The sequence below is a fragment of the Plecotus auritus genome (assembly GCF_963455305.1).
Source record: "Plecotus auritus genome assembly, chromosome: 6".
NCBI classification, from domain to species: domain Eukaryota; kingdom Metazoa; phylum Chordata; class Mammalia; order Chiroptera; family Vespertilionidae; genus Plecotus; species Plecotus auritus.
The window spans coordinates 85,448,691-85,710,513 of NC_137773.1; the positions used below are offsets into that span (position 1 = coordinate 85,448,691).

The window sequence follows — 261,823 nt, forward strand, 5'->3', positions numbered from 1 at the left end:
ATCTAGACACCCTAAGAACTTGGCCCCGGGAGTGGAGCGCTGTCCTGGTGTCCCCCGGACCCCCCTTTCTCCGATGGCCAAACCGAGGCTGTAAGAATTCTGTGTGTCAGGGACCACGTCTCCACCGTGGGCACAAGAGTGAGGGAGCCAAACCCGACCCAACATTTTAACAGTTTTAACCACAACGGTGCGCAGATATCTAGTGCCTTCTGCCCTCCCTGAGCTGTATAGCGCCACTTACTCCTTCAACACCTGTGTCCCCATTTCCCCATTTTACAGTAGAGAAAACTAAGGCTCAGAGATCGCCCACCTAGGCGATGCAGGGAGGAAGTCCTGGACGTGACTCTTGGATCAATCCCTTCCTGAAGCCACACCCATTTGGATTTTTCCCCCCTCCAAAATAACTATCCTCTTGGTCTATAAACCAAGTTCTCGACTCAAATGCCCCCAGGGGCGGTGGAAGGTAAATGGGGTGGCAGCATGCCCTGCCTAGACAGGGCAGAGCATTGTCCTGCGGAGAACCACCTAGGGATTGTAGGTCCTCGGGAATTCCAGACTGTACAAGCACTGCCCTGCCTTTTAGAAAACTACTGGACCAAATAAAATCCAGTCAGGGGCCACCAGTTTGCCACCTCTGCTAAATTATGTGGGTTGAGGTGAGACTTCTGGAACTTCCAGAAAGAATATGGAACCCTAGCCGGTTTGGCTCAGTAGATAGAGCATCAGCCTGCGGACTAAAGGGTCCCGGGTTCGATTCTGGTCATCGTGGCACATGCCTGGGTTGCGGGTGAGATCCCCAGTGTGAGGTCTGCAGGAGGCAGCCAATCAATGATTTTCTCTCATCATTGATATTTCTATCTCTCTCTCCCTCTCCCTTCCTCTCTGAAATCAATAAAAATATATTTAAAAACACACACACAAAGTCACCCAGTTCTAAAGTCATATAACTCTGAAGTCACTGGTAGCCCTGACAGTGTGGTGCAGTGGTTGAGTGTCGACCCATGAACCAAGAGGTCAAAGGTTTGCTTTCTGGTCAGGGCACATGCCTGGGTTTTCAGGCTCGATCCCCAGTAGGGAGCATGCAAGTGGCAGCTAATCAATGTTTCCTTTTCATTGGTGTTTCTATCTCTCTCTTCCTCTCTAAAAACAACAACAACAAAAACATATTTTTAAAAATTTAAAAAATAGCCCTAGCCGGTTTGGCTCAGTGGATAGAGCGTCGGCCTGCGGACTCAAGGGTCCCACGTTCGATTCCGGTCAAGGGCATGTACCTTGGTTGCGGGCACATCCCCAGTGGGGAGTGTGCAGGAGGCAGCTGATCGGTGTTTCTCTCTCATCGATGTTTCTGACTCTCCCTCTCCCTTCCGCTCTGTAAAAAATGAATAAAATATATTTTTTTAAAAATTAAAAAAATAAAATTGTGTTTCTTAATAAATAAATAAGTAATTGGTAGTCTTCAGCTTCCGAGTGTCCTTCAGCGCTGGGTCGTGGCCAAAATGTCCCTGGTCAAGGGGTTGTAACCCAATTCTGATTTGGAAAATTATGTCCTAGTGATTTTGCCCCACCTCCTTCTGAACAAAAAGAGGAGTCTTGCTCATCTCCTTCCTTGGTGTGGGGCTCAACCCCCACCCTCCAGTCCCCAGTGAGCGAAGTCAAGGACGTTTGCCATGGAGCATGTGCACAGGTGGTGGAGGAGGGGAAGGAAAAGGCAGCTGCACCACTGCTTTCACCACCACTGCCCAGTCCTTCTGCGAGCCTTCCTGCCCGCCTCCCGTCTCCCCCGCGCTGGGGTTGCCAGATAAGACACAGAACGCCCAGTTCACTTCAAATTTAGCTTGAAGACCTTTTGGGTCTTCACATGTGATATTTAGGATATACTTATACTAAAAATTTATTCATTGTTGATCCTTTTTATTTTGTTGGTTTCGAGAAATCTGACAACTCTACCCCTAAACCCATTTCCCTTTCTCTGCCCCAGCCATGTCTTCATGGAAAATCTGTCACCTCCCAGCCTTGGGGAGCTCCTGGACAGGTATTGCCCTCAAGGAAAGGTGATGTCATAGCTCCATTTGGACCCAGAGTTTTCTGTCTTCCAAGTCATTGTTTCTGAGATTTTTGCCTGCTGCCTCCTTTGCCTCCTCCCCACTTCTCCCTCTACCTCCTCATACTCCCTTCTCTTGTTCCTCCCCCTCCTCCGGCTCCTCCTCCTCTTTTTCCCTCTCCCCCAGCTCTTCCCTCTCTCCTTCTTCCTCTTCCTCCTTCACCTCCCTCCTTCCCCTTCTTCCTCCACTCCACCGCTTCCAGTGGGAGGACTCTGAAAACTCCAGTTCTTTTCAACTGAGTGCAGTGGAGGGAGAAGCAGGCCAGAAGTGTGCCACAAGGTGGTGCTGCTGGCCCCAGATTGGTCTCTGCCTGGTTCAGGTGTCCTTTGTCTGCCCTCTGACCCTTGCCTTGTCCATTCATCCATTTATCAAGTATCTCCTATTATGTGTAAGCCATACCAGGCCTGGCCTTAAGGACCCAGTAATCATTGGATTTTCATCCATTCAACAGACAATTATTAAGCACCTGCTGTGTGCCAGGCCCTTGCTAGGCAGCCCTGGGGACCTGGTGTCCACCTCAGCCTTTCTGGCACTCGTAGTCCAGTAGGGAGACACACATGCGACCAGCAGGACCACACTAAGACCTTCACAGGCCCAGGACACTTTTGCCAACGCAGGTCCCTCCCTCCATGAAAAAAAAATGCTACAAGTGATCTTTTACAGCTGCCTTGGTATCATTTTATTAATTTTTTTCTCCTGTTTTTCAGAGAAATTAAAATAAAACCATTTTGTTCATCCCTAAAAGTGTTGCAGAACCTGAGTCTCCTGTGTCTGATAGATGAGTTGGCTCTGGTGACCAGGTGGATGAAATAGAGAGTGATCAGGACTGTGACGGGGGTACACAGGCATAGTGGAGCCCAAAGGAGGGGCTAGACCCAGTTGGGTGGGGAATGGGGGGTCCTGGAAGGCTTCCAGGAGGAGGTGATGTCTAAGCTGAGGCCCAAGACAAGAATAGGGGTCAGGCAGGTGAAGGTATTGGAGAACTGTTCCAGGCAGAGGGATCAGTACCTTCAGTGAAGGTACAGATGAGGCTGGAGGGTAGAATGTTGTGGGGGTCGGGGTGTCAAGGAGGAGAGATGGAGTTAGAGTTAGGTTGGCAAGGGCCAGACTGACAGAGTCCTGAGGGCACTGGGGAGCCACAGAAGACTCTAGAGCAGAGTCAGGAAGACAGGTTGGAACAGGGGTGGGCAAACTTTTTGACTCGAGGGCCACAGTGGGTTCTTAAACTGGACCGGAGGGCCGGAACAAAAGCATGGATGGAGTGTTTGTGTGAAGTAATATAAATTCAAAGTAAAGGAGCGGAGGGGAGAGCAAGAGAACCCTCCGCTCTTTCAGCTCCGCGGGCCGGATAGAACAGCGGAACGGGCCAGATCCGGCCCACGGGCCGTAGTTTGCCCATGGCTGGGTTGGAACATTCGAAAGATCCCTTGGGCCTCCCTGTGGAGGCCCTGCAAAAGGGAAGACCTGGAAAAGGAAAACAAGCCCACCTTTTTTATTATTTTCTATTTATTTATTAAAATATATTTTTATTGATTTCAGAGAGGAAGGGAGAGGAAGAGATAGAAACATCAATGATGAGAGAGAATCATTGATGGCTGCCTCCTGCACGCCCCCTACTGGGGATCGGGCCCACAACCTGGGTATGTGCTCCTGACCGGAATCGAACCTGGGACCCTTCAGTCCCCAGGCCTATGCTCTATCCATTGAACCAAATCAGCTAGAGCAGTGGTCAGCAAACTGCGGCTCATGAGCCGCGGTTTGCCGCTCTGTTGACTAATGAGTTTGCCGACCACTGGACTAGACTAAATGTTACCGTGTAGTTGGAAGCTGTGAGGATTAGGCAATTGTGGCATATTGTGTGCAAAGAGGTAAAGGGTAGTATATGACAGTGGTCGGCAAACTCATTAGTCAACAGAGCGGCAAACTGCGGCTCTCGAGCTGCATGTGGCTCACGGGCTGCGGTTTTCCGACCACTGGGCTAGAGCATGCCCAACGTTTTTAGGTGAGGCTTGAAGAAAGGGTAGTACTTAGGAAGGTGGAAGGGTGGTGTAGGAGGACATTCCAGATACCATGATGTTGATTCTTTGAGGAAGTATTTATTAAGTGCCTCTTGTGTGCCCTTCTGGGGATATGGTGAACCAGGAAGAGAAAACCCCCTGCCCTCTTGGAGGGAGATGGAAATACAAAACTACAAAGTACACATTATAGAGTCTATTGGAAGGTGGTGTGAGCTGTGAGAAAACTACAGCAGAAAGGAGGATGGAGAGTCGGGCAGTTTGTGATTTTTAAATAAGGTGGACAAGAGAGACCTCGCTGAGGTGGTGACATTTGAGCTGAGACCTACAGGAGGGAGGTGGTTGAACTACCTAAGTGGCTCTCTGGGTGAGGTGTGCATCAGGCAGCAGCAACAACTGGTGCAAAGGTCCTGGGGTAGGACTCTGCCCTCTTGCAGGGACAGGGAGGAGACCGTGTGGATGGAACAGAGTGAGTGAGGGGGAGGGGGAGAAGAAGGGGAGAAGAGGGGAGGCCAGGGAGGAGTTGGGGTAGGTCCTACAGGGCCTTGAGGGGGGCAGGGAGGACTTGGGCTTCTACCAGGAGGGAGATGGGAGTACTGGAGGTCTGAGGATGGAGGGACAGGACCTGACTCAGGTTGGGGCCATGGGCTATGCCTGGGGTCCTGAGAGGACAGAAAGCTTTTGAGACAGCAGAGTAAAGCAAGGAAGAGCAGTAGAGTCGGGGCAGGTGGGAGCTCATGTCCCATAGCAGTGTGTGCAGCGAGAGAGGGCAGATGGGAGAGAGAAAGCATGGACAGGCCATGGTTCAGAAGGTGAGATTAACATGGGCCTCTGGCTGGGGACCCTTGGGTATGGGAGCGGGGGACAGCAGGGCCATCTCTGAGGGTGGGACCAGCTGAAGAGCAAGTTTGGGGGATGTTGGTGAGTTCAACTTTGCCTCTCCCAGAGCCCCGGACTAGGATGGCAGGCTTATCGAATAAAAATATGCGACACACAGTTAAATGTGAATTCCAGATACACAAAAAATACTTGTAAGCAGAAGTTTGTCCTAAATATTGCAAAGGACATATGAATGCTAAGAAATGACTTGTTTACCTATGTGTCCTGTATTTTTTTCTGGTGGCCCAAACCCAGCCATTACAGGCCTGCCCATGTCTTCCCCTGAGCCACAGAACCAGCCAGTGGGGGACGGCTGCGGCTGCCCCATGGCCAGAAGGCAAGGTTTTGTCTCCTCTGGCCCGCTAGCCAAGGAAGCTGGGGTCTTTTAACAGGCAGGCCCTGGCCTGGCCTGTGTCCTGCGCCACCTCTGGGCTCCTCCCCCCACCCTGCCCCTCCCTCGTGGCGCCAGCTGTCCAATGCCTCCTGCCCGGTCACCTGGGTTGGAGAAGGGGGAGGGGACATGTGCTAAGACACACTGTCCCTGGGCCAGCCCATTCCAGGCTAGGCGGGTCCGCTGGGCACCCTCAGCCCCAGAATGCCAGGCCAGGGGTCTGGCCTCAGGAAGGTCTCCACAGGGCTTTTGTTCCCTCTCCCTACACCCACCCTCCTTTCCTGGCCTTGGTGGCCCATCCAGCTCCCAGCCAGGCATCTGAGGCCCCCTGGCCTTAAAGTGAAGTTGGGGAGGCAGAGTGGGCGGACTTCCTCATCAGAAGGCACCGGAAAGACAGAGGCCTAGGGGCGGCTTACCAGGAACTAAGTCCCGCCAGGCTACAGCCACCACCCGCACACTGAAGGCCTTGTCTAGGGTGGCCAGGCCTGGAGACTCAGGACACGGCTCTCCGAGTGCCAGCTGCCGGGACATGCCAGTCACGTTGGCAGGGAAAGAACACGCAGTTCTTGGCTCTCCTGGCTGCCCCTTTGTTCCCAGGCAGAGATGGGGGGCTGTTGTCCTGGCAACCAGCCCTCCCCCCACGCCAAAGAGTGTCTTGAGGTGAAGACTGGAGGCACCTGGGACCTAGGAGTTCTGGCCAGAGAGGGTCCCCCAGGGTGGCAAAAGAGGCCCCTCCTCCAGCCAGCCTGTCTGCTCAGAGCTCATGAGACTCAGACCAGGGGGAGGCCAGGTCACCCCTGGAGACTGGTGAAGGGGAGGACAGTCCCAGTGGGCAGGCTTTGTGGTGGCAGTTGTGGGCCCTGCCTAATCTGTGTGCCCTGGCTGCAGCTTGTGCTGGTTGCTTTGGTTGGGGAGGGAGAGGGGTGGATGGGTGGGATATGTTATTTTGAGGGTGAAGGCAAGGGAGCGTGAGACACACCTCCCGGGGCAGGAAGTAGGACGGCCCCAGCTGTGTTCTCTGGTTGGCCCACCTGGTCCTGTGGGCACCACAGACCACCGCACAGGAAGTGTTCCCAACGCCCGCCTGTGTGATGCCCTGAACCTGGGGCCTGGAGAGGAGGCAGCCAGCGGGGAGGGTGCAGGGGCCAAGATTGTGGGTCCGAATCTTCCAGAAGACCCCAGCTGTGGTAAGTGCAGTGACCACTTACTTTGGCTGATAAGGTTTATAGACTTTGGCTCATTTAATCCCACGTTCTTCAGGAGGGATGGGCTATTGATGAAGCTCAGACACAAGTGACACGCCCAAGGTCACACAGCAAATGAACAGAGCTTGGATTCTCATTAGCATTTGCTCTCAGATCTACTAACTCAACATAGGCTCCCAACCCTATGGCGTGAGCAGGAGTCCCAACCAGGGCGATCCTTGGCGTCCTTGGGGTGTCTGGAGACATTTTTGGTTGTCCTGACTAGGGGGTGCTCCTGTCATCAAGTGAATGGGGGCCAGGGAATGCTGTTCAACACCCCACAGTGCCCAGGATGGCCCCACCCAGGAAATAATCCAGCCCCAAATGTAGTGTCTTGCAGAGGTGAAAAAGTAATAACATTAATAGTAATAGTTATTTTTATTAAATATTATCTCCATGTTGCAGATGAGGAAACTGAGGTTCAAAAAGCCTTTATTTGGACTTCTGGGTCTCCCCACGTACCCATTATCCTTAGCTGCTTCCATAGCACTTTTTTAAGCTTTTCAGTAAGGGAAACTGAGGCCCAGAGCGAAGCTATAAATGAAGGCTCGAACCTACAACATCAGCACAAACTCCTCTGCTCTATGGGTGTAGAAGTCCCTTTTCACACATCAAGCCTGCAGTGGCTGTGCTGGCTCGGACACACTGTTGGGTCCCCATCCCAACTCGGAACTGATGCCGAGGGACCCGGGCCAGTGATGTCACCTGCCTCAGCATTGCATCTCTATGACAGGTCCCTTCCTTTTTAGCTGAAGCTGTAACAATAAGAGGCTCTGTGGTTCACAAATGCTATGTACCGTGGCTAGGGGGTCTAATTCTGGCTGTGAGAACTTGGCAAATCACTGCATGTCTCTGAGCCTCAGTTGCCCCATCTGTAAAATGGGAGTGATGATTGTTGTCCTGAATTCAAAGACAATGGAGAGAATTAAATGAGGCAATACATATCTCAGCACAGTGCCTGGGACACAGTAAGTACCATATAATGGTTGGATGCTGTTATTTAAATTTTTTAAAATTGTGGTAAAATACACACATCATAAAATGTAACTTAACCATTTTTTTATTTTTATTTATTTATTTATTTTAAATATATTTTATTGATTTTTTACAGAGAGGAAGGAAGAGGGATAGAGAGTTAGAAACATCAATCAGCTGCCTCCTGCATACCCCCCACTGGGGATGTGCCCGCAACCAAGGTACATGCCCTTGACCGGAACCGAACCCGGGACCCTTCAGTCCGCAGGCCGACGCTCTATCCACTGAGCCAAACCGGTTTTGGCTTAACTTAACCATTTTTAAGGGTACCATTCATATTGTTACGCAACCATCTCCATCACCCATTCCCAGAACTTTTCTATCTTCCCAAATTAAAACTCTGTCCCCATTAAATACTAACTCCCCATTCCTCTCCCACCATCTACTTTCTGTCTCTGGATCTGACTCCTGTAGGGACCTCCTGTGAGTGGAATCACACACTATTTGTCCTTTTGTGTCTGAGTTGTTTCACTGAGCATAATAGCCTCAAGGTTCATTCGTGTTGTAGCAGGTGTCAGAACTTCCTTCCTTTTTAAGGCTGAGTAATATTCCATTGTCTGGATGGACCACATTGTGTGTATCTTTTCATCCATCCGTGGACACTCAGGTTGCTGGACCAGGGTATTAACAATGCAAAGGTTGAAAATCTGAAAGGATTTTGAAGGTGGATCCAATGAGTTATGCTGAGAAATTGTTCGGGAAATGTGTTTTTAAAAAATAGATCCACAGCCCTGACCCATTTGGCTCAGTGGATAGAGCATTGGCCTGCGGACTCAAGGGTCCCGGGTTCAATTCCAGTCAAGGGCATGTACCTTGGTTGCGGGCACATCCCCAGTAGGGAGTGTGCAGGAGGCAGCTGATCGACGTTCCTCTCTCATCGATGTTTCTAACTCTCTATCCCTCTCCCTTCCTCTCTGTAAAAAATCAATAAAATATATTTAAAAAAATAAAAAAAATAATAAAAATAAAAATAGATCCACAGCCCTGGCCAGTTTCTCAGAGGTTAGAGCATCGGCCCACAGACTGAAGGGTCATGGGTTCGATTCCCCGTCAAGGTCTCATACTTTGGTTGCAGGTTCAATCCCTGGCCCCAGTCAGGACACTTGCCAGAGTCAACCAGTCGATGTAGCTCTCTCACATCAATGTTTCTCTCTCCCGCCCCCTCTCCCTCCCTTCCATTCTCTCTCTAAAGATCAATGGAAAAAATATCCTTAGGTAAGGATTAAAAATTAGAATAAGAAAAAAATAGATCCACAAATTATTATTATTTTTTTTGATGCACAAATTTTTTAAAAAAATTATTTTATTGATTTTTACAGAGAGGAAGGGAGAGGGATAGAGAGCTAGAAACATCAATGAGAGAGAAACATCGATCAGCTGCCTCCTGCACACTCCCTACTGGGGATGTGCCTGCAACCAAGGTACATGCCCTTGACGGGAATCGAACCTGGGACCCTTGAGTCCGCAGGCCGACGCTCTATCCACTGAGCCAAACCGGTTAGGGCCACAAATTTTTTTAAAGGTGGAGGTTAATTCTCCTCCTCAGGCATGTGGGCTGAATTTAGTGAATTGTGTCTCATAAACAAAATATGGTAGAAGTGATTGCGTTTGTCACTTCTGAGATCAGGTCATAAAAGGCATTCGATTCCTGGCCTCCTTTCTCTCTGTCTTGGATCACTTCCTCCAGAGGAAGCCAGCTGCCATGTGGTGAGGACACCCAAGAAGCCCCCCTGGTAAAAAACTGAGGCTTCCCACCAACAGCCATGTGAGGGTGCTATCTTGGAAGCGGCTCCTGCAGCCCCAGTCAAGCCTGTAAATGCATTTTGGAGACTGGACTGCAGAGGGAAGGAGTGAAAACAGGGCCACCTGGGAGAGGCTACCTGAAAGGTCCAGGCATGCATTGATGGTAGCCTGGATTCAGGTAGTGGCAGGGGAGGTGGCGAGAAATAGGTTTAAGAATTATTTAGGCCCTGGTCAGTGTGGCTCAGTTAGTTGTCCCATGTACCAAAAGGTTGCTGGTTCAATTCCTGGTCAGGGTACATACCCAGGTTGTGGGTTCCATCCCTGGTTGTGGTGAGTGTGTGAAACAACCAATTGATGTTTCTCTCTCCCTCTCCCTTCCTCTCTCTCTAAAAAAATTAATTAATTAATTAAAATAAATAATAATAATAATAGCTGGGCTGGCATGACTCAGTGGTTGAGCATCAACCTACGAACCAGGAGGCCATGGTTCGATTCCCGCACATGTCCGGGTTGCGGGTTCGATCCCCAATGTGGGGGCGTGCAGGAGGCAGCTGATCAATGATTCTCTTTCATCATTGATGTTTCTATTTCTCTCTCCCTCTCCCTTTCTCTCTGAAATCAGTAAAAAATATTTTTTAAAAATTATTATTATTATATAGGAAGTAACACAAACAGAACTTAGGAGAATAAAAGGTCAGTAATAACCCTTAGGTGAGGGCTTCAGTGCAATGGAGAGCTGAGGGCTGAGGTTGAAGCAGGTAGAAGTAGAGACGGGAGAAGATGGGGTGACAGGCTAAGCTGTGGCCACATTGAGTCCATGTCCCCAATATGTCCAAGGGCTTCCATAAATGTAGCTATAAGAATAGATTAGAGGCTGTCAACTGGGGGTGATTCTGCCCACCCAGGGGACACTTGGCAATGTATGGAGACATTTTTGGTTGTCACAACTGGGATGAGGGGAGGGGGGAGTAGGGAATTGCTGTTGGCATCTTGTGGGTAAAAGTGAGAGATGGTGGCTGCCCTAACTGGTTTGGCTCAGTGGATAGTGCGTTGGCCTGCGGACTGAAGGGTCCCAGGTTCGATTCCAGTCAAGGGCATGTACCTTGGTTGCAGGCAAATCCCCAGTAGGGGGTGAGCAGGAGGCAGCTGATTGATGTTTCTCTCTCATTGATGTTTCTAACTCTCCCTTCGTCTCTGTAAAAAAATCAATAAAATATATATATATATATATTTTAAAAAGTAAGAGATGGTCATGGTCAATATCCTACAATGCACAGGACTTTCCCCTATAAAAATAATCATCTGACCCCAAATGTCATGTGTGGAAAAATCCTAGGGTAGACCAATGGCTGGAATAAGCAAATCTCAGTTTCAGTGGAGTTTGTTTACTCAATAAAGTTTTATTTCTTGTTGTATGTGACAAGTGCAGATCAAGTTTCCTGGGCAGCTCTCTTTCAGTCCTTTCCAAGCATTTGGCAAAAGGGGAAAGAAAGAACAAGACACCTCTGGAAAATTTTTAATGGATCTGACGGGGAGTTATATCACTTCCTCTTGCATTCCAAGTCAGAGGCCAAGTCAGTCACATGGCCGCACCTAACTGCAAGGGATGCTGGGAAATGTAGTCTAGCCCTGTACACAGAAGGAAATATTTTGACATTGAACCTGTTGGTGCCACAGTATTATTTTTAAAAATATATATATTTTTATTGATTTCAGAGAGGAAGCGAGAGGGAGAGAGAGCTAGAAACATCAATGATGAGAGAGAATCATTGATTGGCTGCCTCCTGCATGCTTCCTACTGGGGACTGAGCCTGCAACCCCGGGCATATGCCCTTGACTGGAATCAAACCTGGGACTCTCTGGTCCCCAGGCTGAAGCTCTATCTACTGAGCCAAACCAGCTAGGGTGGTGCCACAGTATTATTATTGTCCTAGTTATTTCTGTTATTATTCAGACCTAGCAGCTTCCTGAACATATTTCTATGTCCATGTTTTTTCTCAACTCTATTCCAACCACAGGATCAGTGGAGTGATTTTCAAACCTATTCTATGAAATCCTCACTCTCTATCCCATCAAGAAAGAAAAACACTCCAAATATTTCAAGCCAAGTTCAGTGCCCTTGGCCTAGCGTTTTCCAGAGTTCAAAATGTTGATCAAACAGTGGAATATGGGTGTCTGTGGAAATAAACCTTGAAGGTCATCTGTATTTCAGGTCCTAGAAGAGGAAGGGGAGTGGCTTTGCCAGTCTTGTCTGGAAGGCTTCCTGAAAGAGGAGTCCTTGATGCTGTGTCTTTGAAGAAAGCAGAAGCCCAAAATCCAAAATCTGAGATGTGGGAGAATGAGAAGGGTGTGGCATCAGGGAAGTCAAGGGAAGAGGATGTTTGAGGAAAAAGGATATGATCAGCTCTAAGGAATGCTGCGCAGAGATTAGAAAGATGAGGGGGGGCTTGGGGTGGGGGTGGTAGAGGGAAAGCTCCTCTTTGCAGAACAATTCAGGTAGCAGATGTAGAAGGAATCTATAGGTTTAGAAAAATCATTGTTTTGCAACCACCAATGAAATAATTGATTCAAGCAAAGGGCACCCATGGAGGCAAAACCCACTGGGTGAAAGGTTGTAAGAGACAAGGTGGTCACAGACTGCTTATTAATTATAATTATAAAGGCAAAGGAACCTACAATGGGGAGATCCGATTGACATCACTGGAACCAGTGGTCAAGGTTCACATCACTAGTCACATGACAAAGCAGCATCGTGTGCCTCCTGGTACCAAGCACTGAGAGGAACGCAGTATCACTTCTGAAATCTCAGCCTGAACCTAATCAGGAGGAAACACCAGATTGTGGGTGACTCCATAAGACAACTGGCCCAGACCCCTGAGCGATGACAGTTGTGAAGCACACAAACAAGGCAAGGGGAATGTTCTAGATGAAAAAAGAGCCAAAGAGACGTGACAAAAAAAAAAAAAAAAGCAATGTGTGATCCCTATTGGAGCCTGGATTTCTCTCCACCTCCTTGCCACTCCTCCCCCGCAAAATTCCCAGCTATAAAAGATACATTCAGTGAGAACGTAAAATAATGTAGCTGCTGTAGCAAATGGCAAAGCAGTTCCTCCAACAATTAAACATAGAATTACCACATGGGCCAGCATTTCACTCTGGGTACACACACAAAAGAATTGAAAGCAGGGTCCCCAGATTATTTATTTGTGCACCCATGTTCATAGCAGCAGCATTATTCACAAGAACCAAAAGATGGAACAACTTAAATGTCTATGGATGGATGAATGGATAAACGCAATGTGGTCCCCATCACACACTGGAATATTATTCAACCTTAAAGGGAAAGAAATTCTGACTAACGCTGCAACATGGATGAACCTTGAGGACTTTATGCTCAGTGAAGTACAAATACTGTGTGATTCCACTCACATGAGGTCCCTAGAGGAGTCAGATCCATAGAGACAGAAAGTAGATGGTGGGAGCCAGAGGCGGGAGGGCGGGGAGGGGGAGGAGAATGAAGAGCTTCAGTTTGGGAAGATGAGAAAGTTCTGGGGATGGATGGTGGTGATGGTTAAAGAACAATGTGGCCCTAGCCAGTTTGCTCAGTGGATAGAGCATCGGCCTGTGGACTGAAGGGTCCTGGGTTCGATTCCGGTCAAGGCAACCAATTGATGTGTATCTCTCACATCAATGTTTTTCTCGCTCTCTGTCTCTTCCCCTCCCTCCCACTCTCTCTAAAAATCAATGGGAAAAATATCCTCAAGTGAGGATTAACAAGAACAATGACAAAAAGAACAATGTGAATGTGCTTACTGTCTCTGAACGGTGCACTTAAAAATGATTAAGATGGTAAATTTTATGTATTGTGTATTTTACTAAAATAATGAAGATATGTGGGACAGTGGGGAATTGGAATATGGAGCACAGACCTGAGATGGTTGTGCTGCCTCTGTGAAAGCCCAGAGAGTGATCATGGTACTGTCCTTTCCTCGGAGAAACTTCTGATTCTTAGCATACGGGGTGGAGCGCAAAGCATCGCAACAAAGTACTATGATGCTGCAGCTTACTTCAAAGCAGTTAGGGAGCGAGAGGAAGAGGGAAAATGGTCAACATCAACCATTGGAGAACGGAGGGGGGAAGATCACGTGTCTATTGTATCGGTCTTTCAACTCTTTTCCATAGGACTGGAATTTTTCCAAATAAAAAGCCTAAGATAATAAGAAGACAAGGACAGTGAGGCGACGAGGTCCTCCAAACCCTAGAGGTGAATATTCCTGTTCTCTCCATTTTACAGATCGGGAAACTGAGGCCCAGAGAGGAGAAATCACTTGCCCTAAAGCAGAAGTAGGGATAGTATAGTGAGGTGAAACAGCCCCGAACGACACAGCCTTTGCAGTGCCCGTGGTCTGGATTAGATGCAGGCAGGGGACTGGGCCTTGGCTCTGCAGCATTGAAGAACACAGCCCTCTGGACATGGTTCGAGGATATGGGGATGGCCCAGACTTGGCCTCGGAGCCTCGAGGATGCTCAGGCTGGGGCTGAGGACAATTAGGGAAGGCAAGGCCATCCCCATCTCCCCTTCCTCCCCCAAAAAAGCTATTTTGTGAGTTTCTGGGAAGTGGAACAGCCAGATGATGCCACCCTAGGGGTGGACCCTTTTGTCTTCTGCAAAGGGAAGATCACATACCTGAGCCAGGAGGGGTACATCCCACCCCAGCCCAGCAGCACCGGCAGCCAGGCCCGCCCCCCACCCCCCAACTAGCTCTTTTGTAGATATCCTAAGAATGTGGTTATGAAGGGCCTCTCCCTCGACCTCCCCGAAAGATAAAAAAAAATAATTAAATCTGTGCATCCTATTGATTCTGTCTCTCCCCCCCCCCCCCCCCCCGCCCCGCCCCCTGACACACAAAGTTTTATTTAAAACAGTGGTTCAGTTGGAGCTACCCACTTTCTCTTCTGGAATCTTCCAAGGGCTGGGGAGGAAGGCTGCTATTCAAGTGTGTATGCCTCCTACCTGAATCATGGGTGAGGCAAGTGTGGGTATTTTGCAGCCTGTGGTTGCTTGGAGAACTATTTTAGAGTCATTAGCCAAAGGGAACACACTCTGGTCCATTTCTCCATTCCTGACTATGCAGGGCCTTGTTGGCCAAGGCAGTTGCTGTGAGAACCTGATGGAGGTTTTAAGTCAAGGGGTAAGGTGGCCTGATTTGTGTGAAGAGTACTTGAGTTGCTTGGGGAATAGGATTGTCAGATAAAATCCAGGCTGTCCAGTTAAATTGGAATATCAGACCAACAATGAATGAAGTTTTTTGTGTTTTTTTTTCTGTTAATCCTCACCCAAGGATAATTTTTCCACTGATTTTTAGAGAGTGGAAGGGGTGGGGGAGAGAGAAGCATCGATGTGAGAGAAACACATCGATTGGTTGCTTCCTGCACACACCCCAACCCCCTAACTGCACCCCAACCCCCCAACCAGGGAGAGGATCTAACCTGCAATCCAGGTATATGCCCTTGACTGGGAATTGAACCCAAGACCCTTCGGTGTGTGGCTGATGTTCCAACCACTGAGAAACACTGGCCAGGGATGAATGAAGTTTTAAAATGTATTTTTACTGATTTCAGAGAGGAAGGAAAAGGGAGACACACATGAATGATGAGAATCATTGATTGGCTGCTTCCTGCACACCCCCTACTGGGATCAAGCCTGCAACCCAGGCATGTGCCCTTGACTGGTATCGAACCTAGAACCCTTCAGTCCACAGGCCGTTGCTCTATCCACTGAGCCAAACCAGCTAGTGCTGAATGAGGTTTTTAAAACAAAGGTATATCCCAGGAATGGTGTGGGACGTACTTATGCTAAAAAAATTTTTTTGTCCCTTTGAAATTCAAATTTAAGTGGGCATCCTGGATTTTATTTGCAGGGAGGGAGACATGGTCAGGAGCCAGGAGATCCATGTGCAGGTCACTGCACTGGTCCAGGTAAGCAATGATGATGAATGGATGGAAGCAAGGTGGAGAGAAATGGGAGGATTCTGGGTAGATTTAGGAGAAGGAGCCCCTATGTCTTGCTGATGGATTGGACATGCAGATATGCATGCCCTTGGCTGGGGGGACTTCGGTTATGGGGAGCCCTGGAGCCCAGGTGGGCTGAGTGGAGGAGGGGCAGGAGCTGATGTGGGTAAGAGGCCTACAGATGCAGTCCTGGGACTCAACACCTTCCCCTCTGAATTGCTCCAGCCCAGGGTCTCCCTCCACACTCCTGACATTTGGGTGTGGGTCAGTCTTTGGGTTGGGGCCTTCCTGGATACGATGGGTATTGAGCAGTATCCCTAAGTCCCAACGACTTAGTGCCAGAACCACCCCCTCCCCAAGTGATGGTCCAGTGTCCCCTGGAAGACAGAACCACCCCTGGATGAGGACCCCTGGTCCAGGCACCAAAAGACCCCAGTGAGGCCTGACCAGCGTGACTCAGTGGTTGAGCATCAACATATGACCCAGGAGGTTGGGGTTTGATTCCAGGTCAGGTCACATGCCTGGGTTGCAGGCTCAATCTCCAGTGTGGGGGCGTGCAGGAGGCAGCCTATCAATGATTCTTTCTCATCATTGATGTTTCTATCTCTCTCTCCCTCTCTGAAATTAATTATATTTTTTTAAAAAAGACTCCAGATGGGTCTGGAGCTGGGGTCCTGGAAGGCTTGTCAGTTCCCTTTGTCCCCTCCTGGTGGTGAACTCTCTGGAGATGGGAGAAGTGGGTGCCCAAAAGGCTGGAGCTTGGGGAGGTTTAGATAATGTGCTCCCTACACCAGACTCATGTGAAACCCATCTGTGCAAGACAAAGAAAGGGCTGCTGGTAGAGTGATAAAGCTCTTAATATTTAGAAGTTTGGGCACTTAATTCTGGCAATCCTTGCTCATGGCTAACACTGCCTGCCCCCTCCTGCATCTGGCAGCTGTCTGAGTCCAGGGGGGTGCTGGTGATGATGATGGGAATCTTGGCCTTCACGCTGGTCAGGGACCAGGGCAGGTGCACTGTGCTGACCAGCTCGTACTGGGTGCTCATGATCTCTCCTTCCTGCATGTCACTGCTCACGGACAAAACCGGTGGGAGGTTGAAGATGCTGACGATCTTGGTGGTGTTGAAGGGTACGATTTGGGTGTTGGCCTCCTGCCGGAGCAGCTCACAGCTCTCCACCCGTGACCGCCGTTCCGTCTTGGGTGTGAAGCCCTCGTACTGCACGTGGGTGTAGAGGGCGAAGATGACAGTCTTGATGCACTTGCTGGTCTGGTTGTTGATCTCCGTGGTGAAGAGGACCCTCTCCCCTGGCATGAAGGTGTTATTTTCCATCTGGATCTGGACGCAGATGGTGCCCTGGCTGCAGCAGTTGTAGGAGACCTTCTTCTCAGTCTCCACAAACAGGGGACTCTAGGAGGGGTGGGGTTGGGGGAAATGAAAAATTGTGAGGCACTGTGACCACGAGATCCACTCATCTGCCTAACATCCCACTATTTTAGCATTTCTAAGGCTTGATCCTTTTGGGACTTTCCTAGTAAAAGGCATGGAGATGGAATCTAGAATCTTGGGGATTTTGTAGCCAAAAGCCTGGAGTCACCCCCCAGCTTCCTTTAATCAAAGCCCTTTGCCGTTCTAAGTATCAATTTCCTTATATGTAAAACTAGAGGCCCGGTGCCAGAAATTTGTGCACGGGTAGGGTCCCTAGGCCTGGCCGGTGATCAGGGCCGATTGGGGCCTTCCAGCGGGGGCCTTCTTTCGTTCTGTGCCGCCCCCTAGTGGTCAGCACACGTCATAGCAAGCGATCGAACTCCCAGTCTCCTGGTCAAACTCCCGAGGGGACACTTTGCATATTAGCCTTTTATATATATAGATAGGGCTAAGAAATCCACAAGATCCTAGCTTTATCCCCAGCTCCCTTACTCATTTGCTGTGTGAACTTGAACAAATGGCTTGACTTCTCTGAGCCTTGGTTTTCTGGGAAAAAGGGAATGTCTTACAATCTAAGCCCAAGACTAAGGTTTACCCAAGTTGCTCAGATTTAAGGAGGAACTATGATGGGCTCTGAATCATGAAAAGAAATTAGGGTTGGAATTATGTAATGTGTTAAAATAAATGCTTCAAAATGCAGCCCTTATGTCTACTACTCAGCTGCTGGATTGCAAATAAAGTCACATATACATTATATTTAATGTGTGGCTTGAGTTACATCTTTTTTTGATTTGTGGATAATATTTAAAAGTCTTGATGTAATGTGGGTGGGCTTAGAATTTGCCTGCATGCTTATTCCCTTTAAGCATCAGAGTGATAGAGAATAGTGTTACAAAAGCTTGCAAAGTCCCTTCAAACTTTCCACTAGTGACATGAGGTTAGTAACTTGAAATTGACTGTGATGGGAGTATTTACACCATGGAAATTGGCAAACATTATATATTAGGGCTGTCTTGCACCAGAGCAGGTTGTTAATCATTTACTAGAACAGCACTTCCATGTCTTGCTTTATCACTTCTTCCAATTTGTTTCAGAGATCTGTTCACTTAAGAAATAAAACAGGCTTGGTGGGCATGGCTCAGTAGTTGAGCATCATCCTATGAACCAGGAGGTCACGGTTTAATTCCCAGCCAGGGCACGTGCCCAGGTTGCCAGGCCCAATCCTTTGTGTGTCCAACTGATCAATGATTCTCTCTTATCACTAATATTTCTATCTCTCTCTCCTTCTCCCTTCCTCTCTGAAATCAATAATAAAAAAAAAAGAAATAAAACACCAGTATTGCACAACTATGTAAACTATACACTTAAAAATGGTTAAGATGGCAAATTTTATGTTATGTATTATTACCACAGTTTGAAATAAAAATAGCCCTGGCCGGTGGGATCAGTGGTTAGAGCATCAGCCCCTGCACCGAAGGGTCATGGGTTGGATTCTGGTCAAGGGCACGTACCTGGGTTGCAGGTATGATCCTTGGCCCCAGTGCAGCGCATTCAGGAGGCAACCAATTAATATGTCTCTGCCACATCTATGTTTCTCTGTTTCTTTGCCACTCCCCCCTCTCTAAAAGTTAATAGAAAAAAAATATAACCTCTAATGAGGATTAACAAATAAATAAATAAAACATCAGCAATTTAATTGAAGCCCCCGTGGACCCCTCCTCAATGCATCACCTCTTCTCTCCCTAGAGGTAAGCATTATCTTGAATTTGGGGTTTATTATATCTATGCATTTTTAAAAAACCCAAACATTATTAAAAAATACAACTCTGATACAGAAAACTTCACAAAACAAATGTATAAACTTGTGAATTATTATATGGCCAACCCTCTTATAACAGCCACCCAAGTCAAGAAGTAGGAATTTGCCAGTTCCCCCCCGCCAAAGTTCCTCATATATGCCCAGAATGCAACTATCCTGAATTTTATGTTATTTATTTAAGTTTTAAAAAATTGATTTCTATAGGGAGAGGAAGGGAGAGAGAGAGAGAAACATTGATTGGCTGCCTCCTGCCCATCGGGGATCGAGTGTACAACCTGGATATGTGCCCTGACCGGAACTGAACCAGAAACAAACTGGCAATCTTTTGGTGCATGGCACAATGCCCAACCAACTGAGCCACACTGGCCAGGGCACAATAATTCTGAATTTTATTTATTTTTTAAATATATATATATATTTTTTCTTATTGATTTCAGAGAGGAAGGGAGAGAGATAGATAGAAACATCAATGATGAGAGAGACTCATTGATTGGCTGCCTCCTGCACGTCCCCTACTGGGGGGGGGGGGATTGAATCTGCAACCCAGCATGTGCCTTTTTTTTTTTTTTAAATATATTTTATTGATATTTTACAGAGAGGAAGGGAGAGGGATAGAGAGTTAGAAACATCGATGAGAGAGAAACATCGATCAGCTGCCTCCTGCACACCTCCCACTGGGGATGTGCCTGCAACCAAGGTACATGCCCTTGACCGGAATCAAACCCGGGACCCTTCAGTCCGCAGGCCGACGCTCTATCCACTGAGCCAAACCAGTTTCGGCCCAGCATGTGCCTTTGACTGGAATCAAACCTGGGACCCTTTAGTCCACAGGCCGACGCTCTATCCACTGAGCCAAACCGGCTAGGGCCAATTCTGAATTTTATAGTAATCACTTTCTTTTACCTGCACATGTGTATGTGTAGGGACCTAACTAAGATATATTGTTTTAGGGAAAAAGCATGTAAAGAATAATAATCATAAAATAATATAAAAACCTAAAATGTATCTTCCAATACGTTTGAGAAATAAAACATTACCTATTATACTGAAATCTCATGTGTTCTGTGGGCTTCCCCTCACTGCTCCCTCTCCTCTGCGCAGCCAGCCATGAACTGAATTTGGCATTTGTGGTTCTCAGAGAATTTTCACATTATTTAGGAATACATCTATTTTTCCCCATATTTTAAATAAGTCAAACTGCATATGTCTCCTAGCAAGTTGCTTTTTCCAGCTCAATATTCTGTGTTTGAAATGCATTCACATTGGTGCCTGCCATTCTGGTTCATTGGTCTTCAGGAATGCAACTGAGTGTGTTGCAAAATAATCTATTCATTTCCTATGGTGGACATTTCTATTTTTCCATGAGTTTGATATCATAAAAATGCTAGAAGAAGCAGCCTGAAGACAATTTTCTTGGGCTTACACCACGAGTTTCTCTAGGGCATGAATTGGCAAACTTTTTCTGTAAAGGAACTGATAATAATTATAATTTAGACTTTGCAAGCCACATACAGTATTTATATTATTCCTTTTAAAAAAAACACACAGTTAAAACATAGATTTTAACACTGAGGCAAAGAATACAAATCTGTATGTACATCTCCATCTAGGTCGGTGAAAGAGAAGCAAGTTTATGAACTTCTGCTTATCCTTGTTACATGCCTGCTGATATTTCCTGTTCTACTCTGCTTATTTGATTTATTTAAAAAATGTTGGTTGCAATCCTCTGGATTTATTTTTGTTATTTCTAGTCTATTTAGTCTATCGTTTTGTTATATATAAAACAAAAATTTTATAAAAATTAGTTAGTTGTAACCCACCAAATTTTTTTTTTTCTGGAAAACTCTATTCTATTCTTTCACTTAAAGTCTATTGCAACCCACCAAACTGACATTTTCTGATATTTCTATTCTACTTATTTTATTCTCTATTCTTTCTTCATATATAAAAATATAGAAATGATTTTATAAATATATATTCTATATATATATACGCTGTGTATATATATATACTGTATATACATATTATATATATATAAAAGTGTTTGCAACCCACAACATTGATATTTTCTTATTTTGGTTTTGCGGCAAGACTCTTGTCTATTCTTTCATTTTACAGAAATGTGTTTGCAACCTGCTGAATTGATTTTGCAACCCACTAATGGGTCATGATCTGAGATTTGAAAAGCACTACTCTAGGTCCACTGTGTTTCCCTTGGAGACCTCGGGTGACCCGCGACCCCTTTGGACCTCAGCTCCTGCCCTCTGCCTGTGGCCCCTACTTCTCTTTAGCCTTCACATGCTTCCCTTTCTCTAGGAAGGCTGGTTGCAGGGAGTTTAGGTTCTAAATCCCTCTACTGTTATTCGAAATTGCGTGGCATGCGTTAGGACCCTGCAGGTGTTAAGGAACTCCCTGCTCTAACTCAGAGCCAAGGCTGTAGTTCTGTCCTGGCCCTGAAGGAGGTGTGTAGAGCAACCAGCGGTGGTCCAGGAGACCTCCACGCCTGACCAGTAACATTTCCAATGCAAAGCCAACATTGGAGTTCTTAGACCTGAGAGTTTTTTTGGAACCCTATATTTCTTCAGCATATATGAAACTTTGGGAGGTGGGTTCATTCATTCAACTGGTTTTTATTTGCATCTACTTGGTGCCAAGTTTAGGGAAAACCCATAGCAATGAAGACCTGCTCTGGTTGAGGAGTTGGACATAAATGGTACGTGTGAAACACACCACGTCATCTCTGGTTGAGACAGTGATGAGGCTGTGATGGGATGCAAATGGGGGAAATAATGAGATAAGGGGAGCTGGAATGGGGGCTCCCTTAGAGTTGCTAGTTAGGAAGGGACTCTAGGACAAGCTCCTCTCCCAAATGGTACTGAGTGTTGGAAGACGGGATGAGTCATGTCTTCCAAACTCTAAAGGTACAAAGAGTGGAAGGGTGTGGAGAAATTGGAACCCTGTGCATTGCTGGTGGCAAGGTAAGATGGCGCCGTGGAAAACAGGCAGTTCCTCAAAAGGTGCGACAGCCTTACCATCTGTCCCAGCAATTCCACTCCAGGAATCCACCCAGAGAAAGGGAGGCTCACGCCCACACAAACACTTGTACCTGAATGTTCACAGCAGCATGATTCACCATAACCAAGGAAGCAGCCCAAGTGTCCGTCAATGGGTGAACAGATACACGAAATGCAGCCCATCCGTGCACTGATGTAGCCTTAAAAAGGAGTGAAGCACTGACACCCGCTACACCACAGATGGACCTTGAAAACATGACGCTCAGTGAGAGAAGACAGACACCAAAGGCCACACTGTGTGTGATTCCACTTCTGTGAAATGTTCAGAACAGGCACATCCACAGAGACAGAGTGGGTTAGCGGTTGTCAGGGAGCTGGGGTCCGGGCAAAGGGAGGCCGGGTGTGACAGCTAGGGGGTGCAAAAGTTTCTTTTGGGGGTGATGAAATGTTCTAAAATCGACTGTGGTGATGATTGCGTAACTCTGTGTACACTTTAAGTGGGTGAATTATAAGGTATGAGAATTACATCTCAATAAAGCTTAGAAATAAAAAGTGGAAGGGGAAAGTTTCTTTGCTTCCAGCTCCCCTACCCCCTCCGAAGATGCAGGGTTGTGGCCAGTTGCTCTGTTCTCTTTCCTGCAAGGAAGCAATTTGTTTTCACCATTGACAGTGGCAGGCTAGGCCTGCTGCTCTGAACTTTGCTTTCTTCATTCATCCCAGTGACCTGGAGATCCTGACAAGGGGAGCTGCCTCATTCCGTCACTGTCTGTCTGTCTCTTCTGCTTTACCGCATAGAATATGTCTTTTTGACTGGGTATTCCCTAAGCAACAAACATTAGACGTTACAATTTTTTTTGCCACTATAGACAGTGCTGTGGGGAGTCGTGTCACACATGTGAAAGAACATCAGTAGGAGAAATTTCTAGAAGGGGAATGACTGGGGCAAAGTGCACGTTCGTTTTAATATGGATAGATGTAGCTAAGTTGCCCTGCATGGGCTTGTGGCCGTTTATTCCACCATCGGCAATGCAGGTGGGTGAAGACATGGCTTCTGAGCAAAGATCAGAAGGATAGCAAGGTCACATTATAGTGTTCCAAGCAGAGGGAACAACTTGTGCAAAGGTCCTGGGGCAGGACTGTGCCTGGTGTGTTGGAGGAACCGTGAGGAGGCCCGGGTGGCTGGAGCAGAGTGAGGGCGCGGTGCGGAGCGAGAGGGAGGACATGAAGGGACAGAGGAAATGGAGGCTGGTCATGCAGGACCTTGTGGGCCGTGGAGAAGACTTGGGCTTTTCCCCCAAGGAAGGTAGGCACCCTGGAGGGCTGTGGGCAGAGGAAGGTCATCACCTGACTCCCTCTGTCTGCTCTGAGAAGGACAGACTGTTGGGGTTAAGACTACGCCTCTACTTGAATCAGAGTAGTTGCCTCTTGCCTGGCCCCCAGCTCCTGCCCTCACCCTGCCTCATATACTCTATCCTGCCTCAGGACTTTTGCACAGGTTGTGCGCTCTGCCTAAAACACTCTACCACCATGGCTTCCCCCCTCTCCTCTTTCAATTCTCTACTAAAATGTCACCTCCTCCAAGAGGCCTCCCTTGACCAGTTTGGTTAAAACAGTACGGAGTAGTTGGAGAAAACAGTATTTTCATACTCTCAAAACTTATCTGTGATAACTCTCCTTGCTGCTATGATATCGATTTTAGTTCTTCCCACTTCCTGGGTGCCTCCTATGTGTAGACATTGTGCTGGGTGCATAGCAGTCCATACAGGCACCCACTGAGGGAAGTGTTGCTGTTATTATCGTTATTCATTATTCCCATGGTACAGATCAGGAAAATATAGGCTCTGCAAGGTGCTGGTAAGGCTATCTGGCTCACGAAGAGTCTGGTGGCGGAGATATAAAGCAGGGCCGGACCCAACACCAGTGTTTTGTCCCCAGCTCCTGCCTTGTGCCCTCGGCGCTGCAGACTGCCTCTGAAGGGAGCCCAGAGAAGAGACATGGCCTGCTCAAGGTCACACAGGGAGCAGGTGGCTAAGCAGGCCTTGAGCTTAGATCTGCTCATCCCAGGGCTAATCCACCCCTCCAAGCATCTACCTCTCCTGGCAGCCTCCCAAAACCATCCCATGAGATTGGCTGGACTATAAAGGACCCCCTTGTCACACAGATAACAATACAGGAGCTGGCAACAGTGATAAGATTTCCTGCCCCTTGCCAGGCATTCTGTGAAGCCCCGGACTGACTTGCATTAACTCCACTCATTACTCCCTCCATGACCTAGGAGGCAGGCACTGGCTCTCTGCTCATTTCCCAGATGAGGACAAGGAGACACTGAGTGGCAAGGTCACTTCTAGAGGGTCACACAGCAGGTAGGTGGGGGGTCTGGGATTTTAATCAGGACCTCAAAAATGAAAATGCCAGCTCCCTGAGCCACCACACTGGTAGCAAATGAGTCCCCAGGAAGGTGAAGTGACTGTGGTCAACGTTCCTCTACCCGCCCAACTTCCGCCTCTGCACCTGGGCCTCCAGAAACCACCCAGAAATCCTTCTCCGCTCAGGCAGACTGATGCCACATGCCCTTCCTTCCCCTGGGATGGAGGCCACCCCCTTCCCTTCCTTCTTGGGGGGAGGGGGGGACACCACCTGCATTGTCTGAGGGCTCAGAGCCCACAAAGAGGCACTGAGTGTCCAAGTCTCTCTCTAACCCAGGGGGTGACAAGGTGACCTCGGCTCAGTCTTCACTTACTGTAGGGTCCAGGACATTGGGTCCTGATCGTTCCCTGTGGGGGGCCATCCACCAAAGCCAGGAGCACACCCAGTGGTGACAACCACAGATGTCCCCAAACATTGCCCAGTTGAATCACCCCAGTTGAGTCCCACGGCGTAGTTCCTGTCCTGATTCACACTTGTGCACTCACTGGGCCTGGGGAGCCTCCAACACCGTTCCCTTCTTCCCTGCCAGGGCCTTCTCCGTCACACACACGCCCCCTGCCTCCCTGGAGCTTTGAGGAACAAGCCCCACCACCGCTCCTTCCCCATTACTACCTGGTTTTCTCTGCGGAAGTCTGAAGTCCCTTGAACAAACAAGTACATTCTCTTCTTTGCTAGAATGTGCTCCCGGCCCATGCAGGAGGCTTGCACGAAGTAGAAGACATGGCCAATTTTGCTGGTAAAGGTAGAAGGAAGCCTGGGAGGTAAGTTGAAATGGAAATCAAAGGTGTGGCTGCCTGCACTTAACCAATTATCTGAAAGCAAAACACACCGATGCCATCAGAAGGTTCTAGAAGCTTTTTTTTTTTTTTTCCATTTTGTTTTCCTCTTTAGTTATTGCTTTGGTTGGGGAGGTTGTTCTGGACCTGGCCTGCCTGTCCCAGAGCTCGGCTGAGCTAGGTGCTTTTAGGGACCTGAATGGCCCATTAACATTAGGCCTCGGCCTGGGGAGGGGGGCTGGAAGGGGGTGCCCCAGGTGGGTGATACAACTGGTGTGGTTGCTCCAAAACAATGGCAGGGACTCTCTCAGTTCTGCCTGGGTCTGGGGAACTGGTCCTCATGATTCCGTCCCCAGGAGGACATGGCTTCTGAATCCCGCTACTGGGAATTAGAGGGATTCATTCAACAAACACATCTTGAGCCCCTGCTGTATGCCAGAGGCTGTTTTAGGCAGTGTTTGCAGCAGTGAGCAAGGCAGCCAAATGTCCTTGCCCTCACAGAGCTCAGTCTTCAGTGCACTGTAAACAGCAGCATACAGTAGTTGCTTAGTATCTGTTGATTGACTGAGTGGAGACTGAGGACCAGGGAGAAACTCACACTGTCCCCATTTCTGTGACCTTATTGTTTATTTTTTGCATTTCTCCCAAAACCCTCTTATGATTGTGTTTTTCCCACCTGAAGGCAACCCAGTGACACCAGGGACCATGTGTGTTTTCTTCGCTGTATCCCCAGCACCTGGCACAGTGTTGTGTACAGCAGGTGCTCACTAAATGTTTGTGAAATAAATGAATGAACCTATTGCAGGCGTAAGGTTGATGCTTTTGTGGGGGAATACAGTCTCTCGGAAATGGGGAAGCAGGGGTGGTGCCTAATGCTGGGGTGGTACTGGGCAGGTGAGTGTTTTGGTTGAAAAAAATTAACATTTATCAAGCACTTACTGTATACCCCGCACTATCTAAGCCACTAAGTCATTAAGTCCTCAAAGAAATCTCACGAGGCAGGACTTGTTATTTCCACTTTCCAGATGGCTAAACTGGGACCCAGAGAGGCCACATAATTGCTGAGTATTAAGATCTGGCATCTTGCTGTTCCTCCCCTATATGTCTGCATGGATCCTGACCCTCCCATCAGTCATATTTGTGCTCTGTTGTCACCTCTTTGGAAAGACCCCATGACCAGCTCCTTATATCTTATTTTTGTGTATCTGATGGTCATTGTTTTACATGGATTCCCTCCTAGGGAGAAGCCACATCTCTGCCCATTTCTGATATCCCTGGGGTTTGTTGACTGACTAACATGTGTTTACCTTCCAGACCCAGGTTTCTATTATGTATAGGGTTGGCTGCTGGCCTCATCCTTACCCTTCACTGGGAACATCTTTGACTTGTGTACATAGTCGGCCTTGTTGTTGCAAATAACATCTCTGCTATAATCACGGGATGCCCCGGTTTCTTCCCTCCACTCCACGTAACCCCTTCCTACGAGTTCCACCTTCACAATGGGGTCCACCAGGGTGCTGTTCAGGGTTAGAACCACCTGCCCTTTTATGCAGGAGCCGGCCAGGTAGACTGCATCCTTGGGCAGCACTAATTCGATCGACTTCACCACAGACATGGAAGGTTGGGCGGGTGGAGAAACATCCTCCCCCCTCCTCCATGCCACTGAGATGCCGGGTTCCTTGGCCTCAGTGAGGTCACCTGTCTGTGACATCATCCAGCCAGCGTTCTGGGAAGGGATCCCCAATGACCAGGAGGAAGGGAGGCAGCATCTTGGGAATCCCGGAGTCCTCACTGGTTTGTAAAATGGTAGCCTGGGAAAGAACACCTTTTCCTAGAAAATGACAAGCAAGCGAACAAGAACAACCATAAGACGCCAACATTCCTGCCACACAGGGAACACTTGTCACCGTGCCAGAGGTTTAGGGGCTTGGGTGGGAAGAATTTGTCCAACCACTCTGCTGAGGTAGGTGTTGTGAGCTCTATGTACAGATGGAGAGGCACAGCAAATGAGCCCAGAGGTATTTTCTGTCCCATCAGATGGCCCCCAAATTTGCTATGTGTGCCTCTCAGGATTCACACATTGTTTTAGGGTCAGACACAATCATTTTCATTTTTTAAAAATATATTTTTATTGATTTTTTTACAGAGAGGAAGGGAGAGGGATAGAGAGTTAGAAACATCAATGAGAGAGAAACATCAATCAGCTGCCTCCTGCACACCCCCTACTGGGGATGTGCCCGCAACCAAGGTACATGTCCTTGACCAGAATCCAACCTGTGACCCTTCAGTCTGCAGGCTGATGCTCTATCCACTGAGCCAAACCGGTTAGGGCACAATCATTTTCATTTTAATGGTTCTATATTCATCCCAGTCTGTGTTAGAAAAAAGATTAAAGGTGTGGCCAGGACATGAAATCTGATGTGAATTGAAGCTGCTTGGAGCACTGTGTGGTCCTACCTACACATGGTTACCACCATGAAGACCCATCTCCCTGCACAGCTGACATTTCTCTTTATGCCTGTGTCTGCCCCATTGAATGGGAAGTGCCTCCAGGGTGGGACTTTGTCTCAGTAAGCTTTGTGTCCACCAATATCTGCTGGATCCAGGACCTGATTGGACCAGGGAGATCAATAAAAGTTTGCCGAACATCTTACTGACCTTCAAGAATGTATCATTTCGTAAAAGGGAAATTGAGGTCCTTTGTACCCTACTGGTTATTCCTGGTGCCTGATTGGCACGTGGGCTGGTGCCTAAGTGGGAGTGACACTAAAGCAAAAGAGGCATTGGAAAGTGTCCGTTCTCCAGACTCTGGGAAGGCCTCATTCATCATCTTTGCTGTTTTAATTTACATGTCTTTTGTGGACATCGACATATTGTCACCCTAAAGGGTTTGTAAGTGTCTTTTGGAGAAACTTGGCATAGTATCTTTTTATATATATATATATTTTTTTTATTGATTTTTTACAGAGAGGAAGGGAGAGGGATAGAGAGCTAGAAACATCGATGAGAGAGAAACATCGATCAGCTGCCTCCTGCACACCTCCCACTGGGGATGTGCCCGCAACCAAGGTACATGCCCTTGACCGGAATCGAACCCGGGACCCTTGAGTCCGCAGGCCGACGCTCTATCCACTGAGCCAAACCAGTTTTGGCGGCATAGTATCTTTTTTAAAAAATGTGTTTTAAAGAGAAAGAGAAGGGAGAAAGCGAGCAACATCAATTTGTTGTTCCACTCATCTACACATTCATTGGTTGACTCCTGTTTGTGCCCTGACCAGAGATGGAACACACAACGTTGGTGCATCGGGACAACACTAACCAACTGGGCCACCTGGCCTGTATCTTACTCATGTTTATTTATTTATTAATTTTAATCCTTATCTGAGGATATTTTTCCCATTGGTTTCCAGAGAGAAGTGGGAGGATGGAAGGGAGGAGTGGGGGCGGGGAGAGAGAAAGAAAGAGATAGAGACACAGAGAGAGAAACATCAACATGAGAGACACATTGATTGGTTGCCTCCCACACCCACCTCTACTGGGGCTGGGGAACCTGCAACCAAGGCATGTGCCCTTGATGGGGAATTGAACCTGAGACCAATTGTTCAGCAGGCTGACCCTCTAATCACTGAGTAAAAGTGGCAAGAGCTTATCCATGTTTGTTAATTAACCCAAGCAACCCCTCTGTCTCGAAATGACTAGAGGAACGGGGAACTGTGTCACCAGTTCTTGTGAACTTTTCTGCAGGAAAAGCCAGATACTTCTTTCTGTGTTACTTAACTTCAGATACCCAAGGAGCCTGGACTGTGCCCTATATCAAATGTACAGAAAGAATGTATTACCCCTTTGGGCCATGCTGAGTTTTTGCAACAGCAGGTTCAACAGATGATATGTGCACAGCAGGAACAGGCCAGGTTCCTGCAGCAGGTGTTCTCAATTTGGAAGTTCTCATTTGTTTTACAGGCGCCAGTAGGCCTGATTGATACCTGCTTACACCTGTGACACGGTCTATATGTGGCTGAATGCTGAGCACTCAGAAATGCATTTGGTAATACAAAGTCCTGACGTTAGAGAAAGTTAGCAGCATCTGGACTTTGTGTATTGGAGTGTATTAGTTTTCTATGGCTGCTATAACAAATTACCCCAAATTTAGTAGCTTAAAACAACACAACTTAATTCTTTTCCAGTGCTGGAGGTAAGAAGTCTAAAACGGGTTTTAAGGAGCTAAATCAATGAGTTGAGAGGACTGTGTTCTAGGGGTCTAGGAGAGAATCTGTTCCTTTCCTTTTCTAGCTTTTAGAGGCTTCCCACCTTCCTTGCCTCTTGGTCTCATCATTCCACCCCCCCACTTCTGTTGTCACATCTCCTTCTCTGACTCTGACCCTCTCTCCTCCACTTATCAGGACCCTTGGGATGATATTGGGCCAGCCCAGACAACCTAGGACAGTGGTAGGCAAACCGCGGCTCGTGAGCCACATGTGGCTCTTTGGCCCCTTGAGTGTGGCTCTTCCACAAAATACCACGGCCTGGGCGAGTCTATTTTGAAGAAGTGGCATTAGAAGAAGTTTAAGTTTAAAAAATTTGGCTCTCAAAAGAAATTTCAATCGTTGTACTGTTGATATTTGGCTCTGTTGACTAATGAGTTTGCCGACCACTGATCTAGGATATTTTCCCATCTCAGGAGTTTTCATTTAATCCCAGCTGTAAAGTCCCTTTTACCATGGAAGGTATCCCATTCACAGGTTCCAGGGATTAGGATGTGGGCATCTTTGGGGAGGCAGGATTCTGTCAACACTGGGAAAATCAAAGCAGAAGTACCAGTGCTAAGATGGAACGGACTCTACACCGCGTCAGAGAAACCTTGTAAAAGCATAAATGGTAACTCCTCACTTTTCTACTCACAGCCCTCCCATGCTACTTGCTGCTCCCAAGAGAAAGACCAAAGTCCTGGTGGCCTGTGAGGTCTTATCTGACACCCCTCTGACCTCACCCTCTCCTAACCTTCCTTCTGCTGTGTCTGTTCAGCTACTTTGGCCTCCTTGCTGCTCCCCCTACACCTCTCAGCCTTTTCCTGTTTCTGAGCTTGCCCTCCCTTCCCGAACCCATCTGTCCTTGGTTTCTCTTCTCAGATCTCAGCTCAAATGTCATGTTCCAAGAGAGGCCCACCTCTCCACCTCAACCAGAATATCCTCTTTCCCCACCCCCACATGGCCACTGGTCATTATCCAGCTGTTGCATGTAGTGTCTGAAATGATTTGCTTCGTTTATTCATTTCTTGCCTGTCTCCTCAGATAAAAATGTACCCTCCTGGACACCACGCACAGGGCCAGCCTTGCCCACTTGCTGGGCCCCTAGCTCTGAGCCCTCTGTCCAGACGCTTTGTAGGTGCCCAGCATGGATGCCCGCCAAAACTGGCCAGAGCAGAGCAGGCAGGGCAGCCCTTCCCGCCTGGACAGCCCGGAAAAGGCGGGAAAAAGAGGCGGGGGGGGGGGGGGCGCCGGAGCGTGGGGGAACCAGCAAATAAGTCTCACGGGTGGGTAGAGTGGGAGTGCTGGCGGGCCTGACGCTAGGAAGTGGGACTGGGGGCAATCAGCTTGTCCATCCGGTTGGCCCCCCACATTCTCTTGCAGTGTTGACATTGATTCCAGCCTTCCTTGCCCTACTGGTCAGTGCGTGCACAGGTCGGGGTGGCGGTAGGGGGGGGCTGCAGGAACCGACTTAGTAGGTCAGGGGATTTCTACTCTGGGTGTCCCTAGAGCTCTTTGGAGGGCAGCATGTGGGGGGACCCTGGGCCCCATATACGCTGGGCACACCCAGCAGAGCGCGCAGGCCAGGGCGGGGCCGTGGCCCGCTGGAAGAAGGGGGGGGGGTGGATTGAGGCGAGGTCGCCCCCCACCCCCTTTCTTGCTTCGCGCCACTGCAGCGGCCAATCACCATGCAGGCGCCCGCCCCCTGCGTGGCCTCCCACAACTTCTAAACGCCGAGTTTTCGCGGGAAAAAAATCAGAGCAGCTGGCAGCGTGGGCAGACTGGGCGCTCCGGGTCGCACGCACGTCCACGCGGGGTCTGGGCCACACACGCTTCTCTATCGCCATTTTCAGGGCCAAGCGCGCAGTCAGGAGAGTGGTGGGGCGGCCGAAGAGGTGAGTGGCCAGGCGAATTGGGGCACCAGCCTGGGCCGGTGTGTGTGAATGAGGGGGGGAGGGGGGAAGGGGAGAGGGGAGGTGGGAGGTGGGAAACCCAGCGAACCCGGCGCTGAGACTTTGCAAAACTTTCAGGCCTGAGACGCGCGGTCAGCACTGGTGCCGGCGTGCCCGCGCCCACGCCGGCACCGGGCTATCCTGTACGCGGACTCGGCTCTGCCCCAACCTCGGTCCGCCCTGGGCAGTCGCCTTCGGAATTCCGGACTTAGGCACGGGCGAGCGGAACACCCCCGGAGCACCGCGGGGGTCTCGCCAGCTGGATGGGGGAGGGCCGGGAAGGCCGCGGGGGCCCATGTCAGGCTCCGCGCCTGCGCGCGGGGCGCCCCGCGATTCAATTGTCGCGCCGGAGCCCGGTTTCGCGCGCCCTTAGTTCCCCGGGCACATCTGGGCCAATGGGGAGCGGGCGGGGCGGGGCGGCCGGGAGCGGTGGAGCCAATGAGCGAGGCGGATCGAGCGAGGGGCCCCTCCGTCGGTCCCGCGGTGGGGGTGGGCGTGGGCTCGCTGGCGTGGCCCACTCAGGCGGGAGGGAGGATAAGAGGGGCTCCGAGGACGTGAGTCAGAGTCCGGGGAGCGAGAGCCGGCGCGCGTGGACGTGGTGGGGCTGAGGTGAGACGCTCGGCGGGTGCGGGGGTGGCCGGGACGGGGCGGTTGGTTGCCATGGCCACCGCGGGGGCCAGCCCAGTCGCGCACGCGCGCGGGGGGTGGTCGGCGGGGGTCGCGGACACCGAGGGGTCAGAGCCTCGCGTGTCTCCGGGGTTCTTCTCCTTTGCACTTAGTTGAGTTCACAGGGACTTCTGAAGTTTCGACCTGCGCCGGACTTTTGGGTTTCCCTCTTGCGTCAGTATTAATTCAGTGAATGAATGAATGAATGAATGAACAAACTCGACCCCTCACCTTTTGGCTGTGTCCTTCCTCCTCTGGACGTTGGTGTCTTTTTCCTCCGAGGGGGTGTGTGGGTTGGACTGAGTGGTTCAAGATGCCGTTTGCCTTCCCTAATCTCCCCTTCCTCCTAAACGCTACACTGGTGTTAGTCATTTACACGTTAACTCCTTTAATTTACTCTGCCAGGCCCGGGGCTAGCTCTGGCAGTCTGTGGGGACTAGGGGTCAGAGAGGGCGTTAAGGGAATTTTTGGGTGTTCACAGACTGGACAAAGCAAGGATGACCCAAGTATGGCACGGGCCTGATGGTGGTGGCAGTGGCAGCACTGACCGAAGGATCCACTCTTTGCTCTCGCAGCACCAGCAGGCATCATGTGGATCCAGGTTCGCACCATGGATGGGAAGGTGGCCCACAGCGTGGGCTCGCTCTCCAGGCTGACCAAGGTGGAAGATCTGAGGGAGAAGATCCAGGAGCTGTTCCACGTGGAGCCAGGCCGACAGAGACTTTTCTACAGGGGCAAGCAGGTAAACCCGCCCTGCAGGCTGCCCGCCGCCCAGCACCTTTGTTCTTGTCTTGTCCAGGCTTCATTCCTCCGCCACCAGCACATTCAGTCTCCCCCCTCATCCGGTCCGCTTCATGTCTCCACAGAAAACTCAAATGCCTGAGCCAGGAACAAAGGCTCAACTCACAGACTGACACACTGGGCAGGCAGCTGGCACTCAAATCTATAGCATTTGAGCTCTTAAACTCCCCTTTTATTTTATTGTTTTTGAAGCCCCTCAAAATAATTTCTAGGAAAAGAAGTTGGAGGTGGCTGACTGAGAGCTGATGAATTTCAAGGAAGAGCCTAGAATCATTACTCAAACACTAGGGCAGAAGGGACCGCATTGTTTTTTGAAACACACACTGTGGCCCATGGCCTGCACCTATTTAGAGTTTGTCCCCAGAGGGTGTGTTTTCTAGAAATTTGGATCAGCTTATTCAGAGGCGGGAGATGGTGCTTGCCAATCTGGAATTTCTGCCACTCTGGGCCTGCTCTTGTGGGGGCTGCCTATGAACAGGGCCTGGTGCGGTGGTCTGCGGCCTTGCTCCTCTCTCTTCTTTGCGCTCTGTCCTCAGACCCTTGTAGCAGTTAAAATGGCCACCCTTGCTTTAGTGGTTGCTCGCAGTTGGGACGCTTTCTCCAGTGGCACTGGGGGAGGTTTCCAGTTTTGTAGTTGTCCTTGAGGGGATGGCGGGATGTACTATTGGGAATGAAATTTCTCCGAGTGGGAGATGGTGTAAGGAAGTATTGGTTCTGTCTGCTGGGACCATCCTGGAGTTGGGTGGACCGTAGGGACAGTGGTGTAGCGATTGTACTGGATTAAAAGTCTTCAATTGGGCTGTGTGCCCGACTTTGTTGTTGTCGCGTTTTGAACTGGATCCTGCCGCCATCTGGTGTCTAGATTGAAAAATAAACACTCCGCGTCCGCGCCTGGGCATGATTTTTGGGGGTTGGGAGGATCCTGTGTGCTTACTTGAAATGAGACCTGATGATTAATTTCTTGGGCTTGCAGCGCCCTGGAAGACCTTTAGCCTCCTTCCTGTGAGAGATAGGATGACTTGAATGTCTTAAGAATCTGAGTTAACCCGCCCTGCCTGGGGAGGGAAAGCCGATCCTGCAAACTTTGCGATTTAACTGTGCAGTCGCATTCGTGTTGAGAAAAGGCAGGGCTTGAGTAGAGCTCCGCTGGGCTGCTATCTCCTGCCTCTTAAGAGTGCCTCATTTTGTGGCATCTACACTGGTTATGATTTGCCACTCAGTCTATTTGTTCAGCAGAGGTCCTTTCTGAAAACCTCATGCATGTGCCTACTAAGCAAGCAGTTCATGGTGTAGCTCAAAGGCAGGTTGAATGGAGTCTTCACAAAGTTCAAGGAAGCACTACATTTATTTGCCTGTTGTGTGCCATGCACTTTTTTTTTAAACTTATGTAGGTTTATATTTTATTAAACACTTCATTTCAATTTTTACATTGCAAACATGCAGAACAATTGAAAGACCCATGAACACCTACCCCTAGGTTTTACCACTAATACTTTGTGTAGTCACTTTTATCACTCAGCTCTGTCTTGCTCTATCCATCCACCAATATGTCTTGTTTTTTGGGATGCATTTCAAAGTAAGTTTGCAGACACTAGTTCATATCACCCCTAAACACTCAGCATGCCTGTCATTAACAAGAGTTCACAATTGGGGTTCTCATTGTCTTTTTAGGTAAATTTTGTATATATCAAGGCACGTCTTAAGCAGACCATTTGGAGTTCTGACAGATGTCTATACCCACATAACGAAACCCCTATCTCCCTTTATTCATCATATAATATTTGATCCATTCAAAAGTCTTGCTAACATCTGTGTAAGTATAAAGCATGATGACAGCAACACCAAGGTGCGTTAGACACACACATAGTGCTTTAATCTTAAGGCTGTTGGCGATGAGATACAGGGCTCTTAACACTGCTTTCTCACAGTGCAGCTTTTATAGTTACCAAAGTGTGGCCCATTCTCCTTCCTGCTGTGCTACTCAGCAGCTTTGTGTAGTTGTTTCTGTCTTCCGGGTAAGGAAGCCAGGTCTCAGAGCCTGATGCAATTTCCCCAAGGTTGCCTGGCCAGGAATTGGCCTGGTGGCCTGGAGGTGTGGACATTGACAGGAGGGTGGGTGACAAAAGCACACAAGCAGCAGCTCAAAGCAAGTCAAGTCTGCAAACAGACTGCACTGTGATAGGAAGCGGTGCAATTTCCAGTGGGTGCAAGAGAACTGTTGTTTTCCAGAATGTTCTAGAGAGTCTACACAATCTCCTGCCCCGCCCTTAAAAGAAATATGGCCTAGCAGTCCAAGTTCTGCAGTGAGGTTGACTGAGACCATAAAGCAGAACATAGCTGAGTCTTTCTTCAGGATATGGGAGGGTTTTGTGGCAGCTTATTTAGGCTGAATAGGTTGGCGGTTATGTCGCTTGATTGGCGGAAATACAGGGAGCATGGGGGGAAGGGGCCTCGGCGGCAGGCCCAGCCTGGGCAAGGAGAGAGGCATCTGGCGCCTGTTTTTTTGCTGCCCATAAAATTAATAATAGCTGTTATTTGTGGCATAGCCTTGAACAGGCTCAGGTACAATGCTTTGTTGTGCGCTTTACATAATCTTCCTAAGTCCTCTGTCCCAGCGGCTTGGCCATTGACTCTGTTCAGACGGAGCCACGACATTGTGGCATGGTAAGAATTCAGTGAGGTAATAGACGTGAAGGAATGAGCCCATGTCTGGCTCACAATAAAGGTGCAATAAACCAGCTCAGGGTCTGTCCCCCTGGGCATCTCTGACATGGGGGCCGGTCATTCTCTTGTGAGGGGCTTGGTCTTTCTCTGTGGGGGGGCTGTGTCGTGTTGAGCAGCATTCCTGGCCCCACCCACTCATTGCTAGGAGCACCCCAAGTTGTGATAACCACAAAGGTCCCCAGCATCACCAAGTGTCCTCTTGGGGACAAAATCACCCCTAGTAGTTTTGTAGATAATTTAGGAAAACAGCTAACTTGGCCTTGCTGGGCTCAAAGGCTCTGTTAAGGTCAGTCTGAAAGATCAGTTGAAATGATATCCTGGGAATGGCCTTGCAAGGTTCACTCATGTCACAGTAACCTACCAAGTGTCCCTGCTGTAGTGGCCTTTTCAGAACGCTGCCTATCTTTCCGAAGGGCAGGGGCAGGCAGCAAATAGGACAGTTTCTCGCAGAGACTTGTTATTCGGGCTGCTGGAGGGAAGGTCCCTTTTCCCCTGGAGAGCTCCCAGCTAGAGGGCATGCCCTCTAAGCCAGGGGTCAGTAGTTTCTGTCTGTAAAGAGCCTGATAGTAAATATTTGTCACTTTGGGGACTGCTCACCTCCACCACGAGCAGGAAAGCAGCCATAGACAGTATGTAAACGAATGGACATGTTTCGGTAGGAGTCACAATACATTTTGTTTACAAAACCAAGTGCGGGACAGAATTGTCACGAGGGCGGTCGTGTGCCAATTACCTTGTGCTGTGATCCAGGCTCCGGGTTGGTGAAGCCAGGTTTTAGTCTCAGGAACAGCATTGCTGTGGAATGTGTCAGGGCACTTGGTTGCAGGAATTTTTCCAGGGCAGGGGTGCTCAGCCTGTTTGGTCTCAGGCCCCCTTTCCACCCTCCAAAGTGGTTGAGGACCCCAAAGAGCTTCTGATGGGATTATGTCCATCGTTTTTTGTGTGTTAGAAATTGGAAATTAGAAATTAGAATTCACGCGTGCACGTTTCCGTGGTCATCAGAATGGTGGCATCATCCTGCGTTATGAAGGCTCCTCTGTACCCCTGTGAGACTATAGGAGTGAAAATGGCCAGTGTCAGCGTGGAGACATCACAAGAATTTTGGCCTTATAGACCACTGAAATGTTGCTCCAGGGCATATGGTCAGCTGTGGCCCTGCAGGGTCAAAGGACAGAGTTCAGTTGTCGTGCCTGACTTGCCTTTTCCATGTCCGAGAGGGGCTAGGATGTGAGAGAAGGGTCGTGCTTGAGGCGCTCACTCTGCTTGCTCCTTCCCGAGTGGGCAGTTGTGTCACCTCTGCCACATCTGGGACCCTGCTCCCTGTGTTTTCTTCTTCCGCCTCTCCATCCCTCTGTCTGGCCTGCACCTCGGGTTGCTCTGCGGAGGCCGGAGGCTGAGATGGGAAGATGTGGGTGGAGTAAGCTGCATCCCCTGGAAGAGGGGCAGAGCATTTTCTCACTTCCTGTCTCCAAGTTCCCTTTTCTCCTCCTGCTATGGGTCCCTCTTGGTACCGGGCTCACACCACCCTTACTAAGACCCTGCAGTCTGGTTTATGTCCTTTCCACTTCTCACCCAAATTGCCACCACGTGCCAAACCTGGTGACATTTATTTCCTGCTCTCTTGTGTTTTGGGGCAGCACACGGCACCCTGAAAAGTATCCCCCAAAAGTGTCAGAAAGGTCAGAAAGCATGGCTCTTTTTATTTTTTTTTTGTATTTTATTGATTTTAGAGAGTGGAAAAGGGAGAGGGATAGAGAGATAGAAACGGATGAGAGAAACATTGATCGGCTGCTTCTTGTGCGCCCCTACTGGGGATTAAGCCTGAAACCCCAGCATGTGCCCTGACCAGGAATTGAACCTGGTGACCTCTTGGTTCATGGGTTGACGTTCAACCACTGAGCTACCCTGGCCAGACAACATGGTGAGCTTTTTTTTTTGAAGAGCATCTCCTTTAATTTTTAAAAATATGTATTTTTATTGATTTCAGGGAGGAAGGGAAAGGGAGAGATGGAAACATCAGTGATGAGAGAGAATCACTGACTGGCTGCTTCCTGCATGCCCCCTACTGAGGATTGAGCCTGCAACCCCGGCATGTGCCCTTGACTGGAGTCAAACCCAGGACCTTTCAGTCCACATGCCGACGCTCTATCCACTGAGCCAAACCGGCGAGGGCTCCTTTAATTTTTTTAATCCTCACCTGAGAATATTTTTCCATTGATTTTTAGAGAGAGTGGAAGAGAGAGGGAAAGACGGAAAGAAATATCAATGTGAGAGAAACACATCGATTGGTTGCCTCCTGCACTTGCCCCGACCAGGGCCGGGAAGGATCCTGCAACTGAGGTACTTGCCTTTGACCAGAATTGAACCTGGGACCCGTTGGTCCACAGGCCGACGCTCTATCCACTGAGCCAAACAGGCTAGGGCATGGTGAGCTTTTAATACAAGTTTCCAAAAGGAACCAGGTGCTTAGTTAAATTGTATATTGTTTATTTAGATTTACATGATGCCCATGGCATAAAATTCCAAATGTCCAGAAAGCATACTTGGTTTAAAAGGGAGAGAGACATAATTTAAATATTGTAGGCAAGTTGGCCCTGGCCAGATAGCTCAATTGGTTAGAGTGTTGTCCTGATGTGCCTAGGTTGTGGGTTTGATCCCCGAGTCAGGACACATACAAGAATCAACCAATGAGTGCATAAATAAGTGGAACAACAAATTGATGTTTCTCTTTCTCCCTCTCCTTCCCTCCCTCCCTCCTTCCTTTCTCTATCAAATCAATTTAAAAAATACGGTTTGCAGTTTTGCCATCAGACCTGAATCTGCAGTACAGGGTTGTGTGCCTCCAAACACATACAGTCAGTCCTCCATATCTGCAGGTTTTGTTTTGTATCCACAGATTTGACCAACCACAGATAAAAACTATTTAGGAGGGAAAATCCCAGAAAGCTTAAAAAAGCAGAACTTGAATTTGCTGCATGCCAAGCACTACGCTGAATCCATGCAATTGAAGGGACGTGTAAGGTGCCCTGCTGTATGTGCTCTGCTGTAGCCTGTATGCATGTATAGGTTCTGTACAAATACTGCACCATTTTCTATAAGGGACTTGAGCATCTAACCATTTGGGTGTCCCTGGGAGTCATGTAAATGTAGGTTATTATGTGCAAATATGCTATCTATCTATATACTAGTGGCCCGGTGCACGGATTCGTGCACATTGAAAGGAAATTTATTAGAAGGTGGCTGGTGGGGTGGGACTGGGAGAGATGGGCCACACCTGGGGCGGCACTGCGGCTCAAAGGGCATCTGTGGAGTGAGCGGGGTGCCTCTGGCAGATGGGGTCCCTCGGCCTGGCCTACGGGGATCGGGCTGAAACCAGCTCTCTGACATTCCCTGCGGGGTCCCGGATTGCGAGAGGATGGTTCTCAGGTGAGGCACCCCGGAACCATACTCCCCCCTCTCTGGTTCTGGGTTACATCACCCGAGAACCACTGCTGCCAAGTCACGGCAGCTCGGCAGCTCCTGCCTTGAGTGTCTGCCCCCTGGTGGTCATTGAGCATCATAGCTACCAGTCAGATGATCGCTTAGCCTTTTATATATATATAGATATAGATAAGGCTAATATGTTAAGTGTCCCTCCTGCTGTCCGACCAGTCGCTATGATGCGCACTGACAACCAGGGGCAGATGCTTAACGCAGGAGCTGCTGTGACACACACTAGTCATTTACAAAGAAATGCCACTGCGGACCTGGCGCTGACAAAGCAACACTTGGCTTCCCCCAAGTGGGACACAGGCCCCGCCACCACCCTGAGCGATAGCCCACCAAATCACAGCCAATGCTGCTCAGACCCCATGGTGCAAAATGTGTCCCACAGCCCAGCCCAGCCCGGAAACGGTAGCTGTGGGTGCCAGGTAATGATGTCACATAGCAACGCCCAGCTTCCTCTCCCTAGGGACTAGCCTCCTTGCAGTTTCTTCAGCTCAGGAACACGGCTTGCTGTATAGCCAGGTGCAAACATTTCACACTTTAACCAAATGTCTGTGAAGTGTTTTCTCATGCCTCATCTCATTTGATCCTCACAGAAGTCCTGGAGTAGGTAGATAGGAGACTCGGAATCCTATTTTCTTTTCATTAGCTGAAAAATGGAGATTTGACCTCCGACTGAAAAGAAGTAAGAAATGGTGGACCTTGAAAATGACTCCAGGTTTTTTCACTGCTCAGAATATAGTCAAACACTGCTGCAGTTAAATATCCTTTGTTCTCCCTGCATGATCTACAATAATAATCTGCTTCGTGTTGACATTTACTGCTGTGTTGCTGACAATTTCCTGAAAGAGAAGTTGGGGTGTTTCACTGGGCTGGAAAAAAGTTTAGCTAAATCAGAAAGCAGGTCTAATGAAGCAAATTTATTCTATATATATAAAAGGCTAAGTTGACTCGCGCATGCACGATACATATAAAGCTCTCGGCACCAGTCGCATGCTTATGTTTCGATTTGTCATTGTTGATTGTGAATTTGGTTGACATTTCTATTGTAGAGAAAGGGTGAATAGCAACATTAAAATATTTCTTCTAATTAGTTTCCTTTCAATGTGCACGAATCTGTGCACTGGGACACTAGTTTTCTATAAGGGACTTGAGCATCTCATGATTTGGGTGTCCTTGGGGGTTCAGGACCCCTTGCCCTGCAGATATCTAGGTACAACTGTATATTTTAAACAGGCAATTTAAGGGGTTGTCAGTGGAAATTTTGGTTATTCAGGATTTTATTTTATTTTTTTACAGAGAGGAAGGGAGAGGAAGAGAGAGAAACATCAATGAGAGAGAAACATCAATCAGCTGCCTCCTGCACACCCCCTACTGGGGATGTGCCCGCAACCAAGTTATGTGCCCTTGACCGGAATCGAACCTGGGACCCTTGAGTCCACAGGCTGATGCTCTATCCACTGAGCCAAACCGGTTAGGGCGGTTATTCAGGATTTTAACTTCAGGTTTAATTTTAACATTAGAACCTCTAACGGAAGGTGGTGCTCACTTGTCATTCAGTTTTTATAGCTTTTATTTTTTTTTATGAACATCAGAATTTTATTTCTTACAGTTCTGGAGGCTGGAAGTCCAAGATCAAGGTGCCAGCAGATTTAGTGTCTGGCGGAAAAAGCTACAGCTTTTATTAATGCTGTTAGCCTTGGTTGGAATTATAGGATCTCGATAACGAACCCAAACCTTAAGACTGTTTGGTCACCTCATATGGACATGTTAGCATGAGTTAGGCCTGGGCCCAGCCTCTCTCCCTGTGGTTCCTGAACGTTTCTGCACAGCTTTGGGGAAGCAGGTGGGGCCAGAGGGACACACAATACACCTCCACACTGTAGTAAACAGTTGTGCAAGCTACTTCCTACTGACTGTAGGACCCTTCTGGAAAGTTCCAGAAAGGGCCTCTGGACGTAGCCAGACTAGCTTGTGAATCGTGTCCTGCAGGCAGAGCTTCATGCCAGCCTGGCCCAGCCCGAGTGCCCCCTTTCCTGCCCACGTCCTGCCCTGTTTGTGCCTCTGTCTGCACCCTTGTGCGGGCAGACAGGTTGCCTCCTCCAGGGAGCTCAGGCCCTGAGCAAGTCAGTGGGCTTCTGTCAGTCCTGACCTGTCATGGAGGTGAGGGGCCAGGTCAGGCCCAGTGTGGGGCTCAACCAGTGGAAGATGTCAGTAGAAAAATACCATGAGAGAGGAGTGGTGTGAGTGTTGAACCCAAATCAGGATTCCCCCTGCCTCAGTGTCTGCGTGACCCTTTCCACCCCTCCTCTGCACCCCCAGTGGCCATTCTGGTACATTCTACCTCCTCTCTTACCTCAGCCTCTCAGCTTGGCCTCTCTCCTCTCCAACTTGGCCTCTGTCCGGTGCTCGTTGTGAAACAGAAATCTGATCATGTCCTCCCTTCTGGCTCGGCCCTACCACTGCCTCTCTGTTGCCCAGGCGGATAGGTTTATTTCTCGTCCTCTGAAATCGTCCTCATTTCCCTTAATGTGTGTTTGGGAGACACATCTACTTTTGCTGTGTTTCATTGTCACATGCAGTTGTGTAATACTCCTTTGCATGTATAAGCCATAGTTTTCCTTGCAAATAATGCCTCTGTGAATATACCAGGTAGGAACATTGGTGTCCGTGTTCCTCAAGTATATGTGAGGGTCTCTCTAGCTTACTGGTTCTTACTGAGGGCAACTCCCCCTGGAGACACTGGGCCATGTCTGGGGACATTTGTGGTTGTCATGACTGGGGGTGCTCATGGCATTAGGTGTGGGTAGAGGCCAGGGATGCTGCTCAGTGCTCAGAAGTGCCCAGGATGGCCCCTCCCCACAGAATGACCAGGCGAATGAGGGATGTCTGCCTAACCATGGAGGTGCTGGGCCCTAGGTGTGAATGTTGTTTATCCTTTTTAAGGCCATTTGGCTTGCCCTCTGCTGGTTTCCCTGTCACAGTTACACTGGGGGCATTTGTCCTTCTTCATTTTTTTTTTTTTTAATATATTTTATTGATTTTTTACAGAGAGGAAGGGAGAGGGATAGAGAGCTAGAAACATCGATGAGAGAGAAACATCGATCAGCTGCCTCCTACACACTCCTTACTGGGTATGTGCCTACAACCAAGGTACATGCCCTTGACCGGAATCGAACCTGGGACCCTTGAGTCCGCAGGCTGACGCTCTATCCACTGAGCCAAACCGGTTAGGGCCTTCATCTTTTTTTTAAATTAATAAACTTTATTCTTGAGAGCAATCTTAGCTTCTCAGCAAAATGATGAGGCAGGTTCAGAGATTTCCTGTGTACTCACACAGCCTACTGTCAGCATCGGGCACCAGATGGTGCATTTGTTATAATCCATGAAGCTAGATCGTCACCCAGAGTTCATAGGCTACCTTAGGGTTCACTGTTGGTGTCATAAATTCCATAGGGTTGGAAACTACACAGAGTAGTTTCACTGCCTTAAAAATACTCTGCTATACCTATTTATCCTCCCTGCACTTTCTGGCAGCCACTGATTCTTTCACTGTCTCCATAGTTTTGCCTTTTCCAGAATATCATACACAGATGCCCTTTGACTTGTGATGGGTTGTTATATCCTGAGAAGTTGAAATATTGTAAGTGAAAAACATATTTAGCCCTGGCCAGTGGTTAGCGCGTTGGCCTGAGGACCTAAGAGTCAATTCCTGATCAAGGGCACTTGACTTGGTTGTAAGTTCATCCTCACCCTGGTCAGGGTGTGTGCGGGAGGCAACCAATTGATGTGTCTCTCTCACATTGATGTTTTCCTTTCCCTCGCCCTCGCCCTTCTACTCTCTCTAAAAGTCAATGGAAAAAATATCTTAGGTGAGGATTAAAAATAAAACAAGACGTACTTAGTACACCTAACCTACGGAACACAGTTTAACCCAGCCCATTGTGATAGAACACTTACATTTGCCTACAGTTGGGCAAAATCCTCTTGATGCAGCTGCCCAGCACCACAAGAGAGTATTAGACTGAATATCGCCAGCCTGGGACAGATCCAAATTCAAAATTCGAAGTATGGCTACTACTGAATGCGTATTGCTTTTGCACCATCGAAAAGTCGAAATAATTGCAAATTGAGCCATTATAAGTCGAGGACCATCTGTGGATGGGATTATATATATGTAGCTTTCTTTTTCTTTTTTTTTTTTTTAAATATATTTTATTGATTTTTTACAGAGAGGAAGGGAGAGGGATAGAGAGTTAGAAACATCGATGAGAGAGAAACATCGATCAGCTGCCTCCTGCACACTCCCTACTGGGGATGTGCCCGCAACCAAGGTACATGCCCTTGACCGGAATTGAACCTGGGACCCTTCAGTCCCCAGGCCGACGCTCTATCCACTGAGCCAAACCGGTTTCGGCTCTTTTTCTTTTTTTAAAATATATTTTTATTGATTTCAGAGAGGAAGGGAGAGGGAGAGAGAGATAGAAACATCAATGATGAGAGAGAATCATCTATCAGCTGCCTCCTGCATGCCCCCTACTAGAAAGCGAGCCCACAACCCAGGCATGTACCATTGACCGGAATCGAACCCGGGACCCTTCAGTCCGCATGCTGATGGTCTATCCACTGGCCAAACCATCTAGGGCCTTTTTTTTTTTTAAGGAAAAAAAAAGCAGCTTGATTGAGATTGAACTCATAACATACAAATCTCCTCTTTAACATATGCAATTCAATATTTTCCTCTCTATATATAGATTTGCAACTGTCATCACAGTAAAGTTTAGGACATTTTCATCCAAAGGAAACTCTACACCTTTTAATGATCACTGCCTTATTCGCCATCTTCCTCCCCCAGCCCCTGGCAGCCGTCACCCACTTTCTGTCTCTGTGGATTTGCCTGTTCTGGACATTTCACATAGATGAAAGCACATACTGTGTGGCCTTTTGTGTCTGGCTTCTCACTGAGTATTCTGTTTTCAAGGTCCATTCACGTTGTAGTGAGTGTCAGTGCTTCACGCCTTTTCATGCTGAATAATATTCCATTGTGTGAATGGATAAACATTGTGACATCTAGGGGGATTTCAGAGGGGCCCTGGCAGCCTCTGCAGCTATAAGCAAGTGATGGTGTGTTCAGATGCATTTTTTGGGGGGAGGGGTCATCATCCATAAAATTCTCAGGTTTGTGATGAAGAAAGAATAACAAACCACTGGACTGAAGGATGACCTTGGACCCTGGAACTTGCCTCCACTGTGACCCCCGATGCTGTTTGCATATTAATTGCAACCAGCCCTTAGAAACATCAGCTTTTGGTAAAAATTTGGAAGGAGGGAAGTGTATGTTTTCCTCTCTTTTCCCTTTTCTTTAGGGCACTGCTTCTGAACCAGGTTGTTCTGCCCCAAGGGCACAGTGGAAGTTTGGAGACAACTGTGGTTGGCATGATTGGGGGAGCTCCTGGCATTGGGGGTGGGGCCCAGGTGTGCTGCTCAACACCTTGCAGTGCTCAGGATGGCCCTCCACAGAGAACGATCCAGCCCCAATGTTACACAGACCTGCCTTAGGGGGCATCTGGATAGAACAAGGTGCACTTGCAGGTCCTTGTTGGATGTTGGCGGAGTGCTGTGGGATAGTTTCTAATAAAAGGTAACTCCTTGGCCTTTTGTGCCATCAGGATGCAACTCAGAAGACAAAACTCCTTCACACCTGCGGAGTCACACCCAGGGGTGTAGAATCCTGAGCTGTGCTGGCCACAGTGTCCTGTTAGCAGGTGTCTAGTGTGGGTGGAATTAGCATCAAGGAGTTAATAGAGAGGGGTGGAGTTAATGGATCTGAGAAGTTGCCTGTGTGGATAAGACCTGAGCTAGAGCTTTACAAAGGAGACTTGTGGATGTTGGGGTGGATGTCTCCTTGGGCTCACATAGGCTGGGTCTCTTCCCTGGGCACTGCTGACATTGGGGCCAGGTCATTGTCTGTGGAAGGTTTTGCAGTATTTCTGGCCCTATGCACTCCATCGTGACAACCATAGATGTCCCCAAACATTGTGTGCCAGTGGCACCTGTATGCTGGATTGTCCTCACTTGAGATTGACAATGTGTGTTTATTGTAACAAAAGTTGCAAAGCACATTAACACATGAAGTACTAAGGAAACCTCCCCTGACATCTGATGTGTGTCCACAGCACAGCAGGATTATGCTGTGCTCATGGGGACACTTAACTAATGACAGCAGGAGTCCTCATCTAAGAGGGTCTGGGGACCCTGGGGAAGGGGTATCAGTGTGCATGCCCAGGAGGGAACAGGTTTTATTGTCCCATAATCTGAGGGCAGATTCCATCCTTAGCTCACAGCATGTTCCTATGCCTGGCACCCAGAAGACACACTAAATACAGGCAGGTAAGTGACCTCTGTCTTGGTATCTCTGTAGATGGAGGATGGCCACACCCTCTTTGACTACGATGTTCGCCTGAATGACACCATCCAGCTACTGGTTCGGCAGAATCTCATGCCTCCCCCTAGTAGCAGCAGCAGCAACAACCAGGAGAGAGACTCTGAGCTTTCTGACACGGATTCTGGCTACTGCCTGGGCCAGAGCGAGTCGGATAAGTCCTCGACTAGTGGTGAGGTGGCTGTGGAGGTGGACAGAAATGCAGGCTTAACAGATGCAGTGTATGATGAGACGGAGCTGGGCCTGTACAAGGTAAGGTTTGGGGTCTGGCCGATCTCAGCACCCCTGAGGATCATTCCTCATGCTCCACTGACTTTGGCTTCCCCACCACCCAGCCATGAGCTCATGGGGGCAGGTCAACTCCCCTCCATCCCGGTGGCTGGGCACCCACAGTCCTGCCATGAAAACCTGAAGTTTCTTTGGCAGAAACATGCGCTATTCCAGATTTCTTTCTGATCCCTCAAACAGAATCCTGGGTCTGGCCTACAGGTGTCTGCTATGGCCTTTGTAGTGGCTGTAAAATTTCTGAATTCCCTGCCACCTTCTAAGGTCATGAAATTTCTTACAATGATCTGGATTCTCAGCTTTTCTTGAGAAATGGACAGTTCTGGCCTCCCTAGGCTGATTCTGCTTCCACAGACATTGGCAAAATCTTGGGACATCTGTGGATGTCATCACTGGGGATACTGCTGACATCAAGTACCCCTAATCATGGGGGACAGAGATTCTCAACACCCAACAATGGCCAGGATGGTCCCTCACAGAGGGGTCCCAATGTCCACAGTGCTGCATTCAAGAAACCCGATTCCCGGCATTTGGATTTGCATCCCAGGCCTGAAACAGCCAGTGCCAAGGATCAAAACAGGCCCTGATCTATGACGAGTGAGTGTTGCTAATCAGATTTCCTTCCCTGGGTTGGATAAGAGAGTTTCCTTTTACCTTGCAGGTCAATGAGTACGTAGATGCTCGGGACACAGATGTGGGAAGTTGGTTTGAGGCGAAGGTTGTCAGGGTGACAAAGAAGCCACCATCCCAGGACATGCCTTGTAGCTCTACCTCATCCCAGGACACGCCCTGTAGCTCTGCCTCATCTCAGGACACGCCCTGTAGCTCCACCTCATCCCAGGACGCACCCTGTAGCTCCACCTCCACGTTGGAAGAAGAAGAAGAAGAAGACGACGTCATTTATCATGTGACATATGATGAGTGAGTGTCATTGCAGGGAGGTGGTGGGCCGAAACTGTTGGTTCTGTGTATATAGAACCTGGAGTTTGGTACAGCCTTGGGGATGATGGTCAGGAATCGAGGCTCCCACCCTCATGCTCCCAAACAACACAGGAGGCCACACCTAGAAGACTGGTGTCACGGGGACCCAAAGCTAGGCCGACCCCTCCTCAGGTCTCCTTGGAGAACTTTGCTCTGACCTTCCAGTCAGACCGCGCCCCCCCTTCCCAATTTTTTGTTCTGTTTTTTTTTTTTTTTTTAAATATATTTTATTGATTCTTTACAGAGAGGAAGGGAGAGGGATAGAGAGTTAGAAACATCGATGAGAAAGAAACATCGATCAGCTGCCTCCTGCACACCCCGCACTGGGGATGTGCCCGCAACCAAGGTGCATGCCCTTGACTGGAATCGAACCTGGGACCCTTCAGTCTGCAGGCCGACATTCTGTCCACTGAGCCAAACTGGTCAGGGCTTCCTGTTCTGTTTTATTCATACCACGTATCATTGGTATGACATGAAACCATCTTACGTGTTTGTCCTCTCCCTCACTGGAATGAATATTTATTGAGCACTTACTGTGTGTCAGGACCTGTGCTGGCCACAGGGAATTCTTGTCTGTTAACCCAGAGGGTATCTTAGTAGTCTTGGGCTCCATAACAACATACCACATGCTGGGCGGCTTAAACAGCAGACATTTATGTTCTCACCGTTTTGGAGGTGGGAAGTCCAAGATCAAAGTATTGGTAGGGTTGCTTCCTTCTTGACTGTCTTCTCACTGTGTTCTCACATGGAAAGAGAGCGAGCTCTGGTCTCCTCTTGTAAGGACACTAACCCCATCAGATTAGGGACCCAATTGTATGACCTCATTTAACTTCAGTGATCTCCCGAAAGGCCCCATCTCCAAATGATATAATACATTGCGGGGAGGGTTACAATTCAGTCCATAACAGGGCAAGCATGCCTGCCTATAGGGAGCTCACATTCCAAAGGGCACAAGAGCTTCCTTTGGTTCTCTGCTGGGTCCCACTGCTTATCTCAGTTTCTGGCACATACTAAGCTTATTAGCTCTAAAAATTACTGAAGTAATTGAATAATGAATCACAGGAGACACAAGATTCCCATCCTAAGGCCCGAGGGCCAATGAAACTGTATTGAAACACATCAGTGCCCATTTGTGTTTGCCTATTGCCTGTGGATGCTTTCTTAGTGATAGCAGCACAATTGAATATTCATGATAGAGACCTTCTAGCTCACAAAGCCAAAACTACAGTAAATCCTCAATTTAATGGACTTCGGATTTAACAGACAAAATTTCTGGTCTGTAAGTCATATGTAAAAATTAACACTGATGCCCGGCTGGTGTGGCTCAGTGGTTGAATGTCAGCCATGAACCAGGAGGTCATGGTTCAATTTCTCATTCAGGCCATATGCCTGGGTGTTGCAGGCTTGATCCCCAGTGGGGGGCAAGCAGGAGACAGCAGATCAATGATTCTCTCTAATCATTGCTGTTTCTATTGCTCCCTCTCCCTTCCTCTCTGAAATCAATAAAAATATATTTAAAAAAAAAACAAACAAAAGAATTATTTGGAAATGTTTAAATGAAGAATCTCCGAGTATGAATTTAAAAAAAATTTAACACCCTGTTAATTTTGAAATGCTTTTAACCAAGTGTTGTTTATAATTAAATTACAGGTTATTTTTGTTATTAATTCACTTATTTTAAACAAATTTTAGTGAGTAAGACATGTTGCAAAAAACACTAGTAATTTTGCCAATATAAATAAATGTATATCTATAGCTATAGTCTACATATTTAAACCCAAGTGTCACCACTTCTAAACAATGTTCAGCAAATGATTAGCACATGATCATACTGCATGGCACTTGGTATTAGTGCTGTTGTTAAGTGGCGTGACTTTCTACAGCAGTTTCCATGCGTGCTGGCTGATGTTCTGATGTGCTAAGCTACGCCCCCCACGTGTGCAATTGTTTACTTAAGGTGACTAGTGAATGCACACATTTACTAGATCAGTGGTCGGCAAACTGCGGCTCGCGAGCCGTGGGTTTGCCGCTCTGTTGACTAATGAGTTTGCCGACCACTGGGATAGGGGCTTAATCACAAGGAACAACAATAGCCTGTAATTATTGGAATCGAGAGTCTAAGTCAGTGGTCGGCAAACTCAGTCAACAGAGCGGCAAACCGCGGCTCGCGAGCTGCAGTTTGCCAACCACTGTACTAGATCAATTCATTATAAATTTAAAATTACAGTAACACATATAGAAAACTTTTCTGTGAAATTAAACTTTTCATACATACTTAATTTTAATTACACAAATATGTCTGCATAAGTAAAAACAGGTAAACTAATATGTCAATTTTTTAACGTACACATTCGGAAAACATACTCTTATTATATAATGGGCTTTCAGCTTTAATGGACACCCCCTTGCTCAAATTAGTCTGTTATATCGAGGTTTTACTGTATTTACTAACTGGCCCTTTACAGGAAAAGTTTGGCAACCCTTGCCTTTGGTGGTTTACTAGCGAAAATAATGAGTGCCAGGCATATAGCTACTCATAATAGATTTGGAGTTGTCCCCCCCAGGTGAGGTTTAAATTTGTTTCTGATAGAATTTGTTTCTTTGAGGCCAATTATTTTATGCCTTTTATGAGGCTGCTGGAATATTTCTGTATATCCAGCATAATGACTTCCTGTTGTATCCTAATAGCCAATGCATTATATTTATATAAATGAGTTAATGCATGTCCCTTTGCAAAAATCATTTTCAGAATGTGAAAAAAGTTAGTTTACGGTTCCAGAAGCCAAAATCAAGGTATCAGCCAGGCCATGATTTTCCCGAAACCTGTAGGAGAGAATCCTTCCTCTCTTCTTCCAGCTTCTGATTGTGGCCGGCAATCCTTGGCTTGTGACCATATCATTCTAGTCTCTGTCTCCCCCTTCATGTGTCATTCTCTGTGTCTGACTTGTTCCCTCTTATAAGGACACCAGTTATAAGGGATTAAGGCAGTGTGACTTAACTTGATTACATTTACAAAGACCCTATTTCCAAATTAGGTGCCATTCCTAGGTGCCAAGGGTTAGACCACCAGCATATCTTTTTGGGGGGACACAAGGTCAACCCATAATACCTTCTGTAATTGAAAACTGTCTTCTGCACCTGTGTATTTTCAACACCAGCAGAGGGGAATTGTCTTGCTTCTTTGATGAGATAACCCACACCTCTGTTGTGTGTGGCCTTCTCCTCCTCACTTCTCTCTTCTTTGGAGGGAAAGGGGTCTGGTGTTGCCCTGGGATCTGAGTGTGGGGTTTGCCTCCTAGTTACCCGGAATACGGTGTGGTCCAGATGAGTTCACAGAATGTCCGGGCCCGAGCCCGACAAATCATCAGATGGCAGGAGCTGAAGGAGGGCCAGGAGGTCATGCTCAACTACAACCCTGACAGCCCGAAGGAACGGGGCTTCTGGTACGATGCAGTGATCCTGCGGAAGAACCAGACCCGGACATCACGGGAGCTGTATGCTAACATCAGGCTCGGGTGAGTGGCTATCCAGCCAGCGCTCTGTGGGCAAGGCCCTCAGCCTCCACCTGTCCTCCCCTCTGGGGCTCCGCTCCAACTTCCTGCTGGTCTACTGGTGATCTTTTTGAGACTGACCCTTCATGCCCCTGCTTGGGAACCATCTCTGAGCCTCAGGTGGAAATGTCGGCCTTCCTTGTTCTCTTTTATTTGTTGTTTTAGATTTGGCAAATAGGTAAGAACTTAAAATGCATCCAAGTCAGAAGGTACTGCTCTGGCTGGTGTTTCTCAGAGGTCAGAGCGTCAGCCTGTGCACCGAAGGGTCTTGGATTTGATTCCCTGACAAGGGCACATACCTGGGTTGCGGGTTTGCTCCTCACCCTGTCAGGGCGCCTGTGGGATGGTCTCTCATATTGATGTTTCTATCTCTCTTTCCTCCTCCCCTCCCTCCCTTCCACTCTCTGGAAAGCAATGGAAAAAAATATCCTCAGGGAGGATTACACAAAAAAAAATCCTTTCTGGAGATATGACTGTTCCCGTGAACTTCCAGGAACATTCTGTGCATAAACAAGCATAAACATATACAAACACACCAACCCACATAGTGATGTGCTCCATATTCAGGGTCAGCAAACTGCAGGCCAGAGCTGGCCCTTAGTCTGTTTTGACAAATAAAGTTTTATTGGCAAACAGCCACACCCATTTGTTTGCTGATTGTCTGTGGCTCCTTTTGTATTGGAATTGCACATTTGAGTAGTTGGGAAAGAGACTGAAAACATGTACTGCTTGACTTTTTGCAGAAAATATTTGCCAGGCTCTGTTCTACTTTGCCTTTCTTATGTGTGTGTTAAAACAGTATATAATGGAAAACTTACTATCCTAATCATTTTTAAAAATACATTTTAATTGATTTTAGAGGCGGGGAGAGGGAGAGAAACATCCCATGTGATAGGATGCCTCCTGCATGCCCCCTTCTGGGGATGGAGCCCGAAACCTGGGCATGTGCCCTCACCGGGAATTGAACCAGCGACCTTTTGGTGCTCAACCAATTGAACCACACCAGTGTTTTTTTGTTGTTAATCTTCACCTGAGGATATTTTTTCCATTGGTTTTTTTAGAGTGAAAGGGAGGGGGAAAGACAGAGGCACACATTAGTGTGAGAGAGATACATCAATTGGTTGCCTCCCGCATGAGCTCTGGCCAGGCGGGAGTGGAGGGGTGGGAATGGGGATTGAGCCCACAACCAAGTTATATGCCCTTGACTGGAATCGAACCTGCGACCCTTCAGTCGCCGGGTCGACATTCTAACCATTGAGTAACCAGCCAGGGCCATCCTAACCATTTTTAAGTGTACAGTTTAGGGACATTAAGAACATTCACATTGTTGTGTGACCATCAACACTTTCTCATTTCCAGAACTTTTTCATCATCCCAAACAGAAACTATTTTCATTAAACACTAACTCCCTATCCCCCTCCCCCAGCCTAACACCCACCATCTTCTTTCTGTCCCTCCTCCAGGGACCTCATAATGAAATCATATAGCATTTGTTTTTTTGCGTCTGGCTTATTTCACTCAGCATAATGTCCTTAAATCTCATCCATGTAGTAGCTTGTGTCAGACCTTCCTTTTGGTGACTGGATAATATTTCATTGTATATAGTGACTATAGACACATACCTGGACAACCATGTCCCAAACACAGATAGGTGCAAATGTTCTGGAACAGGCCCATTCCTGGTCCATTTGTGGCCTAGCGAGGAGGCCAGTGGGCTGGAGTGGAAGGAGGGAGGGAGCGAGGAGTGGAGACTGGAACCCTCCATGAGTTTGGATGTTCAGAGTATGGCCAGGAGTGGTATAGAACTGGTGTTTAGTCTCTATTGCTGGCAGACATTGGGGCATTTTGAGCCTGGGAGCCACATACTTTGACCTATAATTGAAAACCATCACTCTGGCAGCCAAGCAGGGAATGGACTGCAGGGGGCAGCATGGCAGCCAGGACACCAGGGAGGAGGCTACAGTGATGTTATTGTTTCACTGCTTTTCTCTATTGTTTTCTTGTTTCCAATTTAATTGATTTTCTCTCATCCTTTTACTTTTCTCCTTTCCTTGGATTGATTTTTCTCTTTTCCTAGTGTCATGAGGTAGCAACTTAGACTAGAAACTTGAGAAATTTCTTTTCTATTATAAGCATTTTAGTGCTATAAATTCCCCTCTAAGTAGTGCCTTAACTGCTTTCCACACATTCTGCTATGTTATATTTTTATTCAGTTCTCTATTTTTTTAAGAATATGTACTTTTATTAATTTCAGAGAGGAAGGGAGAGGGAGAGAGAGAGAAACATCAATGAGGAGAGAGAATCATTGATCGGCTACCTCCTGCACATCCCCAACTGGGGATTGAGCCCAAAACCTGGGCATGTGCCCTGACCGAGAATCGAACCATGACCTCCTGGTCCAAAGGTCAACCACTGAGCCACACTGGTTGAGCTCTATTTTATTTCCTTTGAGACTTCCTCTTTGACTCCTGGCTTACTTAGAAGTAAGGTGTTTAATTGACAAATATTTAAAGATTTTTGCATTGTCTTTCTATTATCTATATATATAAAAGCCTAAGTGACCATCTGACCCATAGCTATGACGTGCATTGACCACCAGAGGGCAGATGCTCAATGCACAGGCATGGAAACATGGAACAGACTGATGAATCTCAGAGGGAAGGGGGAGGGCGGGAAGAGATTAACCAAAGAGCTTATATGCACTCTAGATTTGTGCCCCAGGGGGGTCTCTCAGCCTGGCCTGCGGGGATCGGGCCGAAATTGGCTCTCCGATATCCCCTGAGGGGTCCCAGATTGCAAGAGGGCGCAGGCCTGGCCAAGAGACCCCACAGGTGCACAAATCCTCTCATTAATTTATATTTGATTTCATTATGTCTAAAGAACATAGACATAATTTATAAGAACTGTGTGATTTCAGTTCTTATAAATTTCTTGAGGTTCTATGTTGGTGAATAATCCATGGTTTTTGGGAAAAAAAAAAGTATTTTTGTCGTTGGGTAGAATTATCTATATATCAGTTAGATTGTATTGGTTGAGTTTGTTGTTTACATCTTCTAATTCTTTCTGATTTTCTGTCTAGTACCTCATCAACTGATGGAAGTCCTCAGCTATAATTGTGGATTTGTCTATTTCTCCTTTGAGCTTCATAATTAAGAGACTGTTGTTTGATGTATGCACATTTGGGATAGTTATCTCTTCCTGGTTAATTGATCTTTTTATCATTATGTAGTGTCACTCTTTGTCTCTAGTAATTTTCTTTGCTCTGAAGTCTATCTAAGGTCTGTGTATGTATTGAATACACCTGCTTTTTTAAAAAAAGTTACTGTTTGCATGGTGTATCTTTTTATCCTTTTACTTTCAACCTTTGTAGTTGAGTTTGAAGTGATTTTCTTGTAAACAGCATATAATTGGGTACTTTGTTTTGTTAATCCTCACTCAAGGATATTTTTTTCCATTTTATTTATTTATTTTTTTTAAAGAGAGCCGAAGGGAGGGAAGAATGGGGGAGGGGGGGGAGAGAGAGAGAAACATGGATGTGAGAGAGACACATGCCTCCTGTACGTGTCCTTACCAGGGCCAGGGATTGAACCTGCAACCCAGGTACATGCCCTTGACTGGGAATCGAACCCATGACCCTTGGATTCGAGGGCCAATGCTCTAACCACTGAGAACACCAGCCATGGATAATTGGGTTACTTTTTAATCCAATTTGCCAGTCTTTGCCTTTTATTTTTAAAAAAATATGTTTTTATTGATTTCAGAGAGGAAGGGAGAAGGAGAGATAGAAACATCAGTGATGACAGAGAATCATTGATTGGCTGCCTCCTGCATGGTCCATACTGGGGATCGAGCCCGCAACCCTGGCACGTGCCCTTGACCGGAATCGAACCCAGGACCCTTCAGTCCACAGGCTGACACTCTGCCTACTGAGTCAAACCGGCTAGGGCTCACTTGTATTTTTAACCATTTCTTTGATTAGAATCTAAGTAATGTGTACAGATTTCAGTTAGGTTGATATGTATGTTTTAAATCTTTTATCTTTAGGCTTTCTGTCTTCCCCTTTTTTTCACTTTTCCTGGTGGTCTGTCCCATAGAACTTCTGGAGTCTGGATGTTGTCATTTCTTGTGAACTGGCAGGTAGAGCTGGACCCATGCTGTCTAGTCCCACAGCCATGGGCCACGAGCTGCCGAGCACTTGCAGTGTGGCCCGTGCACACTGAGATGTGCCCTGAGTAGGCAACACTGGCTGTATTTTGAAAAAAGCTATTAATCTGTACTTTCTGTTGAATTTGGCTGTGAACCAAATACTGCTCTGAAAAATACAGTCTGCTATTTAAAAAAGGCTATTAATAATTCTTTACTACTCATTACATATTGAAATAATCTTTTGTGTACATTGGGTTACATAAAACATATTCACATGAATTTCATCTGTTCTTAACTTTTTGAACGTAGTTCCTAGGAAATGTGGAATTACCCATGTGGCACCTGTTTGTGGCTTGTGGTCCTTTCTGTTGGACATTGTGGATGTACTGTGGAACCTCGGTTCTTGAACTTAATTGGTTCCGGAAGGCTATTTGAGAAGCAATTTGTTTGAAAACCGAATCATTTTTCCACATTAAAAATAGTGTAAATGGAATTAATCCGTTCCACACCCTCAAATGCTTCCGTTTTAACCTTTCTTATATACAGCACATGTCTAATGCACTGTTTAATCTATAAAGACTCAAATTTATCAAAGCACCCCCCACTAGCCTTAAACGAATTTTTAATATATTGCTGCATCTGAAATGCAATCACTGGTTAACTGCTTATCAGTTATCCAATCAACAACAGTTTTTCTACCTATTCAGTTGCCTGTGATTAGCACTCTTGCTGGTTTATGTTTTAAAATTGTGCTAATCATTGATTTCACCAGCAACAAAAGCATTCTCTCCTTTGTTACCTGAGAGACGCTTTTTGTCATGCTGAGGTATCAACATGAAAGGGTTGTCAGATTGAAAACTGAAGATTCGGTCTAGACAGCCACATCCGAGAAACAGGTTTGACTGTCTGTGGAGTCATTTTAACTTAGAGGAGCTTTTGTATTTTGATGACAGCAAATTGATCAGACTTTACCTTGGTGATTCCTGCATGATGGGCCCTGTTCAATCGGCCTCTCCTGGCCGGAAGGTTAGAACTTAACTCTCACTGTATCACGTAATGAAACTGTTTTATACTCTGCTTTCTTTTATCTTGTGTTTGATTTAGTAGGACTTGAATTGGCAAGGGCAGTAGCTACATGAATGCACTAGGGCCCTGAGGAGACTCTTATTCATTGTCATTAGAGAGGTGCTCATATGCTCCGAGAATGTGCTGGGTGGCCAAGTCCTTTTGGAGGTGCCTTAGCAGGGCTGGCCAGCTGGAATGTTCTAATGGCTTGTCTCTCACAGGAGTGGTTCTCTCAGCAACTGTCGGATCATGTTCGTGGATGAAGTTTTCAAGATTGAGCGTCCGGGTGAGGGGAGCCCCATGGTTGAAAACCCAGTGAAAAGTGAGTTCTGATTCTGCCCTCTGTGTCTCCCGCATGGGGGGAGGGGCTCCTGTTTCTTTGGCTGGCCCTGCCCAAGCTGACCCCAGCTGCTGTGTCCAGGGAAGAACAAGCCCTTCTGCAATAAGTGCAAGGATAACCCAAGCAAGCCCTGCCATGAGTGTTCCTGCAGCCTGTGTGGGAGCAAGCAGGATCCTGACAAGCAGCTCATGTGTGATGATTGCGACCACGCCTTTCACTTATACTGTCTCAGCCCGCCTCTCAGCAGTGTTCCCACGGAGACGGAGTGGTGAGTGGATGCCTTGAATGCTCCAGGGGTGGGCTTGGGGCTGCGGTGCTGAGCTATCCAGGAGAGGGGGCTGGCGGGTGCCAATAAACAACACGAATGTTGTCTGTCCCTGGTAAACCCATGAGGGGCAGTGAGAGAAATGGGGTGAGGGAACGTCCTGTGACTCAGGTGTGGCCTAGGCCTCTGGGTAACTGAGGGGAGGCAGAGAGCCGGGCATCTCTGCATTGCCCAAGAGCAGGTTTGTTGGCCATGGTGCTCTTGGCACAGACTAGTTACTGCCAAAGTCATCGAAAGGTGGGGTTACACCAGGCTCTGGTGTTAGCACCCTAACCTGTTAACTGTTGTCGCTATAACTTGGAGGTGGCTGTTGTTTATAACCCCCTCTTTGTGGAGATGGGGAAACTGAGTCAATGGCAGTGAGGAGGTGCCCATGGAATTTCCCTGGGGGAGGTGCTGTGAAATTCCCAGCAGGAGAGGGACAAGAGTCTGTTCAGTAGAATGTTCTGTGATGATGGCAAGGTTCTCACTCTGCACTTCCCACGACGGTTGACACTCCACACATGGCTACTGACCACTTTAGATGTGGCATGTATGACCAAGGAACTGGATTTCTTGTTTAATTTTAATGAATTTCCCATTTCGGACAGCTCAGGAGGTTGGGAGCTGGAAGGAGCCAGCTATGTCTGCAGGCCTAGTAGGAGTGGGGCGGGCTAAGGACAGAGGGTGATGTCCCTGTTGTCACAGGTTCTGCCCTAAATGTCGAAATGACTCCAGTGAGGTGGTGTTGGCAGGGGAGAAGCTGAAAGAGAGTAAGAAAAAGTCGAAAATGGCATCGGCCACATCGTCCTCGCAGCGGGACTGGGGCAAGGTGAGGTGGCCCCCTTGCTCTGTATACCCCTGGCAGCTCTGCCTGCCCTCCCATGCTCGCTCACACTGTCTTCCGTCTCTTTCTGGACCGGACAGGGCATGGCGTGCGTGGGGCGCACCAAGGAGTGCACCATCGTTCCATCCAACCACTACGGACCCATCCCAGGGATCCCTGTGGGCACCATGTGGAGGTTCAGAGTCCAGGTACGTGTAAACATCTGGAATTCGGCCTCAGGCACTGATCTTCCAGAAGCCCCTTCGCCGGAGAGGGCTACCCTTTGAGCAGGTGGCATGGCTGGAATTAAAGCCAGCTCCTCCTGTGCTGTGGCCCAGATCAGGGGAGAGGTTCTTGTCACAGGCGTGTTACACTCAGAGCAAAAGTCAGGCCCCTGGCTCTGCAAGCAGCAGCAGGTGGGTGGGGGTGAGCTTTCTACAGCAGCCAGTCCAGAAGGTGCCATTTGTTTCTCGGTGGTTTTCACAGGTCAGTGAGTCAGGAGTCCATCGCCCGCACGTGGCGGGCATCCACGGCCGGAGCAATGATGGGGCGTACTCCCTAGTCCTGTCTGGGGGGTATGAGGACGATGTGGTGAGTGGGGGTTGTTTTATTTATTTTTTAAATGTAAAATACACATAAGATGTGCCATATTAACAATTTTTAAGTGTACACATCTCAATGGAATTTAAATACATTCACATTGTTGTGTAACCATCACCAGCATTTATCTCTAGAACTTTCTCATCTTCTCAAACTGAAACTCTGTCCCCATTAAATGATAACTCCCAATCCCTCTCTCCCAGTCCCTGGCTCCCACCATCTACTTTCTGTCTCGATGAATTCTCTAGGGACCTCGTATGAGTGGAATCACACTGTATTTGTCCTTTTGTGACTGGGTTATTTCACTGAGCATAACGTCCTCAAGGTTCATCCATATTGAGCATATTGCAGAATTTCCTTTTTAAAGGCTGAATAATATTCCATTGTCTGAACGGACCATATTGTGTGTATCCATCAATGGATACTTGGGTTGCTTTCACCTCTTGGATATTGTGAATAACGCTGCTGTGAACATGAGTATACAGATATCTCTGAAATGCCCTTCTTTCAATTTTTTTGGCTAGAGACAGCCTAGAAGTGGCATTGCTGGGTCACATTTCATTTTTTGAGGGATCTCCATAGCATTATCCACAGCAGCTGCCCCATTTTCCATTCCCCCCAGCAGTGCACAGGGTTCCAATTTCTCCATATCCTCATCATCACTGGTTATTTTCTGTTTCTTTGACAGTTGACATTCTAGGGGTGTTGTGGGTTTGTTTTTAGTGGCGTCTTTCCTCTGTGTGGAGGGTTCAGCTTGCCCTTCCCTGTTGCAGGACAATGGGGAGTCTTTCACGTATACTGGTAGCGGTGGTCGAGATCTTTCCGGCAACAAGCGGACTGCAGAACAGTCCTGTGATCAGAAACTCACCAACACCAACAGGTTTGCAGAAACAAGATTTTCTTATTTTTTCACCAACTCACTTCTGCCGCATCCTCTAGCTGCTACCCAGGGAAAGGGGTTGGTTCTGTTTTAGGGTGTCATGTCCACGAAGATTCCCTCTAAGAATGTGGTAGAAAATATGGATGCTGAAAATCCACATCTTTCTATCTCTGCTAAAGACTTTGTGAGTCATTCAATGCATTAGAGCAAGCATGTCAAACTCGCGGCCCATGGGCCACATGCGGCCCATAACGAATATTTTTGTGGCCCAGCCAATATAATGGAATGTAAGAAACATTTTAATAAAAATTTCATAACTTAATTTTTATAATATCCTGTTATACATAATTATTAATAACGAACTACAACGTTCACTAATGACTGATCACTATAATCGTGTTGCATTCATTTCCCTTAAGTGTCTTACATGTAGACGCACCATTTCTCTCCACTAATACTAGCAGTGAATATTTTAGCAGCCAATTGCCACGTCATTAGCCTTGTACTGACTTGTTTGGTGTGCGCAACAGGAAATATTTCGCTTTGGGAGAACAAGAGAAATAGGTTTATTTGCATTACGCTTATTAATTTGTGCAGTTATTCAGTGTCTGGTAAGTTAATGTTCAAGAAAAAAATATTAATTTTTATGTTAACGATTACTCATTTATTTCAGTCCTTTGTATTCAGCATGTCTCTATTGAAATAAACCTACGTTTCTATGAAAGTTGAAGCTTTTGTTTTTTTTGTGGCCCACAGAAACTTAAAACTTATTTGGCCCGTGTTAGCCTTTGAGTTTGACATGCTTGCATTAGAGTGAATTTTTCCCTGTAGAGGCCAGATAATCTTTTGGCTTTTTGAACTGCATGGTCTCTGTTGCAGCCAATCAACTCTGCCAACATAGCACAAAAGCAGCTGCAGAACTTACATAAATAAACACGCATGGCTGTGGTCCAATAAAAGTTGATCTGAAAAGCCAATCAGTGGGCTGAAGTTCGCTGACCCCTCAATTGTAGGATAGGGAAAGGTATTTTGTTGTTGTTGTTGTTGTTACTCCTCATCCCAGAATATTTTTCCTTTTTTTTTTTTTTTTTTTTTGAGAGTGAAAGGGGGAAGAGAGAGAGAGACATTTGATGTGACAAAGTCACATCAATTGTTTGCCTCCTTTTTGCGAACGAGCCTGCAACTGAGGTATGTGTCCTGACCGGAATCAAACCTGGGATCCTTCAGTCTGCGGGCTGGTGCTCTATCCACTGAGCCAAACTGGCTAGGGCAGGAAAGTCTTTGTAAGCATAAAAAGTATCATAAAGCCTTGCCCTGGCCGGTTTGATTCAGGTCAGAGCACTTATCTGGGTTGTAGGCCCCATCCCCATTAAGGGGCGTGCAGGAGGCAGCTGATGGATGTTTCTCACATCGATGTTTTTTTCCTCTCTCTTTCCTTTCTCTCTTAAATCAATAAAAAAAAATCTAAAAAAAATGTATCATAAAGCCCAAAGGAAAAGATAGATTTGATGACCTAAATATTAGAAATTGCATTAGTAAATCCATAAGTAAAATGAAGAGGCAGATGACTCTTTGGGGGAAAATCTGCAACAAACATGACACATGATTGTTATGCAAAGAGCTGTTGCAAATCAACAAGAAAAACTAATTTAAAAAAAGGCCATGCAGATCATTCACAAAAGAAATGGAAATCTCTAATGACCATGAAAAATAGTTCAACTTTAGTAATCAAAGAAATACAAATTGAAGTGATGGTGAAATACTATTTATTTCCCCTGTGAAATGCCAAGGCATAGTACTGGTGTTCCCCTATTGGTAGAAATACAAATGGGCACCTTCTTTCTAGAAAGGTGTTGAAAATGATCTTATGACACCAATTCTACTTCTAAAGTGTGTGATGAGACATGGGGAGGGGAAAATCTTGTAAGTAGTAATATTTATCTTATCAATATGTAAAATAGCAAAGTATTAGTACCCGAATTCTTTTTTTTTAAAGGGAAGGGTTCGTTGTACATTTGTTTAGTGGAATATTTTAATTTCAGTAGCTGTTAAAAATCATGTTTTCAGAAAAGATTTAATATGAGGAACTGCCCGTAAGCTAACATTAAGTGATACTTGCTGCACACAAACTAAGAAACTTGCTTAAAAATTACTGTTTGCACCTAGAAAACAGTTACATAGTTGCAGCTCTTTTTTCTTTCACACCCAATAAAGAGGTTAGAGTGCTGAGCCTGACCTCTGGTTGGCTTGCCCTGGCCCCTGTGCCCTTGGGCGAGACAGACCTGCCTGGCCAGCCCTTGTTTGCTGCCTCCTCTTTTTCTTTTCTTTTTTAAAATAAATTTTATTGATTTTTCACAGAGAGGAAGGGAGAGGGAGAGAGAGTCAGAAACATCGATGAGAGAGAAACATCTATCAGCTGCCTGCTGCACATCTCCCACTGGGGATGTACCCACAACCAAGGTACATGCCCTTGACCGGAATCGAACCCAGGACCCTCCAGTCCGCAGGCCGACGCTCTATCCACTGAGCCAAACCGGTTAAGCCCTCCTCTTTTTCTTTTAAACATTTTTTTTTTAAAATATATTTTATTGATATTTTACAGAGAGGAAGGGAGAGGGATAGAGAGCTAGAAACATCGATGAGAGAGAAACATCGATCAGCTGCCTCCTGCACACCTACCGCTGGGGATGTGCCCGCAACCAATGTACGTGCCCTTGACCGGAATCGAACCCGGGACCCCCCAGTCCACAGGCCGACGCTCTATCCACTGAGCCAAACCGGTTTCGGCCCTCCTCTTTTTCTTGATGATGTTCTCCCCACATGCTGTGCTAGTAGCTCGTGGCTCCAGTAATGAAATACCACGAACTGGGTAGTTTAAAACAACAGAAATTTTCACATATTTCTGGAAGCCCAAAGTCAAAATCAAGGTGTTACAGGGCCATGCTCCCCCTGAATTTCTGTGGGAGGGTCCTTCTTGCCTCTTCAGCTGGTGGCTACCAGCAATCCTTGGTCTCTTAGCTTGTGGCGGCATCACTCCAACCCCTGCCTCTGTCTTTACACGGTGTCTTCTGTGTGTCTGTGTCTCAATTTCCTTTTCTTCTAGGGACACTAGTTATTGGATTTAGGGCTCCCCTCATCCATTCTGACCTTCTCTGAACTTGACTTTATCTGCAAGCACCCTTTTTCCAAAGAAGGTCACATTCATAGGTTCCATGGGTTAGGATGCTCTTTCTTTTTGGGGGATACAATCCATACTATAGCATGTGACCCCCCACTCCCTCTGCAGGGCACTGGCTCTCAACTGCAGTGCCCCCATCAACGAACGCAAAGGGGCCGAGGCCAAGGACTGGCGCTCAGGGAAGCCGGTCCGGGTGGTGCGCAACGTCAAAGGCCGCAAGCACAGCAAATATGCCCCCACCGAGGGCAACCGGTACGACGGCATCTACAAGGTGAGAAGTCCTCCCTGCCCCCACCGGCGCCACCTCCAGTCCCAGATGACACTGATATGGGCTCTCACTTCCCACAGGTTGTGAGGTACTGGCCTGAGAAGGGGAAATCCGGCTTCCTGGTATGGCGATATCTTCTGCGGAGGGACGACGATGAACCTGGCCCCTGGACGAAGAAAGGGAAGAACCGGATCAAGCAGCTGGGACTGACCATGCAGGTGTGTGCAGGCCGTGCTCACCTGGCCCCCAGTCCTGATTTCAGCATCATCTTGCTGGTCAGTCACTTGGGATCATGGCAGGAGACCTGGGCTGTGAGTGCTCAGCTAGCCAGAGCCTGCCTTCTTGGCATGGAAGCTCTCCGGGGTTTCTCTTTCATCCTAAACGATGTCTAGGACCTGAGCTGGCCACACCTTGCTGCTGTCTACCGCATTTCAGTTCCGCAGCCAGTGGAGATTGGGGATGGGCAGATTGTGTTCATAGTTTTAGAGTTGAGATCTAGACTTGTCTTACCTGTGTTAGTAGATGGGTTTATCTGGGAAAAAAAAACAAAAAAAAAACAAAAGCAAAATACAACACACACACACACACACAAAAAAAAAACACACCAACAGAACTGGTGGAATGTAGAGAAGTCGGTTCTAAAGATAAGGAAGATTGGTCCCTCCCGGCCACCGCTTGCCTCTTTACAGAAATGGAATCTTCTGTTTTCCAAGAATTCACGCTGTGCTGGAATAGGGCTTTTGGCACTATAATTGTGGTGTTTTCTGTTTATTATTGTGAGGTGCTCTAACAACTGATAACTGTTTTAGGACTATTTAAGGAGTCTTAATTGTCACTGAGAATCTGATAGCACCTACCCTCTGGGGGCGTCACAAGGAGTTTTCTTTTGAACATAACGTGTGTACCTGGGTAATTTCAGAAGCTGAGGAACTGGGGAGAAAAATAGCTGTGGGACGGGAACATCAGCTTCTGATAGGAGTAGGGTTTTTATTTATGATTTCAGTTTCCATTGCAACTTAGTGTTTCTTTTAAAAAAGGTTGGAAATTTCTTGATGAAATATTTCCAAATCAGACGTGACTCTAGGTGCCTTAGATCTAGGGTTATAACAAAGTAATGCTTGTGCGGACCTGGAGCCCAAGGGCCTTCGAAATGAGGTTGGATGGCAGTAAGATCCCCTGGGGCAGTTTTTAGCAAAAAAAAGTTTTCTCAGGGTGCAACCACAGCAGAGCTGGAAATATATTTACCACCCGACCTCTATGGGAAAGTTTGCCTACCCCTTAAAGGAAATAATAAAGATAATAAAATTATCATGTTGGCTGGATCTGATCCTAAGCATTTTACCTGCACGGTCTCATTTAATGCGTCACTCTCACTCTGCCAGGGCAGGTTAGTCCTGCATTCTTTGTAAGTGCGGTGATGAGATTGCTGCTCCAGGCTCCTGAGTGGAGGCCTCAGATCTGAGGCTGTAAAAGTAGAAGGAGTTAAGGCTTTTAAGGCTGGTATGGGGCCGGGGGAGGGAGTGACATTGAGGTGAGGGGAGATGGGAGATGACAGGAAGTGCGGAGCCAGTGTGGCAGTTGTCAAAGTGGGGCAGTCGCCAGTCCCCAATCCCATAGGGAGTCTGGATCACCCAGGAGTCCCACCGCTCCAGCCTGTTCTCCAGCCGGTGCCTTTGCCCTTTTGCAGTATCCAGAAGGCTACCTTGAGGCCCTGGCCAAGAAGGAGAAGGAGAAAGAGAACAGAAAGAGGCCGACTGAAGAGGTAGAGGAGAAGGAGGAAGAGGAGGAAGAGGAGGAGGATTTCACGTCCCCCAGGAAGGGCAAACGGAGGAGTAAGTCAGAAGGTAGGTCTCTCTCCATGGGCAGCCTGTCCATGTGCTCTGGGCTCGCCCGCCCTTACCACTCTGCTCTGTCTCAGGTACCTGCTCCCCGAGAGTTACACCCAAGAAAACCAAGGTGGAGCCTTACAGCCTCACAGCCCAGCAGAAAGGCCTCATCAAGCAGGACCAGAGCAACACTAAGTTGTGGACCGAGATCCTCAAGTCACTCAAGGATGGGCCGGTGAGCACCCGTATGGCCTGAGCGGCCTTCCTGAACCCTTAGCTTGCACCCCCACCCCCTTTCTCCACCATTTTTTTTTTATTATAACAAAATAGAAATAACATAAAGTGCATCATCTTAACCATTTTTCAGTGTACAGCTCAGTGGCATTAAAAGATATTCACATCATCATGCATTCACCCCATCATCTCTAGAAATTTCTCATCTTTCCAAACTGAAACTCAGTCCCTGTTATACACTGACTGCCCATGACCTCCCCCAGCCTGTGGCATCCACCATCTACCTCCTGTCTGAATGACTCTTCCAGGGACCTCCTGAAAGTGGAATCACAGTATTTGTTCTTTTGTGCCTGGCTTATTTCACTAAGCATAATGTCCTCAGGTTCATCCACATTGTAGCAGGTGTCAGAATGGCCTTTTTAAGGCTGAATCATACTCCATTGTCTGGAAAAACTACGTTCTCTTTATCCGTCGTTTGTCAGTGGACAGTTGGGTTGTTTCCATTTTTTGGCCAGCGTGAATCGTGCTGCTATGTACATGGGTGTGCAACCATCTCTGTGAGTCCTGGCTTCCAATTCTCTTGGATATGTATAGCTGTTCCTCAATTTACCATGGGGCTTTGTCCCAATAAATATATCGTAAATCACATGCATTTGATGCATCTAACCTACTGAATATCACAGTTTAGCTCAGCCCACTGTGAATGTGCTCAGGCACGTACATTAACCTCCACTTGGGCAACAGCCTCTCTCTGCCACTGCTCAGTGCCACAGGTCAGTATCAGACTGCATATCACTAGCCCAGGACAGGATAAAAATTCAAAATTGAAATAATGGTTTTTACTAAATGGGTATCACTTACACACTATTGTAAAGTTGAAAAATTGTAAGTTGAACCATCGTAAGTTGGGGGCTGTCTGTACCCAGAAGTGGGATTGCTGGGTCATATGGCAGTTCTAGTTTTAAAATTTTTTGAGGAAACTCTATACTGTTTTCCACAGTGGCTATATCAGTCTGCATTTTTACCAACAATGCACAAGGTTTCCCTTTTCTCCAAATTCTCACCAACCCTTGTTGTTTGTTGATATATTGATGATAGACATTCTCCCAGGTGTGAAATGATTAATTTGCATTTCAGGTGATTAGTGATGTTGAGTATTTTTTCCACATGTCTATTGGCCTTCTGTAGTCCTCTTTAGAGGAATGTCTACTTAGGTTCTCTGTCCATTTTTAAACCAGATTATTTGTCTTTTGGTGTTAAATTGTCCGAGTTCTTTTATGTATATATTTTGGATATTAATCCCTTATGTTTCATTAGTGACTATCTTCTCACATTCAGTAGGTGATCTTTTTGTTTTGATGATGATTTCCTTTGTTATGCAAAAACCTTTTAAAAATGTATTTTTATTGACTTCAGAAAGGAAGGGAGAGGGAGATAGAAACATCAATGATGAGAGGGAATCACTTATCAGCTGCCTCCTGTACGCCCCCTACTGGGGATTGAGCCTGCAACCCAGGCATATGCCCTGACCAGGAATTGAACCTGTGACGTTCCTGGGTTGACGTTCAACCACTGAGCCACACCCGGCTGGGCGAAAACCTTTTTTAGTTTAATGTAGTCTCATCCTCAGGTTCCTCAGTTTAATTCTATTTGCAGTTTCTTTTGCTATGGAAGGGAACGTATACACTGATCCTGGGGTTCAGATGTGGTATTTTAGGGGCCATGATTTAGCCGGGCAGATGTCCTTCAGGTCACCTTCTCTACAGAGTGTTCTCTGACCACCTGCACTTTGGGTTGGCCCCTCCCAGGCTCCCTGCTATCTTTCCTAGCACTGTTGTGACATTTCTGTCTTTCCCTGGTTTATCTTTGCCCCATCCCCACCCCCCACAGGGCTCCAAGCTCCATGAAGGCTGGGCCCTGTGCCCGGGCAGCACATCGAAGGCACTCAGCCTTATTTACAGAGTGAGCTGGATTCATCCCCTCAGATTAAGGCTGCTCTTGACCCCGACCCTGGGTGTCCTGCTTGGCACTATGGAGACCCTGGCAGGCTGTGCCCATCTCCAGGTCCTGGGCAGGGCCTGCACCTGTTGGGCCTCTGCTTTCTCATCCTATGGGGATCACAACCACTCCTGTCTCCTGGGGTAGGGGTAGGAGGAGGATTAAATTAGGGAACCAGGGCCAGGCTCTAGTAGGGAACCCCGTTTTCTGAGGATTCCATCAACATGGTTGTTCATTTCGGTGTAAGGTTCTGCTGGTCTCATGCATCCTCTTTTCTGGTTTCAGAAATTCCTGAATAAAGTAGAAGAAACATTCCAGTGTATTTGCTGCCAGGAACTGGTATTCCGCCCGATCACCACCGGGTGCCAACACAACGTGTGCAAGGTGAGAGGCGTGGGCATGCGAGCTGGGCTGCCACACACCCAGCACGTAGAATGGGCTTGTTGGCTTGGCTTCTGCACACTCTTGGCTCCCTTTGCAGGGCCTCGGTGTCTGTTTTCCAAATAGCCTTGGTTATAGTTGCCTCCTGGCCTTCATCAAGGGATCCCATCGCCCCACTTTCCCACTTCCCACCCTCCTGTGCTTCCCTGGTGCTGTGGAATCAAATGCCAAATCCTTGCCCTTGCCCCAGTCACTGAGCCCACCTGGGCCGCCTGGCACTCCAGTGTCACCTCGCCCCATGATTCCCTCTGCTGTGTGTTGGCTGGTTCTCTCCTCCCTTTGGAACACTCTCCCCAAGCCTCTCATGTACCTGGGGTCCAGGGTGGGAGAGCATAGTCGGCAGTCCTGGCCTGAGGTCTTGTCATAATAAATGTCTGTAAGGCAGGCAGTAGAGTCCAGCTGGTGTGCTCAGTGGTTGAGCGTCGACCTGTGTATCAAGAGGTCCTGTTTAATTCCTGGTCAGGGCGCATGGCTGGGTTTCAGGCTCAATCCCAGTAGTGGGTGTGCAGGAGGCAGCTGATCCACGTTGAGGCATTGATGTTTCTATCTCTCCCTTCCTCTCTCTCTAAAATCAGTAAAAACATATTTTTAAAAAGAGTAGGCTGTAGAGGCATGAGGTGCTTGTCTCCTAGAGAAGCCAGGAGGAAGGCTTCCTAGAGAAGGGGGCTTTAGCTTGTTACCTGAAGAGGGCCTCCGGGAAGCATTCCAGACAGGATGGCATGTGCAGAAGTTTGGACAGGCAGGCGTGCCTGAACAGCTGGAGCCTGGAGGGGGATGTAGGGCTGGGAGGTGGGCCATAGGCTCTGCCTGGTGGTCAGTTTCAGGAGAGAAACAATATGATTGAAAGAGAGATGGGGAGCTGACATTATATTAGACCAGGGTCTCCCCTCCCCCTTGCACTGTGGACATTGGGACCAGAACATTCTCTTGAGGAGGCATTTTGGGCACTGGAGGGGAGGGGAGGTTGAACAGCTTCCCTGACCCCCATCCACTTGCTTCTCCAGTCATGACAACCACAGATATCCCCAGACATGGCCCAGTGTCCCCTGGGGGCAGAATTGTCCAGGTGGGAAGCACTGGCCTGTGTAACTGGTTTCTTTGCAGTGTTTTTTAGCCAAAGTCTGTCAATAGGAACTTATGGGCAGTGTAGGCAGATGGTGTTAGAAGTGACTGTCCCCAACTCTTGGTCACCCTTGGTCTCTGAGCTTCTGGCTCTTTTGTTCTCCGATCTGGCCCCCTTCCTTGCCTTGAGGCTGTCTCAGTCCCTTAGCTGTCACCCTCGGGGAGGGGCTCAGAGAACATGAAGCCGTGTGGTTGTTTGGCCGTCAGAGCCAGGCCTCCCTCCACTCCTCTGCTCTTGGGCTCTGCCACCATGTTTCATGGGCTGATGGTGTTCCTTCAACTCTGTGACTTGGAGAAGCGGCTTGGGATTGGGGGTGAGATAAGGGCTTTGGAGGCAGCAGCCAGGGTCTGACCCTCCACCCAGCTCTGCCCCTCCCATCCTTGGAAAGCCACCCAACGCTCCAAGCCTTAGTTGCCCCTCAGTGAAAAGGGGAGTAGCAATGCCTTTCTGGCCTGCTTCTAGCTGTAGGTGACACATGCTAAAGTGCTTTAGGCAAGCAGGCAGAGTGGGCCATGTGATGCAGAGGGAGCTTACAAAACGTCAGTCCTGTATAGCACTGCAGAAAGGGACTGAATTGATGGGGTTTCAGAGACCAAGCGTCTCAAGGGTCAGTCATATGTGTCATTAAAGTGCCAAGGCTGCCTTGGCCATTGTGGCTCGGTTGAGTGTCATCCCATGCACCAACCAAAAGGTCACCAGTTCGATTCTTGGTCAGGGCACATGCCTGGATTGTGGGCTGGATCCTTAGTGGGATCGTGGAGGAGGCAGCAGATTGATGTTTCTCTCTCACATTAATGTTTCTCTCCCTCTCCTTTCCTCTCTCTCCAAAAACAACAAAGTGCTGAGGTTGTGAAGGAAGAGGGTACCGACATTTATGTGTCTGCCCCAGCTGTCCATGCAACTGTAATTACATCTCTAGAACATCAGCATGTGAGGGTTATAGGAAAATGATCCTCCACCTTGATGTCCCAGCACCTATTTTTTATTTTATTTTATTAAATCATTGTATTATAGTAAAATACACATAAAATAAAATTTACCATCCTAACCATTTTTTTAAAAATCCTCACCCGAGGCTATTTTCCCATTTATTTTAGAGATAGTGGAAGGAGAGGAAAAGACAGAGAGAAATATCGATGTGAAGGAACACATCGATTGGTTGCCTCCAGCATGCACCCCAACCAGGGCCCGGGCTGGGGAGGAGCCTGCAACCAAGGTACATGCCCTTGATCGGAATCGAACCCGGATCCTTCAGTCCACAGGCTAACGCTCTATCTGAGCCAAACCAGCTAGGGTATCCTAACCATTTTAAGTGTATAGTCCAGTAGTATTAAGTACATTCATATTGTTGTGGAACCATCTCCACCATCCATCTCTAGAACTTTTCCATCTTTACAAACTGAAACTCTGTCCCTATTAAACACTAACTCTCCATCCTCCTACACCAGCACCTGGGTTCCCACCATCTACTTTTTTTTTTTTTTTTGTAATCTTTATTGTTGAAAGTATTACATAGGTTCCCCTTTTTCCCCCATTGACCCCCTCCAGCCCGCCCTTGCTTCCCACCCCAAGTCTTTACCACCTTATTGTCTGTGGCCATGAGCCATGCTTATATGCATACAAGGTCTTTGGTTGATTACCTCCCCTCCCACTCACCCACCCTCCCCCGCCTTCCCTCTGAGTTTCTGCACTCTGTTCCATGTCTTTGGATCCACTCTGTTCATCAGTTTATTTTTTGATTAGATTCCACGTATGAGTGCGATCATATGAAACTTGTCTTTCTCTGACTGGCTTATTTCACTTAGCATGATACTCTCCAGGTCCCTCCTGGCTGTCTCAAAGGGTAAGAGATTCTTCTTTTTTTACTGCTGCATAGTATGCCATGGTGTAAATGTACCACAGCTTTTTTATCCACTCATCTACTGACCACCATCTTTCTCTCTCTGTGGATCTGACTCTTCTAGGGACCTCCTATGACTGAACCTCCTGCAATGTTTGTCCTTTTGTGTCTGGCTTCTCTCACTGAGCATAATGTCATCAAGATTTATTTATACTGTAGTGAGTGTCAGAATTTCCTTTTTAAGGCCAAATTCTAGTCCTTTGTCTGGATGGATCACACTCTCTGTATCATTCATCTGTTGATGGACACTTGAGTTGTTCCCACCTTTTGGGTGCTATGAATCATGCAGTGATCCAGAACCTGATTTTTGAACATAGACCCAAATCTTAGTTGTTTTGAGCAGAAAGAGTTACCTTTTGTCCCCAGAATCAAGGCTATAAACTTTTTATTGAAAAAGGAATTTAGGAATTGAAAGAATGTCAAACAAAAGCCTCAGCATGCATTCGTGGTGGAACGTGCCATGGCGTCAGCAGGCTTTCCATCGTGTTCACATTTACCCAGTTGCCTGATGTCATCTTTCAGGTGTGCACACCTATGCAGGTGTCTGCATACATGTGTGCATTGTCTCTGCCCAGGTGGGTGGTGTCTTCCCTGTTTCTCTGATTGGGAAGTTGGCTCTCCAGGGCCTGTCCGAGTCATAACTGTCTCCACCTGGCTTAGTTTGAGCCCAGAAGTTTGACTCAGTGCCAGATTTCCTTCCTTTCTTCCTTTATTCTCATTGATGCATATTTATCATCTATGTGTTTTGACCTATGCTTGGTGCTGGGAAAGTCAATAAGATACAGCTCCATATCACAGGGAGCATCTGGCCTGTTAGAGACAAACGTTAGTAAATAACACGATGCCAGAAGGTAGAAAAGGTGCTGTTTTAAGGCAGATTGGGGAGATGATTGGACTGGCTGTGGTGGGGCTGCTTACGATGATGCTCAAGGGCTGTCAGAGAAGGGTCCTCTGAGGAGGTGCCTTGAGCCAAGGCATGAGTGACGGGAGAGCCGGAGGACAGACCTGCTAGGTTGTGTAATCTGTAAGTGCCAAGGCCTGGGGGCCAGGATAAATTTAAGAGTCTTTGAGGGCTCTTGGGAGGTCAGGTTGGCAATGGGAGGTGAGTGGTAGAAAGTGAGACTGAGGACTAGGAGGGGGCCTCCGGACCCCATGAGAAGTCAGTAATTGCTCTGAACTCTGTCAGGGGGGACAGTGGGTGGCCAGGAGTGGCTCCGCTGACATGGACGGAATGTCTCACTTTCCTGCTCTCTCTTATAGAATTGCCTGGATAGATCCTTCAGAGCCCAGGTGTTCAGCTGCCCCGCCTGCCGCTGCGAACTGGGCCGAAACTACTCCATGAAGGTGAACCAGCCGCTGCAGGCAATCCTCACCCAGCTCTTCCCCGGTTATGGCAATGGACGGTGATCCACAAGCACTTCTCGCCGGGCGTTTTTAAAAAACGCATCAGAGGCGTCCTCGGCCCCTCTTGTTTTTAGTGGGCTTAACTTAAGTATGTAGTTTTTCCTCTACTTCCTAAAAAGCCTTGTCTTCCTGGTTTTGTTTTTTTAATCTATAAATTTATAGGAATTTGTATTATGGCTCAAAGAAAGAAAGAAGGAAAGTTAGACTGCTCAGTGTTTTATCTTGTTTTTTTTTAAAAAAGTATAAAGCCTGCAGTGTATGAGCAAAAACACAAATGTTTTTTCTGAAGATGAAATTAGAAATTACTTGGCCTGAAGGCCGCTATGTTGCCAACATCAAGTTCTCAGAGGCTCCTGCAGGAAGGCATTGACTGCCTAGAACAATCTTTTCCAGGTGTATGGGCTTGGCCCCAAAACTGAAAGCGAGCACACCTCCTGACAGCATTTCATCGCCAGAACTCAGCAGGGTGGTACTTGGTGGTGGCTCTGGGTGTGGCATGGCCCAGGAGTCATCCATCAGGACCTGTTGAAAGGGAAAAAGGAAAAGATCCCATTCAGCCCAGTTTAAACTCTGGCCTCAAAGCCATCCGCCACCAGCCGGCTTCCGTGGTTAAGACCCACAAGCAGAGACCTGTGTCCCTTGAGCAGAGTTGAGGCCACACAGAAGCTACCTCCGCTGGACTCTCCTGTATGTGGAGCTGGGTGTGCAGCCAAATGCTGTCCAATCTGGAACGCCGCAGAAGTAGATGCACTAAGCCATGTTCAAGTGCCTTTGGTTCTTTCTTTCTAAACACGGGGCTCTTTTTTTAGCACTGAATTATTGAAAATGCCAACCAGATTCTCAGATTGGCCAACCAGTTCTTTCCAAATCTGGGTGAGTGTTTGGGGATAGGTTGAGTTTTGTTCTTCCTTTACATTGAATTTTCAACTCACCAATTGAGAATTACAAGAGGGAATTTGTTTTTAAAATAAATGCTTTTTCTAAATGAAATTTTTTGTAGTTACTGTATATGTACCAAGAAATCTATAACTTAGGGATTTATTTTTTATTTTTTTATTTCTTGGAATTATTTGTTAATTTTTCTACAAACTTTACCAAAGTTTGCAGCTCATACCTCAACAGAACAGGGATATTTTAAATCACATAACTACAGACAAACTGGAACAATATTGTTTGAAAGTTTTTTTTCTCTCTTTATTAGGTTGTTAATGTATTAGGAAGAAATGACAAAATCCTGTGTAGGCATTTTCTAAAAAGTTCAATATTCTTTGTCCAGATTTTAGATTTTCAGAATAAATGTCTTTTACAGATGCATTTGGTTGTCTTTTCCTGTTTGCAAATTGCTTTGTCGCCCACCGGGTACTTCTGTTCCTATTGTTTTATTTTCACAAAAACCCCAGGAGACAGACTAGGCAGGGTAGCATCGTCCTCACTTGGCAGATGAGAAAACGGAGACCCAGGATATCAAAGTGATGGGCAGTGGTTCTAACTCCTGCTCAGGAGGGGTTTGGCTTTGACCTTTATGGGGTCAGCAAACTACAGCTTGGAATGGGGGTGGTTACTTATTCTCACAAATGTGCTTCTGTCTCCATTTACATTTGAGGAACCTAGGCTGCAGTGGTCTCTGGGAGTCTGCAGGCCTGGGGAAATTTGGGTATACCGGGTGTGTGGGGACTGATGACCTGAAATGCTAATTCCAACAATTCAGGACAAGGATGAGGGAAGGTACTAGTGCTGAATTCTGAAGAGGCTTTTATTTACATTGACTTATTACCTGGCGCCTTTTATTGACAGCCAGCTAACGACATGGGCAGATTTAATAAGAAAGTACTGCCTCTTTGGTCCTTAAAAATGTGTCATGAGTGTCCCTGAAAACATACTAAGTGCAAGAAGGCAGTCACAGTGATCATATATGATTTCACATGAAATCTCCAATATAGGAATCCATAGAGACAGATTAGTGTGTCCCTGGGTGGGCCTGATACGGGACAGAACACACTGAGGTGGGTTCATTGTCAAGACTGGAATTTTGGGGTGATTCTCTCATTTTCAAAGTTAACAAATATAATAAAAAGTATATTTGTGGAACCACTACGCAGAAATAATCGCAATATTGGGTATATTTCTTTCCTGGTAGATTTATAAAAATTTAAAAAATGGCTTTATTGAAATATAGTTCATGCTGCCATAAAGTTCACCTATTTAAAGTGTACAGTTCATTGGATTTTTAGCATGTTCACGACCTTGTGTGACCATCACCATTTTCTAGTTCCAGAAGGTTCCCATCACCCCAAAAGCAACCTCACACAATCCTCCAGCCCCACAACCACAAATCCACTCTCTGGATTTGTCTGTTCTGAACACTTCATATGAATGGAATCATGAAATACTTTTGTGGTCTCATGTTTCCAAGGTTCATCCATATAGCGAGGGTCAGTGCTTCATTTCTTTTCGTGGCTGATATTCCACTGTGCGGGTGGGCCACATATTTCAATCCGATTGACTTTTTAATGTAAAATTTCCTTCTTTTCCTTCATCCCAGATTACAAAATTCATACACAATCCCTTTAGAACAACTTGGAAACTGACTACATGAAGAAAAAGTCAAAGTACATAATCCTGCCACCCAGCGGGTTACAATTTTCAGGCTTTGTACATGTATGTGTGTTAGTATTGTAATATTCAACCGCAGAACAACCCTCTGATACAGTTTTGATGCGGCTGCTTTGCAGGTGAGGCATATGTATATTTATATATTTGTTTTATATGTAAATTTAAAGAACAAAATTAGAACAGTGCCATATATTCTGCCCAGTTTTCTTTCTTTTTTTTTGTAATATATTTTTATTGCTTTAAGAGAGGAAGGGAAAGGGAGAGATAGAAACATCAATGATGAATCATTTATCAGCTGCCTCCTGCACGCCCCCTGCTGGGAATGGAGCCCGCAACCCGGGCACGTGCCCTTGACCGGAATTGAACTCTACAGTCAGCAGACAGTGCTCTATCCACTGAGCCAAACTAGCTAGGGTCCCAGTTTTCTATTGATTTCAGTTCATTTATCAAGTAACCACTTTGTCTAACACCTTAGTAAATAAGCATGTGTGCCATGGTCTGGTGTTTGCATATTTGCATATTTGTATCTGTGCTCATAAATGTGAAACATGCCACGTGTCTAGTGACATATGCTTGAAGGTTTGGAATGCTAGAATTCCTCCCCCAAATCTTTGTTTTTTAAACATAGGAGGACGTATCTTTCCATCCACCTCTATTTTTTATGCGTCAGACACCTGGAAGCAGGAGTGGAGCCTGTAAAGTTGGAGACATTTCTCGGCTCCACACATTATCCATTGGGGAAGGTGAAGACCAGGTATGTAAAAAAAGATCAGGCTTCAAGCTCTTTGAAGGCCAGTACCAGTGCACCTCCTGGCCTTGGTTAGGGGAGAGATCAATCGAGATTTGCACCTGTCTGCAAAGATGTGAAAAAAAAAAAAAACCAGGGCAATTAGGTGTTTTCCTGAAACTAATTTGTCCATTTGAAATTCTGGGAGTGTGTCCTTCCTACTGTGCATATGACACTTAAAAAAAAATGAGCCCTGTCTGGTGTGTCTCAGGCATCCTGTGCACCAAAAGGTTGCTGGTTCGATTCCTGGTCAGGGCACATGCCCAGGTTGTGGGCTTGATCCCGGTAGGGGGCATGCTAAAGGGAGCCAGCCAATCGATGTTTCGCTCACATCTATGTTTCTCCCTCTCCCTCTCTCTAAAAATCAATAAAAAATATTTAAAAAGTGATAGTGATTATACTTTTCACTAACGTTTTATCATGAAAACTTTCAGACAGAAAAGTTGAAAGGATTGTAGCGAATCTTCAAATATAGATCTACAGTTGTTAATGTTAAATTTTTAACATAATAGATGGCATTAATAAAATGTCTCCCTAAGCAAAAGAAGAAAGTTGACAACCTATTTAGGTACTCCAATTAAATTGAAATTTCAGAGTCTGAAATCCAAACACCTGTAAATTCACTGTCTTATAAACTTGGAAGTAGGAAAAAAGGCTGGTTGAGTGTGTGTGTGTGTGTGTGTGTAAAATTGCTTCATTATTGCACTTGTGACACTGTTACCATTATCAAATTCCATTTTTGTCTTTCCCACTGGTTAGGGAGTTCCTTGGGGGCAGTTATTTTTTCCTATTTTTTAAGTTAAATTTTAACAACATGAGGAATATATATGAATATGATCCTAGGAGTATTAAAAACACCCCAGACAGCAGGGTGGTGGTTGCCAGAGGGTGGGAGGTGGGGGGAAAGGGGACCTAATATGAGGTGACAGGAGGAGATTTGACTTTGGGTGGTGGGCACATAGTCCTATATACAGATTTTGTAAATTAGTAATCCACACATGTAACCTATATGTTCATGTTGAGTAATGTCACCCCAATAAAACTTAAAATAATAACACCAACTATTCCCCGCCCCCCCCCCCCCCTTTTTAACCCAACATGGACCTCTCTTTCCAAAGATTGAGTTCTTTCAGTTTGGGATGGCCTTTTTCTGCGTGTTGACATAGGTATGTGCTGGTAGAAGCCTGACTGGTTTCTGTGCGTTTGTTTTCATATGTTGGATATAGAATCCTGGATCCCTCTGCAGCTGCTCTGCAACATCTGCAGGGGATCATTCCAAGACAGTACATGTAGATCTATCTCTTTTCATTGCTATACAGTTAATATTCCACAGTACACTCTACCACAAGTTACTTATCCCACAGGGATGGATATTTAGAACAAAACATGGTAAACAATTGTATAATTACTTTCTCAGGGTACATGATCTCCCGGAATATAGTGTAGGTGCTTACAAGAAAACGTCCGATGGTCCGGTTTATACAGCTCCCTGTGAAATAAGGTTGTGCTCACACCCCTTTCTGGTATGCAATTAATAATGATGTCAATAGCAAACCTTAATTGTTCACTATGCAAAACCACATTTTCAAACCTTTTACGTGGCTCCTCCCACATTCGGAGGAGAGGGCCAGACAGTGGTGTGTGTGTGTGACCATCATATCCACTTCACTGGGGGAAAATAGGCACAGCGAAGAGGTGAGGCCCAGCAAAGAGGCCACCCTTGGTGAGGCGTGAACCCCAGTTGAGCTTTGCACCTTAGGTCAGGTAACACCAAACTCCCCCCTTCTCCTAAGTTTTAGGGGGGAGAGAGGGGAGGCACTTAACTTTATCCGGAAGGCCTTGCCTCCTTTGCAAAGGTTGATTGTGATGGAAATGAACTTGGTTATGTTTTGGGGGACGTTTGCTGCTTGACTTCTATTTCTACAGTTATCAGTTCCCCAACTTTGCAAAACGGAATGCGTTGGGGCTATACTTCCTAGCTCAGGACTTTTTGAATTGGGGAACTGTGCGCCCAAATTACAGCTACGGCTACGGGTCTCGAACCCCATCGCCACGCCTCCCTGACCCGGTGCTGATGTTGTGCAGGGTCTCACGTACTCAGCTGCTGCCTGATAACTAAGGCGGGGCCAGAACCGTGATTGGCATCCGCTTCAGCCAGCCCGCGCCTCAGGCTGACCCCGCAAGCCAATACCCGCTTGTTCCCCTCGATCCCGAGGCGTCCTTGTCAATCCGAGGCCTAGACGCCGTCTAGTTGGTTGCGACCGCCTTTGCTGGCGTATGCCGCCTCCAATGAAAATGAAGCCGGTCAGCGGGCACGTGGGTAGGCTCCGGCGTGTCCCCGCCTGCCGGCCAATAGGGAGGCGAATCCGAGGCCTGCGCCCGCCCAGTCGAGGCTCGCCGGAGGCGGCTGGTGCTGTGTTGATCGGCCCGGCGGAGGGGAGGGGCGGAGCTGTCAGCAGCAGCCAATGGGAGCGCGGGCGTGGGCTCGGGGGCCAATAGAATCCGGGGCGGGGCTGGCGCGCGTCCTCATAAGCCCCGCCCGGAGCGCTCGCGGAGGGCTCGGCCGCCAGCGACCGAGCGGGGCCCGGCCCGAGCGGGACCTGGGGGTGCGACGCCGAGGGCGGGGGAGCGCGCGCCTCTGCTCCGGATCGGGCCGCGCGCGTCGCCTCAGGTGAGCCCGCGGGAGGCGGCCGCCGCATCCGAGCGCGGGCCTTGCCACCGCCGAACCCGCACCACGCCGGGGGCTGTGGGCGGGCGAGCGCCCGGGACTCGAGGCCCAGGCCTCGGGTGAGGCCTGCTCTGGCCGCGGTCGCCGCGCTTTGTCCCGGCCTGTGAGGAGGTTGGGGGCGTTAACCGCCCAGCCCGGAGCGCCCGCTGGGCTTCGGGCGGGGGCGGTGCGGCTGGACAATAGCGGGGCCAGGGACGGGAGGCTGGGGCGCCCTGCCTGGGCTAGGGGCTCGCGGGGGTTGGGCCCGGGCGTCCCCGCCGGCCCCGCACAAAAGATGACAGCGTGGGTGGCCCATCCAGGCCGGCCCTGTTCAGCTGGGCCCTTCTATTATTCACAACAATCCTGATAGTTAAAAAAAATAATAATTATAATAAAGAGAGCCCAGGCCCTGGGTGGAACCCCCTGCATTTCCGGCCCTTTGGGCACTAGTGGGGTTAACGGGGCGCTTCCCAGGGACTCTCCCTGAAATATCCATCACTACATCCCACTCCTCTCCCAGAGTCAACCCGCAGTGCCATCGCGGCTTCCAAACTTGCCTTTCATCTCCGTTAGCCCCCCTAAAATAAGCATGCAATCTGGATTTTTCATTTTTAAAAATGTATCCACTTGCTATGCACATCACAGATTATAGACGCGTCCCACAGTCCCTCCCCCTCTCAGCTCCATCACTATCTCGAAGTCCCCCTTCTCTGTAGCAATAAATTGTGGAGTGGCTTCCGCAACCACCTCCTGTGGCTGTCCTCGCCACCCTTGAGGGAGCTGGGGATGGATTCATTCTGAATGACACCTGACCTGGGATGTGTAAGGGCCCAGGTCTGCACCCCATGGATGCTATGGGCACCAGGGGAATTGGGTGCACATACACCTGGGCAAAGTGAAAGGTTTTACAGGGCTTCCCCCGCCCGTCCCCCTTCCTCCCCGCCCCCCCCCCCCCCCCCCCCCCGGCGCGGGGGAGGCATGGACTGTGCTTCAGTGTGTCCCATCTGTTCTCCCCACATCCTTTTGTTTTAATAATTCAGGTGCACCTAGGGAACTGTTTCCCGAGTTCTGTTCAGTGGAGTGCAAGATCCTGTTATATGTAAAAATGTGTCCTTTTCCATGTGTTTTTGTCAATGCATTTATTCAGCAAGCTCCTTTGGGTCCCACTGTCTTAAGGTCTGAGATGCCTGTCCCACCCCTTTGCTTCAACAGCCAGTTATCTGGCTGCTCCCAGGTTGGAGAAAACCCCTAACACGGGCTCATTAGATGACTCCTATGGGCTTTTCTTGCCCCCATGGTGCAAGAACTAATGACTCCCCCTAATTCTCAAAAAATAGCTTCCTTATGAGGCATGGGAGGGTTTGTCAATTCACTGGTCAGCCTTTTCTTGCCTCCCTTGCAAAAGCAGTGGGTAGCCTCTCTTGTCTTTGCAGTTTGTTTTTTGGAAACTGAAGGACAGAGTGTAAAAGTCGAGAAGTCAACTTGTGATTATCTAAGTCCAGGGTTTTTGAAACTCACTGGTCCTCTTTCTGTGCTTCTGATTGGATGCTTGGCAGATTTTGCTGCTTCTGGTGCATGGGACACTGTGATGGTTAAACCACCCTCCCCTGGTGGAGGTCACTTTGGAGGGTGGGGGGCAAGAGAATGGTTTCGGTGTGATTACACAAATGTTCCCAGGTGTTGCATGGGGTGTACAAGTGGTTACTGTGTCAGGTGCCTCGTGTGCATGTGTGTAGTTGTTGAGGCTTGAAATGTATATAGATCTTACTTAGTAACAATCGACTTTCTTGCGTTTTCCAACCCTTGCCTCTTTGAAGAGTGGACTTCTAAGGAGCTGTTAAATAATATTAGAGCTTAAATAATGTTCAGGATCCCACTCCGCCTTTGTTCTACTTTTCTTTTTTTTAGAAAAGACCCTCCCTCTGTCCTACTGCCTTCCTGAGGAGCTCCCCGGGGCAGTCAGGGGCCCTCTGTGGTGTCTGTGTCTATCCTCCCTCTGCCCCCCAATACGTAATCCCGCATCTCTCTGTCTCCTCTGCTGGTTTCTTGTGCTCCACCCCTTTCCCCTGGCTGACTCATCTGAGCCTCTGCCCTGGAGAGCCCATCTGTTCCTTGGTTCCATCTGACACCTGTGAGGATGGGCATTGGAGATGTGTGAGTGCTGAGGCAGGTTTTGGGGAGCCCCTGATTTTAAAGGGGCTTCAGATTTAGTGAGGGAAAGAGAAACGGGGTGTTCCCACCTATGATGGTGCTGTGGAGCCCACTGCCCTCAGGGCTGGCTCATGGAGCAGGCAGGATGAGGTGATGGGTGCTGAGGAATGGAGGAGAGGATCAAGGCATGGGCAAATGAGCATTTCCAATTGGCTTGCTTCCTGGGATCTGTATTCAGAGCTTCGGTGTGGGGTTCAGAGCTGTGTGACCTTAGACTAGTCACTTGCTCAAGAACAAAATGGGGTGGTCACTAAACCTCCCCAAGTGTGGTTAGGGTGTGGAGAGCAAACGAGCTGTGGGCAGATGGCAGGACTGTGACGGCTCCATACACCTGCTGGGCCACTATCACACCTCACTGGGGTTCCAGACTCTGCCCCTCTGCGGCCACAGCTCTTACCTGTCCTGCCACTGGGTACCTCTGCTTCCAGCTGAGAATGCAAGACCGAAGAGGACAGGGCCTAAACCTGGACTCCATTCTGACTTGCTGTTCTTGGCAGTGTCCTTGTCTTCCTGTTCTCTTCATTCCCCTAATGAGTCTGAGGACCTGCGTTCAAATCCCTTTTTTGGGGCAGGTCAATTCACATATCTGGGCTTCGCTGTCCTCATTTGTAAAATGGGTATAATGAGAACCCAGCTCCAGTAATTGTGAGGATGAAAGGGGATGAAAGGCTCTAAAGTGCTTTGCATGGCGCCAGGGAGCTGTGAACCCTGAGCTGATTTATTATCACTGGGGTGCTGTCTGATTCTGCCCAGGTCTCCCCATTTGCCCTGTCCACACTTGGGCTGGATTGTTCTCTGGGAGGGCTTTAATGGGCACTGTGGGGTGTTGAGGAGCATCCCTGGCCCCAACCCACTTCATGTCAACAGCACTCCCCCCACTATCAATTGTGGCAACTGCATTTCCCAGACATTGCCCAGTGTCCCATGGGGGGTACAGTCACCCACAGGTGAGACTCTTTCACTTAACAGCAGCCTAATATTTGGCCATATCCCCCATATATCTCTCATTCTAGTTCCCTTTGCCCCCTTCCTCCCTTCCAGTCTTTAATAGGGAGGGGCCTGTATTTACAAATTGTGTCTAGCCCCGTGGTCGGCAGACTGTGGCTCGCGAGCCACATGTGGCTCTTTGGCCCCTTGAGTGTGGCTCTTCCACAAAATACCACGGCCTGGGCGAGTCTATTTTGAAGAAGTGGCATTAGAAGAAGTTTAAGTTTAAAAAATTTGGCTCTCAAAAGAAATTTCAATCGTTGTACTGTTGATATTTGGCTCTGTTGACTAATGAGTTTGCCGACCACTGGTCTAGCCCATAGTCCTAGGCCTGGCTGTCCAGGTTTTTCCCAATTGTCACTCTGACTTTCCCCCGCCCTTCCCAGCCTACTGCTTCCATCTCCCCATCCCCCAGGAGAGAAGCTCACAGGCACTTCCATGCCACCTGAGTCCTTGCCACTTGTCCCCATCCTGTCCATAGTGTGGGGGTTTTCCTAACTGTTCTTGGCTTCTGGGAACCCACAAGTCTCCTACCCAGGTTTCCACACCCTCCTGGCCACCATATCCCTTCCTGTCAATTTGCTTAACAGTTATTCTGGACTTTAAGGTAACTCACTTCTTTAATCTTTGCCTCTTCCTGAACAGTTTTGTCTGTGGAGTCATTGGACTGTTAATATACTAGTTGCAGATACTTTTACACAATAAAATTAATTTTAAAAAGTTTGTATTCAATTACTAAGGCCTTAGTGGATCAATGAATTTATTTTGTTGTCAGATGAATTGGTTTTTGAGTTTACTCCCTGGTTTGAATTGGCCTGTGCTGGGAGCATCTTGGTTAGATAAGGTGTCCTGACTCTCTTTTTTCACTCCTGCTCACTCAAGGCGCTTAAAAACCTTTAAAAATGGCCTTCTTCTGCTTAGAACCCTCTAGTGACTTCTTGTTCTTGGAAAAAATTCCAGTTCCCTTTCCATGGCCTCCCTGCTTTGTCCTCTGTGGTGTTCTCCTCTCTCACTGTCCTACCACCCTCCCCTCCTGTGCCTGTACCCCTTCAGTCTAACCAGCTTCCCTGCCTACTCTTCCCTGCTTCAGGGCCTTTGCACTTGCTGTTCCCTCTGCCAGAATGCTGTCCCCTCACATCTCTACTCAGCTGGCTTCTTATCTTTAGGTGTTGGCTCAGAGAGGCCATCACTGACCATACTGCCTAAATTCACCCTTCCAAACACCCTTGCTCCCATCCTGCCTGTTCTTCTTTGTACTTAGTATTACCAGAAATGCATATTAATCTGTTTATGTATTTGCTGTCTGTCTCATTCATGAGGGGGAGCTTTTTCTGTAAAGGGTCAGGCGAGACGGCGTCTGTTCCAACTATTCCACTCTGCCTTTGTAGCACAAAAGTATGAGTGGGTGTATCTGTGTTACAATAAAATTTTACTTATGGACACAGAAATGTGAATTTCATATACTTTTCATGTGTCATAAACTATTTTTCTTTTTTTAATCTCCCTCCCCCGCCCCAGCCATTAAAAAAATCAGAAACAGTCTTAGTTTGTAGGCTGTACAAAAGTAGGTGGCAGGCTGTGTTTGACCCGCAGAATAATGTCTGTCTTCATTGCTGCATGTCTCTCTAGCACCTAGAGCAGTTCTTCGCACACAGTAGATGTTCAGCAAACATTAGTGTGTTAATGGAATGAATTTCCATCTTTCTTACATCAAAGCATTTAGTCATAGTCTGCATTTTAAAAAATGGGTTTTAAGGGGAATATAAAAAGTACAGGAGATGTAAGAAAATGTTATGATTCCACCCACCCAAAAAAACCTCATAGTAAAGGAGAGAAAAAAGAGTCTATATGGGCAAATATTTTGCTGTTTGTAAATGCCTGACTTTTTCATTCTGCTTCACTCTATACCTTCTGCATAGCATCCCATCAGAAGATTGGTAAGGAGAATACCTGTCTTTAAAGAGTTTGCTTTGGCTTGGCGGAAGCTGAGGGTTTAAAAGGAAGACACTGTTTCCTAATCATTTGGTTTTGTAAACATCCAACCCATCTGCTTTACCAATACCAATGCCCTGTCAGGAGGGGTGAATGTAGTCCTGGGTAATGCTTCTTTTTTTGCTTGGGAACACTCGTGAAGAGCTGGCTTTTGTGGGCTCGACATTTGAGCTTTGTGGGGTGAGTTGATGGTGAGATGGCCGTGTTGGGTACGAGGTAATGGCGCTGCCCATACTTCCTTGGCCTCACTCCTCTACCTCAGCTTTTGAGAGCTAAGACTGGCTGACGAGTGATTTCTGAGTCAAGCAGATCTTTAGCATCTTGGATTTGGTGCTGTCCTGGGAACGTTTTGACTTGTCAAAGAAGCACACCGTTAATTTACGGTCATGCCTTCTTTAGTTGATTGAAATAAACAACTTGGAGAGGGTTACTCAGGACTTCTTGGCTTAACAAAGTTGCCTGTCCTTTTTGTTTGTTTGTTTGTTTGCTTGTTTCGATCTTCCTCTGCCTCTCCATCTATCCCTTCCCTTCTCTCTCCTCTTTTCTTGTCCCACCCCAGTGGTGCCAGTGGACATAAGGGGGTTAATGAAAAGTTTGCGTTAAACTGTCTTTGCTTCATGGTTGGGCTGTGCCTTTTGGGCTATGGATCTCTGGGGTAGAGGCCTTGAGTGTGTTTGTTCAGTGGACAAAGAATAACAATCAGAATGCCAGCCACTGAGGGCTGCAGTGCTCAAATGGGTCTCCAAGCACAGAATAGAACAATAACAAATGTAGCATTTGGCTCCATTGGCCGGTACCAGTGATGGCAGTTAGGGCTCTCAGACAAGCCTGTACAGCAAGCTGTGAAGGGGTGGGCACTCAGCATTTGTCTCCAGCATCCTCTTTCCTTCTGTGTTTGCATTTGGAACCAATAGATGACATCTTCTGGGCAGATAGGGGTGGAGGTGGGCTTGCCTTCATGGTTTCATGGCTGCTGCCTCCAGTCTCGGGGTGGGGGGGAGGCGGGGGGAGAGAAATGATTCATGTAAAATGAGCTGGCAGTGGATCCAGAACTGTGCTTTGTGCACAAGAAGCGAGAGGATGGATGAGGAGGCCTCTTTAGAGCAAGAGCCAGCCTGAAGCCTCCAGCAGGCACAGTGACAGCCTGACAACAGGGGCATGCTGGGGATCTCCAGACAGGTGGGGTGGAACCGGGCTGTATGCTCAGCCAGATCCTGGACCCCGGCATGCTCAGCACCCCATCTCTACTTGGAGAGCTCTAGATCTGCTAGTTAGGTGCTCCGAGTGAGTATGGGGGACAATTTGCTTTGGCTCCACAGGATGCGTGGGGCATCCCAGCTGGGCAGCTGGACTGGGAGATCCCGTCATATTGCTGTTGGTCTCTTCAAATCCCTGCTGCTCCCCAATTCTTTTTTTAAAAAATCCCATCTGTCAGAAAGGGTTGACCCTTAGCAGGGTGGGCTTCCTATCTTAGGTCGGCAGCTGCATGGATCTTGATTATCTTGGTCACAAGTCGAGAGAGATAATTGTTCCATCTCTAGCTGGCATGTGAGTAAAGCACCTGGAATTTAAACTCTTCTTTAGAAAAATATATTTTTATTGATGTCAGAGAGGAAGGGAGAGAGAGATAGAAACATCAGTGACGACAGAGAATCATTGATCAGCTGCCTTCTGCACGCCCCCTACTGGGGATCGAGCCCACAACTGGGGCATGTGCCCTTGACAGGAATGAAACCTGGGACTCTTCAGTCCACAGGCTATGCTCTAGCCACTGAGCCAAACCGGTTAGGACTAAACTCTTGATTTATTGTTTTACTAGAGGCCCAGTGCACAAAATTCATGCACTCAGGGGTGGGGTGGGGTCCCCCAGCCTGGCCTGTGCCCTCTCACAGTGCGGGAGCCCTGCGATCGATTGCCCCAAAGAAGGTAGGCCCTGCCCACCCATCTGGGGCCCCTAGATGGATTGCCCCAAAGAGGTAGATCGGAGCCGTGGGACCTGCCTCCGTGCCACACATGCAGCGTCAAGCCACTGCCCACCCATGCGTGCATGCAGCCCCGCCCACCTGCACACTTTCGCTGTGCGCACAATCTGGTGATTGCTCGTTGCAGTGTGAGGGCCTCATGGTGTGAGGGCGTGACGACTACATAGGCTTTTATTAGTATAGGTTTCAACTCCTTCCCCCTGAGAAAGAGTAGGGAGTGGGTAGAAAAAGCTAGTTTTCTGACACCTTTTTGGAAGAGAAAGCATCTTGTTTCGTGGCCTTCCTGGGCTACAGCTGGTGGAAGCCAGAGAATGGTCTTGGCTACTCTGGCCTCTTGTCCTTCTTGCACCAAAGGCAAAGCAGAGCCCTGATCTGAGCTAAAGACTGATGAGCATTGTTGAAGAACTGGCTCCTCTGCATATTCAATGCTCTCACCAGTTCTTCATTGAAGAACTGGCTCCTCTGCATATTCAATGCTCCCACCAGTCCCCATGGAAGGAAGGAGGGGTGGCCGGATGGATGGACAGAGCTCATTAGCTACTGATAGAGCTACAGCAAGTGGGTGTGGTCAGGTTCACGCTGACCGCTACAGGGACCTTGGGCAACATGTCTTCGGTGATGTGTCATGTGGCCTCTGCAAACTTCGAAGCCATGTCATCCACCAACTTCAAGGTGAAGATATACAATTGAGAATGGAAGAAGGCCTCTCATGCATGGTCCTGGGGATGAGTGGCTTGTTTTGTGGTTCTGGTTGGACTGGGGCTTTGTGGTGGACACATAGCCATGGGACATGTCCCCCAAGCCCTGGGTCTGGCTGAGGGTGTCTGCATTTATCTAGTTGAGTGACAGTTGTTGAGCCTGCGTGTGTGTAGCCAGGTGAACAGCCCACAGGGTCATGGGGCCATGGATGGAGCAGGACTGGGGAGAGCAGAGGGAATGGTGGGGACTCGGGGACGTTGTGCAGAATTTCGAAGATAGATGGAAACCAAATCTGTGGAAGCACAGCTGGGGCAGTGCTTGTGGCTCAGGTGTGACCAGGGAGGCAACTGAAGAGTTGCCATTTGAGCTGAGTCTTGTCATCTTGGGTAATGGTGAGCTGGTGGGCATAGAAAGAGAGGTATTTGGAGGGGACACTGGGGGCTGTGGCCTGGGAGACCCATGTGGAAGAGCATAGAAGAGGCAGGGGGAGCTGGGGGAGGCCCATTTATTTCATGGGTGCCTCGGGCTCCCCTCCCCCCAGTGTCAGGCATTGAGGGGTTAAGATGAGCGAGGGATGACAGATCTGCCCTCAAGGAGCTTAGAGTCTGGTTGATGAAGCAGGACCAAAGTCATTCCAGTCACTGGGGAGAGCTACGTGATAGCTGCCCAATGATTGGTTTTGTTGTGCTGACCAGACACCGAATATTCTAGGACAACAGCCCCTCTTAAAATGCTCTGCTCTGTCTTCTTTTAAAAAATATTTTTATTGAGGTATTTACATACCATAAAATGCACCATTTTAAAGTGGACATAATTCAGTGGTTTTTAGAACATTTACAGAGTTGTGCTACCATCACCACCGTCTAATTCCAGAACATTTTCATCAGTCCAAAAGGAACCTCATCCCTATTAAACTATCACTCCTCACCTCCCTCAGCCCCTGGCAACCACTAACCCACTTTCTTTGTGGATTTGCCTGTTCACATTTCACATAAATGGAATCACATACTATGTGGTCTTTGGGTCTGGCTCCTTTCACTGTTTTCAAGGTTCATCCACATTATAGCAGGTCTCAGTGCACCACTCCTTTTTATAGCCGAATAATATTCCAATGTTTGGATGGACATATTGTATTGATCCACTATCTGTTGATGGACATTTGGGTAGTTTCTCCTTTTTTCTGCCCCTTCTTTTCCCCCGTCTCAGAGTTCTAAAATTCTAGGACTGGAGTGTACATACTGCTCACCCAGCTGACCCCCTGTGCAGAGGCAGCACGGGAAGCCTTTGTGGGGTTACATTTTGGGGGCTGAGGCTGGGTGGGGTCAGCAGAAGAAGGTAAGAATAAGGGAGGTCTGGTGTGTGGGTTGTAGGTTGGGGTTGGGCTTCCAGGAGGAGGGAAGCCTGGCACGTCAGGTGCGATGCCCAGCTCACCTGTGGGCAGCTGCCAGGCTGTCCTTTGCACACTTAGGCCATGAACTCCAGTATTCAGTGGTGAGTCCTCACCTCTCTGCCTTCCTTTCCTCCAACCCAAGCTGGGCAGGGTCCACCTGGGGTGGACTGTGCCTAGGCCACTGGCAGGCCCCCTGAAGGACCTCGCAGGGGTCCTCAAACTATAGCCCGCGGGCCACATGCGGCCCGCCGAGGACATTTATCCGGCCCGCCGGGTGCCGCTGCCTGTCCTGCTTAGCAGCCGACTCGTCCTGGGCCCGCAGTGCGCATAGGAATTTGTTCATAGTTTTTTTTTTTTAAACTATAGTCCGGCCCTCCAACGGTCTGAGGGACAGTGAACTGGCCCCCTGTTTAAAAAGTTTGAGGACCCCTGACTGTAGCCACTGGGCCTCTGTGCAGCCCCTGGCCACTTCTCTTTCCTGGTCTGTCTGGTCTTGGCCCTGACAGGATTGTGAGTTATCTCTTAGAAGGCAGCAGCTGCCAAATTCTAAGCTTCTCTGTGGCCCTCACAAGCCCCACTGAGTAGCCCTGTAGGTGGACTTGGCTCTTGCCTTGGTATCCTTCCCTCCAAGGCTTGTGCCTTCACCATGCCTGGTGATTTGACCCACTTGCTTTGCTGGTGTCTTCCCTGTGGGGAAGAGGTATGTGTGCGTGTGACTCGCAGTCCCCCTGGCAGAGGATACAGATAACCTGGGTGTCCTGAGTGCTAGGGAGTTGTTTATGGCACTAGGACGATGCCATGGGGGATGCACACGAACACTAAGGGTCAAATGTCAGAATTGGACCCCTACCTCATGCTGTATACAAACACTAACTCCAGATGACCAAAGCTCTAAAGTGAGAGCTGAACCAACAAAAGCCTTGGGAGAAAATACGGGCACAAGTATAAACATGTCTGAGGCAGCACTGTCCACTAACGACATAAGGCAGCTCCATGCATAATTTAAAATTTTCTAGTAGCCACATGAAAAGGTAAAAAGAAACAGGTGACATTAATTTGAATAGTGTATTTAAGTGAACCCAAATATCCAAAATATTACCGTTTCAACATGTAATCAGTATAAAACTGTATTTTACACTTGGCATCTTGGTGTATTTAACACTCGACCTCCTGGTGTATTTCCCATTCTGACAGCCTGTGTCTATTTCACACTTGATATCCTGGTACATTTCACATTCAGTGCTGCTGCATGAGGCCTCACAGGCTGGTCTTTGGGAAGACTTCTGTCTTTGGATGAGCTGAGCGCTGTGATTGGTCAGGGATGTTGTAAATGGGGGTGCCTGGTATTTAGTTGAGGCTGGCCCCTTCCCATCAGTGTTTCTGAATCTGTTAGCCTGTAACTGGGGAGATGAGACAGACCCAACACAAACCAGCGACAGCCATGTGAGGAGTGAGGGGGTGAGACCCACTATGATGGAGTGTAGCTGAGGTGAGGGCAGGGAGGCCCTGAGGCTTTCATGGAGGTGGTGGAAATGAAACTTGGAGGAGAAGGAGGCTGTAGGTTGCCTGGACAGCACAGCTGACCTTGGGGAAGTCAGGGACTGACCCCTGGAGAGCCTGTGATTGGAGGTGCTGTGGGGAAGTGGGAACAAGCTGAAAGTCCTTTTCTTGAGACTCTGGCCAAGCCAGCCTGCGGCTCACTCCAGAATGTTGGGCTTGATGGCCAGCCCTCAGAGGGTTGAGCAGCCATAGCTGTGGCCCAATCCTTCCCATGGACCCTTGCACACAGCCTCTCATCTTTGACAGGAGCTTGAAACCTTGTCCTGGCAGCAAGGCCTGAGGGTTCTGAAGACCGAACTCATGGCAGTGCATTTGTGGCATGTATGCTGGACATGCTGGGGGCTGTGAACCTGAGACTCGAGATATTTCCATGGAGGGAATTGGAAGAACTTGGAATGGTGCTTTGGCCATAGGAAAACCCAGGAGAAAGACTTGTGTGCAAGCGTAGTTTGGCAATAACATCCACAGCTGCAGATGATTTTAAATGGCCTGAGGTCTTGAGGTCAAATGGCTGAGTGGGATTGGCAGCTAGAGGCTGGTACTCATGCACTGGGCCTGCCTGGGTTCAGATGCTGCCTCTGCTGAGTTTTTATCCTTAATCCTAAAATGGGGATGACAGGGGAGGTTTTTGCTTCAAGCCTGGGTGAGATTAACTGAGTTACTACGTGAAAATCCCTTAGTAAAATAATTCCCATCCTAGGAGTGATTCTGCACCCAGGGGACACTGTGCATTGTCTGGGGATATCTGTGGTTGTCACAATGGGGGTGTGTGTGTGTGCTCCTGGCATTAAGTGGGTGGGTGTCAGGGATGCTGCTCAACCCCTCACAGTGCCCAGGATGGCCCCCCACAGAGAATGTTCTGATTTCAAGCACCCTTGGACAGCGATAGGCTTCATTCAGTGGATTATAATAATGAGTTTTCTCTGGGCTTTTGTTCTTTCCTTGACTGTGAATCAAGGTGTTGCAATAAAAGCTTCTAAAATCATTTTCCATTCCAGAACAGCCCATAGGTTTTGGAGCTGCTGTTCCATATTTACACTGGGAAGGAGGTTAAGGAACAATTGAGGTTATTAGAAGCCAACTTGAAAATAAGTTGTTTTTTCTTCTTCTGAAGCTTCTTTATTTTAATGGGGCAGATAGAAGGGTTGGACAGGGTTTTATGGACCAGGAAGCTGGGTGATATTCCTGGGGGAGGCTGGACTGGAGGCAGCCAGGCTGTAGCTCAAAGTCCTGCCTGTTCTGAACACCTCTTTAGGTTGTTTACTCCAGTGAACCTGGGGTTTGACATGGATCCACCAGCCCAGAGCACTGTGGTCCTGGGGTGAACGGTGGTGAACTGTGCCTCAGGCCCATGTGAGGGCTGGGGTGGGACTGTGGATTTGCAGACTGACTCCTGTCAGTGAGAGGTTTGGGTTAGGTTTCGTATTCTTTGGCTGTCTCTGCTTGGGCTCAGGTGTCCTAAGTGAGGCCACCATGAGATCAGATACCTGGAGATGCTGCTTCAGTGTTCTAGCCCCTGTTCCCTGCTGCCACAGGTCTCCTGGATTCATTCATTTGGCCTTTAGCCAAAAGAAGTCCTGAAAATGTTATCAGCCAAGTCGTAGTGGCTGTTCCCCTAACAAGACTCTTAGAGGGATCTTCATTATAAAAATAATTTATCTTCACTGTATAAAAATCAGCAGTTTTAGCAAAGCAAAACCAAAACAATACAGACCACCAGTAGTCCCTGATAAGCTTCTGATGTGTGTGTTCAGTCAATATAGAATTTGTGTGGTTCCCTCTGTGTGCTCCTGGGGTCCAGCTGTCGGTTTGGGGGTGACAGTATATTTTTCTTGCTCTGAGAGGCTGATGTGGTTATTGGGGAGGCAAGAACTCCCATGTGGGGCTGGTGATATAGCCCTGTGACCAATAGGCAGGGGGTCCTGTCACATACTAGTAATCCGGGCACCAGGAGGGCTGGAACCTCAATGTAGTCAGGATCGGTCAAGGGCGAGGGAGCAGGTATTGCTGTGACCCTGACCCACTATGCACAGGTGAGTATGCCTGATTGAGCCCTACACTCCACTTCTGCCTGTAGCGTCCGTGGTTTGGCACTGAGCCTGGGCTGGGCTCGGTGTTGAACTTGGGGCTGTGGAGGAGGCCTGGCAAGAGTGGGTGTCTCAGGAAACTGCCAGAACCCTCAGCTCTTTGCTTTAGAGCAGCTCCACAGTGACTTGACTGACTTGGAGAAAGCCTGTTGAACTCTCATTGGTCCGCTAAATGCTGATATTGCCCCTTGAGGTGTGGGTGAGGCAGACGGGGAAGCATTAAAGGCTGTGGGACTTGGTAAAGTCTTCCTTGGAAAAGAAGCACCCCTAGGTATAGGAACCCCCAGCAGTCTAGGAGCTCAGGAAGACCTGGGGACTATTTTTTGGGGGGTGGGGGCGGCGGGGAACAGCATCTCTGTTGCCTCCAAGGGGCCTCATACTGAAGCTGCACTGGGTTTGAGATCTGGAGTCATAGCTCATAATGGGACCCAAGCTTCCAAACCCTGTCACTGCTACTAACTTGGGGCGAACAACACAGGCTCTTTGGGCCTTGCGTTCTCACTTGCTTTCCTTGCCAGATGATGGCGAGCAGCAAACAGGGCAGTGTATGTTCATAAGTGCTCTGCATGGGTGCTGTCATCCCTGCCTCCATGTAGAAGTTTCAGTGGCATTCTTACAGCTAGCTGACTCTACCAGCCTCACTACACAGAAGACAAAACTATACTATACCCCCAATGGCTCGGGAGTCTGATGTTTGCTGTTTGCATGTTACACCTTTTTCCATTCTTTTTTTTGCAGCCTATTTATATCTTTCAATCTAAAGAGTGTCTCCTATAGTCCTGGCCAGGTGGCTCAGTTGTTTAGAGCACTGTCCTGTACACCAAAAGGTTGTGGGCTCGAATCTCAGTCAGGGCACATATCTAGGTTGCAAGTTCGATCCCTGGTTGGGTGCATTTGGGAGGCAATCGATTAATGTTTCTTTCTCACGTCAATGTTTCTCTCTCCAAAAATCAATAAACATATCCTTAGGTGAGGATTAAAATAATAAATGAATGAATGAATGAATGAATGAATGAAACCCTGGCCGAGGTGGCTCAGTTGGTTGGGTGTCGACCACAAAACACAGTGTCTCCTATAGACAGCATGTCATCATTGGATCTTGTTTTTGTTTTTTCTCCAGTCTGGCAAGCTCTGTCATTTGATTGGATTGTTTAATTCATTCACATTTAATGTCATTATTGCTCCAGTTGGATTTATGCCTGTCATCTTTCTTTTTGCTTTCTGTCCCATGTCTTTTTCCCCCCTTCCCTTCCTCCTTTACTGCTTTCCTTTGCATTAAGTGAATATTGTCTACTGCAACATTTTAATGTCTTAATGATTTTTTCACTCTATTTTTGGAAGTATATTCTTAGTGGTTTCTCTAGGCCTTAACGTATACATTTTATCAGAATCTACTTCTGGTTCCCAGTATTATTTGACACAAATCTTTGCTGATTCCATTGAACAGTGCTTAATCAGGATTAAACTCACTTGATCAATTCAGTGACTTAAGTTTTGGGTTTTTCAAGGATGCTGATGTGTCCACTTGCCTGAATGGTGCCCTTTTGTTCACATTTGATGAAGTGAACATTCAAAAGCCCTCTTTTGTAATAATCAAAACTACTTGTGAGGTTCTGCCATATCAGGACCAGGCTTCGGAAGGCCCCTACTGTAATTGCCCTTTGTGGTTCTGGCCTCTTCTCCCTTGCCCCATCGAAGCTGACTGGTTGGTGGCCCAGATCCTGCCACAGGATTCCAAATCTAGGTCAGTGTGTCACATCCACGTGGAGGCAGGTCTTTGGGCTTTAAGGAGTGCCTGGTACTAGTCTTCGAGATCAGTCAATGGAAGGCCAGCAAGGCAGTGGTTCTGACTGGATTGTTGACTGTGACTCCTGTTGGAGCCTAGGTGGTCAGGATGGCCTGGGCAGGTGGAGAACTGGGTGCAAATGGAACAGGTGCTGCTTGGCACCAACAACAGGTGCTGCTCGGCACCAACCACGGTGTTCTGGCTATGCTTAGTTGAATTTTCAACTACCATAAAAATCTTTTCTTTTTCTTTAAAAAAAAATTTTTTTTGGTACTCTCACCCGAGGATATTTTTCCATTGATTTTTAGAGAGAGTGGAAGGGAGGGGGAAAGTCACATAGAGAGAAACATTGATGTGAGAGAGACACATGAATTGTCTCTCCAGCACGGGGATCAAGCCTGCAACTGAGGTATGTGACTTTGACTGGCATCGAACCTGGGACCCTTTACTGGATGCTCTATCTACCGAGCCAAACAAGCTAGGGAGTACCATCAAAATCTTGATCAGAACTTTGGGGAGCTTTTATGCATTTATTTTCTGATTTGGTATTTTTTTAAATAACAGCTTTGTTAAGTATAATTCACATGTTATATAAATCACTGTTTTAAAATGTACTGTTCATTTGCTTCCACTTTTTGGCCATTACAAATAATGCATACAATGGATAATATGAACATTCATGTATGAGCTTTTGTGTGAACGTATGTTTTCATTTCTTTTGGGTAGATACATAGGAATGGAATTGCTGGATCAGATGGAAACTCCATGTTTAATGCTTTAAGAAACTGTCAAATTGTTTTTCAAAGTGGCTGCACCATTTTTACAATTCCATTGGCAGTATGTGAGGGTTCAAATTTGGCTTGGTATTTTGAGTATGAATTAGGTAGGGAGTGGGTACCATAATCATTTTAGTGATAGTTAATTTCAGGACACATTGCCTCTTTCCCCTGAGATCCGCTTCTGTCTACCCAGATAGACTAGCCAGTGAGCTGCTGGAGGGATGGGACCTCTGGGTCCCAGGCATAGCTCTGGAGGCGAGCTCTAAGTACTCTTGTTTTTTATAAAACTTGTCAGTAAAGACAGGCTTATTTGAATTACAAATTTCCCCAGATCCTGAAGTCTCTATGGTCATCTCTGTGTCAGGCGAGGTCTTTCTAGTTCATTGACTGCATACTCCTTTGTTTTTATGTGAGCGTGTATGATTTCCTTGCCCATTTCCTGATTACTTATATATTTTCCTTTTTAAACAGTGCTTCAGTGAGCATCCTTGCTGCTATCTCCTTGAGGTGATCTGCAAGTGTGGTAGCGCAGAGCACAGCACGGACACCTTTATTATTTTGAACATGTTGCTCAGCAGTCCCCAGAAAGGTGGTCTGGATTGACCTTCCTGTGACAGCTGGAGGCTTTCATCAGACCAGTGACAGCCCCAGCTTTGTCCTTTCTTTTAACCTATTATCTGCTAGTCACTGCTTTTTTGAATTGCCATTTTATAGCCATTGCCCTCTTGTTATATTGTGGTATTTATTTATTTTTCTCAGCTTAGCACTATTGATATCTTTGATCTGGATCATCCTATTGGGGGCCATCTTGGGCTCTGGGGGGTGTTGAGCAGCTTCCCTGGCCTCCACCCCCTCACCGCCAGGAGCTCATTCCCACCTCCAGTCATGACAACGATAAATGTCTTCAGACATCACCTAGTGTCCCCTGGGGGACAGACTTACCTCTGGTTGAGAACCAGTGTTTTATAATAACCCTTCTATATTAGGGCTATTAGCACCCTTTTGTGTTACACATTTTTTTTCTCAGTTTCTCATTTACCTTTCAGTTTTATTTTGGATGTGTTATTACATCAAATATTTTAAAGTTTATTGCCAAATTTGTCTTTTCCTGTAAAGTTCCTGGTCTTGTGACCTGCCTAGAGAGGTCTTTTCCTCCCAAGATAATAAAAGCATTGTCTGTGTTTTTCTCTGCACTTTTATGGATTGTATGAAGACCTGCAATCTAGCACAAAATGGGGACAGAGCTTTGTGTTTTCCATGTGTCTCCCTGCTAGTTGGCATGGGCTGGCAAGGCTAGTGGAGATTGAGAGCTGGGCTCCCCTGTTGCTGGCTGTGTGGTCTGAGGCAAGTCACTTCACCATGTGTGCCTCAGTTTCCCCATCTGTGAAATGGGCTGTGATAAACAGTACCTGCTTCCTAGGGTTTTGGGGCTGATCAGCTATGTCAGATGCTTAGAGCCATGCCTGCATGTGGGTGAACTGTGCCCCCATCACTGGGCTTTTCATCCTACTGGTCATCTCTGATCCCAGTGTAGCTCTGAGGGAAGGCCCAGAGCAAACTCTAGAAGAAGGGTGATGTTCATGGGGGCCAGTAAACCTGTTCAGGATCAACAGGGGGGCCGTGAGTGAGGGCAGGATCCTATCCTGGTATATCACTTGTGTACATGTGTGTCTTTCATCCTTACCCAGAGCCTACATAGATGCCCACAAAATTACAAGGCATATTTGTGGAGAAACAAAGATTACTTTGTTAATGATTATCTTTTATTTTTAAAATATATTTTTATTGATTTCAGAGAGGAAGGGAGAGGGAAAGATTTAAACATCAATGATGAATCATTGATCAGCTGACTTCTCACGCCCCCTACTGGGGGTTGAGCCTGACTGGGAATCGAACTGTGACTTCCTGGTTCATAGGTCAACACTCAACCACTGAGCTACACCGGCTGGGTGATTATGGTTTTAAATGGTTAATTATAGAACATCTAAGCCCTAAGACCTATACATATATATAAAGAATGAACTGGTAGCTCTGCTGGGTGGCTCAGTTGGTTGGAGCATCATCCTGTGCACCAAAAGATTGCGGGTTCAGCCCTGGCCCGTGTGGATCTTTGGTTAGAACATTGTCCCATGCTCAAAAAGGTTGGGGGTCTGAGTCCCAGTCAAGGGCACGTAATTGCGTTTCGGGTTCCTCACTGCTTCCCCAGCCCCCTGTTTTTCACATTGATGTTTCTTACATCGAGGTTTCTCTGTCCGTCTCTGTCTCTGTCTCTCCCCCTCCCTCTGTCCCTTCTACTTTCTCTGAAAAAGCAATGGAAAAATATCCTCAGGTGAGAATAATTTTAAAAAAAAGTTTCAGGTTTGATCCCCACCCGGGGTGCATACAGGAGGCAACTGATCAATGTTTCTTACATTGACGTTTCTCTCTCACATAGATGTTTCTCTCTCTCTTTTTCTCTCTCCCTTTCTCTTTCCCCTTCCTCTCTCTCTAAAAATGAATAAAAAACATATTCTTGGGTGAGGATTAAAAAAAAGAACGGAGTGGTAATATTTTGAGTGTCTGCCAGGGTGGCCTTCTGGCTGGGTGGGGAGTTTGCTTGTTCCCCTCAGCCCTCAGGATGTTGGCATCCCTTTCTGTTGCCCTTTGCCTGGGGTTGTGGGCTGGGGGACAGGTGGCCTTTGCCCATGATGCTGCCTTGACCCTGTTGAGAGCCTAGTAAAGACGAAGGTGGGCTGGCAGGCCCTGTTCTTGTCCATGATATTTCAAAGCAAGTGCTGGCAGCAAGACCTGCATCTCTCCTGGGTTTCCTGGCCTTCTGCCCAAGCACTTCCCTTTTATTTTTTCCAATCCAAGTGCTTTTTTGTTTTAAGAAAAAATTTTGGAGACATAATTTCACATTTAAAGAAAAGTTTGCAAGAATAATATTAAGAATTCCCTGATACCTTTCACCCCACTCTCATTTTACTGCGTCTGCTTTTATTCCCTTTGTCTTCCTCATTCTCTCCGTGTGAATGTTTTCAAACTCTTCCAGATAGATACTTCTTTCTCTAAATACTTTGGTGTTTACTTCTTCCAAACAAGGTATTCTCTTATCAAATTCTCAAAATCAGGAAGTGAATTCTCCAAATTCTCGAAAGAGAATCCAGGATCACACATTGCATTCAGTTGTCATGTTTCTTTTCATCTGGAACTGTTCTAGAGTCTGTCTTTAGAGTTCATGTAGGATGTCCCCCAATGTGGGCTTGTCTGATGATTCCTCATGACCTGGTTCAGGTTACACACTTTGGCAGGAATGTCCCAGAAGTGATCTTCTCGGTACATCGTATCTGGAGGCCTCTTGTGTCAGTTTGTCACATTTCTGATCTTGTCAACCTTGATCACTTGGTTTCTGCCAGGTTTCTGTACCATAAAGTTACTATTTTACCATTTGTGTTTAATGTGTTTCTTGTGGAGAGATATTCTGAGACTATGTCAATACCCTGTTACTCCTCCAACACTCACTGCTTGTTTTAGCAGCCATTGCTGATTCTTGCCAGATAGTCTAATTCCATCATTCTGCATTCATTGGTTGGCTTTGTACGGTAAGGAACAGCTCTCTCTTTTTCCCCATTTGTTTGTTTATATCACTGTGGGCTCTTGGATTCTTACCTGACTTTAGTAGGTTATAATCCGTCACTCTCCTTATGTTGCTCCAGTGGTCCCAGGTTTGTCCAGTGGGAGAGCCCTTGCTGGCTCTGTGTGTCTTTTTGTCATAACCCCACCATTTCCTGGGCAATTCCTTACTTTTAGACACAGGCCTATCCTGTACTCTCTCTGACCGGCTCAGGGAATGACCTTCTGCAAGGAGCCCTGGTTCTTTTTTATTACTATTTTATTATTATTACTAGTGACCTGGTGCACGAAATTCGTGCACATTAAAAGGGGATTAATTAGAGGAAATAATTTAATATTGCTATTTGCCCTTTCTCTATAATAGAAGTGTCAGAGATGAAAGAAAATTAGTAAAATGTATATGAAAACCTTCTTTCTGTCAGAGTCTGGGGTGCACCACGGGACCCAGAGTCAAGTTCCCGCCCACCCACATGCGCCTCAAAGTTGCGTGAGACCCAGACCCCGCTGGCGCCCGCCCCCATTGGGCTAGATCCAGACGTGGCCAGTCCCACCCTTGTCAAACCCCGTCAGGCAGGGGACGTAGCCTCAGGGCCCCTGGCCCGGTGCCAGGATGGGGGGCGTGGCCTGAGGTCCCCCAGCCCAGACCGGGGCGGGGGCATGCCTTGAGGTCCCCCGTCAAGCCCCGCCAGGTGGGGGACATGGCCTGAGGTCCCCCGTCAAGACCTGCCAGGTGGGGGGGCGCAGCCTCAGGTCCCCCGTCAAGTCCCACTGGGCAGGGGGTGTGGTCTGAGGTCCCCTGGCCTGGTGCTGGGGTGGGGGGAGCAGCCTGAGGTCCCCTAGCCCAGCACCAGGTTGGGAAGCGCACCTTGAGATTTTCCGTCAAGCCCTGCTGGGCGGGGGGCATGGCCTCAGGTCCCCTGGCCTGGTGCTGGGGTGGGGGGCGTGGCCTGAGGTCCCCTGTCAAGCCCTGCCAGGTGGGGGAGGGTGTAGCCTCAGGTCCCTGCTGATTGCTCGTTAAGGCTCCTTATGGGAACTTGGCTTCAGCTATGGTGCAGCCATCTTTGTGACAGAGTGATGGTCAATTAGCATATTCCCTCTCTATTAGATAGGATTTTAAAATATGTTTTTACTGATTTCAGAGAGGAAGGGAGAATAGAGAGAGAGATAGAAACATCAATGATGAGAGAGAACCATTGATTGGCTGCCTCTTGCATGTCCCCTACTGGGGATCGAGCCAACAACCTGGGCATGTGCCCTTGACCAAAATCGAACCTGGGACCCTTCAGTCCGCAGGCTGACTCTATCCACTGAGCCAAACCAGCTAGGGCAGCCGTGGGCAAACTACGGCCCGCGGGCCGGATCCGGCCCGTTCGGCTGTTCTATCCGGCCCGCGGAGCCGAAAGAGCAGAGGGTTCTCTTGCTCTCCCCACCGCTCCTTCACTAGCAGCAGTGTTAACATGGCAACGTCGGGAAACATGGCCGCAGCTCCTTCTTCTGAGTGGGTGGATTTATATCCGCCCATTCAGTAGAAGGAACAACCTCTCAATCTTCCAGAGGCTCCTTGTAATGCCTGCAGACGCGTCTCCCGACATCACCCTGGGAATGTGTAGACACGTTATTGTTGTGATGTAGGGAGACACGCCCCTGGAGAGCACAGTATCAGAGCACAGTTTGAAATGAATAAAACTTTTGAAATAAAAAAAAAAAAAGACCGTACCCTTTTATGTAATGATGTTTACTTTGAATTTATATTAGTTCACACAAACACTCCATCCATGCTTTTGTTCCGGCCCTCCGGTCCAGTTTAAGAACCCATTGTGGCCCTCGAGTCAAAAAGTTTGCTCACCCCTGGGCTAGAGTGAGCACTGGTTCTTTTGTGGACAATGTTGTTTTGAAACCAAGATCTGGGTGCTCAGTGTGCTCATTGCCAATGGGTGTCTTTACATCTAGGCCCTCTTATCAGCCAGAGCTGGGAAATAGAGGTGTGAATAAATGCCTACGTGCATACATTACCTTCTATATATATATCTGTATATGTGTATCCAACACATACCACACACGCCCACTCACACCCACACATACGACATCCACATCCATTTCTGCTTCTAGTTTTCTGCATACACACTCTCCTGCCCATGAGTTCACACCAGTGCCTCCAGTCCTAGTCCCACATGCAGGCTCCTTGCTGGCTTCCTCTTTTCATTTTTGTAACTCCCTTCTCTGTCAGTGCCAACCTGTCCTGTCACCTACAGAAAAATAAGCCTTCAGACCAACAGTCAGTATTTGTTTTATCTTTATTTCCAACGCATCTAGTTCCAAAACTGTGTTTAAAAGTGATGCGATTAGTTCTTTCTTTTCCCTCTCTACTATGGTTATATTATTTACTTGAGATACAGTTTGGTTGGTTTATTTATTTATTTATTTATTTAATTTATTTATTTATTTATTTATTTATTTATTTAAAAAATATATTTTATTGATTTTTTTACAGAGAGGAAGGGAGAGGGAAGAGAGAGTCAGAAACCTCGATGAGAGAGAAACATCAATCAGTTGCCTCCTGCACACCCCCTACTGGGGATGTGCCCACAACCAAGGTACATGCCCCTGACCAGAATCGAACCTGGGACCCTTGAGTCCGCAGGCCAAAGCTCTATCCACTGAGCCAAACCAGTCAGGGCCAGTTTGGTATATTTGTTTCTGTTTCATTTTGTGGTAGGATTTCCCCTCTAATTCTTGTTGATTTCATTTATGCATTCGCATTCATTCATTCAGTATGTGGGGCATTAGCATGGTTCCAAGATTGTGCAGAGATATGTTATCACCCGTTCCTGCCCTCCTCATCCCCATCCCTCCCTAGTCTCACCTAGTGTCTGATTTATCCTTTTCCAGCTGTTCAAAAGAGCAGACGTCTTTTCTTATATCCCCACCTTTCTCACATGAAAAGTGGGGTTGTGGAAATATTTCTATGCTTTGCTCTTCTCACCGCTGCATATGACCGTGGAGATGTCCATGCTGTCTTGCGCAGCTGCATGGTGTCCACTGTGGGGCATAGCACAGTTAATGCAGCCTCTCCCTTGCATGGACATTTAGGTCATTTCCAGTATCTTGCAGGTGTAGGTGGTGCTACAGTGAATTCCCTTGTATATAGATATTTTTGTATTGTCAGAAGAGTATTGTGATGGGTGGGTTTCTAGAAGTGGGAATGCTAGGTCAAAAGATAATAGCAAATGTATTTTGTTAGTTTCTGCCAACTTTCCTTCCAGAAGTTGCTATTGGTTTACTCCCACCAGCACCATGGGATGAGAGGGTATAGTCCCACAGCCTATTCATTTCTATTTTTAATATATTTGCCCATCTGAGAGCTGACAAATGGGATCTGTGTAGTTTTAATTAGCATTTCTGAAATTATGAGTGAGGTTGAGCATTGTTTAATATGTTAAAGGCTGTTTTTGTATCAGTCCTGTGAATTGTTAGTTCATGCTTTTCACCCATTTTTTCAATTGGATTTTTTACCTTTTCCCCCCAAACCTTTAAAATTTCAATATATGTTAGGGAGTTGAGCCCTTTATGATATGTATTGCAAATGTTTTTCTCTCAGTTTTTCAGTTGCATTTTGACTTTTTTTTTATGGTGTCTTTTTTCCCCTCTACAGTTTTTAAATGTTGATATAGTCAGATTTATGAATTTTTTCATTTATTGCCTCTGGATTTTGAGTACTAGTTAGAAAGCCTGAGCTTGAAGAGGGATTTACCATATTTTCTTCCAGTACCCATCTGGTTGCAATCTTTCCATGTAGATCCTTCATCCATTTAGAGTTCATTGTTGCAAATGGTGGGAGGTATGGACCTGACTTTATATTTTCCCAAATGGCTACCTAGCCAGTCATCCCAAGTACCAGTGCTTCAAGATGCCATTGTTATCTCCCTCTCTCCATGTCTGTAGTCCCCCAGCCCTCTGGAAGTGGTCACCCTCTAGAAAGACATGTGCATACATGTTCATTTCAGCATGCTAAGTGTGTGCCGTGCGTATCACAGAACTTGGCTAATCGCTTCCAGATGTCTTACAGTTCACAAGATCCAGCTGGAACCTTCCCTGGTCCCAGTGCTCTCTTGGAGATCTGTTTAGTGAGCCCCCACTCTGCTGCCAGGTGCAGCATGTCTGGAGCATAAAGGCCCACGATCAGATGGTTATGAGGGGTGGGCACTTTTTGGGGGGTTATTTTTAGGAGGTGAGCATTTTTAAAAAAAGATGTTGCCAGATTGTCCTTCAGAGGGGCCCTTCGTGGACACTGGGAGCATGGATGGATGAGGGCATCTCACCCAGTGTGTCATCAGATTTGCTTTCTTTGCCTTTGTGAGCCAATTAAATGACAAAGCCCATAACAGCTGCTATATATTGAGGGTTTACAATGTGCTAGTTTTTCCTTTAAGTGAATTTTGCCTGTTCCCTTATTTAACCCTCCACAACTCCAGGAGCAGGGCATTGATATGGTGATCCCTTCTTTACAGGTATAAAAACTGAGGCTCAAAGGTTAGGAACTCGTTCTAGATCACACAGCTGGGCTGGGACCAGGCATCTGGGGCCTTTGCTCATGTCCACGGCCCCACCATGATTTCTAGGGAGAAAGCTTGAGAGAACAGAGGACATACCTTGAAAAGTATAATCATCAAAACTATTTATAAGGCTCTACATGTGCCCTGCCATCACTCTTTTTTAGGGTTTTAGCCTCTGTTCTTCCCCCTTGCTCCATTGCTGTGATGTTGAGTTTCTTCTCATGTGTTTATTGGCCATTTGTATATCTTCTTGGGGGAAATGTCCATTCACATTCTTTATGCATTTGTAAATTAGGTTATTTGTCTTTTTGTTATTGAACTGTAAAAGTTCTTTATATATTTTCAATACAAGTCCCTTATGAGATATAAGATTTGCAAATATCTTCACCCATTCTATGGGTCTTCACTTTCTTAAGTCCTTTGAAGATCCAAGTCCAATCTATTTTTTTCTTCTGCTACTTTTAGTTGTATGTCTAGAAACCATAGCCTAATCCAAGGTCATAAAGGTTCATTCATTTGTTTTCTTCTAAGAGTTTTATAATTTTAGCTCTTACATTTCAATTTATGATCCATTTGAGTTAATTTTTTGCCTGCAGTGTGAGGTAGGAGTCCAGCTTCATTCTTTTGTATGTGCATGTCCAGCGCAACTATTGAAAGACTGTTCTTTCCCCCATTGAATGGTCTTGACAACCTCATTGAAAATTAACTGACTTTAAATGTGCAAGTTTATTTCTAGACTGTCAATTCTTCTTCCATTGATTGCTGTATCTGTCTTTATGCCAGTACCACACTGTCTTGATTACTGTAGCTTTGCCAACCTGAGTAATGTCTAGGCCGGGGTGGACATTAAAGAAAAATGATGTGATGGGTCCTTACAGTTCCATGTAAGGAGACTAGAGCCTTCTTAATTGGGAAACTGACAACCCAGGGTGCCTGCCACTTCCCTAACTGAGCCTTTGCAACTTCTGCAAATCCTTCATCCTCATGGGCATGGAGGATTTGGTGATATATCCTCCTATATACACTGAGTGGCCAGATTATTATGATCTCTCAACGCATAATGATCTGGCCACTCAGTGTATATCCTATATAACAAAAGGCTAATATGCAAATTGTCCCATTGACCAGGAGTTCGACCAGCAGGCAGTCTGGCCAACCGCCCATGTCCCTTCCTCCTGGCCAGGCTGGCCAGACCCCACCCATGCACGAATTCATGCACTGGGCCTCTAATACACACACACACACACACACACACACACACACACACACACACTGAGTGGCCAGATTATTATGCATTCAGAGATCATAATAATCTGGCCACTCAGTGTAATAAAGAGCTAATATGCAAATGGTCGTCATGCCCTCACGCCCGTAATGGCTCAGACACTCAACACTGGGGAGAGAGAAATGGGGACCAGCCAGGCACAAATGAGCTTGTGAGAGAGGAATGGGGACCAGCCAGGCACAAATGAGCCACGAGAGAGGAATGGGACCAGCCAGGCTGCAGCTCAGGCGATGGACAATCTGCATGCCCCACTGTCCCTGTGGTCCCGGGTGCCAGCGCCTGCAGTCCGGGAGAGGGACAAGCTGCCTGCCCTGCGGTCCCGGGCACCTGCGGCTGTGGCCTGGGCAAAGCCAGCCCGGGTCCTGGGTGCCTGCGGCCGGCCAGAGGGAGGGAAGCCCGGGTCCCAGGTGCCTGTGACTGGCCGGAGGAAGGATCCTGGGTCCTAGGTGTGGGGTGAGGCAGAGGCAGTTAGGGGTGATCAGGCAGGCAGGCAGACATGGTTAGGGGTGATCAGGCAGGCAGAAGTGGTTAGGGGTGACCAGGCAGGCAGGCAGAGGGGTTAGGAGCCAGTGTTCCCAGATTGCAAGTGCAGTTGGACATCCCCTGAGGGGTCCCAGATTGGAGAGGGTGCAGGACAGGCTGAGGAACGCGGCCCCCCCCCCCCCCCCCCCCGTGCATCAATTTTGTGCACCGGACCTCTAGTTTGTAAATAAGAGGCTCTATGCCCATTAAGTAAAGGCTGATGAAAAATATCAGTTTTTCAGTTCTTTCTAACAGGAAGGATCTGAAGCTTGGGTTCAGCAGGTTGGGCCTTTAATGGGTCCTGAAACTGGATTGTAGTGTGGTGTCAGCTTGCTTTTTCTTATCAGTTTGGATTTTTTTACAGCCAGACTCTCCTCCTCCAGCTGAAACCTGCTGTGTAGTGAGCTTCAGAGGACAGAGGTAGAGTTTTTTTATTTTTATTTTTTGAATTTTTATTTTTAAATAATTTTAGACTTATGGAAATGTTGCAAAGACAGTACATAGAGTTCCTGTGTACCTTTCAGCTCCTTCCTGAACGTTAGTTTTTAACCACAGAAGAATGGCACAAACTAAATAAGCAAAAAACATGGAGGAATAGTATTTACCAAACCATGGATTTTATTAGGACTTCACCAATAGTCCCACTCATGTCCCTTTTCTGCCCCAGGACCCATCTGGGATGCCACATCACATCTAGTCATCATGTCTCCTCAGGCTTTTCTGGGCTGGGACCATTTCTTAGTCTTTCCTTTTCTGTCACGACCTTGACACCTTTGTAGAATGTCCCTCAGCTTTGTCCAGTGTTTCCCCATGATCAGATGGAGGTTATGTATTTGTACTTCTCCACGCAGCATATCAATGTCCCATCACTGGGGGTGTCAGTCTTGATCCCTTGGGTCAGGTGGTGCCATCCAGGAGTCTGCACTAGAAGGTTACTTTTTTCCCTTTGGGATTTTGAGACAACAAAACACCCTGTTTCTCTTCAAACTTCTGCCCGTGGATTTCAGATCAACAACAATTAATTACATGCAACAATATACCGTGGCCTTCTCATGGAGACATGTATCACCCTTAGTCCTTCTCCATTTATGAATTAGAGTTCTTTTTTAGAAGAGGACTGTCCCTTCCTCCTTTCAAATTTTATACCAGTAAAGACCTTTGCATATTTATTTTATCTGCAGGTTATAATCCAGCACAATCACTATTTATCATGTTGCCCGAGTGATCCTTGCTTTGGTCGTAGGGCGCCCCTTCTCCTTCCTGTTTGGCTCCCATGTTCTTCCTTCATGTCCTTATCCTCTAGTGAGGGCTTCCTCCCTCCCTGCCCCCACGAGATGCTCAGGCTCATCTTTGTGTTCCCTGCCCCAAACCTGAAATTGACCACTTCTCCAAGGAGCCTATGTTCCCTGTGTTGGAGAATGATATTAAAAAACTGTCGTCTGGCCACTGAGTATACTCTCAGTGCTGGGAGTGTCATGGCTTCCCAGGCCTGTCAGTTGACAAAGCTTGGAGATGTGAAGATCAACCTATGATTCTGTGCCCCTCTGTATTTATGTCTGTGTCCATCTATCTGTAGGTATATATTTTTAAAAAAACCCACGAGTTCATACTGATCCGACAATAGAGGTTCAAGTTGTGTGTCGTTCTGAGGCTTTGGGTGGCTTCCCTGCCCTGAGAGGCACAGAAATCCTCCAAGATCCAGCAGGCAGCAGGGAGACACCTGCTTCTTTTGGGGGCCACTTGGGGCTTATGGTGTGGGAGGAGTAGGCAGATTCAGGAGCTGAGCCCTCCTACGTCAGCCGAGTGTACAGGTGATGGCTCCCTTCTCTGGTCCATGGGATTCCCAGTCAGCTTTCTGCCTCTTGGATCTCAGGCCTAGCTCTAGGGCAGGAATGGGTAGTGTGGCCTGGTGTAGATCCAACCCCTGGACCCACCCCAAGGGTCAGCCTTGGGCAGTCGAGAGCTGGGGATCCAGATTCCTCTTCCTAGGGTGTGGGGCCACGCTGTAGAGTCCCAGCGACGCCACTAGTCAGTGGCAGTTTCTGGTGCCTCAGTGTTTAGGTATCACCGGCTCTTTGTCTGGTTTCTGCTTCTTTTCCTTTCCGGCCCAACTGCCTGCTCTTTGCAGAGGGGCTGGAGAAGTAAGCCACTGTGCCTGCTGCTTCTGTCAGCATCTGCAGGCTTGGGCGGGCACGTCAGAATAACATCGTCATCTAGTAGTCAGACTGCGTCTTTTTAAAGGAGAAATGGTCAGACTGCGCTTTTTTAGGGGCATTGGTGTTTGATGCCTTGGCTCTTACCTGGCTGCAACTGGACTCCCTCTTGAGTTCTATTCTTAGCGCCCCAGATTTCCCAGGACCCACAGTGAGGTCAGCAGCTAGGCTGGGCCAGCCTGGGCAGCAGGAGGCATGAGACCCAGACTGCTTGGGCCTTTTGGATTTGTTTTTCTTTTTAAAAATTACTTTGACTTTATTTTTTCAACAGTTTAGATTTTTAGAGAAATTAAGCAGAGTTCTCATAAACAACCTCCCCATTCGTTTCCTTATTAATGAACATGTTATATTAGGCTGGTGTATTTGTCAAAATTAATAAACATATTCTTTTTTTTTTTGGTTAAGATTATTTTTTCCTTTTTTTTTTATTGTTTAAAGTTTTACATATGTCTCCTTTTTCCCCAATTGACCAGTCATTCCCACCCCGGGCAAGCCCCCACCACCCCAGTGTCTGTGTCCATTGGTTATGCTAATATGCATGCATACAAGTCCTTTAGTTGCTCTCTAACCCCCCTTCCCCTACCATTTGTCTCTAGATCAATCTATTCTTGTTCATCAAATTATGTTAATCATTATATCCCACATGAGTGAGATCATGTGATATTTATCTTTCTCTGACTTATTTTGCTTAGCATAATGCTCTCCAGTTCCATCCATGTTGTTGCAAATGGTAAAAGTTCCTTCTTTTTCATAGTGGCATAGTATTCCATTGTGTAGATGTACCACAGTTTTTTTAATCCACACATCTGCTGATGGGCACTTAGGCTGTTTCCAAATCTTAGCTATTATAGATTGTGCTGCTATGAACATAGGGGTGCATATATCCTTTATGATTGGTGTTTCTGGTTTCTTGGGATATAAGCCCTAGGAGTGGGATCACTGGGTCAAGTGGGAGTTCCATTTTTAACTTTTTGAGGAAACTCCATACTGTCTTTCACAGTGGCTGCACCAGTCTGCATTCCCACCAGCAGTGCAGGAGGGTTCCTTTTTCTCCACATCCTCGCCAGCACGTGTCGTTTGTTGATTTGTTGATGATAGCCATTCTGACAGGCGTGAGATGGTATCTCATTGTTGTTTTGATTTGCATCTCTCGGATGATTAGTGACTTTGAGCATGTTTTCTTATGTTTCTCGGCCTACTGTATGTCCTCTTTCGAAAAGTGTCTATTTACATCCTTTGACCATTTTTTGATTGGATCGTTTATCTTCCTTTTGTTAACTTGTATGAGTTCTCTGTAAATTTTGGAGATTAAGCCCTTATCGGAAATATAGTTGGCAAATATGTTCTCCCATGCAGTGGGCTTTCTTGTTGTTTTGTTAATGGTTTCTTTTGCTGTGCAGAAGCTTTTTATTTTGATGTAGTCCCATTTGTTTATTTTCTCCTTAGTCTCCATTGCCCTAGGAGCTGTGTCTGTAAAGATATTGCTGCGACATATGTCTGCTATTTTGCTGCCTATGGAGTCATGTAGGATTTTTATGGTTTCCCGTCTTACATTCAAGTCCATTAGCCATTTTGAGTTTGTTTTTGTGTATGGTGTAAATTGGTGATCTAGTTTCATTTTTTTGCATGTATCTGTCCAAATGTCCCAGCACCATTTATTAAAGAGACTGTTTTGACTCCATTGTATGCTCTTGCCTCCTTTGTCAAATATTATTTGAGCATAATGGCTTGGGTCGATTTCTGGGTTCCCTGTTCTGTTACATTGGTCTATATGTCTGTTCTTGTGCCAGTGCCAGGCAGTTTTGAGAACCGTGGCTTGGTAATATAGCTTGATATCTGGTATTGTGATCCCTCCAACTTTGTTCTTCTTAATAAACATATTCTTATTAATTAAAGTCCATACTATATTCAGATTTCCTCAGTTTTCCCTAATGTCTTTTCTCTGTCCCAGGATACCATTCAGCATTCCACATGACATTTAGTTATCACATCTCTTTAGGCTCCTCTAGGCTGTGACAGTTTTTCAGATTTTTCTTGTTTTTGGTGACTTTGGCAGTTTTGAGCAGGATTGGTCAAGGATTTTGTAGGAAGTTTCTAAATCGGGATTTGTTTGGTGTTTTTCTCATGGTTAGACTAGGTCAGGGGTGGGCAAACTTTTTGACTTGAGGGCCACAATGGGTTCTTAAACTGGACCGGAGGGCCGGAACAAAAGCATGGATGGAGTGTTTGTGTGAACTAATATAAATTCAAAGTAAAGGAGCGGAGGGGAGAGCAAGAGAACCGGATAGAACAGCTGGATCCGGCCCGCGGGCCATAGTTTGCCCAAGGCTGGACTAGGTGATGTGTTCTGTGAGGAAAACCCCAGAGGTGAAGGACCCTTTTCATCCTATCATATCTAGGGTCATATGTCCCTTTGACTTATTACTGTTAATGTTGACCTTGATCCCCTGACTGGATTGTGATTGCCAGGTTTCTCCACTGTAAAGTAACTCCCCCTTTTGGAAGCAAGTCACTCTGTGCAGTTCACACATAGGGATCCTCTGATTCCTCCACCCTGGCTGCCTTGTGCCAAGCAAGTCCCTGGTTCGGTCTGAGGCCAGGCCTCTGTATCCCAGAGCCTGCAGGGGAGCCTTCAGAGGAGCAGTGGACGTGGGTTAGCCTGGACCTTCGTCCCTTCGTCCCTGACATAGGTCAGGGTGGATAGAGGCCTCACCTCAACCTGTGGCCTGAGAACTGGGCCTTGACCTCAGCCCTAGAGCTTCTAGCCTTCTGGCTTGGGGGTTGGTGCTTTCGGCCCCTGAAGTATGAGAGCAGAAGAACCCACAGTCTGGGTGGCCCAGCAGCCATGGGCAGCAGCAGATTGGGGTCTGTGCAGCTGAGAACCACAGTCCTGGTGGCTTCTCTGCCTTTTAGACCATGTGTTGGTAGGGGCAGCCCACGTCCAGGAAGGGAAACAGCATGCTAAGAGACAGTTATAAGTGACAAGGGAGACACATGTTCCCATTGAGACACGGATGAGAGAAAGGGGCTGGTAGCTCATAGCAGAGGTCTGTGTGGTCAGTGACAATGAAAAGGCCCCTCACCTACTTTGTGATCAAGAAAATACACATTGAAGCTTGTAGCATTAGTCTCCTTTGCTGCCCTGATAGATGACCATAGACTTAGTGACTTAAACAACACACATTTATTATCTCACAGTTCTGGAGGCTGGAAGTCTGACATGGTCTCATGGGGCCAAGATCAAGGTGTGGTCAAGGTTGGTTCCTTCTGGAAGCTCTAGGGGAGCTCAGTTCTTTGTCATTTCTAGCTTCTGGAGCAAGCATGTCAAACTCAAAAGCTAATACGGACCAAATAAACAAGGTTTAAGTTTATGTGGGCCACGAAAAACAAAAGCTTCAATTTTCATAGGAACGTAGGTTTATTTCGATAAAGACATGCTGAATACAAAGGGCTGAAATAAATGAGTAATTGTTAACATAAAATAATAGAACATTTTAATAAAAATTAATATTTTTTTTGAATATTAACTTACCAGACACTGAATAACGGCACAAATTAATAAGCGTAACGCAAATAAACCTATTTTTCTTGTTCTTCGCAAGCGAAATATTTCCTGTTGTGCACACCAAACAAGTCAGTCCAAGACTAATGATGTGTCATTCGGCTGCTAAAATATTCACTGCTAGTATTAGTGGGAGAAATGGTGCGCCTGTGCGTAAGGGAAATGAATGCAACACTATTATAGTAATCAGTCATTAGCGAACATTGTAGCTCATTATTAATAATTATGTATAACAGGCTATTGTAAAAATTACGAAATTTTTATTAAAACGTTTCTTACATACTGTTACATTGGCTGGGCCGCAAAAATATTCATTGTGGGCTGCATGCGGCCCATGGACCACAAGTTTGACATGCTTGTTCTAGAGGCACCTGCACTCCTTGCCTTATGGCCCCTTCCTCCGTCTTCATAGACCGTCATTCTGATCTCTGCTTCCGTGATCACATCTCCTCTGACTCTGGCCCTCCTGCCTTCCTCTTACAAGGACCCTTATGATGACAGAGCCCACCTGATAATTCAGGATACTCTTCCCATCTCAAGATCCCTCACTTAATCCCATCTGCAAAGTGCCTGTTGCCCCAGAAGGGAGCATTGCCACATATTGTGGGGATTCAGACGTAGACATCTTTGGCGGGTGTTACTCTGCCAGCTACGGCTACATGGAGAGATTTCACAGTATTTGGATCTTCTGACTTCAGCTCTGGCCAATGTCAGGTGCTGGCAGGGCTGTGGAGTGGGGCGGCCTTCAGCCATACAGGTGGGAGAGGTCCAGGAGCTTTTGGGAGAGCCAGCGACAGCCTACTGTGTCCAGAGGAAGATGTGTGCACCCTGAGCTCCACAAATTTTATAGTCTCATGTGGCCTTTCAACCAGGGGTTGTGACCTATTAAAAGACAGTGAAATCACTAAAATGGGTTGTGCCTGATACTTCTAAAAACCAGCTTAAAATAAGATTTAGAATGTCAGTGTGCATTGTCTGTTGTAAGAGTGTTGGTGAAATCCATGCTATTTAAAAAGCTCTTGGTAAATTGGAGAAATGGTGTGGGATTGAGTTCAAGGGGTAAGCTGCCCTCCCTGGAATGTCAGGCGCATCCTGATGCTCAGGTCTTATACAGCATGTGCAAAGGTCCAGAGGCAGGGAACATCTGGTAGACCCTGTGCCATTGGGGTTCATGTGTCTGGAGAGCTGTGGGGAGATATGGGTGGGAGGGCTGGTGAATTGGGGTAGCTGTAGCTCAGATTGTCAAAAGGTCCTGGGGCCAAACCCAAGTTTAGAGTCTTGTGCTGTATCCATTCCACAGGTACTGGAGTGTCTCTGCCCAACTAGCTTCTAGGTTGGGACCCAGCCCTGGCTGGGGTCTGCACAGCCTCTGCCAGGCTCTCCCAGTGTGCACCTTATGGGGGTGCAGATGGTGGTCACCGTGCAGCATTGTCCATGTGAGTTTCCTTTTTGGAGGGTGCTTTCCCTGGCTTCAGGAGTTCATAGGAGGCAGAACTTGTTGTAAAACTCCCAGAAGCTGCCTGTACCTTAAGGTTTCTAAAAGCTTCTCTGGTTTAATTTGTTCCTGGAGGTCCTCGCTTTCTCAGATGCTGATTTGTGGAAGATGAGCTTAAAATGGATTTTTGTGTTTCTGCAAAGTGGCAAGGATTTGGAAACATCGGAATAAAGGCAAGAGTGTCCTGGGGCTACATGCCACTGTTAGGGGTGTAATGTGGAATTTAGACTTAAGCATGTGATACTTTTAGTTAATTGTGCTTTTATTTTGTGCATTTTAGGAACCATCACCATTCCTAGAACCTGACAGAAATCCAAGCCATTTACTAGAGCATCTCTCATTGCAGCCTCACCATCATAATATACCAGGAATTTTCAAGTAAGTGCAAGACCAAGGTACCAAAGGCCACAGCCTCCTCCCAGGTGGCTGTGAGGCTGCATGTTGCGGGGAGAAGATAGCCCCATGTGATTCTGAGTTCTTGGGGTCTCCCGGGTCTGCATGCCTTTAGACAGAGGAGCTTAGAACCCTCTAGGAGTGGCTCTGCTGGGTGTCTCTTTTCTAGTCTACATACTCCATGTTTGCACTCTCGCCCTTCAGCATCTGAGTGCCTCTCCCTCACTTCTAGAAGCCCCGAGAACCAGAGAGTTTTTATTGATTCTGGGGTTGCTTAGGACGGGCTGCTCTGTCTGTGTTATTTGGATCAGGTGGGATACCACTTCTGGGCTTTCTGAGGCCCTATTCACCCCACCCCACAACCTGCAGAGGATGGTGATCAGTCACAACCAGGGGTAGTGGGGTGGGGGTATTTAAAATGAAAAATTCTTCTTAAAAATATATTTTTATTGATTTTTGTACAGAGAGGAAGGGAGAAGGATAGAGAGTTAGAAACATTGATGAGAGAGAAACACTGATCAGCTGCCTCCTGCACACCTCCTACTGGAGATGTGCCCGCAACCAAGGTACATGCCCTTGACTGGAATTGAACCTGGGACCTTTCAGTCCGCAGACCGACGCTCTGTCCACTGAGCCAAACCAGTTAGGGCTGAAAGATTCATATTAAATGGATTTAAAAGAATCCCATTGCTCAGCTGCTTCTAGGTGTCAACACCAGGCTGTCCACCTTCTCCTATACTTTTCTAATAAACCAGGGACAGAGGGTTTTAAAGTGGTGGCCTCTGGCCCTAGCTGGTTTGGCTCAGTGGCTAGAATGTCGGCCTGTGGACTGAAGGGTTCCGGGTTCGATTCCAATCAAGGGCACATGCCCGGGTTTCGGGCTCGATCCCCAGTAGGGGGCATGCAGGAGGCAGCCGATCAATGATTCTTTCTCATCATTGATGTTTCTACCTCTTTCTCCCTCTCCTTTCCTCTCTGAAATCAATAAAAATAAAAAAGATGAAGTGGTGGCCTCTGATGGTATCCCAAGGTGGTCACTGGTAAGAAGAGATGAAACAAGCTAATCACCTCCCAGCTCACACCCATGAGGGTGACAGGTTGAAGGACAAACAGTCTTGTTCACTCCCTGCCATGATGGCTGCTCCCAGTGGTCTAAGAAAGGCTGTCTCGTATTTCGTATTGACCTCAGATGCAGGCCACATGGCTAATTAGGGCCAGGTGTGGACTAGAACTCGCTATTTTCAAAATGCATTGAAAACCCCAAACCACTTTTCAGAAAAAGTGATTCTGCATGCGCATCCCACGACTGTTGCACTGTGACTATAAACCTGGTGACTGCAAACAACCCATGTTCATTCCCTGACAGTTCTGGGGTCAGAAGTCTGGAGCGAGTTTTATGGGGCTAAAATCAAGGTGTTGGCAGGGCTGCTCCTTCTGGAGACTTTAGGGCAAAATTGATTTCTTGGAGTTTTTTCAGCTTTCCACGCCTCAGGGCCCCTTCCTCGAATCACTTCAGCCTCTGCCTCCATTGTTCTGTCATCCAGTCTTCATCCCTCTCCCTCTTATAAGGATGACTTGTGATGCCTCTGGGCCTCCTGAGGATTTCCAGGACTATCCCCATCTCAGGGTCCTTAACTTAATCCATCTGCAAAGTCCCTTTTGCCATGGAAGGGAGTGTAGTCACAGTCTAGATTAGGATGTAGATGTCTTGGGGTGGTGGTGGTGTATTATCCTGCTGATCATAATCTCCTCTAAACCACCAAACTCTTCCACAATGATGCTTCCGTCTTAACATTCCCACCTGATTGTATCAGGGTTCCAATTTCTCCACATCCTCGCCAACACTTCTCATTGTCTGTTTTTCTTGTTCTAGCCATCCTAGTGGGGGTGAGTGGTATCTCACTGTGGTTTCGATTTGCATTTCCACGCTGGCTAACATGTTCAGCCCCTTTTTACTTGCTTGTTGACCTTTTGTTTATATTCAAGTCCTCGGCCCACTTTTTAAAAAAATATATTTTATTGATTTTTTTACAGAGAAGGAGAGGGATAGAGAGTTAGAAATATCGATGAGAGAGAAACATCTATCAGCTGCCTCCTGCACACCCCCTACTGGGGATGTGCCCACAACCAAGGTACATGCCCTTGACTGGAATCGAACCTGGGACCCTTTAGTCCATAGGCCGATGCTCTATCCACTGAGCCAAACCAGGTAGGGCTCGGCCCACTTTTTTTTTTTTTTTTTAAATATATTTTATTGATTTTTTACAGAGAGGAAGGAAGAGGGATAGATAGTCAGAAACATCGATGAGAGAGAAACATCGATCAGCTGCCTCCTGCACACCATCTACCGGGGATGTGCCCGCAACCAAGTTACATGCCCTTGACCGGAATCGAACCTGGGACCTTTCAGTCCGCAGGCTGACGCTCTATCCACTGAGCCAAACCGGTTTTGGCTCGGCCCACTTTTTAATTGGGCTGTTTGTCTCTGTATTATTGAGTTGTCAGAGCCCTGCTTTTTGGCATGGCTCTGTCTGGTAACAAGTCCCTCTTCCTGACTGTGCTGCGAACTCCCTCCCTGGGGCTCTCCCTTGTCCTCTGCCCCTCCCCCATGTTTCCAGTGAACCAGAAGATTGGCCCAGGACTGGCATCCAAATTCCTTTTTTATTCTTAAAATATGTCCACATATGATTTTTATTTGCCCTCACTCAAAAAAATGTGTCAAGGGTTATGGAGTGTTGGGATTACAAACCATTTTAATTTTCTTCCTTATATTTATGTACTAAAAAACTTCATTTCAAAAGGCACGAATAAGAGAGAAAAAAAATCCTATGGAATTTACCATGGAGTTGAATCTGGATAACGGTGGTTGGAGTGTCTCTTGCCAGTGTGCCTATGCAGAATACTCTACCTGCTGTCTCAGCATCTGCTTTTCCACCTCCTGGATGGAAAACTCATCTTTGTGTCATGATTTTTGACATGAGAGGGAGCTCATGTGGACAGGGCCCTGGGGCTGCCCCAACTCTGCCTGGAACAAGCTTGTCTTGGGGACGAGACTGTCACCTCCCACCAGTGGTGCCGGGTATTTGGGTGGATAGGTGGGAGGAGGCCTCTGCAAGAGGCTGTTGTCTTCCTCCTCTGTAGATGACTCTGGAGCCAGCCTCAGAAGAGAGCCATCCAGCTGGCCAGGATTGGCCGAACTCAACATGAGAGCTGTTGGGTATGGGTAGGTGTTGACACCTGCCACTCACCAGAGTGGGAGAGAGGTGGGAGATTCTGGCTGTCTCAGCAGAGTCTGGCTGGTCATCTGGCCCTACCACCTACTTGCCAAGTGGCTTAGGCATGTGTCCTCCCTTCGTGGGGTCCTGTGTCCTCAGTGAACTATGAAAAATGGGCTCATTGTGTAGAGTGGACGAGTCACCCGTGTGAAATGCATAGAACAGGGCTGGGGGCCCTTGATTTGTTCACTGCCTCCAGATCTGGGCACCAGTGGCCATGGTAGACTGAGGAACCAGCTTCTGGACTTTTGCCTGGCCATTGAGAGCTTTGTACCAGGGGCTGAGGCTGGTCAATCATGTTCTGGCAGCAGGCCTCAGAGGACGAATTAGATGGTCCATGTGGTATAGGTGGGTGGCCTATTGCTCTGTATAGGCCAGCCTTGGGCAAATTACGGCCCGCGGGCTGGATCCGGCTGTTCTATCCGGTTCTCTTGCTCTCCCCTCCGCTCCTTTACTTTGAATTTATATTAGTTCACACAAACACTCCATCCATGCTTTTGTTCCGGCCCTCTGGTCCAGTTTAAGAACCCATTGTGGCCCTCGAGTCAAAAAGTTTGCCCACCCCTGGGTGGAGGCTCTGACCTCCCCAGTGCGTGTGGAAAATCTTGAGGGATGTTGAAGTGGGATGGACAGGAATGGGTGGCTAGAATGGTGGGAACGTGAGGAAGGCCAGCTAGCTCTCCTGTTTCAGTGTCTCATTCGAGGTCCTGGCCCATGGAGCCCTCTCCCGCCCTTCCTTGTTCTCCCTCCATAGCCATTAGCACAGCTCAGGTCTACACTAATGTTCACAATAGTATTGGGGTCAGGGTCTGCCTCCCCAGGACAGACATGCTGTCCTGTCTGCCGCTGTGCAGTGAAGGCACACAGTGAGCCCTGTGTGGCTGCATCTGGGCTGGAGGGGAGAGGGCAGGTAGGCTTGGGGCTCAAGTAAGGTGGGTGGGGGTCCCAGGTGAGGATTCAGGTCCTGAGCCATGTCTGCAGGCAAGTGGCCATCTGGCATGGCATGGTGGTCAGTGGGACAGCCTGGCTGAAGCTGGGACTTTCTGGTGCCTGCTGCTCCCTAGGAGGGATTGTGACAACCCCTTTCCTTTTATAAACCATGTGTTCTTGGTGGTTCTGTATGATTCTGCCCAGAACTGCTGTCAGACGTCACAGGCTCGTGATCTGCCATGCACACTTCAGCTTTGTGGCTGCCCCTCGAGAAAACTTGAGACTTGTTGTGGACACAGGACAGAGAGTCATGGTGGGTCCCAGCCTGGATGTAGCAATGAAGCAGTGACATCTCCTCCCCTTCACCCCCACCCTTATGTCAGGATCCTCCGGGGCCCTAGCCAGCAATCCAGTGAGAGTCTGGTCCTCAGAGGGGGGCTTTAGCTGCTGTCTCCCTGGCCTCAGCCTCATGTGTCCCAGGTATGGGATGGGGTCTTAGGGGCAAGGCCAGAACAGGGTACCTGTGAGCCTGGAGCCTCTAGATCCCTCCCAGGGGAAAATGACTGCCTCAGTGGCAAATCCTGGGTTTGTGCTGCCCTCTAGTGCCCACCGCAGGCATCACCTTTTGGAAGCTTTTGGCAGCATCTTGTCACCCCCCCCCCCCTCCCGCCCCTTTCTGGGACCATTAGGCTTCTTGGGTTTCTCATTTTCCAGCTCACTTTGGGGTAGGGTGAGGTGAACTTGGTTAAATTGTTCTCCAAGTTCTCAGGTCTGTATGCACTTGGATTCTGACTTTTTCCAAATCCTGGTGGGAGTCTAGTCTTTTGAACCTGGAGAATTTAATCGGCTAACAGGGACCCTTCCCAGAATCTGTCACCGAGCCTCTTCCTGCTCAGGGTGGGCCACTGACAACCACACTGGGTCCCCTTAACTCCAGAGACAGGAGGGGGCCATTCCAGTCTGCACCCTTCTCCCTGAGAGGAGCTCTGGTTCCCAGTTATCTTCAGGCGCCTGCCGTGAATCTTAGAGTGCATGACATAGCACGGTCTCCCCTTCTGTGCCAAAATATCCAGGCATGGTTATGACTGAGGGTTCCTTGGAGCATCTAATTGCAGCCAAGGAGCCATTCTGGCCGGCCTTCTACCCTCGGGTTCCAGATTCCTGCCTTGGGATTCCCATGCGTCCCTGGGCCTGGGTTCACTAACAGCAGCCAGGCCAGTCCTGGAGCGACCCACATATTGCTCTGGGTGGGCCCTGTCTGGAGTTGTGGTTCCCCCTGCTTGCAGGCTGGTACCTCAAAAGAAGGCAGACTGACACACAAACTCACTTACCTTGCAGAACCTGTCACGTGATCCTATGTTTCTGCATGTCCAGCTCCAAAGATTTGAGTCCCTGAAATGAAAAGCTTTTATTTCCTAGGGCCCCCAGCTTAAAATTAATGCTCTGGCTTCCAGTATCACATTGGCTTTTAGAACTAGGACACCTCTGTTTTTAATTAGTTGAAGTCATTTTGTTCTTTTGTGCCAGAGCAGAGCAAGGCAGTCTCCTCTCTGCCCGCGTTGCTTCCTGGGGCCTTGGGTACTTTTAGTGTGATCTATGGAGCAGGGCACCCGCTGGTGGCAGTGCCGTCTGCTCATGCTTTCTGTCTTCCCTCGCAGGTGTGGCGGTGTCTCAGCTGCAACCATGGGGTCTGAGGATCATGGGGCCCAGAACCCCAGTTGTAAAATCATGACATTTCGCCCAACTATGGAAGAATTTAAGGACTTCAACAAATACGTGGCCTACATTGAGTCCCAGGGAGCCCACCGGGCAGGCCTGGCCAAGGTGGGTGACAGACATCCTGGTCTCGCGCAGCTTCTCTGTGTGTGTCCGTGTCCAAAGGTGTTGCACCCATTAACCTGTTCACTGATCCGTTTTAACCTCATTTATTACAAACAGGACGGAATTCTTTCCCCATGCCAGGCACTGTTCTAAGCACTGGAATTCATAGTTGACTCATACCACCCCTGTCCCTGCATGGGTTGGCAGGCTGGGGCTGCCAACACTGTGCTGAGCCCAGCCCAGCGGGCAGTGGCCACCCAGGGTATCATGGAAGCAAGTCTCACCCCACTGGGGGAGAAGGAGGTCTAGAGTCTGGGGAGGCTTCCGGGCAGTTGATGCCAGGAAAGCCTGAGTTTTTGCCTTTATATTCTTAGTGAAACAAGGTGTGTTCTTATTGTTGTTGTTGCTTTTTTGGAGATAGTATGCACATAGGAGGCAAATTCAAACAGTGCAAGAGGGCAGAGAGTGACTGAGTCTCTTCTTCCTCCCATCTCCCAGCTCCTATCCCTGGAAGCAACATAGTTACCATCCTGTCTCTTTCCTTGGCATATTATACATATAGGTGTGCATGTGTGAAGGCAGACAAGCTCATCCTGTGTCTCTCTCTTTCCTTTTTTGTGTGTGTGTGTGTGTGTGTGTGTGAATCTTCACCCGAGGATATTTTTTCCATTGATTGTTTTTAGGAGAGAGTGGAAAGGAGGAAGGATTGGGAGAGGGCTGAGAGAGAGAGGAGAGAGAGAAACATCAATGTGAGAGACACATCGTTTCCCACATGGGCTCCAACTAGGGCTGGGGTTGGAACCTGCAACCCAGGTACATGCCCATGACCAGGAATTGAACCCATGACCCTTTGGTGCTCAGGCCAACATTCTAACCACTGAGCACACCAGCCAGGGCCTTCATGTCTCTTTTTAATATAAATGGCTGTTTCTTTCGTTCTTTCTTTTTTTAAGTCCTCATTGGAGAATATGTTTTTATTGATTTTAGAGAGAGTAGAAGTGGAAGGGAGAGAGAGAGAGAAACAACAATGTAAGAGAAAAACATCTATCGGTTGTTTCCCTTATGCACCCAGACCTGGGATCGAACTGGCAACCTAGATATCTGCCCTGATTGGGAATGAAACCAGCTGCCTTTTGGTGTATGGGATGACACTCCAACCAACTGAGCCATCTGGCCAGAGCATGGCTGTGTTTTTCATGTTCATGTGAACCTGTGTGTGGCATTATTCACCTAATGATTGGGGAGATTTGTAACATGTTTGCTTAGGGTTCTTCTAGTTGCTTCCTGAATGAGTATCACTTTAAGATTCCTAGTTGTCTATTCCTTAAATCAGGAGGTTGGTAAACGTTTTCTACAAAGAGCCAGATAGTATTTTCAGCTTTGCCAGCCCGAGTGGGCTCTGTCTCCCACCACTTAGTTCTATTACCTTAGATAAGCCATAAACCAACAGGCGTGCTGTGCATGAATAAAACTTTATTTATGGGCACTGAAATGTGAATTTCACAGAACTTTTACTTGTCCTGAAATATTCTTTTTAAAAAATAATTCCCCAACCATCTAAGAAAAACAACAACAACAACAAAAAAACACCAAACAAAGCAACACATTCTTAGCTTGTAGGCTGTACAAAAGCAGACAGCTGGTGAGATTTCTACCACAGGCTGCAGTTCGCTACCTCCTCCTCCCCCACCCCCGTTTTTGGTTGGTTTTGTTACTAATATCAGTTCTGGTCCTGGTGACACCCATACCTTCATCCTCAGCCTCAGGAGAAAGGAGAGCAGTATGCCTGCAGCACCTTTCCCCCCTTCCCTTCCCCTCAGGATTTTTGGTCATATTGTGCCTGATAATGTAGACCAGTGGTCGGCAAACTGCGGCTCGTGAGCCACATGCGGCTCTTTGGCCCCTTGAGTGTGGCTCTTCCACAAAATACCACGTGCAGGCATGCACGTACAGTGCGATTGAAACTTCGTGGCCCATGCACAGAAGTCGGTTTTCGGCTCTCAAAAGAAATTTCAATCGTTGTACTGTTGATATTTGGCTCTGTTGACTAATGAGTTTGCCAATCACTGATGTAGACAATACAGAACACTTTTATCTGGTTTGGGAACCACGGCTGCCACTGCCTTTTTAACTTCAGTTCTCCCTTTAAATGGCTTCAGTGCTCACTGTCTGTGTCTTACTGGCCTGCAGTTTGTCATCTCATGAGAGAAGGGCTCTGGAAACCCAGTGCCTGGGCTTCTAGCAAGTTCAGAAGTATTCATTTGGGGCTTTTCTGCCCCCCACCAATCCACAGTCTGGTGTCCATTGTCAGGTGAAACTTTCCTGCCACCCCTCCTGTTGCAGGCCCCCAGTGGTGGGGAGATTCTGAGGCCAATGGAGTCCTGGTGCCTGTGGGGTGTGGGGTGTGGGGTCCCTTCCTTTATCTGCTGTCACTGATCTTGTTCCACTTCTAGTTCACAGCAAGCCCATCTATCTGCCTTTGGATTCATGCCATCTTTTATGTCAGGAAACTTGTACTATTCTGTTGGAAGTACCTTTAAATCCCACCCTGACACTCTTCTGCTATCCTTTCACCGCCGTCATTTCTGTCACCCTTCCTTCACCTCTGTGTGATCCACTCCATTACCTTCTCTCTCCCCCTCTTCATCACCTTCACTGTCTCAGTGCTTCTCCTTTGAACCCAGATGCCTCTGCCAGCCATGGGCAAACTACGGCCCGTTCGGCTGTTCTATCCGGCCCGCGGAGCCGAAAGAGCGGAGGGTTCTCTTGCTCTCCCCTCCGCTCCTTTACTTTGAATTTATATTAGTTCACACAAACACGCCATCCATGCTTTTGTTCCGGCCCTCCGGTCCAGTTTAAGAACCCATTGTGGCCCTCGAGTCAAAAAGTTTGCCCACCCCTGGGTCTAGTCCCTCAGCAGCCTCCCTGCCACTCTGAGGATAGATGGATCCAAGGAAGCAGGGGCTTTGTCCCTGAGCATCTCCCATTTTTTTCAAATGGGGATCCTTGGCTCTCAGGCTGCTGGTCTCTTTGGAGAAGGGACACGATGTCTTGCTGGCCTGACATGGATGTCCCCCTACCCTGGCCTCATCAGCCTTGACTGCTCTTCTCTGTGTGTGTGTGCATGTGTGTGAACACGTGTGCATATGTGTATGCGTGCGCATGGGTGTAGCGGTTTCCTTCTTTCATAAAAGCTGTATTTGGTCCCCTCCTCAAAAGCTCTGTGAGGCTCAGTAGAGCTGGGTGGGAGTGGGTGTTCAGCAGGCACAGGTAGAGTCAGGGCCGCAGCTATTATCGGCTGTGGGTGTGTGGGAACCCCACTCTGGGGCCATCAGGCAGCCCGTCATATTCCTCAGCCACTCTGCACATACTCAGGGCCATGCCCAGTGGGCCCCTGCCCCCCACAGACCAGGGCTGGAACCTCCCTAGTCTGCTTGGGAAGCTCGGGGGCAGGAGGAGCCAGGGAAGGGTGGTGGGGCAATGGGACTTTGTAGGGTCCTATGGGAGGGGTCAAGGTGCTCTGGTGCCCAATCCTGAGGACAGTCATGAAGGTAGACAATGCCCTGGTTGCTCTCAGCTGGCAGGCCTGCCCAGTGAAGAGTGGTTTTGGCCAGGTAGTTTTTTTGGGGAGGGGCAAAGGCTTGCCCCTCACTCCTGCCCTCTTACAGAGTTTCCCACACCTACTACCCCAACTGCGCAGACTCTTAGCTTTGCCATACAAGTCACACCTAGGCCATTTGCCCAGTGTCCCCTCATTCACTTGAGATGTGTGGCCTTACTTTGGCTGAACTTGCTCTCCAGGAGCTTTGAGCAAGGGTCAGTCCAGGGCTATACCAGTCAGGTGCACCAGGTGCCGTGTAGGGCCAGTCAGAATGCTGGAAGTTCTTTAGATGATAGTTTTCAGATGCCCTTTGCCTGGGATCTCCTCTTATTTTTTAAAAAAATATTTTTATTGATTTCAGAGAGGAAGGGAGAGGGAGAGAGAGATAAAAACATCAGTGATGAGAGAGATTGGCTGCCTCCTGCATGCCCCCTACTGGGGATCGAGCCCACAGCGCAGGGTGCCCTTGACCAGAATCGAACCTAGGACCCTTCATTCCGCAGGCTGACACTTTCTATCCACTGAGCCAAACCAGCCAGGGCGGAATCCTCCTTTTAAATCTGATTTTGCAGAGGTGTGAGGGTGTTAGGCCACAATATATTACTAAGGGATTTTTTCAGAAGCTTCGGGTTCCAGACCAACTGGAAGTGGCCCTCCTTTTAAGCAGTTTTTCAAAACCTGCTTAGAATGTGTCCAGGAAGGAGTGGTTCACATGTATGCAAACCAGGCATTGCATGTGTGTGTGAGGGTCCCTCCTGGTTTTCAGATGTCTTCACACAGCGGTGTGTTAGGGATGGCATAAATGAACAAAGTAGTCTCAGGCTCTTGTTTGAAAGTGGGAAATTTGGGAGTGACATACTTTGTTCATTTTGCCCCAGACAGGGATTAGGGATGGGCTTCTAATAGAACTGAAGTGGGTCCAGAGCATGTGCAGGGTCATGGCATTTTCCTGAAAGAGGTTTGGGATTTCTATCAAAAGGAGACATCAGTAACATAATTAAAAAGCAGCTTAGGGTCATGGATCCTTCCTCACAGAAGAACGTCTTGGATCCTGGAGGCATAGCCCCTTTTATCTATTTCCTTTGTTTTTCCAGCCTTGAATGTTTGAGTTTAGCACCCGAATCTTCAGATTTCTCACTAGAAATCTAAGAAAACCTTCTGCTGGCAGGCTGACCCCAGCCAGTACCCTGTTGTCACATGGCCTCGCACCAGAAACAGGCGGGTATTCTAGGTGCCTGTTGCATCGAGGCCGCAGTTGACAGAGCGAGAGAAGACATCCCCAGAAAGAGCCTTCATTGAAAGGTTGTGTCCTTGTCCTCATTTAACTCTTATTAGGGTCCCAGCCTTGGCACTGCTGCTATCCAGGTCGGGTATCTGTGGAGGGCCATCCTGGCCACTGCAGGAGGTGCTGAGCAGCATCCTTCCTCCACCTACTCGATGCCGGGAGCACCCGCAATCATGACAACCTCAGATGTCCCTAGACATCGCTCAGTGTCCCCTCGGGGCAGGGTTGCCCCAGGTGAGACCCACTGACTTCCTCTGTTGTTATTTATTTGTATTTTATAAATAAACTTGTGTGTGCTGATATGGGATGCAGCACCTTTCTGTTGTTAACTGGCAACTGGAGAATAAGTGTTTTTGTTGCCAAGCAAAATATTTTCTTTCACCGGTGTCATAGATGGGATAATGGAGTCCTTGGGAATGGTAAATGGATTTTGTCCCTTTTGGAAGCTGTCGGCAAACTTGGGCATCAGCGTGGTGTTCTTCCCTCATTGGCCCCGAGCAGGGTGAGGGTTCAGCCTCTTTAGAGTTCATGGCTGATGTTTTGAAAACAGGTTGGGTTAGCCCCTCCAGCATGGCTCAGTGGTTGAGCGTTGACCTCTGAACCAGGAGGTCACCATTCGATTCCCAGTCAGAGCATATGCCCGGTTGTGGGCTTGATCCCCCTTGTGAGGCTTGCAGGAGGCAGCGGATCAATGATTCTCTCTCATCGTTGTTTCTATCTCTCTCCTCCTCTCCCTTCCTCTCAGAAATCAATAAAAATATTAAAACAACAAGATAGGTTGGATTAGTTCCTTTTCCCAAAGCTGTTAGGTGGCCTGCTGGGCACCCTGAAAGGGGGCTTGAGGCTTGCAAACAACCACCCAGGACTGGAGAGACTAGTCCCAGTTGGCCCTGTGGGGCCCAGAAGGGTGCCTAATGCTCAGGAGGCCCTTGGTCCAGCCCAGAGGTTGCCCCTGACTAGGAAGGTGAAGGGGCCAAGAGTGGATTTCTGAGCCCAAGCAAGCCCAACACAATGCTCTGACACTAAGCCCTTTGTGCTGGTCCTTAGTGTCCCCTTGTGGAGAAAGGCAGGGTGGGTGGGGGCAGGAGAGCTGCCATCAATTCACAGTCAAGGCCTGGTGGTCTGTTGCCTATTGGATTTGCTCCCAGGAAATAGCTGTGCCTTTTCTCAAAGGCAACCTTCTGACAATTCCCACTTAGAATTGTCATCCTCCCCTCTGCCTCTGGGCTTCTTACCCAGCCCTTCTTTATTTTATATGCTTAGTACTTACAACTGGTTACCTTCCCATTTTCCTTATCTCTGTGGGTGGGTCCCCTGAAACCAGGCTCTGAGGTGGAGCCACATCTTAAAGGTATTTATCATCTGCCCTCTTCCATGGAATGTAAGGCCCTCATGGATCTTTGTTTTCCCATGTTTCCCCTCCCCAGCACGTAGAACTGTAATTACTCCCTAGTAGGTGTTAATGAAGGGGATTCCTAGAACATGTGTCTGGCATAGCCTTGCTCTGTTCCAAAGCTAGAGAGTGAAATGGCCCTGCCCTCCAGTGATAAAGGTTTTAAAAGGACTTCAAATGCAGCTGGTGGTGCCCATGTTTCTGGCACCAGATCATTTGGGCGCTTGATAAAGTCACAGATGGTTCCTGGTGCCCTTGTGGGACAGTCCCAGTGTGCTTCCCAGGTAGTGGCTGCTGGTCTCCCAGGAGTGGGCAGTGAGTCTCTGATCGTTCCCCTGTCCTGAGTGGAAGTGCCTGTCTGGAGGCACCGCTGACTTCCTCCTTGGTCTCACAGATCATCCCTCCAAAGGAGTGGAAGCCACGGCAGACGTATGATGACATCGATGATGTGGTCATCCCAGCCCCCATCCAGCAGGTGGTGACGGGCCAGTCAGGCCTCTTCACACAGTACAACATCCAGAAGAAGGCCATGACGGTCGGGGAGTACCGCCGCCTGGCCAACAGCGAGAAGTATGCAGCCGGGACCCTGGAGGGTGTAGGGCGGAACCTTGAAACCCTAGCTCTGAGGTGGAGCCACACCTTAAAGGCCTCCACCCCCCTGGTCTGCAAAGCCCAGTCCCCCAGGGGCTCTGGGGGTGCAGAGATTGTAGGGCACATGCAGCCCCCTACAAAGCGCATGTCATCTGCTCTGGGTGCACTGGGTGGATCTCGACATCTTGTGCTCAGAGATCCTCTCTGTTCAAAGAGGGCGAAATCCAGACCCTCACCAACCCATGGCCACCTGTCCACCTCACCCTACCTTCAATACCCACTACTGAGGGCTGCCCCTTGGAGTTCAACCTGTTTCCTTTCCCCGGAGTGTATCCCCTATACCCTCCCATAATGTCTCAGTTCTGATGGTGCCTCCTCAGAGAGGGGCTCTCTAATATTCATTCCTGCATGCTGCTTCCTTTAACATGGTGCACACAGGGGCACACTCATGCACATTCTGTGTGCTCATGGGTACACTCGTGGGCATTCCCAGTGCATACACAGTGCCCTCACGAGCATACCACCATTGTTTTCTCCTTCCTGTTCTCTGTTACTCCCAGATTCCTGGCTTTCTAAAATTGTTTGTGCATTTCCAACAGTACCTTTGCTCTCCAACATAAGTGTACTGTGAAGGCAGGATGTTGGCTGCCTACTCATGCAATGGCCCTGGCGCCTAGGACAGTGCCTGGCCCATAATCAGTGCTCTTAGTATGTGCTGAGCAGCAGGATGATAACCGCCAGAGCCCGTGCCCATCCACCTGCCTGCTCCAGCTGCCCCTGGTGTGCGTTGTGACTTGTATACCACAGGCCCAGTTAGCTGATGAGGTGGGATAAGTGGGCATTATTCCAGGCAGGGCCACCTGCCCATCCTATACACACCCCTTGGAATAAATGCTGTCCCAGCAGCAATGGGACCACATTTGTGTTTTCTGGGGCTGTGCCCTGTGGTGGGGAGGGTGGGTGATCTGGGCAGAGCCTCTCCCTTGGTGTATCTGGCAGATGCCCTGGGCCTGGTTCAGCTGTGAGATCAGATGCATGCTCTGAGACCCCCTTTTCGGTGTGCTGTTTGCTCACAGATACTGCACTCCCCGGCACCAGGACTTTGATGACCTGGAACGCAAGTACTGGAAGAACCTCACCTTCGTCTCTCCCATTTACGGCGCCGACATCAGCGGCTCCTTGTATGATGATGTAAGTTCTGGAGACCAAGAAGTTCTTGGGAAAATGAGGGACTCAGTTTCCATGGTGGAGGTGAAGGAATATGAATGGAAATGGAATTGAAAATGGAAGTTAAAATGACACAAGCTTAGCTGGGCTTTCTGTTTGGGCTCCAGTTACAACTATATGCCTAGTCTTAGAATGAATGAAGAAGGGATCTCATGGTTTTCTGACTTGCAAAATCTTTCCTACTGAGTTGCAGAGTTCTGATGGCTCTGATCTTACACCCTCAGAATCCTGGGAGCCCCAGGTTCTCAACTGGCCAAGCTGCCATGGGTTCACTTATTTCTGGTCCCTTTGCTGGGCTGGGGGGGCTTTGGGGACACCCAGGCAACAGAGAGGGGCCTGGCCTTGGCCTGTCCAAGGACGTAGACCAGATGCTGGTGACTGTGACCAAAGGCCCAGAGAGGTGCTGGTGTTAAGCAGAGGGAGGTTGAGTGGGACCCTTAGTTTTTAGGGGGTAATTTATTAATATTTATGGGACCTCAGATAACCCTAAGGTTAATTTCAGAGTTACTAAACCTAGCTCTCTCCTGGGGGTGTTCTGTATGGGGTACCCTGGCCTAAAATATGGCCTTTTCCACTCCCCGGGTGGTCTTCTTGGTCCCCATCTGTGCCCCTCATTCCATGTTGTCACCCTGAAGGTCATCTCTTACCAGGATAGTCTCTTTCATTCACTCAGCCCATGTTCACCATGAGAGCAGCTGGTGGGCGACACCTGAGTTCTGGTCTTAGGTGGGACTGGAGTTGTGTGGGAATAGCACCCCCTCCTGGGAAGAGTGGGGACCCTCCTGGATGGGGCTTGTGACAGGTGGGGCTTGTGACTCCCAAAAGGTATCGGAAAAATCAGGACTGCTGCGTGGGTCCCCACATGAATTGTTGGCCAGCATTTCTTTTTGCCCAGAGTGGTTGCGCCATGTTGCATTCCACCAGGAATAAGTGAGAGTTCCTATTGCTCCACATCCTAGTCAGCATTTAGTGGTGTCAGTGGTCTGAATTTTGGCCATTCTGATAGGTGTTTAGTGGTAGCTCATTGTGGTTTTAATTTGCATTTCCCTGGTGACATATGATGTGGAACATCTTTTCATGTGCTTATTTGTTATCAGTGTATCTTACTTGGTGAGGTTCAGGTCTTTGACTAATTTTTTAAGTGAATTGTTTATTTTCTTATTGAGTTTCAAGATTCCTTTGGAAATATTTTCTCCTAGTCTGGGGCTTGTCTTCTCATTCTCTTGAAGACTCTGCATTGTTTTCAAATAAAAATTCAAAAGTTAAAAAAAAAAATTTAGAGCCCTAGCTGGTTTGGCTCAGTGGATAGAGCATCGGACTGCGGACTGAAGGGTCCTAGGTTCGATTCCAGTCAAGGGCACATGCCTGGGTTGCAGGCTCGATCCCCAGTAGGGGATGTTTCAGGAGGCAGCCGATCAATGATTCTCTCTCATCATTGATGTTTCTACCTCTCTCTCCCTTCTTCTTGAAAATCAATAAAAATATAGTTTAAAAAAATTAGAGCCTTGTCCAGGGAGAACCTCTGGGTTTGCTCTTGTGTGCTGCCTGCAATTGGTCGTAGTGATGGCCCCGTGAAGGACCCTGCTGCCCAGTGAGGCTTGGCAGGGCCAATGCTGAGATCGTGAGCAACACCTGCCATAGGTTCCTGAGGAGGCTTTGGGGCCCTGTGTTCCCTGTGCCTGATCTAGTGCAACAGTCTCCTTTACAGATGTGGTAGCTTAGGCTCAAGCAGAGAAATGACTTGCCCTGGCCACACGATGAGTTATTGCCTGATTTAGACTACAACCCAGGTCCCCCGATTTTGGCCGCATTGTGGATGTGTGGGCTCGATAGTGAGGTGAATTGGACAAAGCTTTAGGGAGGCGACCTCTTTTTGATGTGCCCTGACCTTGGGAAGCTTCTATTCAAGGCGACCTTGGGCTTTTCTTTCTTATACTGAGGGGTCTGGTCACTGACTCCTTCCCACCCCCCATATTCTGGGCTTCTGCCAGGACTCACCTTACAAAGACCAGCCACTGGTCTCGCCAAATCAAGGGCCTGTAATGTGGTCAGGAGTGGGTGGTACAGGGTGGATTGGGGCAGAAAGAAGGCTGATGTTCACTCACATCTCAACAGGCTTGAAGGGTTCTCTAGGGAAAGGAAGTTGATTAAAGCATGTTTTGTGAGTTCTTATTACAGGACGCAGTTTGCTTGCTTGTGGCATTAGGAATAGATGGGACTGGTAGGTGAGGATTCCAGCCTTGTTTGCTTGGTTCTGAGAACCATCTCCATCTCCTCCATGCGGAGATTCCAGAAGGGCTGTCTGGCACCTTTGCTGGTCTAGCCCCACTCGGCAATGTCTTCCTCCTCCTGTGTCATTGACTTTGAGGAACACAAGTTACTCATTACCAAACTGCGGTCTTTACTGCCGAGATTAACACATACCTCAATGTGGAGTCTAGAGAAAGCTCTGCCCAACTGCATGGCGCAGGGCAGTCAGTCAACGTCTGCAGGGTATGAGCAGCCCAGGATGCGTTTTGGACACGGGGGTGGGCGAGGCTCTGAAGTGGGCAGGTTTGGAGCTGACAACAGGGCTCTTGGGCCCTCATGGGGGTCACACTGCAGCAGGCAGCTCAGAGGGAAGGACACTTCCTGTCCTCCCACTGATGTCTGGGGTTGGTGGGGCCTGGGTGCCCCAAGGATGGCCGGCCCACTGACTGTGTGCCTGCTGCCTCACAGGACGTGGCCCAGTGGAACATCGGGAACCTTCGGACCATCCTGGACATGGTGGAACGTGAGTGCGGCACCATCATCGAGGGTGTCAACACCCCCTACCTGTACTTCGGCATGTGGAAGACCACCTTCGCCTGGCACACGGAGGACATGGACCTGTACAGCATCAACTACCTGCACTTTGGGGAGCCTAAGTCATGGTGAGTGTCCAGCCAGCGGCCTGACTTGCTTCACAGGGTGGAGGGTCTCTGCTGCCAGCAGGGCAAAGGGCGGGGGAGGGCAGGTGGATAGGCTCCTCTGGGTCAGGCAGGCATGGGTGCCTTCTGGGAGGCTCCCTGTGGCCAGGGCTATCAGGCAGGGTGGGCCAGGGTTGGAGCTCTGGTAGCTCTAGATCTGCTGGCTCTGCCTCCACTGGCTTCAGGGCAGCCTCAGTTTACACCAGTTTGGGGATGAGGTATACGTGCCCCTCAGAAATGAGCTTCCTGATTTGTGGAGTTTGGGGTTTGGGCCTAGAGAGCTTCCCACTGAGCAGTGGCTGGTTCTGGGCTCCCTCAGCACCTCCCCAGGCCGAGTCAGGCACGTGGTTGTTGTACTGGGGCTCTCCTGTGGCCACAGGCCTGGGGACAGGGTAGCCTTGAGCACTGAGCCTCCCTTGCCTTCCTCTTGGCCTTCGGTTTGAGGGGTGAGATTAGCAGTAGACCCCTGCTGCCTGGGGTCCCCACTAGTTTGCAGGTGTTGAGCAGGGGTGGGTGAGCTGTCCCGAAGGCCACTCTGTGAGTGCTGGGCTCTGCAGGCTGGGGCATATGTCCAGTGTGCTCTGTGTTCTGGAATTTCTGAGCTAACACTCACCTCACATCCAGCTTCTGCTGGCAGGCCAGGATGCATCTGCCTTCTGTTTGTTCACTGCTGTTTCCAGCAGAGACTTCTGAGCTGGGGCTCTGCACCTCCCTGCCTCTGTTATCACAATAATCAGTGAAGCTCAGAGGAGTGGCAGGGGAGGTCCGGGAGCAGATTGGGGCACTCAAGACCTCAGCCAAGCTAGCTAGGGGGAGTGGGGGACGGGGGCAGGGAGACACAGCACAGCTGGGGACACAGGCAGCAGACTCTTGCCAAGGTACCCTTTACCTTGACTGAGCCTGTACCCATAGGCACCTCAACCCCTTTAAGTTGCTTGGACCTCCTGGAGCCCTTTGCTGAGTGGGGCAGGTACAGGAGTTCTGAGCAGAGGACTCAGGAACCAGGAGATATTTTGGGTGGGAAACCAGGCCTCTCTTCTTCTTTTGGCTGTATGACCATGCTCTCCTCACCTCTTATGTGAACAAAGCCGTTTCCTCTCAGAAAGGCAGAGAAAGATAGAGAAGCATTGGACACAGACATGGTGGGAGCATTTGTATGAGTGTCCCAGGGCTACTGTAACAAATGACCACAAGCCTTAGCGCACACACATTTATTCTGTCATGTTCTGGAGGTCAGGAGTCTCACAGGTGTGGGCTGGGCTTTTTCTTTTGGAGGCTCCATGGGAATATCCGGCCTTTTCCAGCTTCTATAGGAGCTGTATTCCTGGTTCGTGGCCCCTTCTTCCATCTTCACAGCCAATAGTGCAGCCTCTTCCATCTCTGACTCTGACCCTCCTGCCTCCCTCCCCTTGCCCCAAGGGGTATCCAGGGTCATCCCCATTCCAGGGTCCTTAATCTATCTGAAAAGTCTCTTTTGCCATATGAGGTGCCATGTCCACATGTCCTGGGACTAGGACTGGGATGTCTTTGGGGCCATTATCCTGCCAGCGCTGGGCCTCTGGCCTTTGAACTGTGCTACCCTGCGTGTGTAGGGGATCCTTTTACCATTCCAGGGCTTGTTTTCAGCCCACTTCTCTCCTTTGGTTGTGTGTGGTGGCTTTGCATTAGCCCTTGGTCATCGAAGCCTCCAGGCTGGGCGGTATTTACCTTTTAGGGGTAAATTTGGAAGAGATTGGCGAGTTAGTGATGCCCTTTTTATAAGACCTGAATCTCACACCCACGAACGTGATTCTGAGCACTCGGGCAGAAGTGTTTCCTGGTCAGTGGCACTGTCCCAGTGCTGTCCAGGAGGTCCCAGTGTCCGTGCAGCCACCCTGTACCCTCCTCTCTCCATGGCAAGGCTAGGCTGTGACTCCACAGAGGCCCCAGTCTAGGCCTGGTGGAGAGGGGGCCACGCTCTGCCCCAAGTCCACACCTGCAGGCTGGAGGGTGGGGCCTGGGAGTGCAGCTTGTGGTGGGAGTAGACCTGCCCCTCCCCTGGGGGCTCTGCCTGCTGTCTCCCACTCCCAGCAGTCAGCATGCTCTCTCCGTGGGCCGTGTAGGCTGAGTGCCCGTGAGCAGCCTTCTGACTGCCTGTGTAGACCCACAGGCTGCATCATATCTTTGTGTGTAAGTTTGAGAGTACACCTGAGTGTGTATATGTGTGCTTGTATGTGTGTGAATATATGTATACTAGAGGCCCGGTGCACAAAATTTGTGCACGGAGGGGGGTGTCCCTCAGCCCAGTTTGCACCCTCTCCAATCTGGGACCCCTTGAGGGATGTCCGACTGCCCATTTAGGCCCGATCCCACCAGGGGGGATCAGGCCTAAACGGGCGGTCGGACATCCCTCTCACAATCCAGGACTGCTGGCTCCCAACTGCTCACCTGCCTGCCTGCCTGATTGCCCCTAACCGCTTCTGCCTGCCAGCCTGATCACCCCCTAACCACTCCCCTGCCAGCCTGATCACCCCCTAACTGCTCCCCAGCCGGCCTGATTGCCCCTAACTGCCCTCCCCTGCCGTCCTGGTCACCCCTTACTGCCCTCCCCTGCCACTCTGGTTGCCTCTAACTGCCCTCCCCTGCTGGCCTGATCGCCCACAACTGCCCTCCCTTGCAGGCCTGGTCCCTTCCAACTGCCCTCCCCTGCAGGCCATCTTGTGACGGCCATCTTGTGTCCACTTGGGGGCAGCCATCTTTGAACACATGGGGGAGGCCATCTTGTGATCTTGGAGTGATGGTCAATTTGCATATTACTCTTTCATTAGATAGGATGTATGTGTGAGTATACGTGTGTGTATATGGGAGTGTTTGTTAGTGTGTGTATGTGTGTTTATGTGTATGTGTGTGTTTCTATAGTTGAAGTGTTTTTGTGTATGTATGTGTATCTGAGTGTGGTGTGTGTGTGTGCCGGGCCTGCTTGATGGCCTGGATGATACTTCATGGTGTTGGTCAGTGACTTGGCCACATATCTGACTTGGCCACTGTCCTCTGTCCTCTGCATCCCAGAGTTTGGTGCAGCTCCCCTCAGGGCCACTAGATGGAGCCCCTGCCCTTCCCCATGGACCATTATTATCTACCAGCACCGAGGGGGATATTTCCTAGGTTCTTTTTATTCTTTTTAGACTCCACCTTTTTAGAACCCACTGGGCAATGATCATCCCAGGGCTCCTTGGGAGCCACAGTAGGAGGAGAGCAAGGACTCTGCTGGGAAGGGGGATGGGTGGTAGGAACACTGCCTCTCATCTGCTCAGCTCTGCGAGGATGCCCCGATTTTAAGGGCATCTGGCTGGCAGAGGGACCTTAAGGAAAGAAAACCCACCTTTTCCTTAGAGAGAGAGAGAGAGAGAGAGAGAGAGAAGCAAGCCAATGCTGAGTCCCAGCACATGGTTCCTAAGGGCAGGTTGAGCTCTTGTAGATGTGACTCTGGGGCAAAAGTGTGTTCTGGGGTCACGAGGCCCTGCAGCAAGCAGTGAGGATGCTGAGAAAAGCTGCTGGTCTCAGGGAGGTTGGTGCGAGAAGTGGCATCAGGGAGCCTGGCAAGGAGGCTGGCTGGTAGTGAGAGGGTGGGGGCCACAGAAAAGTGGCTGGGATGGATGGTAGTGTGAAGGTGGTGGGACTGGCTTTGCGGGAGGTGCAGTGTGAGTAGAAAGTCCCTGAGAGCTGTCCATGGGAGGGAACCCAGGGAATGTGAGGGCACAGCAGCCCCCTCCCTGGGGGATGCAGCAGGACAGACACCTGGCTCTGCATGCTTGCCTCCTGTCACCAGCACTCGGTGCTCTCTGGCTGCAGCCCTGAGGACGGCCCCTGCTGTCACATGCTGTACCCCTGGTTTGCTTGGGGTGGCCCTTGTGTCCACCCATCACCTCACCTACACCCTTCTCCACAACCTGATTCCCGAGAGCAATGGGGAAGCCATCAGCAGGACTGGCATTGGACACAGAGCACATCTCTGACAGAAAGAATCTTCCAGAAGGCACTTTGACCTTGGTCCTGGTTTCTGGTCCAGAAGGGGAGTGGGATTGCACTCGGGGGTCTCTCACACTGACCAAGTGTGGCCAGTGGGAAGGGACTTCTCAAAGTGTGGCCATGTAGGGTCCCAGCTCCCTGCTCCATGCCTGGTCAGCTCAGCCTGGTCATCGTGCTGGGCACCCTTCCAGCTCTTTCCCCTCAGGATCAGGGTGGGGATGTTGGCATCAGTGTCTCCCCACCAGACCATGGACCCGGTGAGGGCAGGGCCCTCGGTCTTCCTTTTGTACCTAGCTCGTAGCAGGGGCCTGGCATAGAGAGGGGCTCGTTAGCTATCAGGAGACCTGGGTACTTGGACCATAGTAACCCTTCAGCCTCTCAGAGCCCCAGTGCGCTGAGGTTTCCATCTTGTGGAGCCAGTGCCATCCTGTGGGAGTTGGCCTCCTTGTCTTGCTCTGGGGGGGGGGGGGGGGGGGGGGGGGAAGGGGGGAGGTGACGTGCCCTCTTGACCCTGGGCTGGGGGCTAAGGGAACCACTTGGCAACCCCCTGGGAGGGTGATGCCTTGCTCCCACCCCTCCCCAGAGAGGAGACATTGTCTGGCAGATTGTACTCACACGTCTGTCTCCCTAATATATGTACTGCTCCGCTTGCGTCTACAGTAGCTTAATTGCAACCATTTCAGATTATTTCCGTAGCACTTTTTTTAAAAGTGTCGACGTCCTCAGGTTTATTGCGTTTTATGAAGCCTTTCTGGGTGTGTTGCTACTTCGGTAGTGTGATTTGTGTGTCAAAGTGACGTGAACAGCCTGGTGTCGATAAAAGCATGGAATTTGCTTTGAAAGGCTGGCAGTACGTGGTGCTCTCAGGCAGCAAGGCTAAGAATATCTGAAGCATTTGAGTGCTTCAGAATTCCTTTTGAGATGGAGATTTAAAATAGACCGGTACTTATACTCACACGAGGATCATTCTTGCCACTGCTTGACCTTCCTGCCGCCCTGCTGCCCTGTCCATTATTGAGGCCAGGAAGGTGGGTGGGCATGGGTATCAGGAGGAGGCAGGGCTGGCCCTGCAGGACAGTGCCTGGGGGGTGGGCAGCCCAGTGTCCAGAGGTCATGGCCTATAGAACCTGCTGTCCTAGGCCAGACACGTTCTGTGAAGCCCATGGGTGGTGGTGGTTTAGCCAGAGATGATATCCCTACAGCCTGTCCCAGAGCCACTCTGCCTGAGGGCCTCCCCTGGGCCCTCTGCCACCTGGTTCGGCCCCTGTGGGTCTCAGGCCTGGTCAGCTACCAAGCCCATCATTGGAAACCTCAGCTCCGTGTGTGATACACCCACCTCGTGTTGTTTCACACTGTTTCTCAGATGTAGCACTAAACAGTGTTTCTAGCAGTATTGCCACATGCAAGCACCTGCCACCTCCTGTCCTCCTGCTGCTTCCAAGTGTCCCCAGGAAAGAGTTCTGGGCTGGGAATTGGAGAGCGCTGGGCTCTGGTCAGCCCTTGTCTTCCTGGGCACTTCGGGACCATCTGGAGTGTGCTGTGTACCCTGAAGAGGAGAGCAGAGTGCCTGCCACCCTGTGAAGGGTACCCTGGCACACATTATTGCCAATGTAAGGAGTCAGTCCCCTGGCCTTGCTGTGGTTTGGGCCTACCTCCCAGGGTGGGGGAAGGTGCCTTGTGGTGCGTCCTGTGTGCCTGCATGCCGGGCAAGGGCTGGCTAAGGCTTCGGTAGGGCAGGCTTGGGAGATGACAGCCTTCGAGGGTGAGGCTGGCTTGGGCGGTGGGGTCAGTTGCAGGAGCCAAGGACCACTGCGAAGAGCAGAGACTGGCGGCTTCTACCGTGTTGGGCAAGGCGGATGAGCTGCAGGAGCCCAGTGCTCTGGGCGGCCAAGAGCTGCACGTCAGGCACCAGGGCCTCTCATGGGCTGCTGGACTATGATGGCTGGGATGCAGGCAGAGCTGTACAATTGTGGTTTTTCCTTTCTATGTTTTATTTTTTTATTATTATTATTATTTTTTAAATAAATCTTTATTCAGATTATTACAATTATTTCTCCTTTTTCCTCCTTTCTATGTTTTAAATCAGGGGTCCTCAAACTATGGCCCGTGGGCCACATGCGGCCCGCCGAGGACATCTATCCGGCCCGCCGGGTGCCGCTGCCTGTCCTGCTTAGCAGCCGACTCGTCCCGGGCCCGCAGTGCGCATAGGAATTTGTTCATAGTTTTTTTTTTTTTTTTTTAAACTATAGTCTGGCCCTCCAACGGTCTGAGGGACAGTGAACTGGCCCCCTGTTTAAAAAGTTTGAGGACCCCTGTTTTAAATGCTGTGAGTCGGGAAAAGCCCCTTCTGGCGACTGAGGCCAGAGCAGATGTGCTTTACCTGAAGGAACATCAACACAGTCTAGCAGGGTCATGTACACACCCCCGGCCCCCATCCCTCTTTGTTCCCCTAAACTCCCTCTGGTTCTACTTGTACTTGGAGGAGGTGGAGATGCCTAGTTCCCTCCGGAAGGGGGTGTACCCCAGTGGAGGATGCTCTCTTGCCTCTGGGGATTGGCCCTCAGGGCTGTGACCTTGGCCTTCAGGCCCCGGACTCTGCAGCATCCCATGAGTTCTGTCTCTGGCTTCCCCAGCCCCTCCATCCTTCCCACTTAGATTTATCTGGGATACAGTCTTCCAAGTCTCTGGTGTCAGTGTCCCTGAGGGGGGAGGGGACAGGGGAGAGAGGAGAGAGTCTGATTGCGCTCCCATGAGGGGCATGGAGCCCTCACTAGCTCTGGATGGTCCTGAGGTGCGCTGAACGGATCCTTCTGTGCAGGGTTAGTGGAGGGAATGCTGGTGAGAGCCTGGGAGTCTGGGGGATTGTCTGAGAGCTCTGCCCCTTCGCTGACCTTTCAGAAGCCTGATTGAGGTTCCCAGTGGACTGGAGAAATTTTCCCTTTGATTCAGCTATACCTAGAGTTTTTCTTTGGCATTTTGCTCAGGGGAATTTCATAGGAGAGGGATTGGGCAGCCTTTGCTGCCAAAAATTCCCAGCGGGCACAGCCATCTCAGCCTGCGCTTGGTACTCTGGAGGTGTGTGTGTGCACATGCATGTGAGAGTGTGTATGTATGTGCATGTGTGCACATACACATGTGAGAGTGTGTATGTGTGTACATGTGCATTGCATGCATGTGTGTGCTGCACCTTTGTGTGTATAGCTGTCCTGTGTGCATTGAGGTGGTGTGTGTAAATGTGCTGTGTGTGCATGCCTGAATGTTGTTTCACACTCAGTGCTGCACCTTTGTGTGTATAGCTGTCCTGTGTGCATTGAGGTGGTGTGTGTACATGTTCTGTGTGTGCATGCCTGAGTGTTGTTTCACACCCAGCCCTCCTATGCATTTATGCATTTGAGGACATGTACTCCCTACCATGGGGCACAAGGAGGAAGTATGCATGCACTGTCTGGCTCCCATGTGACCTGCTCTCTGACTGCAGCCTGGGCATTGATGGGTTTGTTGCCCAGGCAGAGCAAGGTTCTTTTGGGGGACAGCAGTGCTGCTGGGCTGCTCCCTTGCCCCTTGACCTGGCCCCTGGGGACCTCTCTGCAGGTCCACCTGAGGCAGCATCAATCCTCTTTCCAGCTGCACCTCCTGCAGCATTGAATAATCCCTCCCTCCTTCCCTTCCTGCCTCCTCCTCCCTTCCTTCCTCCTGCCTCCTTTCTACCTTGCTGTCCAAAGCAACTCCCCAGCCTGGCTGTAGGTGGCGCTGGAGGACCACAGTGCCTGGTCCCAGCCCTGGGAGGGCCTCTGCTTTGTTGCCAGGGAGCCAGACTGAGGTGGGTGTTGGAGCCATGGGAAGCTGGCCAGGCAGCAGCCCCGAAGGCCCTTGGTGGAGAGCACTGGTGTCTAGAGAAGGCCTGGTTGGCCATGTGCAACTTCATGGCTTCTGAGACTCCAGGGCAGCAGTCACCAGGGGGTCCCATTCCCTGACTCAGGCACAGCCTTTTCTCCAGCAACAAGGGTAACTCCTAGCTACCTTGCTCTGGAAAGATCCCAAAAGGCCCCATGGTGGCAGGGAAGGCTCTGTGCCAAGGTTGGTAGGAGCCTGACAGCTTCACAGATTGGTTTCAATAACTTAGCTTCCCAACACCACACCCTGTCACTTCACCGGTACAAGATGCGAGAGCAGATAAACATTCCCCCCTTCTCCCCTTACTCACCCTGGGCCGGCTGAACTCCCACTTGGTTTCTGAGCACAGAGTTGGTGGGGCTGTGGTCCCTGGGGAGGTCAGATAGATAAGACCTACCAAGATGTCAGCAGGTAGCTTGATTTGTACCTTGTTAACTCACTGGGGAAACCTAGGTCCTGAGCTAAGGTGACAGAAATACAGCAACAAAGAGTATTTTAGAGCAGAAACCTCCTCCTGAGAGCAAATGTAAGTATGTTCAGGGAGCTGTGGGTTGCTGGGCTCATCCAGGGGATCATGGAGAGGGGAGGAGCGCCTTCTTGGTCACCTTTCCAGTCTCCTCTTTGACCATGACCATGACCGGGGCCACAGTACCAGAGCTGGTTGTGCTTTATTCCATTTGTGCCTAACCCACTTGCCCACTGCCTCCTTCCAAGACTCCTGCATATGTGTCAGGGATATCAGCGCGACTTTCCTGGCTGCAGTTGGGTGGGCGTTGCAGTCGTGCACTCTGGCGCTGGGGATCACAACGGTGGCGCAGTGCTAGCATGAGTGGTTTAACACCATGGCCAGGAGTGTCTGTGCATGCAGGTGCTTAGGGGAAGGATGGCTGTGTCACCACAGCCCAGAAACCCTCCCAGCCCTCCTGGCCATCCCTCAGCCTCGCTCTTGCCAGACCACACTATTGCCCTGATGCCCCAGACCTGGTTTTCTGCTTGTTAGGATTTGTGTAGTAAATCTAAAACCGAAAGCTGGTTTTGGTGTTTGAAAAAATAATTCCTGATGCTAAAGAGAGACCTTCGAGTCTCACGCTGGGCAATCAAGTGCTATTGGACTATGAGACTAGGATTGTGTTGCTCATCCCCATGGTGGGTTTGGCAACGGGCAGTTTCAGAGCATTTTGTACAGGGTGGCACCACGCAGTTTTAATCACAGATCCTTCCATTTGCATGACTTGTTTCTCTCACCAACCTTCCCCGCACTAAATTCTTAACAGCCTGGCTGAGCCTAGCGGTGGGTTACGTGAGAACACGTGCCTGTGCCTCTCAGGCAGAGCAGGGCACCCAGAAAACCCAGTGCGTTTAGGGGCGCTCACCCAGGGGCTCCCATCCTTCAGTGCCATCTGTCTCCACGGGCTGGTTCATCGCGTGTTGTGTTGCTGCACACTGGCAGGGACAGACACAGTTGGTGTTTGTTCAGGGAATGCAAAGTGATTTTAGCATCGAGTTAAGCAGAGGAAGGTCAGCCTTCTGCTAAGGAAAAATCTCACCATGTGCTCTCATCCAGAGCCAGCAAGACTAGGGCGGGAGGTCTGATATTTATGACCAGCTGTTGCTGTACTGTGAGCCCGGACAGCTGGGTGTCACTGCAGCTGATGGAATTAGGAAATTGGCTTTTTGTTCAGGGGTGGAAGGCCCCAGGACGGACTGGGGCCAGGAGTTCCCAATGTAAAAACTATGAAGTTGTTTCTTGTTCCTTAGTTGTTTGTTATAAGCTTGTCTATTTGTCACTGTTTTGGTAGTATACTCTCTCTTTTTTTTAAAGACTTTATTTTTTTTGAATTGTTTTAGATTTATGGAAAAGCTGAGAATGATAGTACAGAGATTTTCCATTTGCCTCACAACTGGCTTCCTTATTATCTTTTATTAGCCTGGTATTTTGTCACAATTAATGAACTCACACTGATACACTCCTGCTAACTACAATCCATACTATATTCAGATTTCCTCTGTTTTCCCTACTGTTCTTCCTCTGTCCCAGGACCTAGTACAGGATCCCAAGTGACATTTGGTTGTCACATCTCCATAGGCCCCTCTGGGCTGTGACAGTTGATCAGACTTTCCTTGTTTTTGGTGACCTTGACAGTTCTGAAAAGGGATTTTGTGGAAAGTCCCTGAATTAGGGTTTGTCTGGTATTTTTCTCAGGGTTATACCAGGATTCTGGGTTCTTGGAGGAAGGCCCCACAGTGAAGGGCTCTTCCATCCCATCATATTCAAGGTCATGTGTCACCATGAGTTGTCATAGTTGACGTTGACCTGGCTGAGTTTGTCGGTCACTCTCTTCCCCTTGCCATGCTGCCTTCTTTGAAGTGTGTGTGTGGTTTTTTTTAAAAATCCCAAAACTTCCAATATCAGAATTGGGAAGAGAATAATTAGCAGAACAGCCCCATGCCTAATACCCAGATTGGACAGATCTGAGCCTTCTGGCATACTTCTGTCAGATATTTTTCATTTCTTTCCTTTCTCCTTTTCTCAAGTTGGGGTAGTTTCAGTATTTCTGTTGCTTCATAATACATCCGTCCAGAGTTCTGGCTTGCTTTGGTTAGTTCACACTTCTGTAGGTCAGAACCAAGGCACAGGCCAGCTGGGTCCTCAGTTCCGGGGCTCAGAAGCTGAAGTCGAGGTGTTGGCGGGTCCTTTTCTGGGAGCTCTTTGGAAGGTCCACTTCTAGGCTTATTCAGGTTATTGTCAGAGTCAGGTCCTTGTGTTCTCACTGGCTGTCAGTCTTGGGTGCTGTCTGCACCTAGAGGCCCCTCTTAGGTGTCCCCCTACATCTCCAGGGAATCCTTGGGGGTCCCCTCACACTTGGCATCTCTGTCTTGAGGACCAGTCCCACCCCTCTTAAGAGCTCACCTGCTTAGAGGAGGCCCACCAGGGTAATTTCTCCAGTTTTAAGGTTTACTGATTTTGGGACCTTAATTTTAACAGCAATACACCCTCATGGAAGCACTGGGAGAAATGTTTCAATAACTGAGAACAGATGTGTGAGCCTCAGGGGCCAGAAGTATTGGGGACATCTGAGAACTGTGCTTGCCATAGTGTGTTCCCTTTATTATTATTACTTTTTAATCCTCACCCGAGGATATTTTTTCCATTGATTTCTAGAGAGAGTGGAAGGGAGGGAGGATGGGGAGAGAGAGAGAGAGAGAGAGACAGACAGACAGAGAGAGAAACATCGATGCGAGAAACACAGCAACTGGTTGCTTCCCGCATGTGCCCCTACTGGGGCTGGGGAACCTGCACCCAAGGTACATGCCCTTGACCAGGAATCAAACCCATGACTCTTTGGACCTCAGGCTGACACTCTAACCATTGAGCAACCAGCCAGGGCTATAACTTTAAAAAATATTTTTATTGATTTCAGAGAGGAAGGGAGGGAGAGATAGAAACATCAATGATGAAAGAGAATCATTGATCGGCTGCCTCCTGCTGGGGATTGAGCCCTCAACCTGGATATGTGCCCTTGACCAGAATCGAACCCAGGACCCTTCAGTCCACAGGCCAGTGCTCTATCCACTGAGCCAAACCAGCTAGGGCTATAACCTTTTTTTAAAAAATCACGAAATATAACAGTACGGAAAGTATACAAAATATGTATGTACCAAAAAAATAAATATATTTATGTACAGTTAACCAAATGGCTCTACAGCCAACCCCTGGGTAACCTTCATGATGTCAGGAAAAGCACCTTCTCCCTACCAGGCACTGGTGCCCCTCCCGGGGAGGCTCCCTCCCCATCCAGAACTGATGACCACCCTCCTGCCTTTGATGGCGCTTCTCTGTGTCATTTTTCTGCTTGTGTCTGTGACCCCTGGGCAACTGAGTGTTGGCCAGATTTGAACTCCATAAATGGACTCATTTGTATCTTGCATTTATTCCTGTTACATGTGGCGATAACTTATTCATTTTCATTGCTGTAGAATTTTCCATTGTGTGACTGTTCCTCCATCTGTTTATTTGTTCACTGTTGATGGACATTTGGGTTGTTTCCAGTTTGCGGCTGTTGCAGACAGTCATCTTTTACCTGCCACTGTGTAAGAAGTCCATTAGTAGGCATGACGATGAGATGAGAAATAACATACTAGTGCTTCTTGTGATGCTTCCTATGTGCTAGGCGGTGCTTGGAGTGACTTCTTGTACTTGTCTGCAGCCCCATGCCAGCCTCCATCACAGATGAGGCGTAGACACTGGCTTGGAAGTGGTGGGACTGTGACTTAAACTAGGCCAGTGGTCGGCAAACTCATTAGTCAACAGAGCGGCAAACTGCGGCTCGCGAGCCGCAGTTTGCCGACCACTGAACTAGGCCATTGGCCCAGCCCGCATTCCTAACCACTGCTCTGCTCTTCCCCTCAAAGTATCATTCTTTGAATCAGGAGGGGTGGCAGTTTCTGGCCAGGTAGTTGCTCAGCTTTGGAGATAGGGTATGTCCCAGCTGGCAAAGTTGGTCCAAACTCGAAGGTCAAGTTCAGGAGAGAAGTACCCTTTTCTTACAGGGCCCCTAAAACAATCACTGAATCAAACTCCACTAGCTGAAATAGAAACTGGTAGGTTCTTGTGGGAAATGGGAGGGGATGATGCAGGAATGTGGGGCCCTAGGCTGACAGAGGCCCTGCCACCTTCCACAAATAGCTTCCAGGTTACCCTGGACATAAGTGTCCAGGTGGGGGAAGAGGGAGGGAATGTTCAGGGACCTTTGATAGACAGGCCTGGGAGGCAGCATCCATAGCTTCTTCCCACATCTCATTGGCTGTTGTCCAGTTAAACGGCCACACTTGAGTATGGGAGGCTGGGAAACATAGTCTGACCATGTGTCCAGGAGAAGGGAAAGAAGTGGGTGCTGAACGAAGGTGGTTGTCAGGTTGTAGAGGGAGACAGGTCTGCTCAAGCCCTATATTCACATGAGGACAGATGCCATCTGTCAGGAAAGGAGCTTACAGAGTGGCTGTACCTTCCCTTCCCACTCCCGCAGCAGGGCCAAGCCTGGCATTCTGGGCAGCCTGGGAGCCCCTGAGATGGAGACAGGGAAGCTGCAGGGGTGAGGAAGTCTGTGGAAGGAGAGGGACCAGGGCAGCCCAAGGAGGGGCCCAGCTGGAGGGTGGGCGGCTCGATCAGGAGCTGGAGTCTAGAAGTTTCCTGGGCTAGAAAGCTACTGCACTGAGGCATTCCAGGACGATGACTCTGGCCAGGAGGGTGAGTTAGCATGGGAGGGAGGATCCAGGGCCTGGGTGAGGACGGGCAGGGTGGGTTAGTCTTGCTGCCTGGTCACCAGCCCTCTATGCAGTTTTGATCATCTCCTGCCTGTCTGCCACTCGTGGCCACAGGCATCACTGGCTATCGCGTAGACCCGCTGGCTTGCTTTGGCAGGAGCAGATGGCCCTTCATTTTAGAGTCTTTTGTTCAAAGTAGGTGCTTTAGAGTTGGCCCAGCGATGCTCTGCATTATTGTGAGGCTGCAGGATTTTTGCTTTAGGGTAGTTGGAGCTAAGAAAGCCCTCCTGGTTCCCACGTTCCTGGTTCTGGGCTGGAGCGCACCAGACGAGAAGCCCGAAGCCTTTCCCTGCCCACCATTCTAGAAACTGTTGGCTCTTTGGTTTGAAATGTCAATCTGGAGATCCTCCACGGGTGGTGTTTAGATTAGGAGTTGATTCAAAAGGCGGGGGGGGGGGGGGGGGGGGAGGGGGGAATCTGTGGCTACTGCAGGGGTGGTGGCAAGGGGCTTTCTGTTGCAGAGAGGGGCATCCTGGCCCAGAGTTGCTTACCCCCACACCTGTCATTCTAGCTGAGCCGTGAGCAATTTGGGTTCTGTTTTCAGGGTCTGGTTTCCATGGCAAGGTTGCTGCCAACAGATTTCAGCTCCCCAGAAGGGAGATTCTGGGAGTTTAAACAGGGGAAGTCTGCTTAGCTTTGCTCACAAATCTGGTGGTGAATGTGCTTCTCTCAAGTTAGCCCATCAGCAGCAGATGGGAGCCCTGTGGCCTTGGGATGCTGTGGGACAGGTGCAGGATGGGACCAGAAGTGGCCGTATCGCCAGGACGAGACACGCTAATGGCCCTTGTTCAGCAGCTTCCTGTGAGGCTTGATCTGTCTGCTCTCTCCCTCTTGATTGTGAGCTGAACAGAGCTGAGCCAGCGTAACTTGTGTGTGAGCTTAACCCGCCCCAAAGTGCCAGGGTCCAGAGTGAGTCGGGACTGACTCTAAGTGCCCTGTGGCTTTCACCTCCTGGGCAGGAGGCTGAGACCCAGATGGTCTTACACATGGAAGCTGGAACCCCTGATGGTCACAGGGCCTGTTTGTAAAGTTTGTGTAATCCTCATGCCCACCATTCTAGAAAGCTAGTCCCCTAGTTAAGAGGGCAGGTCAGGGGTACCCAGGGTCAACTCTGGTCCTTCTAGTTGCCAGGGGCCTCGGCTGCCAATGTGTGTCCACACGAGGTTCAGTAGGCCTTGCGAGTCTATGTGACAATGAATGCAAATACCAGTGATATGGAAGTCATTTTAATAGATCTGAAGTCTCCCACATAGAAGGTGTCCTGACTGCTCTCAACCTGCAGAGACCTGGATTTCAGCCACCCTCTCAGGCCTGCACCAGCTCATTCCCACGTCCCGGGCTTGTGCTGAAGACTCAGGGGTGGCTGATGGTGGCCTGTCGAATTCCTCTCCACTGTAGTCAAATGGGAGCCAAGATCTTTCTCTCTTGAGTCAGCAGCCCCTATCCCTTCAGACACTCCTGTCCTCGCTCTTTTCTGTTCAGACCATCTTATATGTTTCAACAGGAATAAGTCAAGCATGTCCCCTGGTAAGGCACACAAGCTACTGGAGGAGGAACTTGGTGGGAGCAGCCAGCGTCATTAGCTACCACAGGGTTCTGGGCACACTGGGAGGCTGCCCCCTGGTTGTTTTACAAGCAGAAATTCAGACCAATTCTATGAGAGGAGATTGAGGTCTTTGTAAATGGCACCAAATTCTCACCAGCCCTGTGTCCCATGAATTGGTCTCCCCCACGCTGGCAGCATAGGCCCTTTCTTCCCACTCTTAATGGATGCTCAGTCGCCTGTGCCTGCCTTTCAAAGCCTTACCTGAGAAAGACCCCTCACAGCTTTAAAAACAGCATCAAAAACAAGCCCACTTGGCATCCTTGGTCCTGTCACGTACCAAAAATGATTCACGTGCCTATAATAAATGGGCTGGGAATCAGATGTCTCCAATTCAGCGATTAATTGCAGGCTCAACACCACTCACTTTGTAAAGTCTGCTCCTTTAATTAAAGTGGGCTGGCAGTGTGTGCAGCCAACTCCCACTCCCCTGAAGCTGGGCCCTGTAGCTGCGGGACCTCTAGGATGCTGACCCATCCCAGATCCCCATGGGGAGGTGCTGCAAACAGCTGGGACCCAGTAGAGGTGGGGGCAGGCTGGGCGCAGCCCTGGTGCCCCGGGTGCTGACACCACCCCTCCCTCACACACACATACTCCCGGCCCCCACCCCAGCTCAGTGCACCTTTGTCTTGTGCCAGCAGGCCAGTTCATTTTTGCATTCCTGCTGGCGGTCGGTCGTCTCCGTCTGAGACATCCCATTTTCTCTGAGCAGATGCTCCCAGGACTCTGTTTATCTCATGTGTAGGTTTCAATAAAAATGTCATTATTTCAAATCATTGACACTGCTGATGTGAGATACCAAATTTCATTCTCTGTTGTCCCGGAAAACGATCCATTAAAGATAAAACTGCCATGGCTCAATAAGGTCCTTTCCTGGCAACAAGCCACCCTGGTCCTGGGCTGATCCTATCTTCCCAGCAAGTGTTCATATCTGTCCTGGGGTGGGGACAAATGAGGGAGGCTGCCTCCCCGTTTAACAGGACTCCTCGGGAATTAAGATGGGATTTCCAGATAAACTGGGCTGCTATCCCTCTGCTGTCAGACCATTTCAGTCACTCTCTTAGTGAGGGAGCTGTGCAGCCCAGGCCACGCTCCTTTGTGTAGCGGTGACCAAGTAGGGGTGTACAGGAGTCCCCCCCAGTTTCCATGTGTGCACCAACTGTTCAGGGGCCTGAAAATGTACCTCTGTTCCGCTCCTGAGTGTTTAGGAAAGGGCCTTAGCCTCCCCTTTCTTCCCTTGGGCCAGGACCTCTGGAGTCTCCCTTCCAGGCTCACTGGGTTGGTGACAATGCTTCCTCCCCTCTCAGTGGGGCGGATAGGCCCAGGGTGTCTTGGTGGTTCCAGGGCCAGCTATCTATCCAGGCCTTTGGACCTGCTCCCTCGTGTTTCAAGGGCAAGCCTCTCTGCCAGGCGCTTTTTCTGACATTTTTTAAACTGTGGCTCGCGAGCCACATGCGGCTCTTTGGCCCCTTGAGTGTGGCTCTTCCACAAATACCATGGCCTGGTCGAGTCTATGTTGAAGAGGTGGCGTTAGAAGAAGTTTAAGTTTAAAAAAATTTGGCTCTCAAAATAAATTTCAATTGTTGTACTGTTGATATTTGGCTCTGTTGACTAATGAGTTTGCCGACCACTGTGCTAGACGATCCACTTGTCCTGCTTACCTCTGCTTTCCGGGATACTGTTAGCAGTGCTTCTTTCATATTTCAACCATAATGATAAGGCCACCCTGCTCATAGCCAGAGTAATGACCCCACTAAACTGTAGTCAGTGCTGTTGTCACAATCAGTTGGCACCCCTACCTTGTTTACTGAAGGACTTGATCACAGGTGAGTTTCTTGCCCTTTCCTGCTCTGTACAGAGGCACCAAGCAGTTGTCACCTATCAGCATCAGCCTCACAGAGATGCATGTTGGCTCTCCTGGGTCAGATTCTGATTCTGTCAGTGGCAAGCACTCACTGGGGTTTATGTTTGACCTTGTTTGTGGTGAGGAATTTCTGCTTTCGACCCCAGGCAAGGGGCAGGAGCTACCTCTGTAGGTTTCATAGTCTGCTGTGGATGTTTCTGGTACAGAGGAAGAAGCCTGTCCATGTGTTGATTTTTTTAAAATTCTGTGCCCTTGCTGGACTGTTTTGTCCTGTAGTTCATCAGCTTGTTCTCGTTAGTTTTCCAAGTAGAAGATTGTGTTACTTAAAAGAAAAAAGCTTGTCTCTTTCCTTCTAATTGTTACTCCCCTTTATCTTTCTCTTGTCATATTACCTTGGTTAGCGTCTTCAGTATGTGCTGTTGAGTGGCTGTGATAACGGGCAGCTTGCCTTGCTCCCAGCTTTCCAGAATGCGTTCTGCCTCACTATGAAGTGTGGCCGTAGGAAGGTTCCTCCTAGTCCTAGTTGACTAAGAAATTTTATACTGAATGGTTTGGAATTTTACATAGATTTTTATTTGCAACCCTGGGGATAAACACTTGGTCTTGTAATACATTTTTGTGTCTGATTTGCTGATATTTTTTTAAAAAATATATTTTATTGATATTTCACAGAGAGGAAGGGAGAGGGATAGAGAGCTAGAAACATCGATGAGAAAGAAACATCGATCAGCTGCCTCCTGCACACCTCCCACTGAGGATGTGCCCGCAACCAAGGTACATGCCCTTGACCGGAGTCGAACCCGGGACCTTTCAGTCCGCAGGCCGACACTCTATCCACTGAGCCAAACCGGTTTCGGCTGATTTGCTGATATTTTATTTAGGACTTTTGTGGCATGAGACTGGCCTATTATTTTCCTTTGTATCTTTATCCTGTGTTTGTGACAGGGTTTCTCATTCATTCATTAAAAAATATGCCAGATTCATAAAATAAGTTCACTAACATCTGATGCTCCTGTCTGCTCGGTAGTATAAATGGGCACTGGTCCTTAGTGTGAAGGTTTACTAGGACGCTCAGTAAAACCACCAGCCTCTATGACTTTGTCTTTTCAGGGTTTCTGGTTTATCTGATGGGGCTTGTATTAACCTGGTGGATGCCTTGGTCTAAGGCACAGAAGATGCTGAAGAGCCAACTGCATCTGTGACACTGAGCCCAGTACCTGAGTTGGGTACCATGGCTCACCACTCCTGCGTCTTCAGGGCTGGGACAGGGTTTGTCTCAGTGGCCATCACATCAGGGGTGACTGCTTGTGATTGTATCTCTGGGCACATCGACTCCACAGTGTAGACAAGTGGAGTAGTGAGGCCATCCTGGCCCAGCTCAGCTCTAACCATCTCGGAGATGGCACTTCTGTTGCTGGAGACTCTCGGGAAAGCCTGTTCTGTGATTCGGTCATTCTTCTGGGCCTGTCCAGGCCTTGGGGCAGTGTGCTGGAACCGTCCCACCGACTCATGGTGAGAGAGGTCACAGGCTGTGGCCACATAGGGGCTTTGTGTTTGGGGACTGCAGCAATAATGGCTTTAATGTCTGCCCAGCATGCAGGGCCCTGGCAGGGCCGATGGCATTTGGAGCTGCCTCAGCCTCCTGGGCCTGTGCGGGTGGGTGGCTTGCTTGTGCCAGGTGGCCTCCAAGTTGACACGTGGTCTTGGTACTTCCAGTGGACTCTGTCTTCTTGTTTCTGTTTCCGTAATTACAGCATGTTAAATGACGACAGGCCTGTCTGCCCAGGCCTTGTGCAGACGCTGTGAAATTAACTTTCTTCCCTTTCGACACGCGTCAGGCTGAACTGACATTTCCAAAGGACTCCCGGCTGGACCCCTGCTCTTGGCATGAGTTTCTCAGCAGAGAGGGAGGGCGGGGAGATGAGCCTTCTTATCACCGGGGCCTAATTGCAGGAAGCCATGTGCCAGTGGAAGCTGTCAGGCTCAGCGATGAAGAAGTTCCAGGTACTGTTGTCACTGGCCGAGTCGAAAGAGTTTTGGGGGGAAAAAGAAAGTCAGTGTTATGGTGTTGCAACTCCTGATTCTGAGCAGGGCGGTCCCAGGCAGGAGCCCCACAGAGACTGGGGGGCCTCGCCAGCAAGGGTAGTTGAGGATTTAGAGCTTTGATTTGAGAGCCTGGCCCCCAATCAAGTCTCATTATCCTTGCAGGGCAGGACAGGGTGCTGGGAATTACCTCATTACTATGTAAATGCCTCTCTCTTTGAAGGGGAGCCAGTCCACCTGTGATAGCCCTGCAGCCCAGAGTGGCTGGCAGGTGCAAGGAAATGAGGGGCCAGTGGCCAGACCCTCCACTGGGCTGTGGGCTGGGTGAGAGTGCTTCCGCTGGAGTTTCACATTTCTGGTCCTGAGGGTTTGCCCCGTGACCACGGATTTTCTTGCTGGTCTGAAAGGCAGCAGCCCCTCTGGCATTGCCTGTCCATGGCCCAGGAGAGGAGGGGCAGAGGCAACCACCTTCGCTTTTGGGGGTCTTGTAGGGCTGTCCTTGGGCAATGACACACAGGATCCTGGGGCTGCTGGGGTCAGCTGGGTGGCAGGTACTGTGGTGCATGCACCCGAGTATAGCCCTCTCTTGGGGCATCACATCACCCATCCAGGGAGATGGCTCCAGACTCCTACTCCTGGTGGATACAGGGAATGGTTGGGAGTCCATGCTGAGAGCCAATTGGTCCTGTGAGGCCCTGTCGCACGTCCTCATAACTAATGGCCCCTGAGCAGGTCCCTGCTCTCCAAGATGCTCTGTGTTCCTCTTCCTGACACACTCATTTAATTTTTAACTCACAAGGCATTTGCTTATTTATTTTCATTGTTCTTGATAATAATTCTAAGCCATTAGAGGGGAAAATTATATTCAAAAATGCTGTTTCACACTTTATTTGTTTGATGATTTAGAGCGATAGAAAGTAGCACATTTGCTGGCTTTTATAGTCTGATAATTATTCACATCCATCAAGCCATTCCAGGGGAATAAACAAAACACAGAGAAAATGACACTATTAATAGCATCCTCCTTGGCGGACAGGAGACTTCCCCGGCCGTGTTGGTGAAATGGAGGCTGCCTGTCCCCTGGCTGAGGCGAGCAGCCCTGCCCACAGAGGACACATTTCCTTGTAATCACCTGGCTCCGTCAAGAGCCACCTGGCCAACCTGCTGAGGCCTCCACCTACCCAGCATCCATGACGCACCCAGTGTCACAAGCCCTGGAATTTCTTTGTTGGTCCTCTGGAGTCTGCCATGACCTGCATTGGCAGAAGCCCCTAAGGTCCAGGGCCTCGAGGTGTCCCCAAGCCACTGGCCTGGACTCAGGCCTGGCCTCAGCAGGGCCTGGTGAGAGGTCTTATCCTCTGGCCTCAGTGTTAAGCCAGGAACATTGGGCCAAATGAAGCTCCTCTCCAGTGTCCAGTCTTTCTAATATGTTCCTGAACCCCAGTAAACAGGTCAGATTCTCAAACATGTAGGTGGGTCTGTTGGTTGGTCCATTGTTTGAACTGTGAAACTGCTGAACTCTTGTTTCTTAACCATCATATGGCTTTTTTTGGGGGGGGGGGGGCTTGGGTCCCCATGGCGACCCGGTTTCTGGGCTCCTGTATCTCCTGTTGCATCCCATGAGCTTTATTTCTAGTCTAAAAACATGTTATTTTCTCACCTAAGCCCCTGCTATTTGCAGACAACTGCCTTTCTGACAACAGCGTCTGGCAGATGATGCCCGATTTGTCTCTCTTGGCCTCTTCTGTGCTTCCACGACATTAAAGCAGGGTTATGGAGCCTGTCAAGTCCTGCTGCAGCCCCTGCAGGGTTACCTGACTGGTTGCCAGGATACCATTCCGACCATACAGCCAAAGATATGAACCAAATTTTCTGTGACGTTCTGGTTTAGAGTCGTCCAGATGTACTTTATGTCAAAAAAACCTTCAAAAGCAGAGATAAAGTAGGGAGGGGTTTTAAAATATGGAGATAAAGACACAGGTGGATGAAGGATAGCTCTAAAGAAAGTTCCGGAGGGGCAATTCTGGCTTGGCTAACCTCAGGGCTGGGACTTGCCTTGTGTCCAAAGTGGTGGCAAACGTGTCCTCTAGGAGGTGCTTGCTGTGACTGCCCTCAGTCACTGTCTTAGAGCCAGGCTCCCACAGGCAGGGCTGGGGACTGTGGCCGGAAGGACCTGGGTGAGTCTGCACAGGTAGCCTGAACCTCCTCTTATTTCTGCCTCTACCTCTAAAGCCCTTGCTCACTTCTCCCTTGGACTCTGCCCTGTTCCTTTCTCATCACATCTCCAGATTGTGCCAGCATGACTGTGCTGGGCTGCAGTCTCTCCATGGCCTCCCACTGGCCTAGGAAGTTGACTGTCCAGGACGGCCCACTAAATGCGACTTGTCGGGAAGGGGAAGCAGGTTGACTGAAGCACGTGGCCAGCCCTTGAGGACGCATGAGGGGAACCAGCCTCGCTGGAGAGGCTGGAGAAGAACGCTTGTGCTGGTGGAGAGTGGGCTTGGGGAGCCAGGAGAGGTTCTAAGCAGCATTGGGGCTGAGCTGGAAGAGGGAGAGAGGCTGGAGACTTCGTCCTAGCCCAGTCCTGAGACAAACAGGTAGTCAGAACAGAGCTCCCATGGCCTTCTGCCCAAGGAAACCACATAAGAACCCTCAGCCATGCAGGTGACCAGGACTGTCACATATAAAGAGAGGCTGCCTGGGGTTGCAGGCTGGCAAAACTGATTGATTTTGACCCTGAGGTGTGACCTTGTGATGGGGACAGATCTCTTGGGGAGTGAGACAAACTGCCCCCATGTTGGTGACCAATATACTGACTCTCTTTTATGGCCCCAGGAACTCGCTCACTAATGTTCTGACAGATGCTCCCTGCCTTGAGGGTTAGTGAACACACTCGCTCAGCTCCAATAGCTGCTTCTCCTTCTTTCCCTGTTTTTTTTTCCTTCCAGAGCCAAACCTGAGAGCCTGGATGCCCTGATCTGGTGGCATGACACTGGGTGGGACTGTGACAAGGATACCGTGCACAGGGCTTCTAGGGGGCCCTAGGTGGGACCCCCACAAGGCTCTGCTCTGGGATCCCCACAGGGTCCTGGGGTCTTCTCTCCAGTGGCAAATGTCAGTCCCTGTCGGAAGGCAGCTCTGTGACTGGCTCACTGGGGCCCCTATGTCATCGGGCTCACCGGGGCACCCAAAAGGTCAAACCTGGTGGGAGAGGGCCCAGTGGGAACCTGTGGCCCACAGTTCCGGAGTTTCTTCCAGCCATTGGAAGAACGCAGGACTCGGTCGTGGTCCAGTGGCTATGGAGTCTTTACTGTCCCCCGCCCGCTCCTCCTTCAGTGTTCTGTGTTGTTAAGGACCTGTGCCCCAGTTGTACCTGCCTTCCTCTGAAAACTGAGGTTTTCATCTTGCCATGTCTCTGGGGCTTGGGCTGGCATGGTGTGTCATTGGCACTGAGGCTTCTTGGCACCACCGAAGCTGCCACTGAATTGGTCCAAACGGTGGGAGGCACTACTGGCTCTGGGACATTGGAGCCAGCAGGCCCCATGGCTCTGGCTTCCCTTCCTGGAGTCTTTCTAATCTCCCCAGGGGCTGTTCTCCTGAACGCTTAGCCTAGTGTCCTGCCGTCTGTACTTTCTGATAACAGAGGAGCCACGTTCCAATGTATTAAACTTTTAACATCCACCAGACTCAATTAATCTTATCTTTACAACTCCCAATTACAGGCGGTAATTAAGTGAAAGCAGCATTGTAGACTGGGGATACTGCATTAATCATCACAGCCTTGGTGCCATGAGTTAGTCCTTCCAGTCTGCTGGCGTCTTCCCAGAAGGGACAGAATGTTTCATTTCCCCATTTGGCGGGGGGGTGGGGTGGGGTGGGGTGTGGGGGGGTGGACAGTAATCCCACAAAGATGCTTCAGATTGGGGTTAACTTTTATTGTCTTTGTGTAAGCGATAAAAGGCCATTTTAAAAAGAGTAACCTCATCTTTGTACAGATGATGGAAAATTATCTGACAACAACGGAATTGAAGGTGCTGGGGCCATCTCCTCAAGGGCCCCAGAGTGCCCAGAAATTAATTATTTTTATCCTTTAGATTAGAGACAACACAATACTCACTTATCTCCTACCCCGCCCCCTTTTATTTTATTAAAAAGGAATAATAGACCTCTCAGTGGGAATAGACTTAATCAGCTACAGCATCTGGGCGATCTTCCATGTTCCCTGTGGGTACCCATCCTTTGCCTGCACCATGAGGGAGGGAGGAGGGAGTGGCCCAATGATGCATCTTCACATCTGATCTCATTCCAGAATGTGAGATAGTGGCCTTTTTTATTCTGGAACAGGGTCTGTCCTCCTCAGCACTATTTAGGGCCCTATCATTCTCTGTGGGGGGCAGTCCTGGGCACTGTGGGGGGTTGAGCAGCATCCCTGGCCCCCACCCACTGTATGCCAGGAGCACTCCTAGTCATGACAACCATGGGGACATGGCCCAGTGTGCTGGGCGGGGAGAGGGAAGGGGACAGGATCACCCTGGTTGAGACCCATTTTCCTGGAGTCCCTCCTGGATGGGACTCGGGTGTGCTCAGCACTTTGTGTCATTAGAACTTGCAGTTCTGCCTGCATTTGTCCAGAAATTGAAGTTTTCATCTTACCAGGTCCCCTGACATGGGCTGGGGCTGGCATGTCAGTTGGGTTGGGGCTTCTCAGCACCACTGTATCATCTGCTACACCCTCCCCCTCCCCTGTCCAGTCCTCTTGTCTTGTCAGCTTCCTCACAAGAACATCAGCGGGGTGTCATTCTCCCTTCATTTGTTTGTATGCTTCCACTGCACATTTTTTTTTTAAATTTATGATGGAGCCTCATACTCTTTCAAATGTAAAATGAGTAAAAATAAAGCTTATGAAGTGGGTGACAGGTGAAATTCTTCTCCTCCCTGAAGCCTCTTTCCACCTTGGCTCCTGGGCCTGGGAGGGCAGGCTGGCGACACAAGGCAGCCAGGGTCCCTACCCCTCCAGCTCCAGCCCAGTGCTTTTATTGTATTTTTTGTTTTGTAAGCCTTATCGAGGTTTAGTGTCGCTTAACAGGGAATGTCTTCACTCCTGGCATTCAAGAGTGCTGTCACAACCCCCTGGTTCCCTGGTCTGTAGCCCTTCTGCCTCACCAACCCCTTCTGAGTGGAATTCCTCCCCTGACGGCGCCACTCCCCTCAGCGCTGACCACAGCTACAGTCACACGTCTGCTCTGTGCATGAGCTGTGTGTCTCTCCGAGGCCACACAGGATCCCCGGGGACTCTCAAGTGTGTGGTGGTCACATGAGCTCACTTCTGACATGCCTTCCTTCTTGTAGGTACGCCATCCCACCGGAGCATGGCAAGCGCCTGGAGCGGCTGGCAATTGGTAGGTGTCTGCGGCCAAGGGCTGGGACCTGGGACCTGGGACCTGGGACCTGGGACCTGGGACCTGGGCAGGGCGAGGTGGGGCAGGTGGGGTAGGGAAGCAGTTTTGCTGTGTGTCTGGGTTTTAATTCCTGGGAGTTGCAAGATGTGACTGTCTTATTTTACCATTTTCTTGCACCCCTGTGATTAGATCCGTGATCCATCTGCTAGGGGGTTTGTCACTTCATGGATTCTGCACAGAATGCCATTGCTTTAAATGCCCTTGTTTTCCGGTTTCTTAGCATGGAGTTCTTGGATGTGACCACAGGCTCTTGAGGGCAGCTGTGTTCTGTCTCCCCTCTCCCCGACGCCTGGCACTGCATCTTACCCTTTTCTAAGTCTTCAAGTCTTTGTTCATTCTGGAAAATGAGAAGTCAGTTAGGAGCACCCTCACCTGGGCCTCAGAATGCATGGTGACCACAAGGTCCCTACCCTTTTGTGCGGGGTTCTGACTCGCCTGGGCTCCCTCATCAAATGTCCCTTCCAGCAGCCACTGTCTCACCATCTGTATATGGATCCTTGCTGGGGCCTCATGGGGCCAATGGATTTGTCTGAGGGGGGTCCCAGGCCATGTCTGGAGAGGGGGCACCCTTCATGGCACCCTGCTTTCTGTCAAGAGCCAATGGGGTCTGGCCCTTGCTTGTCATCTGGAGAGCCAGCCCCTCCCTCAAAGGCAGCACTCAGGTCGGGGTGGGGTGATTGTTTGGGAGCCACTCCAACAGTACAGGACCCATCTGATCATCCTGACCCTCCGGGTTGCAGTGACAGGCAGCCCAACCCTCCCAAAGCAGCCATAGAGCCTTCTGGAAGCCATCGTTCAACATTGGTGCAGGCTCTCTCACTGACTGCCACAGTCCTCACACCTCACCAAAAATGCCCGTCACTCTTTTTCCCTTCCCATTGATGTTTTGACTTGGAGATGGGAATGGTGGATCTTTGTGAAAAATAGGGGCCCCCTGTCCTAGCTGCACTCACAGCTGTGTGCCTGCTCAGCAAATACTACATGCCAGTGACACAGATCCTGAGAATGGAGGAAGGGTGAGTGGGTAGGTGCCTCCAGCCTCCCAGGTGGAGGGTGGTGGTTTGTTTAACATTTCTGTTGGAGACCTGAACCCTGTCCTCATGGGAAGAGCTGTGCCCTGCTCTCCAGAACATGCTCTCATGGTAGAAATGCCACAGTTGCACACAGCCCTAGTCAAGGTCTATTTCACTTATTATGCTCTAAAATAAAAACCAGATTTAAGATGTTTTCACATTGCATTTTTTTAAATACTAGTAGACATTTAAAATACATTTTTTAAATTCTCACCTCAGGATACTAGTATGTTTTTTTATTGATTTTTAGAGAGAGAGAGAGAGAGCGCACGTGAACGAGAGAGTGCACGCGAAAGAGAGAGATAAACATCGATTTGAGAAAGAAACATGGAGATTTGTTGCCTTTCATACATGCCCCAACTGGGGTCACGCCCCAACTGGGGATCGAGCCCACCACCTAGGTATGTGCCCTGACTGGAATTGACTCCGCAACCTTTTGGTTCGTGGCACAACTCTCCATCCAACTGAGCCACCTGGCAAGGGCTAAAATACAAATTTTAATTTAAGAATATAAGTTATAAAATTATTTTCCCATTATGTTAGTTTACTCTTGCTGTTATAAAAAGTTACCACAAGCGCAGTGACTTAAAACAATACAAATTCTCTCAATTTTTCTGTAAATCTTAAATTACTCTTTTAAAAGTTCTAATTAAAAACAAACAACCCCACGGATTCATTTCCTCGAAGTTCTGGAGGTCAGGAGTCCAAAATGAACCTTTTGGAGCTAAAACCCAGGTGTGGGCAGGGCTGGTCCTTCCTGAGTTTCCAAGGGGAATAGTTTCCAGCTTCTAGAGGTGCCGCATCTCAGGCTCGTGGCCTCTTCCTCCATCTTCACAGCCAGCAGCTCAGCCTCTTCCATCTTCACTCTGACCCTCCTGAGCAGCGGTCACCAATCTTTCGGACCTCACAGACCACCAGTGGTCTGCGGACCACCGGTTGGCAACTGCTGCTCCTGAGAACCTCTTATGAGGACCCTGTGATGACATTGGCTCTCTGGGAAATCTAGGGTCATCCCCATCTCAGGGGCTTTAATTTAATCCCATCTCAGAGTCCCTCTCACCAGAGAAGGGAACATATCACAGGTTCTGGGGATTAGGACACAGGCATCGTGGGTAGCCGCTGTTCAGCCTGCCACACCTACAGAGCCACAGGAGAAAACATCCCTGGGCAGTCAGCATGGACATGCCCTGGTGAACACATGGCTGACATCACCTGACCCTCGCCAACTCTAAAGTTCAGCTGTTAGCCACGCCTGGACTGTTGTCGTTCAATGTGCCTTTTCTACTAGAAAAGTTTCGGATGATCTGAGTGCAAGCTAGAGAACCTAGGTACGCTCTGGGGCCACCTGCCTATCCTGATGGTGCTTTCCCTGGAACTTTCTGCACCATTCCTACAACCAGTGCCTTGCTGTCCATGTAGTTTCTGACCCTTGAGGTTGGGGTGGGGGCGGGAGGATCTGTATGGCTTGTAGGAAGCTTACTGGCTGAGGCTGGAAGAGGAAGAGTGAGCAAGCTCTGAGGTCTACGGGAGGCCACCCATCACTGCTTTTTGAAAAATAGGGACTCATTAAGACTCCTCGGCAGGGTGGCTGGAATTTGAGAAACTAGGCTTTCGGCACTGGAGGAGGGTCCGGAAGCTGTGGCGAGCCTTCCTCCACGGCCCCTCACTCAGGCCTGCTCTCCCCTCCTCTGAGAAAGGACAGGGAGTTCCAGGGCACATGAAGCCTGCCCTCTTCGGTGCCTCTTTCAAACTTTTTTGGGGGCAGGCATCTCCGACTCCATTGTTGAGATGGGTGGAATGAGTTTGTGATTAATATGGAAAATGAATAGCTGCACTCCAAATGGGCTCACTGGGAGAGTTGTGGAGCCCACAGAGCATTAATGTGTTGGCGCATTATTGGTGCTAATCACTTAAAATGTGCGCCTTTATTAGAGCTTTAATGAGAGCCACTTAAACTGTGCATTAAAAAGAGGAACTGCAGAGAGGCCGGCGGGCCAGGCGGCAGGCAGCCATAACTCTAATTGAAATGCTTTTAGTGCAGAGGAAAGTTGCAGGATTCAGTAATCTTTTGCACTTTCCAGAACCTTGCCATTGTGTCCTTTTAGCCAGTTGCCATCTGCCAGCATGGAAAGTGTCAAAGCCCCTTCTCCCCAAGTCAGCATGTGCATGTGCTTGTACACACCTGTGCGCATCCACATGTGAATGTGCCCTCTCTGACCAACGACATATCAAGAGTGGTATCAAGGCCTGTGTCAGCTTCCAGAAGGGTCGTTGGGCTGGCCATGCCACAGGGTCAGTCCTGGAGGGCAGTGGATGCTCCTGGCACATCCCACATCTCATCCTCACCGAATCCTCATGGCAGTCCTTCTTTGCCACCTCTTGGTGATGATTCGTGATGAGGAGACCAGCTGCCTTCTGGTGGAATTGCAGACCTTCATGTGGAATTCCAGAACTTGCTTTCCTTTAACCACAGGATGCAGCTGTCACTGATTTAAGATTCAGCCAGCAAGTGGTTTGGAAGTGTCCCTGAACTGTGTTAGTTAAACATGGTTTCTGAGCAGGTAGAGCTGATGGCTGAGTTCCACATGTTTATAAATATTACCTTAGGTTAGTTACACGGTATATATAGTCTGGGGCAAAAACTGTGCCCAAATGCAAACTTTGTAACAGGGTTAGGGACCTGTGTTGTGGACGCAGCCAAGATGGGGCTGCTCTGCCATTTCCCCTCAGGACTATAGGCCTTGGGCAGGTTAGTTGGTGGTCTGAGCCTTTGTCTCCTTACCTGCCCGGTGGCTGTGTGCGCAAAGAGCCAAGAGCAGAGCCTGGGCCACTCTTTTTTGCAGACTCGGTCGTGGTATGTGTGTGGGGAGCACCACTCACTTCTCACTTATCACAGCTTGTCTGGTCTAGAACATCAGCTTCTGTGTCCTTTCTTTTGGGCTGTGTTCTCACGTGGCTAAATGACCATTTGGATGCAACACAGTTGGTCTTTGGAGGGGTTTGGAGGGGAAGTGTCTGTGCAGCCATGCCAGGCCCGTGCCCCATCTATGACAGGTGTGCTGTGGGTGTGCGCCCTGTCACACAGACAGCCCTGGCTTGCCCTCTGTTCCAGGTTCACTAAATGAAGGCCAGGGAGTGTCACCATTGTGATCACCAGCAGAGCACATGGGTGTGTGATGGTCCATGTGGTTGATACCCTTGGCTCTGTAGGCATCCTGCTCTGTGCTCTGATAGGAGGAAAGAGCTGCCCAGAAAGAGCTGTCCTGGCCCAGCCCCCATCCTGGTCCTTAAACTGATGCCCGTCTTTTTCACTCCAGGGTTCTTCCCCGGGAGTTCCCAGGGCTGTGACGCCTTCCTTCGGCACAAGATGACCCTCATCTCGCCCATCATCCTCAAGAAGTACGGGATCCCATTCAGCCGGGTATGTAGGGGCTGCTCCAGGAGGGGTTTCTGGCCCAGGTGATCACAAACACCCCAGGAAACTGGCTTTTTAACCCTTAAGAAAGTTCTAGAACAAGGGCAAGCCAGGGGAGGAGGACCCTGTGGGAGCCTGGGTTCTGAAGGTTTCCCCAGAGGAACAATTTGTCAAGTATGGTGGCAAGTTCTGCGATCAGACCCTCATGCCTCACTCTCACCTGAGTGTCAGCCAGTGGGAAATTGCTTCTATTTCATTCTAATTGCTGGCAGCTTTAGTGCTCGGATCTGGGCTTCGTTCTTTCTGTTGGGGCCACAGCCAGGAAGCGACTTCCAGCCACTGCTTGTTCATCAGGTTGCAGAGTATTTTGCGTTGAGAAATGCAGGTTCGCATTTTTCTCTTCTCTCTGTTTTCAGTCAGAACACCCTTTGTTACCAGGAACCTCATGAACAGATCACAGCATCAGTCATGGAAGTGAGAAGTACTTGCTCCCCTGTGGTTTGTTAAGAACATTCTCCAAAGCGGTGCTGCCTGGTCAGGGATGCAGGAGTTGGCTGGCAGGGCTCCCTTTTCCCTCTGAGGCCAGCAGGGCGAGGATGCCCGCCAGGGTGCGATGTGGATCCCTGCTCTGAGTTCCTGGCGGCCTTCAAAGGACTGACTTCCACACTCCACTTATAAATCTCTGTAATGGTATTTACCTCTAGAAGAAAGCACAGATCAATAGCAAGCTTTTTAATAATTAAAAGTGTGTGTTTCTGGAATCTGTCATTGACGTCCTCATTTATTCTGTGCCAGCTTGCACAAGAAACCAAATTCCAGGCTTTCCCTGTGACTGGCGTTTGGGGCTGGCACAGCTTATTACTTTGCCACCCTGCTTGTCCATCATCCCTAGTGCCTTCTAACTTACTGTCGGGATCATGTTGACGGCAGTGACACAGAGGACAGACACTTGAAATGAAGCCACTGGGACATAGATTTCTGACAGGGACATAATCTTCTTGTCATCCTGAGTGCCTCTTCTGTTCTAGGCCTTGATTCATGGCAGGGGTCAGGCCCCAAAGTCTGCCTGAGTCTGGAGTGGAGGTGCCTCCCCCACACCTGGGGTGCTGAGCTTAGCATCTCCAGGACCCTGCTAAGCCCCAGAAGGCTCTGTGCTCCCACCACACGATATCATGCCCTGGTGGAGAGAAGGGGAGTATGCAAGTTGGCGGTGGAGGGAAAGTGAGACAGCGCTTTCCAGGGTCAGCTTAAATAAAATAAGAAAATTAGTAATTGCATTTTTAAAAAATCAAAGCTCTAAATCCTGCTGCAGAAGCAGCCCAGAGAACCCTTGCTGTGGATGGAGTAGCTAGGACCTTGGGAACCCGTGAGTGTTCTCTCCCCACATCCTCTGCTTCATGCTTCATTCCCTGCTCTTGGCTGTCACTTGGACAGGAATTTAAAAATATAACTTAATGCACACTGACTTTCCTTGATTGGTGCAATTTATTATTTGAAAAGAAAAATATCTTAGTGTTCTGAAGGGCTGGCTTTTCTCCAGGCTGTGTCTGTTTTGATTGATTTTTGACTCTGTGGTTGGCTTCTGAAAGTCTTACCCCCCTTCCTGCTGCCCATTCTCCCCACACCAGGTTTTGATGTCTCACTGGTACTTAAACAAATCCAGTGATTTCTGCTCATCTCTTGGGGGAATAAGTAAAGATCAGCAGGCCTGAGAATGCCGACAAATCAACAATAAAAAAGATGAACCATGAGATAAATAGAGAGGGGTGAAAGGCTTGAACAGACTTTGCAGAAGTTTGCACAAACCGACATGGTGTGACATTCTGTGGATTTCGGAGAAAGATGACCAGAGCCAAGGAGATCCCACTGCACATGCCCAAATGCTGAGAGGGGAGCACAAGGAACTCTCACTCACCACCACTGGGGGTGCAAATGGGCAGCCACTGTAGAAAAACAGCAGTTTCTTGGAGATGTGGCCATGCACCTGACTTGAGACCCTGAAACTCCGTCCCCTCCCCCGCCCCCAGCCCCGTGCACTTCTGGTCTGTTTATTCAAAAGAAATGCAAACACATGCTGCAAGGAGACTGGCCCAGCAACTCTATTCACCAGAGTTTCAAAAGTCTGTACACAGGAGAATGGGTAATAGTGACACACCTCTACGACAGAATTCCCTTTAGAAGACTTGTGTGCACACCCATTGAATGAATCTCTTAAGAGCAAAGAGGCTAGACGCAGGAGTACAGACCGTCTGATTCCACGAAACCCTAGAGAGAAACATAATCCATGGTGGCAGAAAGCACACTGGTGTGAATGTACTGAGGTCCTTCAGTTCCCACGGTATCAGAAATGGTCTCTTTCTGTCTGAGGTGGTGGTTACTCAGACTCTGCACTACCTGTGGTCTATGCCTTCTACTGACTATATAAATCAAGGAATGGATAGGCCTGACTTCAGAGAGAGTTTCTCCCAGGCCACCAGCCTCAGCTTCACAACTATGGATTAGGTCAGCAGCCCAACTTCACGAGTCCTAGAGAGTGGTCTGTGTGGTCATGGAAAGTGTCCCCTCCCTGGATAGGGGAATGAGGCTGCAGCCCCCCCATTTTCCTCCGGGCTTTCAGGTGGTGGTTTCAGAAGCATCATTCTGGGGGTATTGTGGGCCCCATCCTGTCAGTCATGCCCAGTCCTGGTTTTAGAGTCTCTGTTTCAGTGTCTGGTTGTCCATACTATTTGAATAGATCGAGAAACATCAGCTCTCTCTTCAGAGCTCTGACCTTGACATTGTTTTCTTCCACATGCTGATGTGTTTCGTTGGTCTCTTTGACATCATCTAAAAGGACCCACCTCTTGGAATAAAAAGGACAGATTCTGTGCTTATGATTGTGAGGGGACTTACGTCATTTTAGGGAAAGGACAAAGTACTGCATGTACGCCCGTCCTGTGCTCAGAGGTTCTGCAGCTGCCATCAATGCTGTCTACCCCTGATGTATGGGAATGTCTCACAGTGGACAGGAGGTGTGACATGGCCACCTCCCTCCAAAACTGGAGACCCCCTCCTCAACAAAAGAGAGAAGTGCCTAGAATGGTAGCATCTAGTAGTCCCTCTGTATCTGCATTTCACCCCTCTGCGGAGTGCTGTGTCTGTCACCTTGGAGCTTCAGCTGGGCTATGGTGAGCAGGGGCTGGTGGTGAGCCATTGACCTGGCCACCGTCATCCCTACTTTATCAGCCCCATGGGAAATTGGCTGGAGCCTGTGAAATTAGGTAGAGCCACCTTTCACTTGGTAGACTCCATTGACTCCCAAAGTCAGGCTCTCTGGCACTCTTGGGGAACTCCTGGAGCCCACATCCTCCTTCTGTGCTCCTCAGTGGCTCCTGGTGGCCTTTGTCACCAGGCTGTCCCTACTCCAGGCCAGGCGTTGCTTCTGGCAGGTGAGCCATGCTTGAAATCCTCTTCCCTCTATTTCTGGTCCTTACCCTCACCTTTTGGACTCTTTTTCCTCAGATCACGCAGGAGGCTGGGGAGTTCATGATCACCTTTCCTTACGGCTACCATGCTGGCTTCAACCACGGATTCAATTGTGCTGAGTCGACCAATTTTGCCACCCTGCGGTGGATTGATTATGGCAAGGTGGCCACTCAGGTAAGCGCCCTCAGATGCCATGAAAGACTAAAAAGGGGCCCAGTCCCTTCCAGCCACCTCTCTTGGTCCTAGTCTATGCACCCGCTGGCTGGGAGCCTAAACTTTCCATCAGGGTCTGTTTCTGAGATCACAGTGAATTTGTTCCCAGAACATTTGTCACCTGGAAAAATGGGGACAAGTCATGAGTGGGATGGGTGGACATGCAGCAAATAGGGTCTGGGCAAGCCTAGAGTCGGGGCCCCTGTCTCCTGGCAGACCCCACACCCTCTGGGCCTGAGGGCTGCCTGCTGCATTGCTGCCCTGGAGGATACTGAAAGGTGAGGAGACTCCTTTGATTCCCCCCGCTCCCCCCGCTCCTCCCAACCCCCCAGTAATTTGCCATTCCTAGTCTCTAAGCGTGGATTATTGGCCAAAAGATGTGACATCTGAACTGAGTGCTTGTTCTCAGATTCCTTCAGCTCTGAGTGCATCTGTCTTTGTGGTTTTGATTGATAGCATGGAGGGTGCTATGGGCAAGTCCATGGAGTTCCTGGGTGTGAGGCTGGGTCATGTCTGCCTCATCTCCTTCCTCTTGCTTCTCTCCCATGGAGGCTTAAAGTGTCTTTGGAGATCCAGGTGACAGGATGCATACAGGGCTAATGAACTGCAGGCTTACCCAGTCAACTGGGGGATGGTGGAATCTTGGAGGGAGAAGCAGGAAAGAGGACTGTCGGGCTGGCAGCAGGCCCAGCCCTTTCCCAGCTGCCAGTACCAGGGGCCTTCCTCCCAGGACTGTTACTGCAGCCCTCAACACCTGTCCCGTCTGCCACAGAGGAAGACGGCAGGCAGGCTTCTCCCATCAGGCTAGACTCGGGTCGATCTTCCCCAGCTCATGGGCTTCAGCCCCGATGGCCCTCTCTCTCCATGGCAAAGGCAGGTCCAGCCACTTGTGGGTGTCTCGCTCTGGCGCTGGGGTACATGGAACAGAAGCTTCTCCAGCTAGCCTCAAACAGGATGAAAATGGGGCATTTCCTGCCAGCCTTCCACATTGGAGCCTGGGGTATCTCCACACATCGCTTAGTTGTTCCCAGTCAAGGCCCAGGGTCAGGACAAATGGTGGGGTCAGTGTGGAGGAAGTGTACCTGGGCCCTAGACCCTGACTCATGTAGCATTTTCTAGACCTCAGACCTTTGCAAAGAGGGTCTAACCAGCCGTGGGCAAACTACAGCCCGCAGGCCGGATCCGGCCCATTCGGCTGTTCTATCCGGCCCGCGGAGCCGAAAGAGCGGAGGGTTCTCTTGCTCTCCCCTCCACTCCTTTACTTTGAATTTATATTAGTTCACACAAACACTCCATCCATGCTTTTGTTCCAGCCCTCCGGTCCAGTTTAAGAACCCATTGTGGCCCTCGAGTCAAAAAGTTTGCCCACTCCTGGGTGATGTTCAGACCATGGTCAGTGGCCACACGTGGGTGTGGTGGCCTTGAGATATGGCCCATTTGCATGAAGATGAGCTGTGAGTGTAACACATGTACAGTGTCTAACAAAGAACAGGAAATATCTCACCAAAAATCTATGTATATTGGTTATGTAGACTGATACTTTTGCATAGCTTAGTTAGGTTATACAAAATATATCATTAAAGTGAATGCCACCTGTTTCTTTTCACTTTTTGAATGTGGTGACCAGAAACATTGACGTTACAAAGCCTTGTGTTCTATTTCTATTGGGCAGTGCTGATCTAAACAAATTGGCTAGCCTTTATTTTTCTAATTATCTGTTTCTCTAGCTTTCCTATTTCAGTGCAGTTTAGAAAAGGAAATGGGCTTTGTAGTAAGGAAGATGGAGGAGGTGCTCCCAGGATTTGAAAGCATCGGGCTTTTTATACTTAATTCAGAAAATCATGATGGGATTGTCACAGGTGGGGACTCTGAGTGTCACTAAAAGAGGAGACATATAATCGTCAGGATTTGCCTGTTTGATCTAAAGGAGTAAATATCCGGGGTGTGTGGTTTGGTTGTTTGAATTACGTGGTAAGACTCAAGGAAGAGAGAATCCTCAGGACCTGTGTGTGCCGTGACCTCCTGCCGCAGTGGGAGCTGCGGTGGAGCCAAGAGCCCGGGGCCAGGCTTTTCCTGGAAAGGCTGTCAGAGCCGAAACTGAGTGGGGCCGGGGACTGCCTAGATATTAAAAGCTATTTCAGGTTCAGCCATGTGTTCACAAGCGACATTTGGGAAGTACAGCCTTAGATTGGGCCTCCACGCTTACATTGCCAGGCGGCGTAGTGTGAAATTACTGAACAAGTAGCACTTGGTGCTCAGAGCAAGCCGGGGTTCAAGGTGAGCGTTCAGGAGCCATGCGGGGCTCCCTCGAAGAGCTAGCCGAGCTGCCCAGGCCCCTGCGGCAGGAAGGCAAGGGGTTCAGCCAGGAAATGACCATTGGCCACCGGGCGTCTGTGCATGGCAGTCCTGGATGCCACCTCTCAGTCTTTGGGGTGACAGTTCCTGACTCTTGCAAGCTCTGCTGCCCCCATAACTAGTTCAGGCTGCAGAGTCCACTGAAGTGCCTGGCCTTACTGATAAAAAGCTAAGGCATGTCAGAGGCAGGACCAGGGAGAGGCAGGGCAATCATTCAGGTCAGATGGCGCACAGGGACCTGCGCATCCTCAGCCAGATTTTAGGGAGCGGGGAGGATCCCACAACTCCTTTTCCTGTAAGCCAGCCTGTGCTGCCCCACTCCATCTATGCTTTGGGCCAGTTCCTTCTAGCATCTTCATCAGAACATAACCCAGGGGAGAATTTCCGCTTCCCAGGTTTTAGGGACTGTTTTATGTGTTGGTTTGTTGCCTTCTTCAAGCTCCTGCCTTCTATTGTCCCTTTTCTGTCATTCTGCCTTGTGCCAACACATTAAAAGCCAGACTCTCACACTTACCCGGCCTGTATGAGTTTCAGATATCTCCTTCCAGAGCGGAAATTGGTAGGCTGACTACTTTTGTATGGGCTGCAAACTGAGAATGATTTTTACATTTTTAAAGAGTAGAGGGGAATCAAAAGAGTATGTGACATGCAATTAGATGAAACTGAAATTTCACCTTCATAAATAGTTTTATGGGTGCCCAACCTCGCTCAGGTGTTGACCTGTTGTCTGTGGCTGCTTTCACCTGCAACGGTGGAGTTGAGTAGTTGCAACAGAGGCTGGCCTACAAAGCTGAAAATATTTGCCACTTGGTGTGGGCCTTTCCTGCCAGTTCTGGCTTCAGCCACTTAGGGCTGAACAGTCACCTCCTGCACTCCCAGAGCCAAAATCACTGCCTTGGGAGGCTCCGGATGGGTCCGAGAGGGTGCCAGTAGTTGTGGCCATTCAGCAGGATATGCCAAATGCTGATGCTACAGCTGCCACCTGCAGAGCATCACCCATCCGACCTCCTGACTGCAGGGCAGAGAGGCTCTTAGGTTCCTCCTGGCCATAAAGCCCTGGAGAAGAGAGCTTACAGCCTGTCACCAGAGGCCCTCTGAGGGAGCTCCTTTGGGTCTCGTTTGCAGCTGAAGGCTGCCTGGGGTGTGTTCTCTCTCCACCCTCTCACTGCAGCACAAACACAGAACACTGACTGGCTCTGTCCATTGTCTAGTTGAGACGGTGTTTCTCTTCCAGATAGTTTCCTTTCTGAGCCACTTTACTGACATTCACCCTCATTACCCATCTGTGCATGGGAAGAAAATACATGGCTGCCTGTACTGCCCAGCCTCCCTCTGGTAGGGGTGTCCTGTTGTGTCCCCACCTCAGGACACTCAGGGCCTACCTCCTTCACAGCCTGTGATCTTTGGACTACCTGAGCTTTTCTGTCTATAAAAAGGACGCCCTTTCTTGGAGCTGTCTTAACATAAAATGGCAAAAGACATACAAGAGCACTGTGTGTGGGACTATGCCTTCATGAGTGTCCCCAGACTCTCAGACTCTGGCTTGTTGGTCCAATCTAGGGTCCCTCCTCATCACAGTGGACATTTAGGGCTGTCCTGGACACTTTTGGGGGTTGCACAGCATCCCTGGCCCCCACCCATGCCACTCTAGGAGCACCTCCAGTCATGACAACCACAGATGTGTCCAGACATGGCCCAGGGTCTCTTGGGGGCAGGATTAGCCCCTGTTGAGACCCCTGTCTAGCTAGACTTCCACATTTCCTCTTTCTCTTTTCAGGCAGTGGGTGGTTGTCCAGCGGTATCGGTGGACTCTGACACTGGGGTGTCAAGCTCAGTGTAGTTTCTTTCCAGATTCCTGCTAAGGGCATCTCCCAGGACATCATGTTTGGGACTTAGAGCCTCCTTTTCCTACTGAAAGTCATTTTCTCTCCTGTGTTTTGAAGCCATGGGGTTTGAGGTCTCTTAAGCAGGACAGAGATATCAGATATTGTGGCCAGAGATGTGAAACCTCACTTAACAGGCCACCCCCTCCGTGAGCTTGGATAGAGACATCCCCCTACCCCAGTCTCCACTCCCCACCCCCATTCCATGGATCGTGGGTTTCATTAGTCTCATGTGCTTGTCTTCTCTAGTGGGGAGGTTGGGCCAACAGGGAGAGTTGGGGGAACGAAACAAAGACTCCACAGAGCACCACTTTGCCTTCTCCCTAGGAACTGTTCCTCTTTGAGGAACTAGATGTTAGAGCTAATGCCCCTCCCCATTCTGGGATTCCAGTGTTTTTTCAAACCTGTAAATCACCCCTAACCCCCCACCCCCACACACACCAGTGAATGGGTGACATCCACCCCCAGGGGCCCACTGGCTGCAAGAACAGGGAACAGTGAACCAACGTTTAATTTCTTCTGGATGGAGGTTCTTTCAGCCAAATGCACTCAAACCCAGTGCCTAGCAGCTCCTGCAAAAACCCACCCTAATCAAAAGGCAGGCTCTTCTTCCTCACAGTTTCTGGACCATAGGTTTCCATCATTGCTGTACTTCCTAGGCTGTTGTGGAGTGTGGGTGGTGCTGGGCCTCCACCTGGAGATCTATGGAGGAAAACTGCCACGCCAAATGCATCATGGGCAGTAAATAGCAAGGGCTCCTACAGAGACTCGGCACCCAAGCCAGTCTGCTTGGCGAGCAGAAGGGAGCCTAGGACCCAAAGGAGGAGGTGGGGATTACCGGGTGATTTTTACAGCTTCAAGGAGGGGTTGGGAACATTCTGCCAGCTTCATCCATCACCTATGGGAGACGTGTGTTAGAAATAAGGCAAGCCCTCAAAATCAGGGGTCCTGGTAGAACACAAAGCATACTCAGGAGTCAGACAGCAAGGCAAATATCTTTACTCCTGCCGACGGGTATGTACCAACACAGACTCCGGCAGCACGTACCCTGAGCAGGCCTCCACTCAGGTTTTTATTCCTGATCCACGTGCTCTGTCCCTTACTCTTGATTGGAAGAGCTTAAGCTCACACTCTTGCATGATTAGCTAATCATTTGTTTTCTCACACATGGAACTGAAAAATACACATTGTTGAAAATTAGAAAACAAGGCAAGTAGAAAGAAGTAAAACAGACCTTCCATTTCTGCCACCCACTCAGCCTAAAAAGAAGTGACGCTCCAACACTCACTACAACGTGGATGGACCTTGAACACACGATGCTCAGTGGGAGAAGCCAGACACAAAAGGCCACATCGTGCGTGATTCCATTTATGTAACATATTCAGAACAGGAAGATCCATTCCTGAGTTGTATGCTTTAGACAGGTGGATTATAGGGTGTGTGAATTCTCTCAATAAAGCTATTAAGAAAATTCTACCACCCAGATTAGTTCTTACCATATTGAGATAAAGCTGGGTTTTTTTTTGAAAAAAAATAAATAAATAAAATAAAAATCTTACCACTCAGAATAGTTCTTATCAGATTGAGAAAGATAACCCAGTATAAAAAATGGACAAAAGCTGCTCAAGCTGCCCACAAAAGGTTTGGTACACAGGGTGTGGGCAGGTCTACAAGTGGATGCCTGTGCGCACCAAGCAGAATCTCCTCTATCGTCTGCAAACACTCGAGCATATGTTATGTAGGAGGCAGACTAAGCACCAGCGGGATTATTTCTTTTTACATTTGGGACCGGTAGGCCCTGGGGGCTGTGGGTGTGGAGCCCTGATCCCTTGGTAGGCTGCTGGTGACAACCTCCACAGGGCCCCTATGTGTGTTTCCTTTGATGAAGCAGTTCTTCCTTTCAGCAAGCGCATGGTGATTTTAGAGATAGTCATTGCATCATTAATTTTAATAGTGGAAAATTTATATCTGTGACCAGATTGGGTGAACCAGTGGAATATTATGCAGCCATGAAAATAGGTCACTGGTTATATTGATGTGGACAGATGGATATGGTACTTTGAATGAATAAATAGGTTTTGGATCATGAAATATGTGTGTGTGTGTGTGTGGTGGGGGATGAGGGTAGAGGAATTTGCCCAAATGTTGGTAGATGTTAGGTCTCTGTGGTGGAATTTGGCATGCCTTTAAAACATTCACAAATTCTCAATACGTTCCTGTCTTTTTCTACAACTTAAAAAAAAATTAGTGTAGCTTTGTGGGAGGTTGGAGTGATCTTGGCCCTTCCTGGGTACTTCTCCTATAAGCCCCTGCAGCCCCTCAAGGTAAAAGGGTTTTGTTTCTGTCATTGTCATTAGTGGTTGTTTGTTGGTTTGTTTTTAAAATGGGAATTAAAAGTCAAGCCAAAACCATGAGGACCTAATAGCAAGGCTAGCCATCGCTGCTCTGAGCTCGGCTTCCTTTCCCCCCCATGTCCTTGCCTGGAGGGAGGGAAGCATAGAACATCACATGCAAATCCAACCCACTGAGCACCTACTGTGTGCTTAGGAGAGTCCCAGAATGAGCTGAGACTGCCTGCCAGCAGGGAGAGGGTGAGAGTGCAAAGCTGGAAGGCCCTGGGGACCCAAGGACTCTATGGGGCCTGAGGTCAGAGTAGGCTGCAGGCCTGTCCCACAACCAGCCACCCTCACTGCCTGTGGTCAAACGCTGCTGCTTTTGTTTTATTTTGAGTGGTCCCTTTCCTCAGAGCAACATTCCTGGGTATCTGTTCCCGCCCCTACCCCCTCTGCCTCTCTCCCTTTCCTCTCCCTCTGTCTCTTTCTCTTTCTCTCCAGCTTTACTGATGTCACCAACATGCATCAAGGTCACAGCAGCAAGAGGGCCGACCCTGAACACCCTTGACCTTCCTCTGTATCCCTCACCCCACTTGGAGGCCTGCACCTATGCTGGGTCCAGGAGACACCCCCCTGCCCTGAGTGTCTCCCAAGCCAGTGGCCTCCGCTTGGTGGGTGTCCAGTGCTTGGCTGGTGTGTCTGAAGCAGCCTGGGGCAGGGGGAGTAGTTGCTTGATTCAGAGAATGATTCCCTGCACACGCTCAGATGGTTGGCTTTGTAGTGGAATTACCAACAGGAAGATCAAAGGGATGCTGCATTCTCACTCAGGGAAAATAAAGTGTGCACGTACCAACCATTTTTAGGTCTGAACTTGAATTAGTCCTACAAGGCTGCATGCCACGTTGGATTAGCTGACATGGCCTTAGTTGCTTTCTAGGTAGGTGGTGCTGGGCAAAGCCTGACAAGGCTTCCCTCCATCATGGGCTCAGTGTCTGTGCCGAAGGAGTTGATTGCAGGATTAAACAGAGCGAGAGAGATTTAAAACCCAGTTTGCAGGGCTAGGAGCCTGGCTGCACTTAACTGGTTTTCTGCCAGCTGTCTGGGCGCTGCCTGCTGAGCACTCAGCCTCCCTGGAAACGTAAGCTCCCCCTAGAGCAGTGGTCGACCACTGACCTAGACTCTCGATTCCAATAATTACAGGCCGTTGTTGTTCCTTGTGATTAATTCCCTATCCCAGTGGTCGGCAAACTCATTAGTCAACAGAATGGCAAACCACGGCTCGCGAGCTGCATGTGGCTCGAGAGCCGCAGTTTGCCGACCACTGCCCTATAGGCATTAAGTAGGGAGGGCTTCTGCTCAGTGTGGAGGAGGGGCAAAGCTTCTGGAGGTGGCCCTCATTCCCTCTACTCCCACATCTAGGGTGGGAGTCTCTCCTGAAACCCCAGCCTGAGGTTCAGCAACCTCATCACTTGTAAAATGTGAACCAAATTGTTTCTGCTGCCTCCAGGAACATGTGCCTTCTGTTTGGTAATGATGTTGCCTGCTCCAGGCTGTTAACCTGGAGCCCAAAGGGAGGTAGTGGAAGGCAGGGTGTGAGTGGAGAGGGGTGGAGGAGGCTGGAATGGGCCCGCACCCTGAGCCTCCAGGATCCGAGTTGCCTGCCTTGCCCGCCTGCGCTTCTGCGTCTCCCTGATCCTCTGATTTATGGGTCGGGTGGCCAGTGCACAGGGTCTGCAGTAAGTTGCCACGTGAAATATATTTTCCTCTCGTTCTTCCCCTAGAGCTTCCTGTCACTGTCCCTAGTGGTTTGCTTAAAGCCCATTCCCTTAGTTCAGGGAGGGCCAGAGACTGTGGGGAGACCCCTGAGGCTGGCCTAGGGCAGTGGTCGGCAAACTCATTAGTCAACAGAGCAGCAAACTGTGGCTCGCAAGCCGCAGTTTGCTGACCACTGGCCTGGGGCATGTTTCTCGGCCTTTTTGGCATTATTGCCACCCCCTCACTCAAACCCTTTTACATCATTCTTCTAGGTACCCCTAGTTTTAACACCATAGACAGGCTGTATGTCTGCTTATGTAGAGAGCATCAGCATCTCTACATAAGAGAGTAATGTTTTTCTGCCCCTAGCAAGGACCAGGGCTGCCCCCAGTGAGCATGCACAGGAGGACTGGTCTTGGGGACTCCTTTATGACCACCACTGGCTTGGCATGGGCAGGACTTGATCGCTTGGTGGGCTCCCTGAGAACCAACCACCTTTTCTCCAGAGAGGCCTGCAGCCCTGGCCCAACCCCAGCCCCAGCAGGGCTCGAGGTGGGAGCCTGTGGTTCCCAACCTTCATTTTCAGCACCTCCCTCCCTGTTGCTGTGGCCTGGAGGGCTTGGGGCTTGTACCAGGCCCAGGCTGGGATCTGCAGGAGATTCCTGCTTTTCCATATCTCCCTCCTCCAGTGCAGCTCCCCTGTGACAAGCTTCGCATTCGTCTAGGCCAGTGGTCGGCAAACTCATTAGTCAACAGAGCCAAATATCAACAGTATAACGATTGAAATTTCTTTTAAGAGCCAAATTTTTTAAACTTAAACTTCTTCTAATGCCACTTCTTCAAAATAGACTTTCCCAGGCCGTGGTATTTTGTGGAAGAGCCACACTCAAGGGGCCAAAGAGCCGCATGTGGCTTGTGAGCCGCAGTTTGCCGACCACGTGTCTAGGCAGGAACACATTGCAAAGAATCACAAGAGTAATTGCAGCCCCCTTCCCTTGGAGAACACACCAGCCTCTGTCTCGTCTTGCGTGCTCCTGTGGCTTCTGTTAATTCTGTTCACGGTGGTTTGAGTGTGTCCTGAAGAGCATCAGTGCCTGACCATGGTTCCTTGAGAGCTGGATGCTCGATGCTGTGACAGGCCTCTGCTCTGCTCCTTGTCCTCCCTTGAACTTCGCAGCTCTCTTGTGGTGGGTGACAGACACGTCCCAACCTCCTGTCGGCCCCCATCCCTCTCTCTTCTTCCACTCCTGTCCCTGTGTTTGGGGTTGTCCCGGGTTACAGGCAGCTGAGTTCAGACTTCCCGTTTGCTCAGAGGGAGGGCTTGAGAATCCATGCTGGTCCTCACACCCAAGTCTCTCTGGGAGTGGGAGCTTGCAGGCCCTGTGTGGGGTGCCACCTGCTCCTCTTGTGTGCCACTTCCCTGTCTCCCCTGGTTGGTTGGCAGGCACGTGGCCATATGGCACTGGGAGAAGGATGCTGGCTGGTGTGTGGCTTGCTCATGTCAGTGGGCCTGCCACTCCTCCTCATCATGGCTTTGCTGCTTTTCCTGGTAGAACTGGGAGCCTGAGAGTCAAATATGTAGACTTGGTCTCTTCCCCTTGGCACTGCTGACATTGGAGCCAGGTCACTTTGTGGGGCTGTCCTGGGCACTGTTGGGGTTGAGCAGCATCTCTGGCTCCCACCTACTTGATGCCAGGATCACCCCTAGTCATGACAACCACAGGTGTCCCAGACATCACCTGGTGTCCCCTGGGGGAAGTCACCAGGTGAGACTCTTTGGGCTATGGGGTAAGTTCTTCCTTCCTCATCCTCCTCTTCGCTGCCCAGGCCTCCGTTGGCGCTGCTAGCTGGCGAGCTCCAGGGGACAGAGGCCTTTTTTAGATGAGGGTGTGATCTGGGTAGAGGTACTTCATGGGCAGATCGAGGATGTAGTCCCCCTGACCCCCCTCCTGAATGGGCCTTCACCCTCACCCACCTTCCATGGGCTGCCCTGCTGGGGACAGAGTTTGTTTCTTGGCCGCAGTAAATGATGTGGCAATGATGAGGTTTATTCCGAGGTCAGGCTGGGCAGGCTTCCCTCAAGGTGGCAGCAATGGAGGAGGGAGAGGGAGTCTCACTCAGCAGAAGAAAGGAGAGCCCAGAGATGAAGAGGGGCCCAGGGCTGGGGTTGTGGCATGAGGGCCTGGCTCTGTCCTCAGAGCAGGCAGGGCTGTTGGGAGTGTTATGGGAACGTCCTTGGGAAGTGCCTGGCTTGGAGCACCTGGGTTTATTATGGCGATTGTCATCGTCAGCTGTGCAGGGGTGGGAGGGCGATCACAGATAGGCAGAAGGACCTTCTTGGCTTTCCAGCTGCGGCCAGGCCCCCCAGGTCAGGGCACAGGAGAGGGGAGGGGACAGGTCCTGAAGAGCCAAGGTCAGGCCTGGGAACCCTGGGGAGGCTGACAGGGACACAGGGATGAGGCTTCCTTTATGTAGAAAGGGAAAGAGAGTGACATTGGGGATCTGGCCTCCTGGGGGATCAGTGTCATGCCAGTCGAAGGTCCTCAAGATTTTGCCTGGTCCCTGGCTGTTGGGTCCAGCTGTCTGTCAGCAGTGGTGGGAAGCAGGCCCTGGGGCCAAGGACCAAGGCAGCCCCTGCTGGCACCTAATGGTTTTGTTTATGAAGCGCTTCTGAGAGCTTCCAGTGGATTTCCTAATGAACTGGTTTGTTGTGGCGTCTCTGCTGCAGAGCTGGTAATTACATCAGAAACAGGGGGCCTGCGTCTGTGAGCCCTCAGAGCAGATGCCGCCTTCTTGGCTGGGTTTCTGCCCCTATCTTTGGGTGGTTAACACTTTCTTTGGTTAACGCTTTGTGGGCTGAAGTGCCAGGTATATACCCCCAACCTTTACCCCGATTGTTCCATGAGAAACATGTTTATCACCCCTGTTGTTTGGCACCCACTCAATAGTCATCATGCGAGTCACTGCTCAGCTGCTGGGAGACATGCAGTGAGACAGATGAGGTACAGAGGAGGAGACAGATAAGGGGCAGGAGTGCCAGAAAGACTTCTGACCCGAGAGAAACCGCAAAGAGCAGAAGGGATGAAGGAGCTGGGCAGCAGGCCGCAGGTGTTGCTGGGAGGAGGGGAGGTTGATGCTGCAATGAGACCCTGGTGTGTTCATGTCCTGGGGCCGCTGCCACAAAATGCCATAACCTGGGGAGCTGGGCCATAGCAGTTTGTGTTCTCCTGTCTGGAGGGCAAGGTGTCAGGCAGGGCCATCCTCCCTCCGAGGGCTCCAAGGGCTCCTGAGGAAGGGTCCCTCCTCCCTCTCACAGCTTCTGGGGGTGGCTACAAGTACTTGGTGTCCCTTGGCTTGTAGACACATCTCTCTAATCTTTGCCTCTGTCGTTACATGGCCATCTCCCTGTGTAACTGCCTCTCTTGTAAGGACATCAGTCACTGGATTCAGGGCCCACCCTAATTCATTAGGACCTCACCTTAGCCAATTACATCTGCAAAGACCCTATTTTGAAATCAGGTCCCATTCTGAGTTCCCTGGGAGGCATGAATTTGGGGGCATTCTTCATCCCTGTCCCTTTGGGAGCATGGAGGGTGGGGCGGGGAATGGGAGCCAGAGAGCATTCCAGACCAGGGGCAGAAAGTGTAAAGTCCCTGAGAGGAAGGGAAAAAGGAGGTGAGACCGGCTGATGGATGTGGGGTGGGGTGGGGTGGAGAGGAGGGACAGTTTGGACCTAGGTTTTAGGGTGTGACCTGTGGGACTGCAACAGAAGGGACATGGGAGATGCAGGGAAGTGAATGGAACAGGTATTTGGGCACCACAGTGGGCCCACTTAGCTAGCAGAGAGAGAAGGAGGGACCAGTGCCAGGGCTGTACAGTCCAACACTGGCTGCGTGCATAGCCATATAACTGTAAATTAATTAAAATGAAGTAAAATTAAACATTCTGGGCCTTAGTTGCAACCATAGTTCTAGTTAAGAGCCATGCAGGCTAGTGGTGACCACATCAAACAGCAGATATAGGACATGTGGAGGTGACTTGGGCACTGAATGGTCATAGGGTCTGCAACTCCATGGCCAGGGCCTGGGAGTGCTGAGGGAGTGAAGGGGGCCTTTCGGTTAGGATGTATGGCCCTGCAGGTGACAGTGAGTCATCAGCTGGGAGACAGGCCCATGCCCCCCGCCCCTCCACCCTGGTGTTTGTAAGGGCCCCCAACCCCCAGCACCACAGGGCAGTCTCAGTGGGCTGGGCCCTGCATAGTCCTGCATGTCCTGTCTGGTTCCTGACTTAGGGCTGGAGTTGGTGCTGCTGCTCGGATCAGAAAGTAAGAGGGTCCCTGTAGTCAATGCTGTTTGGGTTGATGATTTAATTGAACCACATTTAATAATTTTCTCCTTAGGCCCTTTTACTCTACTTTCCCACTTTGTTATTTTATGTGAGCAAAACTCTAATATTTAGTCAGCCTTTTTAAAAGAGGTATCCTCTGATTAAAGCTCAGTGCTGTTTAAGTTGGGGGAAATGTGGCAGATAAGACCCCAAGGCTCCGAGGCAGCCCAGCCTCATTACTTTATACCAGGCTCAACAATCGTTTTGGGGCTGCTCACATGTCCCAGGAGCCCGGGACAGACCACTGAAAGCTCCCCAAAGGAGCATGTGGCAGCCTTTGATTGCTGTCAGTCCTGCTATGACACTTCCACCTTCACTGGGTGACCAGCCTTTAGGGCCTGGTGCCTCAGTGCTGCCAAGGATCAGACCAGAGAGGAGTAAGGAATGTGGAACTGGGCACCCCTGGAGAAAGATTTGGAGAGGGGCCAGAGGTTGGGGGTGGGAGGAAAACAGGGTGTGGGGTAGGACCAGCAGATGAGGGCTGATTGAAACCAGCTTGTAGGGTAGCAGCCCATGAGTGGTGGTGAAGTGCTTTTCACGCCTCATACTGTGGAAATGTCAAATAGGATTGTATTGGGCATTCATGTTCATTCCCATGAAAAGGTTAAATTTATTTTGCTTTCAAGCCCGGAGAGGGAGAAGTGGAGTCGAGGTGGCCAGTCCTTGGTTATAATCCTGCATTGGGTCCCCAGCAGCAGTCAGAGTCTTGTGCTGGTGGCCGATCACTCTGGGAGGTGCCCTGCCATGTGTAATAAACATGGGGAGCCCAGGTGCCACAGGCCCACTGAGCCTGCCCTCCTCCCTCTACCCTCCGCTCTCTGCGGCTGGGACAGCTCCAGCCGAGCACTACTGGGCCCCACGGGCCACCAGCTCTGATCCAGACGACATTCCAATTTCTGTTCTTCATGCTTTGGAAAGAAGAAATCTATTTGTCTCTGCTCGGGGCCCTGCTCTGATAACCGGGGGCAAACCTCCGCCCTACTCTGTTTTCTCATTTTCCTCCAACTTAGCAGCAGGTCCTGGGAGACCCTCGCATGAGCATTGGGCTGTTTGATATGTCAGTCTTCTGATGCAGAGCGACAGCCTCCCTGCTCTTGGCTCGGTGCTCACATTAGGCCCAGGGTCCTTAGACTTGATAGTTGTAACTCTTTTCATTTGTCATTTGGAAGTGACAAGTGTGCATCTTGTTGAGCCTCTGGCTGGAGCTCTCAAGACCCCCGGCCTTTTGTATGAGTCTGTGACAGGTTTGAGCCACTGGGTTCACATAGGCCAGTGTTTGTGTGACAGGAGACTCTGTTGGGGACACCTTTTATGGGGAAAGACCTGAGCCCTGGTGGCCGAGCTTCTGCAAGGTGAGGCTCCAGCCTTGGCAAACCCTCCCTGTCCCCATCTGTCCCCTCTCTTCCACCTCCCTGTTGCCTTCCTTCCCAACCCCTTTTCTCCCCTCCCCTCTCTGCTTGTCTTGTCCCCCCATCTCCTCCCTCTTCTCTCTCTGCTCCCCCTTCCTGCAGACCTGGAGCTGGGCACATGCACACAAGGGTTCTAAGGGACTCTGGCGAGTCTATGAGGCATAGTTTCAGGATGGGCGAGGATGTAAGAGAAGGGACCCTCCCCCAGGGCCTCCTCTTGGCAAAAACACCAGTAACTGGAGTGGCAGAGCTAGAAGAGCACATAGTAGGTGCTCCTTCCTGGCAACCAAGGGGAGGGTCAAGTGGACCCTGAGTGGATGTAGCCCTTCTCTGCACCCACATTCCTGTCTCCTCACCTGTGTGTACTTCTCTGCAATTCTGCTGTAAGCTACTGCAGGGCAGGGCCCAGCATTGTGTCGTGAAACTGCATCAATTCAGCCTTATTAGTTCAGAGTGTACAATAGTTCAGATGTGGGAGATGGGACTTGATTTGAGCTAAAAGTCAGAAACCATTTTGCTCTGGGCTTGCAGAATCTAATCTAAGATCATTGCCTTTTTTTAAAAAAAAAAACATCTAAAACCTTAGGAAATTAAAGGTCCTTTAGCATATGCTTTCACTCTGAGTCTGACTGTTCTGAAGGCTCAGGAAGTTTGACAGGATGTTCTGTTGTCAAGGAAGCCACACCTATAATTCGGACCTCATCTAGACTTTTCCCTTAGTGGCACACAAATGTTCCTGCTTTTGGGTGTAGCATATTGGAACTGCTTCAGTGGGAAGAGGGACCTCCACCCACACATCCACCACACAAAAGATAGAACAAGATGACCCCATCTCGAAGGCTCTGTTTTTTACCTGCTGCTGTAGGCCCTAGCACAACACTTCTCAGTAAACTGGATGACCAGGGGCCTGACCTTTTCATTCCTGAGGTGTTTCAAAGACCTCGATCCTGTGTTCCTTTATTTATAAGTGTCTGAGTTCATTAACACAAAAAATCCTGGGGCAGTCCCAGGCAGACTGTGTGAAATCTGTGGCTTGGGTTAAGAGCTGGCTCTGTTAGGAGGGGGAACTGTGCCTCCAGGTCCCATTGGGCCTCCAGGTCCTGTTTGAGGCTGGGTCTGGGACCGGGTGTGGGTGAAGGGCAGCTGGCCCAGGCCCACTGAGGTCTCATTTGATACTGGGGTGGGGGCGTTTTTCCTTACCCTGAGTGGCCAGCTCAGGTTGCAGGTGGGGGGCAGGTGACCTAGAGGTGGAGCCTGAGGGCAGGCCCCAGGCACTAGGCGCTAAGTGCTCCTGGCACATGTTGGGAGTTGGATTCTGGAAGCAGGTAGTGGGAGTGTGCAGCCCACCAGGCTCAGTAAAAAATGGGACAGTCATAGGCCACCCATCTCGGTCAGCTTGGTCAACAAAATATGGACTGGCGGCTTAAAGAGCGGCATTTATTTCTCACAGTTCTGGAGGTTGTGGTCTCAGTTCTGGACACTGAGATCAGAGTGCCAGTGTCATCGGGTTCTGGTGAGGACTTCCTGGTTTGCCCGTGGCCAGCTTCTCACTGTGTCCTCACAGGTTGAGGGGTGAGGGGCCTGAGAGAGATTTGAGGTTTCTTCCTTTTCTTAAAAGGACACCAGTCCTATAGGATCAGGACCCCACCCTATGACCACATTTAACCTTATTTACCTCCTAATGGCCCTGTCTCCAGATAGTGTCACATTGGGGTTCAGGGCTTCAACATAGGAACTGGGGGGACACAGTTCAGCCCATAGTACACATCTGTGGTCTCTTTCACAGTTCACCAGAGTTGGCATGTGGGAAGCTCACCACCAAGTTCCTCAAGTTACTCTTTAAAAATCATTTTATGACTTAAATCAAGGCTGGACAAACTTTCCACAAATATTTAGTGAATATTTGGAGATTGCAGGCTATGCGGTCTTCGAGTAATTGCTCAGCTCTGCCATAGCAGCACCAACGCTACCATAAGTAGGACAGTGTGCCAAAAAAACTGTATTTATAAAAACAGGTGGCAGGCCAGATTTGCCCACGTTCCAGAATTTGCGCACTCTGACTTAAGTCATTTACCTGCTCAATAAAGAGATTTAGAAAAATAAATAGCACAATTTTTTTTTTGACTCCACAAACAAAAGAACCATGGTTGGTGTTTGATGAATGTTCTTGGCTTTTTCTAAAGATTTTTGCTCTTAATTGGGGCTTTACTGTATTCTTGACTGTGTATTTTGTATTTCCTCAGATAACAGATCTATCCTAAGAACGTTTCTGTTATTTAAATAGCGCCATTGGGCGGATTTATCATTTATCCAATCTGTCCACGATTGTTGAACAGCATGGTTAACGCGCGCACACACGCGCGCGCGCGTGTGTGTGTATCTCAGTAATGAAACAGAGAACGCTTTGTCTGGATTTTTCACTTCTTTGGGTGAGATCCCTAGGAAGGGGAGGTGAGGGATGAGTTGCTGAAGGGAACTGTGGTCCTCATTTTGTTCAGGGCTTGTCAGAGCTGCACCTCCGCCTCTGTCTGGTTGGCATCTGGTGTCTGCTGTCTCCAGCAGCTTGGCCTTGCTGGGGCTGCATGGGGCAATGGTGGCCAAGCCATCCTGCCCTCTTTTGCTCTGGGGGTGGTGCAGGGGGTGGAGCTGTGCCTTCTCTCGGCTGTCACTTGAAACAGCACTTGTTCCTCCTGTATTCAGGGAGCGTCATTGAACTCATTCTGCTGATTAATTAAACCGTTTCAGGCAGCTAGCTCCTGGAACGGTGGCGCTGTCAAGGGCTCTTTGAGGCACACTTTGCAGGTTGTCAGCCCTCTCTTAATGTTAGGAACCATCTGAGAGCCAGTTTCTGCTCATGAGTGTTGGGGGTGCCAAGAGGGGTGCCCACCCAGCCCCAGCCCAATCATGCCTCTTCACTCTGATGGCATCACTGGTGAACGGGGAGGGGCCACAGTTGCTGGGCCCAGGATCTTGGGATGGGGTGAGCAGATGGGGGTCTAAGCCCTTGGTGGACAGGCACACCCTCTGGACAGGCAGGCAGGCAGGCCTGGGAGGGGACCCAGTGAAAAAGCAGCTTGTCTCAGAGCAGACCATCAGTAGGACCCAGGCCATGAACTCCTCATCCCCTACCCGACCCCTCATGTCCCTGTCTCTTATCTTTACTCCTTTATCTGTCCCCAGATGCCCCACTCAGCACTAATGGAACTACCAGCCTCTGGGCCCTGGCTGATTTGAGCAGGACTGGCCGCTCAGAGTCCTCATTACTTAGTGGCTCTCAGAGCAGGAGCCACTGCCTCTCATGGTTCTGGTGTCCGAGTGCTTTATGCCTCCGTGATGGTACAGAAGGCCCTGGGGCATGCAGGGGACCCCTCAGACCTCCTCCCCCATTGGTGCTCGATTTCTTTATCAGAAACCAATGACATGGCCAAACCCTTGGAGGAGCCTGTCTCTGTTGCGGTGCTGACAGGGCACCGCCAAGTGGAGGAGCTGGAATGAAAGCAGCAGAAGCTGTCAGCTTTAGTCAGTCCAGCAGACCCTTATGAAAACACCAGTTTTCCAGAAGGTTTGGGAGCCCGACCGGCTGGAGGGGGACAATCGATGGGGAAAACAATAGTGTGATTTACTCTCAAACTCAGTTACTTCCCTGGGCACTGCTCTGAGGCTGCCCTAAGGACTCTCTGCCTCCTGCCTGCTCCCAGCCCCTTTCCAGGACAGGCCCTGCAGGGTGGAGGCGCTCTGTGCTGCTTCTGGGCCCAAAGTGAAACAGCTGCAAGTAATGTTCCACTATGCATGTGACCCCAAAACAGAAGAGGGCCAGGTGGGGGTGCTGTTGTGGGGTTTGGCATGTTCAGCCCCTGAAAGTTCTTATTAAGATGTTACCTTAGCAACTTTCTTACCCAACCTGTCAGGCTGAAACAGTAAAGGGTCTGCAGTGCCTGCACCCTGAGCTCAGCTGCTCAGTCCACAGAGGCGACTGTCTCTGAGTCCTGAATCCAGTGGGCTGTCACTTCCTTCCCATGGGACCCACAGGACCCTGCCTTCTTCCTACTCCTTCCTCACAGGTGCCCATGTTCCCCAAGTCTCTGCCCCTAAACCATGACAAACCCACCCCACCCAGAACCTGCACAGAGCCTTGAGAGAGGCTGTCCCCATTGGCTTCGTCCTGGTTGGGCGAGGAAGCCAAGCAGTTGGCTCCCTGGCTTGCATCTATGTGTCCCCCTCCATGGGTGCACGCAGGTGCTTTTTTCAATTACTTAAAGGAAAGCAATTGCAGAGCCGCTCGATATAAATCCCTTAAGCTGCTGTTGATGGTGACGCAGGGGAGGCCACGGCCCGGCCAGGATTCTGAAACCCGGGCACCATCTGTGGTCTCACCACTCCACAGCCAAATTACACCACCAGCCTTTCTGTGTTCTGCAGATTTTCATTAAATGAATTGAGTTTACTGGGAATCTCTTGGCCATAAATATTCTCTCCCTGTCTGCATTGTGTCAGTGCTGCTCAGAGTCCAAGCTCCACATCCAGGCTGGGAGTGGGGAGGGGAGGGGCCGTTGGGGCTGCAGGAAATGCCCCGGGGACATTATTTGCAGCCTCAGATTTGGGGTCATAAATACTTTACTGTTTCCAGAGAAAATTGAGGGGAGTTTGAAGGACTTGACAGGGCAGGGTACATAATTGCCTCATTTAATTAAGTGTTTTCCTTTCTGTTTCCTTCTTTTCCATTGAGAAAGTGGCAGTGACAGCAAGAAGGTTGTAAAAGGAGGGAGAGATGTCCATTTAAAATGGAGATGGGGTTTTAGCAACGGTTGGAAATGGGCTTCTCCTGAGCCTGTTTATAGAGTGGCCGGGAGAGTTCCCAGCTTTCGGGGGCTCCAGTGCAGGTGTCCCTGAGGAGCAGCTGCCCCGAGGCATCCTATCACCCATTCTCAGGACAGGCGTGTCCCCAGAAGAAGGCAAGGACTGTGCCTACTTTAGGGAAAGACAAGTGCAGCACCCCAGGGTCAAGGTCACCCTTGAGATCCCCTCATTCTCTGCACCCTTTTCCCAAACTTCCACACAGCTTCAGCCATCCCTGTGGAGAACCCTCTTCCAGAGTCTGTCACCCATTCCAGGGGCTGCTGTATCCTTGAGAGCCTAGACCAGAAGCCAGCAAACTGTAGCCTGTGCCAAATCTGGCCCCTGCCTCTTTTTGTAAATACAGTTTTATAAACGCAGCCATGCCATTTCAGTAGTATCTATGATGGTTCCCAGCTACCGTGCAGAGTTCAGAGATTGTAACAGAGACCACGTGGCCCACAAAGCTGAAAAGATGATTGCTTGGTCCTTTATGGAGGTTGCCAGCCCTGCCCTAGATCATAAGTCCCCTCTGTTTCTTCCTCCCTCTTACAATAGGATGGTCCCCATCTGATCTTGGCCTCATGCACAGGTAAGCAGGAGGCCAGGACCACCTGGGTTCCTCTCACTGACAGGGCTCCCTGTTGGAGTCCAGATTCTGGGATTTTTGGCTGGCTTCTCTGGCCTCTAACGCCCCCAGCTGTCAAATGTCCCCAGGATACCGGTGGTGTGATGCCTCCTGCACATGCCCAGCCCTGGGGCTACCACAACACTATAACATGGAGGGAGAGGCTCTGAGAACATGTGGTTTGTTGCAGGGGGTAGTGTTCAGAGCATAATAGGGACTGTGTTTGAGCCTGTCCTCATCACAGGTGTTTGCCCCTTTGCTGTGGACACAGGGACCCTCCTGTTCAGGGCAGTGTCTGCTCCAGGCCACCTGGCACTTGTTCCTTGGTACCATGTGCCAGGTGTTGGACCAAAAGCTCCTGTTTGGGGGGAGGGGGTTACAGCTTGGAAAAGGACATTCGCAGATACCATTTCCTGTCTCATGATAGAAGGCCTAGTGTGGGGTGGCTCGCCCTCGGGCTCAGAGGGTCTCTCTTGCCTCCCACAGTGCACGTGCCGGAAGGACATGGTCAAGATCTCCATGGATGTCTTTGTGCGTATCCTGCAGCCAGAGCGCTATGAGCTGTGGAAACAAGGCAAGGACCTCACGGTGCTTGACCACACCAGGCCCACAGCCCTGAGCAGCCCTGAGCTCAGCACCTGGAGCACCTCCCGGGCCTCACTCAAGGCAAAGCTCCTCCGCAGGTGAGTTGCCAAGGAACTGCCCTGTGCCTGGCTCTGCTGGTGACCGTAAGTGACCCCCACCCCAGCCAGAACCTGCTGGCAGGTGGCTGCAGCCTGTCCCCTCCCTCTCTCCCTCTTTTTCTTTCCTCTCCTCCTCCTCTTCTTCTGTATCTTGCTGCTTCTCAGTCAGAGTGTTTCTCAGGCCCTGACCTTTTCGAGTTTGCAGGCCTTGTAGCAGGTGGTGTCTGTGTTGTTAGACTCAGTTTCCCTCCTGCTCCTTGTCCACTAGCTCCTGGGAGGCTGACCCTTTGACCCTCCAGCCATCTGGTTCCTCTCTGGGACAGCACACACTATCCCTCTTCCTTGTCTGCTTGTGACCTTAGGTGAGAGCCCTATGTCTCTGTGTTGGGGCTGTCGGGCTCCTTCTTGGCTCCAAACAATGGCAGGTATAATGCTGGAGCTGTGGGGCACAGGGGTCCAGTACTTGGTCCATATCCCTGCCATTTCGTGTTTTGATTGCTCATTTTGGCTTTTCTGATAATGTGCTGCTCAGATTCACAGTCTGGGAGTCACTGAGACCCATCCTCCCAGGGATATCCTTTGCCACCCTCATTCCATCACAGGGAGCCCCCTTCTGGCCCTTGCCTTTTATGACAGCGTGGTGGCTACCCAACCTCAGGCCTGGCATCCAGTGGGGGAGGAGAGGGTGAAGTGGCTGCACCCTCTTGCCATCAGCGTATAGCCATGGGGACATGGGTGGCAGGTCGGGGAAGAGGAAGAAATCGACTTCCTGCCAGGAGGGAGATAGCAGTGAGCACTGTGCTCTTGGTATCACCTTGTAGCCCCGGAAGTGGTGGTCCCATTTTCCTCTCTTCTCTGGGAAACGGCAAGGCTTTCAGGGCTCTGAGCTACTCAGACAGAGTTTCAACGGACTCAGTTTTGGTGCCCAAGGAATGTTCAGCAAGTCCTCACTGCAAAAGCCACCACAGACATGCATAAACAATGAATGTCATGTGCCCGATAAAACTTTATTTGTGGACTGAAGTTGGAATTTTATATCACTTCCACATGACACAAAGTATTATTCTTTTAACTTTTTACCAGTTAAAGATGGAAACAACTTTCTTAGCTGGGGGGCCACACCAGAACAGGCAGCGGATGGATCTGGGCCTCGGGTGAGGTTTTCCAATTGTAGCCTCTTGGTCACTTCTGGCTTCTTTTGTCCCCACTGATGATGGACAGTTGGCTCCAGAGACGGGTCATTGAGGAGGTGGGGGCGCTCAGACAGTTCCTTCCTTTGGCTGTGCCTGGTTGGTGGTATTCCCACACTCTGCCCGGTCCAGAACTTTCTTCCCCAGCAAGGCTGTTCTAGTTTTCAGCGTGTTTGTCTGTGAATCCAGAATCTTGGGCAGTCGTGGCTTCACCCACATGTTTTCCCACCCCTTGGCCTCTGTCTTTGAGAATGTTCCATCAGCCCAGAATGCTTTCACATCTGTTCCTGACAGCCCACCTGAAGGTGAGTCTCTCTTTGCTGATTTCTTTTGTTGTCTGTCCTTTTGATTCCCGCTCTCCTATGTGTTCTCACGAAAAGCAACTTCTCTCAGTGAGGCCCATCTGTGCAGCTCCTGATCCCTCCCAGCAGGGTGAGCTTGCTGAACAGAGCCCAATGCAGCATTTGCATAACGGCTAATGGATTGTGGCTCAGTCTAATTGGTCAGCAGAGCAGACTGCCAATAATTAAGCACACATCCAGAAATGGATGGGATTAGAGGACTGGGGCCCCGCCAGCTATACTTCCCTTAGCTGGAACCTTCTGTGTGCAGAGGAAGCTTCCCCACAGGCCCTCTCCCTGCCTGCTGCCCCCTCTCACTCCCCGAGCCCAGCCAGCCCTCAGTAGAGGGTGCTTGGCTCGCTTGTCACACTCTGTTCCTTTCTGGAGCGTTCCTCTCTCCCCTCAGCCTCCTCTGCTTCCGATCGGGGGAGCTGTAATATTCCGACAGAGGGATTGAATAACAAATTAAGTTGTGTCCCCAAGGATATAATTTCCTTTAAAGCTTTCAATATGTTAAATAAGACGGATTACCCCCCCTTCCCCCCTTTTTTTAAGTCATAGGGGGCTTTCTCTGTAAAGGTTGATTGGGGGACTGACATTTCAAATCCCAAGACTACTACCCTCAACCTGAGAGTCAGTGACTCTCACAATTGCCTGTACCTTTCTCTCCTGGCCCAGTGTCCACAACACATGGTCATCTGCTCCTGCCTCTCATCTCCACTGAGGGGTTGCTCCCCTGAGCCTCAGAGAGTTTGTTTTGAGGGAAAGGTGGCTTGGGCTAGATAGGGGTAGGGGCAGATGTGGCTTCTAGACCAGGGTTGTGTGTCTCCTCCCCTGAACTGTCCCCTGCACCCCTGACTGTGGACACTTAGGCTCATCATTCTCTGTGGGGCAGCATCCGCGCCCCATCCTAGTCAATGCCAGGAGCTCCCCAGTCCCAGTTCTAATGGCCACAGATGTCCTAGGCAGCACCCAGTGTCCCTGGTTGGGAACCCTGCCCTAGGCAGAGGTGGTGGCATCACAGTGGGTTCCATGTTCATCTGCTGCCCATCCCCACTCCTCATGTCCCTCTGCAGCTTCGCCTTGTCCTTTGGCCCTGCAACTTCTCCCTGGTCCCTGCTCAGACCAACCCAGCCCCCTGCCCCCGTACATGGAGGGTCCAGCCTTCCTGACAGCCCCTCACACTTAGCCCCCCATGTCATCTTAGAGCAGAGGCCAAGTGTTGGCCTCTCCGGGAGAGAATGATCTTGTTTCCCTCCCTCGGATTTATCTTCCATGCCTAAATTTTGTTGAATACACTGACCCTCCCCCATGACAAACAACGCACAAAGCTGGGACCTCTTGCTCCTGGCTGTATGGCCTCCTCAGCCCTCACCACCAGGTGGGATCCTGCTTTGCTGGCACAGGCTATCATAGAGTCTGGCGCCTCTCCCAGGCCCCGTCTTTGCCAGCCTCCCCTCCTCCCATTCCGCAGCCCTTTTCCATGTGCAGACTGTCTTTTCCTCCTGCCTTCTTGTTACTTCCAATGAGAACATCGAGAAACGCAGCCCATTGACCACATGTTGCAGCAGGTGTGCATTCAGCTTGCTGCACACATGCTTGTGGAACATCTGAGCTGCCACCGCCATGCTAGTGCAGAGAGGAGGATGGAGAGGAGACTCTCTTCCTCACCAGGACCCACGGTTCCCGTCCACTCCAGCCCCTGCTAGCTCCACTGGTTGTTGGCCTCCAGCTACCCATGCCGTCCATGGGGGAGCCCTGGCCCTGCTTGCCCACCCACACCACCTTGCACCACCACCCTCGGATCACCATGGAAACAAGGAGCCAGGAGCAGCTCCAGCACCCCCTTTGATGCCTCCTGACCAGACACTGGACATCATTGAGCCTCTGACCCTACTCTTGCCAGGGTTGCCCTGGCCACTTACTGAATGTTTCCTAAATTGTTCTTCCTCAGAACACCCTCAGCAATTTCTCAGAGGCAAAAGCCTCTAGACATCACACACCCACTTGTCTGTGTGGGCAGGGAGTAGTAGAAGGAGAGGAGGCACATGTCCTGGGTCCGGGTGAAGGGGAGAAGGGCCCTGGGGTACACAGCTCACAGCCCCTTGCACCCTGACCCAGGGGCTGTGCTGGCACCAGCAGCCTTGGATGCCCCAAATTCCCCCTGGGTAAAGCTGGTCCTGTGAGGGCTGACAGTCCTGCCTTAGGGAACAGAGGAATTGCGTGCTTTGGTACCCTCGGTTTCCAAGCCCGGAGCCACTCTGAGCCCACTGCATAGCCCACTCTGCTTCTCCTGCCATCTGGGATCCAAGGACACCTACTTCCATCTTGGAAATATTAGTACAGATATTTGGACTTAGTTCCAATATTTGGTTTGTATAAACTTAACTAAGTAATGTCCAGTTAAGCCTGACAAAGTGCTCATTTATTTCCATCCTCCCCTGAAATGCCACTAAAATGACTGTAAAGGAGTGACAAAGAATGGGCGAGGGGGCCGTGACAGATGAGCAGCCGCAGCAGACTTGGAAAAGGAGGAAAGGATGGCCAGCTGATACCTGACTTTGCAGCACAGGAAGCTCAGTTCAAGGGTGCACAGACAGAGTGCGGCCAGTCTGTGCTGAGGAACTTCGGAAAGGCATAGGATTCCAGATATGGGCACCTCCTGGGATGGCACCAAGCTGGGCTGAAAGGCTAGTGTGTAAGGAATTGCTGGGCTGGGGGCACCCCCACTCCACCCTACCTCCCAGCAGAGGATGGTGGCCCTGCTGCCTGGTGAGGTCAAGCCTGGGCGGTTCTGGGCCGGAGGGAGAGGCCTTCCTGAAGGTGAGGTTGTGGGATCCTGGCTGCTAGCCCCACGTGCCTCTAACCCCGAGGCCAGAGACTGTAAGGGTCCTCTCTGGGTCACAGAATAGCTTAGCCGAGCAAAGCTATAGGTTCTGATGTTGGGGGTCCCCTGTGAAGTGATAGGACTCCTGCCCTCTCCATCCCCTTCAGCAAACCCTGCTCACCCATGCATAGCCACCAACAACCTTCCTAGTCCCTCACACAACTCAGCCAGGGGTCCCTAAACCTCTGAGGAAACTCAATAGAAGACAGAGAGTGTCTCAAACAAAAAGGAAAAGCAGAACTCCCCAGAAAGAGATGAGGCAAGGAGCAAGAAAACTCACATTTTCCTCAGAGGGTGAGTGACTGTGCGTTTATGATAGAAGCACCTGTTGCTATAAAAAGAAGCATTTAGGAAAGAGATGGCTCTTGGACATTTAAAATGAGATCAAAGAAGCCCAGCTGGTGTGGTTCAGTGGTTGAGTGTTGACCTATGAACCAGGAGGTCACGGTTTGATTTGGTCAGGGCACGTGCCCCGGGTTGTGGGCTCAATCCCCAGTAGGGGATGTGCAGGAGGCAGGTGATCAGTGATTCCCTCATCATTAATGTTTCTCTCTCCCTTCCCCTCTCTGAAATCAATAAAAATATTTTTAAAATAATAAAATGAGAGCAAAGAAAACACAAGAGAGGGGTTGGGAGATAGCTTGGGAAAACTAGAGGGCAGGACAGAAAGATCAGAGGCTCAGCTGAGGAACTCCAGCCTCTACTATGAGTTTCAGGAAAGGAGAAAAGAACATTTCCCAAGAACCAAAAACCTTTTCAGAGTACAGAGTCTGGCACTGGGGATGAAGATTATACGCACCTTGGAATATCACAGCTCTTTGGTTAAACAGAAGGTCTCCAGCTTCCGGAGTGAATAAACATGTCAACATAAAGAACAAGGGACCCAAATGGCATTGGAGTTGGTGATCATAATGCTACAAGCTAATAGACAAAAAGGATGAGGCCTTCAAAGTCAGAAGAGAAATAATTTTTAGCCTAGAAGTATGGACCTAGTCAAATTACCAACTAAATGTGTGAGAGGAATTGGATCTTTTTAGACATGCAGAATCCCAGATTTCCCCTCCTTTCTGAGGAAGCTAGAGGGTGTGCTCTAGCTAAGCAGTAGCAACAGCCAGGAAAGACACAGAACCAGGGAAGCCAAATCCAACCCAGGAGAATCCAAACCAGTTTCAACGTAAGGATGCCATGGAGGTGTGTGTGGCGCCGTGTGTAGGAGACCACACCAGAAATTGGAGATAACCAGGAAGGCCAAGCATCTAAGAGGGGAACAGTTATTCCAGGAAGAGCAAACCAAGACTGCAGTGTAAACAGCATGGATGAACAATGTTTATAGTCAGTAAAATGTAAAACGTGGAATTTCACCACAACCGAAGATGGTGGCAGACTCAGGCAGGGAAGCTGGTGGGTGTGGAAGCAGGAAGCATAGCCACACCCTGAGTGGTAACTAGAGCTGCTTGGTAACTATGCAAAGGAAGCCAAAAAAAAAAAAAAAAAAAAAAAAGAGAGAGAGAGAGAGAGAGAAAGCAGCGTGGGGGAGACACATGGATGTAACTAAGAGAAGAAACAGCTAAAAGAGAGGAGGGTGTCGTGTCTGGGGAGCAGCCAGGGGATGCTGTTATGGTTGGAATATGATTAGGATGTGCCTGGTAGATGCCTCTCCCCCGCCACTCGGTGGCAAATTGGCCACAGGTTCTTCCTGTGTTAGTCTCCCAGCTTATGTACTCACAAAATGGGTATTTCTTTGCATGCGATGTTCATCTTGCCTTCTCTCTGCAGTAGGGCACAGCCCTCTGCTTAAGTCTGTCCACCTAGTTCCACCCATTCTGGGGGTCTCCGCATTGTGGGGGGGGGGACCAGTGGTGCTGGGGGACCCAGAGCTCTGAGGCCGGTGGAGTGTAGGGGGATGAGGGAGACCTGGGCTCTCTGGGACAGATAGGGGCCCAGTGGGGACACTCCTGGTCAGCCCTGGGGTCGGGTGGGCAGGGTCAGAGAGTGGGTCAGCCCTGGGGTGGGGTGAGAGAGGAAACAGAGGGGCTGGGCAGCTACAGGAAGCCAAGGCCAGGTGAGTTGGTAGTAGGACACCCCTCTACTGGGCTTCTGAGGCCAGCTTGGGGGTTCGCTTTGGGCACCCAGCCCTGTAGCCCTGTAGCCCTGTGGCCCCGCAGCATTTCTAGATGTGGAGAGAATCCCCTCCTCAGGTGACAGCTGGTGACGAAAGCCAGTTACATCTACCACCGGGTCTTGGGGCTTGCCTGGCATTTCACTGTGGGAGCCATACTTGGCATTTCCCACACTGACCCGGTGTGGATTTGCTGGTGGCTCTGCTGTGGTGGAGAGCATCTCTGGCTCCAGTGTCCCCTTCCGCCCCTGCCCTAACCCTTCACAGTGATCCTTGCACGCCATGCTGTGTGTGATACCATGCCTCTGCCCATGTTGCTCAATCCCCTCTCTGCCCCCACCGAATGCTCCCTGCTTTTCACCTTTGGTCATGGGGTGATTCATGCTGCAGACACCAAGAGGGGCTTGTCACGTGCCCACTGTGCTCGGGAGACGGAGCAGCAGAGACTAGGGCCCTTGAGTTAGGCGGTCAAGCCATGAGAACAAACAGCAAAGGTGTTAGAAGACGGTTAGGAGGGGGTGCCCCAGAAGCCAGCATGGAGAGCAGGGGTGGGCTGGGGAGGCAGCAAGGAGGCTGTCAGGTCCCGCTGCTGTAGGCACCACCGGGTGGGAGGTAGGGGTCCTGGTGTCAGGAGCCCTCGGGGCCTCCCTGGGCTCCTACCCTCCCCTGGTCAGATAGCCCTGCTTCTGCTTGGTGAATGTTGGTCCTTGGAGTCTGGCTGCCATGGGGTCTCCATATCTGAGTCTGACCTCACTGGGGCTACAGGAGAATTCATGGACAAGGGAAGCTGCAGCCAGCACCTCTCTTGGAAACGTCGACATTCTCAGGTTGCAGACTGGGATAGATGAAAGGGTAGTGGAGGCTGATCATGAGGCCTGGAGCCTGCGGCCATGTGGAAGGGCATCACCCCCATTTCCTGGAGGGCGTTAGTGCCCTGCCCAAGGCTGGGCCTCTCCACACACCTGCCTCTGCCTGAGCTCCTGGGGTACTACACGCCTCCTGTCTGTCTAAAAGCTGCTCTGTCCCCTCCCTGCAAGGCTCCAGGATCCTATTTCCCAGAACCCCTACAGGGGTGCCCTGGCACTAATCTGCAAGCCCACCCCCTTTGTTGCTTTCTTTTCTTCCTTTTTAACCCAATTCTCTCTCATTTTCACTAAGAAGCCATAGCTAAGCCTCAGCTTGAATTCTCACTGGGGGCTGAGGTTCGCCCCCGCCATCCCCAAGACTGTTACACCCTAAGCAGAGCTGGATGTGGGGACCCGACATCCCTCCGGCCCGGGCCCTGACCTGGAGGCGGTGACAGGGCCAAGAGGGGCATGGGTGCAGGTTGTTCCCTGGGCATGGAGCTCCTGAGTGTGGAGAGGCGCATGGGGAGCCCGACGGAAGCAGGCGCCCAAGTTGAGGCCCTAGATGAGGCGCCCTGGGGAGTTAACACCATTCCTAGAGAAAAACTCCCTGACATTTACATTCTAGACAAATTAGTCTGAAAGAAAGCAGACACTGGAAAAAGACTGAGGAGGAGAGGAAACCAAATCTAGAGAGGAAGAAAGAGCAGAGCAAAAAGCCGGGCCTGTCGTAAGTGCACCTTTTGTTTTGTTTGTCATCTAGGCATTTTCCACCCGCTGCTGTTTCCATTGCGATCACGCTCCCTGTCCCTCCCACCACCACCACATGGGGGCCCCTGGAGCCCAGGTTCATCCAGTCATCCCATCTCCAGCTGTCATCAGCACCCGCTTTGACACGACCCCACCATCCCATTGCCCTCCTCATCCCCTCCCAGGCCTCTCTCCCTCCACCACCCCTGCCCTGCCCCCTGGAGCTACCTCCTGAGGATCCCCTGTCCCCTGATTCTGGTTGTGGAGGCTCCGTACTGCCAAGCACAGACCTGGGCCTCTCCCCTCTGCTGTTTCACCTCCTTTCTGATGACTCCCCCTCTCCAGGTCTCACCGGAAACGCAGTCAGCCCAAGAAGCCCAAGCCAGAAGACCCCAAGTTGCCTGGGGACGGGACAGCTGGGGCGGCTCCTCTCGAGGAGACCAGTGGTAGTGCGAAAGAGGAGGCTGCACAGGAGGCGAATCCCGAGGATGAGGAGGAGGATCCCCAGCTGCCACCGCAGGGCCGGGAGGCAGAGGGCACAGAAGGTCAGTTACAGCCGGGCAGGGAGGCCAGGACTGGTGCCCAGGCCAGCTCCTTCCTGACCCCCGGCTGGTGGAAAGAGCCAGCTTCACTCTGGCTATAGAGTTTCTGCTCTTTAAGAACCCAATACATGTGCTTTCCTGGCCGGGTGAGGCATTTCATAAGAAATGGACATTCTAGGGGGTGCTGTGAAAAGTCCCTCTTCTCCCAGAAACTGAAGAGAGGCGGTCTCAGTCCACTTGGGCTGTTCTCACTGAACACCACAGGCTAGGCAGCTTAAAAACAACAGCCTCGTGGTTCTAGAGGCTGGGAGTTGAGCTCGGGGTGCTGTGTGGCCGGGTCCTGGTGAGTCCCTCTTCCAGGTTGCAGATGGCTGCCTTCGCGCTGTGGCCACACGTGGAGGAGCAGCCAGCTCTGCGGCCTCTGTTGTCAGGGCACCGATCCAGTTAATGAGGGCCCTGCTCTCATGACTCGATTACATCCCATAGGCCCCATCTCTTGAGACCATCACGTTGGGGGGTAGGTTTCAACATAATGCATTTTGGGGGACATTCAGCCACAGCAGAGGTGTGGTCTACCCATCGTGAAAGAGGGCAGCCTGCTGTTTGTGGCCAGATGTTGGTGAGTCTGCGCGGGGGTTGTGGTGGGGAGTGTCTCAGAAATATACCCTTCACACAGCACGGGACCATATTAGCCATGGAGTATTAATATGTGTTTTAAAGGTCCCCTCTCCCATGTTTTACAGCATTTCCTTTTCTTCTTTATAGCTGGTTTCATTTTTCTAATTTATAGCTTTAGCTACTCCCAGGTTCACACATAGCAGCTGCTCTCAGGGTAGAGGAGGGGACTCTCCTCTCTGCCCTTTCCAGGCTCTAGGCAATAATGGGGCCCGGATGGCGATTGCCTGGGGGTGGCGCCTCAGGCCCCGGTCACAGGCCATAGTCACTAGAGTGTTCTGCTTAGGTGCTCAGTTCCCCTCTTGTTGTCTGTATCTTGGGATGTGTGAGCTCAGCATGGCCTGGCCTATTTCAGCATTGTGTGCTCACCAGGATGTGGCATCCAAGGTGACTATCCATAGGTCACAGTTGGAGACGTACCTGGATGTACCCACAGGCTGATGCTGAGGTTCCCAGTTAGGGAGTGATTCTGTCCCCTGGCTGGCGGGTGAGTGTCTCTGAGGGGAACCCTCAGGCACTCACAGGGGAAGAGCAGAGCATTTCTGGGTGAATTATGTGCTGGCGCCTTCCCAGACGTTCCAACACATGCTTGTCTAGTGGGACGTCACACACCCAGGAGGTGCAGAAGGCAAGATGGAGAGAGAAGGCGCCTGGTTGGCGAGGAAGCATGTGCTGGCAATGTCTGGGCATAGGCGTGATTCCCTACGTAGAAAGGGATGTGGGGACTGAGCCATTGAGTCACTGAGATCTGGTAGAGGAGCCGAATGAGCCCCACACAGAAATCAGGTCTCATTCCCGTGGCCAGCCATGGGCAGATGGCAGCATTGTCAAGATGCTACCTACAGTAAAAGCAACCAAAGAATAAGCACCTTGGAACAAAGCTAACAAAAAATAAAAGACCTTTTGGAGAAAATTAGAGACATTTTTGAAAAGTAAGGAAGAATTGCTAAATAAATGGAGCCATGTGTGTTGGGAGAACTCCCCCGTGTGAAGGCCCAGTACCCCGCCCACCACCACTATCTGGGGGTTCTCAGCTCCTTCAGGATCCCAGCAGGCTGTGGGGGTTCGATATAAATGTAGATGGAGGGAGAGAGGTAGAAGAGGAGAGTCAGGGGGACTGGCCATCAGTTCACAGGACAGGAGTGAGCACCCCCTCCACTGCAGGTGGGAGAGGTGAAGGTCACCGGCTGTGCCCAGGGGACTCTCAGGGGTAGCCTCAAATGTCACAGGGGGCACGTGCACAGTGTCCCATTTACTTACAGTTCAGAAAACTCGCCATCTGGATAGTGGGTTGTTGAGGGAGCGGTTGAGTCGGCTTGGGCTGCCTAACGAAGCACCCAGATGCACTACGGGCCTTCAAAAACAGTTTCTCGTCTCACGGATCTGGAGGCCAGAAGCCCATGATCAAGGTGTCGGCAGACCCGGTTCCTTCTGAAGCCTCTCTCCTTGGCTTGTAGATGCCGTCTTTGCATTCACATGGCGTTCTCCCTGTGCCAGCATCTCTGCCCTAATGTCCCTGTCCTGAGGACACCAGTCACATTGGATTAGGGCCTCCCTGATGACCTCACCTGAGCTCATGATATCTGTAGTGACTCTAGATAAGGCCACATTCTGGGGCACTGGGAGTAGGACTTCAACGTAGGAATTTGGGATGTGGGGACATAATCCAGCCCATAATTGAGAATAAACACACTGAAACCGAGAGAGAAGCCTTGGGTTACTCCTGGGGGCTTCCTGAGTGGGGGTGGAGGATCTGGGAGGGGCACATGGTGTCACGTGCCATGGTCTTTCAGGCCCGACACTGACGTGTGTGCTCCTGGAGATAAGAATATGAATGAACACGCACGTTCTGTAAGGCAGTTGGGTGGTCGAGTTTTGGTTGTGATGGTTAATAATGAGCTCTCCGAGGTGGGCCCCGGGACCTATGGCCTCATGATGGGGGGCTGCTTCCCCAGCTTGCTGCCTAAACAGGAGGTTCCGTGTCCCTTGAGAGTAAAACATGTGCTATAGGTGAAACCACAAGCCACGTGGAGGACACGTGCTCTCCTCACCAGTCGTTGGACTCACTCCCCTTCCCCTCAACAGTCTCACCCCAGGACCCCTGGGCCTTTTCCCAAAGGGCTTCAGGGTCTGCATTGCAGGAATGGTCAGTGTCATGTATGGTGTCGTGTGGCCAGGCCTTGGTACAGTCCTCCAGGGCTGTGGCTTTCATGGTTTCCAGCGGCACGTGGACCCAGGCAAGGATGGGGCCGTTTCTGGGATGGTGTGTCTGCTCAGGGCTGATAGTGCTCCCCAATGTTCAACACCCACCTTGTCCCTGTCCCGTGACAGAGCCCTGTTCCCAAGAAGGAGTTGGGTTGTGTGTGGGGGGTCTTTTTCTGGAAAGGAAGTGGTCCCTTGGGGGCCCTGGATGTGGATGCCACTGCTAGAGAGCCTCCTGGGAGCCATCTCTTGAGCCCTTGGTGGGAAGACAACTCTGAACACATCAAATAAGTGTTTGCAGTCAGGGGTGACAGCAAACACATCGGGGAATGAGTAGAAGGTTTTAAAGTGGTTTCCAGACTTCCTTTAATACCAGCTTAATGTCCCTAAAAGCTGTAAGTGCTAAGGATCATGTCATGTGTGAGCAATAATTTTATGTTTGCAAAGGGAGACCATTTGCTGTCGCTCACACACTGGACACTTTGACAACATCCGGATGCTGGAGGGGCAGGCGGAAGCCCCCTGGGGGTGGGAGGGACTCTGGGCTGGCTGATGGGGCTCTAGGGCCTGGGAGGCTGCTTCCCAGCTGCAGGTGTCCCCACTCTGCACCCACCACTGGGTGGTCTGGGAAGAGGTGCTGCCCTGGGAAGGACCAGCAGCCTCTCTCTGTCCCCCACCCCCATGCCCACCCCTCACCCAGGCAGAAGGCAGGAAGGCAGCCAGGCAGCCCTGTCAATCCTGGTTTGCCGGGACAGCAGGGGCTCCTTTTTCCTGCCTGGCTGTGGCCATGTCACAGTGCTCTCGCCCCACCTGTAGTTGGGCATGACCTTTCTCACAGTTTGGGAGATGGGGCAGCAGGGGCAGTGCCAAGACCCAGGAGGGCTGGTCCCGCCACAGTGCCGTACACTCCCAGGCAGAGCATGCAGCCAGAGGAACCCACCCTGAGACATCCCAGGGCCTTGAGGAGACAGGAGCACGCTGTGAGCAGTATGCGCTGTGGGCGGTTCATGGTCATGGAGCCCCTGGTTTCAGGAGTGGCCTGACAGCTTGTGACTGGCTTTAGGACAGGACAGCAAAGGCTGCTGTACCCAGCAGGGAACAGATAGGCTGGGCCTTTATGTGTCTTCACTTGGAGACACATCTTGCCATGTAGGAACACCCCACCCCCCCACCCCCCGCCCCAAGCACAGTCCATCCGGGCCTCACCCACACCAGGCTGTGCCCTGCCTCGGGCTCTGCGTGGGAAGAATGCAGGAGTAGCTTGGACCATGGGACCAAGACCAGTTTGCCCCGGCTGGACAGTGGGTAGAGAGGTGTGGAGTGGAGTGTCTCTAAGCCAGATTGCAGTCATGAGGCCACCACCCCCTTCTGTGGGCAACATATAGCAGAAGTTGAGCTTGGGATCCCAGATTTATCATGTCATCTCAGTGCACCCCCTTACCCCTGCCCCCCCGGTGAACTTGGTGCCATAGAGAAGGTGTGGGAACTCCAAGGAACCAGTCAGGTTGATAAAATCCAGTGGGGGTAGGGAGTGCTCTTGGCTGTGGGTTCCTCCCCACTTCTAAGAATAGTACTAGAAGGGCCTCAGCTTGTCTGCTATGGGAGGGGGGCGGTCCCTGCATTCTGCCCACCTGTGTCCTGAACCCCAGGAAGTGGGAGGCCCTACCTACTGGGGAGGGACTGTCTGGGATCCTAAGCCTCCCTTTTTTCCCCTTGTCCCTAAGCCTTTTTTTTTTTTTCTATTAATCCTTACCCGAGGATAATTTTTCCATTGATTTTTAGAGAGTGGAAGGGAGGGGAGAGAGAAACATTGATGTGAGAGACACATCAATTGTTTGTCTCCAACATGTGCCCCTGACTGGGCTTGTGGATCAAATCTGCAACCCAGTTACATGCCTTTGACTGGGAATTGAGCCCATGACCCCTCAGTGCGGGGCTGATGCTCTAACCACTTAGCAATACCAGCCAGCGTGACCCTAAGCCCTTTTAATGTAAAATTTCTGCTCCATTTTGAGACTTCCTTGGGCCCCAGCAGGTAGGGAGCTTGCTGAGTTCTGACAGTGTTGCCCCTGATGGGGTATGAGGTGGGAGGGGAGTCCTGTGGTGACAGAACCCTGAGCCCCCAGGTATCCTTCCTGGCCTTGGGCTTGTCCCCTAAAGGGCCCTCTGTGTTTGTCTCCCTCGGCTTCCCAGAGCCTGGAGACATGAGGAAAAGGCCGGAACTTGTACCTTTTTGACAGCAGAGTCTCCAGAGTGGAGAGTAAATTGGACCCACTGTCCTCAGGATGACAGACTGGTGTGATTTCCATTCAATATTTGGACTATGAGGGAGGAAGAAATACTGAATTTCCTTAGAGAACAAAGCATTTATCTGAAAGTGCCTTTTACAAAAATAGGATAGCGGCTCTAAGGGCCAGCCTCTGTGCTGGTTCTGTACATTAGCCCCGACACCACCCTGGCCACTCATCTCCCAGGCCCATGGTCACCTCCCGGGACCATGGTGCTGTTACCAGGCATTACTGAGCAATGCTCCACATCTCTCTCCCTCCACGTCCCTGGATGGGGAAGGGGCCTTTGTTGTAGGGAGCCATCCACTACTGGAGGGGAGGGAGATATAGTATTTGCTTTCCTTGGCCAGATAGCTTGACCAGACCCCTGAGGGTCTGGCGGGAGGGGGTCTAGGGAGTGGTTAAGGCTCTCCTTGGTGGGGCAAAGGCGAGGGAAGAATCCTGGGTGCCTCCAGAAGACTCAGGACCAGAAGGCAGGGGCCAGGATGGGGGTGAGTATTCCCTGCCTTCTGGCTGATGGAGCCTCTTTTGAAAAACACAGGTTATGCTTGCCAAGGACACTATGGGCTGTCCCAGCAGCCAGTGCAGGGCTGCAGCTGTAGATGCGGAAGGGTGGGAGCAGGGAGCGGAGGAGGGTGGGGGGAGACTGGGGTACCTCCTCACGGTTCCTGAGGCCTGGCTCCAAGCTCTGCAGCTCCCTTATTGGGAGTGAGTGGGCGATTCGGCTCCTCTCAGTGCTTTGGGCTGGGTGTCTGCTGGCAGGGAGGTTCCTTGCTTGTTCCTTCTTGGAGTCAGTGCTGATCAGGGGTTAAGTGACAAGCCCTCACCCAAGGTCATCAGCACTTATTCCGTCATCTTTGGCTGAGGAACAGGGGTGACATATGGACAGGTTTTTATAGCAAGAGGTAAAAATGTGGATACCGTGTTGCACACCAGAACTCATTATACTTCCCCTTGTCACTAGTTTCGCATGGAGAGGGACGGATCCTTGCCCTCCATTTGTCCTTATTTTCCCAGCCTGCGACTGTTGAGCACAGGTAACTCTGGGCCTCCGAGTCCTGTCAGCAGCACAACCCTCATCCCGGGGTGTTCAGGAACCCCTCATTGCAGGGAGCCAAAATAGTTGGTCTCCTGGTTCCCAGCCAGTGTTCTTCTTTATGTAGCATCCTGAAACCCCGGGGACCTAGGACACCCAGATGATCTATGTGCCCATTCTCCAGATGGGGCAGGCAAGGCCTGAGGGCTCCAGAGCTCGCTGTGCTCCCAGCTCACCCTGGTAGGTAGTCGCCAGGCCTGTCATCTTTGAGAGCAGAGTCCCTGGGGCTGCCATGACAGTGACCTCACACATATATTTGCTGACAGTCCGGGAGGTCAGAAGCCTCATGTGGGCCTCCTGGGACTGACCCAGGTGTGGCAGGGCTGGCTCCTTTTTGAGGCTTCAGGGGAGGGTCATTTCCAGCTTCTGGAGGCACTACATCCTGGGCTTGTGGCTCTTCCTACGAGCGTCAGCATCCCTCTGACCCTTCTGTAGTCATGGCTCCCTCTGACCACAGCTGGAAAAGGTTGTCTGCTTTTAAGGACCCTGTTAGTACACTGGGTCCACCCAGACCATCTTCACTAACCAACTCCCATCTGCAAAGTCATGGCCATGTCAGGTTCCACACTCACAGGTCCCAGAGCTAGGACGTGGGTGTCTCTGGGGGCTATGATTCTGCTGACCACACACCCATCCTGGCCCCCAATTAAAATGCCATGGAAGACATGCCTCACCTGCTTCCCACCCTGCCCTGTCACCTGTCAGGAAATCCCCCAGCACCGGCCCTTGGGGGCAGAAGGTGTTCCGGGCCCTCCAGGCCCATCTGCTTTTGGTTCCTCTTAAGTGACTTCTCCTTTATGGTTTGTTGTTTGAGTCTTTGCTTTTAAAAAATCCTACAAGTTGTGTGTTTTCACTGTAGAAATACACAAAACTCAGATATCCGAAAGGAAAACAAATCCTGCCTCTTCTCCCCTGTCCCTTGGGAAAGACACATATCTCTCCTCTACCTCAAGCTAATTCCAGAGGTGCTTTGAGCACGTGCAGAACCCAGAGGTGAGGGCAGGGGTGGAGGCTCCCCCAAGACTCGGGAGTGGCTGGTTTCCTGCCACCTGGCAGCATAACCTAGCAGTGATTTTAACTTGCTCGAAGCCTGTGTTCTTTTGGGGAAGGCCAGAGGGGTTTCTCCCCGGCTCCAGCCAGCTCCTGCCTGGGTCAGGGGCCTCCCATGAGGGTGCATGGCCACTGGTCTCAGCTGTGACCGGTCTTTCCTCTCTCCTCACAGAGGACAGGAAGGGCAAGCTGCGGCCAGCCAAGGCCAAGAGCGACAGGAAGAAGAAGAGCCCCCTGCACCCTCACCACCCACTCCTATCTGAGCTGCCGCCACCCCTGCCCATCCAGTTCCCCAGTGAGGAGGTGCCGCCGCCCTCACTGGAGCCCCCAGTGCTGACTCCTGGCCCTGAAGTCACTGAAGAGAGCCCCTTGCCACCGCCCCTCAACGTCATGCCCCCCGAGGCATCTGGCGAGGAGCTGGAGCCGAAGCCACGCCCCATCATCCCTATGTTGTATGTGGTGCCCTGGGCCAGCCAAGCCACATGTGAGAAGGGCCGTGTGTCTTGCCAGCAGGCGTTTGAGCACTTTCCCCAGAAGGGCCCCACCTGGAAGGAGCAGCTAGCCCCCATGGAGCTGACAGAGCCTGAGGAGGACAGTGGAGCCAGCGAAGTGCAGGTAGGATGCCCTCCAGGCTCCCTGGGGCTGGGGATCCTCCTGTCCCTGTGCCCTGGCCACAGCATCCCTGCTCATGAAATGGCCCCCATGGCTCACAGAGGCCTGTAGCGTATGTGTGGTTTAGAAACCACAGTGGCTCTTGCCACCTCTTCCTGTAGTCTCTCACTCCCTACTGGGAAAACTGAGGCACCACTGAGCTGAACCTGCTCCTTTCTCTGAGCTGTGACTCCAAGACACTTTCTGTCCTGTGTTTCAGGCGCCATCAACATTTTCCAAGTTGAAGATGGAGATCAAGAAGAGCCGGCGCCACCCTCTGGGCAAGCCGCCCACCCGGTCCCCTCTGTCAGTGGTCAAGCAAGAGGCATCCAGTGATGAGGGTTAGCGAGGTTGCTGTCCCCTGCCTGCTTGGGTCCCAGGCTGTGTGACTAGAGGAAACATTTGAAACACCCCTCCCCATGCAGGCAGCTGCCATTAGAGACATCCAGGGCTTAGACCTCTGGCTGGCCACGGTGGGGGAGGTGACACAGGGCTGCGGAGCCACCAGTTGCAGCAGAAGTGACTCTTCCAGCTGCTGAGCCCAGCTGTGGGCCTTGGAGAGGTTGGAACAATAGGCTGTGGGAGCTGGATCTGGAGCCGTAGCGATGGAGGCTTGGAGATGAGAAGCTTGTATTTAACACTCGGCTAGAATCAGAGCTGCTATTTTATGGGCAAGAACCCTAGGAAGCCAATTTTTCATCTTCTGCTTTAGCCTTACGCTTGAGAAGCATGTGGAATTTGAAAATCTTCTAGATGGCTTCTTTTATTCTGAATCTAATTTGAAGGCTAGGGTGGGGAGGGTTCTAGAAGCTCCATGGATCACAGGGCTGAGCTCCCAGGAGTGGAAGGGATCTTGAGGAAGATGAGATGTGCCTTGAGTCCCTCCAGGTGTCCTCGGCCTTATTGGGAGGGCTGTTTATCAGGCGTTCTGGCCCAGCCCAGCCGCTGTGAAGGTTGGGGCCTCAGGATTGAGCACTGGCTTCCGTGGCAGTCTCCCAGGGGAGCACTGAGTCTCAGGTGCTCAGGAAACCCAGCAATGAGACTTCCGGGGAAGGGGCTGGTAATGGAGGCCGCGAGGTGATGACAGGCAGGGCGGGGGAGGGAGGACAGAAGAGACCTGCCCATTAGTGACCTCCATCTTCCCTTAATAGGACTTTCTGGTAACACTACTTCTCCTCCCTTCTACCCTCCCCTCCCCCCTCCCCCAACTCTCAGCCACACTCTCTTGACTCCTTTGAGTTCAAGAGTCTACCTAACCTGCCAAGGTTTGGCCCAGCCTGTCTCCCACCCCCAGACAGGACCAGCCCCCTCCACCCCAGCCTGGGTGGCTTGGTGGCCTCTCTGCAGAGAGACTCAGGGGCTGTGTAAGTGGGGACGCATCACCAAGGATTCTCTGGGCAGTAAAACCACCTACCCTTCGAGGCGGGGAGTGGACCTCAGGCGAGGTTTAACTCCCCCACCCCCCCCTCCTCCGCCCCCGTACTCTAGAAGCCTTTCCTTTCTCCGGAGAGGAGGACATGAGTGACCCCGAGGCCTTGAGGTCCCTGCTGTCCCTGCAGTGGAAGAACAAGGCTGCCAGCTTCCAGGCTGAGAGGAAGTTCAACGCGGTGGCTGCCCTCACCGAGCCCTACTGCGCCATCTGCACCCTCTTCTACCCGTACAGCCAGGTGAGCACATGGCCTCACAGGGCCCCACAGGGCGCTGTCTGTTCCCCTCAGTGCCATCATTTGCTCTGCTGAAAAGGAACTTTGGGGCGGGTGATGGGGAAGGAGAGCCCATTTGCTGTAGGAGCCACAATGGGATCAGCTAGAGCCTGGAGGACGGAAATGGGACAGGTAGGGATGGGACAGTCACAGGAAGAAGCCCATGACAGTTCAGGGCGTGCTGGAGCCTCCCTTGTGAGGGCTATGGGAAGAGGGCCCAGTTTCTGAGTTTTATCTGAAGGTGATGTTTCAATGGGAATAAAAATGGTGTATCAGACCGAAGGGTGGGGGGACGGTGTGGAGGCGTCATGACCACTGTCCTCAGAAAGTCCTCAACTTGGCCTGGGGTTGGCACCAGCTGAGGCTAAAGGGCATGGGTGGTGACCAGCCAAGTCCCAGAGTTGAGCTGGGGCGAGGGCAAAGACCCTCTGTGACCCAGATAGGACACCAGAGCTATGAAGACCTGATGGCTCAGCCCTGAGGCAAGCACACAGCATCCTGCACTTTCCAGACTGGGGCCCCCTCTGTCCCATGTTTCTCAAGTTGGGAGCCTGGCATCACCCTGCACTCTGTTCTGTGCCATCAGCCTGCCCAGTCTCCCTCGTAACCTCTTATTTCATCCCCTTGTCCCCCTCCCCTGCCCTGACCATTGCCTGCTTTCCAGCCCTTTCCTCCCCCAACAGGGCCCCTGCCCTTCCTGTTAGCGCCTTAGCATGGCCAGAACAGGCATTTGTGAGGCTGCTCCATCCATGTACTCCCTGGCTGGAGACTGCCGGGCTCACCACAGCCTTCAGCCAGGCCACATGCCCTGTGGCCTTTGACAGCTGCCTGCACCCCGACCCTCACCCCACACAGCAACAGTGTGCTCTTCGATGTCCCCCAGGGTCTCCCTCCCACCCCCAACCCCCTGCCTTGACAGACAGATTTTTGTTCATTCTTTGAGTTCACTCATTTGCCACCTCTTCCAGGAAGCCTTTCCAGACCTGCTGTCCCCAGGCTGGCTCTGGGATGCCCCACCTTGGGCTCCCGCTCTCCTCTGCTCTTGCTCCTGCCTCTGTGTTGTTGACCCCTGGATTGTGAATCCCTGGAAGACAGAGCCAAGTCTCGCTGCTTTTTTGGGTCTTGTGCTCCTAGCCTAGTGCCTGGTGCTTTCTACACATTAGCTGAGCTGCCCTGGGGTCTGTGCCCTCTGCCAAGGGCAGCGTGCCCATCTCTAGAGCTGCCCAGATTCACTGTCTGTAAGCAGACTCAGCATCTGGAGGAGGAAACAAGTGATATCCAGATGTCTCCTCCAGGCACATCCCCCTCAGTGCTGCTGGAGAGGCTGCTGGAGTCAGAGTGCTGGCACCTCCCAACTTCAGACATGAATCTTTCTAATTCCAGCTGTTAAGCAAAGAGTCGTGGCTAACTTTAATCAGCCCACAGTGCTGGTGGGCTTGTGGGCCAACCGTTTCCAAAACCCAGGGCTCTCGCTCTAAGCAGGGCTGTGGCTGGACATGCTGCCTGTTTGGAAACAAGTCATTCGGGGGCAGATTAGAGGGTTGGGAAGAGACTGATAGGAGGCTCTTGTTTCAAAGCTAGTCCCCTAATCTGAGGTGCCATCATTCTCCTGACACCTGGCCTATGAGGCCAAAGTTCCCCAGTGGAGCTCTTTCCTCTTGGGTCAAGAGCAGGGGCAAATCCTCTTCTCACACCTTGGAGGGCCTGGGGAGGCTCTTTTGGGAGCCTCATGCCCTGTGATAGGCATGGGGGTACTAGATCCCAGTGCCTTGGGCAGGGTCATTTCACCACATGGGGAGATTTGGAGAACTCATTACAACCATCATGGGGTATATATTGGAAGTGGGGAGACATCCACATAGGTACACAGATAACATGGCATCAGGTGACAATCTGGACCACAGACACAGATAGCAGAGCAACGGGCTAGGGCTACTGGTCACCTGAGCAGGGCAGGGTCCAGAACAGAGATCTGAGTGCTCCAGTCAGGAGAAAACTGTGTGCAAAGGCCCTGGGGCAGGATGGCATCTGGGGTGTTGGAGGAAGAGCAGGGCCCATGTGGCTAGAGGAAGTGGGTAAGGGGCTATGAAGGCAAGAGGGTGAGGGCAGCAGGGTGGTGTCGGAGCTGTGTCTGAATGTGACCCTAATGGAGGGTTTTCAGCGGGGGCAGGACAAGATCTGACTGCGTTTGGGAGAACAGGGTTGAGGGCTGGGAGGATGCACTGGGGAGGCCCTTCAGGGCCAGCCGCAGGTATCCTGGTAGGAGGCCCCAGTGAAACACCTGGGAAAGTGGGGGGCAGGCTAGGGCTGTGTTTGGATATAGAAGCAGCTTGAGGAGTGGACCAAGGGAGGTGGCAAGGATGGCCCCAAAGTCTGGTTTAATGATGACAGGTGGCCCCATGCTGGGCTCTCCACTGAAGCCCCCCGTCCCCTGCCCTTCTACAGTCCCTACAGATGGAGAAGGAGGCCCCACGGGCCTCCCTCGGGGAGGGCCCTTCTATACCACCTTCAAAATGTGGCCAGAAGACACGGCCACTGATCCCTGAGATGTGCTTCACCTCCAGCGCCGAGAACACAGAGCCACTCCCCGCAAACTCCTACATCGGTGATGACGGGACCAGCCTGCTGATCGCCTGTGCCAAGTGCTGCCTGCAGGTCCATGCCAGTGAGTGGGGTCCCGAACGACAGGCAGGCTGGGCTGAAGGAGGACTGTGGGGGCTGCGGCATGCAGCCGTGCTCACCCTTTTAGGATGGCCACCGTCTCGGCTGTGGAGCAGGAGTCCCTTCCCCTCGGCTGCTGTTCCGGGGCTGTCACAGGCCCTGGGTCCTGGGGTGGGGTCCTGGCCTTCAGGGGAAGACTTCCTGCCCTTTCCCCTGCCTTGTCAGCCTCCTTGCGGCCAGTTCTGCTGAGCCTTGCCCTGCCCTCGGGGCCTGGGAGCCGCTGGAAGAGATTAGGTGCTTGTTAGGTAACATCATTATTTTAAACTCTGCTTTGGGGCCAGAGTTGATGGTAAAGTTGTGACTCTAGAGAGGTCTGGGATCGGATATGCCTGCTGTCAGCAACCACCCTCTCCCAGACCCTGAAGCATAGCCCAAGGAGACAGGAGAATGGACCTCTGCCCCCTTCTTAGGCATCAGGGCAGGGAATGGGAGGTTGAGATCTCAGGAAGAAAGAGAGCCTCTGGGACCATGTAATTTCCCGTCCTACAGAGGAAAGCAGCCCTCTGTCCCTTGTCTGTCCCTCCTCTGTCCCAGCAGAGGCTACCCCGGGTCATTCTTCCGTCTGGGAGCCTGTTGACTCAGTGAGATGCTCTCCAAGGCAGGCTCCCGGGGACCACTCTAGAGGGGCCTGTGGTTGGGTTCTCAGGGGAAGAGGTACCTCACTAACCTCAGGAGGCAGAAGGCTTAGCACAGGTGTGTTCCTTGAGACCTGGCCCTGGAGGCAAGTGAAACCCTACTTCCTTCAGGAGCCAGGCCCCCCAGGCCCTGATCTTGGCTGAATGCCTCAGGGGACAGCACAAGGGGGTCCAGTGTAGGCTCTTGGGCACTTGCTGTCCTTTGGGGTCTCCTCTGGGGACCCCCTAGCACCTGGCTGCTGCCCACTGCAGCCAGCCAAGCCCGTTTGGTGGGCGACCAGCCCTGACGGCTGAGAGCCCTGCAGTGCTGCTGGGCAGTGATCCAAGGGTGAGGCAGAGCCCCTTGTTCTGAGCAGCACCATCCATTTGCCTCCTCCTCTGTGCCCTCTCCCTGTTTTTGAACCATGACCACGTTCCAAAGCAAATCGCTTTGGTGACTCAGAACCTCGACTTGTGTTTCAGAAATAGCTATTCGCCTGAACACTGGGCCGGCCCACCCAGCCCAGCCCATCCGAACTCCAGTGTTCACGAGGCTGACTTTGCATGTTATACAACTTCTTGGTCACTTTACCAGGGTCTCAGCTCAGCAGAGCTTGGGGGAGGGGGGCAGTGACAGGGCCCTGATCCCCTTCCCAGCATCTATTTCCAGACCCTTCTCCTGCTCTGTGTGCGTGACTGGGACTGAGGTAGAGAGGGAGGTGAGAGCAGTTCCCCCAGAGCCGAGGCTGGGTTCCAGAAGGCCCCGAGCTTCATGTGCAGCTGCAGTGACAGGTGCACCTGGCTCAGCCGTCCTCTGCTGCCTTCCAGGTTGCTACGGCATCCGCCCGGAGCTGGTCAACGAAGGCTGGACGTGTTCCCGGTGCACGGCCCACGCCTGGACTGCGGTAACTCACCCCTGCAGCTGGGGTGGTACTCTGAGAGCTGTCCAGCCCCATGGGGGAGCCAGGCCTGGGCCCTGGGCTTGCCCGATCCCGCAGAGTGACCCTGGGCTGGCGACCTCACCTCCAAGGGCCTTGGTTTCTTCACCTTGGCAGTGAGGGGGTGGAGCCCGACGCATTCCTGGCCCCTCCCTTTGGTGACTGCTAGCTTGAAATGTAAGGACCGGGGGACAGGGGATGGACCAGGCCCCAGAGCAGCATGGGGGCAGCCCTCTCCTGACCCCCCTCACCATGGGCTTGTCTGTTCCCTGCAGGAATGCTGCCTGTGCAACCTCCGGGGAGGAGCTTTGCAGATGACAACAGACAAGAGGTGGGTAGAAAGGGTGCTGCTTCTCCTGGGTGTGTCCCTAGAGGTGTCGGTTCCTCCTCAGGGCCTCAAGTTGGGGTTGGGGGACCAGGAGGAGCAAATAATCACTCAGATTAGATTATCCCTTAAAAGTCCTGTAAGCCCTGACCAGCCAGCAATAGCGCTATGGACAGGGGCAGTGCCAATAGAGTGAGATGGCAAGGGGCAGGGAGGAGGTAGAGGGCACCCATGACCTCTGATGCCCCCTCCCCCCCAGGTGGGTCCATGTGATCTGCGCCATTGCAGTCCCTGAAGTTCGGTTTCTGAACGTGATGGAGCGCCACCCCGTGGACATCAGTGCCATCCCTGAGCAGCGGTGGAAGCTGGTAGGACCCCTGGATCTTGTCCTGTGGGGGGAAGGAAGCACCAGGAAGCCAGATGCCATCAATGTCAGTCTGGCCAAACCTGTTACTTCCTGACTGGTCCCAAAGGCACAGGTCCAAAAGCCAGAAGGCACAGAGGTGCACAGAGAAAAGACCTCCCCTAGGGTTGGCAGCAGGCTCCTGCTCCCCGCCTCTGCACAGAGAGGTCCTTCACACACTCCAGAGGCTCGTGCAGTTCCCACCTTTTGCATAAGCGGAAGCCTCACCCTCTGCCCTGTACTTTCCTTGCTACCTAACTAGCCCCACTTTTTTTTTTTAATTGTGGTAAAAACACTTAGCATGAGATCTTCCTTCTGAATAAAATTTTAGGTGCACATTACAGTATTGTTAGCTATAGGCACAATGTTGTGTGGCAGAGCTCTGGGATATATGCAGCGTGTGTAACTGCAACTCATACCTGTTGGCTAGCAACATCCCCTCCCCTGGCACCCACCCCTCCAGCCGCTGCTTCTCTGAGTCTGACTGTTGTGCGCGCCTCCTTTCAGTGGAATCCTGCAGCATTTGGCCGCTGCGTCTGGTTTCTCTCACTGAACATAGTGCCCTCACGGTCCCTCCATGTTGTCACAAATGGCAGGATTTTTTTTATCATGGCTGAATAATATTCCACTGTGCGAATGGACCACAATTCTCTATGTATTCATCTATCAGTGGGCACTTGGGTTGTTTCCATGTCTTGGCTATTGTGAATAATGCTACAGGGAACGCAGGGGTGTATACAGGGTGGGGCAAAAGTAGGCTTACAATTATTCATATGGCAAATAATATAATAAATAATACTATAAGACTAAACTGTGTTTTGCATATTCACAAGTGTAAACCTACTTTTGCCCCACCCTCTATATTTATCTCTTCAGCATCCTGTTTTCATTTCCTCTCTATATATACCCAGAATAAAAATTGCTGGATCATATGTCCACTGTTTTTAATTTTTGGAGGAATCTCCATACTGTTTTCCATAGTGGCTGCACCATTTTACATCCCACCAACAGTGCATGAGGGTTCCCTTTTCTCCACATCCTCACCCACACTTATCTCTTATCTTCTTAATGCCTGTGATGATAGCTCATGGTGGTTTTGATTTCCCTGATGATCATTGGTGCTGAGCACCTTTTCATGTACCTGTTGGCCACCTGTACGTCTTCTTTAGAAATATGTCTTTTTAGGTCCTTCACTCATTTTTAAATTGGGTTGTGTGTTTGCTGTTGAGTTGTTGGAGTTCATAACTGACCCCTTGTGGTTTACATCAAGCTTCCCATCTAAGGAGCATGTGGCCATCCTGGGTGAACCTCTGGGGCAGCAGGCAGTATGGGCAGAGGGTGACTGTTAGCATGCACGGGCTTCCATTCCTGGCTCAGCCGCCAGCCAGCTGTGTGACTCCAAACATACTCCTTGACCTCTCTGTGCTCAGTCTTACCCTCTGTAACATCCTCATGGTGCACATTGGCGGTGCCTCACAGCAAAGCCCTGATTATGCTGTCTGAGCACTGTGCCTGCTCCCAGGTTTATCGTTGCTGTGAGTGTGTGATAGCCATGCTGGGGATGTGTCCCACTCAGGGATTTGGGGGTGGCCGCTCTGATGGGGACTGTCGTGTGGCACCTGGGATCTGTAACTTTGGCTGGGGCATCCGAAGCATCCATGGCTTTCTTTTCTTCCTGTTTTATTTCCCAGCTTTTTTCTTCCCATTTTCTTCCATGGGCAGTCCTGGGTTTTGATGTGCCTACAGAGGGCAGAAGGCAGAGAACTTGGGCTGTGGGCAGTGGGCCTGGTGGGGAATCCTGTGGGGAGGAACAGGGACACCCACCTTAAGCCCACAGGTGCTGGGCTACCAGGCAGAGCTGAGTGGGCACCAGCCGGAGCCTGTGGGGGACGGGGACCTCAGTCATGGAGTGCTGGATGCAGACGGGCAATCAGGAGGAGGCTGGTGGCCTGCAGGTGATTACAGGCATAAAAGCTTCATCATTCAGGTGGAGTGATGGTGCGGTGCACGGCCCATAATCCATCCTCCCCCAGACGCTTTATGGAGCATCTGACATTTCCAGCTTGCAGCCTCTTCATTACCAGCACTTGTAACAATGAATTAAAAATCCTTTTACACGAGGCTGGCTTGTACTGCTTAATGGAGCCACGCAAGGAAGCCAGTGGTTAACTCCTGCTTGCCCAACTGCCCACCCATTTTCCCGTGCCACACAGGCCACATGTTCGGGAACAGGTCTCTGTCCATCAGTCTATCCCCAGTCTTCCCTGGCCACTGTCTCTGGTGCCTGGGGGGTTCTGGTGAGTAGGGGCTGGTCCTGTCTGTCCAGTGGCCTGAGCCATGCGCTCATCCCCTCACCAGGCGGGGATGGGTGCTGGAAAAACCCAGACACTGCGCCCACACCATGCTCAGCTCCTGACAGATGGCATGGTGGGGGCCTGGCCCACATTCTTCATGATGCAGAAACTCAGAATAATGAGCTGCCACCCACTGGGGCTGGGGGGTGGTTGTGTTTTGAGTCAGGCTAGGCCGATGGTTTCTCCTGGGCCTCAGCTGGGGTAGGTGACACGTGCAAGATCGGGAGCCCTGCTGGCTCCTCCGGGACCTCAGGTGCTGTGCTCACCTCTGCTCTGCGGAGGGCCCAGGACTCGAGGGTTAATGCCGCATGGGGCATGTTGTATGTCAGTGCCGTCCCACAGGCCGGCAGGAGAATTAGATATTGACAGTTTAATAATGAGATCTCATTGCCATTGATCGGTGTGGCAGCTCCTGCGGCGCCCTTGGCCGCCGTGCTTATCTGGCTTTTGAACATGGTTTACAGAGTGATAAAGGCTGCTTATTAAATGCTCAGAGTGACGGGCACCAGCGGGCCTGGTGACTGCTGACTGCTGAGCCAAGGCATGGGGGTGCTCGGGATGCTGACGCCACAGGAGCAGGTCACTCCAGGCAGGGGCATTCCCGCCACAGGACCGCCACCGGGTGCAAGCCCTCACACAGACTCTCCTCCTTATGAAGGAAGCTACTCTGCAGTGCTTTTTATTCAAAGTTAAGATAGAATTCACTATTGTAAAGTGAGCCATTCGGTAGTATTGCTTTTAATGTATTCACAGAGTTGTACAACCATCACCTCTAATTCCAGAGCATTCTATCATCCCCAAAAGAGCCCCTCAGCCCCCCTGCTCCTGGCAATCCACTTCCTGTCTCTGGATTTGCCTGCTTGGACATTTCACATGAATGGAATCACACATTGTGGCCTTTGGTGTCTGGCTTCTCCCACTGAGCATCATGTGTTCAAGGCCCACCACGTTGTAATGAGTGTCAGTGCGTCATGCTTGTTTTTGGCTGAATTGTATTCTGCCATGTGGCTGTTGGTGCCTGCTGCAGACCTCTGCAGAGGGGCCGTTGTGTAAGGGTCCTGGGAGTGCTCCTGCGGGTGGGAGGGAGCCACAGGCCAGTTGGTTGAGGGGCTCTCCACTGTGGCGAGGCACTCTGCCCCTTGCTCATCGGACTCCCTGGGCTTTTCCCAGGTGACTCCAGCCAAGGCCGGGCTGCTGGGGCCTCTGCCTCCCAGCCCTGGGCCTTGGGGGTCACTCCTAGGAAACAGTCCTGGAAACTCATTGGGGGGGCTCCCAGTACCATGTGCCAGCAAGAGCCCCATTTCCTCTCCATGTCACCCCAGAAATGCGTGTACTGCCGGAAGCGGATGAAGAAGGTGTCTGGGGCCTGTATCCAGTGCTCCTGCGAGCACTGCTCCACTTCCTTCCACGTGACCTGCGCCCACGCCGCAGGGGTCCTCATGGAGCCAGATGACTGGCCCTACGTCGTCTCCATCACCTGCTTCAAGCACAAGTCGGGGGGCCACACCGTGAGTGCCCAGCCCTTCCGCCCCCTCCCATTGCCCTCCCACCTGCCCGAGCGCTGACGTGGCCTTCTCCCCTCCGCCCCAGGTCCAGTTCCTGAGAGCTGTGTCCTTAGGCCAGGTGGTCATCACCAAGAACCGCAACGGGCTTTACTACCGGTGCCGTGTTATCGGCTCCACCACGCAGACCTTCTATGAAGTGAACTTTGATGATGGGTCCTACAGTGACAACCTGTACCCGGAGAGCATCACTGTGAGCTGTGGGCGGGCACAGGGTGGGCAGGGGCTGCTGTTAAGAAGTCAGGAGTGGCCCAAATCCCTCAAAGGAGTCACCTGTGTCCAGGGCCACCTATGACCCCACTGAACAGGTCTAGGCCATAGGCCTAGCAGGGAACAGAGCAGAAAGCATTGTCGGTCTAGATGAGCCCACAGCAAGGGCAGTCCCCCAGGGTGGGCACTGCATCACCCCCACCTCCCACTCCTGCCCAGCACCCGATCCTGTATGCTCAGAGAGTGCCACTAGCTTCCACAGGCAGTAGATCATGGGGAGGATCTAAACCTCATAGAGCCCACAGGTGGGTGCCGGTGCCCAGGGACTCACCATCTCACCTCCTGCCACATTCTTTCTTCTTTTTTTTTTTATTGTCTAAAGTTTTACATATGTCTCCTTTTTCCCCGATTGACACCCACCCCACTCCCCCCCACACACATTCTTGCTTCTAACAGAGTCGAGACTGTGTCCGGCTGGGACCCCCACCCGAGGGGGAGTTTGTTGAACTCCGGTGGACTGATGGTAACATCTATAAGGCCAAGTTCATTTCCTCTGTGACCAGTCACATCTATCAGGTGAGCAGGGTCCTGTCTTCCAGGTATAGGAGGCAGGGGACCCGCAGGATTGGGTGGGGCCCTCGAGTGTGCTGTTGGGGACTGAGCATCTTTGCCCACTTAACCTAGAAAGTTAGGGCTTGTTATATTTTTAAGCTGGAATGGGCCTCAAATTGACTAATATTTCCCCCTTACAGATGTTTTCTCGATTTTTTTGTGTGGGAAGACATAGATAACATAAAATTTACTATTTAACCATTTTTAAGCATACAGCTCAGTGTCCCTGATTTTTATTTTTTTAATGAAGACGGATGGTTGTTCCTTCCCATGATTGTGGAAGGGAAATTATTTACAAGCGTGGAACCCTAGAAGAAAAACCACCCATGTCTCAGCACCACAGATGATGACTGTGAATTCTTTGCTGTTTTGCTTTCTCTTACCAGAGAAAACAAAACAGTCTGGACCTTTCATCACTTTGAAAATATATATATTGATTCCAGAAAGGAAGGGAGAGGGAGAGAGAGATAGAAATATCAGTGATGAGAGGGAATCATTGATCGGCTGGCTGCCTTCTGCACGTCCTACACAGGGGATTGAGCCCACAACCTGGGCATGTGCCCTGACCGGAATGAACCATGACCTTCTGGTTCATAGGCCGATGCTCAACCACTGAGCCATACTGGCTGGGAAAGCCTCCATCACTTTTAGTCACATCCCTTTTCCTCTCGTTGCCCTTACTTGATGAGTGGGGACATGAGTGGGCCGGTGGGGATGCCCTGGACCAGCACCCTTCTTGGCAGTTGAGCAGCGGTGGCCTGGGTGGTGGGATCTTGGGAGTCAGTCATTGGTGCTGGGCACCAGCCTGAGAACTGTGCCCCCGGGCAGGTGGAGTTTGAGGATGGGTCCCAGCTGACAGTGAAGCGCGGCGACATCTTCACCCTGGATGAGGAGCTGCCCAAGAGGGTTCGGTCGCGGCTGGTAAGTGGCTGCACAAGATGGGCTGCCCTCAGTAGCCCTCGGGAATCATGGGATATGGCCTTGACCTCCCTGCCTTGGCCTTTGCTCCCCTGGGGGGCAGCTCCCAGGGAGTGAGCATGGTCTGGCAGGTGGGGGCCCATTGGAGGGCCCTTCCCAGTAACAGCGCAGGGAGGAGGAGATGAACCTGCACCAGGCAGGCGCATGGTGACATGTCCTGCACGTGGAGCAGCTGCTGCCTGCACATAAAACCTGAACTCCAAGGTTTGCGGTGCAAAAAGAGACACTTTTCTAAAGCTCATCCCTTTTCAAAGGGAACAGTGAGTCCTGGAGGTGGGAAGCCATGGGCCTTTTCTTCCTGCCCGCCCGTCACTGTTCCCTTTCTTTTGTGTTTAATCCAAAGGCCAGGTTTTGAGGAGCAGGCAGCTCCGGCTGTGGGTGAATGAGCTCAAAGTAAGAGCTGGGGGTGGCGATGCGGGGGGGCAGGGGGGGGGGATTTGCACAGCTGACCTCAGACACCAGGTTCCCTTGGGGAATGTACTGGGCTGCCACACAGGTGAGCAGCTGTGCCTCCATCACTCCTCATGGCCACCTGGGACAGAACAGGCCCGGCCACCCCCCTTCTCGGGCCAGTGATGGAGGTGTTGGACCCCCTCCGTGCCTGCCTGCTGGGAGGCTCACATACAGGATTGGGGTTTACACAGAGACAGGAGCACTGAGAAGGAGAAGCCATCCCAGTGACTAATTGTCCCTCTTGGAAGGTTGTTAGGTGAGGGACAGTGGCCTTTGGCCCCCACAGGGCAGGCCCCAGTAGAGCCCTTGTTTCAGCCTGTCCTGGCTGCTATAACAGACCACGGACTGGGCGGCCTAAACCACAGACATTGCTTCCAAAAGTCCTGGAAGCGGGAAGTCCAAGATCAAGGTGCTGGAAGATCAGGTGTCTGGTGAGACCCGCTTCCAAGTTCACAGCCAGCCCCCTTCTGGGGTCCTTATGTGTGTGGGGGGGGGCGGGGGGGGGGGAGCACTCAAGCTGCACAGCACCTGCTCTGGGGTCCTTTTTATAAGGGTTCTAATCCCACTCAAAGGGTCTCACCATCATGGCCTAATGCCTTCCCAAAGGCCCCACTCCTAATACCATCACACTGGTGGATAGAGCTTCAACACAGGAACTTGGGGGACATAAACCTTCAGTCCATGACACCCTCTTCTGCACTAACTTCTGTGCTGTTGGTCCCCCACAGTCAGTCAGCACCGGGGCGCCGCAGGAAAGCGCCTTCTCTGGAGAGGAGGTGAAGGCCGCCAAGCGCCCGCGAGTGGGCACTCCGCGTGTTGCTGAGGACTCGGGGCGGAACCCAGACTACCTGGCCTTCATGGAGAGCCTTCTGCAGGCCCAGTGCCGGCCCAGAGCCCCCTTCTAGGACAGCCAGCCAGCCGCCCAGCCACCCCTCGGCCCAGCAAAGCAGGCGGCAGCGGGCCCGGGCATTTGCTTGCTGTGAATTCCTGTCCTCGCCTCCCCGCCCCGAGAGGCTACCTCCATGCTCTGCGGGGACAGGAGCAAGCAGGATGCTGCAGGGCCCAGACTCAGGGAGTGGGGCCATGCCGGCTCTGGGGGCATCCGCTGGGGCTCGCGCCACCCCTACTACTCAGATTTGTAAACCACGTAAGCTCTTCTTCTCGAAAAGGTGCTACTGCGTTGCCTGCCTCCTGAGCAGCCTTTGAGATTGTGACTCCTGTACATAAATCTCCTTTGTGAGGCTCTTTCTATAAATACTTATTGTTTAAAAAACTCAAGAAAAAAGGAAAACAAAGAAGAGGAAAAAAGTCCCTAAAGTTGTTTTGTAGGTTTGTTGCTTTAAAAACAAAACAAAACAAAAAATATTCTTTTTATTAGAACTGAGACGTGCTGAGGGAGACAAAAGCATCTCATTTTTTTGTTTGTTGTTATTTTAAGATCTTACTCCTCTGTGAGCAGGCAGGGAAGTGCGGTTAGGCCTCGTGGCGGGTGGGGGGATGACAGCCAGCGACAGGTGATGCCCTGCCACTCTGCTCTCTCCCTGACTTGACGAAGGTCTGCGCAGCTGTCCACAGTGCCAGCCCCTCTCTGGCCAGGCAGGAGGAGGTTGGAGGACCTTTTGGTGGCCGAGTGCTGGCCACGGTGTCTAGGAGCCTCCCTCCTGTCTGAGCACCTTTGCAAATAAACAATCTCTTCTGGTTTGTTCCATCTTTTGCTTCTTCCCCCATGAGAACCATTCCACAGTGAGGCCTGCAGTATGCGAGAGGGCTCTGTGCAGACTGAATGTCCCTGGTGCCACCCAGGAGTCCCTCAGCCTGCTCAGGGGAGGGAGCCCCAAAGTGTGGGTGGCCTGCAGCCAGAGCAGATGGGCGCCAGGCTTCCCGGGGAGGGAGGACCCAGAGCCGAATCAGGCCTCCAGGTGGCCCAAGTCCAGCCTGTGTCCCCAGGCTCCCGGTGCCCCTGCTTTGGCTGCGGCCCTACATGGGGAAGGGGCATGGGGAGGGCTTCCTGGGACCCCGAGGGCCTGGCAGCGTCCTCTGTCCTTTCTATGACCCATGTGTCTGGGAGAGAGTGAGCAAGAGAGGGAGAGGACAGCGCTGCTTTCAACTTGAAGGAATCTGCCTCTTACGAGTGGTGGGTTGGACTTAGGAGAGAGAAATATGCTTTCCCGTGAGCTTGGGAAGGACTCCACACTCAGCCCGCGCTCTCCATCCCTGCCATGTCCTCTCCCCTGCAGGATTGACAGCATCATTTACGTGTATACATTTTTTTTTTAATTAAAAAAAAAAGTGTTCTAACAATTACCAGGCCAGAGAAAACTATTTAAGGAAAATGGAGAGTATGTAAATGAGCCAAGAACCTTTCATTCCCTTGGTGGGGGGAGGAGGGCAGGTGCCCGAGTGGGCGGGGGCGGGAGGGACTGAGGGGAGTCAGCCGAGATGTGGGGGTCTCCCTCTGCATGCAGCAGCCCCGCCTGGTGGCGCCATCTCTGTATTCATATGTAGTTTGAAAATGCTATTTATATTGTAAAGAAAATAAAAAGAAGCAGGCAGATACTCTGTGGCCCATGGGGTCCTGGGGGTCTGAGGGATAGCCAGCCCCATGGTGGGGTCTTTGGGTCGTGCCCCTGTCATGGGTTCCGGGATGACTTGTGCAGACAGGTCGCCGCACAGCAAAGGGGAAACACATTTCCCTACAAAGATTTATGTCGGTATGTGCAAAAACAGAAACCCCACCCACCCTGATTTTTTTCCGACCCAAGATTAAGGATGTGCTGTATTTTTGCCTAATTTCCCTGCCTCTAGGTTCATAATGAATTAAAGGCTCATGAGCACTGCGATTACAGGTCCATGTCGTTGGTGTGTCTTCATTTCTGAGTGGTGCCTGGGTGACAGGAAGGCGGTCTCCCCAGTGGCCTGGCCCCTCAGCTCCCAGCCCCCAGGGAGGAGGGCTCCTTCCCACGCTGATGTCCACAGCTTGTATCTGCACAGATTCCTCTTGAAGGCTTTCTGGCCCCCTGAGGCAGGTGGGGGCTGAGGTGGCTGTGGCAGTGGGTCCCCTCTGCAGGACAGTCAAGCAGCACCCTCTCTCTGTCTTTGACCCCTCTCTTGTTTGGAAAAAATGGCTGCCCTCTCCTACTGCCTTCTCAGCCTCTGCCCAGTTCCCATGACACCTGAGTGGTGGGCGTCTATTGGGCATGCAAGAGAGTGGGTCTCCTGGTCCTGGGGTGAGTCTGGGCCTCTGGCATTCATGAATATGTCACTCATCTCACAAGTACTGGGAAATAACACCAACATAGCGGGCCTGATCCCCGCCCTCAAGCTGCCACCAGTGAGAGAGGCAGACAGTAAATAAAATGTATGGGATGTCAGCTGTGCTGTAAAGAGCACAGGGGGCCATGGTAGGACGTGCTGTTACTAGTGTCATATTTTTACACAGGAGTCCTGAAGGAGATGAGGAAGTGAGCCATGGGGACAGCCCGTGCAAAGGTCCTGGGGGCAGGACAGCTTGATATGTTGAAAAAGCAGCCAGGAAGCCTGTGTGGCTGGAGCACAGTGAGAGAGAGGGAGGTGAGAGCAAGGAGGTGATGGGGGCAGGTCATGCAGGGTCTGTGGGCCCCAGGGGGCACGTATTCCTTTATCCCAAGGGAGGTGGGAGCCCTGGAGGGCAGTGGACTGAGGAGGGATAGGACCTGGCTTGGGTGCTCACAGGCACCTTCTGGCTGCTGCAGGGAGGACAGCCTGAGGGGTGAGGGTGGGAGCTGGGGATCAGCGGGGAGGGAACAGCACTGAGCACCTGGAAAGATGGCATTGCCATGAGCTGGAACGGGGTAGCCTGTGCAAAGGCTGGGGCTGGGTAGAGATCCCCCACAAGAAGAGACATGAGTTTGGGGCCAAGGACAGGAGTTCAGATCCAGTCAGCTCAAAGGTGATATGTTTACTGGACTGGTGAGAAAGGACTCAGAACTGGGCCCCAGGGTGTTCATGCAAGATAGTGAGGAGGAGTAGCCTGTGACATGGGGGTACCCCTCTCCGAGCCTCGGCTTTTCCTCTGCAGAGCGGGTGTCCTTGCAGGGCAATTGTGTCCTGAGCAGAGATTTCCTTTGATAAAGTTTCCACCCAGCCACAGCCACTCTTACCCGACTTCTCAGACCCTTCTTTTCAGAGAGAAGCTGCCTTCAACTGCACCAGGACTCAACTGCCTTCAACTGCACCATTTGCTACAGGGGCCTTCTGCATCACTGACTAGACAGGTCAGTGTCCTCTGAGCCTGCCCAGAGCTTGATGGACACATTCAGTCCTCAGCCCCAAGGTGGGGGCCGCAGAGAGCAGACCCAGGTGGTTGGCACGGCAGCAGCTGGCCCACTGTTACCATCTTTCTCGGAAACATCGTAAAACAGGGAGGTGTGTGGGACAGGCCCTCATGGTCTGCAGCCAGGGCGAGACACCGGGCTGGGCTTCACATGTGCAGCCATGTGGAGCCAATGGGCCCTGTGCTCAGCACTATGGAGTTGGACTCATTCATTTAGGCAGCAAATACTTCCTGTGCACCTGCCTGTGCCAGACCCGAGGAGGTGGCTGAACAAAAGGGACACAGGCATTGCTTTTGTGGAGTTTAGAGTTCAGGAGAGCAGGCAGAGGATGGAAATTTCAGAAACCGTAAATACATCTCTGACATATGCCCTGAAGGACAAGAAGGTGGGGGGGTGGGGTAGAGGTCCTGGACACTAGGATGTTGGGGAGACTTCTTAGGAGGTGAGGTTTAATTGGATCCAACCCCTCAAGGATGTCCTATCAGAAAGACGCAGGGCCAGGGGCACACTGTATCCAGTGCCCCATCCTCCTGGGCCCAGCAAGCTGAAGCCCTCCGGCCAAATCTAGCACTCCATTTGTTTTTGTTTTAATCCTTCCCTGAGTATTTCTAGAGAAGGTGGAAGGGAGGTAGGAGGGGAAAAGGGGGAAGAGAGAGAAGCAGCCGTGTGCGAGAGACACATCGATTGGTTGCCTCCCACATGTGCCTTTGGGAATTGAACCCAAGACCTTCCATCTGTGCGCCACTGCTCTAACCACCGAGAAAACCCAGTCAGGGCCTCCACTTGTTTTTTTTATAAATAAACCTTTATTAGCACAGCCACACCCACTCATTTAGCATCATTTATGGCGGCTTCCACTCTACAACAGCAGAGCTGAGCAGTAGCAACTGAGACCCCTTGGCCCCAAAAGTCAGACATGTTTAGCATCTGGTCCTTTACAGAAAAAAAAAAAAATGGTCCTCATCCTAGACCTAGAGTAAGTGGGAGGTGGCTGCCTCCACACCTACTGGGTGCCTCTGACAACATCATTCTCCCATGGGGCAGCCCTCATGCCCAGACCCACCTCATCTCAAAGCTCCCTAATTCCCAGCATACTCCCCCCCTCTCCCCGTAGGAAGCATGGCAAAGAGAGAAGACTGACCAGGGACTCTCCACTCATCCATCACCCATCCTCTGGGGCTCTGCCCTCCACAGCTCCGCCACCTCAGCTGGTCCTGCTCACTGTTGGCAAGAGAACCAAACATGTCAGGTGTCCCAGCCCTGCAGGCTACCCCACTCCCTGGTGACCACCGTCAGCCCGCGCAGAAAAGGATTCGGGCCTCCGTTAGCCTCGGCAGGCCTGGTGTCTGTGGCTCTTACGGTGGTGCTGAAATCTGTGTGTCTGCTCCCACCCCACTCCCCCTCGCCAGCTGTGCCTCCCGTCCCCAGGGCACCCTGTCCCCGTGAGACCATGGGGAGCTCTGGCACCCTCCCCAGGGAGCGTTAATTTGTGGATTAGATTTACTTAGCACTTTGGCTCTGTTAATGGAGAAAATAAGAATTATTTGCTGTCACAGACAGCATGAGGGGTGATACATGGCCCAGGCAAGGCAGGGAAGAGTGAGTATCTGGGTGCCTGCTGCTCCCCAGGGGATGGATAGATGCCTCCCAGCAGTTTCCTGGGGTGGTGGGGGAGGGGCTTCTCCCCCTCGTCACCCCCGCTAGCTGCAGCAGTCTGTTTACTTTAAAAGCATAAAATGTGGTTGCAAAGTGGGGCGTTTGGAAATGGTTTATGTGGCACTGGCCCTTCTTAATGGCCTCCGCTGACCCCCAAACACTTACTGCTCTGTTGCCCCCATATTTATTTCAAAGGACCACAAGCTGGTGGCTTAGCACAGCAGACATTCTCTCCCCGTCCTGGAGGCCAGAAGTCCCGAGGTCCAGGTGTCCGGGCTGCACGCCTCCGGAGGCTCCAGGAGAGGGTCCTTTTGCCTCTTCCAGCTTCTGGTGGCCCCGGTGGCCCTTGGCTAGTGGCCGCATCGCTGCAGTGTCTGTGTTCTCCACATGCCATCTCCCCAAGTCTGTGTCTTTTCTCTGTCTCCAGTGTCTCTCAGCCTTCTTCGTATAAGGACACCAGTCACTGGATTTAGGGCTGCCTGAATAATCCAGAATTTTCTCTTCGTCTCAAGAACCTTAACTTGATTACATCTGCAAAGACATTTATTTTTTTCCAAATAAGGTCATAGTCACAGGTTTAAGAATTAGCACCTGGCGTATGTTTTTGGGGCCCTCAGGCCACTCCAACATCCTTCCCCCATCATGGACTTAATGACCTGATGTAACTGCCTGGTCCCACAACTGTCCCCCCACTTGGCATGAGCGCCTCGAGCTTAAGGATAAGGTCTTAGTCCCCTTGGCATGTGCTGAGCTCTTACACTCATAGTCTTGTTTCACATTCTTCCAACCATAACTAAAATCAACCAGGGTGTGTGGGAGCCCCCCACGGAAAACAGACAGTAATGTGTCACAAAGAGGGAGAGGAGAGAAAGAAGCTGATCGGTGGGACTTTGGAAAAAAGTGTTTTGACTGGATACTGTTAGGCTACCGACAAAGATCCTTATGCACCAACGCCGTACCCAAGCTAGGAACTGGTTCTCTCCGGGTAGCCACTCCGGAGCTACTTTATGTGAGTCCTGGGGTTGAACAAATGAGTAAATAAATTGTAGGTGATAGAGCCAGCTTCCTCTGAGTCAGAGAAAACAATTTAAGGAATACTAAAAAAAAAGGATACAGGCCATAGAAAAAACACAGGACCCAGGCCTAAGCCAAGGCTAGAAAAATTTGAACAAGATAAATTACAGTATTGAATTATAACCAATAGAATAAAATATCCAAATTGCTACAAATAATTGAATTGATAGGTAAATGGGCTGGGGGAGCCCTGGCTGAGGGGCTCAGTTGGTTGGAGCGTCATCCTGTATACCAAAAGGTTGCGGATTTAGCCAAAACCGGTTTGGCTCAGTGGATAGAGCGTCAGCCTGCGGACTGAAGGGTCCCAGGTTCGATTCCGGTCAAGGGCATGTAGCTTGATTGCGGGCACATCCCCAGTGGGAGGTGTGCAGGAGGCAGCTGATCGATGTTTCTCTCTCTTTTTTCCTTCCTCTCTCTCTAAAAAAAAAAAAAAAAAAGAAAGAAAGAAAAAATCAATGAAAACATATTCTTACCCTGGCCAGTCTGTTCAGTGGTTAGAGCATCTGCCCACACACCGGAAGGGCCATGGCTTCAATTCCCAGTCAAGGGCATGTATCTGAGTTGCAAGTTCACTCCCTGTCCCGGGTCGGGGCACATGTGGGAGACAACCAGTCAATCTGTCTCTCTCACATGGATGTTTCTCTCTCCTCCTCCCCTCCCTTCCACTCTCTCTAAAAAGCAATGGAAAAAAATATCCTCAGGTGAGGATTAACAAAAACAAACAAACAAAAAGCATATCCTTGGGTGAGGTTTAAAATAAATAGGCTGGGAGAAGGGACAGCCTTTTCTTACAGATGAATTTTGATGGATAAATGTACCGTGTTTCCCCGAAAATAAAATTATATTAATTTTGCCCCCAAAGACACGCTAGGTCTTATTTTCAGGGGATGTCTTATTTTTCCATGAAGAAGAATACGGTACACATTTATTGTTAAATGAAAATAAAGGAAATTTATTACCTGTATACAGTACGGTAGTACGGTAGTTGTCAACACAAACCAGACAAACTGTGAATCCTACAGTATCAAGAATTTACTCATTTATTCAATGACAATCATGTCATCATCTTCTGGAACATCATCATAACAATCCAATTCCTGAATTTCCTGGTGAATTTCTTGTGACTCCATTTCTTTCAGAATCTGTGGACCAAATCTCTCATGTTTAGCAATAGTCTTTAAATGAGTATTTCTTGTCAAGGTAGCCTGCTCGCAGTGCATTTGCAATGCAACTGTCAGTGATTTTCTCCCATGAATTCTTCACCCAAGTCACAACTTCTTGCAGTTTAGGTTTCACAAAGTTTCCATGCTGATTTCTCTCCATTCTATTTTCAATGTAGTCATTAATTTCCATGCGCAAATTGTCTTTGAATGGCTTGTTTATTGCAATATCAAGACTCTGGAGATAGGCCGTCATTCCTGTGGGAATCATTATCTGATCTATTTTTCTTTCGTGAAGAAATGTCTTCATGTCTTTAGCGCGGTGAGTGCTGGCTGCATCCCAGACTAGCAGACCTCTTTGGCTCCCTCGCATAACAAGCGGCAGCATTAAATCGACCCACTTCCTTATAACTGCTTGTGTGGCCCAGGCTTTTTCAGTTTCAAGAATAAAAATGCCCAAAACACATTCAATCTTTTCCTTCTTGCCCTTAGAAATGATTAAAGGTGGGATTTTAGTGCCATCCAGACGAATTGCCAAAATACAGGAAACACGTGCACTTTCGTAAGCAGTGGAGGGAATGTACGCTAAGGAGGCACCCCGCTGTTCAATTGTTGTTTGAGATGATTGGCCCATAAACACTGCAGTTTCATCCATAGCAATCATGTTGGAAAGATTGTATTTAGAGAAGTCAGCATCATCAATAAAGGACTTGAATGCAAGTGCTCGCTTAATAACTTGAGTATCTTCCAACCTAAACAATGTTGTAGATCTTCTTAAAGACAGTTCACTTCGCTGAAGGAAATTATCCAGCCAGTGTTGTGATGCTATGAAGTCTTCGGGGGCTATGTCAAACTGTGGTGCCATTGCAAGGGCAAATTCTTGAATCTGAGCCCTATTCACAACCAAAGCCTTTGCTCTCCTGTCAACAACCCATTCACAGATCAGGTCTTCCAGCTCGGAAAATAATGGTTGCCGACCTGATCCACACTTGCGCTTTTTAGCATTTCCCTTGTCCACTTGTTCAATGAGGTTACCATACTCTGCTCGCCATTTTCGGACCAATCGGATACTCAACATCTTCTCTTTGCAGAAAGCAGTAAGATTTTGGCCCCAAAAGTCTTCCACGATTCCCTTCTTGTACTCCACGGAGTAGCTTTTTCTTTTTGTGCTCATTTCTACTGTAGGGGTAAAAAAAAAGGAATTGGGGTATCAAGGTGGGGGGAGGGGGATCACTCAAAATGACACAGGGGGGATCAGAGGGGGGAATCAAAATGGCACAGGAGAATCAGAGGGGGGATTACCATTTTAGTAACCCCTTTTGATCCTCCTGTGTCATTTTGATTGCCCCCTCTGATCCTCCTGTGTCATTTTAAGTGATCCCCCTCCCCCCACCCCTGTGTCACTGAACACCTTCACCAGACATCCCCCATACCCCTTTATCAGACATTTACCCCCTGGGACCTGCCTGGGGACTGTCACTGGGCTTGCTGGGGCCTGGATCTGGGCTGGAGCAGGGTCTGCCACTGACTGAGAACCTTCAGTCATCATGAAGGCGGCCGCGAGCATCAGATAGTGTCACCAGAGACAGACCAGCACTCACCACCTTCGCCGCATCCCGTCCGCTCTAATCCTCCTGTTCTTCTACACGCATCTGCGAAAGTCTCCTCCTCTCTCCCGCCCCGCGCTCACCGCTCACTCCGACCTCCGCTCCACCTCCACACAGCAGTGAAGTCAGGACTCCGCGTAACGTCACTGGTTGCTAGACGCCAGTTGGGGCGGCCCTAGCGACCAGTTTACGGTAAATTAATTTTCATTCTGAGACTGAGCATGGGGCCTTATTTTCGGGAGATGCCTTATATTTCACTCAGAAGGAAACCTGTAAGTAGGTCTTATTTTCGGAGGATGTTTTATTTTCGGGGAACACGGTAGGAGGGAAGAAAGGACAGGAGTTCACATCCAGTCACTCAGCAAACGCCGATGGAGTGCTTTGTTGTCCTGGCTCTGTTCTGGGAGCCCGAGCTGCACGGGGAAGAAGACAAGCAAATATTGTCCCTGCCCCGGGGGCTCTCAGTCCCTCAGGGGAGGCAGACAGGATAAACAGTCCCGCTCTGGAGCCAGTTAGACAGTTGTAAATGTATGTGTAAAAAAGAAAGGGGGCTGGGGTACAATTTTATATAAGGTGCTCAGGATCTCGCTCAGAAGGTGACATTTGAGCAAAGACCTGAAGGAAGTGAGTGAGTGAGTCAGTGTACATCTGGGAAAAGAGAGCTCCGAGGGGAATGCACAGCCTGTGCAAAGGTCCTGGGGCGGAACCGTGCCTGGGGTTAGAGGAGCAGTGAGGAGAGCGTGGGGCTGGAGCAGGATGAGGAGGGGAGAGAGGGAGGCGGTGAAGGGGTAAAGGGAGCAAGTCATGAGGGCCTTGTGGGCTGTGGGGAGAGTTTGGGCTTTCACCCACGAGGCAGGTGGGAGCCCTGGAGGGCTTATATTCGGGGCTCACTGTGCCCTCTGGTGGCTGCACCGGGGACAGGCTGTGTGGGGCAAGGGTAGGAGGGGAGGGAAGGGCTGGCCCCGGTCGAGGGGACTGCACTGGTCCAGGCAGGCGATGATGGGGGCTGGGCTGGTGGAAGGAAAGAAGAGACCATTCTTTGGGGTCAGTGGAGGTTTCTGTGACCCTGAAAAGGGACAGTTAGGGTGGAGCAGGGGCGTGAAGGCCTGGTTGGAGGGGCGTCCACATTTCTGCACACAGAATGGCCCTGTTCTTTGGCAAAAAGTAATATCCCATTGTATAGATGGACTGTAATTTGTTTAATCAATACCCTATTGGTGGACACTAAAGTTATTTACAAAATGTCCCAATTAGGGATAATGCTACAGCCAAGCAGGTTTCTTGGATGCATGGTTTTCTAGAATGAATTTCTTTTAAAAAGAGTGTGTGTGGGGGGGAGGGGTTGGGTGGAAGCATCTGAAATTTTACTTTGAATTCCTGCAGCCAGATGACACCCCCAATGCCTCTGTGCCCCACTGTGCGATGGCGAGAGTGCCACGTGCCCTTACCCTTCAGTTCATAAGCTATAACCAGCCTGTGATCTTTGTCTATTGGATTAGCGCAAAGAAGCATCTGATCATGGTTTAACGTTCATTCCTCTTATAAGCTGAGCACCGCTTCATATGATTAAAAGCCCTTTGTCAGACCATCTTGAAACGAATTATTTAAAAAGTTCCCAGTGCCCATTGCCCATTGATGTGATGTTCAATCCTTCGCCCTCGATCCATCCGGCTCAGTGTCGCTTGCTGAGTCATGAGTCAGGGACCATGCCCAGGCCGACTCTTCTCCTGATTCTGGGAAATTAGAAAAACCAAGCCCGTGATCACTGTGTAGTGAAAGCAGCGGCAAGCGGCTGGTGACTTCATAGCCGTTCAAACTATGACCCAGAGCATGCAGACCTGTCTTGCCAAAGACCCGTGTCCCTGCCGTCCATGGCAGCGGGCTGCAAAGGAGGACCGTTCCACGGCGGGAGGCAGCCACACGCTGCACCCTCCCGTGGCTGCCCTAACACTGCGAGCACCCCACAGGTGTCTGCTGAAGCTCTTGGATCCAGGTTTAACAGATGCCCGCGATGAATCTTCCATCTCATCCTCCAATGGGACAAGAGAATCATCTGTGTCACCGAAGGGTCAGACCCCTGGCGACAGCGCCATTTGTGCAAAAGCTCAGTTTTCTTAAGGAAACCCAACTTGCTCTCCGAGGGAGGCATGTCAGCCCAAAGGGACACCTAGGCTGCCAGAGGGCTGCACACCTCCCTGCCACACGCCCAGCGCAGCCCCACGAGCAGCTGTCTGAGATCATGACCGTGGACTTGGGTGGAGTGATCGGCGTCACCAAAAAATCATCTCAAAATTTCTTTCAAAATTGCGTGAGCGCCTCTCCCGGGGAGCGCCTGCTTCCCTCGGCAAACAGAGCAACCGCTGCTGCTGCCAGCTTGTCCCTCGCTGAGGAGGGTGCTGGGCCTGTAGCCATGATCACCCTGCACTTCGTTGCTGTGTCCCAGAAGGGACATCGCAGGGCTGGCCCCTCCTGGTGTGCAAAGCTGCGCCAGGCTGTGGCTGGGCCCACGTTGGATTTGTGCGGCAGTGGCTCCTCCCGGTTGTCCCCAAGCTGATGGGCCTCCAGGACTGCGCCCCCTCCTTCCCCAGGCTCCTTGCAGCTCACAAAGCTTCACTGGAAAGACCCTCTTCCCCGTAGAAAAGGTTTTTGGCAACTAAACAGGGCAGATGCTATGGTAGGAAAACCCAACAGACACCCCCAACTGCATGGCAGGAAAACCCAACAGACACCCCCAACTGCTTCTGCCTCATTCGCTTCCTCCACTTTAAAGGCTGGGAAATCAAACACTTGCCTTCCCCAACTCCCTTACAGCTAGCGACGCATGGTCATGTGACATGTTCTGGCAATGAGACATAAGTGATTGGGAAATTCTGGGGAAGTGTTTTTATTTCCTCATGGAAGGGAAAGTGAGGGCTGGTGCCACCCCCTTTTCCGTTCCTCTTACCGCTTCCTCCCATATGGAATGTGGGTGTGATGGCTGGAGCCACAGCAGCCATTTTACTATAATAAAAGCCAGAGCCTGAGAGATGTCTCCAACATCATTCATTCATTCATTCATTCACTCATTGGATGGGTAGTGTTTGCCTGTTTCCATGGTGTAAATACTCCCACCAGGCAGATTTCCAGCCACTCACATGTTGTCACTGAGTGCAGAATTCAAAAGCGAAGCAGGGACCGCACACCATTATAAAATGTTTCCACCATACAGATACAGTGAATATAAAGAAAACCTCAAGAGCATAGATAATAGCAAACTGCAGTAAAATAATTAGCAAACAATGAGTTTTGAATATTTAGCTTCAGTTTTAATACAATTTATTTAATTGTAAGCTTTTATAATTTATTTTTCGTAATGGCTGTTTGACAACCTGTTTGCAAAATTCCCGAAAACCTAATGATTGACCCTGGCCAGCTGGGATGAGCTGGCCCCTGCGTACCACCAGTGACGTGAGCCGGCTTTTGCGTGAGCAGCACCGTGTGGAATGGGGCCTGGAATCAGGTTTACTTCGGTCCCTAGCAATCAAGTCTATTCATTCGATGCCGGAATTGCACCTTTGGCTGAGCCCAGAGGTTGCTGTGTTTAGTTGGCGAAGTGTTGTGTTGGGTTCTGTTATATTTCTGGCAGCTCAGACTGCCAGTGACCCCATGTCATCTGTTAGGAGCACCTCCCAACCATCGGCTCACCAAGAATGGGGCTGGCGTGGCTACAGATCTGATAAACGCAGCCTTGTCTCTGCACCCTCCGTTCACACTCTCTCCAGTGCTTGCCAGGATCCTCACGCTCACAGCTTGACGGGTCCCAGCGTGCACAGACCCTCTGCTTCCCACTGGGCTGACCTGTGGCCACCGCTCATGCGTACAGCCTGTTTCTAGGTTGAGTATTTACCCAGGTGGCTTATCAACAACAGACACAGTAAGTCCTCACTTAAGGTTGCTGGTAGGTTCTGCAACTTTAAGCAAAACAATGTATTATGAAACCAGTTCACCATCGATGATTGATATAAACAAGAGTTAAGTTCCTGTGGTATCTCCTCAGCGTTATGATTGAACAAAATGCTGTTATTCGAGGACCTGCTGTATTTCTCACGGTTCTGGAGGCTGGCAGTCCAAGACCACGGTGCCAGCAGGTGCCTGCTGAGAGCACTCCTGGTTCACCGACGCTGTCTTTTCACTGTGTCCTCACGTGGCAGAAGGGGCAAGCGAGCTCTCTGGGGTCTGTTCTAATGGCGCTAATCCCATCCATGGGGGCTCCACGCTCATGACCTAATCACCTCCCAAAGGCCCCACCTCCATACACCATCGCGTTGGGTGTAGGATTTAATTGAATTTGGGGGAGACAAACATTCAGTCCACAGCAGAGGTGTCTGTAATATGTGCCATTGGGAAGTCATTTGGTTGTGACTGTCTTCGTGAACTGTGTGGAACTTAACTGTACACTGTGGACACTTTTCATCTCATTAAATATTCATGCTTCACGTTTTAATGCCAATCTAATATTTCCAAATTTTTTATTGAGCCATAATTTAGATTTCATAAACATATATTAAGTGGTACAGCCCCATAAATTTGGCAAGTGCACACCCTTGAATAACTACTGCCCCAAACAAAATATAGAACATTTGCCTCCATCCAGAATATTCCCTCCGGCTCCGAGGCAACTGCTGACCTGCTTTCTGTCACTAGCTTAGTGTTGCCTGCCCTAGAACTTCCTACGCACGGAACTGTCAGAATACAGTCACTTGTGTCTGGCTTCCCTCCCTCAACGCAATGCCTGAGAGACTCACCATGTTGCTCCCTGCTTCTGCAGTGCATCCTTTTTCGCTGCCGTGAGGTGTTCCATCGCGCGGCTGGGTCCCGCTCGTTAGTTGCTCACTAGTTGATGACCATTTGGTGATGGAAGTAAAGCCGCTACAGCCCGGCCGGCGCGGCTCAGCGGTTGAGCATTGACCTATGAACCAGGAGGTCCCAGCTTGATTCCACGTCAGGGCACATGCCTGGGTTGCGGGCTCCATCCCCACTCTGCAGAGGCAGCTGACCAGTGATTCCCTCTCATCATTTCTATTTCTCTCTCCCTCTCTCCCTTCCTCTCTGAAATCAATAAAAATATTTAAAAACAACAAGCAAGTAAAGCCACTGTGAACTCATTTATACACACGGGTGTTTGTGGATATTTATCCTGTTTGGGGGACTCATTGAAGTGGTTTCTAAAGAACATTGGGACAATGGTCCCTGCACTTAGTTGTAGAGCAGAGGAGAGACAAAGCCTGGAAGGTCAGGGGCACTGCCTGCAGCCAGTAGCAACAGTGGGGGCAGGACCTGGTGGGGGCCAAGGATCCAGGGGAGAGTTTTGCTTTTGTGCATTTTTCTGGAAGAGAGTGGGGAGCACGGGGAGGATGCAGAGTGGGGAAACATTAGGACCTGTCCAGGGTTTGTTTTGGGGACAGGAGTGGAAGGCAGGAGACCCTGTCATCTCCTGAAGGGCCACAGCGATGGAACCAGGTGGGGCTGATGGCCCACCTGCACCGGAGCGGGCTGGGGCCGCCTGGCCCTGGGGCCCCAGCTGGAGTGAGCACTGCTGACATCAGGGCCACGGCCATCTGATAATGGAGTCTGTTGGCAACAGCTGCCTGGTGACAAGTATAATAAATTGTATTAATGAGGCCATTATTACTCCCTAATTAAAAGCTAATAACTAAGAGTTAATTGCCTTTAAAAGATGAAGCTAGTCTGGGCTGGGATTTATATCTGTTTGCCTTTGCTTGCCTGGATAGGCTGATATTTGGGGACTAATTAATTGAATCAAATCTTACAGAAAGCGAAATCTTGTGCTGTTTGGGCCATTGAATTAAAAGGTGTTTGCAGCATATAAGGTGTCCTGGGCCCTCTGTTCCTGCGGGGGGAGGTGGGAGGTTGGCAAGGCAAAGTGGGGGGTCTGGGGACTGCTTGTCGCCCTGATTCTTGGTCATTCTTGGCTGGTTGGGGTTCAGGTGTCCATTCAGGCCCGGAGTTAGGCCACCCAGAGGCCGTTCCAGGGAACCGACAGGCCCAGCTGAACCTCAGATCCACTTCCATTATCATCATCATCATCATCATCATCACCATCACCTTTTGTTTAGAAATAGCTTAAGACGCACAAGAAATTGCAAAAAAAATAGTACAGATAAGTCCTGTGTTCCCCCTACCCAGCCTCCCCCAATAATTGTATTTTATACAACCACAGTATCTATTAAAATCAGGGAACTGGTATAATGCAATTAACTCAGACATAGCCTTATACAGATTTTACCATTGTCTTTTTAAATATTTTTTAATCTGTATTCTTTTTTAAAAATTTGGGATATATGTCACATACCAGAAAGTTCAGCCAATTCAGTGGCTTTTATTGTATTCACAAGACTGTGCAGCCAGGACTACTTAATTCCAGAACACACCATCACCCATGAGAATCCTCGGCTCCCGGGCAGTCACCCCATCTCCCCAGCCCAGGTAACCACCAACCCACTTCCTGTCCCTGGATGTGCCTGTCCGGGACATGTCACATGAATGGAATCACACGGTGTGGACTTTGTGTCTGGCTTCTCTCACTGAGCATCGTGTGTTCAAGGTCCATCCGTGTTGTAGCGAGTGTCAGTGCTTCCCTCCATTCTGTGTGCAAGTTTTTGTGTGCACACATTTCCATTCTCTGTTTGCACAAATACAAGGCTCAACTGCCCCTGAACACTGAGCAAAGCAATGTCTTCTCCCCCTCCTGCCCTCCCGCCCTCCCGCCCTCCTGCCTTCCTGTCCTGCCTGGACCCTCCTCTGGAGAGGAGAACTTGCCACACCTGTGGGGCCTCCTACACCCTGCTCTGTGTTTATCGATGTCTCCGTGTCCCCACGGAAAGGCACACAGCGTCTCAGGATTGTTTTCTTGAAGATGAAATCTCAGTTCTAACAAAATCTGGCCGTGCTCTTTGTTGTTTTCTAGAAAATCCCCATAGATTTACCTCCTTCATTTTTCTTTCCTTTTGCTCTTACAAATTGAGTCACAACAAATGCAAACAGTGCTCTAACCGTAAGAGTGCAACTTGAATGATTTATATATATGTATATGTGTGTGTGTGTGTGTGTGTGTGTGTGTGTGTATCATTGGGATCCCCAAAGCAGGATATATATGGTTACCACCACTCTAAAAATGTAGAACAGCCAAAACCGGTTTGGCTCAGTGGATAGAGCGTCAGTCTGCGGACTGGGGGGTCCCAGGTTTGATTCCGGTCAAGGGCATATGACTTGGTTGCGGGCACATCCCCAGTGGGAGGTGTGCAGGAGGCAGCTGATCGATGTTTCTCTCTCATCGATCTTTCTGACTATCTATCCCTCTTCCTTCCTCTCTGTAAAAAATCAATAAAATATATTTTAAAAAAAAATGTAGAACAGAGATCAGCAAACTCTGGCCCACCAGCAGACTAAGAATGTTTTTACATTTTTAAATGGATTTTTAAAAATCAAAAGAAGACAAGTATCTCACCACACATGAAAATGGAATGAAATGCAAATTTCTGTGCCATAAAGTTTTATTGGAACACAGCCTCAGCCACTGGTTTTCCTAATGTCTGTGTCTATATTCACACCACAGGGTCAGCGCTGAGCACTGGGGACAGAGACCCCCCAGCCTGCATGGCCTAAAGTATTTATTCTCTGACCCTTTATAGAAAACCAGAAGCCTGATGCACGAAGATTCGTGCTAGAATGGGCTTTCCTTTCCCTGGCTGCCGGCACTGCCTTTCCACTCCGGCCCAGCCCCTTTCCCCTGAGGCCCCGGAGCCGCCTCTTTCTGCTCCGGCCCCGCCTTCCCATGCTGCCTAGAGGCCCTGGGAGACGGGGGTGGGGCAGAACACCATTGCGACGATGCAAGCGTCCCACCCCCATCACTCAGCACCCATGTATGCAAATTAACCTCCATCTTTGTTGGGTTAATTTGCATATCACTCCTTACTGGCTGATGGCATAGCGGAGGTATGGTCAATTTATATGTTTGTCTATTATTAGGTAAGACTAGAGACCCGGTGCACAAAATTCGTGCACAGGTATGGTCCCTAGACCTGGCTGGCGATCAGGGCCAATTGGGGCCTTCCTTCCCTCGGCTGCTGGCTGCCAGCTGGGGCCTTCCTTCGTTTTGCGCTGCCCCCTGGTGGTCAGAGCATGTCATAGTGAGCAGTCACACTCCCAGTCAGTCGAACTCCCGAGGGGACAATTTGCATGTTAGCCTTTTATTATATAGGATGTTTGCTCACACCAGTTCTACTTGCATTGAGACTCCAAGAGGTTAAGAGCTGTGCTCAATGTCACACAGCAAATGCCCTTCTCCTTGGCTCTCACTGGCTCACATTCAAACTTTTTGCTCAGTCATTTCTTTATGTAACAGATATTTAATGCTGTCACCTATGCCCTTCCTGTGCTGGTTGAAACCAGGGCCTCAGAGACAAACCAGAACCAGACACCCATAGTCCTGTGGCGGCAGAGCTGGAGGGTGCCAGGGTGGGTGGCAGTGGAGCCCCCAGAAAGCTGCCAGTCTTTGGAGCACAAGGAGGAGGAGTTCCTGGGGAGAAGGGTGTCAGCAGGTACAAAGACACCACGATGCAAGGTGGGGCGTGGCGATCAGAGCCTGAGGCAACCAGAGAGATGGTGGGATCTTGGACTCCATGTTGAGAGGATGTACCAACCCCGAGAGTGACAGGGACCCCTCGAAGTCACAAAGCTGGTAGCACCCCTCCACTGCTCTACAGCCTCCCATGGCTCCCCATTCTCAGCTCTTAATCCATTTATGTTTAAAGTAATTATTGATAAGGTAAGATCTTAACTATTGCATTTTGCTCATTGTTTTCTGGCTGTTTTGTAGATATGTTCTTTCTTGCTTCTTTTTTAAAAAAAATATCTTTTTATTGATTTCAGAGAGGAATGGAGAGGGAGAGATAGAAACATCAATGAGAGAAAAACATCGATCGGCTGCCTCCTGCATTCCCCACACTGGGGATCAAGCCCGCAACCCGGGCCTGGGCCCTGACCGGGAATCGAACCAGCAGACCTCTTGGTGTACGGATGACATACAACCACTGCTTCTTACCCTGCTGTCCTTTTGTGTGTTTTGGTGTCTTTTGGTACCAGGATCCTTTTCCTGTTCCTTTGTGAAATTATTCAGGATTTCCTCTTGTGGTTACCACGGGGCGCCCTTAAGTACCTTAAAATGATACCTCCCTACTTTAAACTAATAACAACTTAACTTCGATCATGTTCCTAAACTTGACTTTTACTTCTCCCCTTCACATTTCAAGTTACTGATGTTACCATTTATGTATGTTTTTATATTGTGCATCTACTAACAGATTGTGGTAGCTATGGTTATTTTTACTACATTTGTTTTCTAACTTTTAAACTAGAGTTGTGTGGCAATTATGCACCATTATCTTATTACAGAATCTTTGACATATACAGGGCAGGGCAAAACTAGGTTTTCAGCTGTTCTTATGGGAAATAATAATTAATAAATAATAATACAGAATAAACTCTGTTTTGTGTACTCAACTGTAACCCTACTTTTGCCCCACCCGTATTCACCAGGCCCAGTGCGTGTTATGCCACCTGCTTATGTATTTACTAGAGGCCTGGTGCATGAAATTCGTGCACTTGGTGGGGGGTCCCTCAGTTGGAGGAACAGTGAGGAGATGGATAAATGAAAAAGCAGCCAGGAAGCCTGAGGGGTGATCAGGGGAGCGGGCCTAAGCCAGCAGTCAGACATGCTTAGCGCTGCAGTGAGCCCAGCTTCTGGCTGAGCGGCGCTCCCCCTGCGGGAGTGCACTGACCACCAAGGGGGAGTGCCTGTGTTGAGCATCTGCCCCCTGGTGGTCAGTGTGCGTAATAGCGACCGGTCGTTCCACCATTTGGTCCATTTGCATTTTAGCCTTTTATTATATAGGATGATGCTGCTTAATGTCCCTTTACTTTCTTTTTTTTTTTTTAAATATATTTTATTGATATTTCACAGAGAGGAAGGGAGAGGGATAGAGAGCTAGAAACATCGATGAGAGAGAAACATCGATCAGCTGCCTCCTGCACACCTCCCACTGGGGATGTGCCTGCAACCAAGGTACATGCCCTTGACCGGAATCGAACCCGGGACCTTTCAGTCCGCAGGCCGACGCTCTATCCACTGAGCCAAACCGGTTTCAGCAATGTCCCTTTACTTTCACTCAAAGAACTCCCTGTGCCTTTCTTGTAAGGCAGGTCTAGTGTTGATGAACTCCCTTGGCTGTTGTTTGTCCAGGAAAGCCTTTATCTCTTCTTCATTTCTGAAGGACAGCTTTGCCAGACACACAATGCTTGCTTGACAACTTTTTCCTTTCAGTATTTTGAATATATCATCTCACGCTCTTCTAGCCTGAAAAGTTTCTGTTGAGAAATCCGCTGATAGTTTTATGAGGGTTCCTTTGTGTGTGACATGTTGATTTTCTGCTCTCGGGGTCTATTTTTGGGTAAGACCATTGCCTGAGCTGTGAGGTCAGGGGTCGGGATACCACTGGCAGAGAACAGTTGGACAGGACGGCTGGCTCAGTTCCCTGCCCAAGGAAGCCTGAGGTGGGCTCTGCAGCTGCCTGGCTCTCTGGTCAGACTGCTGTTTCCCCTGGGACTGGGTACGGTACTCGACAGTAGGTGGAGCTATGAACTAGCTTCTCTGTCCTAACTGGGCAGCAGGTCGGGCCCTGAGGCCTGCAAAGGGGACCCAAATCAGGCACGACTGTGCACTGAGTTCCCTGACAGATGGGGCCGCTGGTTTTGCTCTGTTCAAGTGCTACCGTGAGCTGGGCTATTGGATGGCCCATGCGGCCTCCCATGCGGCCTCCCACGCGCTCTGGGCAGGTGCCCTGGCCAGGTGGGCTGAGCTATGAATTAGTTTTCCTTCCCGGTGGAGCAGGAGAACTGGCTCCAAGGCCGGCACTGATGGCTGTGGTCTTGACTTAAGCCCAACCACACCCCAAGTTTCCTGGCGGAATAGGCTGCGGGCTTTGCTCTGTGGACCATCAGCTCCGCGTGCCAGACTCTGGGCTCCAGCCTGGCTGGACCACATGGCTTTCCAGGTGCTCCCAGCTGGTCTCTCTGGCCAGGTGGGCGGGGAGCTAGCGCATTGGGCGGGGCTGTGAGCGAGGGCCCTGCCTGGAGGGCCACGTGCCAGCAGCCTCCCAGGTGCTGCCAGTCAAGCTTTCAGGTAGGGACTGGGCACTCCTTGTAGGTGAGTGGGCTGTACATCAGCTCCTCTGTTTGGGCGGGGGGCAGCCAGGCCAGGCTGCAGGGCCCGCCGACCTGCACCCCTGGCCTGGCCTGGCCAGCCTGTGCCGCTGCCGTGGCTCTGCAGGCGAGCAAAGCTGCTGGTGCTTCACTGCTCTTCGGACTCTGCAGGTAGGAACGGGGTCTGCCGAGACCAGAGCCCTGGTGTTTGCAAGCCCCTCCCCCTTCACTGGCCTGTTCCCAGGGTCAAGCCCCACAGATTCCCCGGGGGTTGAGACCGGAGTGGGGGCTCCTAGGAAGTGAACCAGAGCGTGGGGTACGCCGGATGTCCGTGTTCCCACTGGAGGGACCACAGGCTCAGGGAGACCTCGACGTGGTGCTGCCAGCTGGGGGAGGGGCTGTGTGGTCAGCCTGTGCTTGCTTTTCTTACCCTTTGGATGTGGTTTGCTTTGTCTCTGTGGTGAGGTGGGTGCTTTGGGCTCACCCCCATGTTCTAGGGTTTTCTCCGTGGGTTCTGAAAACATTGGGAATGTTGATGGCGTCCCTCCCTGATCCTCTGCTTTCACACTCCAGACATGGCTGTTTGCAGGTCCCCAGACGCACCTCCTCCGGGCCTTCGCACGCGATGTGCCCGCTGCCTGGGGCACTGGCTCCTCTTGATTACCCCCTTCTCTCTCCTGTTTGTTCTTCGGCTCCCAGTTTGGGTGTCATCCCTCCAGGAAGCTTTCCCTGCTTCCTGATTTTATGTGTTTCCTACCCGTCTCCCAGGGAGCCCTGGTTGCCAAGGACAGCTGTGTTTACGGCTTAGGTCTGGAGCTGTGGATATGGTTTTGAGTGTGCGAGAGTTGTCTGAACCTTCAGAGGATTCACGGAGTCTTTGGAGGATTCCTGGAGAGAAGACGATGTATTTGTAAACTGGGATGAAAACCAGAAAAGGGCTGGGCAGGACAAGACAAAGGAAAAGGGCTCTCCGCTGAAGGACCAGCCCCAAAAGGCCGGGAGGCAGCCTCCCAGCATCAGCCCGAGGGGGAGCGGTCCCACCTCTGTCCCTCCAGGCCCAGCACACGTGGATGTGCTCTCCACACTGCTGCGCCTGCCATGCATCTGTGCGCCGTGGCCACCTGCCAGGGCCCAGAGCGCCGAGAACAACTGGCAAGTGATGGACTGTGCTTCCGCTCGCCTTGTTAGCAAGGTTGGTTTAAACAAAGCCTCTGCCAGGGTCGGGGCAACACATGAGGTGGTGTGTCCCAGCTCTCGGCCCCATGAAGTTCACGTGTACCCAATCTATGTAGGCGAGCTCCACAGAGTCCGCCCCCTGAGTTGGCGCGTTCTTCATGATGGGTCTCCCAGGAAATCAATTAATCTGCACCGAGGCTCTGCTGTGGGAAGGCTGGTCATATGGAAGGCTGGTCATATGGAAGGCTGGTCATATAGAAGGCTGGTCATGTAGAGGGCTGGTCATATGGAAGGCTGGTCATGTGGAAGGCTGGTCATATGGAAGCCTGGTCATATGGAAGGCTGGTCATATGGAAGCCTGGTCATATGGAAGCCTGGTCATATGGAAGGCTGGTCATATGGAAGGCTGGTCATATGGAAGGCTGGTCATGTAGAAGGTTGGTCATATGGAAAGCTGGTCATATGGAAGGCTGGTCATATGGAAGGCTGGTTATGTAGAAGGCTGGTTATGGAAGGTTGGTCATATGGAAAGCTGGTCAAATGGAAGGCTCGTCATATGGAAGGCTGGTCATATGGAAGGCTGGTCATATGGAAGGCTGGTCATGTAGAAGGCTGGTCATATGGAAGGCTGGTCATGTAGAAGGTTGGTCATATAGAAAGCTGGTCATGTAGAAGGTTGGTCATATGGAAAGCTGGTCATATGGAAGGCTGGTCATGTAGAAGGCTGGTCATGTAGAAGGCTGGTCATGTAGAAGGCTGGTCATGTAGAAGGCTGGTCATATGGAAGGCTGGTCATATGGAAGGCTGGTCATATAGAAGGTTGGTCATATATAAGGCCACAGATGTCAGTCCATCTTTTTTTTTTTTTAAGTTCTTATTTTGAAATAATTCTAGATTCATAGACAGTTACAAAGGTAATACAGAGAGAAACGGTATATGTTTCACCCAGCTTCCTCCAATGGTTACATCTTATGTGGTTAGTATGACACCAAAACCACCAAGCTGACGGTGGTACGACATGCCTAATTCTATGCAGTGTTATCACGTGTGTAGATTCGTGTAACCACCTGTGCAGTCCCGACACAGACCTGATTATCACCACAAAGCTCTGCCTGGCGCTGGCTCTTCGTAGTCACTGCGGTCCTAACCCCGCAGCCACTGAGCTCCCCATCACTGTGACTGTTGTTATCCCGGGAGTGTCCCATCAAGGCCTCCCACAGTGTAGCTCTCCGAGAGGGCTTTTTCCGGCCCAAGACATGCTCTGGGGAGGCAGCCACGTCTGTGTGGTAGCGGCTGGCTCTTTTTCGTTGCTGAGTAGTATTCCACAGTAGGACGGACGTGATCTGTTGAATGAGTCACCCGTTGAAGGACGTCAGGGTTGTTCCCAGTGTGTGCCCACTGCGAACAGAGGGGCTCTGAGCATTCATGCCGGGTTGTGTGCAGACTTCAGCTTCGCTTGTCTGGGTTCAGTACTCAGGAGTACAATGGCTGCCTCACATGGCAAGCGGCTCGTTTTTGAAGAAACTGCCACGCTGCCTCCCAGAGGGACTGTCCGACTTTACATTCCCACCCGCAGAGCCTGGGAGCTGGCTTCTCTGGGCTCAGAGCATCTTCTATCTCCATCCAGGCTTTTCCTGGAAGCCCACGTCCCAGGCGTTGGGGAGAGGGGGGTCCTGGGCCCCGGAGGAAGCTGCTGGAAGAGGAGAAGGCGTGGCTCGGCGTTCTATGTTAGGAGACGGCCTTGGGCTCCGCTCTCCCCGGCCCCTGCTGTGGACTGGATGTTGTCTCCCCCGGCCCCGGACACGTTCTGTTGAAGCCCTAACCCGCCACGTGCCAGTATGTGGAGGGGCCTCTTGAGGTCATTGGGTTTGGATGAGGCTAGAGCCCCCACGAGGGGATTGGGGTCCCCGTGGGAGGCTGAAGGGAGCAGGTGCTCTCCGTGTGCATCATGGGAGGACACAGGAGAACGCACCGTCTGCAAACCGCCAAGAGCTCTCACTAGAACCGTCCCTGCTGGCGCCCTGGTGGCAGCCTCCAGCCTCCAGATCGGTGAGGATACGTCCGTTGTCTCAGCCGCCCATCGACGGGATTTTGTCACGGCAGCCTGAGCCGCCGATGGCAGCTTGGAGGGCGCCCAGCTGTGGCGCTGAGCCTCCCCGAGCTTCTGGGATCGAAGATGCACCGGGCAGGAAACCCACACAGATCAGGCGCCAGAGTTTGAAGGGATCGTTGGAGGGGTTCAGGGACGAGGACTTTATGTTCCAAAACAAGCTCACGACCTGCTGCCTGCTCTCCTCTGGTCCACACGGTGGAATTCACCGTGGCATGGCGGCTCTGGGCAAATCATCCGCATAACAAACCCGCAGGTGTTTGGAGGGCAGTCTGGGCATATTCTCCTCCCAACAAATGTCACGCCCTGGCCCTGGCTCAGTCACAGGGACACTTTGAGGAAGAAATGGAGGCTTCATTCTTTCCCAAAAGCCTCTCTCTTAATTCATTACCAGACAGATCTTTCTCTCTTGGTTTTCTAATTTTTAATTTTGATATAATTATAGACTTCCAGGAAGTTGCAAAAATAGCAGGTAGTCCCATGTAGCTTTCCCCAACGACCCCCGTGGTGGCATCTTCTGTGGCTATAGGGCAGCATCGAAACCAGGAAATGACCGTGTGACAGGACTGCCAGTTTTTAAAACCTGCGTTCGCGCATGTGCGCGTGTGTGTGGTTCCATGCAGTCGTGTCCACGTGTAACTGCTTGGACCCACCACCGTCATCAAACTACAGAACTGCTCCACCCGCAGAGTCATCCTCTCGCGCTGTTTCTCCATGTTAACCTGCCTCCACGCCCTTGTCCCCAGGAAACCACCGCCCGCTCTCCGCCTCTATTGTTTCCTCCTTTCGAGAATGCTGTGTACAAACGCAGGCAGCGTGCGGCCTCCGAGACCGCCTGCTGCCACGCTGCCCCGCCAGGCTGCCACCATTTCCTTTTTATGGCCAAGTAATAGTCCAGGCATTGTTTGGCCAGAGTTGGTTCAACCAGCCAATCCCTGCGGGACATCTGGTTCCCAGGGTTTGGTTATTGTGATTGGAGCTGTGACGAACACTGTGCACGCTGTTTTGCAGGAGCATATGTTTTCGTGTCTCTGGGATGCGTGCCCAGGGATGCATTTGCTGGGGGTATGGCAGCTCCATGTTTACTTTGCAAAAGCTGAGGCGCCGTGTTCCAGAGCGGCTCTACCCCTTCCCGTCCCCGCCAGCCAGGCATGAGAGCCAGTTTCCCTCATCCTCTCCAGCACTGGTGTCGTCTCGGTTCTGTTTTAAGCTCTTCTAAGAGTTGTGGAGTGGTATCTCACTGTGGATTGAGTTTGCGTTCCCGGGGCGGCTGATGGTGTTAAACATCATTTCATGTGCTTATTTGGTGTCAGATCATTTATTCTCTTTTACAATATGATTGAGCCCCGTCCAGTGTGGCTCAGCTGGTTGGAGCTTCATCTTGGACACTGAAGGGTGGAAAGATTTGATTCCCCGTCAGGGCACATGTCCAGGTTATGAGTTTGATTCCTGGTTGGGTGCAATACAGGAGGCAGCCAATCGATGCTTCTCTCTCATCAATGTTTCTCTCCCTCTCCCTTCCTCTCTCTCTCTCTCTAAAATATCAATAAAAACATATTTTTAAAAAATGATCTATGTCTTTACATACCATACAGTAAAGAACATATATCTTCAGTGCATATCTCAATGAATTTTTACATTCGTGTAGAGCAAGCATGTCAAACTCAAAGGCTAACACGGGTCAAATAAACAAGGTTTAAGTTTATGTGGGCCGCAAAAAAACAAAAGCTTCAATTTTCATAGAAACATAGGTTTATTTTGATAGAGACATGCTGAATACAAAGAGCTGAAATAAATGAGTAATCATTAACATAAAATGATAGAACATTTAAACAAAAATTGATCTTTTTCTTGAGCCTTAACTTACCAGACACTGAATAACTGCACAAATTAATAAGCATAACGCAAATAAACCTATTTCTCTTGTTCTCCGAAAGCGAAATATTTCCTGTTGCGCACACCAAACAAGTCAGTCCAAGACTAATGACGTGGCAATCAGCTGCTAAAATATTCGCTGCTAGTATTAGTGGAGAGAAATGGTCTGCCTGCATGTAAGGTGCATAAGGGAAATGAATGCAACACAATTATAGTGATCAGTCATTAGTGAATGTTGTAGCTCGTTATTAATAATTATATAAAACAGGATATTGTAAAAATTAAGTTACAAAATTTTTATTAAAACTTTTCTTACATACTGTTTTATTGGCTGGGCTGCAAAAATATTCATCGTGGGCCGCAAGTTTGACATGCTTGGTGTAGAGCAGTGGTCAGCAAACTCATTAGTCAACAGAGCCAAATATCAACAGTACAATGATTGAAATTTCTTTTGAGAGCCAAATTTTTTAAACTTAAACTTCTTCTAACGCCACTTCTTCAAAATAGACTCATCCAGGCCGTGGTATTTTGTGGAAGAGCCACACTCAAGGGGCCGAAGAGCCACATGTGGCTCGTGAGCCGCAGTTTGCCGACCACGGGTGTAGAGTATTGTGACCACGCAGATCAAGACACAGAGACTCCCGGATGTCCTCTCCCAGCTGTTTCCCTCCCCTCACAGTGACCAGCGATCTGATTCAGTGTTTCAGTGTGTACAGAATGAGGCCCCCCAAGATGTCTACAGCCTGGTCCCCAGGACCTGTGACTGTGTTAGATTATGTGGCAAAGGGCAGTTAGGTTTCAGATGGACTGAAGGTTGCTAGTCAGTGACCTTAGAATAGAGAGATTATCGTGGATTATCCAGGTAGACTTAAGGTGATCACCAAGGTTCTCAGAGTGGAAAAGGGAGGCAGAGAGAGAGAGATGAGATCTGAGCAGCCTGGACCCGCCATGGCTGGGTGTGAGGATGGAGGAAGGGGCCATCACCAAGGGATCTGGAGCCCCTAGAAGCCAAAAAAGGACCCAGAGTCTCCCTGAGGGAAGCAGCCCTGCAGACACTGATTTTAGCTCCGTGAGACCCTCCGACCCTCCAACCCTCCGACCCTCTGACCCTCTGACCCTCTGACCCTCTGACCCTCTGACCCTCTGACCCTCTGACCTCCAGAATTGTGAAAGAATACATGTGTGCTGTTTTAAGCCTCTAAATTTTGGGTAACACATTACAGCAGCAATAAGAAACGAATACAATGCTACAGCTGAGTTTGTTCTGTTCCTGAACGTTATATAAATGCAATCACAAAGAATGTCAGCGTTGGCATCTAGCTTCTTTTAACATAATGTTTTGGAAATTCATCGATGTTATGTGAATATTTTATTCCTTTTTATTGATAAACTAGTAGCCCTGTGCACAAATCTGTGCGTGAGTAGCTCACTGCTGCTTGCCTCAGGGCCACCCGGCCCACCGCTGCTCATAGGTCTCTGCCGCATGTATCTCGCTGCCCCACCTTCCTGCTGTTTGGTCATTACGCATCACAGTGTAACGACCATTTGCATATTGCCTCTTTATTATATAGGATGGTGCTCCATTTTATAGATGGACTAGTTTGCTTCTCTGTCCATTCACTTGTCAGTGGATGATTGGGTCTTTCCAGTTTGGGGCTATCCTATATAATAAAGAGGGAATATGCTAATTGACCATCACTCTGTCACAAAGGTGGCTGCACCCACAGCTGAGGCCAAGTTCCCATAAGGAACCTTAATGAGCAATCAACAGGGACCTGAGGCTACGCCCTCCCCCACCCCGTGGGGCTTGACAGGGGACCTCAAGGTGCACCCCCAGTGAGTCGGGGGAACTCAGGCCGTGCCCCTGCCCAGCGGGTCTTGACAGGAGAATGAGGCTGTGCCCCCTCCCGGTGCTGGGCTGGGGGACCTGAGGCTGCACCCCCCCCACCTGGCAGAGCTTGATGGAGGACCTCAAGCCATGCCCCCCACGCAGTGGGGCTTGACGGGGGACCTGAGGCTGCGCCCCCCCCCCCCACCTGGCAGGGCTTGATGGAGGACCTCAGGCCATGCCCCCCACCCAGCAGGACTTGACGGGGGACCTCAAGGCACTCCCCCTGCCTTGGTATAGGCTGGGGGACCTCAGGCCATGCCCCCCGCCCTGGCACCAGGCCAGGGGACCTGAGGCTATGCCTCCTGCCCAGCGGGGCTTGACAAGGGTGGGACTGGCCAGGTCTGAATCTAGCCCAATGCGGGGGAGGGCGGCCGGGTCTGGGTCTCATGTGATTTTGATGCGCATGTGGGTGGGCGGGGACTTGGCTCTGGGTCCCATGGTGCACCCCAGACTCTGACAGGAGGAAGGCTTTCATATACATTTTACTAATTTTCTTTCATCTCTGACACTTCTATTATAGAGAAAGGGCAAATAGCAATATTAAATTATTTCCTCTAATTAATCCCCTTTTAATGTGCACGAATTTCATGCACCAGGCCACTAATCTATACTAATAAAAGGGTAATATGCTAATTAGACCGGACATCCATCCGGATGTCCTTCTGGACAAAGCCATGGTGGCAGGGGCCAAGGCAGAGGTGGTTAGGGGCGACCAGGCCAGCAGGGGAGGGCAGTTAGGGGCGACCAGGCCGGCAGGGGAGGGCAATTAGGAGCAACCAGGCTGGCAGGGGAGGGCAGTTAGGGGCGATCAGGCAGGCAGGTAGAGGCATTTAGGGGCGATCAGGCAGGCAGGTGAGCAGTTAGGAGCCAGCAGTCCCGGATTGAGAGAGGGTGCAGGACGGGCTAAGGGACACCCCCCCCATGCACGAATTTCGTGCACTGGGCCTCTAGTCCTATATAATAAAAGGCTAATATGCAAATAGACCAAATGGCGGAACAACCGGAACAGCTGAGTAACCGGTCGCTCTGATGTGCGCTGACCACCAGGGGGTGTGCATGGAACATGGCAGGCGTCAGCTGCGGCGGGATGGTGGAGCAGGTGAGCAAGGGCTCCAGACCAAGGCGGGGCATGGTCGCTGTCATTGGGGCGAGCCTCTGGTGGTTACTGAAAATTCTTTGCTCCTGTGCACCGCGGTCCTGCCTGGCGCTCACACCTGCTGCCGACACCAGAGCTGCCACTTGCACCCACTGCCAGCACCCAGCGCCCGGTGCTAGCCCCAATCACTCAGTGCCTTCAGCGGGTGCAAGCAGCGGCTGCCGGCCCTGATCACCCCTGAGGGCTTCTTTACCTCCCCCTGCTCCTGAGGGGCAATCGGGGTAGCAGCCACTGCTCGCACCCGCTGACGGCGCCAGCCCCAATCGCTCTGTGCCTTCAGCGGGTGCGAGTGGGGCCGGTGCTGTCAGCACATGGGAGCGGCGACAGCGGGAGCAGGGCTGCTGGCAGACAGGGGACCAGGGGCCATGGTGGTGGGAGGGGCTGGGTAGGGCCTGGAGGATGGGCCGAGACCCGCTGCTGTGCCCACCGCAGCCTTGCAGCCCACAGTTCCTTTCAAGGTGCACGAATTTGTGCACTGGGCCCCTAGTTATAAATAAGGCCACTGTAAATACTTGTCTGTTGGTTTTTGTGTAAACACATGCTTTCCTTTCTCTTGGGTAAATACCTAGGAGTAGGGTGTATAGGTCCTAACTAAGCAAATCATAAATTTTGTAAAAGTCTGCTAAGCCAGTTCCAAAGTGGTTTCACCACATTTTGCACCCCCTCCCCCAGCCCCCGCCAGCATTGGCTGCATTTCAGCTGCTTCACATCCTCGCCAACGCTTGATGTGTTCCGTCTTATTCTAGAGCTACACTGCCCAATACAGTAGCCACTAGCCACATGGGGCTATTTTAATTCAAGTGAAATAAAACAAAAAAAGTCCATCTCCTCAGTCATGCTGGTCCAATAGCCACGTCTAGGTAGCGGCCGCCACGTTGAACAGCACAGATGAAGACCGCGTTCATCGTCACAGAAAGGTCTGTTGTGATCTGCTAGTGGGTACAAGGAGGTGTCGTATTATGGTTTTCATTCTCACTTTTCAGTATCATTTTGTAAATCTCCCTTTTTCCTTAAAACCATCCAGAGCTGGATTCTGTCACTGTCAGTCAAGATCCCTGCCAATAGCATTTTTCATGAGGAGGAGAGACCAGAGTTGGTGATCCCTCCATCAAGCCTTCACAGAGCACACGCCCACGTGCTTTGCTGTCATGCGCATGCGTGTGAGGGGGCCGGCAGAGGCTTGGGCATGGCCCACTTCCCTCCTCCTCTTTGGGCCATGACCTGGGATCCCAGTCTCCCTCGCCACCCTTACAACCAGCCCCGCCACATCCTTCCTCTCTGGTAACTGCTCCTGCTCCCTGCCGCCAGCCTCCACCTCCTTCAGCACTTTCTCCAGGCAAAAGCCAAAGTGATGTTTTAAAAATATAAATCTGGTCATATTTCTCTGTTGCTAGAATGTCAGCTTCTTTGAAGGCAAAGATTTTGCTCTGATTTGCTGGATATCAAGTGCCTGGTATACAGTAGGTGCTCAATAAATGTCGATTGAATTAATGAATAGCTTACAACCATGACAGCAGAGATTGTAGGTGGCTCACCCAATAACCATTTTCCCTCTCTTCTTTAGTCAGAGAGTCCTGGTTTTATTTGGGGTATCAACACATCAGTTAAAAGACTAGATTCCTGAAAATGGGAACACAGCAACCCAAAATCTATGGGGCACAGCTAAAGCAGTCCTATGAGGAAAATTCATAGCATTGCAGCCCTACCTCAAGAAACAAGAAAAATCTCAAATAATCTAACTTTACACTTAAAGGTACTAGAAAAAGAACAACAAAGAAAGCTCACAGTGAGTAGGAGACAGTTAATAAAGATCAGAGCAGAAATAAACGGAATATAGAGACTTAAAAAAACACAAAAGATCGATGAAACCAAGAGCTGGTTCTTTGAAAAGATAAACAAGATTGACCAACCTTTGACCAGACTCAGCAAGAAAAACAGAGAGAGGACCCAAGTAAATGAAATCAGAAATAAAAGAGGAAAATGATAACTGATACCAAAGAAATACAAAGAGTGGTAAGAAAATACTATAAACAACTATATGCCAACAAATTGAACCATCTGGGTGAAATGGATAAATTCCTAGAAACATACATTCTTCCAAAACGGAATCAGAAAGAATCAGAGAATCTAAATAGACAGATTACAACTAGTGAATTTGAAGCTGTAATAACAAATCTCCCAACAAACAAAAGTCCTAGACTGGATGGCTTCACTGGTGTATTTTACCGAACAGTCAAAGAACTAACACCTCTCCTTCTCAAACTGTCCCAAAAAATTCAAGAGGAGGGAAGACTCCCAAGCTTATTTTATGAGGCCAGCATTATCTTAATTCCAAGACCAGAGAAAGACACTATAAAGAAAGAACATTATAGGCCAATATCTCTGATGAATATAGGCTAAAATCCTCAACAAAATATTAGCAAACTGGATGTAGGAATACATTAAAAAGATCACACACCATGGCCAAGTAGGATTTATTCCAAGGATGCAAGGTTGGTACAATATCTGCAAATCAATAAATATTACTGAAGGATAAACAAAATGAAGGATAAAAATCACATGATCATATCAATAGATGCAGAAAAAGTACCTGATAAAATCCAGCGCCCATTTATGATAAAAACACTCAGCAAAGTGGGAATAGAGGGAATGTGCTGCGACACAATAAAGACCCTATATGACAAATGCACAACCAACATCATATTCAATGGGTAAAAATTAAAAGTGTTTCCCTTAAGATCAGAAACAAGACAGGGATGTCTGCTTTCACCGCTCTTATAGTCCTGGAAGTCCTAGCCACAATGATTAGACAAGAAGAAGAAATAAAAGACATCCAAACAAAATAGAAACAGATTCATAGATACAGAGAGCAGACGGATAACTGTCAGAGGGGAAGGGGCTGGGGACTAGGTAAAAAAGGTGAAAAGATTGAACAAACAAACTCATAGACAGAGACAACAGTATGGTGATTGACAGAGGGAAAGGAAGATGGGGGAGGTAGAAAAGGGTAAAGGAGGGGTAAGTGGGGAGGAGAGACTTGACTTTGGGTGGTGAATACCCAGTACAATATACAGATGATGTACTAGATGTACTAGGTGTACCGGTTAATAATGTGGATTTTTTTCAATCGATGGAGTTACACATAGATTTGTATATATGCGATTTGATATGTATGCTATTTTGTTGTATTGACAGCAAGCTTCAAAACTTCATATATCAAATTTTCTGAAGGTGTTAACATCATAGATATTTTTACACTTAAAAATGTCGAATTTCCTGCCAAAAAAAGAGCATTTGCGGGAAGTTTTAATTCATTACTTTATTTTGAAGAAAGTGCTGCTGAATACTTCGGGAAGCTTATGATGAACATGCTCCATCTCAAGATACTTGTGAATGTTGGTTTAAAAACACTTTAAAGGTAATGATTTCGATGTGAAAGACAAAGAACGTCCAGGTCAACCGAAAAAGTTTGAAGACCAACAATTACAAGCATTACTGAATAAAGATGCGTGTCAAACTCAAAAACAACTTGCAGAAAGATTAAACGTTGCTCAGCAAACAATTTCCGATCGTTGACAAGCAATGGGAAAGATTGTAAAGGAAGGAAAATGGGTGCCACATCAACTGAACGAAAGACAAATGGAAAACCGAAAAGTCATCAGTAAAATGTTGCTTCAACGGCACGAAAGAAAGTCTTTTTTGCATCGAATTGTGACTGGCGATGAAAAGTGGATTTATTTTGAGAATCCCAAAAGCACAAAATCATGGGTTGAGCCAGGTAAACCATCAACATCGACTGCAAGGCCAAATCGCTTCGGAAAGAAGACAATGCTCTGGGTTTGGTGGGATCAAGAAGGTGTGGTTTATTATGAGCTTCTGAAACCAGGTGAAACCGTTAATACTGATTGCTACCGACAATAAATAATCAATTTGAACCACGCTTTGATGGTAAAATGACCAGAATGTGCCAGAAGACACAGCAAAGTAATTTTGCTTCATGATGACGCACCATCACACACTTCAAAACCAGTTAAAGACACGTGAAAAGATCTTGCCTGGGAAGTATTAACCCACCCGCTGTTTTCGCCAGACCTTGCTCCTTCAGATAGATTACCACTTGTTCTGATCGATGGCACACGCACTTTCTGAGCAGCACTTCAAAACGTACAAAGAAGTAGAGAATTGGGTCTCTGAATGGTTTGCCTCAAAACAAGAAAAGTTCTATTGGGACGGTATCCACAAATTACCTGAAAGGTGGGGGAAATGTGTACTTAGCGATGGACATTACTTTGAATAAAGCACTTTTGATGTTTCTCTTGAAATGATCATGTTTTCTTTGATTACAAAATCCGCATTATTAACCAATACACCTAGTATTATAGAACTGTACACTTGAAACATAATTTTATTAACCAATGTCACCCCAATAAATTCAATAAAAATTAACCCCCCCCAACATATGCAACAAAGATGAGAATAACTGCAAAAAAGACTATATTTCCCAGTCTCCCCTGCAAGTAGATGTGAACTTTTCCCTATATTCTGGCCAATGAGATCCTAGCAGAAGTTTTATGTGGGGTTTCTAGGAAGTCTCCTGTAAAGGAACCTGATTCAGATGAAACACACGCCATTTTTATCCTTCCCTCATTTCTCCTTCCTGCTGTCTGGAATGTGGGCGTGATGGCTGGGGCTCTGGCATCCACCTTGGTCCTGAGGTGACTCTGAAAAATGTGGAGAGAAGAAGCCTGGGACCCTAATGCCACGGATGTGCTCACCTTCAGATACTTTTTTTTATCTTCTTTGAAGCACTATTACCTTGACATTTACTATTTATCTTAGTTTGGGTTCCCCAGAAGGAGATCCTGAAACAAGGATTTTGGGGCAAGTGGTTACATGAGAGGTGATCCTAGGAAGCCAATTGCAGGGGGGGGGGGGGGGGGCGCAGGGAGCGTGGCAAAGTGAGTTGGGGAAGGAAAGGAGCCAATACAGAATGCGTTTATGAGCAGGTGTGGGTAATGGGGCCCAGTCCACTGGGGACAGTGCAGAGCACAGCCTGGTGGTCCCACTGAAGGGTGAGAGCTGGGGTTTTCCATCTACCAAATCCTGCCGTCCTGAGTGAGGGGTAAGTGAGCTTCAGGTTGTGGCCAGCAAATCCCCAGCACCCCTGGCTCACGCTGCACAGGGCTGAGCTTGCTCCTGCAGCCAGAAAAAGTCCTCAAGACAGAGCTGAGGGTTCGCAATCAGCAGCTTTTGGTGTTGAGAGGAGTGTGGGGGCATGAGCTGTATCTACTCACTGAACAGTGGCTGAGGCGTCTTCCAGGGCTTCCCACTGCTCCCAGGACAACCTCTTCAATGTGGGTCTCAAAGTCCTGCAGCCCTTGCTTCCACATCCCAGACCTCACTTCACGCTCCACTTCCCACCCCCACATCCTCAGAATGACCAAGCCCTTCCGCCCCACAGGCCTCTGCTCAGGCTGCTCCCTAGAGCACCTTTCACCCCTCCTCCTCCTGGCCAACTCCTATTTGTCCTTTGGGTCGCAGGTCAAACCACCTCCTCCAGGAAGCCTCCCCGGGTGCCATCACGCAGTTTGATGGCTTCCATCGCTCTCCAGATTCCCGCACCTTTCTGTGCTCACCTTTGGAGAACTTCTCACAGTCACGTTTATACGATGATTTGTAGAGGATTTAGAGTTTTGTCTCATCCACCTGCTCCCCCCAGGACAGAACACCCACCTGGCTGCATCTAAGGCACCCAGCCAGGGACCCGGTACACAGCAGGTGCTCAATATCTACAGGGAAACTCAAGACTGCAGGCCTTGGCCAGGGCAGTGAAGTGTGGCCCAGATCACACAGCCAGCCCTCGGGCGTCCTTCCTAGGCTTCCACAGCGCCCCCTAGGGGCCCCTTCGCCCTCCCCCCCCACCCCACCTCCCGTCATTGAAAGCAAATGTTCCTTCCAGAAGTTTACCCTATCTGTGCTCATCTTCTGTGCGGGCTAATTTTATTAAAGTTCCCCAAAGAGAGAATTGTAAATTCATTAGCACGCATCTTGGACCAGACCCTCCTGTACGCCGGGTAAAAGGAGATTAGAAGTCAGCTGGGCCCGACGATAATGAAACAGAAGACGCCGAGACATAATTCTTAATTAAACTGTAATGAGATAAGAAGTTGTCGCCGGCTTGCGGCCTGGCCCGCGTTGCCCGCGTTCTCGCCATAATGCTGTGATTTACGATTCTCCTCCCTCCAAGATGTAATTAGTTTTTTCTTCCTTCTTAAAAAAACAAAACAAAACCCTAAACATTATTTAGATTATTAAAAAAACTAACACACACCAAAAAACCCGGGCAACTACTGGGGATTGTTTTTATCCTAGTGGGATATTCAACTTAGAAAGAGTGAGTGTGGGAGGCTGAGGAGGAGGTTCAGGATGAGAAAGCAGAAGGTGGTGGCAGGAGACTGTCCGGTTCTGTCCCGAGCCAGCCCACGGCACCTGGTCATTCAAGGGCCCCGCCTCCCTCAGAGCCTCCAGACCAGCCTGGTTTGAGGCCTGTGCGGCACTGAGGCCGGTCTTGGGCCCCGCGGTGCAGCAGCATTTGGGCTGCAGTTGAGTTCTGTCTCCCAGTCACTGTACCCTGTGCTCAGGACACACTTGTATCTCATGGGACTTTCCATTCATTTTCTCACTTGCTCCTTCACGTGCTTATTCAACAAGTATTTACTGAGCACCTACTATGTGCCAGGCCTGTGTGGGGAACTCAGGGGTGACAGGAACCACTTCTAGCTGTCTTGGAGGGGAAGGGATTCCATGGGAGGATATGAGGGGGACATAGAGAGTGGAAATGGGGGACAGTTAGCTTGACGCATGGCCTCCTGCCATCTCCCTCCCCTCATGTCACTTATACCAGCTTCAAAGCCAGTCTAAAGAGTGACCCAGACTAACCCCTGACTGCCCCTCATGCTGATTGGCATGAGACGAGGGGAGGACCGGTCTCTTCGTTAACAGAGGGTGTCATGATACCTGCAAAGCCACATGCGGTAAGAGCCTCCCTAAAACAGAACCCATGTGCCATTGAATATGGTGCTTGGACTCCACATGGTGGTTGTCTGCTGTAGGACTAACTGTAGTCTGTTTGAAGACAAGGGTGCGTGTGGGATCTGGGTCCCCACTAGGACGTCTCATTCCTCTGGAGGTGACTCATAACATTCATCTGGACAGCCTATCCCATGTGAGGAGTAATCAAAACCACTAACATTTTCTGAGCCCCTCTATGCCCCGACACCGTGGCCAAGCATTGTATCAGTCAGCTATTGCTGCATAACAAGTAATCCCAAAATGTAACAGCTTCAAACAACAACATTTATTCTTTCACAGTTTCTGGGGGCCTGGACTATGGGTGCAGCTTTGGTGGATCCCCTGCTTGAAGATCTCTCAGGCCATGACAAGGTTTTGGCAGGGGCTGCACCCTCCTTTGAAGGCTCATCTGCTCCCAAGCACACTCCTGTGGCTGTGGGCAGGATTTAGTCCTTGTTGGCTGTCAGCTGTTGGCTGGGGTGGGGTGGGAGTACCCTCTTTCCTTGTGACATGAACATTCCATGTGGTTGTTCACTTCACCACAGCAAGCAAACGAGTGGGCCAGAGAGTGTGAACAAGACAGAAGTCCTAGAAATTTATAACTTCATCTCAGAATGACATTTCATCACTTTTGTCTTATTCTGTTTGTTTGAAGTCAGTCACCAGGTCCCATCCACACACAAGGGATGGGGATCACATAAAGGCGTGACCACTAGGAGGCAGAGATCAGGGGCCGTGTCGGAAGCTGCCCAGCCATGCTGTATTGTCCTCTATGCCCAGTATTGTTCACTGCTGCGCCCTCGTACCTAGCACAGTGCCTGGCACACACTAGGTGCTCAATTAACACGTGTATGTCAAGTCAATGAATGGTCACCAGACTTCCAGATTCATTTACTCCTTCATCTTTCATTTGCTTATTCAACAAATATTTACTGAGCAACAGCTATGTGCCAGGCCTGTGCTGCGGACTCAGGGGTGACCAAGAGGGACCAGATCCCTGCCTTTGGGGACCTTACAATCAGTGGGAAGAAACCGGCATTTAATAAACAACCACACACAAAAATACAAAATCACAACTGTGATCACTGTTGAGAAGGAACAGGGAGCGAGGAGGATGTTTTAAGGGGGCTGGACCCGGGTTGGGGGGAGGAAGTGCAGACCATGAAGAAGTCTGGGAGAAGTCTGAGCTGGGACCTGAAGGCTGGTGGGGAATGCAGAGCCGGACAGGGGAGGGAAGGTGCTCCTGGCAGAGGGAACAGCCTGGGCAAAGGCTGTGCGTGGGGCAGCAGGAGGGGGAGGGGGAGGCTGGCAGTGAGGAGCCTGCCTGGGGTGGCCCTGAAAGCTTACAAAAGGGTCTTAAATGCAGATAATTTACATAGTATACCATTCCATGGTTTTTAGTACATTCACAGAGTTGTGCAACTATCATTAGTATCTAATTTCAGAACATTCTCATCACCCCAAAAGAAACCCCATCCCCATTAGCAGTCACCCCCAATTCTTCCCTCCCCAGCCTCTGGCAACCACTAACCCACTTCCTGTCCGTGTGGATGTGCCTGTCCTGGACATGTCACATGAATGGAATCACACACGGTGTGGCCTGTGGTGTCTGGCTTCTCTCTCTGAGCATCATATTTTCAAGGTCCATCCGCGTTGTAGTGAGTGTCAGTGCTTCCCTCCTTTTCACGGCTGAGTGCTATTCCGGCGTGTGGGTGGACACATCTTGCGATACACTTGACCTTGGTGGACACGTGGGTTGTTTCCGCATGTTGGCTATTGCGAATCATGCTCTTGTAAACATCTGCCTGCAAGTTCTTGCGCAAACACGTTTTCGACGCCCAGGAGTGGCGTTGCTGGGTGATGTGTTGATTCTACGTTTAACCTTCTGAGGACCTTTCCGACGGTTCCAAAGCGGCTGCACAATTTTAAACCCTCCAGCAGCAAACAAGGGCGCTTGTGTTTCTTTTGCAAGTGAGCCATCCGAATGCACTGGGTGTGGAGGCGCTGGCTGGGTTCTCACCGCTTACACACCTGGAGGGACAGGGCCTAGGAAGGCGCTGCGGAGAGAGCTCAGACCTGGTGAGAGTGAGCGGGCGCCGGGGGAGGCGATGACCAGTGCCCGGCCCGGCCACGCTCCTGCCCAGGGTCCCCTAGGAGGGCGCCCGGGGCGGGAGGGAGGGGGTTAAGCCAACCCAGTCAATCCAGAACTGGGAACCTTCCGCAGGGCCAGGGCCGCAGTGGAGCAAGGTTGGCTATTCAGAGGGTTTATTCAACCGTAGCCGCCTCCCACTCCTTCCCAAAGGGCCGCCAAAGAGGCCGGGAGCCGGGCGCCACTTGGGAACAAAGCTCCCAGACGCAGGGCCCCTCTGCAGGGCGGGGAGGCCCTGTGGCTTCAGCAGCCCATTGTCTGCCCTGATTGAAATGCAAAGAGAAAATTAGAATTCACCCTCTTCCTTTCTCCTCTTTCTTCTGGATTTTAATGAATTCCGTGGTTACAGGCAGAGCAGGTGAAGAAGTGGCTTTTGAGATGTTTTATAAAAGAAGATTTTTCCATTCCAGGCTGGCCCCCCCCCACCCCCTGGTGGCGTGGATCTGGAAGGCGCTCTCTCTCCACGTCTGGCTGTTCTGCCAGGGCCCTCCACCAACTCGCTTCTCCTTTGGATCGTCAAGGAGACTTCATAGAGCCACACGTGTCACTTGTGTACCAGACAGATCGTCATGAAAGTAAATACCTGGGAGAACATGTTTGCAAAAGATACATCTGACAAAGGACCGTTGTCCAAAATACACAAAGAACTCGCAAAACTCAACAGCTAGCTCACGTCAGACTCCACCGTGAGGAGCTAAAACCAGGGCTGCCTTTCATGCGGCCAACAGGACAAGAAGGCCCACTCTCTCCGTCTCTGTTCAGCGTAGTCCCAGGCGTCCCAGCCAGAGCAATCAGGCAAGAAAGGGAAGTAGAAGCCACCCTAGGTGGAAAGGAAGGAGGAACATTGTCTGTTTGCGAATGACCTTGATACTCCGAATGGCAAGCTCGGACTCTCCTCACAGGTGCTTGTCCTACCAAGTTTGAAGAATAAAATTCGCGGACTAAAAGATTTTCAGCAAAAAGTGTGGAAATTTATTGTAAGTGTATGGGGACTCCCCCTGTAGAGGGGTCCCCATAATGGGAAAGCCCCCGCTCTCTAAAAATGGGGGGAAAAAACAGTCCTGTGAGTTTCCTTGTCTACAGGTTTATAAACGCTGGTAGTTTCTTTGTCTGTTCATCCTACCTTGTAATTGGACCCTTCCTCATTTAATGTCCCCTTGCTTTCCTAACTGGCCACTGTCTCCCTTTTCCCTACATGGTATCAGTTTCAAAGCTTCTAAGCTCACCCGGTGCCCCCTCTTCCTCTTCCCCTTACCTTTTTTTTTTTTTTTTTTTTTTAACATACTAGTATTTTCATTGATTTCAGAGGAAGGGAGAGAGAGAGAGAGGGATAGAAACATCAATGATGAGAGAATCATTGATCTGCTGCCTCCTGCACTCCCCCTACTGGGGATCGAGCCCGCAACCCAGGATGTGCCCTTGACTGGGATCGAACCTGGGACCCTTCAGTCCGCAGGCCGAGGCTCTATCCATGAGCCAAACCAGCTGGGGCTCTTCCCCTCACTTTGTAACATTCTTGTAAACAGTGTGGCGGCTTGGAGCTGTCTCTGCCGGCATGTGTGCATTCCTCTCCCATGGACCCCCTTCCCTAAAACTGCCTCTCCTGTTTCTAAAAATCCTTTCAACAGGATACTATGCAGTAAAAACGCTAAAGACTCTACCAAAATAATTGTTAAAGCTAATAATAAGTGAATTCAGTACAGTTGTAGGATACAGAAATCAAAATACAGAAATCAGTTGTGTTTCTATATTAGCACACTACCAATGAACTATCTGAATAAGAAATTAAGAAAACATCCCATTTGCAATAGCACCGAAAAGAATGGAATACTTAAGAATAAACCTAACCAAGAAGGTAGACGCATTCACTGAAAACTATAAACCACTGATGGAAAAACTGAAGAAGATACAAGTAAATGGAGAGACACTTTGTGTTCATGACTTGGAAGAATTCATGTTACTTTTATGTCCGTATAACCCAAACTGATCTGTAGAGTCCATGCAACCCCTATCAAAATCCCCATGGTACTGCTCAGAGAAATAGAAAAAAACAATCCAGAGTTCACAGGGAGCCAGAAAAGCCCTGGCTCTGGCCAGTGTGCTCAGCGGTTAGAGCGCCAGCCCACACACACCAAAGGGTTGCAGGTTCGATTCCCAGTCAAAAGGGCGTGGCCTCGATTGCAGGTGCGATCCCTGGCCCCAGTCAGGGTACGTGCAGGAGGCAACCAATCGATGTGTCTCACGTGGATGGTGTGTTGTTGTGTTTTTATCTCTCTCTCCCTCCTCCTCTATCCCTCTCTCCCTTCCACTCTCTGAAAAGCAACGGGGAAAATATCCTCAGGTGAGGATTAACAAAAAACAAAAGACCCTGGATAGTCAAAGCAATCTTGAACAAGAACAAAGCTAAAGCTATCCTCTTCATGATTTCAAACCATCTTACAAAGCTACCATAATCAAAGCAGCGTGGCACGGGCATAAACACTGTCCTGGGGATTTGCTAAGAGAGTAGGTCTTGCGTGTTCTCAGCACACCCACCCCAGGGAGCTGTGTGAGGTGCTGGGTGTGTGCATTAGCTCGACGGGGGTGATTGCTTCACGGTGCCATTCGTATCATACCCCGGGTGTACCCCTCCACTGTGGACAATTCTACGTGTCGGTTATGTCTCAGCCAAGCTGGTGGGGGGGGACAATCAGAACACAAACAGCCGAAGGCCAGAACAGCACCTCCCCAAAGAGGCTACACGGATGGCAAAGAAGCATGTGAAGGAGGCCCCTCGTCATACGTCATCAGGGGAAGAGATGCAAATTAAACCACACCGAGCGGCCACCACTCGCTGTCAGAGCGGCCAGAATCCCAAACACCCACAACAACGAATGCCGGCGAGGGCGCGGAGCAACGGGGACTCTCACCTGTGGCTGCAAAAGGGTGCGGCCACTTTGGAAGACAGTTTGGTAATTTCTTTTTTCTTTCTTTTTTTTTTTTTTTAATAAATCTTTATTCAGATTATTACAATTGTTTCTCCTTTTTCCCCCCATAGCTTCCCTCCACCCATTTCCCACCCCACCTTCTGCCCTTACCTCCCCCCCACTGTCCTCATCCATAGGTGTATGATTTTTGTCCAGTCTCTTCCTGAACCACCCATACCCCTTTCCCCCTGAGAACTATCAGTCCACTCCCTTTCTATGCCCCTGATTCTATTATATTCACCAGATTATTCTGTTCCTCAGGTTTTTAATTCACTTGATTTTTAGGTTCACTTGTTGATAGATATGTATTTGTTGTTCATAATTTTTCTCTTTACTTTTTTCTTCTTCCTCTTCTTTAAGAATACCTTTCAGCATTTCATATAATACTGGTTTGGTGGTGATGAACTCCTTTAGCTTTTTCTTATCTGTGAAGCTCTTTATCTGCCCTTCAATTCTGAATGATAGCTTTGCTGGGTAGAGTAATCTTGGTTGTAGGTTCTTGCTATTCATCACATTGAAAATTTCTTGCCACTCCCGTCTGGCCTGCATAGTTTCTGTTGAGAAATCCGCTGACAGTCATATGGGTGCTCCCTTGTAGGTAACTAACTGTTTTTCTCTTGCTGCTTTTAATATTCTCTCTTTGTCTTTTGCTCTTGGCATTTTAATTATGATGTGTCTTGGTGTGGTCCTCTTTGGATTCCTTTTGTTTGGGGTTCTGTGCGCTTCCTGGACTTGTAAGTCTATTTCTTTCACCAGGTGGGGGAAGTTTTCGGTCATTATTTCTTCAAATAGGTTTTCAGTATCTTGCTCTCTCTCTTCTTCTGGCACCCCCATAATTCTGATGTTGGTACGCTTGAAGTTGTCCCAGAGTCTTCTTACACTATCTTCAACTTTTTGGATTTTTTTTTTTTTCTTTTTGCTTTTTCGGTTGAGTGTTTTTTGCTTCTTTGTATTTCAATTCTTTGACTTGATTTTTGTGTTCCTCTAGTCTGTTTTTGGGTCTCTGTATAATATTTTTTATTTCAGTCAGTGTATGTTTAATTTCTAGTTGGTCCTTTTTCATATCTTCGAGGGTCTCGTTATATTTATCGGCCTTTTCTAGGATATTCTTGAAAAGCCTTATAACCGTGGTTTTGAATTCTATATCCAGTCGTTTGTTTTCCTCCATTTCTTTCGTTTGTGATCTGATTCTTTGACGCCGCATTTTCATTGCTTCCCTGAGTTGGTAGGGTAGATTTGTGTGCTAGGTTTCCAATATGGCCCAGTGGGTCTGCCTCCCCAGTTAACCTGAGGTGGACACTCTTGGTGCACCCCTTTGTGGACTGTGTGTACAGCCTTGTTGTAATTAAGTCTTTATTGTTGTTGGTATCACTGGGAAGAATTGACCTCCAGGCTAGTTGGCTGTAAGGATCATCTGTGTCTATGCTGGGAGAAGTTCGGTGCTGGAGACAGCCTTATAGGATTAGACTTGCCAAATTGCAATAGCCTCTGTGCTCAGCTTGGATGGGGTGGAGTCTCAGTCTTGGCTTCCCCTCAGCCTTGCCCTTGCGCGAACGTGCGCGCCTGCAGACCTCTGCCTTCCCCGGCTCCCGAGTCTTCGCCCGAGAGTCCAGACTCCCCCCACAAGAGCGTGGGTCCCCAGGGGCTCACCTGGAACTGGGGTCCAGTGCAGTCAGAACTGGGGCTCAGTGCATTCAGGAGCCTCTGACTCCCTTCCACTAGGGAAAGCCTGTGGCAACCTCCGCAGCCTTTGTACGCACTGGCACGCGTGCGCCTTCAGACTTCTGCCTTCCCCAGCTCCCGAGTCTCCGCCCGAGAGTCCAGACTCCCCCCACAAGAGCGTGGGTCCCCAGGGGCTCGTCCGGAACTGGGGTTCAGTGCAGTCAGAACTGGGGTTCAGTGCGGTCGGGGGCTTCCTTCCCCCTTCCGCCAGAGAAAGTCAGCCAGGCTCTCAGCCGCCCTTCCTCTCTGCGCGCACAAAGACCCTTTGCCGTACCTCCAATTCTCTGTGAGCTTTTCTCTTTCCTTCTAGTTGTAGAATTTTCACTCAGCCAGCTTTCCTGTGGTTCTGGATGGTGTCCGTTCTGTCTTTTAGTTGTAGTTTTGAAATTGTTGTGCGAGGCAGCAGTTTAGGTGCTTACCTATGCCACCATCTTGGTTTCTCCTCCCAGTTTGGTAATTTCTTACAAAACTGACATCCGTCTGCCATACGTTCCAGCAACCGGGCCCCTTGGTATTTACCCAAAGGAGTTGAGAACTTATGTCCACACGGAACCTGCACATAAATATTCACGGCAGCTTTACTCGCCGTTGTCAGCACCTGGATGCACGCAGCCCCTGTCCTTCGGTAGGTGGGGGATGAACAGACGGTGGGACCTTCAGACAAAGGGAAGTTCCTCCGGGCTACAAAGAAATGAGCTCTCCAGCTGCAAAAAGACATGAGGAAACGTAGATGTATGTAACGGAGTGAAGGAAGCCAGTGTGGAAAAGCTACAAGTTACATGATTCCAACTCTATGACATTCTGGAAAAGGTGAAGCCACGGAGACAGCAGAGGGATCAGTGCTTGCCAGAGGGAGGGGGGTGCCTAGGCGGATCACAGAGGGATTTTAGGGCAGCAAACCTACTCTGTGTGACACTGTAATGGTGGATTCATATCACTACACATTTGTCGAAACCCACAAAACATACACCACCAAGAGCGAACCCTCATGCCAGCTCTGGGCTCTGGGTGAGGGTGTCTCAGTGTTCGCTCATCGCCTGGAACACACGCCTCCCTCTGGTGGGACATGTCCGTTGTGGGGGAGGCTGCGCATGCCTGGGGGCAGGGAGCTAGGGGAAATCTGTACCTTCCGCTCAATTTTGCTGTGAACCTAAAACTTCTCTAAAAAAATAAAATGTATTTAAATATATATAAAGGAGCCTGGCCAGGGTGGCTCAGTTGGTTGAGTATCATCCTTTATACTGTTCGATTCCCAGTCAGGGCACAGATCCTGGTTGCAGATCCGATTCCCCATCAGGGCATGTGCAGAAGGCAACAATCGATGTTTCTCTCTCACATAGATGTTTTCCTCTATCTTTCCCTTCCTCTCTCTAAGCATGTCCTATTTTTCATATGTATGAAAAAATTACATTAATAAAATTTTTCCTGCCCAAGGACTTGAACGCCAGACCTGATGTCCTTTAAAAAAAGTAGGAGATTGGAGGATCCAACAATCCCACTCCCGGCTGGGGTTGCGGCCTCGGTCCCCAGTAGGGGGTGTGCAGAAGGCAGCTGATCAGTGATTCTCTCTCATCACTGATGTTTCTATCTCTCTCTTCCTCTCCCTTCCTCTCTGAAATCAATAAAAATAGACTTAAAAAGAAGAGGGAAGATTAATTTATGGTGATCGAAATCAGAACCGTAGTTCTCTCTAGGGGAGTGGGGGGGACATTGACTAAAAGGGGGCACCAGTGAGCTTTTGAGGGTGGGCTGCTGTGACAGAATATGAGATGAGGAGGCTTATAAACAATAGACACTTATTTCCCATAGTTCTGGAGGTCCAAGGTCAAGGTGCAGCAGATTCTCTGTCTGGTTTATAGATGGCACCTTCTCACCGTGTCCTCCTGTGGCAGAGGGGCGAGAGAGCTCGCTGGGGTCTCTTTTATAAGGACACTTATCCCACTCAAGGGGCTCCACCCTGGTGACCTAATCACCCCCAAGCATGCCTCCTGATCCAGCACATTGGGAGGTGGGATTTCAATGCACATTTCAATGAACAACATGGGTTTGAACTGCGTGTATCCACTCAGACATGGATCTTTTTTCCCGGTAAATACTCATAAGTTTATTTTCTCTGCCTTGTCATTTTCTTAATAATGTTTTCTTTTCTCTAGCTCACTTTATTGTAAGAATATAGTACATAATGCATAGAACATACGAAATATGTGTTCATTGACTGTTTATATTATAGGCAACACTTCGGTCAGCTGTAGGCTATCAGTTTTTGGAGGAGTCTAAAGTTATATGTGGGTTTGTGACTATGCAGGAGTCAGCGCCCCAATGCCTTGCGCTGTTCAAGGGGCCACTGCATACATTTTGAGGAGATACATTCATGGCATAGCAGGCTGGAAACATTCTATTATCTTCACCCAATGGGTAAACAGATGTGAAAATTCACCCGATTGTACACAAATATGTGGCCTTTGACGACATGTAAATTATACCTCAATTTTTTCAAAGGGGAGGGGAGGTTAGCAAGAATTAGGGGGTTATGAAGTAGCACACGACTGAGTCTTTGAGCCTGGGCCCACACAGAAGAATTTTGAGAGAATTGAAACGGAACGTGCTCACTTGTGATCAGAGTTACTTGGTGCCACCCCTGTGCCGTCTGAAATCACCGATTCCGTTTGCCTCCTGTGCTTCGGTGCCCAGACTTGGGACAGCCTGTGTGTCAGGCTGCTCGGCCGCGGGAACCGGCGCAACAGGCTGGGCTTGAGCAACAGGCATGCGCCCGCCCCCGTCCTGGAGGCTGGAAGGCCGGGTCAGGGTGAAGGCAGGGCTGGTTCCTCGCGAGCCCTCCCTCCTTGACGTGCAGACGGCCATCCCCTCCTGTGTCCTCACATGCTGTCCCTCTGCGAGTCCGTGTCCTGGTCTCCCCCTCTTGGAAGGGCGCCGGTCGTCTGGGTCAGGACCCACCCTCATGGCCTCACTTTCACTGGTCACCTCGGTGCAGACCCGATCCCCAAACCCAGTCACCCTCTGAGGTCCCGGGTAACTCACAGATTTGGGAGGACACAACTCAGCCCTGGAGACCTGGGCTACCGCAGTGTAGAACCAGAAGGAAAACTCAGCTCACGGGCCAAGTCCTGGGCGGGGCCAAGTGTCCACATCGGGGACGCAATTGCGCTGCAGATCCTCCCTCACATCAGCGCTCCCCTCGATTCCGCTTTCTGTGGTTGTAGCCACCCATGGTCAGCTGTGGTCTGAAAGGATCAAATGGAAAGTTCCAGAAAGAAACAATTCATACATTTTTAAAATATGTATTTTTATTGATTTAGAAAGAGAGAGAGAGAGAGGCATCGATGTGAGAGTACAGCGTCCACTGGCTGCCTCCCGAAGCCTCCTGGGCCTGGGACGACGCCCACCCCCTGACCACGCGGCCAGGGCAGCAGTTGGTCAGTCTGAGGCTGCACACCACTCTGAGTCACGGGATGACATCAGTTCCGGCCCAGGCGGGAAGTGAACCTTCCCTTTGTCCAGCGTCCCCACGTGGTGACGCTGGCGCATTAGCCACCGAGTAGCATCTAGGTGGCCAGATGGACCTCTGGTGTCACAGGGCGTGTGCTCATCACCCTTATTTTACTCAGTCATGCCACGTTCACACAACTTTTATAGAACCATCATCACAATACCCTGTAGTTTTGTCATTATTGTTAATATCTCACTGTGCCTACTTTATAAACTAAGCCCTAACATAGGTGTGTTTCTGCAGGAAAAACACAGCATCTATAGGGTTCGGTACTGTCCACAGCTTCAGGTATCCACGTGGGTCCTGGGACTCGGGAGAGAGGCGGGCCCCCCAGAACTGGCTCACACGGCTCCTTCTTCTCCTAAGGATCCATGTGGTGGAAGAGCCGACAATTTGGGTGGAACAGGGTTGCCAGGACAACAGGTGCCAGCTGGGCACAGCCTGCAGCCTTCTCTCCCCGCACCCCTCCTCCCGCCCCCCAGGTGCCGGGCCCAGCCCCCACCATCCCACTCTGAGCTGCATGGACGTTAAACTGCCCTTCAGAGGGGAGGGCCCACATCAATCAATAAAAGTGAGTTGAATGATGGGGCCAGTTTGCATCTGTCCAGGGTGCCCTCAGATGCTGGGCTCTCTCACTGATCTTTACACGAGCTATGCCTCTTCCAGGCACACCCCTCCCCCAGCCCTCTCCCACCAGGAAGAAATGAAAATCTTAAAATCCTACTTACCCTCACATGGCTGGGAGCTTTTCCTGACACCCTTCAATCTATGTGCCCATGATCCCTTGGGTTCCACCCAGCTCAACAGGGTAGAAATTTCCTGCTTACAGTTCTGTCTCCCCCACTCATCAACAAACCCCATGAAGGTGGGGGTGGGCTATGTGTTGTTCGCTCTTGAATATCCAGTGCCTGGCACGGTGCTTACTCAATATTGTGAACTCTCTGGGGCCAGAAGGTCCAGGTTCAAATCTTGGCTCTGTCATTGTCTGGCTGTGTGACCTTGGGCAAGTTACTTAACGTCCCTGTGCCTCACTTTTCTCATTTGCAAATTGAGGATGATAATACTATGTTATCACAGTGTGTGAAATACCACAATGCCTCTCAATCAATGGGAGCGGTTAGTTTTGTTTTGTTTTCATATATATATATATATATATATATATATATATATATATATATATATATATATATAATTTCAGAGAGGAAGGGAAAGGGAGGGAGAGATAAAAACATCAATGATGAGAGAGAATCACTGATCAGCTGCCTCCTGCACACCCCACACTGGGGATCAAACCCACAACCAGGCACGTGACTAGGAATCAAACCGTGACCTCGTGGTTCATGGGTCGACGCTCAACCACTGAGCCACGCTGGTTGGGCAAAGGAGCAGCTGTTGTTTTTTGTGATAGTGACAGGGCCGGGGGAGGACACGGCACGATTTACTGTGCCCTCATTTTTGTGGGCTGTGCCCTCTGCTCACCATGAGCTAAGTCTCTGATAGCTGATAATGGATGAAAGGGCTTTGTTTTTTAAATTCATTTTTAATCACACCATTACTGCATAAATGCATTTTCCATCATCGAAACAGAAGTGTTACTGTAAGAACTGAAGTTTGGTCATTTCTCATCCTGGTCTCATCTTTGCCCTCTGACCTACTTGCCATTCCACACAACCTCCACCCCAGATTTCAAGCTGTGAGCACCGATCATTTCGTTATGCTCACCCGTGGGCCCTGATCCAGTGCATCGTCATTGGGACCAGGTGCGGTGGGGACACCTGTTTCCATTGGGTGAGGTCTGGGGCGTCAGTGAGGACGCGGGGACTGCAGACCAGGGCACCTGTAGGTGGCCTCTCGTGTGGCTGGGGCTCCCTCCCAGTATGGCTGGGCCGGAGAGGGCATCCTGAGAGAGCTGAGAGCCTTTTGTGACCTCACCTTGGGAGTCACTTAGCACCACTTCCCCTCTCTTCTGTGGGTCCTGACGGTCACAGGCCTGCCCAGGTTCAAAGGGAGGGGACGGGGACCCCACCTCTCAATGTCAGAGTATCAAAGAGTTTGTGGTCAGGTTCTAAAATGGCCATATCTCACCGCAGCTGGGTAGCTCGGTGGGTTGGAACATCATCCCGATACACCAAGGTTGCAGGTTCAATCCCCAGTCAGGGCACATGTAAGAATCAACCAATGAATGCATGAATAAGTGGGACAACAAATCTCTCTCTCTCTCTCTATGTTTCCCTCTCCCTGTCCCCCTCTCTCCCTTCCTCTCTCAAATTAATCAGCCAATACAAAAATTAAATAAAAAAATAAATTGGCCATATCTCTCTCACCAGAGGTATGCTATCAGCTTAGATGGATAGCTTTCCAATATCTTTGTCCTATTTATATATATATATATAAAAGCCTAAGCAACCGTTACTATGATGTGCACTGACCACTAGGGGGCAGACGCTCAAGGCAGAAGCTGCCCCCTGGTGGTCAGTGCGCTCCCACAGCCCACCTCCTGCGGCTGGCCAACCTCCCACAGTCCTTTCCCCCATTGGCTGGCCCGATCGGCCCTGATTGGGACTAGGCAAGACGGCCCAGATCGGTCCTGGTTGCTGGCCAGGCAGAGGGACCCACCTGTGCACGAATATGTGCACCGGGCCTCTAGTGTGTTTATAATCACATATGTGTCCCCAAGAAAAGACATGGTGTCTTTTTTTTGAGGTGGATACTCTTATAATCTTTCTTTCTTTTTCTTCTTTTATTGTAAAATACACATAACATTTACCATCTTAACCATTTTTTAAAAAAATATATTTTTATTGATTTTAAAGAGGAAAGGAGAGGGAGAGAGAGAGAAACATCAATGATGAGAGAGAATCATTGACCAGCTGCCTCCTGCACACCCCTTACTGGGGATTGAACCTGCAACCCAAGCATGTGCCCTTGGCCGGGAATCGAACCTGGGACCCTTCAGTCTACTGAGCCAAACCAGCTAGGGTGCCACCTTAACCATTTTTAAGTGTACAGTTCAGTGGCATTCAATACATTCACACTGTTATGCAACCATCACCACCATTCATCCATCGCCCCTTTCATCTTGTAAATCTGAACCCCTCACCCCATTAAACACCTCTTCCCACCATCCCCTCCTCCCAGCCCCTGGCACCCACTGTTAGGATCTAGTGTCCTTTATATTTATAGTTTCTCACTGGATATTGTTATTGTTACAACGAGCCGATGACTTTAAAAGTTATTATAACTTTCTATTTTGAAACAATTTTAGACCCACAGAGAAATTACAAAAATAATACAGAGAGCCCCTCACCCAGCGGCTCCTCAGGTGAGCGTCTTACATGCACAGGCCCTCTCCTGAGGCAGCACACCCACGTGATCCCACACCAGTCACTCACCGACAGCGTTGCCTCTGCTCTGGCCCAGGATCCAACCCAGGACCCCACGTCCCATTTACTCACCACGTTTCCTCGTCTCCTCTGGTCTGTGACAGAGTCTCATTCTTTGTCCTTTATGGTCTTGACCCGCTACAGGGCACTGGCCAGTTCAGTGTCCCTCAACTTGAGTGTGGTGTTTACTCATAATTAGATGGAGATTGTGCCTTTGAGGCAAGAGAATCACAGAAGTGAGGGTGGCTTTCTCAGGGCACTGTCCCAGGAGGCAGGTGCCACTGGCATGTGTCATGCATCCCTGGGCACGTTTCTCCCTGTGAAGTCACTGCTTTTCTCTTTAAAAGAAAAAGGATCTTGTGTGGAGAAACCCCAAGACGGCCAATATCCGGTTTTTCCATCCTTTTTTTCTATTTTTTTTCTCTACCCACAACCCTTCCCCTCTGGCAGCCATCAGCTTGTTCTCTGTATCTATGGGTCTGCTTCTGTTGTGTGTGTTCATTTGTTTTGTTTTAGATTCCACAGATAAGTAAAAGCATGCGGTATTTGTCTTTCTCGGTGTAACTATTTTCACGTAGCATTAATACCAATACCTCTCGGTCCATCCAGGCTGTCGCAAATGCAAGATTTCATTCTTTTTTATTGCTGAGTAATATTCCATTGTGTGTATGTCCCACTCAGGTGTCAGTGGACATCTAAATTGCTTTTGTATCCTGGCTAGGGATGCTGCAAGGGACAGAGGGATACATGTATCCTTTTGAATTCGTGTTTTTATTTTCTTCAGGTAAATACCCAGAAGTGAAATTGCTGGGTCATAGGGCAGTTCCATTTTTAATTTTTTTTAGGAACCTCCATAGTGTGTTCCACAGTGGCTGCACCAACTTGCAATCCACCAGCAGTGCACGAGGGTTCCTTTTTCTCCACGGCCTCGCCAGCACTTGTTTGCGGGTTTGTTGCTGGTAGCCATTCTGACGGGTGTGGAATGAGAGCTCACTGTGGTTTTATTCTGCATCTCTCTGGTGTTTAACGACACTGCCTATCTTTTCATGTCTGTTGGCCATTTGCATCTTCCCATTTTCGAATCGATTTGTTTTTATTTCTTTAGTGTTAAGTTATATGAGTTCCTTCTGTGTTTTGGATATTAACCCCTTACTGGGTGTGTCATTGGTGAATGTCTTCTCCCATTCAGTAGTTTGTCTTTTAGTGTTGTTGATGGTTTCCTTCGCTGCATAAAAACTTTTTCGTTTGTTGTCGTCTCATTTATTTTGTTACTTGTTGCCCTTGCCCAAGGAGACATGTCAAAAAACATATTGCTAAGGGCAATGTCAGAGATCTTACTGCCTATGTCTTCTTCTAGGAGTTTTATGCCTTAAATTTAAGTCTTTAATCCATTTTGAGTTTATTTTTGTATATGGTATGAAAAAGTGGTCCAAATGTCTTATTTTTTTTTTACCTACTAATTTTACTACTATTACTATCATCACCATCATCTCCTTCCTTCTTTGCTTCGGTTTTTCTTAAAAAAAAAAAAAGATATTTTTATTGATTTGGGAGAGAGAGGAAGGAGAAGAAAGAAGAAACATTGATGTGAGAGAGAAACATTGATCGGTTGCCTCCTATATGCACCCCAACTGGGGATCAAACCCGAAACGTGGGTATGTTCCCTGATCAGGAATTGAACTGGCCAGGGCTTTACTTAGGTCCTTTCTGACACGTTATAGATCACAGTTAACTTGTACCAGGTAACACTGTGTATATCCTAGTGGTGCAAAAAGTGACTTTCAAAAAATCCCTTCTCTTAAATAAGTAATTGAACTCAGAGAGAGAATGTACTGCACAGGGTGGGGAAGAGCCAGTGACCGGGGCCTGGCTTTGCCTAGACAGGGAGAGTTGGGATCAAATGCTGTGTGCGAGGGTGGTGGGCCTCTCTTTTAGGTGGAAAATGGCATTTTTGTCTGGCCTGTGAGCACATGATCATACATCTGAGTGTGCTGAGTGCTTGACAAGGAATTGGACCAGAGCTATCTATGGATGGCAATGTTCTCTGTTGAGCTGCACCAGCTTCAGAAATAGGCCAATGACTTTTTATGGTGGCTTCGCAGCATACTATATTGGGTTTTCTTATCTCCAGTACAACGGAAGCCAATTCCAGGTGTCTAGGTAGGCAATCGCTTCTTCTGCAACAATGAACGTTTTGTCTAACTAGTCCAGCTGACTGGTTGCGAGAGACTTGCTGCCCTGCAAAGCCTAAAATACTTATATCTGGTTCTTTATAGAAAAATTTTGCCAACATCTAAAGTTCCTGCATCATCCAGGTAATTTATCAAGTTATGGAACAGTTTATTTATTTTTAATCAAATGCTTTGGGGTGATATTTCTCCCTTTTCCATTGACAGGCATATTATTTTATTACTCCAGTTATGCAAAAGTGATAGAATGGACGCCAGATCCTTCACACCCAACTTAATGAGTAAAACACTACCCGTCTCGTTGGGGTCACTGGTAGCTGTGTACTCTTTGCTGATGCATCCCCCCTTCCTCCTGCCCAGAGGAAATACTACCCTGAATTTATTTGTCATACGTTTTTCTAGTTTTTTGTTTTTGTTTTTTTAGAAATAAAAGACAAGGATTTATTCATAGTTCTTAGAGTTGGCAAACTGGAAACACATCTGGGCAAAACCAGAAGTGTTCCAAAGAAGAAAGAAAATTTAAGAGTTGTACTATTGCACCAAAAAAATTAAGATACCTAGGAATAAGCTTAGCTAAGGAGGTAAA

General features: G+C 49.8%; 3 protein-coding genes across 5 annotated transcripts; 2 read left to right on the top strand and 1 right to left on the bottom strand.

Moving 5' to 3' along the window:
• Positions 1-16,276: 16,276 nt before the first annotated feature.
• On the bottom strand, positions 16,277-26,500 carry ARRDC5 (arrestin domain containing 5; the record flags this gene model as incomplete). Its single annotated transcript, XM_080675424.1, has 3 exons — positions 16,277-16,831; positions 24,722-24,921; positions 26,248-26,500. 3 exons carry the CDS (start codon positions 26,498-26,500, stop codon positions 16,277-16,279), a joined length of 1,008 nt encoding a protein of 335 aa, XP_080531550.1.
• A 4,392-nt stretch (positions 26,501-30,892) lies between these two features.
• On the top strand, positions 30,893-71,863 carry UHRF1 (ubiquitin like with PHD and ring finger domains 1). Of its 2 annotated transcripts, none has more exons than XM_080672268.1 (17): positions 30,893-31,024; positions 32,323-32,489; positions 45,180-45,452; positions 46,147-46,406; positions 49,766-49,981; positions 55,450-55,550; positions 55,650-55,836; positions 56,581-56,704; positions 56,800-56,907; positions 57,185-57,289; positions 58,072-58,178; positions 61,465-61,627; positions 61,705-61,842; positions 63,312-63,468; positions 63,543-63,685; positions 65,968-66,066; positions 70,407-71,863. In XM_080672268.1, the coding sequence occupies exons 2-17, from the start codon at positions 32,337-32,339 to the stop codon at positions 70,551-70,553; spliced, it is 2,481 nt and encodes an 826-aa protein (XP_080528394.1). In that variant the 5' UTR covers positions 30,893-31,024; positions 32,323-32,336; the 3' UTR covers positions 70,554-71,863. The 2 variants fall into 2 exon arrangements, with proteins under 2 accessions (XP_080528394.1, XP_080528393.1); XM_080672267.1 differs by lacking the exon at positions 30,893-31,024 and adding an exon at positions 31,504-31,690.
• A 4,646-nt stretch (positions 71,864-76,509) lies between these two features.
• Positions 76,510-211,815, top strand: KDM4B (lysine demethylase 4B). 2 transcript variants are annotated; one of them, XM_080674888.1, is made up of 24 exons: positions 76,510-76,621; positions 109,653-109,750; positions 115,629-115,794; positions 122,465-122,640; positions 123,738-123,852; positions 126,607-126,800; positions 150,923-150,972; positions 155,423-155,526; positions 159,022-159,159; positions 179,267-179,463; positions 187,474-187,575; positions 187,941-188,140; positions 195,621-196,063; positions 196,320-196,440; positions 197,588-197,766; positions 200,248-200,467; positions 201,966-202,042; positions 202,351-202,406; positions 202,660-202,768; positions 206,480-206,665; positions 206,748-206,912; positions 207,386-207,505; positions 208,370-208,462; positions 209,701-211,815. In XM_080674888.1, the coding sequence occupies exons 3-24, from the start codon at positions 115,654-115,656 to the stop codon at positions 209,875-209,877; spliced, it is 3,363 nt and encodes a 1,120-aa protein (XP_080531014.1). In that variant the 5' UTR covers positions 76,510-76,621; positions 109,653-109,750; positions 115,629-115,653; the 3' UTR covers positions 209,878-211,815. The 2 variants fall into 2 exon arrangements, with proteins under 2 accessions (XP_080531014.1, XP_080531015.1); XM_080674889.1 differs by lacking the exon at positions 187,474-187,575.
• Positions 211,816-261,823: the final 50,008 nt, after the last annotated feature.

What these genes read in the sequence shown, in the direction of transcription:
- UHRF1 (XM_080672268.1), top strand. Translation starts at nt 32,337, where the DNA reads ATGTGGATCCAGGTTCGCACCATGGATGGGAAGGTGGCCCACAGCGTG. An exon ending in TATGCTAACATCAGGCTCGG is followed by an intron (nt 49,982 to 55,449) that starts GTGAGTGGCTAT and finishes TGTCTCTCACAG; the next exon opens with GAGTGGTTCTCTCAGCAACT. An exon ending in GTTCCCACGGAGACGGAGTG is followed by an intron (nt 55,837 to 56,580) that starts GTGAGTGGATGC and finishes CTGTTGTCACAG; the next exon opens with GTTCTGCCCTAAATGTCGAA.
- KDM4B (XM_080674888.1), top strand. Translation starts at nt 115,654, where the DNA reads ATGGGGTCTGAGGATCATGGGGCCCAGAACCCCAGTTGTAAAATCATG. An exon ending in ACAAGTCGGGGGGCCACACC is followed by an intron (nt 206,666 to 206,747) that starts GTGAGTGCCCAG and finishes CCTCCGCCCCAG; the next exon opens with GTCCAGTTCCTGAGAGCTGT. An exon ending in TGTACCCGGAGAGCATCACT is followed by an intron (nt 206,913 to 207,385) that starts GTGAGCTGTGGG and finishes TGCTTCTAACAG; the next exon opens with AGTCGAGACTGTGTCCGGCT.